This window comes from Echeneis naucrates, chromosome 4 (assembly GCF_900963305.1).
Source record: "Echeneis naucrates chromosome 4, fEcheNa1.1, whole genome shotgun sequence".
Taxonomy (NCBI): domain Eukaryota; kingdom Metazoa; phylum Chordata; class Actinopteri; order Carangiformes; family Echeneidae; genus Echeneis; species Echeneis naucrates.
Genome location: NC_042514.1, coordinates 2,586,616 through 2,874,973, shown reverse-complemented (window position 1 = coordinate 2,874,973; position 288,358 = coordinate 2,586,616). Strand labels below are relative to the sequence as shown.

General features: G+C 42.0%; 4 protein-coding genes and 6 non-coding genes across 12 annotated transcripts; all 10 read left to right on the top strand.

The window, feature by feature from the left end:
• Positions 1-20,719: 20,719 nt before the first annotated feature.
• On the top strand, positions 20,720-35,449 carry adgrl4 (adhesion G protein-coupled receptor L4). Its single transcript, XM_029500142.1, has 16 exons — positions 20,720-20,788; positions 21,219-21,368; positions 24,251-24,400; positions 25,005-25,154; positions 25,540-25,610; positions 27,390-27,569; positions 28,884-29,067; positions 29,236-29,349; positions 29,432-29,631; positions 31,277-31,456; positions 32,502-32,705; positions 33,207-33,427; positions 33,897-33,963; positions 34,083-34,174; positions 34,333-34,501; positions 34,997-35,449. Exons 1-16 carry the CDS (start codon positions 20,743-20,745, stop codon positions 35,057-35,059), a joined length of 2,241 nt encoding a protein of 746 aa, XP_029356002.1. The 5' UTR covers positions 20,720-20,742; the 3' UTR covers positions 35,060-35,449.
• A 1,615-nt stretch (positions 35,450-37,064) lies between these two features.
• vtg3 (vitellogenin 3, phosvitinless) lies at positions 37,065-55,162 on the top strand. The gene is made up of 27 exons (XM_029499395.1): positions 37,065-37,104; positions 37,632-37,652; positions 37,734-37,885; positions 45,342-45,593; positions 45,690-45,851; positions 45,960-46,108; positions 46,203-46,353; positions 46,561-46,718; positions 47,923-48,088; positions 48,197-48,322; positions 48,464-48,682; positions 48,928-49,145; positions 49,239-49,336; positions 49,426-49,550; positions 49,638-49,739; positions 49,825-49,944; positions 50,227-50,416; positions 50,500-50,587; positions 50,763-50,948; positions 51,433-51,571; positions 51,662-51,830; positions 53,062-53,171; positions 53,263-53,349; positions 53,662-53,868; positions 54,460-54,605; positions 54,807-54,945; positions 55,048-55,162. The coding sequence occupies exons 1-27, from the start codon at positions 37,065-37,067 to the stop codon at positions 55,153-55,155; spliced, it is 3,828 nt and encodes a 1,275-aa protein (XP_029355255.1). The 3' UTR covers positions 55,156-55,162.
• Positions 55,163-61,402: 6,240 nt separating this feature from the next.
• On the top strand, positions 61,403-61,475 carry trnav-cac (transfer RNA valine (anticodon CAC)). The gene has a single exon. It is a non-coding gene; the product is annotated as a tRNA-Val (tRNA).
• Positions 61,476-61,714: 239 nt separating this feature from the next.
• On the top strand, positions 61,715-61,786 carry trnad-guc (transfer RNA aspartic acid (anticodon GUC)). The gene has a single exon. It is a non-coding gene; the product is annotated as a tRNA-Asp (tRNA).
• Positions 61,787-61,877: 91 nt separating this feature from the next.
• trnav-cac (transfer RNA valine (anticodon CAC)) lies at positions 61,878-61,950 on the top strand. The gene has a single exon. It is a non-coding gene; the product is annotated as a tRNA-Val (tRNA).
• A 91-nt stretch (positions 61,951-62,041) lies between these two features.
• Positions 62,042-62,113, top strand: trnad-guc (transfer RNA aspartic acid (anticodon GUC)). The gene has a single exon. It is a non-coding gene; the product is annotated as a tRNA-Asp (tRNA).
• Positions 62,114-62,186: 73 nt separating this feature from the next.
• On the top strand, positions 62,187-62,259 carry trnav-aac (transfer RNA valine (anticodon AAC)). Its single transcript has one exon. It is a non-coding gene; the product is annotated as a tRNA-Val (tRNA).
• A 135-nt stretch (positions 62,260-62,394) lies between these two features.
• trnav-aac (transfer RNA valine (anticodon AAC)) lies at positions 62,395-62,467 on the top strand. The gene has a single exon. It is a non-coding gene; the product is annotated as a tRNA-Val (tRNA).
• Positions 62,468-95,084: 32,617 nt separating this feature from the next.
• Positions 95,085-219,191, top strand: negr1 (neuronal growth regulator 1). Of its 2 annotated transcripts, none has more exons than XM_029499551.1 (8): positions 95,085-95,294; positions 130,644-130,882; positions 154,817-154,942; positions 169,982-170,113; positions 180,132-180,252; positions 182,808-182,956; positions 191,479-191,520; positions 218,409-219,191. In XM_029499551.1, the coding sequence occupies exons 1-8, from the start codon at positions 95,125-95,127 to the stop codon at positions 218,507-218,509; spliced, it is 1,080 nt and encodes a 359-aa protein (XP_029355411.1). In that variant the 5' UTR covers positions 95,085-95,124; the 3' UTR covers positions 218,510-219,191. The 2 variants fall into 2 exon arrangements, with proteins under 2 accessions (XP_029355411.1, XP_029355412.1); XM_029499552.1 differs by lacking the exon at positions 218,409-219,191 and adding an exon at positions 193,678-193,800.
• A 63,825-nt stretch (positions 219,192-283,016) lies between these two features.
• On the top strand, positions 283,017-287,343 carry zranb2 (zinc finger, RAN-binding domain containing 2). Of its 2 annotated transcripts, XM_029499751.1 has the most exons (10): positions 283,017-283,121; positions 283,734-283,786; positions 283,890-283,998; positions 284,133-284,215; positions 284,299-284,375; positions 284,558-284,701; positions 284,801-284,961; positions 285,444-285,503; positions 285,994-286,143; positions 286,397-287,343. In XM_029499751.1, the coding sequence occupies exons 1-10, from the start codon at positions 283,066-283,068 to the stop codon at positions 286,452-286,454; spliced, it is 951 nt and encodes a 316-aa protein (XP_029355611.1). In that variant the 5' UTR covers positions 283,017-283,065; the 3' UTR covers positions 286,455-287,343. The 2 variants fall into 2 exon arrangements, with proteins under 2 accessions (XP_029355611.1, XP_029355610.1); XM_029499750.1 differs by having other exon boundaries at positions 285,994-287,343.
• Positions 287,344-288,358: the final 1,015 nt, after the last annotated feature.

Here is a 288,358-nt window from a genome sequence, read left to right as displayed (position 1 = left end):
ACCAAAAACTCCTCCCGCAGCCACAAATCCTAATCCCTCTCGGCCAAGGTGAAGCAAATCCACAAAATGAATTGATAAATGAAGTGAGAGAGTCTCAAAGTGTGGGGATTAAACTAACACATCAAATGTCACTGATTCCATTATCAGCAGTTTGGTCATGGCTACTTTTGTGGTTTGCTATCTCGCTGGAACACACAGCTGGGGTCCTATCTAGGTACGAACACGAATTCTGCCTTGGGCCCAGGTAGCACATAATGTGGCAGCGCTCTTGGAGATGAACGCTAAGCAGATAATATCATCCTTCCCAATGCTCGTCATTAACTCCTAACTGCCAGGCATATTGTTACAGCCCTTATTGAGGCAGGACCATATCATTGGTTGTATGACTCAGGTCCTGACCGCCTGTTCCACTCAGTTAAGAGTAATACGAATAGTTTTCCTTTAAACACTACTTAAACAGCCCTCAAAGTGCTCTTAAAATTGTAATGTAATGAAAATGCCATGCATGAAACTGGAATGCAAGCGCCTGAGCCGCTAGTATCACTTGAAAAGGGCAATTTAAAAAAAAAAAAAAAAGGCAAGCTGCTGGACTTGATGGACGGCTTCTTCTCTATGTTGCAACATGGAAAGGGGCTGACAACTTGAATTATATGCTTACTACACCTGTCCAGTCTGGCTCTATGGGCCTGCTGACACCTTCACAATGCACTTGACCCATCACACACTAAGCTATTTGCCAGTCACGAGCATGGGGTTTAGTGAAAAGCAACTCCTACTTTAATTCTGTCTACTGTAGGCAGGGCGAGCTTCCAGGCCTCTGCTCCACATCATCCAGCAGAGTTTCAACCAAGCAAAGAGCAGAAATATATAAATGCCTGAATCTATCAGAGCTGATGAGTCAGCCTCCATTTCCATTAATGAAATCAATACAGACAAATGGTCCATGTCAATGTGACTTATAACCATGTTTGCCACAAATACCTGGACAATTCAGAGGAAAAAAAAAAATATGGAAAAGTTTGTTTTTTTCACCCCTGATTTGTTTTACCTTTTTTAGCATTAATTTGACTAATCTTATAATCTCTTAGTTCCCTCATTTGCTGCAGTGCTCATGTACACCAAGTGCTTTCTTGACACTGTCACAGAGTGGACAATGTCCCTCTAATCCTACTCATGCCTACTAAATAATTCACAATCTGAGTGTAATTGCAGATTTTAAAATAATTAATTTATAATAATTGATCACCTGAAGGGCCATGTCTTGCACTATTAGCCAGGTGAATTAAAACACCTTCGCTGCCAAGCATCGTGCAGAGTTGAGGACCATGTTTATTTCTTCCTGCCAAATGATAATTTCGGCTTTTCACACAGTAGCCACAGGCAGGAACTGTGCTTGTACTGTGGATATATATGAGACTTTACATCCAAGTCAACTACACCAAAAAAGAAAAAATCTTGGTACATGACATTCACCTCTATAGCTAAAAATACAGGAAAATTATTCCTACATTAAATAAAACATAATGCAATACGATAAATCATTTTGTATAAACATGAGTGCCTCCTTAGGAATAACAGTGTTCTTTTTAAAGAGGAAAAAAAAACAAGAGTTTGCATGCGTTGACCTGGGGTAACAGTTTTTCTTTTTTGCCACAGCGGACACAGACGTTTTGGAACCAAACTATTCATGTCATTATTCAGATGTAGATCTAGATAAAGAGAAGGAACAGCTAATCAGATGCATACAGAAAAATAAAAGTATCCATGTGTCCAAATGTGCGCTGTTTAAAATGTGGAAAACCCCGAAAATTTCTGGAGGTAAGGGGATTTCCTTTGTTTTACTCAAGCTCTCCCCCTTCAGTAGGCTCTGCATGTCCCTGTTGCTGCTATCTACTGACCAAAGTATTAGTACTGCATTTTACTACGCACATTATTCATACTATAGACAATACAGACAATAAAGAGTGACTGTATCAGACTGAGAACTATCTGAATTTGCTAAAAGTGTGCTTATAAAGCTGTTCAAACTAGACCAAACGATTTGCTTAGAGACATCTAGAGGTATGTACCCAGAAAATAAGTGAAGCTCTACTGCGTAACTGCATTTTATATTTATCACTTCAAGTACGACTTTCCAGGCTTTTACCATCACTGCTGATATTCAGGAAGACTGATTTTCTTCCCCAAGATAATGCCTCAACTATGCCCCAACCCACCTTAATACATCACTGCAGATCTTTTCATGAGATACTGTAAAATATGCCTTTTGGCCTGAAGTGTTCACGTCTAACATGGTGGATGGAATCAGTGGCACTTTGAAGAATGATTTATACAGCACACAATGCCAGAACCAGGAGAAGGCCTGACAGTCCCAGATATAGGAATGTCAGATATCTGACTGAGGTTTTTACACCACTTTTCTGGCTGTGGAGTTCTGTGGTTTGGGGCAGGGAATACTCAGGCCTCAGAGAGATTCAATACAGACACTCCGTTTGACATTTTGACACCACCTCTATTAGTTTTGTCTCTTTCCACCACTGACTTGTCAGTCAAAATTAGGGTAATACTGGAATTTGACTATCTAATAACAGTTGATTCATTATGTGTGAAGGTCTGTTAATCACCACACTGTGAACCTTGACAAAATATCCAATTATAAAAAAGAGGGACCCAAAAGATGTGAGTCCTGATATTCATTAGAATTCGATATTGTGTTCAGGTAAAGACTCTTAGAAAAAGTAGCTTCTGTTTTCACACTTCTACAACAAGATGTCTTACAAAAGGTGACATTAAAGATGAGTTGCTAGACAGAAAATTGAGCTGTAGTGTGATAAGATAAAAAAAAAAAAAAAAAAAAAAAAAAAAAGGATCACAAAAAATATTCCTCTCACAACATCTAAAAAGACTGAAGTGTCAAAAATAGTCTCCTTGTATCAGATAGACTTGTGAATCTCCCAAGGTGTCTCAGAACTGCAAATTGTTCTTCACATTCCCACATGATTTTTGGTCTATTCCCACTCCTCATGATGCCACTACAGTACATGCCTCTGCAGACCAATCTCTAAAAGCCTGCGCATAAGATTGAGGAGAGGGGGTTTGGGGGCGAGACCGTAATCATGCACACTTGCTGAAATGACAGCGTTTAACAAAAGGGCCATCCAGCGGTGTAGCGTGGCATTGAAGCGACAGTCCTGCCCTTGCTTTGTTTTGACACGTCACAAGATGGCAAGGCTGTATCTCTTTAGCTCCTAGAGGTCACGGAGGATGGATGCACCACTAATCTCTGACACTCGCGCTGGGACGGCAAGGGAAATCAGTGCAAACTGGGGCTTTAGATAACTTTGCTATCCACCAGTGACCTCAAATGCGAAGACATCTCAAGGCCTGCTGTGCTCCGTCAACCAAATCCTTCTTACTGCTTGGTGACTTCGGACAAGGAGCAGTTGCCTGGCCCGCAAGGATAAATCCCAGCCAAGAACAGACAATATATTAATCTGATATTGTCGTTTTATTGTTTGGGGAATAGTGCAGTGGAAAGTGATGATTGATCGGAGGGCTTGAGAGAGTTTCATATTGTCAAATCTGTCCGTTTAGAGATTTGTGGATGTTTCTCCAGTGGGCATGATCTCACAAATCCAAAGAACTAAAGCTTCATGAGGCTCAAGTGTTTCAGAGTGTTTCCTCTTCCTGCTAAAGGATAAAAAACACTGAAACCTGCTAACTTACCATGAATGCATACCAGGTACATATTATTCTAAAAATTAGATATCAATTGCTAAACCGAGTTCTGCGTCCTCATGCATTTGTTCCAGCAGCATCTAACATCAGGAGCACTTTTGGTAAAAATGTAAATTTAGGCATCAAGTCACTGAAAACAGGTCACAAGATCAGACCACAAATGTCTTCAGTATACAGATAAATAGCGGCTGTATCTTTCACTGTACCCCAAGAGGGAATATTATCAGGAAGGTTTGTGGTTTCATTGATTTCAAGGCTGCAATCATCCCCATCTGATGTAGCAGGCTGAGGGAGGATAAGTGAGGCTCCACAGTCCATGGACCAGACAGTGGGACCAATCTGAGATAACTTCAGCAATAACAATCTCCTCTTCTCTACATGGGTTCAAAGGGTTATTTCCTGTAACAACTGGGTGCCACAGCAAATGTCTAAATACACCAAGTATACACTCCGTGAAATAGAAACCTCCAGATGACCCTATTTAGTCTATTGATTTGTCCTCCTTTGTAAAGCATATGCCGGATTCTAAAATATGTGGTTTTCGTAATTAGTACTCCGGTTTGAAATGGTTTGTATTTTCTTATCCACTTTTGTCCAACAGAGCACATTCATAGAATGACCCCATTTCAATGCTCTTCATTAAAAAAAAAAATGCATCAAGTACAAAACATGTCTAATGGCCCTCACTGGAAATTATGTCTGTAAAACTCTCTAATGGTGCTGTCAGGAGTGAGTTTCAAACCATTAAGCAATTTGCGGTGAATCAGGGCACACAGGAATAAATTGAATTCACACTTGCTGTGGTTGAAAGTTTTTAAGACAAATGGAGAAGAATATGCTCAAGCAGTTTTTCTGAAAGAATCAGCTCAGGGACAAACCAGTTTTGGCTTTATTGAAGCCTAATGACTGATGATGCTAACTTCAATGCCCTTTCCTCTTTTTAATCTGCCATGAGAAAACATTTCAATCGACCACACGAATATAAAAAAAGAGGAAGAAAAAGAAAAAATAGAGGAGAGGGAAAAATCCATTATCTCTCTTCATCCTTCAATCATCATGTGCGTATTTAACTTTCAGGTCAAATTTAATATGAAATATGCTGCAGAAGCCCTCAAAACTTTGGGTGTCTTGACATCTTTATGAGTACAGGCACTTTATTTTTAGGCTATATACCATCCAGCACGAAAAGAAACATGATGAATTAATCAGTTGTGCTTTAATCGGAATGCATTTAAGGAACTGGATTGTAAAGCTTACGATGCCTGTATGCTGTGTCGTGCCAAAACCTCAATCAGCAAGGACATTCCTTATTCGTGTCCTCTGCCTTTGTTCATCACCGTTCTTACTGTTTGTCAGTGACACAAAGAGAAGATGCTTTGGAGCCTTTTTCTGAATAGCAGCGTAATTTTTATCCAGGAAAATATTTATAAAAAAAAGGTATGAAGAAATTGCATTTGGTCGTGAAAAAAAGATGCATTTTCCCTCCAGCTGAGGCAATTCATTATTGTCATCATCATCATTATTATTGGCCACTAAAAAAATAATTTTTTTAGAGATAAAAAGTACTTAACTTAAGTTGCTAATTCTAATGTGTGTGTGTGTGTGTGTGTGTGTGTGTGTGTGTGTGTGTGTGTATATATATATATATATATATATATATATATATATATATATATATATATATATATATATATATATATATACTCCTCTAAAATATTACTCTAAAATATATATACTGTATAAAATGTATATACATTTATTGCAATTTATGCATTATTGTTTTTGGAGACGAATTCTAATTCTCCCACAATAATAATCACCCAGTAATGACAATATCTACAGAAGAAAATGGTTCAATGATCAAGCTCATGTTAATTACATCCAATTTTCCTGAGATTCTGAGAAATATCAGACCACACCACATGAAAAAAATAAAACAAAAACAAAAACAACCCAACTGCACTACAGAAGATACACAAAAAGAAGCACACATGCTTCTTCTCGGTGCAAGAAATATTCACAAGTCAAAGTGCCTAACCGTCTACCAACCCCACGTCTGCAGTGCTCCAACAGTCACATTTCATAACACAGTGCAGTGCAAGCAGCCAAAACGCCCCAGCCACATTTTATCTCCCTATTAAAAATACCGCGAGTCACTCTTCAGTAGTAATGAACTTCCTAAACGGACAGTCATCACACAGCTTGGTGACAACATCACAAACAACACAAACCATCAATCGCATCTGCTGCAATAACATTACAAGGAAGTGCCTCCAATTTATCTTTATTAAATCAATAGGGATTTGATAGCCTTACCTGCAGTGGAGTGCTTTGCCTGGTGTTGGAGCTGTAAGTGTCTAGTGCATTGGGACAGGGGGAGATCTCTGGTTCACTTGTTGTTTGTCGGGGATGGGGTAGTTTGCTGTGTGGCTGGAAGCGACACTCCTAAGGGCCCACTGTGAATAGAGGTCAGGATAATAGACACAGTCACACAACAAAGACTGATAATCCTGTCTCGCCCCACAGCTCCCATGTTGCAATCAGACATTTTAAGAGCAGTTAAGTTGCAGCGAGGGGCAGCTGAATGAACTGCGGTTAGGAAAGACTCCCAAGGTCCCATTATGGACAGTAACCGGTGTCAATTCGCAGCAATTAGACCACTCAGATGTGTCAGTAGACAGGCCTCAAATTAATAAATAAATAACGCCAACCACAAGTGCTCGCTGATATAGCCTTTTGAGTCATTTGAGTCTCCCAGTGGTCTATTTCTGAACAGAACACTTAGTCCTTCAAAAAGTGACGAGGTGTACCTCCTCTTCCGCGCTTATCCTGGGTGACCTTTAAGTGAAAGAAGTCTTCAGTGAGCAAGTTGCTTAAATCTGCTTCCATTGGCCACCGTTACCATTTGTTTAAAGCTGCACAGATCCTTTAATGCTGCTTTATTATTAGTTCAAACTGCTGAGATAAACAAAATAGGTAAGTTAGCAGAACTGGTGCTCCCTTAATTGCTGCGCAGCTTGAGTCAAGTCTGACATCAGCGTTGGCTTTAATTTAGAGAGCTTATTATATAAGAGTGAAGAGAATCAATAAGTGAAGGCAGAGGATACATAAATCTCTCAGCTGATGTTTCAGGCTGCTGTTGAAATGTACAAACCAAGATTGTTTCTGGAGACAAAGCAGCGGTAGCCTCAGGCTCACCACTGTGTTGCCTCCATAAAACAAGGATCCTTACAGTCTGGGGGACGTGACCCTAAAGTTAGGGTCTGTGTTTCTGTGCCAGTACTCATTTTATCTTTAGTGTAGAAAGTGTAGAAAGAAAACAAGCACAGGTAAATTTCTTTAGGGTCTGCACACTGTTCTAACGTGGGCTGCCAATATGGCTATATATATATATAAATATATATATTTATTACACTTTAATCCAAAAGGGGAGATTTCATTCAAATCCAAGAAGGGAATATCAAAGATAAATAAAAGCAAGCCTGTTTTGAATAATGTCTGTCATCTTTGTTTTTAAGGACGGAAAAAAAAAAAAAAATCAATTAAAATCATAAATTGAGTCAGATTTTACTTTTAAGCCATATTGGCAGCCCACGTTAGAACTGTTTGTAACTTCATGATGTATGCAGATGATAGCTAATAAAGCCTCTGTCTTTCTTTTTGTTGTTGTTATTATTGCCTGGAAATAAAGCTAGGCATTATATATGAGCCCTTCAGTTTGGATATGCCAACAGCATAAATAAAGTGGTGGAGATTACGCCAGCATATTAGCGGGGTTCTGGTAAAGAAGGCAAAACACTGACAACATTTTTCTCAGGATCTCAGGGTTTCAAATTGTGGCCTTTTACAGTGAACAATGAAAAAGGGGACAAAGTGGAGCCGGTGCATTTGACCGGGAGTGCTCAATCAAGAGGAAGTCATTAGCTCAGGATAAGGGATAGCTCTGCACCGCTGCCTGACTTCAACTGAATGCCTCACCTTTCAGCAATGCATAAATAATGTGCCAACAGTCTTTGATCTGTTGGAGGTGATAACTTCACAAGCATGCGGACACCTTCCACTGATGGAAGAGGCTCTGGCCTGTCCAAATAAGTGTCAACAAGCATCACTTTCAGGGAAATGTACCGAGGAGAAGTCAACATGGACACAGGCTTTGTATTGCATGAAAAACGTGTTTGTAATTTTATGAAAGGAATTTAGATGAGACCTCTACACTTCTATTTCGACAAACGCTGCAACCGGTGATTGTTTTTATTATTTATTGATGTCACAATTATTTTCTGGATTAATCGTTTATCGCTTTGAATATCAGGAAATGGCAAATAAAAAAAAAAAGAAAGAAAGAAAGAAGGAAATCAGTTTTACAAGTTGAAACATCCAAATGTTTTCTTTGGGTAGATCCAAAAAGTGAGTTTGCAGACAAAGTGACTTTAAGTTAACTTTTTGCCAGTTAAGTTTCTGTCACTCCACTAATCCATTGATCCACTACTTTTAATTCCAACTTTACATCTTAACGCATTACATTGATGCATTCTTCAGTCTTTTAACAAGGAGTTTAATCCTTGGACACTATCATTATTATCATAATATTAAATTCTCTCGGAGGCAAAGAAGTCCGTTAATGAAAACTGTGAGTGGCTTTTCAGTGGCCATAGTGGACAATCCCACCCCCCCGAAATCACAGAGGCCTGAGAAAGCGCTCTTCTATGTCAGCAGTGCAGATTGGATGACTGTTCCTGAACAGTCAGACACATTGACACTGCTGAAACAGGGTGGAAAAAAAACATAGCAAAACGACCATACAAAGCACTCCTCAGAGAGGTCAAAGCAAAGACAAGTCCCCCTTTCAGACACAAAGAAAAATAAAACCCTGTGTGTCTTTCAACACCTCTGGTTTAACCAAAGTGCCCAAACTGTGTGAAATGAAGGGTCACTGTGTAATAATGGTGATATTAAACACTGTTATAATTGCTTCTCATTTCCATTTCAGATTTGAGCTGTGAAAATACGGCCAGTAATGGCCAGGCCCTCACTGAAGCGATTTATTTAATCCTTATTCAGCGCTTTGAAACGCGGAGGACAGAGCAGGAGGCAGGACTGAAGTTTTGAAATTTCCACCTTGTACATTTCTTTTTCTTTGCGTGATACAAATACAAAATTTTTAAAATCCAGAACTATGCTGCTAAAAATTGGAGCTCTGGTAAAATGTCTACGATAGAATATGTAGCTTTAGTTCTTCCTGTATTACAGGGAATGAGGATGAAAACCGATTGGCTTTAGCCCAGGGAACTTATTAGCTGAACCAAGCTTCCCTGGTGAGTGAACTTCCAGGGAAAAGTGAAAAGAGGCTCTATTTATTTCTTCAGAGTTAGTTGTAATGCCATGAGCATCTTCTGCTGGTAAAGGCACACTTCAAACACAAAGTCCCAAATGAAACACACCAGTGAGGCCCTATACTAATTAATACACAACCTCCATGAATAACCCATACATGTACACTCAGTGTACAGTGTTCAGTCTCACACTATGATCACAGCTAACACTGCAGAACAGACAAACAAACTCATCCATAAGCATGAGGTTGGACCTGTATGTAACTTCACGTTGTATGCAGATGACAGCCTATAAAACTAGTCTTTATTATTATTATTCTCATTTATTTTATTTATTTTTGCCAAATGATGACAACATCTGCAGAAGGAATTGAAATAAAGGTGGGCATTATGTATGAGCCATTGCCAACAGCGTAAATAAAGAAAGTGGGTTGAGATTACGTCACCATACGACCAGGTCATGTTCAAATATTGTGACTCTTTTAGCACTGAAAGTCAGTTATTTTCTCTTTCTTATTGTCTGATGATTATTCTCTCTTATGTTAGAAAGTATGTCCTCTGTAATTACGATTATTTAACAATATCCCAAAAAACTAAAAAGATTATGTGAACACATTCAGGAAGCTGGTGCGAGCAATGAATACTAAAATACCAGTTCATTGCCTGTTGATTAATGGACTAAGTCCATTTCCCAAAATTGAAACATGCATTATTGTTTGCTGTGACTATAAAAAAGGTAATATGGACTATTGTCTAAATCAGCAGACATGTTTGTTTAAATAAAATGAGAGCAGGTTTGTTTCTTTTATTGCAAATGTCAATGGGATTAAAGTCTGTCTGATCATTTGACCAGGCCAGCACACGTCGTTATATCTTTAAGTAGTCCAGACGTTTTTGCAGCAGACAGCAATGACAGGTTTATTTTTTTACTCTAAAATGTCTCCGTACATGTGTATCAAGTTTAAGAGCTCCTTATTAAAATAATTCTTTATAAACTCTCGCTCATAAAACTTAAATATTGATATTATCATTGGCCATAACAATCCAGTATGTGTCAGCTTCCAGGTTGGAAATTTCACCCAACACTGGAAATATATGAGATAAAAAAAAATAAAAATGCAGCCAATGAGTGCTTTCCGTACAAAGCTAATGTTTTGGCCTAGGGTCCAAAACTGCTCTCTCCCTGTCGTCGACGTTTTCAAGTTCATAACTACAACAAAAGTCATGCTTCTTCCAGAGCAAACCGTCTTTATCAATAGTTGCAAAACTTTTTGTTTAAAAAAAAAAAAAAAAACTTTCAAATAAAATACTCCAAAGTCAAGGGTGGTGTTAGGTAACACTTAACTGTAAGTGTAAAACAGGAACACGAATTGCTTGGATGTTTTGCAGCAGCTGTAACATAGACTGTACTGTATCTCCCAGATCAATGACACAAAGGCTGCCTGGACCATAAAACAGATTGCTGGGCTGATGAAAAACCACCATGTGGGTACAATAATAACTCATTGTCCACAGATACATGGGATGTAGTAGTAATCTTCACATCTCCTCGGTGAAGAAATATAGATACTTGTAAAAGCACTGAAGGGATTAGGCAGGGTTTTCTACCTCCTGCGGTACATGGCCTGAGTCATGCTGAGAGGAGCTCTGTGGAAGTGTGTTAAGGACGAAGAGGATTTGACCTAGCTGCTGCATTATTCTGATATAACCCAAACAAAGCCACCAGCAGGAGACCGGTGTAGGGGGTTCAGTCTCTTTCTGTCCCGTATCCTCCTCCTTTTCAATGAAGACAAATATTAAGAAACAGAATTTACAATACAGTCCCACTTAAATTACAAAGCAACTGCTGCAGAATCAGAATGAATTGTTGATATGCAAGAAATTAATCCACCATAGATTAAGTGTTTTTACATGCTCTTAAGAATACAGTATCACTAATCATTAATACTGCATGTGGTGACATCAGCTTATTTAAAAATAGGCATTCAATGTGAAAGGATTAGTTACAAGAAATATACAGCAGTGCTTTGAACAGGTACGTCTCAGACCTATTAGTTCTCACTGCTGATGTACATATAAAGCCATTAACCCTCTCAGTGATTCTCTTGAGTTAATTCCTAATGAAAAATAAATTGAGTTGCTCCCTACACTTTCATAACATTTCCCCCTCAGAATAAATGGGCTCCTTTATGAGAAAAGACACACTGTTGTTAATGATTTTATAAGCAGGGAGCCCACCTGACATCCTGTTTTCTATTACTGTTCTTTATTCAATTTGCTGGGCGCGCTGCAGGTGACCTAACCTATAAAAGGGCACTCCAAATTAAATTATCAGAGCTCCTTGAAATTTTATAAATTCAGAATCGGCTTCACAGAGGGATCTCATACCAGAAACTAATGGCTTCACCTTTAGCTTTGCATAAATCAATCACACCAAAGGTTAGAACGCATCATGCCAGGCCATATCAATGCAGTTTTTAACATCATAACATGTAGTCATTTTGGAAGTGTGAATGGCAGGTGGATGAGGTCATGTGCGGGAGACTTTATTTGTGCTTGTATGTATACACACACACCAATGAGTAAACCTTCCCTAAATTGTAACAAGTACATAACAATAATATTAATGAAAAAATATAATATGACCATGTTGCTGTATTTACAGCTTGATAACTTATCTGGGCATAGAGGGTTGGTACCTGTGCACCACACATGAGAGGTAATTTAAATTCTATTTCTGCTCAACAGCAGCTGAAACTGTTAGTTAATGGAAAACTAATGGGTAACAACGTCAATAATTTATTCATCTTTTAAATTATTTATGCAGCGAAATGCAAATTATTATTTGGTTCCTGCATCTCAAATGTGAGCATTTGTTTTATGCAACTGTAAACTGAATACCTCTGGGTTTTGACTGTTGATGAAGCAAAACAAGTCGATTTTAACATCTTTTAAACCAATTGACTGATGACTTTATCGAGAAAACAAATAGATGAATCAACAATGAAAGTAATGGTTGATTGCCTGATATATATAAAAAAAAAAACTATTATTTTGGCCGATATTGAGTATGCAACATGAGTCATAATTTGAATGTGAAATAACTTCAAGGCATTTAATTTTCACTGAATAGATATATTAAATTATGATTATGTCTTGTACAAAACAAGTATTTCTGGAATGATTTCCAGAAGGTTTTATATTTTTCATGGCCATATTGCAATTACTATAATATCAATTGGTAGCCCAGACCTTGTTGCAGTCATGCTTACATATATAGATAAGATAGAAGAAAAGAAAATCTGAAATATTTTCCTTTTTTTTTTTTTTCATGAGCTCTACTGGGAGGAATTTCCCATCATATTAAAAGTGCTCTTCATGTTTTTGACATAATTTTTATTTATTTTTTTTTTATTTAGCTTTTGATTAGAGTTGAAAAAACATCATGCTAAACCAATACTGATCATTTTATTTTATGCATTTGTGAGAAGTGACAGTGGAAAGCTTTGTCACCTCAATAGGATCCCCTTTATCCTCGAAAGAGCACAGACTCTTTCCAGTGACATTTTGTTCCAGTCAGTAACCTAACAAGAGGTTAGTGGCACAAAAAAAGGGGCCCAATCAGTAATACTTGTTGCACCTCAGAACATGGAAATTTTAGACTTCTGTATGAGAGAAAATGGAAAACATTGTCCTGTAAAGACGTCAGGAATATGTATAGGATCATTCAACTGTGTTCAATCTGAGTCAGGACAAATGCTTTTATGAGGCAGTGGAGAATGAAGGAAATTCATTTGTAAATTGCAACCGATCTTTGGAGAAATTGCTTTTTTTTTTTCCAAATTCAAGTCCAAATGACGCATAACAAAGTCAATGTCATCTACGCACTACACAGAGGAAGTTATATAATATTTTACTGCCAATTGTGTAATGAGCAAAAATTAGAACTCTCCTTTTGTTGGAGAAGGTCATAACCCCATGAATAAAACAGTAGAAAATAAATGTGGACATATAAGCAATAAATTAAAAACCTATGATACCTGAATGAATTAATCATTATTGTTGAAAATCACAATCATTCATTCAGTCTCTAATACATGTGTATGCATTCTTCCAATTTAAATCAGCATGCAATTAATATTCCCATGACTTACAGGACAACTAGTTTTAGTATTAGCTTGTATATAGTCAGCAAAATGCTTAAAACCAGTTTTACGTGCCTTCAAGCTATAAAAACTAAATTAAAAATACCACACCTGATATAACATTATTAAAATGTACACACTGTCTACATAGAATCTGAGCCATAATAGAGTACAGCTACTGTTGGTAGAGACACTAAATAGTTAAAATAAAAAAAAGAAAAAGTCTGTTTCTGGCAGAGTGTTACGTGCCCTTGTCCAGTTTGGATAATTTAATGTGGAATGGCTTATGCTGATTAAGATTACAATCATCAGCTTTGGTCAATAACCTTATTACATTGTTAGACAGTCTCCTCCTCCCATAAAATCAGACTGTGCAGGAAAGCAGCTGTCTGACAGATGTGAATAGTTGGTTATTGAGCCTCCTGAATTCCCATTAAGATGTTGTCAATGTCAATATCAGCGTCCCATTGATGTGGAACCTCAAAGAGAAACTGCAGCGCATTGATTGTTTTTCCCGCTAATAATTAAGACTGCCATTTACATCATATCAGTGGGGATCCACCCACAACCCTGTGACAATTACACATCTGACTACAAGTTGACACATTGCCACTTGTAGCATTGAATTAAATTGCTCTCTGTTTTAGTCTGAAAACTCAGTACTGACTGTTTCTCCTTTATGCAACTTCTCATAAGTCAATGCTCATGTGATAGGCATTACTAGATGTGTTAATAGTGATGGAGATTATGTTGATATGAAAGTAAAACAGTTATTGGACGAATGACATGGTTTAATTTTAAAGAGTTTAACTCCTTCTTTGAGTGAGCTTTTCCTCTCTTTGCTTTCATAGTTGATGTAGTACTGCGTGTGTTGGCTCTCTGCGTGTTTAGAAACTCTCAGAACTGCCGACATGCAAGATGGCATAGTGCAATAAGCAGCATTTGGTAAAGACAACTCTACCGAATTTCCTCCCTGAAGAAACTTCATTTTCTCTTTAAAAAGGCCTAGGATAAAAAATGAAATGAGACCAGAACGGAGAGGAACAGGACACGAGGACCTGGGCAGGTTGAAGCCCATCAAAACAGTCAAAGTTTTCAAAATCTGTATATACCCTGTCATTTGTGAGACCAGTCCCAGTAGACGGGGGAACTAAATTTTGTTGAGTGGCCACTTTCACTGGGCTTTGTAACACCTTGCTGCAGGGACGGATGAGTGAACGAAGGCCAGAGTTATGCCTGCCAAAAAGTTTACTTTGGTCTTTGATGCTGGTGGTCTGGTGCTACATCTAGTGGCTGCGAAGATCAGGAGTGGAATTTTTTGAACATGGAGAATTAGTTGCTGGATGACTTTATTCTTGAAAACCACTGTAATTTACTGACCTGGGTTTGAATTCTTCAAACTAATGTTAGGCTGCAAAAATAACACCTAGACATTTTTGGCCCGTTTATTATAAATGAACAGCAGTTCTTCGTCCATGTAAGTGAAATTAAGTACCTTTTCATTATGGACTTGTGGTGGTTGGTTGTACAGAAAACCACTTGTCTAAACTTTAAAACCAAGACAGTTGAAACCATTTCACTCCCTCACAATCACATGCAGAAACTTTGATCTGGTCGTTCACCCTATTACTTTTCCATTCATGGCAAGTGGTTTCAAGTGTTATTAAAATCTGTCAGGTATTTCTAGGGACAATTTAGCAACTGGTAGTTTCATTGGCCTTGAGAGCTCCTTTTTTATTTAATGTAAATTTGTGACCCTGAAAACCTTGTATCTCTTAAGTCTAAATTAATTGAGGAATCACCCTTTCTATGCTGCATGTTTGGCCTTGTCTTACTAAATAGCATGTAGACTTTTATCCAATGTTGGTCAAAAGCTGTAAATTCAGCAGATAAAAGTTTTGCAAATCCAGATATTACTATTTTAAAAAAAAAGAAAATGTCAACTATTCATTATTTTACTCAATGAATAAATGGCAATGCATATGGGAAAAAAGGCAACACTCACAGACCTTTTACTTAATTTTAAGTCAAATGTCTTTCAAGTGTCTTGACAGTGACATTTAAATAAACAGTTGAACACTGTTTCAATTTAAACTTGCTGAGTTCCAAAAAGGCAAAAATGGTAAAACTTGAGAACGAATGAATCCATATTCAGACTAAGTTACATAATAATCAGGCCCTTCACATGACATATGAAATATGACAGCCGTGTGGCACACTCCCCAGCTGGGAGGGAAAAACTGTCTGCTTCTTTGTTCCTATTGTCTGGAAGTGAAAGGAAGCAGGCGCTAACCTGACTCCTGACCACCATGCAGCTGCCTGAACCTCGAGCCAAATGCCTGTTTTTCAACTGTATCTGCACATTTATGGCAAGAATAAATTGTGTGGGTTGTGAGGACACACTTATGGACTTGGTGTCTGCTTTCCCAGTTACAGTGGTGCAGATCAAGAACAATAACTAAACTTAAGTTCAAACTTTAAAAAGCTACTATGCCACACTAGAGAGAATGTTATAAATTTACTGAAGGAAGTGCCATTACACCCACAAGCTGTGATAATCCATGTCTGAAAACAGTGGATGTTTCATTTATAGAAATTCATTTACTGTGAAACAGAGCAGTGAAGGAACAAAATTTGATCTTTCTTTTCAAATATTTATGAAACACAAAAATGAACTTGTCTGAATTAACTCACTTGCTGAGCCATCCCCTATAGCCAATATGATTGACATCCAGTGATTTAAGCATGCAGTAAATTTTGATTTCAGACACTTATGATCAATTTGTGTAATCGCATACAGGTGTAATGTTGCACATTTGTAAATCGACCAAACATCTGTGCATCTTTAAGACATGATCGATTGCACTGGGGGAGTGTTACCAGAAAGTCAATGAAATAGATATTACTTTTTCACAGCAGGCTTTTAGGCCTGTTTCACATGAGGCATTTCAAATGTCCAAGTAATCCAGAGCAATAGTGAGCCATCGTTCACAATGCCAGGACTAATACATATAATTCAGCCATTAATAGCTTTATCATTTACCTAAGGAAATGGCCTACTGTGAGAATTTCACTGCACTATGCAGTTAAGAGGGAGTAATCTTTTTCACAACGATAGACTCTGAATATTTGATGCATTCACGCAACGTGAGAATGGCTAACTTTGTAGTCATGCCCAACAAGTAGCCCTGACAAGATACTCTAAACTGTGCTACCAATTTGCAGTTTGTTACTAGTGACACCAGATTAAAACAGTGTATATAAATCTTCTCAAATGAGCCAATTTGATAGCTCCAGTTTCATGCAAATAAGGAAAACAATTTAAAATAATTCAGCACAGCTCACCCAGAACAATTTTAATCTGGCTATTAAACGAGTTCAATCTGCACTGAACTTGGTGAAAGGGATTGTAGGAGATCCGCTTTTATTTATGAGGAAGATCCAGACCATTACTTTCAATTTAATTTCCCCCTTTAGTTTAACGGTTGTTGTTAAGACACTGGCTCTTGCAGAGATATGCTGATTGCATTGTCTAGTTTGTTTTGAAATAGTCACACACACCAATGTTAAAGTCTTCACGAAGTCTTTGTCGTTGCATGTTTTTAAAGAGTTTTATACTCACAATGTTTTAGCATGAAAACTGTTCCCGTCCATTTCTGTTTGTTGTTTCCTGGCAACAAAACATGAAACAGGCGGTTAGCAAAAAAACTTGCACCTGGCTAGCTTAGCAACATTTTAGATACAAAAAAATATTTACTTATATTTCGTCTGAGGGCAACAAATCCACTTTAAGGGGGTCCAGAAGCTAATGAGTCTGTTGCGTTTGGGTTCATCGCGTTATTTACTGCCCTCTTGTGGGAGCAAACGGGTATTGTCTTAACAAGCTAACTTAATTCCCAACAGTCGTTTACGACGTAAACAAATAACGTGCAAATAGGCTGTTGCCCGTCAGCTGGGAATGGGAAGCCCCCATTGAGAGGCGAAATTTTGAGATCTGTCACCGGTGGTAACACGCAACGGGCAAATAGGCCTCGACGCGACGTCTACATTCTGAGCTAAATCATGACCGGGAACGCATCGCACGCATGCGCACACGCGTCTGAAAACGATCTCCCCCCTGAAATGCAAAAGTTCCGCTAATTTGTCGCCTCTGGCCCAAAAATGCAGTAATAATGAAAAGTTTAATACGAAATGTTGTTGCGTTAGAAAATAATCTTCCTTCAGACATAGTTTGGGAACGTAAGTTGGAAAAGTAGCGGGCGACCGTAAGATTTGAGCAAGTTTGCGTTACCTAGCTAGTTAGCAAAGTAGCAAGGAAAAGCTAACACTGAGGCTGGAAAATATAGGAAGCTACATGTGTCAGTTAATGCTAAATATGGTGAAGAAGACCATAGAAGTGATTATTTTAGAAGGTTTTTCTTCCCTGTGTAGGCTACTACATGTGCGATAAGTTCGGTGTCAGGTCAGAAGAATAATCCTGACACCTTCTCAGACAGGAAGGCGATAGGTGAAGATGTCCAGATGGGGGACCTTCAGGAGATCTTCAGATAATACAGGCCTTCAATTCAAGACAGCTTCTATCACCAAAGCAAGGTATGTTTCAGTGTTGTACACAGTAGAGTTGGAGTTAAGCTTTGCTGTCAGTGACTGTCACAATATTTGCATTTTGGGTCAAACTTTTAATTTGCTTATATTCACCTTATCTAGTTGTGTTTTACTGAAGTTAACAAAAATGAATGTACCCATAATTAATAGTCCAAGTCTGCTTTGCTCATGTGGCTAATCATACATTTTACAATAAATTTAAAATAAGATTTATTTATTAGTTTCTCTACAGAAACAGCTGTCTGTTATTTACTATAACTGGAAATGCTGCAAGGATTTTCCCTCTGTGTAAGGTAGCTATATAGATCCAGCACTGCAATGCTTGTTGTACATAGCCTTATTGAACATATCTGGTCTCAGTTTGTGTTGGTCTGAGTTGTTTGCCATTTATTTGTTTTCTTCTGCAGTCGGCCTACATGTGATGTCCTGTTACTTAAGCAAGCTTGTAGGGACTTTTTGGTATTGGGAAGTGCAGTGTGAAACACCTAAACTGAGAAAAATTGGATTTAGAGGTTTCTTCTTTACTGGTTTGCCAACTAGTTTGTAAAATACTTTTTTTTGTGGTGATTTGTTGACTTTATAAGAGGATATTCTTGATCCTCTTATCTTCTCCTGAGCAAACGCTGACATACAAAAATGGCAAAACTCATTTTCAACTAAAATTGAAGTTACTGCCTTCTACCCCTTGCATTATGGGTAGGGTTAAGATGTCTAACAGGTGTGTTTTTTAGTTTTAAAGATGGTTATGCCTTCTGAATGAAGTGCAGGTTGTTTTGTTAAAGCAACAGCACTGATTTAAGTGTAATGTAAATGTTGCAGGCTCCTCCACACACACAGCAGCTGGCATCTCCGTACCGAAGCAGAAAGCTCACGTTTGCCTTGTTTACTGAAATATTCAAGAGCTCCAAGTTTATGCGATACTACTGCCTGTTATTGCCATCTGTGTCCCAGCATTCAGTCCTCCAATCATGGCTGAACATAAGGCCAACATCAGAACAGATACATGTGAGAACTGTCAAAATAAATTCTCCAGTGTACTCTGTATAGCAAATCTCAATATCGCCTGAATAGCACAAACAACACTCTTCGTTTGCTTACGCACGCACACATACACACGCGCAGAATACTAGTGCAGTCAAAATTTCCATATCCATGAGCGAGAAGGAAAAGATGAATCATTTACACACGACTGCCTCCACACAGTTGAAGAGATCCTTTAAGTGTCTTTTTTTTCCCTCTTTTTTTTAAAATAATGTCATTGTGGAGCAAGCAAGCTCCTGTGAGAGCTTTACGAATTTTTCCTTAAATGAGAGATTTCCTGGGACAAAAAAGCGGAGGAGGAAGGGTGCAATCAGTCCAGGTTTGTTCTAGACAACATCACTTCCTTCCTTACCGTTAGGCAAGTGTCAGAGCGAGACATTCAGATTTGCTTTTTCACCCAGCACTTTCCCAGGACAGTAAAGCAGAGCAGTTCAGTTCTAATGGTGTCATTCAAAGCAGCTGCCTTTCTCAGGAATAAACTGAACGCCTTGCCTAAGCAATTCACACTGCTTCCACACACTGCAATACAGTCAACAAAGAGCTTATCTGCGAAGTGAAACTATACATCAATGAATGTGTTTGTGTGCCAAAAAGTGGAAGGTAGTTTGAAAAGACCTCAGTTACACCTGAATGGACACTTTCTTTTCCTTTTTTTGACTGTTGTCAGTATTTCACATTTGAATTCACCTGTTTCCTAACTGCTGCTGCTTCTGCTACATTTTTACCATAAAACAACCAATCCATGTATTGATATTCATGGCTGTGGTAGAAAAAGCTGAGCCATAAACATTTGCTCTTGAAATGAGAAATGAGTGGCGATGATTTTTAGTAAAAATGAAAAACTTTAAACTGCAGCATTAGGTGCTGAGCTCTTTCTTGTGACTTTGGTTTGTTTAGCCCAGTAACAACATGAAAAAAAGAAAAGAAAGCATATAAAAACCCAGCCCTGCTCATTTCCTCCACAGAGAATGGGGTCATTAGTCCATGGCAGGTGCCAAAGTATCCAAAAATAAGAGGTGCTGTTTTATCGCTTACTATCAAAGGCACACATGACTGCAACACAAAGGGGAATATATTTCTGTTTAACTTGGGATTTTTTTACAACACAACTATTACTTAACTCATGTTGATAGATACATTATGTTATTGTAAAGCCTTAGAAATGTGAACAATAGAAAACTTCAGCATATTTCACCAACTATACAAGTCATTAGACGAAAATGACATTCTGTTTTTTTATAAGTCTATATTCAGCTATTAGACAAGACGTAGATATTCATTTCATTCATTTGAAGTGTAATTCATAAGATTATATCAGCGAGTTGTATTCCCGGTTAGCTTTGGCAGCACAAGCCTGTAAAAATCGCAGCTATTTACACCTTTTGTCCAAGGAACATTGGGATGGTCAATAGAAGACACAGACGTACACACAGCATTGGAATGTGTGTGTGAAATTGATTACAGTCCTTTGCGGAAGGGAGGGGGTTGTCCTTCAGTAAAGTTAGTTGGTGCTGTTTTGGCCTTTGTTTACGCAGCTCAGTGTTGGTGTTCAGGCGAGAACAATGGCAGTGAGCCTTCCAGTATGGTGACATGATTCACAACCATATCAACAATGCTACAGTAAAAACCTAATGCTGCTAAAACTCCTTTTGTATCAGGTGTAAAGTGGACTGAATGAAATAGAGAGCGTTGCGTTTTGGGTTGGAGCCATAAGCGGAGGAAGGGGGGGGTCAAGCTGCATGTTTGGGAAAGCAGATTAAAGACTAAGACAGGAAGGGCCAGGTTTAGGGAAACAGGAAAACTGATGCAAGGAAATGGCCTACGTCAGCAGCCAGCCCACCACAGTCTGCGCTAAAAGTAAAATCTGACCCAGTGCGAGTATGGAGTCTTTGCTCAAGTCACCGATGAAACTTGTACTTTTGACAGGTACGTGAGTTTATCGACACTTCATCATGGCAGGTGTCTTACATGGAAACATGGAAACAGTTGTAGATACGCATATATGGATGGGGACTCCATATTACCTACTATATGTTCAGGCTTTGAGACGTCACACTTGAGCTCGATGTATTTTTTTATGTTCAAAACCAATTTGATATCGTAACTGTTTTTTGTTTTTTGTTTTTTTTTTTTCCTCGTTGTTGTTGTTTCTTACGTTTATAAGACTTGTACTTGCTGTAGTCACCAGTACTCCTTCTAGTAGAAGCAGGTTAAGAGAGCCAGAAATAGAAGTTTTTACAGGAACTACATGTGGGGGAAAAAGCTGCTGTGGCATCACAGAATGGTCTGGAATATTATTGTCATGGTTTATGTTTAACTTACACACTATCTCTGCCTTGTGCTTGTGTCTACGCAGCATGGCTCTCCAGTCTGATGGACCCATGCAGCCTCTCTGACATTTGTGATTCTTGTCACAAACTTGCAACATGCAGGACACTAAATGGATCAAATGACGCCTGCTTCTGTAACCATGGATATACCGGTGATGGAACAACATTTTGCAATGGTGAATACAGATACTCAGATCCAGCAGTATTACAGAATATTTACTTCAATGAAAGAATGCAGACAGCCTGGTGTGTAGCTGCCATGGACGCCTTGAATGCTTCAGCAAGCCTCTTGTGTTTGTGAAAAAAGCAGTAGGATAACTTTTGTATGCATGTTGGTTCATTTAATATTTTTAAAGCATGGCAGGTGACAGTGCAAGCTTTTACAAACAGCTCACGTACCAGATGTGTTAGTGCTTTTTAAGAGGCCGGTTCATTACAACAACAGGGACAGTACACTAACTAACTAAAATGAAATGAAGGCACTATTCTTGGCTTTGTGAATATAACAGTTCGGCAGTTTCTCTCAGTTCTATCAAATATAGAACAATTGCTCACATGATGTTCCAATATTCACTGCAGCATAATGATTTCAGCATGTTACTTTTCTTAATCACCAAACATAGAGAGGAATTAACGACTACAATCGCTTTTATGTGCAGCTGAATTTTTCATCAAATGCTTGTGCTTGAGCTTAATATTAATAATTTATTTCTATTTTAACCCATGAAAACACTGTTTGCATGAATTAAAACCATGTATGTTGTTTGGAAAATCTATATCTCTAGGACACTCAAAGTCCACAACTCCATTAATCAAGGTATTTTTCAGACAAATTGAATCCATGTAGGGGAGTACTTTTTTGTTGACACATTGTTGAATTGTTCCACATGATATTTACTGAATGACAGATTTACTGTAAATCCTGGAGAGTAAAAAGCTTGTAGGATATACGACAAAGAAACACATTTGAATCACCAAAAAGACAGCCATCTTTCTTTAAGGCATTTTATTTAGCATGCCTCACCTTCCACAGAACTGTTTGGCAGGGATGAAGTTTGGTGGTGGTAAACAGAACAAACTTTCTTTATCTCTGAAACTTCAAACCTGGACTCAAGATAAGGCCTCTGGTGCCCTGGTGAAGAATATTCTGCCTCATCTTTATCTAACACAGCCATCGTTAGGCCACTGCCAAGTTCAAAATGAGCTGTTCAGAAATTCAGCCTGCATAACATCACTGACAGCGGAGGAGTTGACTGTGATCGCTTTTCCTCCTGTCATCAGCGCAGCATATGGTCGATATATAGACTTCATTTAGGGGCAATCACATCCTTGATGACAAAAGAAAATTCATTCCCATGACTAAAAGCTCAGCTTCAAAAGGACAATATTGGTTTTATATTGTGGAGTGGAAGAAAAGCTCAAAGTTTCCAAAAATAGAATACAAGAAAATACAGATAATGGAGGACATGATCCTTGTGTAACTCTGCTGTCCACCTCTGACCGCTGTATTGTCCACCACAGAGTTGGCAGCTCACCTCACTGAGATATAATTTTACAGAGAAAACAACTGCAAAAATCTGCATTTATTTGTTTCATTGGCCAGCGCTGCCATTGTTTATGGTTCTGGGCTGTTTAGAATTCCTGGAACCCTTTTTGTTTCCTGACCAAAGCCGATCACAATCATAGCACGGCTTACATATTTGAAGAGCCACGAGTAAATCAGAATGTGAGTAATCCAAACATTGTAGAGAATGATTTTAAAACAAAGGCAGACAATGAAGTTTGGGGATTAATGGAGTTTTTCTTTTTGTAGCAGCAGATTTGAAAATATGTTAGATTTTTGCATGATCACAGATTTTTCAAGTGCAAAGTTACACAAACCAGAAGCGCAGCACTTGAAGATAAAACCAAGGCATCAAAGTGAATCATAAAATATTTTGATGAAATGTTTGTGCAAGCATGAAGGTTTAAGGGTCCTGTGTGTGATGGAGGTATTTCCCCTCAGGGTAAAGTCACTTCCCTCATCAGAGCAGAGGATTTCCCGTCTGAGACAGCTTTTGTGCAAAAGGTGCAGAGGAAAGGAAGAGTACAGCGTCCATCATACCTAGACAAATGAAAACAACAGTGGAAAGTCTTAACAGGTCATTTCCAATAAACTGCAGAGACCTGAGGCAGAAGGTCTGTTTGAAAAACAAAACTGGAACAGCAGATTATAAAAAAGCAACATCTTCAGTAAACTGCTCTGTATCTGGTACTTTGTAAAAACTGGACCTCAAAATGATCAAAAATATTTGAGTTGAGTTGAAACCACATAGAGGGGAAATCAAAAATGTGAGTGTTAAAACTGGCACGTGAGGAGGAACAAGCCAAGGCTGTAATCAAGACAAGGCTAACTTCAAATCAACACCAGGACTTTGGATCAAGATCAACCTCTGGTTTTCTAAAACAGCAAATTAATTGTGGAAGAAAGTTGAAGTCTATATTTGTGCCGACTCCAGTCCACATTAATATATGGTGTCAACATCAGTAAATAACCCTGCCAAATCATTTCTGCTGAATTAGTGGTTAAGTGCTTCACAAGTCTGCAGACTACTCTAGGTTTCAGGCTTTAGAAAACAGATGTTAAGAAATATTTGATGCAAAGCATGTCATTGGTAAATCCTGTGTTTTTGCAACCGTGAGATTTTTACTGAGGCAGAAAAAAATGTAAAACATTTTTTGAGAGTCCAGCCATTTTGCACGATGCTCTGCAGCAAAATGGAAATAAATGGTCTGCTGAAGAGGCAGAGCAGAGATATAAACTCCTTCCACTGGAGTTTTTTTAGGGAGGAAAGATGCACTTTTGATAAATGGACACTCACAGATTGCTTTACTGCTATTCTAATAGAAATCTCCACTGAAATCAGACACTTCTGTGGCATATTTCTCACCACAGTTGGTCTCATCCACTGCCTGGGCGAATCACAGCAACATTTAAGCAGCTGGTTAAATCTTCCACTTTATTTCTTTTTTTTTTAAATAACCCACTTTACTTTCAATCCCCATCTTCTCACTGTAGATGACAACGAGTGCCAGAATGTGACCAACATCTGTGGCGACAAAGGGAACTGCACCAACACGCCAGGGAGCTACTACTGCGCTTGTGTCTCTGGATACACCTCGACAGGAAAGGCCAAGTTCCTGCCCAACGATGGCACCGAATGTCTCGGTAATGACTCACTTGGTACTCTTCATATTGGTGACGTATTAATGAAAAACTTGATACATAGTGCACCGACAGCCTATTTCACATGCAGCTGTGTGTGTGTGAAGGCAGTTGCCACACAGCTGTGAGGGTGTCAGGACTGAACTGAACTGTTTTCTCTTTAGCTTTGCTGAGGAGGATAAACATGCCGAAGGTGATTTTTCTCTCGGCCTTTTACTTCCTTCCTGTCTGCTATTCTGAGAAACTGTGAGATCTTTTGCACCGTAGGAACAACACCTTTATCTCAGCTTCATGTTCCTCCTACAGATTTCCTACATACCATTTCATGCGCTTGAGCAGTATGTGGCTTAGTTTAGTTGCTGATTTATGAATATTTAAATGTGTTAGAGTGTTAGTAGGGTTAGGGTTAGTTAGGGTTAGTATTATATAAGTAATTTTTACAGTAAATGTACTCAGCAGGGTTTCTTATGGCAGATTATATATTAGCATAAAAATAATTTGATTTGAGATGTATAAAAAATGTATGTTAACCTATATTGTTATAGTCATTTGTTTTAAAAAATTACATTTTAAAAGAATTTTAAAGCCATTCACTTGCATATTTCAGATGTTGACGAATGCACAACGCAAACAATCTGCGGACTGAACTCTAACTGCCATAATACCATTGGATCTTACTTCTGCACCTGCCAACGGGATTACTTCCCAAGTTCTGGTGCTAAGCACTTTCATCCAGAGGGAGGTGTGAGATGTAAAGGTCAGTATGAGGATGGAAGATTGTGCACACACTCCTTACAACCACACACACACACACACACACACACACACACTCACACACTCACACTCACTAGGACCTACATCCAAGGACATATACTTTTTTTTCTCTTCTCTCAAACATGCACATGTGATCCAGAATGAGCCATTATAAACAGAATTTATTATGCAACACATCAAGCAAATGGTGCAATCTTCAATTTTCTGATGTTTGGAGCAACACTGATGACAAAGAGGGCAAGGTAACGTTATGTCTGTGCTGGTTTTCTGAAAGTCAGACTTGCCTGTGACATTCTCTTCCTCGGTGAAATCATGGAAATAACCTCAGCAAGCAAAGGGCATAGATTTTGGTGATTGTTGTTTTTCAGAACATCCCCAAAAATACTGCCATGACAACATCGGGTGCATCACACAGACTGTCAACAAAACACTTGAATATGTAAGTACCCCTCCCCCAGGTAAGGTGACGATGGATGTGATGAGACTGCCCTCTGTTGGATAGAAAGAAAACAAAGACGTACTGAAAGTGTTATGCAGGAAACAGGACTCAGGGCCTTAATGACTCTCTCAACTGCTGCTCCTCCTGCTGTATAGTTCTGCCCCCTACAGGCAAGAAAAAACACTCACCAGCACAGACCTGTTGATTTGCACCATCTACAGACAAGGAAAGCAATACGCTTTATAAATTTAGGTGTCCTGGAAAACTTGGATATTCTGTCATTCTGTGTGTCTCAGTGAAGCAAAGAAACATGAAAAAAATAGAAAAGGAACGAAAAATCACAGACAACTACAGCAGAAGTGTTAGACTCAGTTCATTGATATTTAGATTAAAAAAAAAAACATTTGGTTTTTACAGCTTCAAATAGTAATTTAACACTTCAACAACAAAAAATAAGAACCAAAACACGGCCTCCAGGAGGTACACACACCCCGCTGCTCAAACATTTATTTCCTACACCTATTAATTTTGTGTTGAATTGCACTAATCTCCAAACAGGCTCCGTCTCAAAGGAAATCTCCAGCTTGCCAAATATAAATGTGTGCATGCCTAAGTTTGTAAATGACCTCCTTACAATTCACATGAAAAAGAATTAGTATTAGTCAGACGTGGACCAGTGAGTCACTGTGTCTCTCATTCTCCTGCACTAACATCCTCTCTGTCTTAAACTCTCTTTCTCATTTCTTTGTCTTCCTGGTTCGTTCTCAGAAACGTAAATTTTTTGTTTTGCAGTTTTGTTTTGTTTTTTTGTTTTTTCTGGGGGGGGGCCTTACCTCCATGAAATCACAGTTTCCCCTCTTGATTCAAGTATTTCTCTTTCTGATAAACTAAGGGAAACCTTCTGACTAATATTAACTGCCTGCTCACTTACATGTGCTGCTTTAACTTGTCCTTGCTCTTTGCTCGTCTACAGCAGTGAGTGGCACGGGAAGCCCCATGCCGTTACACACAAATGTTACTTTAGTCTCACTGTTTACTCTTCCCTGGTCTGGTGGCTGGATGGCTGACCAATTGATTTTCTGGTAAGCCTACAGCAGTGTTTTCAAAGTCTTTCAAACCAAGGCCAGTAAAATAAACGGACCACCTGACACCCAAACAGCCCTAAAACCAACTGGGCTGCTACTACAGTGGTTTCTTGGTGAGCCTGCAAGGAAAGATTTGACTGAACAATGTTAGGTTTGTTTGCTTTTTTTATTGAATAGATAAGTCATTAAATAGGAAATGCAAGGAAGTCCAGCAAACCAGAAATCAAACACACCTTTTCCTCTCAGCTGTGTGTCCACCAATTCAAATTATGATGTTTGAATTTACCAACACAATAACTGAGAAATACAACATTAAATGTGGTATTTTAACTAATTTACTCACCCCGAGTGGTCCACAAGCGATGCCAGATGGTCCGCAGACCCCAATTTGAGGCAGGCTGGTCTATAGGGAGCTCAGTTTAATTTCATTTCTACCTCAGCTCCGATAGATAGAAGAGATATTTTGCTATGACCTCAGTTAAAAGTGGAGGGGGTTTGAATCATGTTTCTGTGAAAGTGCCAGTGTCTCAACAGCTGTAACACCCATGGGTGTGACGTGCCTGGTATTGGTGCAGGTTTGCTAATTTCACAGTCAAGATCTAACAAAATTAAAGGATTATAAGAAGTACAAGAGCAAATCTGAGGTCACTCAATTCTCTCCCTCTTTGAAAAACCATTCCTTTCCTCGTCCTAGATGAGCAACCTCACGGAGCCCCAGAGTCTACTGAAGGAAATTGCTAAGCAGACGTCCGGTGAACTCACCTCAGTGGAAGTGATTGCATATGTGGAAGCCTTGTTTCACTCCACATCAACACTGGCTGCAGGAGAAAAGGATTACACTGTCAAACCATCCGTCATCAACTCAACTCTTTCAGTAATCTTTGTTTACCATTCTTGTTTCTCAGTCAGCATCTGGAGTTCTGCCTCAAATGCAGTTATGCTTTGAACTGGTTTAGGGAGAGAAAAAAACTATCACAAGTGGTCCAGTTTTTTCTTATCATGTGCTACACAGTTTAGAGACTTCACTGCTTTTTTCTCTTTACTGAAAAATGCAAGTGTTCTGTAGCCTCTTTTAAAGAAAGAACTGAGAAATCAATAGTATCTTTTATCCATTTCTACATTCCACTGATCAGTCTTAACATTATGACCACTGAGAGGTAAAGTGAATAACGTATATATTGTCCGGTTACCATAGCAGATGTCAGAGGGTGAGTTACTTGCTGAGGCAGCAAGTGAACATTTAATCCTGAAGTTGATTTCCTGAAGAAGGAATAATGGTCAAGTGTTAGCATGTGAACAACTTTGACGAGGAAGAAACTGTGATGTGTACACAACTCTGGCAGCTCTTTGTGATGTTCCCACTCTGCAGGAGTTAGGACTTACCAGAAGTGGCTTAAGAATGAAAAAAATGGGGCTGTTAAGCTGCCGACCAGTGAGGGTGTCCATGCTGACCCCTGTCCAACACCAAAAAAAACCTTAAACACAAGCCTCACAACAGGACCAGGGAGATATGGAAGGTCTGGTCTGATGGATCAGGTTTTCTTTTATCTTCATCAAGAGCTTGCCTTGGTGTGTGTGCATCAGACATGGCACCAGGATGCATTGTGGGAAGAAGATAAGCTGTTGGAGACAGTGCGACGCTTTGGACAGTGCTCTGCTGGGAAACCTGGATGATAGTTTGATATGTAGCTCTGATCTAAACCTGGTTCAGACCAAGTCCAGCCCTACATGGAACAATGGTTCGAGGAACAACAACCACTTTGAATTCCCCAGATCTTAATCAAATCCAGCATCTGTGGGATGAACTGGAAAAACAAGGCCGGATCCAAGGAAGCTCAATCTCACAACTTTCAGGATTTAAAGGATCTGCTGGTAACATCACTGCCCAGATTCCATTGCTCACCTTCAGAGTTCCAGAAGAGTCCAGACCTCCAGGGCCAGGACCTTTAAAATATATTAGACAGATGGTCATAATGTTAAGGCTGATCAATATATACAGGGAAAAAAAGAAACATTTCTGAAGCTTAAAAATGACTTGCCCATAAAGAAAACATGTGTTAGAGATGTTGGATCATAGCCAACAGAGTTTAATGTAAGGTAAGAGCCTGGCCTGTATAAACACGACCTAATTAAAAACATGCTGCGCTACAATCACATACTAATATTCACACGTCACCCTTTTCAACAGACTTTGGTAAAAGCAGTGAACAACCTGGTGGAGAAGGATGAGTTGGTGGCTTGGAGCAGAATCAAAGAAGAGCGTCGGGATCAAACCATCACCAAGCTGCTGCACACCGTTGAAGAAAGTGTTCTGACTTTAGCCAACAATTACAAAGCTCCAGCTGAGCTTGAAATCAGAGCTAGCGAAATGGGTGAGATAGTTATTAACACACACAGACCAAGACTAGCTGATACTCAAATAATATTCAATCGTTTATTCCCACCTATATTCAAGTGATGGTTAGGATAATTGTTGTTTTCATACTTTTGCTTTCCTCATATCCTCGTCTTTCTTTTTTTTTTTAAATCCTCAATCACAGAATTAAAACTCTACACCTTTGATTCCCATCACACCAAAGCAAAGCTGTCCACATCCATGGGAGGGGACCATATAAATCTGACTCCACGATCGAGACCTGAAGAGGACAGGAACAGTAGGATCAACCAGTTGTGTTTATGTGACCGAGATACGATAAGTTTGACTCTCTAAACTTTTTTTTTTTTTTTGCTCACCAGGAAGCGTGTCAGTGGTGTTCCTGCGATATGACAGCATTGCTGACATCCTGAAGCCAAGCAGCGACCCAGGTGTCACTGACTACTCGCGGTATGCAGAAACAGGGGAAATCACTGTCTACTCCCAAGTCATAGCAGCAGCCGTCAAACCTGCTGACGTTTACCAACTTGACCATGTCACTTTCACTCTGAGACACAATGAGGTAAAGACTACACAGAGTGCTGAGCGTGTTTTTTTTTTTTTTTTTTTTTTTTTTTTTTCCCCTCCTCTACATTTTTATTTTTTGGGAATTTCTTGGGAATCTTTTTTATTCTTTCTATCTCAGTGTTCTGCTAAAACAAGCCCAGTTTGAATGGCAGACTGACAGAGCTCATCTCAGAATTTCAGCAGTTCATATTTCGTAATTATTACCTCTTATGATCAAGTTTTAAATGTTTTCTGGTTGTTTGACAAATCCAAGACCAATCTAGTGGGCCATTTCTCTTCATTTCTCTGCTTCTTTTTCTCCCTTCCTGTGATTTATCTCACAACATTAGCTTCCACTATGATCTTTACACAGATGGTACATCTCAAGGGGTTATTCCTAATAAAGAAATTTAAACAAACATATATCCTCATCAGACTGAACACAGCAGCGTGGCTGCTCCTTTTTTGGGAGGAATAGCTTCCTTATTCCCAAACTGACTCAGGCAGTAACCTGATAACTGCAGCAATTTCCAATGAAGTCAAATTTAAGCAAAGTCACATGGGAGGAGTAGTTAGTGCTTTGTGTAACATTTTGTGAAATTTTAAGATTTCATTCGGTGAATTTCTGCAATGACCTCTCAGTCAAAGGGAAACAACAAAGGAAAGGTGAGGAATGTGGGTGATGAGGGAAATAACCCTGAAAGTTAATGTACTGGTATTTTCTTTTTAGATAATGAAAACCTATGAGAAAGGGAAATCATTATTTTTGTTGGACCCTTGAGGTTTAACATGAACAAAGGAGGTGTTGATTTATGTTAAAGCTATGAAAACTCCTTCTAAATTGCCTTGAAAGAGCAAAAATCGATAATTTGGGCACTATTTGGTGCAGACACTTCAGCTGGTGAGGTAGTATTTCCTGGTGACACTCCGCGCTTTCTTTCTTTTTTTCCGCCCCTTGTTCAGTATACTCTGCACACATCATTCAGTCAGTCAAGGGTATAAATTGCCAATTTGTACACACTAATTGTCAAAAATGTGACACTGACAGGGCCAATTACAAATCTAATTTAATGTAAACAGAATAAGGATTTTGTAAATAGATCTCAATGAAAATGGCTAAAAGAAAAATACCAGACCACATTTGAATTTTATTTGTTGGTGACAACATAAAGTGAGTAATTACCTGGATCATTGTGATTTTAATTAAAATTTCACATTATCATTTGACCTCCAGTTCAGTTTGTTAATATGAACTTTAATTTTCAGGTTAGTGAGCTGCCACTGTTCTGGTACTATCTTCACAGAGCACTATTGTTTTTGGCCCAAAGTCACACACAATTATTAGCCAACATTTTATTTTATGTAAAGTACCTGAGTCGTAAAATTGTGACACGTTTTCGATTGTATAGAAATGAGAAAAGCCAACGAAAAAACACAGCAATAATGTGAGAACCCGAGGACATGACAGCAATTAATTTATAAAACATAGACTCAAACTTTGGATGGACTCTAATTATCTTTCATTGTAACTTTGATGAGGCCTTTGAAATCTGTTTTTAGACCCCCGACAATGTTGTATCACAGCACGGCGCCCAAAAACTAATAAAAAACAGCAGCATTCGCAGCTAATGGTGCCTTTGCTCCTCTCTTTCCCCCCGAAGCCCATCGACACTAAAGCTGATGTGACGAAGTGCGCCTTCTGGGAGTACGAGCCAGGAAGCCTGCAGGGCCACTGGGCCACTCGCGGCTGCAAGACGGTCCACGTCACCAGCAACACGACCACCTGCTCCTGCAATCACCTCACACACTTCGCCGTCCTCATGTCCTCTGGGCGAGCCAATGTGAGTGGCCATACATTAAAAAATAACAACTGGAACAGCAGAGGTATTCCCCCCCCCCCCCACCCTTTGTCCACTGGGGCTTTAAATAATTTATTGATGTGATTTTAGGGGAAAAAGGTCATTCATGGTGAACAAATTTCTTTTCAGCCTAACATCTGGATTCTGCAAGTATTTTTAGTGAAGCTGTGACTTTTCTATCCTCTACATTTTTTATGTAAGACTAAATATCACTGTTTTTTAGTCTGTAACAGTGCTAACGTATCCGCAGATAAGTGAGTGGTTTTGAAGTAAGAAAAAACACAGATGTGTCATTACACATAATTATTTTAGCACATATTATAATACTTACTACTCACCAGTTTTTTAAATTTGTAATGTTATTTTGTGGTGAAGTCATGTAGTGTAAAATAACTGATTATAATGCTTACCATATACTGATATAAAGTCACTTATTTTTTTTTCTTTTATTTTTTATTTTCTGTTAAAGTCATTTATTATATACGGTCTCTGATTTGTTTGTCTGAAGGAACGGGATAATTTTCTCAATCCATAAAATAACATATCATTAATTCATTCATCTTCTACTGCTTATCCATTTCGAGGTTGCGGGGATTGCTGGAGCCAATCCCAGCTCACACTGGGTGAGGGCGGGGTCACCCTGGACAGGTCGTCAGTCTATCAGGGCCGGGATAACATCATGACCATGAAAACACATGGCTTTGTTTGTTATATAAGTAATACCTAAAATATAAAATGATCCTATCAACAATATATGGTTCTTATTTATTTAGATTGTAGCTACAGATGTACATCTCTGTGGACTTGGATATGTGAACCTCCATATTAAAAAGCAGAAATAACAGTGACAGATGCCCCCCTCCATGACTTTTTCAAATATACCCCCCACTGCTTCACAGCACTCAATACTGATTCCAAATCCCAGATGCTGGACGCTGGAGTAACCCCAGCGGAAAACACAACAAATTCCAACTTTAATGTTGCATGAACTGAGAATGAAACACCTCCCTTTCCATTTGCTTCTCAGGTGGTGGCCCACAATACCGTCCTGACCCGGATCACACAGCTGGGGATGATCATCTCCCTCATCTGTCTGTCCATGTGCATCTTCACCTTCTGGTTCTTCAGTGAGATCCAGAGCACCAGAACCACCATCCACAAGAATCTGTGCTGCAGCCTCTTCATGGCCGAGTTCATCTTCCTGGTGGGGATCAACATGAAAACACATAAGGTGAGAACACTTCCTGTGGTGATCTGACCCACTTTTGTCACATTTCCTCAATTAAAAATGCACCAATGACTCGTACAGGATTCAAAATAATATTTTACATAAATTAATTGGAAGTGAAATATCACATTTTCTCTGTTCACAACACAGAGTGAAATATTTCAAGCCTTTTTATTATTTTTGCAGCGTTCAGTTCATGAAAATTAGATTCATTTTGTTAAAATCACAAGTTATAAAATATAAAGAGTGGACAGACTGCTGGCTGGCTGCTGAATGTACAGAAAGGGCCCATCTGTCTGTCACTTCATATTATAACAAAAGCCAAAAAAAAAAAAAAAGGTAAAAAAGCTAAACATCTTGTGAATCTGGGCAAATACACAAACCTGTAGAGATCAATGACAGTTTTTACATATAGGCGAAAAATAACAGCAATTTTCAACATCATAAAACTATTAACTCCCCGTGTCTCACTCCCTCCTCCTTCTTTTGTCTGTTTCTTGGCAGGTCTTCTGCTCTGTTATTGCAGGGCTGCTGCACTATTTCTTCCTGGCGGCCTTTGCCTGGATGTGTATCGAGGGCATCCATCTGTACTTGATAGTGGTTGGCGTCATCTACAACAAAGGCTTCCTGCACCGCAACTTTTATATCTTCGGCTATGGAAGCCCGGCAGTGGTGGTGGCCATCTCAGCAACATTAGGCTCTCAGTATTACGGCACTGATAAAATGTAGGTACAAAGGAAATTAGCTTTTTCTTTTTTAATCCTACTGAAAGGTGGGAAGACAAAGGCATATACTGTGACCTTTTCTTTTATATAACTCATTCAGCATTTTTCAAAAGAGAAAGATAAACAAATTAAATTAATTATAAATACAAAGGGATAAAGATGAAATTTAACCTGCAGGGCATGGAGGAAGTTGGAGTTGCTTAGTTTGCTTTGTAGACATTATGTCATTACCCAAATTAAAGGAAAGGCTGAAAGGTTTTGTGCACCAGGAAGAGTTTGAATATAAAGTTAGCAGGTTGTTTATGAATACTGAATACTGTTAAAAGACCAAAATGGTCTGAATAAGTGTTTTGGCCCATGTGCTTTTGACATAAACAGCTTTTAAAGTAAAATAAAAGGAGTCCTACTCCTTCTACAGGGAGTTAAATGATGATTATATGAAATAAGGGTTTGTCTGTTTGTATTCCAGGTGTTGGCTGAGCACAGAAAACCACTTTGTATGGAGTTTCATCGGGCCTGCCTGTTTGATCATTCTGGTAGGATCATATTCACTTGTAACATACCAAAAAATGGCTCAATTAATCAAACAGGGAAATGTTTCAGAGATAAATATTCATTTGAGCGTGTTTGTTTTTGGTCGGCCTCTGCTAAAAAGGTTAATCTCTTGGCTTTTGGAGTAATCATCTACAAAGTGTACCGACATACTGCTGTGAAAAAGCCTGAAGTCAGCCACTATGAAAACATCAGGTAAGGATTATTGGTGCTGGTGTTGAATTTGTCCAAAGACTATCAGCAGTCAGGCCATAAATTCTTATGGCCTATTATGATTATTATTATTATTATTATTATTGTTGTTGTCGTTATTATTGGGACTCAACGCTGAAGTGGGGCTGATCCCCCTCCAGGTCCTGTGCTCGTGGTGCCATCGCCCTGCTGTTCGTGCTGGGGGCCACCTGGGCCTTTGGAGTGCTGCACATCCTACACGAGACCACGCTCACTGCCTACCTGTTCACCATCACCAACGCCTTCCAGGGCATGTTTATCTTCATCTTCCTCTGCGTGCTGTCCAGAAAGGTACAAGCAACGTTCGACTTTTCTTCATAATTTTTATAATTTCATAAGATTTTTATTTGATTTTTTTTTTTTTCCACATTCTGAAATATTTATTCAGCACATATACAGCTGTTGTATCAAAGGTATTTTGATAAAGCGTGATCCTCAGCTTTAACACTTTTATATAAATTTTTAAGGCTTGTAATGAAGCTAATATTGCAGCTTATGCAAAGGAAACCTTGACAGCATAATCAACAAAGATACTTCTTCCTCACAAAAGATTACATCAACATTTATCATTGAGTTACAGTAAATTATATTTTTAGTGCGGCATGTTAGCCATCTGATTTGGGCAAATTAAGTCAAAATTTGAATATTGCACTACATGTGAATGTATCTAACATTGTCTGATATTTACAAAAATTTTTATTTAGTCGTATTTAAATGGCATGCAAACTAGCCAAGCTGCTAATATATTTTACTATATGTTGTTTGTTTTGTTTTTGTTTTTTTCAGATTCAGGAGGAGTACTACAGGCTTTTTAAAAACGTGCCATGTTGTTTTGAATGCCTGAGATGAATAAATGCAGCCAAAGCCTGATCATCTGCACTCGTACACTTGTCCACTGCGGCTTTGTAATATTTTGTGACTCATGCTTTCATTTTTGGGAAATACTGTAGGAGGAGTGGTTGAGTACATATGTCTAATAAATAAGACCATGTAGCACTTGTAATTTCTAACTTCCCTTTTTGCTTTCTGTACAACAAAAACACACAACTGTATGTAACGTTTGACAAGGGAATTTCCTCAGAGTGTTACTGGAACCAAAATACTTTGTAGGTCTTTGGATTAATTTCATTCGTCTACAGCTAAACTAAAAAGAACTCACACCATCTGCTGTCTGTTTCCTTTCTTGTGTTTGAAATTGATTTGTAAATTATTAAAATGAATGTGGAAATCCAACGCGTATCTCTGATTCTCGGCTCTTTCATTTGAAGAACCAGTGGTCTAGTTTAATGCTTCATTTCGCCCTCTTTCTGTGCAGTGATCTAAACATGGACATAGTTGTGAGGCCGGTCAGTAGGAAGGTCAACAGCCCCATCTACTGGACTCTGGGATGAACTGACAAAGGACCCTCTGATTCCCATTAGGTCTGTGTGAACTGTGTCCCGGGTGTATTAAGCTTCTCTCTTCTATCAAACGTTTATGAATTTCTAAACTGAAATGTTTTTGAATCCACCTTCCCAAAAAAAGAAACATGGAAAAGCTATAGTATATTAGTCAATAATCAAAATATATATAATAACCAAAAAACCTTAAGTCTGGTTCACAAATATGGTCCAGAACCTTTAACTGGTCAATCAATCAAAATATCAAAGGTCATCACAACAGAAGTGACAGGATTACGTGTGGTAAATGATATTCTAATTAGTCATGTATAGATGTTCAAACATATTTTATCTCAGTCTTGTGTCATTTTAAACTGGCTAATATGTTATGCTATGTTTGTTGTTTGTCCTCCCATTACTGTTCATTTATTCCCTAAAATTGATATCTAACACCTTCTCCCTTCTATATTAGCGTGTTGTCATTTTATCACTATATTTCCTCAGTTTAGTGTATTTTTTGAAAATTGACACCTTACTTTCAACTTGTACTGTATTTGATACTAAAACTAGGACGATGAGGTGACTAAACGCTGCCAACCCTTTTCAATATTCGTATAATATAGTCAGACATATTCATATTGAGGACTGAGCCATGCCATTGGAGCCCTCTAATGGCTGACATGAAAAGTCAGAGCAGCAGACAGTCAGGTGTAAAGAAGAGAATAAATAGAGGAACCATAGCTGAGAGAATCCCAAAGTTCAATTCCACCAGAGACTCCGGTGTTGTTCAGTCTGAAATAACCCTAAAAGACGGCGAGCACGGACATTTGGGCTGATTGCTGCTTGGTGTCATCAGCCTCCCAACGGCACGTATAAGCTGAGCTGTTTGTGGAGGCACATTGTGAAAATTGGCATGAAGAGCAGGGATTCTTCACACTTTGTTTGTTGTTGTTGTTGTTGTTGTTTTTTCTTTTCCGGGAGGACAGCATCATGATGCCAGGAGACAGCATATAAAACTGAGATTTGCACAAATATTCCAGAAGTAATGCGTTCCTTTCTCTTGAGTTTACATGTCTGGGATTCACTGAGGAAACAGATGTAGATCCCAATGGGTTTATTCCTCCATTCAGCTGTGGAGAACCTGTTTACTCATTTTCTGAGTGATTAAAAATGCGATTTGACTTTAGATTTTTATTCAAACATGAAGCCAGAGTCCCAGGATGTGCCGATATCAAAACTCTTTTCAAGCTGAAGTAAAAGTTAAAGATTTTACAAAATCATCAATTTATTTGTCAAGAGGCAAGAGCAGAGGCAGTTATCTCGAGCACTTGTGTCACTCTGACAATGTCACAGGTCGACATGGCTCTAGTACCAAAAACTGCTGTTTACTTTAAATGAGGCAGTCCCCATTGGAAACCCACACAGGTATATAAAGGGACAAAGTTAAATGTTAACTTCCACTCCTCAGTTTCACCATGCAGGGGCTCCTCCTCTGCTGCTTTGTGGCCCTGTCAGGTAAGTTTTCATCGCTTCATTTCTATTATTTTACTTGCAGAAACCCCCTTAATATTATTTTACCTGCAGAAGCTTCATTCATATTCATGTATTTTAATTTGAAGCAGTCAGGACATAGCCTGAGCTGCAAAGTTTTTGAAAATCACTGATAATGCAGAGGTTTGCTTGGCTATTTCTAAATATAATTTTTCTGGTGGATACATGATAAATTCCACAATTGAACAAATGAGATGTGCTCAATGATAAATAGAAGAGAATGTCATTATAACGATGTTCTGCTGTTGATAGATACTCAATTAGCAGCATAAGTGATTCAGGAAAGAGGAATATAAATAGGGACTTTTAGAGGGGAGTTAGAAGACAAATGAAATTTAAATTGTACTTGTTTGTGTATGTGTAGTTATAGTTGCATTTTAATTTTTAAAACTTAACTGTTTTAATTTACCGTTAAATTTGTGAGAAATCACATGAAACATATGAAATGTATTGCTCAGACACTGACGCTTTGTTTGACCTCATTCTTTCAGCGTGTCAAACAGTCCGTTATGGTGAGTCTAAAAGTTTAAACTCTATTTTTATCACAAAAAGAAATGACTGTTGGCTGAATTAATTTTGGAAACATGTTCCAGAGCTCAGCCTGAACCCAAGGAAGACCTATGAGTACAAATATGAGGGAGCGGTGAATTTCGGGCTCGGTGTGCCAAACCTCGCAGAGTCTGGCATGAAGCTGACATGCAAGGTCAAGATCCTCGGCCTTTCCACGCAGACGTTCATCCTGCAGGTAAGAGGAAGATTTTAAAGCTACTTCAGCAGCGCAGCATAAACAACATGTTATTGATTCCTTTCGCATGTTTTGTTTTTTTGTTGTTTTTTTTTTTTACGTAGCATTTATTTTCATTTTGTATATTATTGTGTAATGCTATATGCAATAAGCACGTTAAACAGACTGTTATTACTTTATAAGTAAAATGTCTCACAAGCAAACAAAACCTTTTCTTTTAGTGGACACACAACAACATCATATTTGAATGATGTTTCCATATCTGGCCTTATTTTAAGAGAGACCAGGGTGATTAAAACATTTTTCTGTTAATGACAAGCTACTAAATACAGAAAATATGAAGATGATTTTATGTTTATTGAAATATTGTAAGAGAGAGTGAGAAAGAAATAAAAAAGGCAAGAGAAAGAGAGAGAGAGAGAACGAAAGAAAGAAAGAAAGTCAGTCTGACAGAGAGTGTAAAGTAGAGAAAGTCATTCAGAAGCCATCGGTGGATGTGGGCTCCTTGGGTGTTTTCCAGCTTTGTGGTTTCCTGAGCCCCAGAAAGTGGCGTATTCTTTTCCAGTTGGACTTTTTCTTTGTTCTGGTGGGCAGGATCTCCTCTGACACCTCAGCATCGATGGGCTCTGGTTTGGGATCAGAGGGAGCACTAGGGAGGGGCTCCTCCTGCTTGTCTAGTTCATTCTGGTTGTTGTTGGTCTCTGCAGGCTCATCCTCAGGCTGCTCTTGGTCCTCATCGCTCTGATGTGAGACAATGTTGTCTTGGGGAGCCTGCTTGTTGTCTCTTTCAGCCTCGAGCTCTGTGGAGAGCTGCAGGTTTAGAGAGAGCTGAGCGTTCAGCTGACGTTTTAGTTCCTCCACCTCTTTTTGCAGGAGCATCTTCTCTTCAGCAGTGTTTTGCTGCAAGAGGCTGATCTCTGCTATCTTCTGTTGGAGGGCGTCCTGCTCAGCCTTCATCTTTTGCTGAGCGTTCAGCTGAAGTTTTAGTTCCTCCACCTCTTTTTGCAGGAGCATCTCCTCCTCAGCAGTGTTTTGCTGCAAGAGGCTGATCTCTGCTATCTTCTGATGGAGGGCGTCCTGCTCAGCCTTCATCTTTTGCTGAGCGTTCAGCTGAAGTTTTAGTTCCTCCACCTCTTTTTGCAGGAGCATCTCCTCCTCAGCAGTGTTTTGCTGCAAGAGGCTGATCTCTGCTATCTTCTGATGGAGGGCGTCCTGCTCAGCCTTCATCTTTTGCTGAGCGTTCAGCTGAAGTTTTAGTTCCTCCACCTCTTTTTGCAGGAGCATCTTCTCTTCAGCAGTGTTTTGCTGCAAGAGGCTGATCTCTGCTATCTTCTGATGGAGGGCGTCCTGCTCAGCCTTCATCTTTTGCTCCAGGGCCAGGTTCTCCTTGACTTGGTCAGCATGAGCTTGTTTTTCCTCCTGGAGATCCCGCTGCAGTTTGTCAGCCTCCTGTCTGACAGTGAGGACATCAGCTTCGTATCTTTGGGTGGCCTCATGGTTCAAACCTCTCAGTCTGTCCAGCTCTTCTTGCAGAACTTTGTTCTTCTGTCTCTCTACCTGGAGCTCAGCCGTGAACTTTTCCTGGCTGACAAAATGTGCCACCTGCAGCTCCTCATAGTCTTTTTGGAGGAGTTTCTTCTTCTTTCTCTTGATGTTGTTGTGAACCTGGCTGGCGACCTTTGCGGTGCTCAGGGTTTCTGGATCATAGTATTTTTGGAGGCTCTCCAGCTCTCGCCGAGTCTCTTTTTCCTTGTTGATATACATTTCCTTGAGGGATTTCTGCTTGGCCAGCTGCTGTCTGGTCTGGTCCAGCTCTTGGGTTAGTTGGAGCCTCCAGTTTTGTTCGTTCATGTAGTTGGCTCTCTCCTTTTCCAGCAGGACGTTGAGGTTTAAAATTTCTTGTTGAAGCTCCCCGTACACCGTGTTTTGGCCGTGGATCTCGTCGGTGACCTGCATGGTGGTTGTCTGGTTTGGCTCCATTTCACTCTGACTTGTCGTTTGCTGAGCTTGTGGAAGTGGCTGTAGACTTGTTGTCCAAAGTTTACCTTGCTCTCTAAAGAGAATTCTGTGAGTGTGTGTGAATGTGCTGGGGTATTAACCTCCTACAGTGAGGTCACTGATGATGTCACAGATGAAAGGCACTGTGGTGGAATGTTCCATTTCTTCTTCTACTCCTTTTTTTCTGCGTCTTTAGAAAAGAATTTCCCCTCAAATTTCAAAGCCAGTTTTAAAGCCTATTATTATTAAATATCAGTTAAAAAACACAAATTGGTCTCAGTGAAATCATTCCTTGATTAAAATCCCCAGATTATTAGATCCATAGTTGAGCTGGAATCAGACCCGGTATTGTGACGTTCATCCTGCAGGTAAGAGGAAGATTTTAAAGCTAATCTACTTCAGCAGCGCAGCATAAACAACATGTTATTGATTCCTTTCACATGTTTTGTTTTGGTTTTTTTTTTTTTGTTTTTTTTTTTACGTAGCATTTATTTTAATTTTGTATATTATTGTGTAATGCTATATGCAATAAGCACGTTAAACAGACTGTTATTACTTTATAAGTAAAATGTCTCACAAGCAAACAAAACCTTTTCTTTTAGTGGACACACAACAACATCATATTTGAATGATGTTTCCATATCTGGCCTTATTTTAAGAGAGACCAGGGTGATTAAAACATTTTTCTGTAAATGACAAGCTACTAAATACAGAAAATATGAAGATGATTTTATGTTTATTGAAATATTGTAAGAGAGAGTGAGAAAGAAATAAAAAAGGCAAGAGAAAGAGAGAGAGAGAGAACGAAAGAAAGAAAGAAAGTCAGTCTGACAGAGAGTGTAAAGTAGAGAAAGTCATTCAGAAGCCATCGGTGGATGTGGGCTCCTTGGGTGTTTTCCAGCTTTGTGGTTTCCTGAGCCCCAGAAAGTGGCGTATTCTTTTCCAGTTGGACTTTTTCTTTGTTCTGGTGGGCAGGATCTCCTCTGACACCTCAGCATCGGTGGGCTCTGGTTTGGGATCAGAGGGAGCACTAGGGAGGGGCTCCTCCTGCTTGTCTAGTTCATTCTGGTTGTTGTTGGTCTCTGCAGGCTCATCCTCAGGCTGCTCTTGGTCCTCATCGCTCTGATGTGAGACAATGTTGTCTTGGGGAGCCTGCTTGTTGTCTCTTTCAGCCTCGAGCTCTGTGGAGAGCTGCAGGTTTAGAGAGAGCTGAGCGTTCAGCTGAAGTTTTAGTTCCTCCACCTCTTTTTGCAGGAGCATCTTCTCTTCAGCAGTGTTTTGCTGCAAGAGGCTGATCTCTGCTATCTTCTGATGGAGGGCGTCCTGCTCAGCCTTCATCTTTTGCTGAGCGTTCAGCTGAAGTTTTAGTTCCTCCACCTCTTTTTGCAGGAGCATCTCCTCCTCAGCAGTGTTTTGCTGCAAGAGGCTGATCTCTGCTATCTTCTGTTGGAGGGCGTCCTGCTCAGCCTTCATCTTTTGCTGAGCGTTCAGCTGAAGTTTTAGTTCCTCCACCTCTTTTTGCAGGAGCATCTTCTCTTCAGCAGTGTTTTGCTGCAAGAGGCTGATCTCTGCTATCTTCTGATGGAGGGCGTCCTGCTCAGCCTTCATCTTTTGCTCCAGGGCCAGGTTCTCCTTGACTTGGTCAGCATGAGCTTGTTTTTCCTCCTGGAGATCCCGCTGCAGTTTGTCAGCCTCCTGTCTGACAGTGAGGACATCAGCTTCGTATCTTTGGGTGGCCTCATGGTTCAAACCTCTCAGTCTGTCCAGCTCTTCTTGCAGAACTTTGTTCTTCTGTCTCTCTACCTGGAGCTCAGCCGTGAACTTTTCCTGGCTGACAAAATGTGCCACCTGCAGCTCCTCATAGTCTTTTTGGAGGAGTTTCTTCTTCTTTCTCTTGATGTTGTTGTGAACCTGGCTGGCCACCTTTGCGGTGCTCAGGGTTTCTGGATCATAGTATTTTTGGAGGCTCTCCAGCTCTCGCCGAGTCTCTTTTTCCTTGTTGATATACATTTCCTTGAGGGATTTCTGCTTGGCCAGCTGCTGTCTGGTCTGGTCCAGCTCTTGGGTTAGTTGGAGCCTCCAGTTTTGTTCGTTCATGTAGTTGGCTCTCTCCTTTTCCAGCAGGACGTTGAGGCTTAAAATTTCTTGTTGAAGCTCCCCGTACACCGTGTTTTGGCCGTGGATCTCGTCGGTGACCTGCATGGTGGTTGTCTGGTTTGGCTCCATTTCACTCTGACTTGTCGTTTGCTGAGCTTGTGGAAGTGGCTGTAGACTTGTTGTCCAAAGTTTACCTTGCTCTCTAAAGAGAATTCTGTGAGTGTGTGTGAATGTGCCGGGGTATTAACCTCCTACAGTGAGGTCACTGATGATGTCACAGATGAAAGGCACTGTGGTGGAATGTTCCATTTCTTCTTCTACTCCTTTTTTTCTGCGTCTTTAGAAAAGAATTTCCCCTCAAATTTCAAAGCCAGTTTTAAAGCCTATTATTATTAAATATAAGTTAAAAAACACAAATTGGTCTCAGTGAAATCATTCCTTGATTAAAATCCCCAGATTATTAGATCCATAGTTGAGCTGGAATCAGACCCGGTATTGTGACGTTCATCCTGCAGGTAAGAGGAAGATTTTAAAGCTAATCTACTTCAGCAGCGCAGCATAAACAACATGTTATTGATTCCTTTTGCATGTTTTGTTTTGTTTTTTTTTTTGTTTTTTTTTACGTAGCATTTATTTTAATTTTGTATATTATTGTGTAATGCTATATGCAATAAGCACGTTAAACAGACTGTTATTACTTTATAAGTAAAATGTCTCACAAGCAAACAAAACCTTTTCTTTTAGTGGACACACAACAACATCATATTTGAATGATGTTTCCATATCTGGCCTTATTTTAAGAGAGACCAGGGTGATTAAAACATTTTTCTGTAAATGACAAGCTACTAAATACAGAAAATATGAAGATGATTGTATGTTTATTGAAATATTGTAAGAGAGAGTGAGAAAGAAATAAAAAAGGCAAGAGAAAGAGAGAGAGAGAGAACGAAAGAAAGAAAGAAAGTCAGTCTGACAGAGAGTGTAAAGTAGAGAAAGTCATTCAGAAGCCATCGGTGGATGTGGGCTCCTTGGGTGTTTTCCAGCTTTGTGGTTTCCTGAGCCCCAGAAAGTGGCGTATTCTTTTCCAGTTGGACTTTTTCTTTGTTCTGGTGGGCAGGATCTCCTCTGACACCTCAGCATCGGTGGGCTCTGGTTTGGGATCAGAGGGAGCACTAGGGAGGGGCTCCTCCTGCTTGTCTAGTTCATTCTGGTTGTTGTTGGTCTCTGCAGGCTCATCCTCAGGCTGCTCTTGGTCCTCATCGCTCTGATGTGAGACAATGTTGTCTTGGGGAGCCTGCTTGTTGTCTCTTTCAGCCTCGAGCTCTGTGGAGAGCTGCAGGTTTAGAGAGAGCTGAGCGTTCAGCTGAAGTTTTAGTTCCTCCACCTCTTTTTGCAGGAGCATCTTCTCTTCAGCAGTGTTTTGCTGCAAGAGGCTGATCTCTGCTATCTTCTGTTGGAGGGCGTCCTGCTCAGCCTTCATCTTTTGCTGAGCGTTCAGCTGAAGTTTTAGTTCCTCCACCTCTTTTTGCAGGAGCATCTCCTCCTCAGCAGTGTTTTGCTGCAAGAGGCTGATCTCTGCTATCTTCTGATGGAGGGCGTCCTGCTCAGCCTTCATCTTTTGCTGAGCGTTCAGCTGAAGTTTTAGTTCCTCCACCTCTTTTTGCAGGAGCATCTCCTCCTCAGCAGTGTTTTGCTGCAAGAGGCTGATCTCTGCTATCTTCTGATGGAGGGCGTCCTGCTCAGCCTTCATCTTTTGCTGAGCGTTCAGCTGAAGTTTTAGTTCCTCCACCTCTTTTTGCAGGAGCATCTTCTCTTCAGCAGTGTTTTGCTGCAAGAGGCTGATCTCTGCTATCTTCTGATGGAGGGCGTCCTGCTCAGCCTTCATCTTTTGCTCCAGGGCCAGGTTCTCCTTGACTTGGTCAGCATGAGCTTGTTTTTCCTCCTGGAGATCCCGCTGCAGTTTGTCAGCCTCCTGTCTGACAGTGAGGACATCAGCTTCGTATCTTTGGGTGGCCTCATGGTTCAAACCTCTCAGTCTGTCCAGCTCTTCTTGCAGAACTTTGTTCTTCTGTCTCTCTACCTGGAGCTCAGCCGTGAACTTTTCCTGGCTGACAAAATGTGCCACCTGCAGCTCCTCATAGTCTTTTTGGAGGAGTTTCTTCTTCTTTCTCTTGATGTTGTTGTGAACCTGGCTGGCGACCTTTGCGGTGCTCAGGGTTTCTGGATCATAGTATTTTTGGAGGCTCTCCAGCTCTCGCCGAGTCTCTTTTTCCTTGTTGATATACATTTCCTTGAGGGATTTCTGCTTGGCCAGCTGCTGTCTGGTCTGGTCCAGCTCTTGGGTTAGTTGGAGCCTCCAGTTTTGTTCGTTCATGTAGTTGGCTCTCTCCTTTTCCAGCAGGACGTTGAGGTTTAAAATTTCTTGTTGTAGCTCCCCGTACACCGTGTTTTGGCCGTGGATCTCGTCGGTGACCTGCATGGTGGTTGTCTGGTTTGGCTCCATTTCACTCTGACTTGTCGTTTGCTGAGCTTGTGGAAGTGGCTGTAGACTTGTTGTCCAAAGTTTACCTTGCTCTCTAAAGAGAATTCTGTGAGTGTGTGTGAATGTGCTGGGGTATTAACCTCCTACAGTGAGGTCACTGATGATGTCACAGATGAAAGGCACTGTGGTGGAATGTTCCATTTCTTCTTCTACTCCTTTTTTTCTGCGTCTTTAGAAAAGAATTTCCCCTCAAATTTCAAAGCCAGTTTTAAAGCCTATTATTATTAAATATCAGTTAAAAAACACAAATTGGTCTCAGTGAAATCATTCCTTGATTAAAATCCCCAGATTATTAGATCCATAGTTGAGCTGGAATCAGACCCGGTATTGTGACCCAGAAATACAAACAAGTTTATTCGTTCTTAGCTCAGGTGTTAGCTTCCACGGTGCGCCAACTGGAAGTGTCGGAGGGGCTAAAGTTTTCTCATCAACCAAAGGGGGGCCCAGCAGAAAGAGTTTGTCATACTCAACTCAAAATGAATGCAGTTTATCATTTATTCATGTGTCATAAATAATTTGGAAGTCATATTAATGAGCAGCTGTTGAAGGGTGGAACAGGCTTTTGAAGCCAGAGTCATGCAGGTAATGTTATAAATGAGTTTTTTGAGAATGTAAAATTCTGTCAGCTATGTATCACTGTGTCTGTCTTCTGTGATGCCCATCTGTCAGTCATAAACACATCCCGCTATCGAGAAAAAGTCTATTAAAAGAGCCCAGATTCTCACCGTGTTGATGTTTTATCTGACATGAGCTGAGAAATGAGCAGCTTTTCACTGCATGTGTGAGACGAATCCACTGATTCCCATCTCTGGTTCACAGCTTTCAGATTTAGCCTTTGAGGAATTCAATGGCTTCCCGGGAAAAGGCGCCTTTAACGCCTCCCCAAAGCTCAGCCAGCGTATTGCTGCCCAGTTCATCAAACCCTTCATGTTTAACTTTGCCGGCGGACACATCGCTGATATCCGTTCCTCTGCTGAGATTTCTGACACTGTTATCAACATTGTGAGAGGGATACTGAGCTTTTTCCAAGTTACTGTCAAGACCACACAGAGGATCTACGAGCTGGAGGAGGTGAGTCACTGACAGACAAATAAATTTATCCCACACAGCATCGACAGACCTGCCATACAAAGAATATAACAAACTTTAGATATTCTCTTTTTGTAGGTTGGCATCTATGGCAAGTGTCAGAGTAACTACGCTACCGAGGAAAACGAGGAGACGAAGGACATGACCATAACTCAGGTGGTAGATGTCACTAATTGTCGTGAGAAAGTAGAGATCTACAGGGGAATGGCGACGGCTGTGGTCGACCAAGAGGCCAAACAGGTCTGTTTACCTACTGCAGATCGTCGGAGTCTTTAATTATAAATGAAACACACCCAAGTCAAACCTTCTTTTGTTTTTTTGGGCTTTGCTTTTTATTCTCCAATCTAGAGAGGGAAGTCTGTCATTTCCACAGTGAGGTATGTTTACACAGTCAAACCAACAGCAGAAGGAGGCCTCATTACGAGGGCTCAGGGCCTGGAGCGACAGCACTTCAGTCCCTTCAATGTGAAAGGTGGCAGTTTCAAGATGCAAGCAACGTAAGACAAAAAAAAAAAAAATAAACAAAAATACATGCACATTATGTCTGCTCATGATGTACAAATAACCCGCTTTACATGACTTTGCCTGTAGGAAGGAACTGGTGCTTCTCGGTGTGAGCGACACTGTGAGAGCGGTCACATTTGGGCCATTGGAAAGCAAAGGCAGCCTTACTTTTAAGCTTGTCAACGCAAAAGCTAATATCCCCCTTTTGATGCAGAACCTGGAGGACCCAGTACCAAAAGTAAAAATGATGCACCGGCACTTCACAGAGCGGGAATGTCTTTATGAAAATGATTATATTATGTAAAATATATTCTGGGAAATCAGATGAAATTAAAAGCATTTATCGTCCCTTAAAAGTGGCCTAAAACCAAAGAAATTTAATGTAATTGTGCATGCTGCTGGATTCTAGGAATGAAAATACAGTGTTCTCTCTGTTTCTTTCCAGGCTGTTGAACTGATCAAGCGTCTGGCTGAGAATAACCGCTATCAGATTGACAGCAAGACAACTGAGGATGTTATAAAGCTGTACCAACTCCTGCGAGTGATGCCTTATGAGGGATTAGACGATATGTGGAAGCAATTTTCAGGAAATGAAGAACACAGGTACAAAGCAGGTTTCACACTGTGATACAAAAGGGGGGGGGGGGGGGGGGGGGACAAGAAGAAGAAAGCACCTCTAGTCACGAAAACACAAACAAAAAATCCAGCCGCTCAACAACAAACATGCCTGTTGGAAAACATTTTGATTTGATGCGACAGCAGTGAAGGTCAACTTATTCTACATGTTGCATTCCAGACAGGAAATGAACTGACTGGCCGAATTTCTGACCAGATTGGATCATAGATTGTTTATAAACGTGGGAATTGAAAGTGAGGCCAAAACTGATCAATCTATCTATCATTATTGAAGTCTATGGGAAAATGCCCCTCCTCCATCTTGATTTATCAACGCAGTAAACATTTCCCTGATTAGTTTATGGCCTCAGGCTCTAGTTTCTAGGCTTCAATACAACATGATGTTCATTTTTTAAATAATGCTTTAGAGGAGAATAGACCAAAATGCAGCAGAAGAACAAGGTGGCGGGGCTACTGTGTGATTGACAGACTGTACCACCCGACAGGATCGAGCACACAGCAGGTCTGCTCCACCTTCTCCTCCAAATATAGCTTCTGGTGACGTGATGGTGGGTGTCTGACCGACAGTTACCCATAACACCATTCTCACTATACCTCATTACCATGGTAACATTTGCAGAGATGACGGTATGTGTGTGTGTGTGTGGGTGTAATAAATTATATATTTATTATTTAATTTATGAAGTTATAAATAGAATGTATTTTTTTCACTGTATTTGAAGCCAGTGAGAACATCGTGCTTAAAGCTCGGAGAGAAAATCCTTCTTTGATAACCTTTAACAGAGCTTTTCATTAGAGTATCATCAGACGACGAACAAAATGGTCCCAGGCCATCTCTAAAATCTGATACTGATCCACTTCAGCTGATTAGGTAATTGAAGAGTGTCCTCCCACTTAGTTCAGGAAGGATTTAGTCTGGTACATTACCACTGATGAATGATTTATTATCATGTGAGGCATGATGACAGAAAGGTGATGAGTGAAGGACTGCTTTTCCTGCTCATTAAGATTGGGACTGCTTGTATCACATATCTTACTAGCACAATGAAAAGAGGCATCTGAACTTGTCTTCCACAGCTTTCCTTTTTTTTCTCCTCTCTTACTTCATTTGAAGAATGATCCATATTTTAAGATTGACTGAGTCATTTTCCCCTCACTTTTTAAATATCAGACGTTGGTTTTTGGACACAATTGTTGAAGTCGGCGACGCAAGAATCCTAAAGTTTCTGGAAAGTAGGTTTGAGACTCAAGATGTTTCTACGACCGAAGCTCTGCAAACCCTTTTACTGTCAATCAATCATCTCCAACCTATTCCTGAGCTGGTTGAGATGGCTAAAGTAAGTCAACATAAAACTGGAGGAATCATTTGCATGAAGAATAACAACGTACATTCTCAACAAGAGAAGCCCTCCTCAAACTAAACTGTCTCTGTCTCTGTCTTGCAGATGTTCCTTCACATGCCCTTTAGTAAAACAAGTATCTTTCTGTGGCATACTGTGGTGCTTTCCTATGGTTCTCTGGTGTACAAGCACTGCGCATATTATACACCCTGCCCAGTCTCTGCAGTCCAGGTGATCAAAATAATACAAAAATAAATTCCTTTATATCGATACTGAGACTTCCCGACGAATTGATAAATTATGCAACTTGATTGCATGAATAGCATCAATCCAAATAAAAACTTTTGTGTGTTTATTTCATGTCTGCACCAGCCTCTGCTGGACATGGCCACAGAGGCTCTGAAGAATGGTAATGAGGTGGAGATGGTCATGGTTCTGAAAGCTCTGGGGAACGCAGGTCATCCAGGCAGCATTAAAACCATCATGCGCTTCCTCCCCGGTGTGGCGGCCAACCCCGTAGATCTGCCACCGCGTGTGCTGAGCGCAGCCGTGCAGTCTATGAGACTCATAGCTGCCAGAGATCCTCGCAGTGTAAGGAAGAGCGAATTATCAGACATGCACGGCATCCCACAAACGGCTTTTCCACTTTCTTCATTTATACTAATTTAAAAACAATTATATGATTTAGGTAATTTTTACATAGTCTCTACGTTGTGTTCGTAATGATATCCACATTTAAGGATATCTGACTTTCCTGGACTTCACTTCAGAAAATGAGACTGTGGCTGCCTATGAGCTTTAATGATCACCAATCATTGTAACACTTCTGTGGTCAGGTCCAAGACATCACCTTGACTCTGTTCCTGGAAAAGAATCTTCCTGTCGAGATCCGCATGCTGGCCTTCATGATCCTGTTTGACACGAAGCCATCGATGGCCCTGGTGTCCACAGTGACTGCACATGTGCAGGAGGAAAAAGACCTCCATATTGTTAGCTTTGCATATTCGTACTTGAGGAGCTTCTCCAGATCCCGTACTCCAGACAATCACTTCCTGTGAGTGTGGCTAAGAAAATTACTGTATTTCACTGTTTGTGTTATATGAAACCACATACCCATTTTTTGTTTTTTTATTTTTTTTCACAATAGCTCGACCGCCTGCAATGTTGCTGCAAAAATCCTGGCTCCTAAATTTGGTCGCCTCAGCTATCACTACAGCAGAGGAATGCGCATGGACTGGTTCAATGGTAGGTTCGGATAAAGATTCACGCATCCCGAGATTTCCCTGGAGTAAAAAAAAAAAGTTTTGTCACTACTGTCTATTCTTCCAATGCAGATGATTTCCTGATTGGCACAGCAGCAGAGGTCTTCATGCTGAGGAGCGCGACAAACATCTTTCCCACTGAAATTATGATGAAAGGAAAGTTTTATTTCATCGGCAGAATTCTGCAGCTGCTGGAGGTAAAGAAGCCTCACCACTGAAACTTAAACCTGCTGTTCCTTTCAAGTTATGAACATCGATTGCCTTCATTTCTTTGCATGCTGCAGCTGGGTATCCGTCCTGAAGGAATTAAGGATTTGTTTGGCGCCAGCATCCCTGGATTTAACGGGGATCTAGGTCTCAGTGACTTCCAGGCTATCTTCAAAGTGGTGCGTTTGACATGAATAAATCTTTTAAGGTGGAAAAAATGTTTTTGTTGCTCGACAATGATGCATCTGCTTGTGTCACTTTCAGCTTCAAAACTGGGACACTCTGCCCAGCGATAAGCCGATCCTCTCTGCCTATTCTCGAGCCTCCGGACAAGAGTGGTTCTTCGCTGATATCAACAAAGACTTCATCCAGAGTATTGTGAAGGTGACAGATAAAATGAACAGAGCCATCTACTTTGTCTAAAAAAAAAATCCACACTGTGAAATGGACTACAAGTTTGTCCAGCTTTATCTGATTTCCTGCACTTCCTCAAAAGACGTAACACTTAATACTCACACTCAGGCCTCCTACTGCACCGAAGTTTTACTCATGTGAATAATAAGTTGCTTTGGATAAATGCGTCTGACAGATGAGTAAATGTAAATGTCATTTACTGTGAACTGTGAAATCCACTTACACGCCGCTGTCCTGTGATCTCACCTGCAGGCGGTTAACCCATCTGCGGGGAAAGAAAGCCCTCTGTGGGCCGCCACTGAGAGTTTTCAGAGGGGGGTGTCATTGCATCGCACCAAGCCGTTCTTGATCTTTGAGGTTCGCTTCTTCCAGGCCACCATACTGGGCCTCCCGCTGGAGATCAGCAAATATTATGTAACAATCAATGGGATCACTGTTAATGGTGAGGAGAGAAGTCCTGCAGTACAAAAAGATCTAATTAGCATTTTTATTAATGACAATTATCAATACTCTGTCTTTGTGTAGCTAAGGCAGCAATAAATCCTCCACCGACTGAACATCTGGGACAACTCCTGACTTCTGACATTTTACTGGAGACTGATGGTTTTGTTGGGTAAAAATATACTTTAAATTTAAAGAAGAAAAGCATCTAGCATGTTTAGTCATAGAAGTAAGAAGGAAGTCGTGTTAATTGGTGGCATTTGTCGCATCATTGCCAAATAGCCTTTGTACCATTTCTGTTGAAACTGTTGAGTATCAACCACTGAATATCCCTCTTTCCTTTTTAGCTGCACAAAGGATTTCTGGGTTTTCTACGGGATCAACACAGAGCTGTTTCAGTGCGGCACTGAGTTGAAGGCTAAAAACCCCATCGCTTTTCCGTGGAAGTTTTCTGCCAAGATCAACATCAGAGAAAAGATGTTTGAACTTGACTTTCCCCCGTGCAAAAAAGAGATTGAAATCTTATCAGTCAGGTATGTTTGAAGAGAGTGGGAAGTGAAAACTTCTTGATGGAGTGACACACACAAAGGAGAGAGTCCGCCGATAAAAAGCTCTGTAGGTCGTCTGTGCAACCGTATATACAAATATGTAGTTACATCGTAGATGAGATATACAAATTTGAAGCTGTCATGTATATGTCTATAGGGAGAGAGAGCATGTATGCCTTTATTTTTGATAGGAACTGAACCAGGGGCGTCTGCAGCTGCACAACGTGGTTATCAGGTTGTTCCTCAAAAATGCTGTAAAGGGTAATATTTTAGGAATAGCACAGAGACTCCCACGAGCAAAGCACAAGGACGACTCCAGCAAAACATGACTGAGGTGTTTTTGACACGCTCCAAGTTTGTCTTTAGTTTTTTGCCTCTTTATTAAACTGTGACACAAAGCCTCATCCTCTGGATGTTCAGATCGCGATACACGTAATCCACAGCTCTTATTTTTCTCTCTTACCAACAGCTCCAATGTGTTTGCAGTCTCCAGGAACATTGAAGAACCAGAGATGGCTAAAATGACCCCGATAATGCCCACCGCTCGCAACGCCAATGATGAAGTGGTGCGTCAGGGCCCCGCAGTGGTGAGGCCTGAGACTGATCAGGTAAAACCTTTTTGAGAGTCCCGTTCAGCTGCACATGATGGAGGTTTATATCCAAGCAATAACGTCTTTGTGTTGTTTGTGATCTAACAGGTCATCACTCCAAACATCTGGCATCCAAGAGCCAAAACGTGCACTGAGAGTAACATTTATGGAGGCGGTCTCTGTGTGGAGTCGGAGCTAAGGAGAGAGTATTATCACGAGGAATACCCCCTCTACTATTTCTTGGGATACACCAATTTGGCATTGAAAGTAGTCCCAGGTACGCATCACACATCACACCGCAGTGTAAGTGTTGGTGTTGCCAGAGTCACAAGACTGAAATGTGTGAAAGTGAAATGCCACGTAATTTCCCTATTTGCAAACACTGCTGCTGCACAAATAAAGCAGTCACACCAGGATTATTATAGCTTTTTATTAGTGAGCCAACTCCTGCAGACGAGAACATTCATGCTATTTCAGGGAGCGTTTTACTGAAGAGATAACTGCCTTTTCTACACGGACACCGCAGCTCTGGTGCAACTTCATTTTTCCAATTTTGTCATGATGTGACAGCAGAGTGGGAAAGCATGAGGCTCATCAAAGTCAGGCTCGTGCTTTCAGTGAGAGTAACTACTCAGCTTTACTGCAGGCTGTGTGTTCATTCTGCTGCACCTTTAATGACACTTCAAACTGATGTCACTGCGCACCGACACCCCTTGGAGTTCACCGCCACACCACTGCCGAAACTTAGAAACCTATTTTGCAGTGTGAAAACAATTGAAATGACTACCAGACGGGCAGACTTTCTAAACCTCATGACCTGTTGAGGCTCACTGCATAGCGGGAGTCAGCACGCCCACGCCTGCCTCCCGGTTTACAATCCTCCTGACCCCAACAACCATCCCTGCCCACCGGTGGGGGTCCTACGTATCCCACCTGGCCTCGGAGCATGTTCAGATACGCCGGAGGGAGCTGCCATCCGTTGGATGGATGGAGTTCATGTTGTGCTAAAGCTGAAAACAGATGCAAATTTTTTTCCAGTAACTTTGGCACCAAATCAGAGAATTTAATTTAAGAATTCATAAGAAGATTTCAAGTAAAATATTAAAACCCAATTTAATTTAATTTAACTAAGTTCCGTTTCATATATTCATCAAGTTTGGACCACTTTGACAACTCAGCTCTTCATAATTAACTGAAGATATTATACTACTTCAAATATAAATGTAAATTAATTTATTCGTAAAGCTGTTCAGGCCTGGCTCAACCTCTCTGTACCGCTCTCAACTGTCTGATTGGATAAAAAGATTTTGTATTTGTGTGTTTGCAAATGAAGCTAAAAATAAGATCAGACCACACGTGGTGACTGGAGACACATTTTAAAACCAGACACACACAGGCCTTCATTTTTAAAAGGTACTCTACCTCAAAGCTCTTTTTCTTCTTCTTTTGAATATTATCACACATTTCTTCTTCTAGCACTGCTAATGCAGCCTGTTCACATTTATTAGTCCAGACAATCAAAGCTGTTGACAAAATCCACATAGAAGTTAACGCCGGGCCAAGCAGACATCCGATGAGCACACAGCAGTTGCTCGAGACTCTGAGGAGGCTGTCCAAGGTATTTGGCTACTCCAGCAATGTTATTATCTCTGCACCTGCTCTGCTGTTTAATCAATTTATATTCTCCTGTTCCTAAATTGCGTTTACAGGAGGCCGCTCAGCGACTACGTCTGTCCTCCGACTCGACCTCCAGCATCAGAGAATCTCATCACAGCCGTCACGTCAACATAATGGAAGTACGCTCGTAACCGAGTGAGAACACAGCAGTTTGTACTGAGCAATCTAGTCATGATCCCACATTACCATGACCGAGGGGAGCCATGTGCACGAAAATACAGAAATATGAATTCACTAATCCACACGTGACAGAAGATTATAATAATAAATAAGATTTTGTTGACATTCTGTTTATAGAGTGTCTTTAACAAGATTTCACTTTCAATAAAAACAGGAAAGAAGAAGAAGAAGAGAACAATATGAAGATGATAAATCACACAAGATGACAAGGTGATCCAGTGAAAGTCCAGCTGACTGTTTCCCCTCCTCAGGTCCAGGACTCGACACCTGAAGCTGTGTTCAGCATCAAAGCTTTGGCCATGAGTGGCAACCAGAAGCCCGTGGGCTACGACGCGTCTGTGTACTACACCCCCGAGGGCAACGTCCAGAACACCCAGCTGATCGTGTCCCAAGTCGGAGAGGACACCAACTGGAAGATGTGCATGGACACGGTCATGAGCGCCCACATCAACACAAAGGTAGATTATAAGCACAAAGGGAAGGAGGACGAGTGTTTGTCAGCTGATGTATCATACTGTCAACACTTTCGTACACTGAGGCAACGTGTCCAAAGGCCACGAAAAAGAGCTGCAGCGGACAAATTCCGCTGTTGTGTGTTTTTAATAAATTCTACACACGAGTAGAGTTCAGTGTATAGAAGTTAATGTAGACTTGGGATCTAGAAAAAAGTGAAGCCAATGCTGAAGCACTTTGTGCAGTGTGTTGAAGTCTATGGGAAAATGTCCCTCCTATAACTTCTTTGATGGTGACGTCACAGACACAGCCGATGTTAGTCCGTCCACACAAAGAACACGGATGAATTTACTGATGGTTTCGGTTCTCCCTGGGATTTGTTGCCGATAGCTCCTTTAAGGTTGTTTTAAAAATCATCACGTCTGTCTGTGTGCTGCTGACGGATACTCATGTGTTTCCTAATTTAGCGTTAGGAAGGAAATGTCACACCGGCCGCTGAGTTCCTGCATCGCCTGTCATTGTTGAGCTCGTACAGAATGTGTGATGGTTGTTTGTGGTGTTGCCCCATCACCGCTGATCTCCTGTTTTTGATCTAGGCACACATCAGATGGGGTGCTGAATGTCAGTCCTATGAAATGTCAGTGAGAGCCACAACGGCACATCTGCCTGGTTCCAAGCCAACACTCAAAGCCAAAGTACACTGGATCAGGATCCCAGACACCATGGCAGAGATGGGGCATAGGTGAGCTGTGAAAAATGGATTTGTTTGGGTTGAGAAAGTCAATAAATAAAATGTGAAGGAAGCAGAGAGGCCTGAGCTGAAGGAGGAGGCGAAGGATTACTTTTGTTCACGTTCTCTTGCAGCTTTCTTTGCTTTGCACAGAAACACGTCATTCAGTGTTTCTTATGATACATCTCGTCACATCTTTTCTGCCTTTTCTAGAATTAAAAGCTACATCCCGGGCATGGCGCTATTCCTCGGCTTCTACCAGAAACACGAGCAAAACGCCAGACAGGAGGTGTCTGTGTCGGTTGTTGCTGCCTCAGCAGACAGCATCGATGTGAAGATTAAATTCCCAGAGGTGTCGCAGGCAGCATTTACCTCCATTTTTATATGAAAACGTCACTGCTCTTGGCTGCAGTATTTACACAGATGTGTCCTTTTTTTGTTCTTTTGTCATTAGTACACAGTTTATCGCCAGGCTATTCCAGCCCTGCTGCCAGCTGCCAGTTTTCAGGAGCTTCAGCCCGACACCAGAAACGTGACAATAGCTGGCTTTGGACCTTCATAGAACCATGTGAGCAACATAAACCGGTTAAACTGGGCTGAAATGAATGTTCATACTAATTTCCCGTCTTTTAAAAACACTGTGTAATTTTCCGTGCAAAGCAGATGAGCAAAAAACAAGCAGAAGAGATTTTTGTCATTTTTTGCTCGCTTTATAAAATATGTTTTGCTTTGCAGGGAGACAACAAAGCCCAGATGGAAGCCAGGTGCCTCTTCAGGGTGATAACACCGTATTCACAATCTCACCGCCGTGATGAAAGTGAGGATCATAAATGATGTAACAGTAATCCTTCAGATGTCGCCAGTTTGGAAATAACCTGTAGAGGTTTTGATTTATTCATCTGGAAGCATGTTAATATTTGAGCATCCTCTTTTGAAGAAAAAAAAAAATCATGTTTATGTTCAAAAATGTGGAATTTACAGACAACTGTTCTTTGTGATGATTCTCTCACAATGGACCTGTTTAATATTGAGCTAAATCTGTGTGATTACAATACACAGTGTATGTGTATGTGTACACTGTGTATTTTTACAATGAGTAACAAATCAGCGCTGAGTTCTGCCTGTTAGTTTAATGAGATTAAAAAAGAAAGATTAAAGTATATTTGGCAAATTATTGATACAGAACATAAATAAAACATGAAACATAGCATCATATAGCATTTGACTAAAAAACATATTGACATATTGATCTATTGAGAAGGAGAGGAGAGTTGAGATAGAAGTGAAGGAGATTTTTTTTTTTTTTTTTTTTTTTAGAAATAAATGAGGTGATAGATATCAATTTTTAAGGTGGTATGAAGAATTAGTTCACAGTCCACTGGAGGAGAAAGTTGTTTGGTTTCTTCAGGTTGTGTGATATTTTGGGTGAGATGTGACATATTTGGTTTTTCTGACCACCAAGTGACAGAACCCTGTTTTCTGTATTTTTCTCCATCCCTTCCTTTGTTCGTTTCAGTTGTTTACACCCCATCAACAGTATGTTACGTCAACGAATACGTTCGTATGACTCACACGATGTGTTAAGGTCAGACAATGAGAAGCTGTACTGATGTAATCCTCAGAAATCCTGCAAAAGTTTGAAATTAAGATTGAAATGAAAAGCGACAGCCTTGTCTGCTGCAAACTTCCACGCTGTTGTTTAAAAAAAGAAACCAATTTACATGGAGCTACATTTGCCAAATTGAATTCTCCATGCAGCATGGAGCTGAGATATAAGAGCAGAACGTGAACAAAGCACGAGTCAAATGTCATGTCTGCCGGCCAGATTCGGCAGGTGAGCCGTGTTTGTCAGCAGGTCCGTTTATCGTCCTCATGACCTCTTCGTCTGTGGAAATACTGGCTGCTTTGGATCGGCTGAATTGGATCGTAGTAAACTGGAGGCTTTCTGCTGGAAGAGGTGGATGTTTACAGGGTCTGTGTGACCTGCTCTGTTTGTTTGGTCAACTGATGCAACAGGACTGTTTGCAGATATCAGCACACAATGTCACTGCAGATGCCCTTAAAGTTCAGTGGCTGCGCCACACAAAGAGCTCCGTTCCTTTTCTTGATTAGGAAAAAAAAAAAAAAACGCTGGATGGTTGGACCGTGATAAATCATGTCCAACTTTTTTTTGAGGGATCTTAAAAAAGGAGCTTTTACACTATGGGTGGATTCAAAGCATTTGATGAACATTAATTGGAGCCCCTCGACGGGACTCAGATCACAGCTTCGAGTCGAAACAAACAGGAAATGTCACCAGCCAAACATTCTAATCAAATACTGGTTGTCCTAACTACCCCTGCCTCCGCCCCTCCTGCCTACGCCGATTTTGGCCAGATGGTGTAGGATTGCAGAGTAAAGGCACTGCCATCAAAGGCTGAACAGAATGAGTACAATTATAATGGCTCCATTATGTTCCATTTACATCTCTAATGTCCTGCGGGCTTTCGCTGGCCGGTTGACAGCCCGATTGTGAAGCGGCAGCGGCCGAGCTGCACGCTGACCTTGTGGTGACATGACATCACCAGGTGAAACCAGCGTCGGTGAATGATTGATCAGGTAATGTGGAGGAGGAGGAGGGCGAGGCCGTCCCTTCCTCTTTGTTCTGTGATTGAGATGAGCCTCATTAGGCAGAAAATAGCAGCCTCGGCTGAAAGCCATCTGATAATAACAGCACAATTGCAGACATTGCTTTGCAATTGCAGCTATTGCTCCATGTTTCTGGGACATAGCGGAGACCATTAACACACAGATACTACAGCTCGTACCGGCTCCAAACATCAATAACATCATTTGTTCCACTGATGTTTCATTTTCAACAGCTACAGAGTTTTAAACCAGGAAGCAAAACGGATTTCTTTTAAATGTCACCATTATTAGCTCAATCTTGAGCTGTGCATCTATCTGTGTGTGTGTGTGTGTGTGTGTGTGTGTGTGTGTGTGTCAGGGTGTGAGCACTAGAGGACAGTATTTACCAGACATTAAAATATTTCTGGCTCAGTGCTAAAAGCCCCCCGCCCCATATTTGTTCAGTTCACAGGGGATGTTGACATTTTGAGGATAAATAAACGTGCTTTATCCCGGTCAAACTGCTCCTGCAACTCTGTGGCTGACAAAAAAAGGACATGTTTTATTTTAATGCAAATAAATAAATGAAACCCTCACTGGCTGCTAATGCCTTTTGCATGCTTGTTCAGGCAGCAACACACTGTACAAATCACAGGGTGCAATAAAATGGAGCAAAATTCTCCTTTTATGGCACACGGAAACTTACACTTAATCCCCGAAAGGTCTGTTTACACAAATATTAGGAATAAACTGAAACCACAAACTGGACGGTTCCCGCTCACTCTGCCTCCCCCTCCCCATCTGAGACAGACGAGGAGGGGGAGATGAGAGTGGGCGAGGTGGCCGATATCACTGGCACGATGGAGTGGACACTTCCCAACACCCCCGGAGGCCTCAGAAGCTGACATGGCACCTGCTGTGAGACCGCCGCCGAGCTCGTGTCGTCCTCATCCAATAGTTTCACCGTCACTCTCCCCAAAGCAGCCTGTTGCTCCATTTCCCGATCTTATTTAAAAAAACACAACAACAACAACAACAACTTATTGCTCTGAGCTCAAATAGTTCTTCAGGGAAACTTTCTTTTAAAAATGTTCATGTTGAATCATTCGTTGCTGTTAAGAATATGTTGATGCTTTTAAGATCCTCAGTTTTAATATTAAACCAGGTTTTTGCCGTAGATCGGAGGAGCAGCACACATTTGTCTACTTTGGCTTTTGTAGAAACAAAGCTGCCGACTGACGTCGTCTGGCTCAAGTGAGGTTTTCAGCCCACGAGCTGTAAGAGCTGCATCAGAATCTGATCAGAATCGGACCTGTAGGCCGATAAATGATGTTCACCTGCCGACTATTGGCAGGTTGTTTCATCGTAACACTCGTCCTCAGATAACATTAATCAGCTTTGCGTGGAGAAACGGCTACGCTGAACATGTTTTAGTCCTTTATGTGTATTACTAATTGGGTTATGTGCCGGATTGTTGATGAGGATGCAGCTCTTTCGTGTACCAGATGTTCAAACACAAAAATCGAAGAGTTTGTCTCCAGTGCTGCGGGCTCTGTGACCCTGAACAGGATGAGGATCCGTCATTATCACACTTTCTGTCCTGCCTGTGGGAGATGATTATGGGCATCTACTTCAATGCGAGGTGTGTTGTGTGGATTGTTTTCAGCAGCAGTTTGAACCGACTGGAGCAGAGGCAGTGATGGAGGAACGAGCTTGTCAAAGGCTGAAATACTGTTTTCATGATGAAAACATACGCGTCCCGAGGAGCTCAGCGGTTAATTGCAGTAACACCTTGTGGTTGGCGACACAGCTGGGGGTTTGCACTGAGAACAATGTCATGACTTTAAAACTGGGAACTCCTTTTTAAGGTTCAATAAAATGCAAAACAAGATTGACATCCTGCTCATATAAGCTCTGTTTCATATTTACTGCTGTTTAATTATTCAAAAAGTTTATTTTTTAATCAAGAGTTTGTGTTTTAGAGTTGTTAAATTGAGCTGCCTTTGTGTATCATTGCCTGTACGTCTCATCAGCCTTATCGAGAAGCACCAAACTGAAAAGCTTCTGCCTCAGTAATATTTCAGGATTAGTCTCAGTCATCCACCAAGTAGAGTCCAAATCCAGAAACCCGGCCGCTGACCGCTGTGGCAGCTGTGGCAGCTAAGGCTCCATGCAACGAACCAGAATAAGCCCACCGTAAGATCCGTAATAACCATCTATGAAGCGTGTCACACGTGGAGGTGGGCACCAAAACCACCGAGCAGCCGACACGTCTGGAGGAACGCATCCAAACAAAAGGAACACGAGCTTCAACTCACAGGAAACATCATTTAGAAAAGAGACATTCAGTACGTCTAGATGACCACAATAAAGCTGTGTGAGCTGAGAAAATCAGTCATATTATGTCCATGTAGCAGCGACACTGGTGAACAGCAGTTCTCACTTTACAGAACACAAGAAGAAAAGTCGTTCATAACTGACTTTCATAATTACGTCATGCTGTCTATACTTTGATTCTGACTTACACACCACCTTTAAATTATGAATCAGGATCCTGATCTGCTAATTCTCTCAGGAGGTTTATGGTGCTACAAGATGAAAACCAAAATATATGAAAAATTTGAAGTTAAGCGCACAGCTTTAAATTTGAATAGTTCACATACCATCTGGAGGCCAAAGCGATGAGAAACGTGGGCGTCTGAATCATCGACTGCATCCACATGAATCTTTCATGTTCCTTATTCTGGATGCTTATTTTGTTTGTGACTCGATTCCGCCTGCTTCATTAAAACGGGGAGAGTTAGGATCGACATTAACTTGGTCCATGATGTTAAATCTCACTCACAGCTGAGCTCAGATCAGATCAGGGGAGGGAACCAGGCAGCCAAAGCTCCAGGTGGGGGCGCTGTTGGTCTTGGCAGTGACGTAAGGGGCCTTTATTTGTGGCTCCTTCTCTTCTATTTTTACTTCTTGTGAAATTTTTATGCCTTCCTGTACAGATCAGTGCCGTTCTCCCGTTCCGCCCGTTTGACCCAGAAATTTAGAGAATACACAACAAAACCAGTTTCATGTCGCAGAGAGATGTCAAATTTAAATCATATTCTCAAATCTAGTGTCTGTTTTTTTTTTTTAATGACCAAACAGCCAGTGATGGAGGCTTCAGGAGCACTCAGGTTTTTATTTAGATGAACAATCATACATCTTCCTCGCAGGGCTGTCGACGCCCTCCTGACGACTTTTCCCAGGATGGACAGACTCACAACAGAGAGACACAACGCGACCAGTCAGGACGGAAACTTTCAGGTCCCACCAACAGTTATGACCTCATCTGAAGTGTGGAGAAACCTCACAAACAAACAAGATGCAACACCACACACCTCACTGACACATCTGAGGAAGGCAGAGAGATAAAACCAGAGAGGGAGAGAGACTCCTGGGACAGAAAGATCCTGATCTAAAAAAAATAAAATAAAAAAGAGGCCGGTCGCTGGTGTGCTTCAGGGAATAAACAAAGTGTGTAACTCAGTCGGTTCTTTCTATTCTGATCCTCGATAACTGAGCAGCTGAAATTGTGCTGTGAAAGAGCAGCGGTGCAGTCTTCGCCGTGAATTCGGCGATTCTTCGTGTGCCGTCTTCTGGGCTCTGTATGTGCAAGAAAAAAGAAGAAGAAGAGGCCCAATGAGGAGCCGTCGCCATGGAAACCCCTCAGTTTATCAAGGTTTAAGCTGCACACACACGATTTACAAGAAGAGCACAACACACACGTAGAAGCGCATTATGAGGCGTGACGAGTCGTGTTTTCGTCTATAAACAGAGTCAGATGTCAGGCGAGCGTGCGGCCATATGCTGCGGAGAAATAAATAACTCCAGCAGTCGTTAGTAAACATACATACGGAGGCGGGCAGGTGGCTCAGCGGCGCCGTGATTAGAGATTAGCTGCCTGACTGTCAGAGGTCAGAGGTCAGAGGGGGAACAGCTAGCATCCGATGTCATGTACTGCAGTACGCGCTGCTCGTTAGAACCGTTAGCATCAGCAAACCGAAGTTACGACAGCGGACGGTGTTTCTGCCTGTCAAAAAAACAGGCTGGGGTTCGATTCCCCGACGGGGAGAGCAGAACATTTCCTTTAGATCTGCTTCACCTAACTTCGTCTGTATGAAGCGGTCAGTTTGACCAGAAGGGGCGGAGCCTGTCCCTCACAGGTTTCCGTAGTGTAGTGGTTATCACGTTCGCCTCACACGCGAAAGGTCCCCGGTTCGAAACCGGGCGGAAACAAGCATTTTGACAAAAAGTGTCTTTATGAAAAGGAAACCTACCAAGTGGACTCGGTCTGTTAATTACTGTACTAAGGAAGAAGGTCGGACTGTATTGAAGTCTATGGGAAAATGTCCCTCCTTCCTGATTTATTATCTCAGTATATTTTTTCCTGATGAGTTTATGGTCTCAGTCTGGAGTTTAAAAATCGGATGTCAACAAAACAAACTCACACACCGGGTGTTGGTGGTCCTCCACCCTCCTCGTTAGTATAGTGGACAGTATCTCCGCCTGTCACGCGGAAGACCGGGGTTCGATTCCCCGACGGGGAGAGCAGAACTTTTCCTTTAGAACTGCTTCACTTGACTTTGTTTGTATGAAGTGGTCAGTTTGACCAGAAGGGGCGGAGCCTGTCCCTCACAGGTTTCCGTAGTGTAGTGGTTATCACGTTCGCCTCACACGCGAAAGGTCCCCGGTTCGAAACCGGGCGGAAACAAGTTTGCTTCTTTTGTTGTTTTTTTTTTTTTTTGTGTTTGTCTTGTGTGTGTCATTGTACTGCTGGGAATTGTGTGTTTGTCGCTTCACACTCCTCGTTAGTATAGTGGACAGTATCTCCGCCTGTCACGCGGAAGACCGGGGTTCGATTCCCCGACGGGGAGAAACACCTTTCCTCTTCACGCTGTCCACCGGTGCACTGCCCAGCTCAGAGCAGATACACACTGTCCCTCACAGGTTTCCGTAGTGTAGTGGTTATCACGTTCGCCTAACACGCGAAAGGTCCCCGGTTCGAAACCGGGCGGAAACAGTTTTCTTCACAAAAAGTGTTTTTATGGAAAACTCACTAAGTAAAGTGGACTCAGTCTGCAGATTATTTTTGTCATGTTAAACTTGTTTATAATTTAATGCATGTATCTCTCAGGGGGCGTGGCTTCGTCTGTCAGTTTCCGTAGTGTAGTGGTTATCACGTTCGCCTAACACGCGAAAGGTCCCCGGTTCGAAACCGGGCGGAAACAAGCGTTTTGACAGAAGTGTCTTTACTATACTAAGGAAGAAGGTCAGACTGTATTGAAGTCTATGGGAAAATGTCCCTCCTTCTACCTGATGTATTAGCTCAGTAAAGGCTTTCCTGATGAGTTTCAGTCTCAGTCTGTAGTTTAAAATCTGATATTAAGGTCAGGACGCCACGTTCAGCTTTTAAATAATGATTCATTCCACATAGATAATCAACATATACATAACCATGTAGTGGTCACACGCTATCACCGCTGCACACGTAGACCTGCCGTAGATCACCTGCTGGTTGTTGAGCCGTGAGACATATTTTCCTCTAAATGGGTCCATAATTTAAAAACTTGTATTGAGGACTTGAAACTAAAGACTGAGAGCGTGAACTCATCAGGAAAAAGGACCCTGAGCTGATAAATCAGGGAGAATGAAGGCTGAAATCACTTCCCTCGTGTGTCTGTGGTCGGCCCTGATGTGTTTCACCTGTGTCGCTCTGCGTTCTGCGGCAGTTTGTTCCTGTTTGGCTCCTCGTGTCAACAGTTTACAGCCGACTTGACTCAATTTTGAAAATCTGGGTCAGCTGGATTTGAAATTTCCATAATTTTCTCAAACCACACTCAAATTTCTTTCTGAAAACAGCGCAGCAGATGGTGCTTTGGCATCAGGAAGAAAAAGAGCCGTGGTACTTTCAGTCACTGATTTGATTCATCGGTGTGAACCAGCCTGGTCGTGCGGGCCTGAGGTGGCGGAGGAGGTCGTAGGGTCGCTCCACTTTTTCTGTCTGGACTAAAAAATATCTCAACAGCCTCTGAATAAATTTTCCATGAAATCCCCTGCAGACAGTTTGTGGCTCTGACTTTCTGTGAGAATTATCTGAACGGCTGCTAAGTATCACTCAGCGTTCACAAACCTCCCAGATGTGGCCTCACGAGCCGGGAGAGAAAATGAACAATGGACTTTAAGACTCGCTGTTATGAAACATTATTCGATACGGCACAATCCAAACGCACTCAGCTGATTTGTTTCCACTGCGGTCGGGAGGCAGGTGGACTGACATTCACTGAATTCAGAGGTAATTATTGCTGCCTATTTATAGATCTTTTAATACAGTTGATCACTCTCTGCTCTGACAGAGAAGACTTGGCACGGAGGCTGCGGTTTGTAGATGATGACAGGCTCGGTCTGATCTTTTTCCCTCACAGATTTCTATCAGTCATCAAATGAGCCCCAGGGCTTCGTGCTTTGTTCTTTTCTTTTTACCATTTATATTGTTAATTTATGTCCCAACGTGCCTGTGTTAATCTTCGACAACGAGCTGATGATGGAGTTATTTAGTGTAGCTAATGATGTTGCTGCTTTTTGAACTTTCTAAGGAGCTTTTCATGCTCGGTGAGATTTTTTTCTTTCAAGCCTGTTTGCATTTCTGAGGAAACTTAATCTTTTGATTTGCATTTGACCACAGGAGGTATTTAGGATTTTTAACAGGGGTTCATTTTCCCCCTCAAGTCACAGTTGCAGAAACTATTTTGAACTGCTGGACAATGTACACAGAGATTTGCAGCGACTGGAGCCAAACCCAGCTAAAATTGGATAATGGGAGCTGCATTTTTATATATAATTCCTCAGTCGCCCCTTCGGGGGGGGGGGGGGTATCTGAGCTGCTCCTGGCACTACAGTCTCCTGAAAGCAGATTTTCAGATGTTGTTCCTGAAATCTGCTGGAGTGGCTCTCTTAGGTTTTGGGGGTCACAACCAGGACCGTTGTGTTGCCTTCACTTTTGCAGCTCTTGTTTCAGCCCTTGGTATTCCTCCAGGTTCTTTGTTTTTTGTCGGTCAGGATTTCCACGTTTATCCTTCCTGCCTTCTTCGCTGTATAGATTTATTTTGGGATCCTTTATACAAATGCGGGCCAATTCTGTTTCTGTGATGTATTCACAAGTTTGTGATGAATAGAAGTAATGGATAACTGACACACAGAGACAGAGATCTTTGGTTTGACTGAAACAGTATTTCATAAAACAATCCTCACGTGTTGAAGATCCTTTTGTGTGAGATAGAAACTGATAATTGGCTCTTTTCAGTGTTTAGCTGAGGGGGTGTGGGGTGGGGCAGCATCCGTCCATCTTAGTAATGAACGAAGGAGGCGAAGAACAATGCAGTTGGTTGGACAAACGGCTGCATCAAACTCTGTACAGACCAGATTATTGACTTCTAGGTCAGAACTGAGAATTAAAGATAAAGGGGGATAAATACCAGATTGGATTTGGAGAGATGGACCTCGTGTTAAACAGAATCAAACAATGCTGAGCACAGAGAAGACTTTTGATGGCTAACACCTAATTCTTCCACAGAATTGAATTTTGCCAAGAGGACAATGTGAAACAGCATGCCATCAATTCAGGCGCCGCAGGGAAATTTAGAAACTTTAGAACTGTTGTTGATAAATCCTATTACGCTATTCCTAAAATCCACGATAAAAAAAAAAAACAAAACAAAACTGGGAAGGACAAAAAGATTAAATTAGGTGGGAAAAATCATGGAAACATGGAATTGTGGTGGAAATCGGTCAGTGATATATTTCCAACAATTCTTTCCATATCAAGGAACATAACAGTGCATTTAGGATGGATTGGACGGGATTAAAAATCACAGACATTTAGGGAGTGTTCATTATAAGAGAATTCGGCCATCAGGGAGGTGGACAAGTGGGTTGTTGTTAAAAAGGCGCTTGTGTTTTCTTCCTACTCCTCTTTAATTTTATGCAAAATTTGCTGACCCGTCACGCGTTCTTCTCTTTCTTCATCTTTCTTGTTTTGAAGCTTTCATTTTTGTTATCGCTTGAGAACTGACAGGGGAGAGTAAATCTAAAAAGGTTCAGAAGATGGAACTTAATGAGTTTTCTAGTAATTCACACTGTAATAATAAAGTACATCCGGCTCAAATAATAACCATCATTATTATAAATACTTTTCTGTATCAAGTCATTACTATTTTTTAAAAGATAATTTTCTAATATTCTGTTGTGTATATTTTTATCTTTCTGAAGGCACTTTAATAGAAACACCAACATAAAATAAGAGCAAAGCTCAGGAAGAGCACGATAAGGCGCAGCATTGATTAAAAGTTCATATTCAGGTCAATTTCTTCTAAAAAAAAAAACATAGAATAAGTCTAAAGAAAGTCTCCATCAAGTTGCTTGTCTGCTTAGCTGAATGTTTCAAGTGGAAGCCTTCAGCGTCTCTTGTTTATGGCGGCACCCTCTGCACTTTTGCTCTCGTAGACCAGAGGTCGCTTCCCTGCAAAGGAGGATAACGCTGATCCAGGCCAAGAACTGAATCCCATTTGAGTATTTTATAAATGCTGCTGCAACTTTTATTGTATAAATTCTCTGCGTGTCTGTCTGACTTTCTCTGCAGTGTACCTGGACCTCCTTCAGCTAAATTCTGTCTTGTACATTGTTCTGCAGCACATTGCCTTTGTTCTCCATGAATTAATACTTGCTGTTATATTGCTAATCTATAGAGACACGTATAAAGTGTTCCTTCCTTTGAGCTTAAGTTTTCACTCTGATGCAACATGGAAATTTCTGTGCAACCCCAAAGATCTGAGCAGATTTCAGAAGGGAAAGTGCCTGGAGGGGGAGAGAAATGTGATTATTTTGACCAATTTCTGGGGGTTTCTGTGTCGAACTTGCTTGTGCGTACAAAAAAATCTAACGATAATGTGTGCTAACTCTGGGCAGCAAACCTGATTTGCACATTTCGGCTGCAACACAATTAATCCAACAAACCGGTTGAAGCCAACAGTTGAGGGCTGATGCATCCAGGCGGACCATCCAATATTCAAACGCTTTGTCTAAGAAGATTATCCTTTCCAGTCTTCCACCATCTTTTATGCGTTGCAGTAAAACTTGATTGGTGCGTGAGGAATGTCTACATTAGGTTGAGCTGAATTTTTATCCGCCACACAATAATTACCATGACCTCCGTTTGACACGGCTCTACAGCTACAGTGCATTTGTTTCCAGCTCTTAGAAAATCCTGGCTTGCTCCTTCCTCCACAAAAGTTACGTGAGAACAAAAGAGACTGAATGTCCTTCAGTGAACACTCTTCCCAGGAGGCTCAATTTTTAGAGGATGAAAAAAAAAAAGTGGTGAAAATGGATTAATTACTGTGGTCACTTTCTACGCACAGCCCCTGCCCTATGGTGGGGGGGCTCGCCATAGGACAGGAGGATTCAGCCCATCTCCCACCGCTCCTTCCATCTGCCGTGTCGCACCAACGGTTCACAGCCAGAGCACGGCAACTCCTCTGGCCCTCAGGGACACGGGGGCAAATTGGAAAAACCTGCCCTGGCAAAGGATGCAAGGAGAGAAAAAAGTCTGGGAGCAAAACAAAGGTGAAAGCAAAGGGTCACATGCGGGTGGGGGGGGGGGGGGTTAAAATGGTTTGACGAGAGCTTTGAAGCCTTCCTGTGTGTGTGTTCGCTCTGAAAGCACCGCAGGCTTTGTTATATCTGCGGCAGTAAGCTCCCCACCACACGGTAAATGCCTGCGTGGCAATGCAGTGTCCTCCTGCCTTCCTGAGGTTTGTCACTCACCCCCCCCCCCCCCAATGACACACTTCAATCTTTTCTCTCTGCTCCTCTGGGGGGGTTTCAACATGTGTTTGATGTATTGACGGACATTCAAGTGTTTTCGCACCAGCGCCTCCGCAGCATCCCACATTGGCACTGGCCTGAATTCAGAGAGAAGCACCCGGCAATGTGACCAATGCTGTGTGAATTCAGCACATCATAGCTTTGTCATGCTCCACAGCCACATGAAATCCTCAAAGGAACCCAACCACTACTTTGTAAATGTACATTTTACAGCACAACACTTCAAGGGACATTACGTAACCTGGGACTTTGTTGAGCGCCTGCGGCTTCAGGTTTTCTTCTGCATGTTAAATTGATTGAACACAAATTATTGTAAAAGTATGCAACACGTAAGCAGAAATCCGACATAATCGCAGTGTTGAAATTATATTTTTGCACGCAACAAATTATTCAAAACAAGACCTGGAGCTCGGGTAATAAGGCAGAACCCCCTTTTAGCTTCTTCTCACTCAGTGAAATTGTGCCGTGGAGATAAATATTCATAAACGGGCACCGGTTGGTGCACAGGAAGCCACAGGTCCTCCAGAGTCAGCAGGGCCCTGAGGCCTGTTTGGGAAAAGCTAAAGATTTGGCTCAATTTTCAACAGATACGCACATCCTGTGTTGCATCACTATCAGCTTCTCCAATATTTATACTGTACCAGCAGAAGCGTCACATGTTGTCAGCATGCTTCATATTTGATCATTATATTCCCACATATTAGCTGAACTCTAACTCAATATGAATTATGTCATCATTTGTGTATGAGAAACTCTCCTTCCTGCATGAATTAAATGTCAACCTGACATCGACCGACTAACATCGTGATGTTTTCATAGAAGCCACTGCTGTGGTTTTTTCTGTCAAGGCGACCTGGTTTTATGACGAGCTCAGCGAAGTCGGTAGAATTAAGGGGAAACCTGAGATTGGTATTTTGAACTTGAGTTCATGATGCCAATAAACAAAGGGAATGGGGTGTGAAGTCAGTTATCAGTGTGTGGGGGGAGGTGTGGAAGTTCAGCTGAACAAGTCTGAGGAAGACTGACGTTCGTGCTCTTCCTCACCAGGAGGTGGGAGGAGTCATTCAGGAAGCAGGAAGCCAGGAGAGGTAAACAAAGGGGGGAAAGATAGATGCAGTAAAAACACCCAGAAGGCTGCTGTTGGTATTCTATGTAAAACGACATCCTGCATTAATCCCAACATCACCATCTGATGGTTTCATCTCTGCGGGGCAGTTTCAGATAAATATAGTTTCTGTTTAATGTGATGCAGTGCAGCACCATCGGAATCTGGAAAAGATAATATCGGATTGTAACTTACAATTAATAAGGTTCAGCCTTCTAGACAGAGATGAGGGAGCTAGAGAGTGAGGTGATTAATTAAAATACAAAAGCCTGAATAAATCACAGGTGAGAAGGTTTTGAATTATGCCGTCTGTTCCCTTGTAGCGCTGCATGCTTCCGTGGAAGAAAAAGAGCAAAAGGTCATGATGTCATTTTTGAGCCTGTCTGGTGAATCACAAAAGAAATGCTGCTTATTGTGGTCATTTTCTGTGGTGGGGTGATAAAAATGTCACTTAATGTGCCTTTGACAGCAACATATGCACAACAATACATATAAATCTGCGTGGGAGGGAAAATGGAGGATACAGACATTCCTGTTTCTTACTCGAGGGGCGAGAAAAGAATGACTTTTGCAGCAGATCGATATGAACTCTGGTGTGAATTTCATGGTGTTTTACCCACTGCAAAGGTAAAACTCTCCATCATGTCCTCGCCGGGAGAAAAGGGCCTCCCCTTTTGGGGGAGTCTCAAAATGGAGCCTCCAGGCAGACTTTGTCAATCGAACGGTTTGAGCGTTGGCCTCACTGCAGGCAGAAATCAACTCTGACACACTCAGGCTGCTTCCTGCTCCCCAACACTGTTTGTGGCAGACAGCAAGAGCTTTGGGATCACGGGGCATCATATTCAAGAAAAAGACGCAGCAGGTTGTTTGTCAAGCAGCAAGCCAACCGTTTTTCTGCCATACGTAGCGTCATAACTGCTGCTGAGCCGACTGTTGATTTATTGATACGTATTTGTCAACGCAACAATACAAATTCATTCAAACTTTTTTAGACGGTTTTATCCATGAATAAAACATTCTGCACGCTGACCTGGTAAATCAAAGGGAAGCTAATGTCAAATTTACTTATGATTAACAATATGGCATTAAGGTTCCCTTGAACTCAGCAACAGTGATGGTATATTTTGTTATTTTTCTTTGGTCTAAGGTGGCGGACATCCAACCTGCAAGACAGTTTGATCTGACCCAAAACGCCAATCATTAAAAAGATAAAAAAAAGGGGGAGCAACCCAGAAATAAAAAAAAAAAAAAACCCAACAAATCTCCAGATGACAAAGAAAACAACACAATAAACTAGCACGTCCTTCTAGCTGTAGCTGCATGAGCAGATATGTGTTTTCAGCGTTGAGGTGTTATTGCTGATATGCATCATGGTGACTGTCAAGAGAAGAAGATGCACAGTGTTGTGCAGTTTCCAACAGAAATGGGCAAAGATTGTGTTTTTGCGTCAAAGTAAAGGAAACCCAGTGTGTGTTTCCACACTCGAGCACCATCGGGGCTGAAAACTGGTTGCAAGGACACTTGGAGGTTGCAAATAGCAAGAAAGATAACAAGATAACTCTTCTCTGTAAGAGACGCCACCTAAACAGTTCTTATTAAGGTTTGGATTGTCATTAAATTTGATACAAAGCCTTGGTGGGCAAGTTCTTTCAGCTTTTTTCTGTTCAAAAAGTCAAGTGGCCTTAAATCAATCATCCTAATCAAGCTGCTGCTAATCAAAAGCAGAAGCTCAAGCAGCCGCCGGACCACGAGGGATTCAAACCTGCCATGGAAGAAAACCTTCCAGTGATTTGGCCTTAATGACGGACGTCACTGAATGACTCAGAGCCGAACACCAACCTGCTTCCCAAAACTGAAACTGCACAGGAGTGACTGAATGTTGTTCCCCTGCAGGAGCAGAAGCCCGCTGTGACATCTGAATACCAGCAGTGAGTGCAGAACTCCTTCAGCCGTTCTGCTGAAAAATAAACCAAAGGAAGCCGGACATATTTTCTACACAGTATAACCTGGAAGCAGCTGACAACAGGAAATCATCGAGACGTCCAGAGAAGACTCCCTTTCTGAGGAGTCGTGCCCTGAAGTTTGCACTTCAGACTGACTGACCCAGACCTGCAAAACCAGCTGGGGGGTTTTACTGTCTGACATCAGACACCTCGCCGAAGAGAAACAGTTACAGTCATCGTACTAAAGAGGTTAGTGTGATATATGTGTTCAATAATTCAATACGGACCTCTGAGGATGTTATAAAAACCAAAACGGCCCTTGATAGGAGAACGGGTCTCCTGCTCCCGCTGTAGCTAACAGGTGACATTCACTGCATGAAAACTGAGCTGTTAGACAAAACCCCCCGAATAAATCATCAGATAAACACAACGTTGTTTTCAATAGTTTGAGCTTATCGCTGTAAATCTGGGCCAGGCACACGGCTTCATCTCTGTCTTAAATATAACGAACGAGTGAGAGCTGACAGCTGTTAACGCCACCGTTCAGGCACTCGTTCAGAAGTTAGTTTTAAATGTCACTGGGGTTGAATTTAAGAGTATTTTTAAATGTTGAATACACCACTAATATACAATCAAGCTTCAGGAGGGTGAACATCAAAGTGATGCCCACAATAAGGAATGTTTCTGGAAGAAAATAATAAAGTTAATGTTTATTTATAAGTCTGAACCTGAAGGTAATTACAGTACTGACCAATCACGGGACAAGACAAGGATAATGAATCCATGCTTGTAAAAAGGAGTGAAAATGTATTGAATTCTATGGGAAAAGGGCTCATGAGATTCAAAGGTCTCTTGTGGTTTCTGCTGGTTTTAAAAAACAAGCAAATCTGGTGGATGACACCAGAACAAGATGATTCTGAACCAAAATGATTGAATTTCACAATATTGGTGTAGTAATAATAATGATAACCTCTGGAAATGGTTCCACTGAAATCCCTTTATCTTACATTTTGATAAGAAATGAATATTTATATCGCATCACATCTGAAGAACAATCTGAAATAAGGTCATTATTAATCACCTTTTATCAAAAGTAACCATCAAAATGAACTACTGGAAACTGAAAAATCTAACAGTTCTGCCGGTGATGTGTAATTGATTGTGTAGAGCAATGAGAGGATATTAACAATAACCCTGATAATATTGAAACTTCACTGAGATGAAATTATTTTGAGGTTGTTTTTTATTCTTCATGGTCATTGTGATAAAATCATCTTATTGTTGCATCCGTTCACAGGAAAAACTGAAGGAGTGGTCAACAGATGGAGTTGGGATTGAAGCCAATAAGCCAAACATCTAGCTGTCTTCACTTTCAGCTCCCTTCTTCTCCTCTACAAGCTAATGTCACGTACCAGAGTTTGTTTGTGGGTTGATGGATAAAGCTGCTCTTTTGAATTTATTTATTTATTTCTACCCTAAATTGAGCACAATGTCTTAAAATGCAAATACATGCTCCATGCATGAGAAGTGAGAGGAATAAATTTTCCCACCATGAAAGGATTATTTGAAGCGGACACGGTTTGAGCTGGGCCACAGTTTGTCATTTAAATACAGTACAGAGGGAGAGGGGGGCATTGGGATTCAGGTGGTGGACGTTCAGTCCATAAATAAAAGGCTCCGGCCGTTTAGGACGTGTTGTCTCACCTAACAAAACTGAAAGCATCACAAACGCACTCAGTTTTTTATTATTTTTGGAAGGTCATATGCTATATGGTTACTGAATTCAACTCCAATTGAGGTTTGAGAAGAGAAAAATCAATCAATCAATCAATCAGCTGTGTTTTAGGATTAAAAAAACCCCAAAATGTCAAATGTCATATAACTTTAATCTGTGACTGTTTTGTGTTTGCACTGCAGTGAAAACAGAATAAACTGTCTCATAACGTACTGAAACTTGTTTTTATGAGGAGGGATTTAAAAAAAATGCTCTTTGGGAATTGTAAATATAAAGACACCAAAAATGGATATTGATATGTTAATGTGGAGCTGTACCTTCGCAGCTCTGAAATGTTGTTGAAAATAAGCCTCTGGAGACCTGGAAGTAGTTTGAGTGATCATGGGGTGATACAGATAATGCCGTCTCAGCCATCATAAAAATGTGTTGGGCTTGTTGTCTGGGAAAAATAGGCCTGTTTGTGTGCACCACGGCGTTCATATCAGAGCTCAATAATCTAAAATATTATGCAGCCTGATGTAAGTGATAAGATTTCCCCACGTAGTGTACATTCTTCACAAGTCCACTGCACAGAGGAACACGGTATTAAATTACAGTTTACGCTTTCCATTTTAGTGCTTCTCTCCTCTAAGTGGTTCCACTATAGTGTGCTGGGCTGGAAAAACCTCCATACTGACAACGAAAGCAAACCCTTGAGCTAAAAATATCTCAAACGCTTCATGTGACATATGAAGAGACAAGAGAGAGATATGAAGAGGGGAGAGAAAGAGAAAAGGACACATCAACAGAGGCAGATAAAAACCTGCCTGAGGTATAATACACTGTTAACATCCCCATCATCCTTATGGTGAACCCCGAAGAGATAGGACGCCATTACAGTCAAAATCAGCCCTGCATAAATATGTGGATGTCAAAATGTGCTGCTCGGCAGAAAACGGCGGGCTGAGCTCTTCCGTTTTTGGTGCGTTTGTGTCGATTTCAGGGAGCAGCCGCCTCTTTATGCTGCAGCTGCATGAGGAAACCAAACCTGTATTTTCCCATCTCTGCACCCTGTGGCAGTGTTAAATTCAATGTTTACGCTCCCGCACCCCGTCTGGCAGTGAGCGGAGGGGGGGTTTGTTTTTGAAAAGCCTGGGTCAAGACTGGAGCAGCTGAAGCTCCCCTCTCTGCTTAAACATGGGGCCTGATCCAGATCCAAAACCGCGGGTAAAGCTGTACCAGCAGCACTGGTGCTTTCTGCATAAACACAGCCGCCCCCCCCCACCGTCAGACATTTTTACTCTTCCAATCTTGAGCTTGTCGGGGCAGACACAGTTTGATTAAACTTGTCAACGCTCCTCATTTCCTTCCCTTCTGCCGATCCCCGCCGCTCACCTTGGGTCACTCTCCCAGTGTCATGCTTTGTTCTCCCTCTGCCATACAGCTAACCTCAGCAGCACTGGAAACGCAGCATTATCATATTATTTATGAGGGCCGGCCTTCCGGGATGCAACTCGAGCAGGAATACCAATGGAGCCCTCCTGCTCTCTGAGCGTTGGTGCCCATCCTCCCCGGGTGCTGTTATCTTCAAGTTGAGGTTCAGCGGCTGCCATTTAAGCAGACGCTCTGCAGACACTATGTCGGAGCCTTATATTTGCAACTCAGAGGGGAACAATCCATAAAGCTGATTCCTGTGTTTCAGAACGCCTCTTCCCTGCTAGTTTACGTTAATATGAGGATTTGGTTAATATGCCTGCGCTCCACTGTCGCTCCCCCGGTGGCAACACAAGGATAGGAGCCACTGTCTGTCTTGACAACAGACAATCCGCCAATCTGTTCACTGGGATGTGAAACACGGGGCTTTTCTACAGTGTTTGGACTGACAGATTAGACTGTTAGCAGAAAGTCATTATTTCCAGAAAGCTGACTAATCTGCAGTAGCTGTCTGAAACACAGACTAACTTCGCCTTCAGCTACTCTAGATACTGTTTCAGAAATTCACATTTTGAATGTGACCTACATAATGTCAATGTCTGTATCCCATCATGCAGGAGGTAACTCTCTTACTGATTAATACCTCCTGGCTTCTTCTTAGTGTTGGTCAATGAGCATGGGCCGACATTAGTCCCCTTAAACAACACCAGACTCCACCTTCTCCAAAGCACTTGAGCTGAGTTTATAAGAATCTGGAACAGCTAATTAAAAACACAGACATTTCTTTATCTTGGACGTAAAAACATTACAAATGCATTTGCTTTGAAATTTCTTCTGTCTCAGCAAGATAAGCTGCTTGAGACTTAACAATTAACTACAGTGTTTTACAGAAAATCTCAGGGAAGAGGGAAATATCTCAAGTTTGAAAATATACGGCATTTCTTCAGTTTCTCTTTTGTGAAAAAGTCATTTTGGCTCAGTGTGATTTTCCTTAAATAACTCGGCTGAATTAAATTTCACTTAATACATCTGCCTGCCGTTCTTCTCCGGTATCTCTCAGAGTGATTGCACATACTCCTGGAGAAAAAAAAAGAAGAAGAGTGCTTTGAGTGTCTGACAAAGAACTGGCCAAATCTCAAACATTTACATGGCTGAATAGTCAAAGTGAAAGGGACTCTTTTGTTTCTTGGCATTATTCGCCAACAAAAAGAGGACGAATTCATTTTCTTCATTGTGTGAACTTGTGCTGTGTTAAGTCAGGTGAGCCCCACACACACACTTTTATTTTTTTCCTTGAATTGACGGTTCTTGCAGTGCTTCAGCCAAAGTGGCTTAGCCATCACAATGAGGGAAGTATTGGATTGTTGTAATGGTTTCGCAGCGATCCTCAGCCTTGTTCCACAGCTCAATCATAACAAACACATATCACATGAAGGCTGTTTGCATGCTATGATAAATGTGTTGCAGACACATTGCACCAATTGCCTCATCCTCCTGTGAGCTTTTCCTCCTATACTGTCCTCAACAGCAAAAATACAGGGGAGCAAAGGGTTGTGGGGCGGCGAGTGGCATCTTGGGAACACACTGGCCCCGGCAGCATGTCTCCTTTCATGCCTCATTCATTCACTTTATCACCTCATTAGATGAATGTGAAGGTGCGGAGGAGAAGCCTTGTCACCCTGAGACAGAAAGGGAGGAGCTGCACTCCATCTTCTCCTCCCCTGGCTTGGCTCGCTCCTCCACTTGCTAGCTGTATATGTGGCTAACATTGCTCCAGGAGATGGAGGTTTTTTTTGTTTTTTTTTTTTTGGGGGGGGGTGCTGTATGAACACACTTCATCAGGTGACACACACAGGACACATTGGGCTACTCAGCCATAAAGGAGGAAATGAGGAGGCAGTTTCTCTCGTTACTATACTGGTGTGGCTTTTTTATTACATATCTAATAGTTGCTAGCAAATGACCTGATATGATAACCTATAGAATGACATTGGAGGAATATGATGTTATAACATCACATGATGGACTCGGATGCAGGGTTGTTGCATGCAAAGCCATTTGAGGCAAATGTGTGATTTTGTGGGCATAAATAGAATTTAACGTGACTTCCTGCAGCATCAAAAGCCTGCAATTAGGCTCCAGTTGCTTTGTGTAGTTAAGTTATTCACTTCTTTAATAAATTTATATTTTACCTAAATTTATTTTCTCCACACAGCATAATTATGAATTTCGTCAAACCCAATTCAGTTGATTAAAAGAGTAGAATGTCGTAGAAAGTACAGTGAACATTGGAAGGAGTTTTTAGTACAACTCATATTTTGACAACTTTAAGAAATTTTGCTCCAAAAATTATGACATGTAAGCTACTGCCCTCAAAAACGAAACAAAACATGTTCAATTTACATGAATAGTGTAAGAGTAGATAACACACTCGTTGTGTGTGGAGGTTATCCTGTTTCACCACAAGTTCCCCCTGCTGCCAGGTGAAAAATAAAAAGCAATGGTCTGGATGATACAGAGGGGATAAATTACATCTAGCCATTGGTGTACAGGAGAACATCGGTCAGAGCTGGCCTGGATACATAACCCAGATGAAATCATGCATAAAGAAGCACGCACAAGCAGAAAAAGCAGCAATTTGTCATTATTTTGTGTGGGGGTGGGGTGGGGGACTGAAATAAGTATGTCCTGAGCATATATGACATTAATCAGAAGCATAATCCACACTGATCTGATAAAGGTGAGAGGACAAACCACTGTCTTCGCTGTGTCACACTATTGCTGTGCGGAATACAAATGGAGCTTTTTATTCCGTGTGTCAGCGTCGCACTTGGTCGGGGGAGACGGCGGTGTAATGTTAGAGTTTTTAGGGGCTCTATCGTTGCTACTCCATCTTTTCATTGATTTCTTCTGATCTTGAATCCTCCTGCTACAAATTGCCTTGATGTTGTTGGGATACAGCCCCAGCACAGGCCACTCCATTTATTAGATGCATACTTGGTTCAAATTGCTTTTTGCTGAGAATAAACAATAAGTAGCTCTGACGAGAAAAGACGCTCATTGATGCTTGAGCTGTAGCCTTTATGTATCTGGGGCTTTATGTTCAAATAAAAACATTGAAATCAGACACTCCAAGGTTTAGCTATCCTGGATGAATATATTATTTATACGCTTCACTGTCTCCTACTCAAAAAGCTGAAATTAGAACCTTTAACTCATAACTGCATCACGATTATGGTGCCCAGCATTTTACACTCTATCCCACACATCTTGAATTTTATTATGTTTACTATTGCTTTGAGCAAACTGCCATAACACAAGTCTCCCATCCAAGAACCTTAATGCAGACTTCATTAGAATCTAAGATCTTTGAAATTTCTTCTGTCACAGGAGTGAAAGCTGTCTGACTGTGTTTGCACCGCAGAGTTGTGTTTTAGTCAGCCAGTCAGCGTGAACTGAGTAAATTTTTAGGTCTTTACTGCCTCGACTCTCATTAAGAAACCAAACTTTAATAAACAACAATAGAGGTACAGAAAGTTTGATATCATTAATTGTCAAGGCCCAAACTGTGCCTCAGTGGACGCTTTTCTTCTGGAAACAATTACACTGAACCATAAATTGTCTCTGAAGACCAAATCTTTGAATAAATCATCATGGGCACTTGCATTTGAGTGCTATTTAGAGGAAAAATACGTTATCATTTTTACACAGTTTATTTTCAGTTTGAATCAATTCAATAGTTTAATCAGAAGGAGACACTGTCAGGTATAGAGTTTAAATTATTCATGCTGCCTCAGTGTTGTATGATCACTAGTCTGTTTTTTATTTACTGCTTTGTCTTTAACTCTTTAACTTTCTAATCTCTGTAATTTAATGTTGTTAGTTCATTGATTTTCACAAACAATCAAATTATGGCCCTTCTTCTGTTTAAAACACTGCCACTCCCTTTGTTTTGCTCTGATCATAAAAGTAAATTAACTAAACATTAATGAGAGTAACACCATCACTGTAACTAATGAGAATAAAATGATTTATTTGTGTGCTCACACATGACCAGCTCGATATTTGGAATCTTTGTTTTCACCGATTGTAACTCCATCCAGCTGAAGTTCACACCGACTTTGTTTTTATGTCATTTTAGGAGCAGGATGCAGCAGAAAAGAGGCAGATAAGAAGAGAGGAGATACATCTGAAAGGTCAAAGTGGGATTTAAACGTATGACTGCAGCAGTAAATGGCACTTAGCTCGGGGCAGCAGCAGGGTGATGTGGTGAATGAAGCAATGCTAACTCCAACTAAAAGACACGGAAACACCAGCAATTCCAGAGGCTGCTGCTCTGTAACCCCGCTGACCTCTGACCTCCCCATGAGGTGGAAATAATGGGAAATTTTAATTACATTGGCGGTCTCCGGAAATGTCCCTGTTTTTAACTGAATTTAAAACTGAGCAGAGAGAGAAAGATGAGCAGCAGGACAGACGTCTAATCGTGGCCAACAGAGGGAGCTAGCTGCTAGCTATCGCGTTGCTGTTTCCAAAATGAGGTTGAACCATCAAAAATCCAAAGCTATCCAGTCACATTATTTTGCTTCGAGGCAAGAAACTAATTTACCTCATTTTGAAAATGGAAAGCTACCAAAGAAAATGTACTACTAGCACACTAAACACAACTGAAAAGCATTGCACTAAAGGGACTTCCTGTAGTTTCAATATCAGTAAATAAAATAAAAAGACTTCTTGTAGCCAGAATGACACAGCAAAAGCAAAAAATCCCTGCAAACCCACTTGATGCAGTTACAGTATCACAACACAATATACCTGCTGCTGAAAATGTGTTTCACATACTGCAGTCGCTGTAACAGAAGTACTTCCTGTGGTTGCAGTACAGCAAGAAAATCAGTTTGTATCGATGAATTTTAAAATGTACAGCAGTTAAAATATATATACATATGCATAATGTTTAGGTTAATTGGTGACTGTATCTGTGTGTGTGTGTGTGTGTGAATTAATGTACGTGTATGTAATAAGATGTGCATATCTCTATCTACATCTATGAATACACACTCATACACAAATGATACAAATTGAAAATATCCAATTAAAAATAAAACAATAATCTGACTAATGACTTCTTCTTCTTCTTCTTTTTACATTGATAGAAAAAGAATTCGGCTAAAATAAATAAAAAAAAAATTAATTACTATGCGACTTCCTTATCGAATAAAAAGGTCTTCCGGTCTAACTTCCGGAAAAACTTCAGATTTCCTCTTCTTTCGTCGTGAGGCGTTTTCCCGCCAAATGTCGGCCGGAGCGTGTCGGTTCGTCGTGACGTAAATCCGCCATTTTGACCGTATCGATTTAACTACGGTCATCAGCTGTTTTTTCTTTTTTAGACTTTCCCGATCAGGTGTGTTGATCAATAATAGAAAAAAAAAGACGAATCTGCGGCCCGAGCACACCGGAAGTGGCACATGTATTAAACCGGAACTGAAAAAAAAAAAAAACGGCTTCTCGTAAATGAAGAAGTTCGACTGTCTGAAAAACTCTGAAGATGAAAACATTCCCAAACTGGAATACTTTTGTGGAAAAGCACTTGGATTATTTGGATTAAAGAAGCATCATTAAAGTAGACAGAAGGAAGTCAGAGCTCTTTAAGGTAACCGTTTTTATATCTGAAGTAAAAGTTCTTCATTTCTATTGTAAAAGCATTTAATATATATTTGTTTAAATGCTAAAAGCGCCTGAGAGAAAATATTGAAATATGTTTTGTCTTGTCCTTGGACATCATGTGAAGTCCTTTTCTGTCCTTGTTCCAAATGATTTGATTTGATTTTCTTCTGTCTGAAAGAAGACAGTGATGTGTCACTGTGGCTCAGATCTCTTACAAAAGCTCTTTTAATGATCAAACCTGTGGGATTTATCTGAAATACATTTACACTGATTTTAGGCTAAAATTACAGAACAGCCGACATCCTGGACTGTCTCTTTGTTTCTGTGTTTTAGTGTGCTATAGAAATCAAAATATGGTCAAAATACATGAAACTGGGACTCTCGTTGTTGTTGTTGTTTTACTTTTTATATAAAAATATGCTTTATTTGGATGATATATAATATACTTTGTCGTCACCTTCCCTTTTCCTGTTGTGTATTACCTGGTCCTGATTCACTCTGAAGGGAGCAGTCATTTGGTGTAAGTGGACTCTTCACTTATCAGCAACACTCGTCTTTACTTACATTTAAAATTTACAGTTAGTGCTTTTCCAGCTTTAAGTCCTTGTTCCAATTGATGGACAGAAAATGTCATAACCTCACAATTTGTCCTCATTACATCCAGCAACATAAAAAAAATATTTTTTATTATGTTTTTAAACCCATCAGAGCAGTTTGATTATGTGCCTGTCAAATATTCAGGCAGGTGGCCTGGTAATTTTGAGAGTGTCTTTATGTTTCTGAAAGAGTTCAAAAATATCTATTAAATGGCAAAAAATGTTATATGATGAGGAAAAGGTGTCCAGTTAAACACAGAACAGGTTCAATTAAAGAGATAATTGCCTTAGGCAACGCAAAAGGCTGACAATAAGGAGAGAAAGACTTGAAATAATGGTATCAAGAAGCAGCGTGCATTCAGATAAGGAGGCTCCTCATTTCAGCTGAAATTTGTGTGGTTAGACTGCAAAACTAACTTTCCAGTCATGGAAGAAAATTGCAGTTCTTAACGATTGCCAGTATAAAGAGTGGAACCTGTAATGCAAACATTAGTTAAAGGAGGATTATAAAATGTGATATCAGGGGACGTTTAAAAAAAAAAATAAAAAAGGGACACATAATTTTTTCTTAAAAATAAGCAGCTGACTTTAGGTTCACATGATGATGATACCAGTAATTGAAGTCAATAGGAAAGGTTAATCTTGGTGATTATTAAGAAAAATGCTCAGACACGACTTCGGAAGAGATTCGAGGGAAAAAGCAAACTTGTGCCTACATGTGATTGTCAGTTATTTCCTCTCTGCAGGGCGACATTATGCATTAACTACATCATATCCATTGGCACTTAGCTCCTTCTGCCATAACACACTTGAGATTGACTCATTTTGTAGATGTAGAACCCCCAAACCAAAAAAAAAAAAAATGTATGTTCAGTTTTATGGGAATGAATTCTTCAATAATCCAACCTTTCCTCAAAGAACAATAATCCAAGTGTGCTTTAACAATAGTAAAGAAGCAAAGCAGCCTCAGATTCTTAATTTAAGGAGTTTAGAGTTGAATGTCCCTAAACGATCTTGTCTTTATCTGCTCCGATAGAAGTGGATATCCTTATTATGTCCGGATAAACAGGTTACTACTTGGTCAGCCTGTCATTAACCAGCTAAGCTGATTTGTGAGGGTTGTTGGAGGGAAAAAAAATGATATAAGACACGAGCATCCCCTGTTTATTATATTCCCCCTCAGTGTGGGGAGCCACTCCTGAATGCTATTATGCTCTTTATTGGATTTGAACGGGAGAGCAGGATGTAAGCCAAACTAATGTAAAAACCAGCATCGAGATGAAATCATCTGTGGAGCTCTGTACTGCAGTGCATGGATTCTCGTTTCCCCTCCGAGGATCACAGACTGGTGCTGAAACTGCCCTGTTTCCCTGCAGCATGCAGCTTGAGGCTTAGTCTTTGGCTTTTTATCATGTTGCCCCTCAAGTAAACACTTTATGGCCACTTTTTGGTTTCTTGCGTTCAAAACAAGTCAGCTGGAAACATGAGAAAGTCAGAAGAAGACCCTAACCCTAACCCTAACCTAACATCAGCTAAACAAAATAAACTTGATAAAACCACAATAAAAAAAACCCAAAACATCAGCTGGCAGAAAGTGACAGTCATTGGTTTTGAAATGACAAGTTTTGTTTCGTCCTGCTTTTCTCATTGAGCGAAATTACGACTGTGATGTGTTTTCATCATGTGCAGATTTTGTAATTTGGGCCGATTAGCTGCGGTTGGGAGTCGACTTTGGTGGGAAAACAGCTGCTGTGAAATGTTTGCTGATATCTGAGTGCTGAGGAGGATATTTAGACAGAGACCTCGTCTTGGCTGGGCCATGTTGATCTGGACAGATTAAGTATGCAGGGGTTGTGTGACCAGCACTTCTTAGGAATGTGCTCTGTACAGACGGGTTTATATTGGGCCGTATCTGCTGTTTTGTTTTGTTCCTGGATCTCTGCCGAGACTCTTGATGCCGACTCTGTAAAGAGTGTGGAATGAGGCTGATGAATGTCGTGTGTTAGAGCAGCGTTTCACTTTGTGGGTTCAGAAGCATTTTCCGTTTTTTCCCTTTTTCATACGAGGACCCAGTGTTTTTGAGATGATTAGACATTTTCATTGAATTCACAACTGTTATACAAAGTTTGCATAAAGTTTCCGAGCATCTGTGACTCTGAGAAAAAATGTTTGAATCTGAGCTTGAATATTTCAAACCAAGGGGGGGAAAGCTTTGGTATATCTGACGGGGGGAAAAAAAGGCTTTAATATTGTACATTTATTTCACCAGGAACAATGATGTCAATCATTTAACAGCCTCATTAAATCTCAACGTCTCCCCTCATGGAGATTGATGCTATTTCAAGAAAATGCCAAATTCTGCATAATACTGTGCTGGTCCTGTCCCTGGAGGTCTGGAGTCTAGACCTTTGGAGGTGGTCTGTGGTATCTGGACTGAGAGTTAGCACCAGATCTCCAAGTCCTGGAAGTTTTGAGGTGAAGCCTCCATGGATCTGGACTTAGATGCTGGACTGGATTGAGTCAACACCCTGAAAACCCAATGCAGCAGACCAGAACACCTCCCTGGCCCAGCTGTGAAGCTCAGGTGCCCTTTGTTCAGTCTTTTGGTGGTGGACTGGTGTCAGCTTGGACTCCCTGACCAGTCGCAGATACGCTGATGCGCCGTGTGTTCTGGCAGCTTTCTGTCACAACCAGCATGAACTTCTTCAGCAGTTTGAGCTTTAGCAGCTCCTCTGTTGGATCACATGCAGCACATTGGTGACTCTTTGGTCCAGCAGTTTTTCTCTGACTCAGCCATCTACACATCACAGTGTGGCTCTTGTTAAAGTCGCTCACATCCTCATACTTCACCATGTTTCTGCTTTAACATCAGAATGATGTTAAAGTGGACCCCCCCCCCCCCAATGACGGATGCAATGGTGTGTGTGTGTGTGTGTGTGTGTTCACTGGATGTTTCACGGTTGCACTCTAGAGTCAAACCTCCATGTTTTTTCACAAGTTGCCCCACAAATCCGCAAACACCGCTATGCTGTTTCTCCTTTAGCAGGTGGGGGCCAAATAGAGGAGGGACCTCCCTCAGGAGATGGAGAGCATTTCATTTCACACTGACATGTTCACCTCTATCCTCACCATCCCGCTGAGGGTTGCAAGGGTTGTCAGCCGTGGGGAAATGAGGGAGGAACGCAAGCTTTTTTCCATTTTTTTTTGTTGTTGCCGGAGTCAAAACAACGTGGAAACTACATTTGAGACCGCAGAGCGAAGCTGGTAACGAAATCGCTTGGATTTCTCTGGTTGGGAAAGCTATTCATGTTGTTGTATTTCAATGCCCCTCTTCTGTCTCTCACTGAGTGTTGCTGAAAAATAGCCTGAAGAATTATATCAGCCTGAAGTAAAGGGTAAACACAAAGGGTGTAGAAAGACAAGTTTCGATCTATAGCAGAAATAGAACTGTAAGGACTTGTTTAACCCCCCTCCCCACCCACCCATATCCAGATGCAGCGGTAGAACAACATAATGTAGCCTTGTTTGTCTTTGGTCAAATCAGGGTCAGCCTCCCAATAAAGCACACGTGGGGGCTGGTGGCAGTCAAATAAATTGGATTTTATTTGCTCGCTGTGAATATGAGGCTCATCCAATCTGGAGACTGCTCTATACTTTTTAGCACATTCACGATCGCCTCAGGCTTTTCATCTCCGGCAAAGCTTTGGCATATCACTTCTCATTATTTCTTGCTGAATCTTCCAATCTAACCAATACAAGGTAAAATGTGACACATCCAGCGTTCTCCTGATTTTTATTTTGTATTTTTTTTTTGGGATGTGGGTTGTGAGGTAAAGTCATGGCATTAGGTGTTATTTTCTGAGCTGTTTATTCACACCACTTGTTCTTTCCTTATTCCCCATAATTTTTTTTTTTTAAAACATCGTTGTGTTAATGAGCAGGAGGCCAATTGCTGTTAGGCGATATCTTTTATTCAGTTAATCGCATTAGACAGCATATTTAGTTCTTCATCCACATCAGTTTGCAAGAGACTGTTATTCTTAATCCGCCAAAATATTATTTTCACCCTGTAATTGGTTATTTTAGTCGTCAGTGTCCACTGGATTTTTTTGGACATGTTGATGAGATGTGTGAAAAGGCAGGAGATGATCCCACACGGTAAACAACTCAGCCATAAACACCTTTTCAGATGAAGACAGAGAGGAGCTCATCTGCTTATTTTGACGTGATTAGCGATTGTTGAGATGCACACAGGCTCGTCCAATAATCAGGAGGACTTGTTTATGAAGAACACAGATAGACCTCATTGTTTCTCGTATTGATAAAATACAAAACACCTCTAATGATGTACATAAAGCTACTAATGAGCAGCCAGTCAGATCTCCTTTTTGGTATGCATAAGGCTGTGCAGGTAGTTAGAGTGGATGCTCTGGGGGTGTGGTAGGTAATCTATTTCTCTGTGCCAGAAGGTCAGACAGATTAAACCCCACTATGAAGATTCAGGTTTTCCATGACAGCTGTCTGCAGGGGAGCCGAACAGATCTTCAAACTGAAGTCTCAATGAGATGTAAAATTAACTTCCTGTCTTTTGGTGTGAAGGTCACAATTTCGCATCGAAAAAAGAGGTCAGCCACTCGACGTTCTCTCACTGTAGCCAATGCATTTTCCAAGGCCACGCATTCAAAAGGTTGTTAGACTGAAGCCAAAAGAGCCTGAGTGGATTGGGAAACCACTCAAGGGGCACGTCTTTTGATGAAACGTACATTAGCATGACACAGGCATCCAAGGAGTATATCTTATTCAAAACTTTAGAATTTTGATCATAATTTCATTCTAACAAGTAATGGACAAGACAAAACAAAAACAAACAACAAAAAATGCCTCTGAATTTCAGTGCCATGCATGCTACATCACCAGATTCACCCTGGGCTCTATTATGGAGGAGTTAGCATTCCCTGCCTGGTAATGAATGAGAAAAATAACCTCTTGGAGAGCAGATTTTCTGTCTTTCATTCCAGCCACCCCACATGTGCTATACTTGGACTAAACTCCTCTTATCATTTTCATTCTTCACTGAAATAATCACAGATCCATTGACATTATTACTATTGCTGTTATTTTTATTTTTTGTTCGGGCTCCCTTTTTTATTTATTATTATTATTATTATTAGGGGGAGTCTGAATAACATGTAGAAAAGTGACTGGGAATCGAACCAGGGCCTGTTAACCACTCAGCTGCCAGGTCACACTGTTTAAAAGGAACAGTGCTCTATAAATGGTTAATAAATGGGTTACTAATTAGGTTGTTAACACTTTATAAATCATAAATACATAAGTTGGAAATGCATTATTTGGCAGGATCAAGTTAATACTTAATACTCTTTAATCTTACAAACGCATAGTGCCAGTTGTAACAGGAAAAGATCAAACTGATGAATAAATCATCATAAACCCTAAAGTCACAGTGTTATTGTCTGATGTGGTTTGTAGGTTGGGTGGCTTCTGTAGCACCTCAGTGCTAATGTTGCTAACAATGTCGCATTTTACGTTCATCAAAAACGGAACAGTTCCTGCATTTTGTGACATTCAGCTTGGCCACGTAGTGGTGTTCGTTTATATTTGGATTAATTGTGTTGTGATTTTGAGTAGAATGGACTCACTGGACAACAATAGGTGATGTGTTGGCAGAGCAAAGGCAGGCAACAAATGTAGGCTCACTATTTGGCAAGCAAAAGGACACTGGTGCCCTTGCTATCTAATGTGAAAATGATTTTTAATGTGTTAACCAATAACCAATTTATAATCATAAATCATCCAGGCTTTTTAAAGTAGAATTGTTATTGTAATAGTCCGATTTCAATGACAGCTAGTCAGTGATTCCACCTTAAAAGAGATACACCCTTAAAAAAATGGCTCAACATTAAGTGATTATCTTTAATGTCCTAGTTGTTGTTTGGAATATCTTTAGAAGGTCACATCTATCGAGGTGCTAAGATTCATTTCCAACAAATTAAATTTGTTGGTGACATTTAAGCTCTTATTGCACAAGACGCCATTTTAGAGACATAAACCGACGGCTTGTTTTTATAATATTTGAATAAAACGAAGCAACAGGGCAGCATTGTGTTGAATTAATGGGCTCGTGTGGAAAGGCTTGTATCATATGAGCGTTCACTCACATTTACTTTGTAGAGAGATTGTGATTTTTAACAATAAAAGCTTAAAGGTTATTGGGGTTCTTTTTCTTTTTTTGTTTTACTTCCATCCTGAGTTTACTTTGAAGGACTTTGGTAAAAAAAAAAAAAAAAACAGCAACTTTTTTTTTTCCTACATTTGAACTCCTCAGCTTACCCGAGGCTCAAGTTCTTCACCGACTGCAATAAACATTTGGAGGTGGGTTAAAAAATTAAAGCAGAGCTATTTGCTTTGCAATGAATAGAGGAAAAGTGTTTTGATTCACACCTTTTTCCATTTAAGAATTAACTGCCGCCCGGGCTGCCACGGTGCAATATTAATACTGCCTGCAGGCTCGGCATGCTCTTGTCAAAGAAACCTTCTGCAGACAACAGCAGCAATGAAGATGATTGCGATGTTATGCTGCTGTTTTGGTCACAGACGAGGTCAGGAATGTGTTAGACATAGATGTGATGATGGAAAAAACCAAGATTAAAGCCAGCTGAGTGCCAATCAAAACAGATCAGTGATTATACATATGCTGCAGCTCTCTCAACCGCCACTTAAAGGAATAATGGATCACAATGTGAGGTTGCAGTTTGACATTAAACTGCGTATATGTTCGTGAGGATCCTTTAAATAGGTAATCTGACTCACTACTGTTCACTCCCAAAACCCAAAATCAGACCTCAGTGCCAGTTTTCCATCTTTTGTTTATTTCTCTGGCTGTGTCGGTTGAATTAATAACATCGAACCAGAAAAGCTGTTCTATTATCATGCAACCTGTCATTTTTTGGCTTATTTGTCTTTAATGTTCCATCAGCCCATAAAAGCAGTTGGGTGAAATTTCACTTGACTGCAATGGTTAATCCTTTATTGTGTCCATTGAGGTTCATTTGGATGCTGATGATAGTGAGAGACGGACAGGAGAGTCAGAAGGGAGGAAATGCACCAAAGGGGCCATAACACCTTAATGGCATGTGCTTCTCCCTGGTGAGTTGTTGATGCCTACTCTCGACTAAAATATTGTAAGCTCGTCAGGATCTCTTAGATTCTAACAAAATGAAAATGTTCAGGGTTTTAATAAATAAAAATAAACACAAAAAGATGATGCTGCCTGAATGTGACTTCACCCAATGGTGGACTTGTGGACAAGAAATAACACCATTCATTTTCAGGCGCTGCACCTCCAAATTAGATGCTTTACGCAGTGATAGTAGCTGAAAGGACTTTTGTTGTGATGAGGAGTGAAACAGTAACATAAAAGGCTCCATCCAGAGGAGGCCTGAGTACTCTGGCAGCATAATAACAGTAGATTATCCTCCAGGTTGTTATAGCTTTTGTACAACAGTCACCAACACATTTCTTGTGTGGAAAGTGGCCTCCACAGTTTGTCAGCATCCATTTGGTGATATGTGTGCGACATCAGCGAACTGAAGAGTATAGCGCAGCTGAAACTTCCCTTCTGGGTTGGTACCTTTCCCATCCAGCCCTTTTTGCTCCAAGCCGCGAGATGGATGATGAAAATATTTTTTTTTTTTTCACATGGAAATAAATCAATCCAGCAGACCAGATCCTCTACATTACACCCCTCTTGAGAGTTTCTTTAAGTAATTTATGATTTTGAATCGACCTTGCATCAGTGACAGAAGATTTGTGACAATGCATGCAGGTCTGTGGCAGAGCTGAGAAAGTGGAAGGCACCACAGCAGGTATCACATTTTCATGATAGAGGGAGGTAGAGAGCGGGCAGAAATCCAAGAGAAGGGGTCGATTACGAAGGGATATGCATCCTGACATAAACAATATCACTGTGTCATTTGTACTTCCCACTTGATAATGATAATGAAATGACCCGCGATGCCGCTACTGCTCTGCGAAAGCTTTAACCTCCGAAAGACGGCCTTAAAAAGGTATCTTCGAGGAAAGTGAGCTTCAAAGTGGTTAATCACAGGCGCTCTACATTTACCCAGCACAACAAAAAAGTTTTTGGTAGATGTAGGAGGGAGGGGGGCTTTGCCATGCTAGTTCACACAATCAAAGAAAACAAACTGGAGCTGCTGCTTTGCCTGTGGCTGGTGTTTGAGAGGAACATGAGAAAGGAAACCTTGGGAGTGGGAAGGCAGCGTTGCACTTTATTTCCCACACAGCGAGTGTCTTAGATGTTGCGCCTATGCTGCTATGCAAACAATAAATTCTTGTTCATTGCAATAAATAAAACTAGTTAGATGGAGAGGAAAACAAAATATGATAAAGATGTTCTGAAAAATAGCAAATAAATAAAAAAATCTTCCCCACCTGTAGGCCGGAGTGTCAGAGGCGTAAGCCCAGTTCCTCTAATCGATATCTGTCAACATGATGAGGATCACATGATGGCTCTTGGTGTGAAAAGGTTTGTTTGCAGTGACCGATCCTCACAGACCTCCAGCTCTCTGTTGTAGATCATCGTTTGGGTTTTTGTGAACCCAGAGTCCCCTCTCATCAGGCTTGCTGTTGCACCAGCTGTGGCAGACAGCTGTTTTCTGGAAAGGACCCACTGTGCACTCTGCTACGCCTGTCAGCTTCACACATGCACAGGCTTCTATAAAGTCATAGTATATTCAGAGACACAAATTTACAGATGTTACACTAGCTGTGTTTTTTTACAAACAACACATATATATCAGTACATTACCAGTTTTGCAATGAGAGGATTTTATGTGTGGCTGCATCCACCGAGTCTCATTATTACGTAGCCTGGAGCGCATTCGGTACACCATGGACCGCTCAGCATCCTGCCAACTGGGCACTCAACTGTTCCAGACAGCTGCTCCACATTTAAGTGATAAAAATTAACAAGAAACTACAGTATGTCCTATAAAGATGTCGGTTGCGTTTCGGTCTTCTTAACACATTCTGTGTCAAGATGAAGTTTTCACTTTTCACTGTATAAAATGTGGTAGGCGCTGTCTGAAAGTACAAATAAGTTATGACTCATGAGCGCTGTAGGTTTTGTCCCACACGAGTTGAAGAAAAAAGGCTCAAAATAAATCACAGCCTGAGGGCTACATATATCAAACTCCATAGTTCACTCAAAATGTCTTTTGTCCACTATATCCAAGTTATAAATGTGCATTTGGACTTTGACAGTAAGGTACAGACTGAGAAATGTAATGCATTACTCTCTTCGCAGACAAGTGGCAGCTGTTGAACTATGCCATAATGGAATTTCTTATTTGAAGCACTCGGGGCAAAAAGCAAGGATATTTAGGTTTCCTTGTTTTGTGTTTCCTGGAAAGTCTGGGCCGTCTGTTTTGAAAGGTGAGTGTTGTGGTTGAGATGGTGAAGTGTTCGACTCTGCAGGTGGACACATCCATTCGACGATTTACTGTAATTTTCTGCCGCGTTAACAACTGCAGGTTTGAGGAAGCTTCAAATCTGTCACAAAACCCGCTGTCAAACATTTATCAAACACTCTCGGCGTTTGCAGGTGAAGCTTTTGACTCCCCTGTATTGAAATGTCAGTGAAAAATAGTTCATTTCTGTTTCTGCATGACAACGTCCACAGATTACTTAATTTTTTTTCTCCAGTCAAAAAGACTGACTGCACTGCAGCTTCCTGTTAAGAAGCTGTGGAGGAGTTTCAGTGCCCTCTGTTTCACTTCTGCAAAGACACGTTGATATTAATAGCTTCATATGTTCGGTGTGAGTCCAGAAGTGGAGAAGTTCTGCGCCTAAAAATGCTGATTTTTTTTTTTTAACTGGAGGATGTCAAACAAAATGTGAGTAAATAATTCATATGGTTAGTGAATTTACAAGCCAGTGCTGCCAAATTACTATGTACGTTTAAAAAAAAAAAAAAAAAAAAAGAAAAAAGAGAGACAATTTAAAATTTTAAAACTGGAGATGAAGAGGCTGTCCTACATCAAGAAGTATTATTATTTAATTGATGAAAATAGAGTCTTTGTAGAGTAAATTACGAAGCCTTTGAATGTTAGATCAGTTATCCTTACATTTTCCTTTATGGATTGTTCTTATTTCCTCTTAACGGGAGCTGCAGGGATCCATTTCATAAAACTGCTCAGCATTTGTGTTTCGACGTTTGTTGTGATCGATTGACGCACTTCCCTGCTGGATGTCAACCATTAACATAATAGCCAACCAAATCACTATTAGAGAAAAATGACCATGCGCTACAACTACTCCAGGAAAACAAAAGCTTTCAATATGCTGCATTACTTGTGCTAAATTACACCCATAAACTGAGGTTCGTTTTTTTTTGTGTGTGTGTGTGTGTGTGTGTGAGGGCACATCTACCTACGCAAATGGTATGACAGCATGCAGTGAGATGACAAAAAAAAAAAAAAGACAACAACCCAATAATGGCTCTTCGCTGAGGCTTTTTGGTCCGAACTCATAATTTACTCAGAGCAGTGAAAAATAAGGCGGTGGTTAGTACAATTAACACGACAACCACAGTTTGATTGCTGCAGATTGTCTCCTCAAACACCAGTGCGTGCTTCTTGCTTTATTTGCGAAGATGCTAATATCTTCAAGAAGTGGCACATATTCAAAGTAGTCAGGGAGACGTGTCGCCGCGACACTTCCCCCTTTTAACACGTCACTTCGTTCGATTCCTGGTGATTTCGCTTCACTCCGGTTTACAGAGAGACAGCTGGTTATGATGTTTGAAGAAATGTCTCAGGCGTCCTTCACTTAAAGCAGCTCAGTCGTCGTGATAGTCCAAAAGCCTGATCTCTTTCATCTTGTTCGTAATTCCTGAGGTTATTATGAGTTGAATATAAGAGGCTGCCACTCACCCTGCTCCCCCACCCCCCTCTGCACTGTGCACTAACACTAAATGGACTCATTGTAATTATAGCTTTCATGCATGGGAAGGTACATTTTCTGAGGTAATTTGAAGGCCTCTTAGGGGGGCGAGGAAAAAAAAAATCTGTCATTGTGACTGACAAGGGAAGGATGGGAAATAGCTTACTGTTTCTGCCTGAAACACCTATGACACAAAACCACGGTAAAATTGTATTGATTGTATTATCAAAGCTATTAACGGTAGAGGGAGCTTCAGTTATGCAAATTTGAATTGTGTTTGTGACAAGATGAACTTTTCACCCCCCCCCCTCCCTTTTTAATGCTGCTTGTCATGGAACATTGGGTGTTGACTCTTTTCCAACGTAGTGAAATGTCCCCTGTAACCTCTGGAAACCAGCTTCCCCGGCTCTCCATCACAGCCCGGCCCCTGCAAATAGAAATCCGTCTCTCTCTCTCGCACCACTGTGATAAACAATTTATCTCCTCAGGTAGATAATAACCAAAGATGAAAAAGGGAAAAAAAGGGAAGTCTTGCAGAACGCAAAAAACATAACAACAACAACAACAACAACAACAAAAAAAAAAAACGACTTCACGGAAGATCGAGGCTCCCTTTCCTGGTTTTAAACAAAAGGGGCGAGGAGAAACGCCATGAAGCTTGTTTCAGAGTAAAAAACCGAAGCAAACCTTTTTCTGGAGTTCAGTCTCTCACCTCATTTCATTTCAAGCAGCAGCTGCAGACGATGCATCTTGATAACACCGCAGACTGCAATCTTGGCTCTGTGGTGTGTGGGATAAGATTTAAGATAAGATATCATGAGACTGTATTGATCCCTTTGGGGGGAAATTAATTAAAAAAAAAAAAAAAAAGGATAACATTCAGTAAGGGGAGATGTTATATAGGATTCATGAGGAAAGAAACGGATACTTTATGTACAGGATATAAACCCAACACTGGAAACAAATAAAACATACATTCTAGAGATCAAGACCTGTCGAATGCTTTTACAGCCACACTTAATATGTTGGAATAATTGTAGTTTTATTCTTAATTCTTTTTTTATTTCTAATGATTATTTTTATTATTTTTTTATGTTCATCACGTGCCATCTGCAGTAACACAGCGGTGCTGCCACATGTCACCTCAGACAAATGTGTGTCATTTCCATGACGACAGCCGTTGAGTCCATCAAGTCTTATGTAGGCTAAATCAAAGGGCTTAGGGTAGAATAATATGGAGGGGGGGGGCGACAGCTCTACAACAAACTTTGTAAGCCCCATGTGCTTATGTGTATCTATAAAAGCTCCCACATGCCTTCCTTTAATGAAATATATATTCCCAATACCTCCCCAAAGAGGCTTAATATTAATGTTCCCATATTTTTGTGCCATTTTCATTCCTAAAATTAGATATTTTACAGGCTTAGAGGAAATAAAATGCTGCTCCTTCACATGCTAGTTGGCTGCTTTACAGCATCTTTGCTACAGTCAATACTAGTGCTGTGATATGGACAAAAATAAATATCCTGATATAGTATTTTTTCTTAAAATGAAATGAATACCATTGTCCTTTTATTTATAAAACACATAATTGATATATAAAAGGAAAACACAAAACACAATTTAAAAACTAAATATCAAAAGGACAAATGCCATTCAAAATATCTGGAAGTGCAATCCGTTTTTAAGTACTGCGTATTTCAGTCAGTTTTCTTTTTTGAAGTCTAGTTTTTGTTGCATTTTAACGCGGTCTATGTGCTGTTCTTCATGCTGTGTTCAAGTCGCTAGTAACGACTTGTTGGCGGCATGTTTTGCAGATTATTGTCGTCTGGTCGGTGTCTGACCTCCCCAAAGAGGTCCAAAAAGAACACTCCCCCCCCCCATTTTAGTATCATCCTCTTTTACATAATTTTATGTTTAACATGTTTTAAATGACATTAAATTATGCATCAGTACATATTAGTTGTGTCCCATACCTTTACAGTGTCTTTTTAATAGTTTTGATGGAAATACCACAAAATATCCCACACGTAGGCTTAATATAGATATCAGTCTCATCTTCTTTTCTAAAATGAGACATTTTACGTGGTTAAATGATATGAAATAACGCTCCAGTACATATTACTTGTTTGGTATATCTTAACAGTATCTCTTCTACAGTTTTTGGCAAAGAGGCTTAATATTGATGTCTCTGTTGTATACTAGTGGCATTTCCTTTTCTAAATTGAGACATTTTAAGATATGAAATGATACCGCAGTACAACTCAGTTGTCTCTTACATCTTTACAGCAGCTTTTCTGTAGTTTTGATGGAAATACAGTCATGGAAAAAATTATTAGACCACCCTTGTTTTCTTCAATTTCTTGATTATTTTAATGCCTGGTCTCACTAAAGGTGAACAAGACTAAAATACAGCTTATTACAAAATACTTTATGTCCTATTTGAAATTCTTAAGGTGAATTGTATTCCCAGAGTATATAAGAGTATATATATAAGAGTGGCTTCCTGCTTACATTCAAGCTGTGGCACAACTCAGAAGTTGTCAGCTCTCACATAGTGCCTAAAACAAAAGAATTATGTGAAGCCACAAAGGCAGCCATCTTGGCACTGCTGGAAATTGGCATGAGTGAGAGACAGGTAGACAAAATACTGAACATCTTGAAGACTGCCGTTCATTACACCGAGAAAAAACAAGCCAAACATGGTCCTACCGAATTGCTAGCTGGTCAAAGCAGGAAACGTCTTTCTACCCCACGAGATGACCGTGCACTCATCTGTTCCTGTGTCAGGAATCGTCGTCGGACCTCCAGGGACCTTAAAAATGAGTCGGCACTGTCAAGGTCAGTTAAAGCCTGGATGGAGAACCAGAACATTCGAACCATGCCTTGGCCTGCTCAATCACCAGATCTGAATCCAATGGAAAACCTGTGGAAAATCATCAAACTCAAAATGGAGAACCACAAGCCCAAAAACAAAGCACACTTGTTTGAAATTGTGCAACAGGAATGGGCTGCTGTGACAGCAGAACAATGTCAGAAGCTGGTGGAGACAATGCCAAGCCGCATGGTTGCACCATTGCAAAACAATGGTTATGCAATCAAGTACTAACTCCTGTGTGTATCATGTGACTAAAAGAGGCAGAAAAGAAAACATAAAATGCCTAAAAGCACTGTTTTTGGCAGTACAACGCCATAGCTATTGATGCTAGAACTTATGTGATTTTGGTTATTCTCAAGAAAACATGTGACATGGCTAGATATCAGGTCTTAAATTATACTCTTATGAGCTATTTTTGTAGTTATCGTTATATTTGTCCAAAGAAATGTACTTTTAGTTGTACCCGGCATTAATGGTGGTCTCATAATTTTTTCCATGGCTGTAATTCAAAATATAACCAGTGCTTCCACACATAGGCTAAGTATTCTCTCTTCTGAGTTTTATTTTCTTAAATGAGAAAATGAAATGATGCTCCAGTGCATATTTGTTGTCTTTACAGTGTCTTTTCTACAGTTTTTTAATAGAAATTATCCCAAATATTAATATTGACGCCTCGGCTGTATTTCTGAATCTTTCCCTTTTCTGAAATCAGACATTTTGCACTTTTTTAAATGCTATAAAATGATGCTGCCGTATATTCATGTCACTTCTCCTATATCTTTACAGTATCTTTGGGGAAGAATATTAGAAGAAGGAAAGAAAAAACCCTGCGTCACCATCAGTGAGCTCCATTTTCACCACATGCTCGGGCTGCTCATTTCCTTGTGGGAAATAAATAGGGGGAGGTTCTTCGGTCGATACCTTTAATTGCTCCTGGGTTGTATCGATACCTCCCGGTTTTTTTTTTTTTTTTTTTACTGCTCCATCACGAGCCGCTGGGATACGGGGTTGCCGGGGAAACGGCCGCATGGCAACAGGATCAGAGCCTGGGGGTTGTCTGCTTCTAGGTCTGCTCCCATTTTACATCGCGTTTCCTCACTAGATGGTGTGCAAGCCACTGGAGAGTACACTTCCTCGCACAGTAGTGGGCTATACATCCAGCACACGCACACGCACACGCACACACACACACAAAGAGAGAGAGAGAGACTCACTCACTCACTCACTCCTCTCTCCTCTCTCCCCCTCTCTCCTCTCTCTCTCTCTCTCTCCCCCTCTCTCTCTCTCTCTCTCACACACACACACTCACACACAGCAGACACACAACAAACCTGGGAAAGTACAACGGAGGACCGACCATTTCTTCACGGAGCTCCGAGGAGGGAAAGTGTTGGAAATTAAGCATCGTTCGCGTTCAGGTTTTTTTTTTTTTTTAAATCCTCCCCCCCTCCCCTCCATCATCAACTCGGTTGTTTGTGTTTTGTTTTTCTTGTTTTGTTTTGTTGCCCCCCCCCCTCTTCTTCCTCTTCTTCTTCTTGTTGGTTGTTGTATTTTTTTTTTCTTGCGTGCATCAAGAAGATTTTTTTTTTTTTCGGGAAAGAGGGACAACAAACCCGTGCCCCCCCCTCCCTCCCCCTCCTCCCTCCCTCTCTCTCTCTCTCTCTCCTCCTCGCCCCCCCAGCTGTGATGGACACAATGATTGCGGTGCAGGATGCGTGTGTCTCCGGTCAGTGGCTTACTGCGATCATTCTCAGCCTGTGCTGCTTTCTGCCGTCCTGTCTGCCCGCCGGACAAACTGTGGACTATTCCTCGGTGGAAAGTGTGGTCAGCAGGCAAGGCGACACGGCTCTACTGAGGTAAAACATGCCGACACAACTTCACTTTACCGACCCCCCCCCCACCCCCAAACCCCCAGCCTGCCTCCTGAAACAGCCCCCCCCCCACCCCCCCACCTCCTCCAGCAGCTTCAGGAGTTCTCCTGGAGCTCCTACACACAAAAACACTCATTGTTGATTTTATAAAGACATGTCTAGTTGTATTGTCAGCCAACAAACACACAATGGGGTCGTTTTCCCTCCATCCTGTGCTGGGGAGAAAAGGGGGGGGGCAGCGAGTGGGGGTGTTGGGGGTGAGGGGAGTGGGGGGGGGGGGTGAGTGCAGCGGCTGCTTTGCAGGACTCAGCTTGGCTGTTGGAGGCAAAGTTTTCATACCCCCAACCCCCCCACACGCACACGCACGCGCACACGACCACCCCCACTCCCCCCACAAATGCATAAAGGAAGGGGCACAACGTGTTCTTCATGGGTGTGTTTGCTTTGGAAGTCTGAGATGATCCCAACCACAGTGTGTCGCCTCATTCATTATGTCCTCTGTCAGCTGCATCAGGAGTTTAATATCATGTTTGGATTTATTTGTTTTAATAATTGTGCTGCTCTCAGTGCTCATCAGCTTTGTTTTGTTTTTTTGTTTGTTTGTTTGTTTGTTTATTTATTTATTTATTTTTTGGCGGGGGGGGGCTGAATGCACAATGTGATGTCGCAGTTTCAAAACCAGGCTGAACAGAGTCTGTATGTGTGGTCGCTGTTGATCAGCAGTCAGTGATAGAAATCTCTCCTCCTCCTCCTCTTCATCCTCCCTCTGTCACATAGGCTACGGTGCCAGCTGCACAGGTACCCCCCCCCCCCTCCCCGGGCATGGGCGTAGTTTGGGTACACACACAGCAATGATTCATTTCTGCATTATAATTAAAAACATCACCTAACCCCCCCCCCCCCACACACACACACACACACTCCCCATCATTGAGTTGAAATCAGCTAAGAGGATCTGACAGTAAGTTTTCTCACCGGCTGAAATCTTCTGGACGATTTCAGTAGTTTGTAAAAAATCCAGAAACTGCTTGAAAATGAAAAGAGAGAAGCAATGAAAAAGAAAAAGATGTGTAGTCTTTGGAGGGCTCTGATATTATCTTGTCTTACTGATATCAAATATCCGCTCTGATGGCTCTGAGGAAAGGCTGAGGGAGGGAGGGAGCAGGAGGATTGGGGCTTGGTGGTGATGGGGGGGCCTTCCCCATTTCAATATGAAATCTGTGGATGTTGACGCTAAGAGCGGGTGGGTGGGTGTGGACCTGAATACAGAGCAGCCGGCTGTCTAAAGTTCCTCCCAGTTCGTGGTGTCTGATTCTTGATTGTGAAGGAGCTGAACTGTTTCTATGACATCAGGTCATCAGTGGGGGGGGGTTAAATTGAGATGGTGCGTGGATGCAGCGGGGCTCATTACCTTGGTAACAGCAGAGAAGGCGTGGGTGTGGGGGTACTTGATTTTGCCACCATCCCTTCCCACCCTGAGGGCTGTCCTGTAAGGGGGGGTCTTAATTCCTTGGTGTCAGTATCTGGGTTGGCTGTGACCGCTGTTAGAAGCCTTTCCTGTATCCTGACGGTTTATTGGCCCCCATCAGATTATCTCAGTGCTATCAATCAGCTCAATAAAAAAGTGGCCTCCCACCCCCCCACCATGATGTGGCTCCACTCGACAGAAGCAGGTCATAGATGCCATCTAGAAAATCCAGGCGATGGATAGAGGAAACATATTGAAGATGCTTTCATGGCTTGTCTCTTAGAGTTAATTAATGGCCTATTGGGCAGTCGTTTTAACGGTTTGCTGCCTTTTTTTTCCACCGCAGGTGTCAAGTCATCACTTTTGCACCTGTTGACCCAACAGGGATTGTAAACCTCTTCAACTGCTCTTCTTGCCTCCCTGTTTTGCATCTAATTGCAAAACGCTGTCATCACCAAAGCGATGACAAAGGCCCGCTCTGTCTGCTTCCCTCTTTTCTGTTTTTTCTTTCTGTTTTTTCTTTTTTTTTCATTCATCTTGAGAGCCAGGCATCAAAGCATGAACCATTTCTTTTAGGAACTCAGTGCAGAAAACAGGGCCTGTTTGTTGGGCCTCTCTGTTGTCAAGACCCCTGACTGTTAGAGGGCAATTTTGTCCGTGCCCCAAGGTTGATTGCTGGCTAAAGAATGTGAGCGTTCTTGAGTACTGACAAACCCAGAAGCATGCAATTAGTCACCGCATTTGGATTATGGAGTAGATCCCCGAGAGGTGCTCCTGTGTTCATATATTAATTTCCCCCAACTCTTCTGTTGTTGCATTACTGCTGCCCTGATTCATGTAGGACGGTGGGTCCACGTCAATTAAACCATTTGAGCTTCTTGATGATGAGGAATGGTGCACACGTGTATCATCAACCTTTTAATGTCAGATTGATTACAGAAAAGCTCAGCCCTCTTTTCTTTTTCTTTTTTGGCCTCGGACAAAACAGAGGGCCGTTGTTTTTTAAATCAGCCTCGCTGCTGAATGAAAGCATCATTTAGTTTTAGTTTTTTTTTTTTTTTTTTTACATATTTTGGAAATCTGTGAGATTCCACTGGCAGTGCAGTGTTCAGAGGAGTCTCTCCTTTTCCTTTTTGTCTGGCTACAGGTTTCCCGTCATTTGGATTCAGTCGAGTAAACTTTGACTCTTCCCATAAATAACTCCTGTGGTCTTAAATTTAAGGGGAACGACCAGATGAAAAGACAGTTTCCCTGTGCTGTCAGGGAACACCGTATCACTGGCAGCCTCTTCCACATGGATAAGCAGCTGTGATCAACAGGAAAGAGCAAGTGTCAGTTAAGCATTGGCTGCCACCAGCAGCAGCAGTACTATTTTTCAAGTGCTTTTTATATATTTTCACCTCTGTGCTTTGTCCATCAGTTGCAGTTTCTCTTTTCTAATTGAAATATACAGACTATAGAATAAAGGCATCCTGACATTTTACATTCTACTTAGGCAGAAAACAGGAGCAGGGCTGTACACAGTAGGAATAAGACAACAGTCCCTGCTTATTTTTTTTATCTTATTTTATTTTTTGTTATTCCATTTGACAGCTGGCCCTCAGCCACAAAATAAGGTCCTCACCACAGGCTTTAGTCTCTGTAATGGTGCAAAATTGACCTGTCACTAGTTTGAAAGTCTGGTATTCGTATAAATCTAAAATCATTGCCTCATGTCAACGGCCCAGTTGATGAAAATCTCTTCTGGCTGTACATGAATTTACTGGAGCACTGTTTTCTAGCCTTATTTGGGACAAAAATGGTGCCATGTATCATCTGCCTCAACTGTGTCATTATTGTGGCTCTGAAAGGTCTTGACATTTACTATAAACACTTGTACCAGAGACAACATTGAGTTTAAATGGCTCGCAGGCCCCACCCGGGCGCAGACACTGGTGAGACAGAAAGGAGGGACATTAAACTCAACGGGACGCAATTTAAAGGAGTTGTTGGCTGTCTCCTTAGCAGAGACAATAACCACAGCTGAGTAGCACCCCCTCTACTTTCTGCATTTCAGCACTTTTTTTAATTAGGCTGTTAAAAAAAAAGAAAGTGTATGCAAGGCTACTTCGTCTCCAGCAGCTTGAAGTGGATATTTTGGGCTTTGAATGCATCACCTATCTGTCATACCTGCAGTTTCATGCACTCATTTAGGAAAAACCCTGGTTTACTTGACACACGTGAGGACACACCTGAGTCTGTCACTGTTAATTAGACGGCAAAGTCATCTTGTCCGTTTGCTGTGTCGCATGTTTAATGCGATCAGTGTTGCCGTCAGCACAATTGTTGCCCTTTTTCCCTGTCCTTATGCTCATGCGAAGGTCTCCACACCTCAGGAGCAGCTGAGAGCTCGGCACATCATTTGACCTCAATCTTTAGTGCGCGGATAGCTAAAAACAAACCCAAACATGGACTTGGGCTTGCCGTCGGGGAGGGGCTTCCAGCTGGAGCTATCCATGCTCAGATATCACCAACAGTGAAAAACATATACTGTCAGACGAATCTGACCTTTCCTTTGGAACGGCAGAAAGAAGGGGTGTTGCTCTTCCTGGGCTCCATCTCTGGTCGCCCAAGGGAGGCTGGCTATACTAAAGTATTAATCAGATTCATTATTCTGATATCCGTTTGTAATAGATGTGCTTTAATACAGATGGAAATCAGCCGACAAGGTGACACGCTGGGGCGACAATGGCTAAGAAGACTTTTTCACAGTGTCTGCCCACAGTTAACCTTCTGCACTGCCTTCCAGTTCAAACTCTGTGTTTCATGAATTATTTGAAATTGTCATTCAGCTTTTTACTGAAAGCAGCGTAATCTGTTTTAGATGGAAAATTTACCAAGTTTTACAGCCATTCATGAAAATAGGTGTTACACAAAGCAAGCCCATAGTCAATTTTACCACCAAGGCTTGTTGTAATAAACACTCGGCTGAAAGTGGTACTTATTTACCAGCCAATGACGAGGCCTGATCTGAGGTATATGTGTCTTTTTTAATCTGGAGTGTTGAGCAAAGCACATCCAACATAGAAGGCCACTACTCCACTGATAAATAAAATAGTCTTTGCAAATTAATAGTTTATCCTTTGTTAGCCATTCAGACACATATGTTAAAGGGCACTCATCCGTTTTTATAGCACATATAGAAAATGCTACTGTATATTAGAGTTTTTCTTTCATGCTTCCCACTGTCCATAATGAAGCACGCAGGATGCAGCCAAAGCTTTTTTCTTATCTAGCATGATTTACAGCCTTGTGTTGTATAACTGTGTTTCAGCACGCAGAATACAAGCCGAATTTGCAAACTGGAAAGCATTTCAAAGTGGATTCCATTTATGGTCATCATTTGTCAGGCAAATCAATTCATTGTAATTTCTAAAAATGGAGCATTTCTATTTCTAATAAATTTCAATTAGTGCTAAAGTGATTTAGTGCCCTGGTAAATTAAAGCCTAAATGGAAATGCTTTTTCAAGGTAAATCCTTCAAGGGGAATAGACGCAATGCTAGGTTTTACAGCATCTTTCTAATATTCTTATAATCACTACAATTATAGAGGATAGGGAAAATGATTTGGGGGATGGGGACATGGAGCTTTTAGGCCTTTTTGGCTGTGAGCATCCACATAATTGCAATAATTCTACAGGAAAATCACAGAGGAGTGTTTTTGTGCTGTGAGAAAGCTTTGAGCTTCAAAATTAAACTTGACAGACAGTGACTGGAGAGGCAATAATAGGTTATCGTTTGGGCAATTTTAAAGTGAAGTTACTTGAAACTGAATGTTTCAGAGGAACATGTCCTCTCTGATGGGAGACTTCTCCTTTTTTGCCTCACTGACACTTTTCCCGGGAAGTAGTTTACAATTTAAATTGAGCATTATGCTGTGCCCACAAAATGTATTTATTATCAGAGTATGAATACTTTTGTCGGGAGTTTTCGCACAGTGTTTAAGCTGACAATCAACACGTGTTGATTGTCAATTGGTTGTATCAGAAATAACACTGTAATGTGCATCTTTTTTCTTTTTGTGTAGGAGATTATGTGACAATTGCTGACAGCTTTTCGAGAGTACATTTTTCCTTACCAGCTTGTTTGTTGAAGAATGTAGAGCATTTTTCTGCTCCAAATCATATGCCAGCACTTCCACTCTTTCATCACACAGAGCTGGAGCGTTTCTTCAGAGCTCCTTCAATTAAAATCCTCAATCAATCTGTCAGCATCCCCTTGTGTGTTTCTTGATAATTAATTGTGCTTCTTTGACAACATTTGCGGTGGTGAACGTTATCTGTGCCTCCTCGGCTGAGGAGTTATATACCAGCCGAGTTTTGGTATGCCTCTCATGTCAGCAGGTTATAGACAAAAGTTGCTGACATCAGAGTTTGAAGCCTGAGTGATGGTGAATCTCGGAAACATAGTGCAGGCAGAGGGCCGATTTAGGTTGCTTGGTATGCTGAGCATAGAAAACACCTGAAACCTTAGAAAGCGCCTGCCGTAGGTAAAACTGGACGTCCCTGAATTCAGCTTTTCATGGACAGGGACTATACAGATAATTATACAGATGATAACCAATGTTTGTAATTGATATGCATTTGTTGCAACTCAAGGTCTGAAAAAGGATTTCATGTTGAGTATAATACAAAACAGCTCTACAGAATCCATCCTTCAAATGACCATTTTAAAGTTATCTCCAAAAAACCAACCAGCTTTTGGTCTGAAACGATTTACTCATCTGTTTCTGGATATTATTCACAATGAGTTTTAGTGGCTTTAGTGAGACTGAATCATCATCTGGGGTGTGATATTCCCCCATGTGGCTGAAGCCATTATCTTCAATGCAACATCTTCCTGTGTCAGCTGGAGTTGGGGCTGGAGGGACTGCAGGTAAACACTAGTTCGATCCTATGGGAATAATAAATCAGGAGTGTTGGCACACAGTTATCTTAGCGATGCCCTTCAGTGAATAAAAACCATCTAGTGGGATTTCAGCTCTTGGAAAGGGTATTTTTCTTGTCCTGTAATGAAATTCAACATTAGTGTTATGTCTTGGGTTTACACAAGTAGATCTTTGTATGAGGTGAAGCATTAAATTCATTCAAGGAAACTATGATTCTGGATTGAAGAACACCAAAGCGGGCTTACACTGCTGCCTGTCTGCCGTGTATTGAATGTTACCTCACTTCCCTCTGGAAAAGGAAATGACATTTTCACTGTTTTCAATCATCAATCAAAGAAATTCTGCAAATTAAAGAAAAGCAGTTTTGACTGTAACCTTTATTTTATCTCACTCATATATTCACAGTGACTTTTCACTGAACTCCAGCAGCGAAAGGAGGCCCACGTTGTCAGAAGTCATTTGGTTCTTCGTTGGCATAGCTAAAGAATTTTAATTGCAGTCGCTCTAAGCAGGCTGGGGGTTTTGTGTTTCTTTTTTTTTTTCTGTATCCTTCTCCCTCTCTCTGTCATCTGCATCTGCATAATGAGTGTGTGGATTTCAGACTGCTGTAAATGTTTGTTGGAGCCAAGTAATTGGAGAGTCTGCATTGGTAATTATTAGTAAATGGAGAAAGAAGCAGTGGAGCAAATCAATATCACTGAGAGGAATGCCACGTTTTTGTTTCCAGGGGCGTCAGGAGTTAAGTAACAGATGTGACATCCAGCACAGTGATGGGTAAAAAGCCTTTTGTCAGAGCAGTTCATTAAAATTCTCCAAAGTAACACACTGTAAATGTATTTGTGACACTGGTTCATTAAAAGTTATGCACTGTAAACGCAGATCTAATATTGGCCAGGGCAGATGAAATAGTGAAGCATATTTTACTGACAATCTTTTCAATTAATTTTGTGGGCGATGAAAGGCAGCTGTGACAAATGCCCCTATTTGACACTTAATGTTTAATTGACATTCTATTAACTCTTTGCTATTTTTCACAGATGGCAAGAACGGGTTGTCGCTCTGGTGTAATTTAATTAAACAAGACTAAATCTGGTGTTGTTCAAATGGGATTTAAAACAGTAGCCTCAGCTCTTGACCTATTATGGGAAAGTTAGTGTCCCCACACGCCATCCTATAATGGCGTGTTTAGTAGTATTGGGCCTGATTTAACTAGTGAATATGAAAGGTCTCGTGAAAATAGAAAGATAATTTTAAATTTTGCTGACAAGACAGAACAAAAATGGCAAAAACCTCAAAAACAAACAAACCAAAAAAGGATATAATGGAACCTTAGAGGGAAAACTTTGACACTGACGGCGCCTCAATCTGTGCTAATGTGAAACTGTGAAATAATCAACTCATCTGTGAGACTGCCACTCATTAGGAATCTAATTTTAGACTTGCTCTTCATAATGGGACCTTCTTGGCTTTCTTCATACTCCTCCGCCTCCATCCGACTCTCGCTTTCTCTCTCTCTCTCTGTCTATTCGCCGTATCTCTGCAGCTATCTCTCTCTCTACATCTGTCTGCTCCTTAATTGCATCTAAAGGTAAGCAACCAAGACAAATGTAGTTGTGATCAGCTACTACCTTGTAATGGATGAGCTGTCTGGCATTCTGGGCAAACACTCCACGGTTCGGTCTGTCTGGAGTGTTCGTGGTGTTGATATGCTTCTATCCGTCTGATATTCAGCTGTCAATCAAATATATTAAAACAAATCATGGACTGTGTAATGAAAACAATAAACCACAACTGAGGGCTCATATCAGCTGTTGAATGATCAGTTATACCACTTTTTTTTTTCGGTGCCCTCCTCACACGACCACAATGGCACTCCAACGATCAGATTCGATGATTGACCAGGCCGATAATCTTGTCAGGCAGCTCCAAATATAATGATAACCCCATTAATGATGAGATTTTCCTTTTCCAATGAATATTCGGTCTCGCTGTCACCGCGCGTTTCCACAGAATCAGCCAGCCGAGAGGTAAATTTAACACTTTTTACTCCCATTTGAATTGAAATCGAGGTTTTCATTAAGTGTATTTTCTGCCTTGAGTGAGGTTTCGTCAAGCCATTCATGGCGCTCACGGTGAGGAGGCGTTGCGGCTTACATCATAAGTCACGGTCTGACTGATCAACATATAGTAAGACACATGGCTTTGTTTGCTCAAATCGCTGTGTGCACAAACTGTCATTCAAGGCTGAATAGGCTCTCAACTGCTGCTAACGAACATGCTGCTAATTTGGAAGATGTTGAAGCAGAGGACGGTTCGTATTTCTCCCAGGAAATATTTTTACTCTCTCTTTTCCAGCCATCAAAGTAAAATTGAAGCTATAAAGAGCGTCACGGAATTAACCCCTCAGCCTCTCTGCAGTCAGGTGTGGCTTTGCTTCTTCTTATTTAGAACCCGGTCCTGAGAGCTACAGAAGGAAACGTACATGCAGGTAATGCTGTGTATGTAGTTACCAAGCCTCTGTCATGTTTACAATGCCTGCTAATTGTTGGGTTTAATACTCAAGATACAGTTTGACACGCAGTCAGGTGCACTTCCCTGACACAGTCGGAGTTTCGCAGCACATTCTGCTGTCTCTAAAACAGTCTGCAGTGGAAGTGTTTGGGCCATGCCTTTCTGCCACAAAACTCAATCTAGGCGCCGTCTTTGATTCCAACACAATGCCCCCGCTGGCTTCCTCTCTGCGCCGCCTGAGTGCTTCTTTCATTTCAAAATATTCACTCTCGTTTTTTGCTACTGCAGTTGCTAATGGGTAATGTTCTCAGTGCCTGCAGAGGATAATCCCGTCATCTTTGTTTTCATGGCCACCTCAGAGCCTTTTAGCAAGTTCAAAAGAAAAGCTAAAATAAAAAATTGTGGCGCAGGCTGGTCCTCACTGTTGTGTTCGGTATTTGCCCATCACGGCCAGGCCTGCTGTGGGAGCGTGTGGTGTGTTGAATTTAGAGTAAACACAAACCCTACCCTGGTATGTATTGATCCCCTAAAGGGAATATCTGAGCCAGATGTTTTATTATGTTGTGTTAATGTTGATGCCGATGTTCCATAACTCTAAATGCAAGGCTGGGATGCAGTTCTAGAAACCAGAGTGTGCAGTTGCACTCCAGGAAATTACTGCTTTCGCACCGAATTTTGACATTTCTCTCATCAGATGTGCTGACATGTAAAACAGCCTGCTGAAAAATGGCCATCTTTTCCCGTGACAGGCCGCTGTGGCCATTTAGAGATGATTAAGTTTATGGTCTCCCTGGCAGCCTCTGATTTTACAGATTTCCTCTTTTACTCTTCTGTATTGGTTCTGGCTTTTCTCTCCTGGGAACAAACTGATTCATTTTCAGAGAGCTACGATGGTGGATCTGATTGTGAGATTGAGATTGATTGACTGCCAGAGAAAAGAAACTTGTGTGATGGTCTGCAGGTCAGCATAAGAATGAAACTCCACAATCAGAAGTGTTTACACTGAAGCAGGAAGTGCCCTCATTTTCTGCTCGAGAAAAAAGCAAAACCAAACAAAAACCTAACTTTATATTCTCCTGCATTGACTCAACCTGGACACAAGAAAAATTAACATGTAAACTATCAGGAAACATGAACAATGCAATGATGTCTAAAAATGGAAATTTATTTAAATACGGTTGGCTAATACAAGCTACAAAACACGAACATAATGAGTTTGTGTTGGGGATGCACATTATGTATTAATAAGTCCCATAAATAAAGAATATATGAGAAGAAGCCTTATTAATTTCTACTAAAAATAACCCCACTTAACCATCACACTAATCAACTTCATCAAATAAATGATATATTGCCCCACTTCCACCTATATGTGACCTATGGTGACTGGAGTAGGAACCATTTTACAGTTTAAAGGACGTTTTAGCCAGAAAGCGATAATTAAAGCTGTAATTCTACAGCAAACTGATGTAAGCTGTTCACTCCTTTATATTTTTTGTTTATTATAATAGGTAATTATCCAGACCTCATTAGCCAGAGCTCCGGTGAAAATTAATAACTGTACAGGATGTGGGAGTTGTGAATTTGTACGATAAGAGAAGGACCGACTTTATTATATTCACTGACCCCAGAATGAGGGAGCTCCTCTTTCTGACAGGTGACTTCAAATTCGCCTGAGGGGAATTGTTTTAGTACAGAAACAGCTTTAGTTGGGACATATCTTTAAAAAAAAAAAAAAAGCTGTGTTTTATAGTCCAAAATATGAATGGACAGTGTGTTGAGAGTCGGACAGCAGAAAGATAACAAGTCAGTTCATTTAGTTTGAAGAAATCTCTCCTTTTACAATACGTGGAGATTCGTCCCAATTCAAAGATACGTCACAGTCAGTGCAACCGCTCTGTCCCATTTCCCTTTTCTAACCCTTCGTGTGCAGCCGACAAATGTGTCCTCCTTTTCCTGGGAAACAAATGGTGGATCCGTGGCAGTTGAATACATCCCAAGATATGAAATACAGCAGCAATAAAACACAGACAGAGAGGCTAAATGTTCAACTTTTAAATCTAAGGAATAAATGCTCAAACTGACTGAAGCGAAGATCCTCCATAGACCAGACTGTCTCATTTGAATTTGGCCTTTGTGGCGAATGAAGAGCCATGACTTCTTAGACGTTTTTCCTCCATTGAATCAGTCTGGGCAGCAACAAAGGAAAACCTTGTGTAGTTCAATATGCATTGATTTAAAAGCAAAGGAGAGCTGCTTATGGAAATGGTCATTTGTGGCAGACATTTTAAAAAATGTACATCAATACAGCGCTACTACTTATACAAGGAGCCAGCATGCAGCCCTGGAATGGAAACAAGGTTTAATTTCGCCCTGAGCTCCTGAAACTTGACACAAGCTTCAAGTAGACAGAATGTGTTTGTTCGCTGCAGGAACTATTTATTTACATGCTGCGTCACATTCTGTTTTCCAGCTGCCCCAACAATTGACAAATAGAGTGAAGGCTTTGACAGAAATATCACATTTATTGGGCTGCAGTGTTAAAACACCTCCAGCTCACTGACACAGCTTCCTGCTGGTCTGTCGCGTTGCACGTGAGCATCGATTCAATCTGGAAAACACTCATTTACATCCAAAAATCAGTTCTGGATGCTTCTTCCCAGAGTACTGATTTCACCGTTCTACCTGACAGCATGGAAACCTTTCCAGTGACTAAATGTTCAGAGGACTTCATATGAACATGTACCAGTTCCTCCAAGTTGATTTTTAATTTCTACAATCAGCATGAACATGCACTTCTTGTGTATCAACTCAGCTGCCTCTTTGCCTGCTGAATTATTCCACAAATAGATAGATGTATTCATTTTTTTTATCTCACAGTTAATAATGGGGGGAACACAGTATACAGCAGCATGAATAATTCATGCTGCCATTTCTTTGTAGAGATTAAAAAACGGAATAAGAATAATTTACACTGTAAGCCTACATAAATGGTTTTAGAATCAACTAGCAAACCAGTCTGAGGAAAGGCAGCTACCTAAAGTTCTGGGTTCGTCCTCACAAGTGGCTGCTTAAGCTCAGATGAGAGCCAGCCGGAGAATAAATTCAAAGGCTTCTGTATGTATCATCTCCACCTCCTCTTCATTCTAAAGTCTTATGATTTTCTCCTCTATGTGACACGCCAAAGCCTCTCCTGGTACACTCTGCCGCTGAGGAAGTGACAGGTCCTAATTATACCATTTGGGAGCCCAGAGACACTAAAACATTAACAATTGTGCAGGGATAAAAGAAGGAGATAAAAGCATGAGAATAACGAGAAGAGGCGAAAAAAGGAGCAACAGAGAAAATGAAACAGAGACGGGATTTTAATTTCCAAAAAAACAACACAAAAAATGAGGGGGGGGAGGGGGGAGACATGTTCAAGGGTTTGCTGATAAAGCAAGCAAGAGATTGAATTTGTGGCGAGCAAAACGACAGTAATGCTTCTTTCGACTTGTTTCAGTGTCGTAATCAGATTTAGAGGCACATCATGTATATTTATTCAGGAAGGTTTTTACATAATACTCTTTGTGCCCACCAATTGCACAGATCAGTCATGCCTCGGTGCGCAGCTACAATTCCTCAACCCATCAGCTGAACCTTTGTCCTTCATTGAAAACCAGGGAACATACAGCAGACTGTTATTAGTTGTCTTCCTAACCATATGGTTTGCGAGCTTAGTAATTGCCCGAACATCGTGGATGAATGTGGATGATCTGAACAAGCCGTGCTGTTTAGCAAACAGCTCCAAAGGACGCTGGCCTTCTGTTTACTCCGCTGTAACCCATCTCACCCTAAATGGATTAACGATCCTGAGGTTGTCAGTTAAAACACCGGCGCAGAGGAAACTGCTGATGTGTCCTTGAACGGGGCTTTTAGTCTAAATTGTGACAGTTAATATCCATCTTCATAACAGCATTACACACATATCATAGGTTATGTAAGTCACCCTCAATGAAGCCAGGAGAAATAAACAAAGTGCGCCACAGATAGCAGTGTGGCCCCTCAACACGGTCCCGGGGAATATCAAGTAGCTGTCAGCTGATTGCGTTGCTTTGTCATTGTTTAGAGTCTCTATTGTAACATAGAGTACATGCGCAGAGGCCATTTTTCCCCCCGCATTCTTCCGTTCTCATCTTATGTCAATATTATGGCTCATGATATCCACCTCAGTGTCTTGCAAATACGGCTGGCACAGTAAACAGTACGGCGGCGTGCGGCCGACATGCTGGGTGGAGCTTGTGGGCAGCTCTTAATCAGAACAGTGTAGCTTGTGCGCTCCTCTGAGTGGGTGGTTTTTTCGCTCAGACCCTGGACCCCCACGTTACACAGCGAGGGGAGTTTTGCAGGGTTGCCCAATTAATGCTGAAAAGTGTAGCAGTGTGAGAGTGTGTCAGCAGGGAAGTGTGCACCAGAGGAGGCGTGTCATCAATCATCAGTCCGGCTCCGGGCTCGTTCCAACCCTTTTCCTTATCTGGCAGTCAGGAGGAGGAAGGAGAGGAGAGGATGACAGTGTCCAGCCAATTCCAGGAATGACAACAGACTGGAACCAACTGCATTAAAACGATGCTCAGGGCAACAGCAAAGTGCAATTTCTTTTTTCTTTTTTTTTCCCTTCTCATCTGTCATTTTTTTATTTTTATTTCCTCAGGTAGAGGAGATGAAATCCACAAAAATTTACATTAACTAATGAGATTCTGTCTTTTATTTATTGGAAACTAATCTCATAAACAGACCGAAACAAGTAACCACTAAGTACAGCCTTTGTTACCCACGACTGATGTAGTCATTATTGGCAAAAATGATTAAAATTAAAATTATTTGGCGAAAAAGAAAAACATCGTTGAACTATAATTATTTCCGTCTTTACCAAGAACACGCCTACACAGAGCTGCTGTTTATGAGCTCTAACTCACAAAGGCTGTGCTGGAAATAGTCTCCAGCAATTGCACCTTTTAGTATTTACTAAAAAACTATATTAGCCTGCTGTTTTGAAGTTTAGCTGCTCCATTTACATTCACATCTACTCATTTGACAGATGCTTTTATCAAAGCAACTTAGTGTGGGACTTCACTGAAGCTTCAGTGCAGTTGTACTGAGTGCCTGTGTTGAGCGAGTGCCAGAGATCATATTAAAAAAAGCGTAACAAAATGAAAAGCTTAGAAAAGAAAAGAAAAATCTTCTTATAGTTGAGGAAATGAAGTCCACTTGCACTACAAATCATGTTGGTTTTTGTTTCTAATCATGATTTATCAACAGTAATGAAGTTAAAGGACATCTCCAGCTGCAACGTTACAGTCCTACATAATAATTCATTAAGAATGAAAAGCTAAATGAATAATTCAACATATCAGCTATCTGTATTTTTATCAACCATTCTAACGTAGTTTTCATTTGGAGACAGTCGCTCCAACACCGTCCTGCTGCTTCAAATTCGCTCTAAGTCACCAAATCTGTGATAAAATTGTCTCCAGCAACTGAAATTACAATTGTTTAGAAGTTTTACTGCTGCACTTATATTTACAGTTTACATAATCAAATCCTTGTTTTAAACTGTAATGAAATTATAGAATATCTCCAGCTGTATGCTTGGCTTTCTGCATAAGAACACATAAAAAATGAGTAAGAAATAATGCAGCATATCTTCAATGTGTATTTTTCCCAAAGCTGTTTAGCTGCGATGTGAAAAAGACCTTTAGGAGACGGACAGTGAATTGTGGTCACCGACATCATCATCATGCAACATCATGTGCCGCCAAGCTCGACAAATATTTCACGTTCCACCTGTCAAATGTTTATTCTGCCTCCCTTCCCTCCTTGTGTCCGTCCGCCATGCCCAAACTCGACGTCTCCTCTTCGCCTTTAACGCCGACAAACCGCTCAGAGATTTGTAACGTTTCCAAAAATGGGAACTTGGCTCTGTGTGCAGGGTGTGATGATGAATGATGAATGATGAATTGTATGATGAATGACAGTTCATCATTATATAAAAAGCCTCTCATTTAGGGAGTCTTCTCTCTGCTTTGTCACAGTCTTGACAGTGTGAGCAGCAGCTGATGGAAGTTTTAAAAATATTTTCCGAATAACATCCTTGAGGTGTTTTGTCATACATAAAACATCTAAAGGGCCCCATCCTTTAAAAATTTAAATTATGCTTATGGTCCTGGCATGAATCCCTTTCTTCATTTTATTCCCTTCACTCTATAGCAGAAAATGTCCATGTGGAAAATGTTTTAAGATAATCTCTCCTTGGAGAGCTGTGCTGTAATATAATACAGGATATAACAGAAGCCGCCCTGACATGGTGCAATGAGTCACAGGGGCCATAGTGAGTGTTTAGCTAATGCATTTGCAGCAATGGCTTAATTCAACCTTTCAAAATATCAAAACTGGCTCAGACTGGTCATTTTAGAGTGCGATATCAAGTCTAAGTCTGCAGATGCGATCTGGGCCATGGCTTGCTGTCTGATGGTCCGACGTCCAGCTTTCATAAAACACTCATCATCATGAGGTCAGTTGTGTAATTACGTTTTCGTCCCTCCATTAGAGCAATATTTCATCACTTACAAATGATCCTCAACTGCATTATCTTGATGGTAATGTTCATATGCCATTTGACGTGGACATGACTTCAGCACTCTTACTGGGGGGTTAACATGTTACTGCACTAATGGAGATTCCCCTTGATTAAGAAAAAGCAGATGATGCCATAATGTCACTGAGGATTATTCATGTTTTCTTTTTTCATTGTCATGATTTTATAGCAGGATTCTCTATTCATACACAACTACTGTGTGTGGTTTTAGACAGAAAGCATCAGCGTGAGCAGAGAGCTGGAATCTACTGGTAATAACCTCTTCTTTTAACCGGCAGTCATGAAAGGCAGGGCTGACCTACATGCTGTATGGAGGATTCTCGCTCTCTTGTTAGTGTGTGCTGGTGGGGAATTGAGGTCTTTTCTGTCAGGAGGTAATACGTCGAAGCTGTGGACTCTCTCAGCAGAGCCCAAGGAGGGGGGAAAAAAAGTGGAGTGGGATAGAGAGAGCAATCGCTGTGAGCAGGGGCCAAACAGTATTCAACTCCTCTGTGCACATGTATGATGTTGGTGGGGGCATTGATTTGTGTTTGCCTGTTTGTATGCTGGAGAGCGAGATGGGGAGGGTTTGACTGACAGTCCTATAACCCTCAACACTGTGGGTGCTCCATACATCATTGATCGCTGACAAAAATGAACATTCGGCTGTATCCTTTAAGGGCTAAAAGACCATACTGCCAGGCTTTTCCCCATTTTATGCCTGTGTGTGTTCGCGTTGCACACGGCATGCAGGTGAGGATTCACTGCCAACTTGAGGTTTCTGACCTGTGTGTTTGGTTCACTGCCACTATGATGGATGACATGGTTATCAGAATCTCGCCTTCAGGATGGGGGCCGTCCTATCTCGCCGTCAAGGTCAGCGGTTTCTAGGCCTATAATGGAGCGGCAACCTAGTGAGCTCACTGAAACACTATATTTAATAGAATATCCATCATTTCAAATGTCAGCGTCAGACTGACCACAGTCTTGGAGCAGACACACGAGGCGGGCAGCGTGAGCCGAGCTGGGGCTGAATTATTGTCAAATTAAAACTGGATAGAATCACAAGAACGGGATTATTTGTGGCATTAGTTGAATTTATTAATAAGAAATTCAGCCCCGTGTGCACAGGGGCATTTGGAAACAAGATGAGACGTGTGTGCCAGTCAAATGGCAGCTCGGTTTCAGCCTGATTGAGACTAATGTTGAGCCTGGGAGTTAGTCTGTCCCATTAGTCCGTGGGGAGTTGACAACAGATTGCAGGCTTTAATACTAAAATAGCCTCACCAGAAATGAGAATGCAACACAGCTCGGAGTGCAAAATCCACTTATCCTGTTGCCACATTTTGAACAGCATAGTGAGGCAATTGTGAGATCAAAAGCAGCGTCAAGATGTCAGCCTACGTAAACGCACACAAACGCACACAAACGCACACCTGCATTAACAGGTACCTGCTGTCTGGGTTGGAAAATATTTAGAATCAACGGGCAAAGTTATTGTTGCCTCTGATTCCGAATTTCATGAAAGTTGCGGAGGCGCAGACAAATGCTGTGGTTCAGTTATCCTCCTGCACATGAAAACACAGAGCTCCACCAATTATATATATAGATGTATAATAACTGTAGAAAACTATGCTGATTTCTGTGTTTAAACACGTTACGTACCGCCAACTGTGGAGAATCTGTCAGTCAACTGATATCAAAACGTTTATCAGTGTTAGTACTTGTCAAAAGTAGGTTATGAGAAAATATTTGTGATTCCATAGTTAGTCCTTTAAATCAGGAATTTAAAAACATATATATGTTGTTTCAATATCATAACTGTCATCATGACGTAATTATCAAATAAATCCAGAAAGAAATAACGAAAAACTGAAAAGCCTCCAGTGCTGAAAAAGATCTCAGAGGAAACCCCGGAAGAGTACATCAAGTATTTTCTGCCTTACTTAGCTTTTTTTTTTTTTAAAACCTCCATTGCCGTCAAGTTTTTTTTTTTTTTTAAACACGTTTCTGCAAAGTTTGAATTTTCTCTGCTGATCAAAATTTTGGTTGAAGCTACAGCTCCTCTGGGTCTCGTGGGTCAAGAAGATTCGGATCCACAATCCAGCAGTATCAGAGCAGGTGTGTCTGTGGCAATCCTAATGAGCTGCATTGTTTTATATTACTTTACATTTTCAGGAAATGAAAGGTCTATTTAAAATACACATCTTTAGGTCAACTGTACTCTCCATCTCTACTGCTCAAGGGGCAAATTTTTATTTCTCATCTTAGAGATCACACAATGCATGTTTGGATGCTCAGTATTATAGGAAGTGGATGCCAGCCCTATTTATTTGAATAAAAATCTGAAAAACTAAATCCAAACACGATATTTTTATATTAAATAAACTGACACTGCTTATGAAATTTAGCCCATTTAAATGTTTGTTATAGCATATAAGTGGCATCCTATATATATGTTGATACAAATTCTACGAAGCGTGGATGTGAATTAAATCATAAATCCAGAGGTTGTGTGTTTGTGATAATAATGTACATTTATGGCAACACAACTCTTATGGAGACATTTATGATGTATAACCTTGGCTGCTCAGACTTAAAATGGGACTGGGTCTGTAGAAGCTGCTGAAAAACTTAAACCACACAGAGTGAACACTAACTTTGGCTGCAGTTTAAGGTGTTGACAGACTGTCTTTATAATATCCTGCTCTTTAAATGCCTTCGTTTTAACACTTGGAAGGCTCGACTCATGGCAGTAAGTGTTATGTTTGCAACAATTTAAAGCGGCTGAAGCTCCAGTTGACGGATAAAAAACTGTTTCATTAATGTCGCCTGATTGGACCTGACAATTTGTGGGCTTTAAATTAGAAGGAAAAAGCGTTAATGAGCTAAATCCCCCAGTAGGTGTGTATTATGTGCTGCAGTAATGTGTTGAGCTGTGTCAGAAACGTGGGTTTTTTTTTTTTTTGTTTGTTTTTTCAGAGCTATAATAAAATTAATATCTTCCATGATGAGCTGACTATTTTTAGAAGACATGCATGAGCTGCTGTCTGAAAATGGGGCGTGGAGGAGTAAAACCCTCCGTGTCGGACTAAATTGGTATCTTATACGTTGTGCACCACGCCAAAAGTGCCGACGGTCAGCGCTCCTCCACAAACAGTCACCGAAAAGTCATCTGTGCTGCTGGAGGACTCTGCTCGTTCACAGCGTAACCAAACCTGTGCACGGAAAACGGCAACCAGAGCTCTGTTCAGCCATGCTGTACTAAGCTGTGTTTAAAAATAGAGTCCATTAAACTCTGATTTTCACAGTCTTGATATGATTTGCCTCCAAATGTACAGGGTGAGTGCCTGCAGTAACTCCTGCTACCCAAAGAAGCCATTAAAAAAACAAAAAACAAAAAAACAAACAACCCTGACACCGTGGAACCTGCAATAACAAAATTTATTTGTGATCTTCAGAGAGGACAGACAATGGCTGAGGTGTGTCTGAGGCCTCAGCCAAGATCGCACAATAAATGTGCATTCCAAGTCAGACTGTGTGGGATTTTGTAATTGCTACCACAGATTCACTCAGGCTGCTCCTACACACCTGCCTCACTGAATAAATGTGCAAAGTTTTGAAGGTCTCCTCTGTTTCCAGGGACTTCACAGCCTAAAACAAAGCTTGTTAGCCATCACCTTCTTAAAATGCCTTCTGCCAGATGTTTGTAGTCAAATGAGTAATGCTCGCTGGTTGGATTTGAGTCCAGGCATTTCTGTTATGAGTGCTATATTCATTGATTCATAAATGCATCCCATCCATCTCAAGGTGTCCAGGGCCTGGATTACGAACAAGTAAAGAATCAAATGGAAAGCATGTCAACGGAAAAACCCATTACGTTCACCCTTAGGCACTTTCCTATTTAACACCGTCCTCTTTAATGGGGTTATTCCGTTAACCTCGCGGCCATCTTCAACTAATTGCATGTTTCTGAAACTGATAAGGAAAAATCACAGAGATTACAGGCTGCAGCCCATATGTCTTATTTCGACTGCAGCACATCTGTAACCATCCAATTTAGAGGCTTTGCTGACTTCACTCCTTATCAGCCATTTTTCCCCTCAGCTGAAATTACACACTGTGTAAACTGGGTCTAAGGAGGGTTTGGGTTTGATTTGAAACACACTCCACTGTTGTCATCCCACGCATGATTAAAAGAAATGACTCTGAATCGCAGAATCAGTTTAGTGTTGTTTCTCGTCGGGGCTCGATGAGGTGAGTTTGTTGTGCCTTATGTAGAATCATCAGTCCGTCCACTCAGAGCCTGCACAGTACAGCACGGGTTTGTGTTTGTGTGCGCTCTCATTTGACATTGACTCATTTGAATGTGTGGAATGTCAGTAATGAGCAGGCAGAGCTGGTGAGGCATAATAATAATAATAACACCCGAGCAAGAGATGAGCTGGGTCCTCTGCTGGGTGTTTCTCTTCCACCATTAGAATCCTTGTTGCCAAGATGCCCAAGTCCCGAATGCTGCAGCAATTTACATGAATTTAATGAACCTGTTAGCTTAGACGTACATGCTGCTGCTTTTCCCCTGGACGGAGAAGAATCGGGCCCAAATCCATCTCTTAATAAGCTTTAGATAACAACATCGTGATGGTTCATATTTTTTTGTGCCAACCCGGTGCTTTTTTTATTATGATGCGTGTTGTTGCCCTCATCAGGTTTTACGTGCAGTTGATGAACTACGGGAGTAATCTTCTGTTGGGTTTTTGATTGGTTTTTGCCATTAAGGAGAAGAATAATAACTCGTCAGGACTCTTGGTACGTTATTGAATTAAACCAAATTTTTAATTCAACTTTTTTTCTTTTTTTTTTTTTGGTGATTGTGTGTTTTAAGGAGTTGGAAGATTATTGTCAACAATGCAGAACTCATCTGTAATTTGGTTCCTCACTCACTGCCAATGCATTTTCTTCTCCTCCATCTAAATGCTGCCGCTTGTCTCCGGAACATTTCGAACAAAAAGACCAATTTCTTGTTAGACGCAACAATGCCTTCATTTAGCTCCAACTAATTATGCTTAACAAGGTCATTTCATAACAGGCCACTGTTACCAGCACTACAATGGGGGTTTTTGGTTAAAGCCGATGCCCTCATGCAAAATGCAATTATTCCTTTTAGACTGAAATTGTATAACTTTCTCTAAGTCAATTTAGCGACATTACTGACATGCTTTAAGTGCTCACTTTGTCAAGGCACAATACAGCAGACTCTTGACGGTGGATTGAGACAAACAGCGAAACCAGAGTGGAAAGCTCTTCATATCAACAAACCAACACACCAAAGTCTAAACACTCAGCAAGTCTGTGTCGCAAGTTTGAGGCACAAGCAGGATACTGAGTCAGACGTGATTATTTGGAACATACTTTATGGGGCTTGTTCGTGGAAAGGATGTTGCAAGAGTGGTTCAAGAAATTACTTTGGGCTTTTTTTTTCAAAGAACAGAGCAAACCTCTGCAACCCCACCTTTTTCCTCCAGACATATAAAATAAGTATAACTAAGTGATGGATGACATCATGGTGGGATCACAGTTGGACTTTATCCCTTGAAATAATATTTTTGATGCAGGTCAATGGCAAAATAAGTAATTTCCATCACAAATTGAGATTATGTAATGCTTATTCTGAAACTGAAATTATTTCTTGCAGTGCACTATGTCATTGAGTTCCTTATCTCGCATTACACATTTATTTGTCAATGATCAAATGCAAACACATGTATAAGGTATAAAGTATAGTGTGGGGGATCAAATGAAAACGTTTATTCGATTATGACCACAACAGCCAAAGTTAAGCTCGGCGAGCTTCGTTGTCAGGCTGCGGTGACATCACTGAACAAGACGAGGACCTAAACAGAGAGATTACCAGGTTCTCACAGAAGTTTCCAGTTTCCCGCTCCTTCACCCGCCGCTGCTTCTTCAAGCTAATTTGGTGGAGAAGTAAAGAAGAGGAAAAACTCAATGAGGAAGTGCGGACCTTAAAAACTCTCTCCTGCCCGTCGTTCAGCTCAAATTGTTTGGTCCAGCTCTCCTCGCACGTACCAGGCAGAGCTGCGGATTGTTTGACTGCCCCTTTAAAACTGTATGCCACTGCTGACGCTCCTGCAGGAATTGGATTGGTTTTCACCCCGCTGACCAGCACTTGAGCAAGTTAAGTGCAACAGGCTCTGCGCTCAGGTGGAGTGAGGTAAATAAGTGCCTCTCCAGCCCGTGTTGTGCCCCCTGTTGGCTGTCATCAGGAAGTAATGCCTCGACTCTCGGTGTGCCGACTCTTCTCAGACATACTCCTTTCACCGTGTCCCCAAATCAACCCAGTCGGAGCCCACACACACTCTCTCGAGGCACATTGATATCTTTAATTGCTGTGGTGGCTTTTTCCTCTCACTGATCTCTTCCTATGGAAATCTTGCCGGGATTAAAACGATCTTGGAGTGGAGTGTTTGCTCTATCAATGAAATTACTCACTCAAATCACTGTTACCAATCAGGGACCCTGTTTTGTGGGACGAACCTGAAGCTGAGCCTAATCCTTGCCAAATGGACTGGCGATTAGCTTAACTAAGGACTTTTTGGTTGCTGCCAACACAGGCTCTGCATTTTAAGCAGAGCAGCATTCATTGAATTTTTGTATTCATCCAGCCTCCTCCCATACAAAGAGGCCGCATGCATATACATAGACAAAGAGAAAAATTTTGTTGACACCTTTCAGTATTCACAACACCACTTCTGAATAATATATGGGGAGAATTTGACAGAACGCAGGCAGGTCTCTGCTCTGCATTAGGAAATCTGCTGAATTATGTCACGATAATTAACAGACTACAGGCTTCACACCTCTCGTCTATACTCAGTTGTTCTGATATTAGCATCAGGCTGTGGATGGAGTGTTTCCTAATGTTTCGTGGTGAAAGCAGGATGTTGAAACTGTTGATGTTATACAGACCAGTTCTTTCACCCACGCTCCAAAGTAAGGGGCGGGGCGGGGGGGGGGGGGGGTTGGACTCCACATATACTCATAACGCTCTGTGCAAGCAAGTAAGCACAAATAGGCCATGTAAGATATAAGTATGCCCAGAGGGGCCTCGTCTCTGCTCGATGCATTTATTCCAATATTTGCAGATGACTGAAACCAGTTGAGTGCTGTGGCAATTGCTTATTTCCCTTTGTCAGAGTGATGAATGTGGTCGCACCTATCGGACTGTGCAGGGGTTCCAGTGTCCTTTGACAATGAAGGATTGTCCATTTGTGGCACGGACAGAGCACATCAGAAAGGCTGGATAAAGCCCTGCAGGAAGGCAATAACAAACACTCCCCTGTTACTGTCTTTGTTCATGACATCAGGGCTTTAAAGCACGCCATCTTCCTTTAGTCACGAGCATACATTGACGTATCTTTTATCACCAACATTATGTTAGTATGTTTGTGGTTGTATGTACATCGAAAACAGACTATGGTACATATATACCTTACAGAACAATCAGCTGAAGTGAACAGCTTTGATCATGCCGTCACGTGAAGTGCTACTTTGACATGCAGTACTGAGTTAAGCATTGTTCAAGTCCAGGTCTTCATGGAAACCGTGTTATCTAATGGCAGGGGCCTCTTTCAGCAGGATTACGAGTCCTCAGACCTCTCTCCAGTCCAACTTCTCTGAGACCCGTCCATCCCTTCCTCACTAATTCAGGATCTGGTCCAGATAGAGCAGCTCACCTTCAGCGGTCTGATTAAAAGGGGAACCCACACAATATTAGGCAGGCGGTCATAATGTTGTGGTTGATTTGTGCGTATCAGTATTTTACTTCCATCATCATAACCTCACAAAATCTGTTATTTTCTTAACAATATATTATCAGTACTTTGGCCCCAAGATGGCCATTATTTCAACAAAGATATTATCTCTAAAAGATATTCCTTCCTTTTCTGTTGTTTTCAACAATTGAACTTTGAAATGTTGCACAATATCAATTAAGCCCCGGGCCAGTGTTGTGCTGTTTGTCATTCAAATTATGGCAAACGCTGATGTTTGCCTGCGACTCAAGAAGGATTAGACGCTGCCTCACCTCAGCTTTCACTCCCTGTAAAGATGCCAGATTTAGACTTCATGTTTCTCAGCGTTGGTTAAATAGATTGAAGTGAATTTGCTTTGGGAGGAAGGAGGCGAGGCTGCACCAAATGCAGATCAACCTTATTGCCCTCACTTCAGTAGATATAATGATCTTTTTACATTTTGTTTTCACTATCAAACTCACCAGGAAGAAAACTTTTAGTCTTTTCTCTTTCTTAACTTTTTCCCACACGTTTGGAGAACATGAACTGTATTGTCAGCCAGCGCGTCTCTGGAACATCACAACATGTATGGTGCTAACGATGCACAGAAATGTTGGGATGTCCGACAGCAGCCCACACTCAGTCGTGTTGCCATTTCCATTATATTTCAGATAAACTGCGTTGAATAGAAGGCTGTAGCTGTCGGCACAAAGGGGTCAATAAACATGCTGCTGATAATACACCTAACCATCGCGCTGTTCAGGATGAAGTAAGAGTTAAACTCTAAAACACAGAGTGAAGGTGTGTTATTTGTATTGACATTTAAAAGTATAGCAAGCGTCGCCCTCCCTCCCATCGCAAGGCTCCTCACACAGTCTAGACGTTGCACAAACAAGCTCACTTTGGGGTTTTTTGATTTAACTTGGGGTTAAAGCGGCGTAATTGAGCACCGTAAACTCATCTCTAAACCTCAGCGGTCCGAGGAGAGCAGGCGGTGAGTGGCTCTGCCCCACATCCAGTCTTGACCTATTCCCCTGACTCCACTTCCCTCGCTCTCGCTGTGGCACTCCGCCAAGCCTGACCTGTCACACGGGGTGGCTGACTGGTGCGAGTAAACTGCTCGGCAGCGGGAAACGCAACAAGGCAGAAAGTGATGAAAGGAGTCGCCGCTTGCACACTTAAAAAGCTCAAACAAATGTGCCGGAGGAGACGTGACATTCAACACAGCGCACCCTCAGAGTTCTGCTTTTATATGTTTCATTATTCTACACTTAAACTTTATACACGTGCCTTAGAGAGATTCTTCTTTTGTACAGTATCTATTTTAGAACTATTCTGCCCACGTTCTTGGCTACCTTAAGATAGTATTTCCCAGCTTGAGATCAATAAAGTCAATCAATCAATCGGAATGGATGAGAAACTTTTGAGGAAAAAAAGAAAAACTTAAAGTTTTAAACTCACGATTCCCCCTAAAACTTGTGACTCACATCTCAACCTCGACAGCTCTCATTTATTCGTGTCGTGAGCGTCTTTAGCTGTCATCAAGGATTAAAGGCTGTAATGAGTCTTTGCGCTGCAGCATGAAGGCCCGTGTTCAGGCGGGAGAGCGACGCCGGAGGAGGAAGCAGAGCGATGGGGAAAGGTTGACAGAGAGAGGGGGGATTAGGGGGACCTGGGCACAGATGGCCGGGGGAGGCAGATGTCTACGCTGAGCTGCTCGCCGTCCTCCCTGGCAACTCAGAAGCGGTTACAGAAGAGCGCCGAGCAAATCGGCTACCTCAGAGCTGGTGGTGAGATTTGGGAAAGCAGATGCTTAAAAAAAAAACAAAACTCGGAAATGTCACCAGAAACTGGCACGTCACAGGAAAACAAAACAAAAAACTACAGAGAGAGGAACATTTTGGATGCAAGCAGCTGAGCACCGTGAACATTTAGTTACCAATGCAAAGAAAAGTTTTCCCAGAGGTCTGTGATTCTTATCGTGGCGACGATAATGATGATAAACATTTAATCAGACGTGCACTTGGCCAGCTGGTCTATATCAGTTTACAGCAGCCTTTATCATCTGACAAGCTTTCAGTCCGACCTCTGATTGTAACGCTGCTGTCAGAGGTTGTGATTGATTTTTTCCTCCCTCACTTCCTCAGTTTTCCAGCATACACGATGCCGGGCTTGTTGATAAGGCCAAAGAAACGTAACTTTATTCATCTTGTTATGGTTATTATTAAAATTTTAAATATAATAAATCAAATTTCCTTTTTCCTTTTGACTCTTTATTCATCTGAGGGAGAATAAGGAAGCACTGTTGTGCAGCCTTCCAGAATAAAAGACAGGTCATAGAGCGCTGCACTCCACTCTGATAGTTTCAGCACAGATTTGTCTCTTTCTGCTGTTTGTGTTTCCAAACATCAGTCTAACATCTCCACGCCACCGCTAATCTATCATCTGTATCATTGAAAAGTAGCCCACGTTACCTCGACTGGAGGACCTTTACAAGTGGTGCAAATTCAATTTCTGGCCTTCCAAAATAAAAGTCTCTGAATAATAAAAAATAAATTTTTTATCAGCCTGCTCAGTGTTCAGCTCAGGCTCTCCACACTTTACTGTATTTTAAGGTCGGGTTCATAGACGTGAGATTTAAATGGAAAAACAAAAATTTAAATTAGAATCCCCCCAGGAGGGAAGCAGGCGTGTGGTTTCTCTGCCACAGTGCTGTTTGCTGTATTGTGCACTGATGAACGCAGAACTCCAACAACAGGTTGATTATTTATTGATGATTTGATGAGTTGTTAAGATTAATTACCAGTTGTGCTAATTATTTGTTTTTGTCTCGATCCAGCTTCCCAGTGTTGACAGTTTCTGGCTTTACTTTTTTCTGTATGTGTAACTGAATAATGTCAGGTGGGGCCCGTGCTCCTGACATCTCTTTTGTTGTGATTGTTTTTTCCGTTCTCAGCCAAACGGTTTCGTGAAAAACTGTCTGAACAATCAGCTGATTGAATCGTGGGAAGCCGTTTTGCAGCCCTGGATAAAATGGATCCAGTCACGGATGTGAGGGAATCCTTAATATGATTTCTGGTGTACTGTTTTCTATCCACACACAATATCACATTTGAAAACGAAGCGAGGCGTAATTGAAAGGCTCCCAGGGCCCGGGCGATATCACGCCCTGCACTCCAGTGCGCCTGTCTGGGGTTTGTCGACCGCCCGCTGCTCCCATCAGTTTTATCTGTGGCTCTTTAATATGCTGCAGAAATGCAGTTATATGCCATTCTCCTTCCTGGCTGCTGCATAAAGCTCCCCCTCCTTCTTTCAGGAAGCACACAGACACGTATTCATGGTGAATGTCAAATGCCAGTCAGTCATTACTAACTCACAATTGGTTCATTAATAAGAAATTGAAGAAACATACAGCTGTGAATGCCTCTCAGTGTTTTTCGGCGGACAGCGGCAAAGGATGGACCCAAATGCGCCTCTTTGTCAAGCCCTTCTTTTTTAACTTCTTTGGAAACTATTTGCAAAATTGTCTGTCCCTGGTTGGGCCCAGTGCCTCGGGGAGATGACAGCATGCAGTTATTGGTTTTGAAGGACGGAGTAATTCGATATGGGAGAGGGGCTGGTTGTTGGTGATTCCTGCATTGAATTACAGTCATCTGGGAAGAACCTGACGAAGCAGCGTTTTAGTAAACTTTTTCTACGCCGCCTTGCTCTTCAGTGACACATGAAGGAAGAGTCTTGTTAATCACAGTGATAATGGCCTGTTTACTTTAATAATGCGTTTTAGTGTTTAACGTTAATGTAGTGCGAACCTCTAATGGAAGATGGAAGTCTTAAATCATTATTGAATGGAGGATGACCAATTCTCCCTTGACCCATCTGCTTGAATATTGAGTAAAATGGATCACCTGTCTGACGCCTCACCTCCATCCTGAACCTGAAATATAAAACACAGCTGTGTAAAAGAGTGTTTGCGCTGCTGAAGATGCTTCAGCTGCGCCTGTTTTTGCACTGCAGGGCGCCTGCAGGAAAGTGAACTGACTGACATGATACGAAATATGTCGTTGATTCATGCATCTCCCCTCCGCGGTGTCACCCTGAGGTTTGGTGGGCTGAGGTGGAGAGGATTGGGTGCTGGTTGGCCGTCTGTCCATCTTTGAAAAGCTTTTATTGCACTTAATATGTCAACTTGTCTCTTTCCTCTGCTCTGCCGCTCCACGTGTACGGTGGATCAGAGGGGGCTATGACACAAGACAGGCGTGCTCAGGTAAATAGAAATGCAGCCGTAACTAACTGCAAAATCGCAGCCGAAGACTCTGAAGTGAGCGTTCATAAATTAGTGGAATGACCAACCCCCACAAAATAAAACGCAGCGTTAGTGGAAACACGGTGAGTCACTGCGGCTCAGAGTGTTTACCCGTAAATCTGTCGCTCCTGTCTTTTGTTTGGATCGTCTTTTAAAAGCTGAATGTGAGAAATGCAAATGTCTTGGAGTCCACGCTGCCGTGTGTCGTATTCCCACACAACCATTCGACATTCTGAAAGAGAGATTGTGACTCAATGGTACTGATTTTCTGGTCCAGTGCTGCGTGCTATCAGACAGTGATATTGAATAACTAGAGTTTGCCTGAGGAAGTAGATTGTTGTCAACATTTGTTGTACAGATAATGACAGGAGTTTGCATAAATGTTTGATCATCCTCCATCTTTTCTCTTGCTCAGAAATTCTCAGCTGATGTGCCAACTGTGGCCACTCTTCTTTCAACTTTTATTAACCCCTTTGCTTTTACTCAGTTGCTTGGTGTTAGTCGATGCTTGTAAAAAAAAAAAAAAAAAAAGGATTAATATTGTGAATAAATCCAGAGATTACTCGTGTAGGGTTTGTGTAGAATGACCTCCTGTACGTGAATGACTTCCCGTGGAAAGACCGTTGACTTATATTCAAATTGAAATCGGCAGCTTGGGAAGTTTCTTCTGTTCGAGGGCTGGAAACAGGAGAAAAGAGAAGCTACAGTAGGAACATGGCCTCTCGCTGTAGCTCACGCTCACGGGAATCGCTTTCTCCGGTTTCCACATCGTGGAGCGCTTTGACTCGGCTGCTTCCGTGCATGTAAAGCAACATGAAGTCGTTCATCCGTGGCCGTTCGAGCTTGAGTTGCTTCATTCAGTGTGCTGGCAGGAAGGACACCTGGAACTGGAGGGGACTAGGAAAGCTGCACAGGTTTTGTTTAATAAGAAACAAACTGGGGGAGGGGCAATCTTTTTTTTCTTTCTTTCTTTCTTGAAACATTGCCACTCACTACCTTCCATCTGTGTGTCCCCTCAGCCAAAACTATATATATTAATGAGATATGAAATAAAATAAGACAAACAAACAACAACAAAAAATCCAGAGTAGATAAACCTCTGTGTTTGGTTTTAAAGTGAGGACTTCAGACTTTCCAGTGGCTATGAGACAATGTTCATACCTTTCTCTGTGCTCGGTGCTCGGTGTTGCTTTCATCGTTGGGTGTGTGGATTATGATGTAGAAGGCTTCAGATGTGTCCCACCGGCCACAGTCGACAGGATTATTTTAGGGATTAAGAGCCTGGTGCACTGTACCTTGGTTGCACAGCATTTCAGTATGTCCTCATTCTCCCTTGTTCAGTGCAAAAAAAAAAAAAAAAAACACAAAACAAAGCAAAACAAAAAGCACCCTCTCTGAAATATTAAATTCAAACAGCAAACCCACACCGATCCACAAGAGAAAAGGGCAAACAATGCAATAGGTGTAGTTATTCTTTATACAAAAATTACACAACGTGACAACGTAAACATCTGTGATGTCATTAGACGAGATCCAAATAAGCAGCTCTTGCTTCGTCAGTCAGCTCATCATTCCAGACCAAAGAGCTACGCGTAGATATTTTATTAATTGACTGAGAATATCATCAGAAACACAAAGGACTTTGTGAGGAAGGGAGTTTTACAACTTTTATTCTACAGGAAATAATTTATGTATCTCAATTTAGAAAGTTTTAAGGTGCTGAGATGTATTCCTGTATTGAATTTGTCAGAGAGGCAGATAATAATCAAATGGAGGATTACTTGGTGTACAAATAATAAAAAATACAAAAACATGAATTCTTCAACTTGCCAACAGTCAAGCTCCTTGATTTCCACACACAGGTTCCTTTCACCGGTGCTTTAACATCCAGTCAGTCGGCGTGAAATGCGGTTTCTCATTTGAGGATTCATTGGACAGTTGAGCTCCGTTGAGGGCAGCGAGTTGTGGTAAAGGTTGTCGAGTGCAGAGTGCAGGTACAGCCATCACAGCATCTCTCTCCATGTGTGAAAGGTCTGAAATCTGTGCCTGACTCTAATTAAAGGCTTTTTTTTCTCACATTTTCATAGCAGGCTCACACTCACTCATTGTGCTCTTCAAAACACTTATTTTATTCAAGCGGGTTAAGTGGGAGTCGCTATTAGCAGAAACACAAAAGCATTGTCTTTAAGCAGATGTTCCACTACAATGATTCAGTGCACTGCTGATATTCTGGATAACCTCTTTTTAAACAATCCAGGTGATTTCCGCAGTATTTGAAGTTTAATTTGCACTTCAGTGATTAAGTGTCATAGTTGTGATTGAAAGCGGAGCAACCTCACGGATTTTTCTCGTCATTCCGGAGTTTCCACCTGCAGAGAAAGCGGGCTGCACTCAAATGTCAGCCCTCCACGACGCCGCCTCTTGCTTTGTCAGCTGCAGTTTTGAAGCTACTGGTTTCTAATCCGCATGTCGCCATCTTAATCACTGACACCAGGAGAAACCAGACTTGGAGGATGATCTTTGGCTCCGACCTCGCCTGCATCATCTTCCAGTGTCTCTCAGTGAGAACAGGACTCCTGCCAAGCCTGGACTCTGCCTTTCTAACCAGCTTGTCAATTGTTCCCTTGTGTTCATGACTGACATGTTGCTGCCCCAACAAGCCACAGCAGGAAAAACAAAACAAAAACAAAAACAACTTTTGTCTGCAGAGGACCGGAGCTTCACAGCAGGAATATATATCTGTAAGTGTGCACTATACCTCGGTGTCCTACAAAGATGAAGTGAAAACAAAAATAACTGGTTGTTGCATCTCCAGTGATTATCAGGACAACTTATATAAAGTAATATGTCTCTGTTGGCTGGTGCATTTAAATCCCTGCCATTTGGATTCAAATGAATGAAAACTGACCTTATTCATTTATTCAGAGACAAAAATAGAGTAAAATCCTAAGCCCATATTAAATGAGAGTTGGGGGGAAACCCTCCAAAGTGAGCCACCATGAGGCCTGCATTTCTTTTTCATTACATAACTGTTACGTAAGACTCCAGACTACAGAGGGAGCGATCCAGAAGTGCATTCATTTCCTCTGCCAAGTGCAGAGAAGGAACTGCCGAATGTGAACTGTTGGACTTTGAAATGATAAGATATTTTTGCGAGACAAGATTTGGAGAGGTGGTGCCAGGAAGAATGTTCACTGCTGAAAAAGCTGGAAAACAGTTAGCAAAGAGGAAGAAGACGAAGAAGATGAGGAAGAATCTGGGTCAGCCTCACGCCCCAGTGTTAATTATGGCGTCCGATCAAAGAGTTTGGCTAAAGAGATTCCAATCTGCTCCTTTTACCAGCTGCCATTCCGTAATTAACGGTTTGTCATCATCATCCATTCATGTGAGGTGCCGAAACAGCAGCTTATCACTTTTCCTCTCTCACACATTGTGCATAATCACAGGGTTTTGAATGGGACTCTGTTATTTGTCAGCCAAAATCAAAGAAAGGAAAGAAAACAAAAACAAGACAAAAAATGAAGCTTGTATGGGCCTGATTCCTCCACAATCATTCATCAGAAGCGGGGATAGATAAAAGTGTGAGACGCACCGGGGCCTCTGGAGACATTACCTGAGCTTTGTGTGTACAATGGGAAGTCTGCGTCCTGGTGAGCTCCTGGAGAAAGAGACCTGATGAGAGCAAAGCCCACCGTAGGTCCGATCTGTTCTGTGCCACCACACGAAATAAACCAAGGAGAGACCAGCATGACGGAGCATGCCGGCTTTAACTGAGATTCAAGTGTACGATAAATCATCAGACAAAGCTAAACTGGATGACAAGCAGGTGAAAGGTTAAAGCTGAAAATTTGGGCTGAACAGTTTATTGTCTAGTTCAGTCTAGTTCAAACTCCAAATCTCAGGAATGACTAGTGTCAGCACGTTCATCGTTAGCAACTTAAGCTTTGTGATGTTACAGATAAACACTCCCAATAGGATTCTCCAGGTCTAAATGTGTTTGTTTGGTGTCAGACCAAACAAATAACACACCATCATCATACTTTTGTTTTTTTTTCTGATAGTAAAATCCCAAATCAATGATTATGGCTGAAATTTCTATTAAAAAATCGATTGCTGGAAACAAACAGATTTGGAGGAGATGGGGAGCTGGATCTGACCTGTGATTGGGTGGCACAGTCTGTCAATCACACAGAAGCCACGCCCCATCCCCTGCTTTTACATAAACTGATCAGGAAAAACACATCAAGGGGGAAGATTTCAAAATGTATATTTTATACACCATTTATTTAACTGTTGCCAGAGTTAAATTCCCATTTATTTTTCCTGTAGTTGGAGCACCTGGATCAGTGCGACCCCTCTCCTGGTTTAATTTTCAAACCACAACAAAACAACAAAATACCTCAAAATATCAGATTTGAGCTTGTGTGCCTAAAGTAACCGCAACTCCCAAGGTGCATTTTGGCAAGAAACAGCCGATCGGATCAAAACATCGCCACGTTTTTGTCATCGCACTGTGTTGTTGTATGTCATCTGTGTGAGGCGGGCTGACATCATGGCTAAATGCACCACACAGGGATGGCAGACAAATACTGCTTCCCCGGCAGTACAGTAGTTGTTATTTGACAGCAGTGGCAGAGGAAGCAGTCACAGTTAACAACCTGAGACGGAGTGCAAATGTAAAAATGGGCAGTTTTTAGCACCCCTTTCCCGAGGAGGTGTATAAATACAGGCATCTGTATGGCTCCTCGGTGTAATATTACAAAGACGGCGAGATAACAATAATCATTTCTGTAGGGAGACTGCAAAGATGCTTGGCGGCGATAAGTGAAGTGCGAAAACAGCGAAAGAGCATCAAGCACCGGTTCATCAAGATGAAGGAAAATGTCAAGCTTCTGAGTAGAGATCCTGGCTGGGTGAAGTGTCCTCCAGCCATACTTCAGGCCTCTCGGCTTTGTTTAAGTGATACTTCATTCCAAATTTATGCTTAAAAAGTGGTTGTTAAAGTTTTTAGTTTCCTTCTCCACGAGGAACAGCAGCTGGACGAGTGTTTTGAATGAGCGGATCATCAGACGAGCTGGTTTATGTTGCAGTTGGAAACCCAGCCTGTGTGTCTGGTAATGCTCGGTGTGGATTTATATAATCATTTTAAGACACAAACTAAAGCTACCATTCTGCAAAGGCCAATATTGAAATCCCAGGTGCTGCTGTTCTGTTGTTAAGCTGGAAAATCCTGTTCTTTGTTTCGTACAAGCAGCAAAACTCACATCATCACCATTTAATGTTTTTTTTTTTTTTCTTTAAAAACCGATAAACGATCGTTATAAATGAAATTGAAATCTCAATATCTGGCAAAATAATCACAATTGTTTTCAAACAAACAGAATGCTTTTAAGCTAAATAGTTGGTTAATAAAAGTCCGGTTTCCCCGCTGATGTAGTCGCAGTCGCAGTAGTCTGGATCGCAGTAAAACTTTCTTCTGGCTGAAAATATGTGATTCTTTTGATTACATACAAGCTTACATTACGAGGTGACATTTGTCACATCATTGTGTGTTTCTGGTCAGAGATGCCCTTGTCCACAGATCATCACTCTCCAGTCATACAGGAACACATTTGTTTGGCACAAGACCAACAAGAAATCACATCATGTTTATATTTTTTCAGTGACAATGAAAAGCGAAAACATCCATCACATATCAGCCAAAATAATCAAAGTGTGATTGTGTGATTGTGTGGGGTAATGGTGTGTGTGTGTGTGTGTGTGTGTGTGTGTGTGTGTGTGTGAGGGGGGGGGCAGACATGGAGAGACCACTGTACATTGGTTACCGCCTATTTGGAAATATTTCAGGAAACCTGATAACATTAATGAGGCAAACTTTGTCTGCTGCAGGCAGCAACATCTGGAGATAAACTTCTAATCCACAGATTTATTTTCACCGGCTTATTACTTGGTGGGGTTAATTTCCTCCCTACACACCAGGGGAGTCCACTGCAGGTGGAACGTATGCAAGCCGACCACAGCCTCTGCTCTTTTTAAAGGGCCAAAGTGTATATCAGCCTGTTCTGAGCCTACGTGGAGCAAATGTTTGACTCCGAAAGGACGACTTTTTTACGGGAAAACAGAGAAATCAATAGCGACTACTGTGGAAAACATGTTTTTGTGCTCGCCTCGTTTTACAAGGGGTATAATGGTAAAAGCCCGGCGAGTTGTTGACGAGTTCTTCACATCAGCGTCTGTGGGCTGCCCACAGGTGGATTGTGCAATAATGTTCAGGCTAAGCTGAAACTCTCTGCATCCCCTCAGAAGTGTTTTAAATTATTCTGTGAGCAGAGAGGCTGACAGGTCTAACACTTCAAAATTAGCTTCATTGGTGCATTCTATGTTTGGAAATATTCACATTCAGATGTTGTAAACAAAACTTTCTTGAGGCTTCTTCAGTAAATCTTGCCTCAGGGCCAGAAACACCAGGGTGAGGTGGTCAATGGGCTAAATAACTGATAGATCTGTGTGCACTTCCCAAAGTGCTGACCTCTCTTTTGTGCCAGTTTTTTTTTTTTACCATTCATTCTCCATTGTTTGCCACCTTATTTGTCACAATACCTCCAAGGCAGCACCTTCGCCAGGGGAGGACAGCCTGGACTAAACCATTGTCCTCTCCCTGCTTCCCTGACAGACACTTTCTTGGCGTGGAGGGTAAAGAGCTTTGTGGTTAGTGCCAAACTGATTTCCTCGGTGGCTTTAGTACTGGTGTTGGCTGTCTCAGTGGCGTGTCGACAACAGCTAAAGAGCCAAACTTGATTGCCTCTTTTCCTGCTCATTATTACAGTGTTTGTCACACAGGATGATGTGATTCCTTTAGTCCAAACTTGTAAAAACAACTCTGCTCTGACAGCAGCGACCCTGGGACTCATCGCATCGTACGATTTACTGATCCTTTTCTGTTTGCACAATCAGCTTTATACTGTAAAAGTGAATTGTGTTGGCCTCAGCAATGGCAATACATGAGTAAGTCCAAGAGTGCAGTGTCCTTGGAGTCAGGGGTGTTTTGATTATTTGTGGCTGGACTAAACCTTGAGACCAGATATTTAATTTTGCATTGATGGCCTTTTTTTCTTTTCATTTTACCAAAGTGTCGAATAGCTGCTGTCCTTAGTCGGCCTCCTAAAACCTTTTAATAAAACCGGACACGCACATGCCTGATTTCCACTTGACTGGCCAAACTGCAGGTACACTTCTGCTTAATTACCCACTGGAATATAAATTTCCATGTCTGCTACATTAGACCTTGACAGAAAAATGCGCTTTCACCAGAAGTGAAAGTGTGTTTAGATGGCCAAGCGATAATCCTGCAATCATCCTCAGACCCTGTGATTACTTAGACTACTCAGGCTTTTACAGGTTTCAAACATTCTCTTCAGGTGCTGGAATTTCCGTCTTTTATGCTTCACATTCTGGCACATAACCCGTTCATGTCTATATAAAGTTTATACCTCCTTTGATCCATATTGCTCCCCTGTATTGCATAAAAAAATGCTTATTTATACCATAAATCCCAGAACTGGTAAACACACACACACACAGTCTAGCTTGGAGATGTTTCTAATGGATAAAAAAATGTTGATCCATTTAATGTTTCGGTATTTCCAGCAGGACAACGCGTGTTCGTCCAGATCTAACTGAGGTGTGTACTGTCGCTGCAGGTGCTACCTGTTGGATGGGATCTCTAAAGGAGCCTGGCTGAACCGTTCCAGCATCATATTTGCGGGGGAAGACCGGTGGTCCGTGGACCCGCGCGTGTCCATCGTGTCCAGTGTCGGCGACAAACACGAGTACAGCCTTCAGATACAGAAAGTGGATGTAAGTGACGACGGCCAGTACACGTGCTCCATTCAGAGCAAGCGCAACCCGCGACCAAAGCTTTTCAACCTCATCGTCAAAGGTGCGTATAGTTAATCTTTGTTGCATGTGTGGGTCATTCTCTTTGGATGTGTGTACATGCAATCAGCGTCCCTTCATGCTTTTTGTTGCTGTTGTTAAAAATGTCAAATGCTCCACATGTTCACGATAAGCACAACGTCAGGTAATTATATTTGAGAGATAGAGACTTTGAATATAAAAGATGCTGACAGCTTTGATTGGCTGCGACATCACCCACCGGACCAATAGGAGCTACAACATCTAGCCTGCGTCCGCCTTAACAAACAGTCGACGCTCTGGATGTCATTAGCACAGATGCCGGATGAGAATGGACAGATAAACACACAGACACGAATCTGAAAGGTGCCAGTCAAAGCTAAAACATGGAAAAATGTGGTCTAGTTAGAAAGTGTTGACTTCAGTTTAAGGAGAAAAAAAACTGCATGTCTTGAGATGAGCAACAAGGCTTTAAAGACAGGGTTAGTACGTGTGACGTCCTCTTTGAATAATTTATCTTAAACTTTATAAGGTTAGTCCTCCTCTACCTTAATTTTTCTAACATCTCGTTTGTTCCTGATTATACGGATCATTTAGCCGACACAATGTTCCAAATCCGACAATTTTCTTGTGTGGCCCGTCCACCTTAATGGCCACAGGAGTATCCAGCGCCATCTGTGCAGCAGGAATGTCTGTCATCATCTCCGACGCCGAGTTAGAACAACGACTGGAGCTGGTGTAAAACAATCAAATCTCCTTCAGCGGAGGAATGTCTCCTTTGGAGGCAAACCAACATCGTAGGGTGCACTTTGTGCCTGTAGGCGATACAAAACAATATAGAAGCCTGTTGGTGTAAATGACTGCAGGCCAACCACACAGCTTTAATCAGGCCTCCTCGGGTTTGATCACTGCAGGTGAGAAAATAAGACGTGATTTTCAGAACTCCTGGCTGAATCCCGTCTTGGTATTGACATGCTGTACATGCCGCTTCGCTGGTTAACAGGTGTTGAGGCTTTGAAATAACATGAAAGCCAAACTACCATTGAGCTTCTTGAGAAAGCTGTTCACATCACGGCTCATTTTGGGCTTCTAACAAGGTCGATGGGTGTATTTGCATTCCTGCAGCATTGGCTTTGTGGGCGTGAAGAACTTATTGACAACAGTATCACTTGTAGGAGTAAAAAGGGTGATGGATAAAACACCCCCCCCAGACACAGTTAAAATCCATCTGCTGTATTCCCTCAATAGGCCGCTGCAAAGATTTACAGCATGTTACGATCCACCCTGAATATGTTCAGGCAGGAATATTAAAGAGAATCCAAGCAAACAAGTTGTCAAGGGGCCGTTCTCTCTTTTAAATCCAGTATTTATTTCACAACATTGCTGTTCATTGTCCACCGTTCTCACCCTTGTTGTAGCCATAAGCAGGAAACAGATGTATTACAAGTGCATACCAAATATATATATATATATTTTAATACTGTTATCAAGCCAAGCCAAGCCAAGGTTGGGATTAATTTCAATAGAACATGATGTCGGAATATGCATATTTCCACACAATCAGCTTGGTATAAATAGAAGAGGGAAGACATGCGATTGTAGAAGTGTGAGCTGGGATATGCGAAACGCGCAAAGGAGGAAGCAGCGCTCCAGCTGGCGTCGCTTTCCTGACATATGGAGCGAGCTTAGAGAAGTTGCTTTAAAGGGTGTGATTATACCTGCGGTTTGTTTTGTTTGTTCTAAACTATAATAAGCATTTGTATTGAGTTTATCCAGACTGTAGTAGGACAAAAACAGTACAGCTTGTAAAAGAAAAAAAGGAAAAGGGTAAATATATCGTGGCGGCTCGATCGTCGTCCTTTGACGTGGCAGATTTCAGTCAGGATGAAAACGGCAGCCAAAATAAATTCGCTCTCTCTCTCTCTCATTATAACATGTTAAGAAAACATGAATGCAGAAAGCAAATGTGCTCCCAGCTCATTTTCTTATTTGAACTTTTCCAAGCTGTTGGCTATCAGACGTCAACATCCATCTTCCTGTGCAGAAATTGTAAAGCTGCGTGGTTGCAGGGTGCTGTCTCGCCGGTTCGAACTTCCCCCTTAATGCCTTTTGAATTATTGCGTCTTGTTTATGTGGTTGTTACACCGGCGGGCACGTGGCTGTCGATAAGAGTTTAGCTCACCTCGTTCCCCTTGAAAATGGCCTGCTGGTTAACAAGCCCTGTCCCCTTATCAGAGGGTCGCAGAGCCAAAAAAAAGGTTGGAAGCGACCCAGATTGTGACAATGAGCATCAACCGGCTCACTAAATGTTTGTTTGCTGATGTCGCCACACTCTAAGCTCGGTGTGTAAAATGGAGTTGCGGAGCTGTTTCAGCCCTGTCAGCTTTGCAGTCACAGTGGTCGTCCCCCAGCCGAGGGGTCACGGGGGCAGATCTGCTTCTGCGAATGTGTCCATCAACAGCCCCGCGTCTTTTTATGGAGCCTTCATTCAAGCAACCTTTCCTTCTGCGCTGCACTTTTTATTCCCTTCTTTCTTTCCTGTTTCCCCTCCAATGAGCGATGAGGTCACCGTTGCAAAAGCCGCCATCTTATCACTATTTACGTCAACGCTAACTGCATCAAACGTTCGGCTGTGACTGTGGTGAGTTCATTTCAGTCGGTTAATTCACTGCTACAGTAAGTTCATTTTGGCGTAAAGACAGCAGAGGCTTTTACTGTGAAATATGACGTCAGCTGTCATTACTAAAACTTCATAAGTTTCTTCTTTAAGTACATTATGTGCACTTCTTGTGGATAAGCTGATTTGAAACACAATGTGGGCAAAGATATTACCACCTTTATCAGAGATCAATAGATTTCACTCAGTTCTTTGCTGAGAGGAAGTGTAATACAACACCGCTTCCAGGCTGATAATATGATATTGGCAGCTGCCATCAGGTTTGTTGCTAGGATAGAAAAAAGTCCGATTGGTTCATCTCACCAAGAGGAAGCGCCTTAAACCTTCAACTTCCGCCGGATGTAAAAAGAAGTCAAATTGTATTGAAGTCGAGGGAAAAATGTTCTGGCTCAGTTAGCATTTTGCTGATGAGTGTATGGTCTCAGTTTGTAGTTTGAAGTTTTCTTTAATACGACATGATGCTTATTTCTTTGATGGTCCCATTTAGAGGAAACTGGACATGGCTGTCGTGTGATTGACAGACTGTACCACCCAATCAGGAGAGACCACAGAGCAGGTTAGACACCCTCCCCACTCCTCCTCAGCTTCACCTTCTTCGTCAAACCTCTGGTTTCAAAATTTCAAGGTGGCAACGGCCTTTTTGCAAAGTGGACTGCCGGTCAAAATGTTTTCACTAAAAGGTCGAAAGTCACTCAGGTGTGACTTCCTTGTGAGCCCGCGGGTCATGACAAGAAATAAAGAGTCCTGTCCTTGTCTACTATGCTCCATTGTCCTCCCCATTTCCTGTCCTTACAGTGCTTTAAGTCAGCCAACTGTGGAGTTTCACATGACATTCACACTGACTGAGCCGCTCGGGCTCACACACTCACTTATTCTCTGCTTCAGCGACGTTTAACAGGAGCACCTCGCCTATAAATGTACCTGCAATGAACCACAATCAGCTGCTTGGCAGGCAGTTATAGTCACCGCAGGACCATTGTGTTTTCCTAGATGTTGGCTTTCTGAAGAACATTCTGTAACGGGAATCTTACCCGGGATGTTCTGGGTCATGGCAGCTCCTCACCACTGGCCATATGGCCGTAATCAAACCATAGCTAATGTGCCAGCTGTCAGCCGTATAATGCGTCTCACTTTGCCCAGAATTCCTGATGGATGTGACCTAGTGGCCAAGGACTGGCAACAGTTTGACCTGCAAATACCAATTGTTGTTCTCCAGCTCACAAATGCAACATGTTGGTGATTTTAGTCAGTGATGGCTCAGATATACTCTGGAAAGTTCACCGTTTTAGTTTATTAAAGCTCACCAGAATAGTAAATTGATGTAATAGCAGCTTCACAGCTAATGGTAAAGCCGGTGAAATGGTGAAATGGTGGTGGTGGTAGACTTTTTAAAAAATGTAATTCATGTATAGCTTGTCTAGTTTAAAAGGCTTTCATTTCAGATATAAATCTTATTTTAGTTTTATTGCTCAGAAAAACTTGGAACAACTTCCTGCTTGTGATTGATTATGGGAATTTATTGCAGCCTGCTGCTTGATTCAGTGCATCATGCATCGATACATTTTACCGCTAATGCAATATCTCTTACTCACCATTGCACTCCTTATGAATAGGCGGGCCGGACATCATTGACTGCTCGCAGGCAGCAGCACTGGTGTACTTTAAAGTCTATAAAGCAATACAAGCTAAACTTCCAGCTGACCTGTGCCCTCTTCTGCCTCGGCCGTGGAACTTTTCAGCTTTGCTCTTCCTGGGCAGTAAAGTCCAAGGACTCCGGGGGCTCTCAGTAAATTTGCTAAAATCGAAAGTTCATTTCTCAAACGGCCTGAGAGCGCTTACAGAGCTAGTGGGAAGTTTAGGACTCCATGTAGTTCTCAGTGTAAATAGTGTTTTGTTTGTTTGTGATTTGGAATCTACATCTGAAATGATTAGCTGACATTAGAAAGGGAATGTGGGTTTAGCTAACCTAGCCTGGATTCAGAGACAAGAGGCTGCGGGTGAAACAGGAAATGGTATGTTTTACTGTTTTTATGGTCACCATGACTAAGACTTGTTGTGTGTTATATAACCACGAATAGAGAGCTGACTGGTGAAGGTGCACTCATTATTTTGAGAGCTGGGTTTTATCCACAGCTGTCTGGACTCTTTGCCTCTCTAATCTTTTGTCCTGTTTTGTCACGATAGTTTTCCATGAACACCCTCCGCAGTAGGGGGTTCAGGAGTTGGGTGGTCTCAGAGGCTTATTTTAGTCAGGACCTAAGTCTGGAAAACTGAGAATCACTGGTCAAGATGGTTGATATTTTAGAAAGTAATTCAGGCTTTTTTTTCCTAACAGATCAGGGGAAAATTGCACGCAGCGTTTCTTTTTTATTATTCACCTCGGACATAATAATCTGCAGAAAGAAAAGTGTTTATGGGCGTCATAAACGTAGTGGTAAACAAGACATGAACTCGTTTCTTTGAGAGGACATTGAGATGGAATTGCTCAGATTGCAACCGCACCACATTTCTGCATGCTCATATGGTTGTGTATGCAGTCCAACTTATAAAAGAGATATTTAACTCGGGGGGACTTCCTGGTCAAGCAAAGGATAGGAAGTTATAAAGAACAAAGCAAAAACACGGTTGCTATCTCTTTGGCTCTATATAACAGAAAGATGCTTTGTTTGAAAGATGCTTTATTTTATTTTTTTTTACTGATATCAACAGTAGAAATGGTAAATCTACATCTGCTATTGAGTCATCAGGCAAATGCAACTCCAGCCGTTGAGAGAGAAGTGTGTGTGTGAGCGTGAGGCAGAAAGTGTGTGGAGATGAGTCACCCCAGCTGATGAGTGCCTGCGGTCATGCTTCTGTTACGGCGCTCAAGGTAGTTAAAAATTTATCTCATTATATTTCCAGACACACCGCCACTTACCTCTTTTCTTATGTGGAGCTGTAACATATGTGTGCCATTACGGCGCATCCATAACTTCACAGCATATTGTACTTTTGTTTATTTATTTTGTCGAGCGCCGTGTGTTGTGACTCATTACCTGTCACTTTGCTCTACTTGTGTACACATGCTTAAGCCCACTCATGGAGCACAGAGGGATTTCTTTACAGATGAAATGTAGCAGGGGAGCAGCTCTGTCATGTTGCAGAGGCTTCAGCGAGCATGCTGTTTCTTCATCTGCTGAGAGGAATCGCTAAGGAAAAATAAAATAAAATAAAAACGACACTTTAATCTGAGCTTTTCAGTCCAAGCGTACCACATTTATTAATGCTGCGACATGAACGTCACAGTTGAAGTGAAAGGATTTCATGGCATCTGATTTTTTTTATTTTTTTTGGTGGTGGTGGTGGGGGGCAGTTTGCTTTGCTCGGCACAAGTGATCAGGGCAAAGAGGCATTTCTGCATATGTAAGAAAATATGCAGTTGTGCAATCGTTTCAACTAATTAAACTGCATGATACGGCCCCTCATGGGCTGATCCTCCAAGCAGTTATGCTTCCCCCTGTCAGCAGCACTGGGTTGCTTTCCTGTGTTTGATCATGTTATTATACATTTATCAACATTATTTATTACTTTTTCTTTTTTATCCATGTTTGGGATGTTGGCGGTTTAAGAGAGAGCTGGAAATGCCGGACATCCACTGGACACACAAACATCCAGCTTGATGTGTTAACCTTGAGACATCTTTAATATGTCAAATTAACTCATAAAGCGATCCACGCTCAGTCCATTTTCATCTTAGAACTGAAACATAAAGAAATCAAAGATGATAATTACTTAGCAACTGTCTGTCTCAGCAGACTAATCTTCCTACGTGATACCTTTCCTTCAGTGCAGAGCGCCACCAACACGGTGTCAGCCACTCCCAGTCACATCACCAGCACTACATTTAGCTCCATTTAACTGCTCTGGTTAATTGGTCTAGGCGGTTTAGTGTAAGTGGTGATCGGGGCCAGAGGAGGGAGGAGACGATATGCTTTTAGCCCCAGGTTTTTACTTTTTATGTAAAAAAAAAAAAAAAGCAAAAACAAAAACGTGTGGAACTAAATATTTATCATAGGAGACTATTTTTAAATAATTTAAAACATCCCTGGAGAGGGACTTTGTCTGGCGGTCGGGATGGAAACTTCATAAATCCCTAAAATTAATTCACAGCATTAATTCAATTAATTCAGAACAGTGACTCTTTTTTTCGTAATTACTCAAAGTCCCTCCATGTGCTGGCTCCTCTACTTCGTCCACTGCCTCTGTATCAGCAAAAAAACGGCGATGAGAAACAGTCAGCGTTTTAAATAAAACAACTCGGCTCAAACAACAACCAAGAGATTTACAGCAACAGGAGTCTCTACTTATTGTCATACTTCTTAACACATGAATCACATGCTGCAGCATTAAAGGCGGGGGGGTTATATATGGCTGTGACTGCACCCTCATCTCTCAGAATCATTTAATCTCTCCATGACATTTATCCCCCCAGAGACCTTGCGTCACCTCAGAAAATTAGGCTTTTTGCATCTGAGCCTCAGTTCCCGCTTCTTCGTCGCCGTGAAAAAGAGCCCTCGAGAAAAGAGAAAATTGTGGAATTTAAAACCGCTGCACTATTGCAGCAGCATTTCAGCTCGGAATCACACAATTTAAAGGGCACAGCCTCCGTGTGATATTCGTTCTCTTCGTTTGTGTTTAAAGTGGGAGGAAAAAGATGGAGCTTCATGTGCTGATAGTGGAGAAAAAGGAAAAAAAAAAAAAAACAGAACAAAAACGCCCAAAACTCCAGAAGCTGAAAGCGCCGCTGGTGAGACGCACAGGCAGATGCAGAGGAAACCTATGAGAATATTAATGTTCTGTACAGTGATGAAAATGTGATGCAATTTGAAGACTGCCAAAGTGTTGAGGCGGCGCCACACTGGGAACAAACATTGATCACAACGCTCAGTGTCAACTCTACCTGCACCCAAGTGGATCTCAAACATAAGCGAGAATCATCAGGGCCATCGGGGGCTGCTGAATCCCTAAAAGGGTCCGTGTTTTCCTTCGGGTACGTTTGGCACAACTACCTGCTGAGCAGTTAATACTTAAGAATTAACAAGATTGAAGTGAACGGGTTCTGGCCCGTAGCTGTGCTCGGATCGTGGAGCGTTCAGGACGTCCCTGACAGCCTGAACCGGGGTCCGCAGCTTCCCAGCTCTCTTACGTTTTTGTGCTGCTTTGCCCGTCCTCATCTGCATATCCTCGTTTCCAGCGCGCACACGACGGCCTATTTACAGTCTACGCCGGCCGTTATCTGATGGAGCTTACAGAGGAACGAGAGATCGGTATCAGAACCAACCTGCCCTTCTACACATCACATGATTACCATCCTCCTCAGCCGCCATTCTTTTCCGCCTTCCCTGTTAATTAAGATTGCAGATGCGATAATGCATTAAATATGCACAGCACCTCTCATCTAAGAATATCCTGTCACGGCGAGAACAGGGTTGGAGTGGTGGTGGTGGTGTTGGGGGGGGCGACTAGTTGCTTCCCCTCACCAGCAACTAGTCACATGTCACATTGTAGATGTGTTTCAAGCGTTTGTCAGTAAAAACTGAAAATTGTGGGCTGAAGGTGTTGGAGCTCAGGAATTTGTTCAGAGGAACCTTGCTGACATGCTGTAGTCTGAATCTGCACCTCACTGAGTGACGTGGCGCTGCACGGGGTTAATGCTTTATGGAAATGTGCAGCGTAATCCTGCGTGCCATGAAAATGCTTTGGACATTAATATGGATCAGAGCGGATCCACGGTGAAAACTCATCACCCCCCCATCCTGCCCCATCAAGTGAGTCAGTCTGGGAAAGAGTGCTTCTCAGCAGCTAGTGAGATGGAGGGTTAAACCTCCAGGTTGTCGCGACTCTTTGATCTGAGGACAGAGATTGAGCATAATTACAGAGCAGGGCTCAGCAAAACACAGTTTATTCTTAATTATGTTATGATTCTGTCGCTCTCATTTATTGTTAAGTGTATTTAAAATGGATTTCCTTGCTTCACGACACGAGTCTGCATATACAGTCCTATCCAATCCCCTTTCAAGAATGAATAAAAACAGACTGAATTTACTGGTGTGTATCCCTCTGGAGGATTAAGTGTGCTGATACTAGAAAGTTTAAGTATAATTGCAACCTGACTCTACCTTGCTCTTTATTCACTGAAAAATAGATTTCACTGTGTGGACGTATTGATTAAACAATTCCCTATTTAAACTCGGTGTCAAGTAACAGTTTAATGTTAAGTTTCTTCGAGATTTCATTGATAAATCTCGGACTATTATTGTCAATAATTTCCGGGACTCACCCAAACAGGAAAGAGAATGTTGCCATTAGAGCGTCAATTTTCTATAATAACGTATAAATCTTTTTAAAAAATGAAAAGTTGAAGAAGTCATTCTCCTGATTGGGTGAATTAAGTCTGCACACCTGAAGCTTTTATTTCTGAATGCGAACTCTAAAGTGGTTGTGGTTGATTGTAGCTCTTTCAGTGAGTTTGATTTGATGAACTGGAAATCGGCCGTTAGCGAGCACATCTGCGTTTATGATGACTTCCTCTTTAAAACGGCCCGTCAGTGCTTTGGGTCATTATGTCCTGAAGGTGATGGGATGAAGCTGGAAAAATGGTCACGTTGGACGGATACAAGCTTGATGGAGCGTGCCAGGACCTGGTCCAAGGAGGGAAAACTTGACTACTCCATATTAAACTAGCTGCATCTGCTCGGACTAAATCATATCCTCCGTATATTGGTAGAAAATATAATCTGTTCACAGTAAGCTTCATGTTTCAGTTGTACATCTTTTCATCATATCTGAAGCAACGTGGACAGGATGACACAGACTTTATTGTCCCTCTGCTTCATCATTAACACTGTATGTGATGTATAAAAAAAAAAAAAAAAAGACCCAAATCCCTTGAACCCATTAAAACCAAGGATGTACTTTTAATGAAAAAATAAAAGCTTTAGTGGACGGTGAAATATCACACTGCTGTCCAGGAGCAAGTAATTGATATTCAATAAATAAATAATTACTGTTATTAACCAATCCTTAAGTAAATAAGTGATTTAATAGATTAGTAGATGACTGGAAAACCAAAAAGTTATCCTCCAACAGGATCCTGACGTGGATTCAATAATTTATATACTTCAGGGCCAAATAATAAAGAGATATTTTTTCCGTGTCCACAAACAGAGCAGCTGAGGAGCAAACTGAGACTTTATCTCAATAAATAAATAAAACATTAGTATTTTCACATTCTTTGTGTCCCGGCAGCCTCGATGCTCTCACTCTTTTCTTTTAACACTGTTGTCTTTTAGGAGAAAAATTCACTCCGTTAAATCTTTTCAAACAATTATTACATTTCTTCCTTTCCACCCATGACACATATATAATTGTTTGTTCACCATGAAGACAAAAATAACAATCGTTTCTGTTTTTATTTTTTATATGCAGCCTGACTTTGATGATAGGAAAAAACTTCTGATCTTTCTTTTCCATTCTGCTTTGTTCTGATCATTGTGTAGTTTGTATTTCAGTTTTGGATGCTGCTATAAACACTTTTTATGAGCTGTGATAATGTTGGGTATAATTCGCAGCTATAACTTGGTTAGCTGAGCTGTGATGTGGGTTAATCAGTAAAGTTGGCGTTAGTGTTAAAGCCAGATTTTGAAAAGATATTGAACTTGCTGAACTTGTTTAATAGTCTGAAAGACAAGTATGCACACACACACAAAAAAAACCTAATACAGGCAGCATGAGTCGAGGCATGAAGTCACTCAGAGATGCAGATCGTGGCAAACAACTAAAGGGATTTTTGCTTATCTTATTAAAATCTTGTTCAATGTGTTGGTTTGTCATATAAATATTAGTGAGTGGAGATAATGATGTTGAGGTTATGCACTCTAATTGTTGTTTGATGTAACTTAAAATGGTATCAAAGTACGAAGCTAAAAAAAAAACAAAACACCAAAACAGCAGTGTGATCATGTCACTGCAGTAGTTCCTCATTACTGTGTGTGTTCCAGTGTCTGAGGAGACAACAGTGGATCAGCGTTACTGCTGGAATAACTGCGTACCGAGTCCCAGGAGAATAATAATGCATTAAAATATTAAAACAGCTCGTCCTGCCACTGATGTTGCAGCCAAAGTGCAGAGAGAGTGTGAGTGTGTCCAAAGAAACAGGTTTGCCATCATGGCCCCTGACATTTAGTTAGCCACTAATCATGGTTGTGTGTGTGTGTGTGTGTGTGTGTGTGTGTGTGTGTGAATCCCTATCCTAGCCCAAACTAAATTTTTGTCCTCTATTATGAGCCTGGGTGTGTGTGTGTGTGTGTGTGTGTGCAGTAATGTGACTTCTCCTCACAGAAATGGCTGATATTAGCTATGGTTAATTAAAACGAGCAGGGACAAAGGTCGGCCACTCAGCGCTCACGTCTGAATAGATACGACATGAGCGGACGGTAACTGTTTTTTTTTTTAGTATTCTCTGTCTCCGTCTCTGGAGGTAAAACAGCCCAAAAATGAATTTGTTATTCCACATTTGTTACCCTCCAAGCTGAGTGTGTCAGAGATGACACATCATCTCATGGACAGTTTGATTGTTGTGTGTATAACAACGCTGGACCTACTTGACTCAGTCAAAGTGGTGTTTTTGTGCTCTTTGTACTTTCAAATGCGTATTTCCAATTCTATTTCAACATTATCTTGTTTCCAAATCAGAAAATGAAGCTTTAGTCCCTGAAAAATGTTTTTGCTCTGATATTATTTGATAATATCAGACCAAATTCATCCACGACGCTGACTGGTGTTCCTGACAGTGACGACGACTGACTGCGAGTTTGAGCATGAGACGTTCCAACAATGACAGCCATGATGAATAATAATGATAATGATAGTAATAATAGGCTTTTCCCTTCAATGTTAACTTCAATGAGGTTAATCTAATGATTGCAGTTTGGTATAAATGTGCTGAATGCCGCACTACAGGTGTCAGCATGAACAGCTGGCTGTAACACAAAAACAACTAAATTAAACTTCCTGCTGGAAAATATCCACAGTGAGATAAAAAAAAAAAAAAAAAAAACACCCTCAAGGAAAAACTTGAATATTTATCAGTTCATCTTTTGCTTTTAACGCAACGTCAACCTTTCAGCTATTTAATGATGAAGGTTAATTCAACAAAATGTACAGTAACACAGTTATTTGTATCAACGCCACCAAGAACAAACCTGATGATCAGACTGTATTGTTGTTGTGTTCTCTCTTGTTCGTGTGAACTGGGAGTATGTGGCAGTATTTTGGTTTTATCTGCAAAAACAAAAAAAAAACACTCCTTCTTGTCTCCCCTTACGAAGCTTCAGACATCACGCTTCGATGACACTTATGTGACACTTACGTTGCATCGAAGCGTGGCAGATCCAGCCAAAAGATAATCTGACGTCTGAATCGAACTTCACCTCAGATTTGTGATTTGTGTTTTTCTGGCTCTTGATATGCTCGCTGCTCTTCTTTCCCAAGATTCTGTCTTCTGTTTACAAATCTCATCACATCCAGTCAAACTCTCTGCTTAGTTCCTACGGAGTGTTTGTTTGGACAGCGCTGTTGCTTATCTGTGAGGTGCTGTATGGAAGAGCTTTAATCAGACAGCTCGTCCTCTCTCCTCCCACGGATGGACTGTGACTCCACCATCTTGGATTACAGCTGATGATGGTGGTTTTTGGTCTGCTCGGGTTCAAATCTGGGACACGAGTCTCTGCACCAAGCTCACTGTGGCTGCACAGCAGACCAAGGATGTGATTTAATCATTTCCAATCGACTGGCATCATCGCCGTTCTAAGATTGACAGGTTGTCAAATCATCCACTCTGAGTTGCAACCTACGATCAATAGCTTTCTTTTTGTCTTTCCCCGCTTTAATTTAACTCTGCAATCCCTGAAAGTGTTTATAGCAAACCACAAATAACCAAAATAAGGCCAAAGCAGTGACATTACCAAGCTTCTTTTTTTCCAACATTATTGGCATCTTGAGTTGAATCCATATTTATTTGATCCTGTTGCGCCACCATCTCTAATTAGTCATCAGGTGGCTTTCTCTCCGCATTCTTCTGCTTTCTTCTGCTTTATAGTCAGTTTGAGCATTTTGGCCATCATTATTTTGTTAAGCTCTTAATTATTTAAATTTTCAAATTCCACATTTGCTGGTTTCCTTCGCCAAATGCTATAAACTTAAACTCTAGGGAACTTGTGGAAATTTACAATATTCTCTGACTTTTTTGTCCAAAACATAAATTGATTGATTGATAAAATAATAGATTTTATAATATATTTATAATATATTATATATATAAAATATAATATATTTATAATGTTTGTAAGCAAAGTAATAGTCTGTGATTACCTCATTTGAAGTGGATGCCACTTTAAAAACAACCTGTATCCTTAATTTACTTCATCTGTAAGTATTAATCACCCACACTAACATCCGGATCTGTTTTTTAAGTACATAAATAAGGCAGCCCGTCCACTGAACAAGCCCACCGTTCTTCTTTTTGCTGAGAAAACATAATATAACGTAACTGTTGATTTTCTAAGACGTGTTTTTGCTGAATTGTGAAAACACAGTCGACTCGGAGGAAAGCTCAGGAAAGATGAGACGAGTGCGAGAACACCAAACTCAGAATTTTCATCAGGTGGCGGTGCTACCCTTGGCTTCTGGTGCTGCTTAACAGTTGGTTGTCAGAGGTGTAAATCACAACAGAGACATGGCTTCTCTCACTTCTGCGTGGATCCAAGCAGGCCCGGTCCTCAAGGCAATATTTATCATACAAACAACCTTCATCGACAGCAGGATGGCTGTGAAACGGATTCGGGGAGGGGGGTGAAGCATTGGCCGACGTCTCAGAGATGCACTAGGCTTAATTGGGCAGATGAATATCGCAGGCTGCGCTCACCGGCCCTATAGCTCCGACGCATACATCAACCTGAATGCAGCGCGGCCACCAGCAGCGAGGGCTGCCCGCCGGCCTCATGCCTAAAATTCGTCTAGTTCCCAAAGAGCCGTTAAAGAGTCCACTTCTATGACTTATGGCTGTATTAGAGAATCCGGCGGTCATCATTATTTATAGACTTAAAACGGCGTCCAGAGGATGTGCTATCAAAGACTCCGGCAAAATCAGAAGGAGCGCCGTCTTATTTAATAAGATCAGAGTGGCTGATGTGGCTGAACATCATTATTTAAACAATCGGCACTCCAGAGGAATGCCATAAACAAACCGCAGGAACTGACATCTGTATTCTGCAAAGTACAAGCTCAGGGTTTTTTAATAATGAGCAATTTATTGAATATTCATGACTTTGGCCTTTCCAGAGTCCTTAGTGGGCACAAACTGCCCCAAATCTTCTCCTTCCAGCCCGCAGGCCGGATCGGCAGGAAAAGCAGTCGATAACGGGGAATCATCACAGAACGACGTGACACAGATGAACGGCAACACACACTCCGTCTGTGTTTGTCACACGCACACTCTGAGAATAATCACTAATCCTCTTCAGCACTTGAACCTTGAATTGTTTGGCAGCCGGCGCTATTCATCATGGACTTATATGACTCACCAATGAGAGAAATAAATCAGGACGGCGGGAGACGGAGAAAGGCAGGAAGAGTTCGACAAACATTACACGAATGTGTTTCCACCCCTTTTCTGTGAAACTTCCTTTTGTGCACGGATCCTGCTGAAAAATCCGTGCTTCCTCAGCACCAGATGACCCAATCAGAGATACATATGAATATTTCAAGGTAATGGCTTAAAGTCATTACAAATGGATGAACAAAGGCAGTCCATTGCACGTTGCCTTGATGGTGATGGCTTCCCGAAGCCCAAACTAAGATATTTAATAAGAAACTCATCATAACCATCAAGGGCACTTTGAGAAGAAGGACAGTCGGCGGGATCTGAGCCCAGAAAGGCTTTTCGTGTTTCTGAGATTGAACATCTCTGACGGCAGCCCGGTGATTGGAAGTATTCATGGGAAATAAAGTCATACCAAAACGTAAATAAAACCTCGGCCCAAAAGCTATCTTCATCAGAAGATATCGGTTCATATTTGTTGTCTTCTACTGAAGCTTGTGTCACGAGGAACGTTAATTAGAACAAAGGTTGTCATTTTGGTCTGTTGATTGATTTACAAACTGCTGCTCCACTTCATGAAGATGGGTTTGGATTATCAGTTGTGTGTTTTGACTCTTGAGTTTGACTCAATTTTGACAGCTAGACGGAGATAACACAAACCTCGCTGGAGTACGAGTGGCACCGAAAGCCTTTTATCTTTCTTGACTGACTGTGTTTTCAGAGTATTGAATACCAAAGACTGGAGATCCAATAAAGAGCAGATCAGAGTTCCCGCTGAGCCCAGCTCCTTTTCTCCGAGTGTCTGCACGCTGCCGAACACTCTCTCCCTATTAATCATGACCCGGGTTCTAAAGTTTGACCTGTGACCTTTAGTGCTGCATGAAGGCCCGGTGACAGATGGAGACGGAGCTTTTATCCTCTCGTCAGATCATCCATTTTACACACACTGGTTCCTCTCCCTGGCTGAGAGCTGAGCTGCACGGAGGATCGCCCGTAGCAACGGTCGTCCGGTCACCGGCTGATATTTCATTGTTGGAAGCCAGTGTGGCCTCTGACGGCCTCAGTGTTTTTCTGACAATAAACCGTTTGAAATAAGCTTTGTGCAAGGCCGCGCCTATCAAAGAGACTCTGCGGCCACCCTGCTAATTGAAAAACGCAGCGATCATCTCAGAGACTGAAAGCGGCGCGGTCCCACGCGAGGGAGTCTTGTTGTATCGTAAGCAAGATGCTAAAGCTGAAAGACACTGATTACCATGAATGAATTAAAAACTGTTTCAATGAGTGTGAGATAGCTTATCTTTGAATTACATGCCCATTTCAGCTCTCCCATTGAAGATTAATTGCCTCTCACAAGGTATTCTGAAAAGTTCATTTTCATCAATTGATTTCCCTTAATTCACAAATTCCCCAGAAGTGCATGAAATTGGTAACAAGCTCTCCATAATCACGCTTTCTGCATCGTTAACCTCATTGGCGGTTACTCATCATATATATTGGTTGTGACATTTTCGGAAGCATGTTATTTTTGCCCCATTAGGTCATGACAGGGATATTATCATAAATTAATGGTTAATGACAAGTAGAACCCAAAATTTTTGCACTTGTGTTTTTCTTTAGAAGCTTTGCAGCATCTTCTGCTTCTCAGTGTGAACCGGTCTGATACGATACAGCAGGACAGTGTAGTACGCCTTCATTTCGATGCAATATCCAGAAAACGCAAGATGTTTTATCCAGTACTTGGCCAAAATGGCAACTTTAGCAACGTTGTGGAGGCTCAGGGTGAAATAGTTCAACGTTTTCCCCAGAGTCCAAGACCATCATCACCTATCCAGCACATTATCCACTACATTATTGTTCTCACTGTATTGGGGTTGTTTTTGTTTCATTCACAGACAGGAGTATTGCCTTGAAGCAAAAAAAAAAAAAAAACTGGGCCACTGAAATGAATGGCGAGACGAATAGTACTTCAGGGTTACAGCTGAAGTAATAGCCGTAGATTGTACTGCAGGAATTTATACCAGGTACATTCGCAGTGATGAAGTGAGATGTAGGTGCTCATTGAGACACAGCAGCAAAAATAACAACTAGGTCACACCTACACAGAAAAGGCACTGGAGGGGAATCCCATTTTAAAGGCAACAATTTACGCTTCTATCACAGTATACGAGGCAGATTTTATCTGAGAAGGACTCTGATCAGCAGCAGATGATTCACAGTTGTCTATCATCATACTGTACTGATCCCTCACTATCACACACAGCCGTCGGACCCCGAGGCGAATCCCTGCAGTACATTAATAGGGTAAATCACTATATTCATCATACATAATGATACCATTATGGAATAATGTTCATCACCTAATGTGCGCTTGCTGGAAATCTATTTGTGTCTTTAGCCGCTTGGTGCCAGCTCCAAGCCTTCACATCTCAATTCTTTATTAACCTTCCTGACGTCGTAGCCACGAGGAGATCTCCAAATATGAAGAGATGCCAAAAAAAAAGACAAGCAATAAGAGCTGATGAGGTTTTATGTCTCAGCCCCGCCATTCCACCACTTAGTCCACCTCCTCTGTTGCTGCTGGGCTCAAATAAATGGAAAGAAAAAGAAAACAACCCGTTTTTATTTTATTTTTTTCCTCCCCCTTAACTTTTTTATTGCTTTTTATTATTGGTGTATAGTTGTGTGTGTTCTTCTGCTGGAAATGATTGAGATTGATATGTTTAATAATGCCGTGAGAGAGCAGCAGGTGATATTGAAGTTAAAGTTAAAGTGAAAGTTTATGGGCTGGGATGCCATTAGTGTGGAAGCACGCAACTGCAAAGCACATGAACGCTAACCCTAACCGGAAAAAGCCCCCAGAAAAGTCTTCCCGGAAACACAGAACGCTAACGCTTTTCCCTTCTGTTATTACAGGAGTGCATTAAAGTGAACTCATCGAGCCTCAGGGCCATGAATTTCTCTGTGACAGACATTTCTACTAAAGATATACATCGTACATAGAACAGATCTCTCTTTTTACTTGCATGAACTTTTTTTTCCGGAGTTTAACACTACAAATTATCTGTGTCTGCTTTATGAATACTTTGAGCGATGAAATCTGTCACTGTTTATGTTTAGTTTCTTTGTCTGACACCTAATTAACGGACTGGAAGTCTGTTCTTTTTTTTTTGCTGCCTCTGGTGAGGAGAGGGAATTGAAAACCTTTTAGGAATAGCTGTGTGGGAACGATCTCATTACTGAGGTTTATATTAGGCCTTTTCAAACACAGTTATATTTTACAGGTGTATCATAATCCATCTGTATCAGCATCACTACTAACAACCCCCGGTTTGGTGCAGGTAATTTCAGAATTAGCAAGCAGCTCTTTAAATACCTCCTCAGGTGCTTTTTTCACTGTTTTCTGCAAAGCTGAAAAGTAAAAACTCAAATCTGCCCTTAATCCAATTTCCAAGTGCTGAACATCATTGATTAAAGACAATCTATCCTCAGATCAGTAAGCAGCTGCGATTTAATAAGATCATTACAATGTATTGTGCTTGGACAGGAAATCCGCTCCGGGCTGTTACAGCATCTTCATCCTTTGATGACGAAAAGCAAATGATTTAAAATTCGAAAAAACAGAGACGGAATGATTCCTCCCCCGTCGTATCCTCAACCTCCCCCTGAACCAATTACACCAAGTGGCCAAGCTTCCCCTCTGTGCTCTAATTGGAAACCTGAATGGCGGTGGGTTTAGCCCATTACAGGGTCCTGCAATTTGCTGGTGGAAGTCATCCTGGAGAGGCCTGTTAAGATTCATACAAAAGCACAGCCCGGAAAAAACAACGTACATTTTAATAGTGCAGCTGTAAGCATTTCATAATTCAAGGCGGCGCGTTAGAGGCTTATTTATACACCCGAGGTGTCTGCCAGGAGGGAGGTGACAACGCCCAGATCAGCTGTGGCAGCTCGCTCTCAGCGCCTCCCGCAGGGCTGGAGGAGGGGGAATTAGAGAGGAATGGGCAAACATGACAATCATGGCGTCGTTAATGAATTAGCACATAAGGAAAACATCAAGCGGGGCACGTAGGTGCCGAGGGAAGGGGTGACGGCGTTCCCGTCCTGAAGTGGCAGAACAGCCTCGGCTGTGCTTGATGTTCCAGGAGGAGATAATGTGGAGCACTCAGAGAGAAGCACCACAGAAAAACATAATACTAATGGACTTTGCTTTCAAGGTAACACTGCAGCTGTGAACATCTGAAAGGTTTTTCTCAGCATGGACAAACATCCATAAGAATGTCTTGCAGTTTCTGTCTCTGATCTGCTCTAACAACCATGACGTCAGTCAGCGGCTGCTGAACTGCCGTTTGAAGCCTCCAGTTTGTAGTTTAGCTGTCGCTGTGTGTTTGTTTTCGCTTTTAAACCGGCAGAAACCATATTTAGAGGAGAAGATGCTGCTGCTCTGTACTCTGTCCTAATTGGGTGGTGCAGTCTGTCAGTCACACAGTAGCCACGCCCCATTTTATGGTCTATTTCCCTTTCAATGAAGTCATCATGTAAAAAAATGTTGTACTGGAGGAGATCAGGAAAACAAATCAAATCATTTACTGAGCTGCGAAATCAATCGACCATGAAAGAAGTTAATATAAATCATAATCTATTAATACAGAAAAATACATGAGTCTGTATTATGTCTGACAAAAACTCTTTGGTACCAGAAACGCAGAGTGAATCTTTAGCACTGATCCAGCATTTATTGTTTCATACGACAAATCAGGTGGGAAAAATGAGATGAAAATGTGGCGGAGGCTTGCTGCCAAACTTTGTTCAGGGTTGGTTAAAGCTGGATACTTGCTGCGTTAGCGTCTGAGGTGTGGGACTAACGTGTCCTCAGCAGCCTTAAAGTGCCACTGACGTCCCAGATATACTTCCCACCACGGCTGTAGCATCATGTCATCGCCGGCATGAGTCACAGGCTCAGTCCTTTCATCAAATCCAGGAGCATTTTTCTATTTCAGTGTGAAATTCATGACATTTTTCTTTTGCCTTTTGCAGCTTTTCTGCAGGCCTGTAGGTTCAGACAGCATCTTTTCTGTGGTGTTACATTAACATTACAACACAGTATTTAACCACCAAGATCAGAAATAACTCACCCAACAGTTTCACCGTCAAGAAAGGCAAACTGAACACTTTTGCTGCCACTCGGTAACCAGATTTTCTCATTAAAGCTGGAATAGAATTTCAAATAGGTTTGAGACTCCGTTCGCTGAATGGAAATCCCCTCAGCTCTCGATAGCTGGTGTTCATCCTGTGGCCCCTCAGCCACAAGGCCTGCAAAGTCTCTGCTCCGTCACAGGACAGGAACTTTCTGTGTTCTGTGTTTGAGCGCTTCTGTCAGAACCCAAAGCGGGAAAAAGGACTCGAATGCACGACACCAGATGGGGAGAATCAAAGTTCAATACCGTTTAATCAAACAAGGTCGGTACACAGAAGGAGCAGTCAGATCATACAGAAGGTGCAAAACATGAGGCAAAAGGCAAACTACGAGACAACTGCTGGGATTCGACAACAAAGGTACGGCGACCGGGCACAGGATGCCGGGTGGACACGAGGGAAAGAGGATGGGAGGAACTTTTCAAAATAAAACAGGAAGGACAGGATGAGTGAATGTAACAACTAACTAACTAACTAGGACATGACAGCTTGTAATTAAAGCTTTGTTTTCTATTATTTATCTGTTTTATGTATATATATAATCATATTTCTGAATTCAGTGTTTAACAGCAGTGATTCGCTCTTTTAGAGCCACATTAAGGCTTCTCTGTTTATTCAAGCTTTTCTGTTTTTCTTTATTATATTGTCATTTTATAAAATGTCACTAGTTGCTCCATAAATTCAGAATCAGCACAAGCTCAGATAATTGTATATGTCACTCAATACTCTGCTGACTGTAATCGAGGATAATAGTTTTTGCTTGTTTTCTAGATAAAAACTCTATAAAGCGGAACAACCAGCGAGAAGTTGAACACAGAAAGTTCCTGTCATGTGTTTGAGTTGTTTCTATCTTTATCTGATCAGGAGTTCTGCTCATTCTTTAGAGCAGTAATGATGAACAATCAGCTCCAAATATCTCACTGTCTTTATTCTGTCAACACAATAAATTCACAAACATACAGGACTGATCCAGAGACTCTGATTGGTTGTGACATCACCCGCCGGAGCCAATAGGAGCGTCCGATGTAGAGATGTGACTGTAGATGTCCCTGTCAAAGATGTTTACAATCCAGTCAAAGAGAAAAACCAGTTCAACTCTCAGCTAAACACATTCACGACTCGACTTTAAATTGTCGCACAAAAGGAAATCTGGGCTTGTTAGACAGAGCTGATTCTTTAGTTTGAGGATCAAATAAAATATTACAGAGAAATAACACGCAGGATTTGTGATTTGTTTATGGAAAGTAAATATCCAGATGAAACAGTTTGGAGAAGTTCAGAATTGTTTGAGTTGAGTTAAACTTTCTAAGTGAAATAATTTCAAAAGAAAAACAATAAGCGAAAAACAAAGCACGGTAAAGTGGCAAAGGTTTGCCCTGCTCAGGAGGAACAGCCTCGGGTACTTCGACGGCGTCTAACTACAATCATTTTTTAAGTCGTGGAACAAAAACCTGGGTCACTGCTGAATAAATTGCTTTTCAATTCTTCACAGACATCCCAGATGCATTGATGATAAAAGTTTAGATTTTATTGTCTAAAGTTTGACTGTTACGTATTGATCTTTTATTCTGTTTCCCGGACTCAGTTGTTATTCTCAACTGGGGCAAACAGCGTTATACAGTAACCCGAGCCGGAGTAGCTCTGAGCTGAAAAACTGAAGCCTCTTCATGTGAACCTTTGAAAACCTCTCAGTCCCTGCCTAGGAGAGATAGGATCAGTAGACAACCCCAACATTTTCAATTTTGTGCTATCAGACACCGAGGAGATGTGTCAACAGTGGGGTCCTACAGCGAGTAAACACGGGAGTCTGACAAGCAATAACCTCGTTTCAACATCGCCTCCGGTCTCCCACTGAAGGTCCACCACTTTCGTCTCATTCAGATCCAGATCTGTTGATCAGAAACAATGCATACCCTCCATCCCAAAGAAAACACAAAGCTGCAGCGCTGAGTGTTTTTGTGGGAACTCTACACTTCACAGAATCACCGAGGTTCCGGTTATACGACTATGGATCTTTTTAATGTTGCATTATCTTTCATTTGATTGCTGGATATTTCCCCTTTTTATACAGTTAGTGCAGCTCTGTGGCCATAATGTTCATGACAGATGATCAATTACAGTTTTTAATATGATCCAGACTCCAGACCACAGATGTGCATTTCCTGTACAATAAAAATCATTTCTTCTTTATTTGATTGTGTAAACATGTTATTGGAGACAACACGGAACTCTACAAAATGTGTTTTTCTTTTTTTTTTGCGACGTGGTTGGTCAAAGCGAGCTCAGATGGACAGGACTGGCTGACAAAAGAAAGCACCTGACTCTAAGAAGCGTTGGGGTGGGCCTGAAGAGGAACTCGGAAAGAGTTGAATCAACTCGTCTTTTGTTCGTTCTTCAGCAGACATCAGGAGGGATCAGAGAGGAGAATATTTGGAAGCCCCAGACGGCTGAGAAGCCATTACTGTACAGCACAGTCCACTGCCGAAAAGCTCCCTCAGAGATTCAAATCTCGCAGATTAAAAAAGTGCCTCCGTGTGTGTGTGGACGTGTGAGAGTGTGTGTCTGTGCACATTTGGATGTGTGAAGATGCCTTTGTGGGTGGCTGCATGTGTGTTTTTCAGCAGCCTAAATACCGAAGCTTTTAACATCAAAGCACCAAGAGGATTTAAGTGCCCAGAAACTTGCCAATTATGATTGTAAGTGATGTCCAGCAGGGACAGCTGATGAGTTGCCCTCACAGAGAAATAACTTCACCACTCTATTTAAATTTTTTTTTCTAAAAAGTCATCTTTTTTTCTGGGACTTACTTGGAGTTGTGCTGCACAGCCAACCGACACACACAGATCTTAACCTGCCTCCAGAGCTCAGGCCTGATTAAAAAAGGTGTGAGTGGACAGCTTGGTCGGTCTGATCTAATGGATCTGTTTGTTTTTGGGGTTTTTTTGATAGATGGTTAGGTGTGTGCAAATGTCTCTTATCTGGGGAAGACATGGCATCCAGTCCTTCATGGAAACGGAACAGTGATGCATTTGTATAAATATATTTAACTGTCTGCGTCTCTATATGAGTTTACCACGATTAGACACATCATTTAGGTTTTACTGTGAGCAGATCTCGTTTCATATTATGGTTCAGACATTTGTGGGATTTCATGAAGAGGTTCATTACAGATCGTTTTTGGAAGTTCATAAGCCAGTTTTGGCCATTAGCTGTGAAATGAGATGGGAACCTCCAAACGTCAGAAATAAATGTGAAGTGATTGGACACGTGAATGTGTCCCAGCAGCAGCTGACTGGAAAGGTTGTAATGAGGCGTTTCAGTGAGAGCAAATCGTCATTTACTTTTCACATTTATATACAAGGATTAGGTTTGTGTTTATGCACTGCAAATCTAAATTACATGTATATTTTTTATGAAAAAAAAAAAAGGTTTATGTCAAAGATTTCTGTGTCCAAGAACATCAAGACTTTGTTTGCAATGTCATTTGTGTGAAATTGAAAGTGAAGACGTTCATTTCAGCTTTTATTGGTAATTTAACTGCAATTTTAACTGCGACTCCATTTTAGTAAAACGTCCTTCATTTCTAATGACTCTTTCTGGTTGAACGATTACAAATATCTGTATTTCTGGAAGGGAAGTTTTTATCTTGTGGCTGATTTTGTTTGTGGAGCTCAGGACAGGGTGAAGCTATCAGGTTGGAATATTTTGTAGGAAGCTGTGTTGAAGTTTGACGAATGTTCCTCCTGTACGTGCAGAAATGATCACGTTATCGTGACTTGGGACAAAATTTTGACATGGTGATAAGTTAGCCTGCTGGTTAATTTAAAATGATTTGTTTTTTGTTAATTAAAAAAAATGTCCTGTTATGTATGATTGCCTTTTAACCTGCCAATCAGGCTGACTGTGTAACAAATACTGCGTGACTTAGTGATGAAGTGCAGACATTTCCTGTTTGGCCATAGCTCTTCTATCACATTAACAATGCAAAGTTAGCACTTCTGTTGCTACATTTACTGACTTTTACTTATTTATTTATGTATTTAATAAAAAAAAAAAACATCTTGCGACCTTTAGTAGACATCCCTATGGCTCTCATTAATTAGCATATTATGTCATCTTAGACATTTAATGGCTTTTCCAGCAGGCTTCAGTGGTTGTCAGCAGTTCCACATTCGCCCCAGACTAGCTCTACTCCCACGCCGTCTTTTGAACCTGCTTTACTTAATCTTACTCGAGACCAGCTGATGCAGAATGATTTTTACCTAAACTAAAGGCCTGGTAATAATATGTAACTCGAAAGAGGAAAAGAGGCCACATCTCACTGTAAAGATATCCATCTTACCTTCCTTTTCTCTCTAGCAATATTACAACCGGAGGTTACGGATGTGAAATGCTAATCTTGTTTCTTGTTTCTTCCGTTTTTTGTTTTTTTTTTTCTTTTTCATTTCTAGTTCCTCCCAAGATATATGACATTTCCTACGACATCACGGTAAACGAGGGCAGCAACGTGTCGCTCATCTGTACAGCCAGCGGGAAACCTGAGCCGACCATTTACTGGAGACACATAACCCCATTAGGTGAGTCCACTTCACCTCTCACACGCTTATGCTAATGAATGGGTGGACGGGTAAATAGATGAAGGGACAAATGGATGGATGAACAGAGGGAGGAAATGGGGAGGCATTGGAGGGATCAATAGGTGAGGGACTGCTGGTAGTTATGTTGCACAGAGGAGAAAGGATGGACGTCGGGGAGGGTGCAGCGAGAGGTGGATTTGATTGGAGAGATCCATGCTGGAGAGAGGGGCGGGCCGTGTGGATGTAATAATAAATTCAAAAGAACACAGAGTATTGTAGAGAGAGTAAGACCTGAGTGAGCGAGACCCTGCAGTCACATCGAGCTGCATTTAAGGGCGGCAGCAGCAGCAGCAGCTAATTCATTGTTCCTCTGTGGCCATAAAATAGGGTCAGCCTCCGCCCACTGACCTCAAGACTGTCCTCAGCTGTAAATAGCTGGGTAGATTAAACGGGTGGCTACTTGTTTACGTACCTAAAATTGCAGTTAATGCATCACAGTCATCACAACTAAATCAGACATTTTTAAGAGTCTTGAGGATTTGCAGCGTAAACATCATCGCTGTCGGGGAAATCTCTAATTCACTCTGGCTGCTTGCAAACTATCATTTTAGTTGCATTATCAAAGAATACCCTTATTGTTGTCATTATGAATTATTTAAGTGGCCGTTAGTCTGGGACACACATGCATCATTAGGCGCTTTGAAACCTGAATCCTTCCTTTGAAAACTCATTCTAAAGCGTTTAACTGTTGCTGCAGAGCCCCCACCCAGCCACTTCTGGTCCTCCCTCATTTTCATATTAATGGATTAGAGCATGCTGTTCTTATCTGATAGCTGTGAGGAGGACTGCATTTATCTTATGGCTGTCAAATCTTCCTTCTCTCTGCCGTACTTTCCCTGATTGCGTTTGGGGAGTTGCAGCACATGATCAAAAGAGCGATCCGAACGGCAGTCACTCACTCTACTTTGAAGTGTCCACACTTTGAAGTGTGCCACAGAAGAAATGGTATGCTGGTCAAATGAAAGGGCCCGCTACTAAATGTAATCACAGACTGTCTCCCAGCACATCAGGGAAAGGAAAAAAAAAAAAAAAGAGGATCTTTGAGTCGGTTATTGTAGTGAGGGTGATTTATCCAGAGGACGTTGCACCGCTGAAAGGTTGTAATAGGCTAATTACGTATCGATGGAAATCCATTAAAGGTGTTGGATATGCAGAGGAGTCTGCCGCAACCAAGCATCCTGAACCTCTTATCACAGCTTATGTAAATATTTACCTCAGCCATAAATGACTCATCCTTTAGAGCCTTATCTTCAATGTACTGTCATGATCTGTAGTATGTGCACTACCATCGACACCAAATATAGAGCGTTACTGTCGTGTTGATTGCAGGAATAAAAAAAAAAAGTCAGAACTGTCATCTCATTCAGTTGTTTTTAGGATTTAATTATTGGTGCTGGGACAGATTTGGGGAAAATAAATTCTTTCTGTTGCGATAAAAAAGTCACATTGAAACTGGATTTGGTCGCCAACTGAAGTCCTCGGAGAATGATGGCCCAGCCAGCATTGGTCAGCAAATGGTTCCTCAACACATGTGCCTAAAAGAAATGCAAATACAAAAAGTTCAACATGATGGAAATTCCTCAGGGAAGCAACAAACTGATGAAAAAACTGGCCGCGTGTTGTCAAAAAGGCAAATGTGTTGCTTTATTTGGTTGTGCTTGATACGCCTGCAGCATTTTTATTCTAGATGCTGAGTATGTGCTGTCACAGTGGTGAAGATGTTTTTGTCCCTTTGTTTGGTTTATTAGCAGTTTTATTTTTTTCTTTACTTGCGTGGTTGCTCTCAATGAGGATGTGATTGTTGTCTGTAATGTAATGTGTTTTTATTTTAACAGTTGGATTCACAGCAGTCTGGGAGAAAAAAACTTAAAAAAAAAAAGAAGTTTATGATTTATTTACAGCTAAATTAGTTTGGAACCGGGAACCAAACTGTATCTGCTCATTTTGATTGACATGACACCAAACTACGGGCAGGTCTGAACAAACATTCAGCGGCAGTCTGGACCTCACGGGGCCGTGTTTTTTATTTTAGCAACCTGAATGCAAATTTCATCCACTTGGATTAGATAAAACATTATTTCACTGTTTTCCACTGAACTCGAAACTTGCTAACATCTGGCTTTTTATGGCTACAATTAGCATTCAGTTCCGGACCAAATGTCGGGTTCTTTCTCCAGAAACGACCGGAGCTCAAAGGTGACGGGGTGAAACCAAACTCCAGCAGATTTAGATTTAAAAGCACATAATTACCAACCAAGTGTTTCACACAGCGGTCTGACTCTAGCAGCACTGAGCTTTATCAGTCTGTGTGGCGGCGCTCAATCAAAAGAGAAAGACAAAGACCAAGAGTGGAAAAGCCATCGATCAGCTTTTATTAAGAGTTTATTCATGTTTAATAAAAGAAACAAGTGTATAAATTTGAACTTGGTGTGTCTCTCTCTCTCTCTCTCTCTCGTAAACACATTTATCCAACGTCGAGCAGGCGACGAACGACAACAACTCATTAATGTTTATTTGCAGAAGTGAAATCCAATCTCAAGTGGTCATTTCAGACACATGTAAAGACGCATTTTAATGGCAGGTGTAAACTCACGTGCTCAGAGCAGTCCGCTTGAGATTGGCTCACCTGAGCTGCATGTTAATGCCAAGTCTGACCGAGGCCCAGGTAGTTATGCTGCAGCACTCAGTGAGCTTTGACAGAATGATAAATTGCCCTGACTGACTGTCAAGTTCCTATTCCCACAATGAATGTTGTGTGTTTGCGTTTTTTCGGTTCTCCCTCCCTCCTGCCAGCTTATTATAAATGCTGTGCGTCCAGCGAAGTGTGGCCATAAACTGTTAACGGGGACGATAACTCCGCTCAATATGTGTGCATATAAAGTCGATGCATGTTCCTCGATTAGAAAGATGCAAAGTACTTGTTACACCCAAATCATCTTTGTTGACATGCAAAGAGGAGAGGGAATGGTGCCAGCGCAGGTCTGCGGCTTAATGCGCTTAATTAGCCGTATAAAAACGGTGCTTGACAGCGAAGTCCTCAGGAGTTTGGGATGATTGCAGCATGATAGCGGCGCTTATAACTGGAAAATCATAAGAAACCAGATGTGCAAAGCGAATACACCGTGCTTTCCCCACACCGCTGATGTGCCCTTGAGCAAGGACTCCCCCTCCTCACCCCTGCCTGACTGTTGCAGCGCTGCTCACTTGCTACTTTGGGTCATCTGGGACGTGCATCTTCTCCCCCCGGATCTCAGATGTCGCTCGTTCGTGTTCTGAACCGACTCGTGTCTTTAACAAAAAGCTGAACTTGAATGACGAAGCAGGCTGCTAACACTCCCAGAAGCCACTCTGTCATTATTAATTTAGCTCTTGACATGCCTACTTACTTTCCTCCCAAAGCTTACAGCAGCTCTGGTGACATGTCAGCCTTTCAGGTTATTGCCTACACATGCAGTCCTGTGCTGTGGTTCCTCACCGCTCTCATAGGTCATGGGGGGGGCGGAGGGTGAAATAGCCTTTAACACAGTCTGTTTCAGTCTGGTTTGGTTGGGTGGATGGCGCTGCAAAATTGCCTTGATAAGCTTTTTCCATTGAGGTTTGAATCCATGGGATAGAAGTGTGACCTTTGAAAAGGCTGACGAGAATACCAGAGTAGTTGTTTGATTGTTTCCTGTGATGGGACTCAGCTGGGGCCCATTTTCTCTCTCTTCCCAAAGCAGCTAATGTACATCTATCAACTATGTCCTGTGTGTTTTCGGTTCCTTTTTTGTATAAGTGCAAAAAGAAAAAATGTATCCCAAAAAGCAAACTGCGTGGAAACAGGCGGCAGCTTGGTTTGCACTGACGACGCACAGTCGCTTATTTAAAGCAAAAGCAAACACACACTGCTTGGTCTTCAGCTAAGTGGATATAGCAAAAGCATAAGTACGAGAGCTCAGTGAGATTCTGGGTGAACAGTGCCATGAATTATTCAAACTTGACTTTATGTCACCGCCACATACCTTGAGTTGTGCCTGCCACGTCGCACTGGAATTTGGCAGCTCTTTAAGAGATGCAAAGGAGGTTTTTGGCAGCCTCTTCACCGGGGATCTCTCATTCAGTGCCGGATTCCTTCTCACATAGTTTGCAATGAGCTGATGTGCAGTTCAAGGCCCGACACTTGAGCGTACTTTAACCAGGATGGGAGGTGAAAGATGGAGGGTATGGCATTGCATTTCAAATTCCTGATAGCAGCAGTGTGTTGCTAACTAAAGAGGTGCTCGATGGGCTTGTGCTTCATTGGAGGGTCTGCCCAGCGGTGTAATGAACAGTGGACCCTTTTTTAACTCCAGTTACTGCCACACCACACCTATTAAATTATTTCTTTTCAGGCTGTGACTTGAACGCCCACCGACCCCTTTTAGAGAAAGTTCTTCAAAATTGAAATGATTAATTTTACATAAACTTCTCAAGGATATCACTGCTTGCAGCTACTCTTTTTTTTTTGTTGTTTTTCCCGAATATACTATTTCCATTAAAAATGAATCAATTGATTATTTATTCATCATTTAGTCCTTTATAACTGAAATAACTCAGAAAATGTTGGTCATAACTAATCCAGCAACCGCCTGCCTCCTTTGTATTCATCGTCTCGGCGTGCCTGTCATTCAGGGTGTGCACTGATCAGAAATCAGACTTCATCACACACGATTCTGATTCACAGCTGACTGTGAGCTCTTAATTTGCTCTGCAGCATCACTGAAGTTAAACCACTCAAACAACTTGTTTCTAATAATGTACTTTGGTAGATGAGATCGCCTCATTACTGAAAATCTGCAGCCGTCTATTTCAGCTTCTGTGATAAACAAACCTATGAGGCGTTTAGGGGGCATCGGTAAATTGGTGCCACGGCCAACAAACAGAGCTACACTTGGCTCACCTAAACTGTCGCTGCATTTGTTACGCATATTGTGCTGAGTTCAGTAGACTCTGAATGTTTTCATGATGATATTAAATCATAATTCCTCTATAAACACAAATATGTTACTAGATACCAAAATCACTGTAATCAATGAATCATTGAATGATCTTTTGACCTCATGAAATGAAAAGATGATAGTCAAGCATCTATTGCATGTTTTTTTCTTTGCGTGGAACTATTTTGCTTATTATAATATAACTACAAGTGTTTTTGTTTTCTCCTTTGTTAAAAATCCAATCAATCCGACTACGCGCGGAAATTGAAATATGGTTAAATACTTTTAAATCGCAGTGTGTTTTCTCATGTTGGCTGAGCTCGACAGATTGATTCAGTTCCACAGTGAGTTGACTAAGACAGTTAATTAAACACCAGGCACAATCAGGCTGTTTGGAAGGAATCAACCTGTTTTTTCTGTTTTACGTACGACAACATGTTCCAATTTAATGCCAAAGTAAAACATGTTTCCTGTTTTTAACTTAAATCCTGCAAAATGGATGTTTTCCCGCTCAGCTAGGCATTTTATGTCATTCTTACTGACCACATCACCTCATTGTGAAATATGTCTCATGGTTTTTATGTAAACGAATCTCTCCTAAAGCACAGCACGAAGAAAAGGTGCTGATCAAATATTTTCCTCGGCAATTCTTAATTACTTTCTTTGTCGTGGGAGCTCGTTACTCGGGCTCCCTATTTGCCGTGTGAGGTGTCCCTCTCTCGGCCTTGTTCAAGCCGCTTTTCTAATCGCGCAGTCACATAAATCTCTCAACCGTGCCGGGTCCTCGCGCTCGAAATTGTTTCCCTGCCTCTACTGCATGTGGCTAAATATGTCAGTACAGGAAGTAACTGTGAGGTAATTGTACGGGTCGCAGAGGTGGCAGCACATGCAATCAGACATGACTTAAGGCTCCTTTGGCCCAGTTCCGCTCTTTGGATTTTAGCGGGCTCAGATTGACAGCCAGGGAGCACGGTAGGTGTTATATATCAAGGCACACTAACAGCCTTTTTTTTCCCAGTCGGGCTCTGTGCACAGTGTGATTTTTACCCCGAGTTCTGGCCCACACCTTGAGTTTGGGCCAGAAGGCAGCAGCGCACAATGTAGCAGCGTGGGTTGTTCTCCATTTTCAGGAGTTAAAAGGATAAATTGATGTAGAAAATGCTGCTCTATGCTATAATGGATTCTTCAGCGATGTCTTCCCTATCTGTGTGTTGCAGCCCTGAAGGAAGCGTACTCACAGCTCCCCTACACAATGTGGGAAATTGCTTACTGCAACGGCACTTAGCCAGCATTGGCACCGAATGCGAAATTAACCTTGCTATGATTTCTTTAATTTGCTAGGAGTGACAGCTCCCTCAGGTGAGAGGAGCCGCCGTCAATTTCACAAATATTTTCAGCACACACTCACGCAACACTCATGTTAGATCCCCTGGCAGTTTTACATTACTTACACCAACAGTGGAGGTTATTTTCTTCCCTGAGACGTTCATCTTCTATTATTATTATTAAGTGTATATAAACATGAAGCACAGTGCAAAAGTGTGAGAGCACTTTCTCTCAGGAAGGAGCTTGTCTTTGACTCTTGGACTCCTGTATTTAAACATAAGTATATATCAAGGATGCAATTCTTGTTAAATGGTTTCCATGACCTTTGCAGCTCCTCCCATCCTGCAGTAATCGATAAGAATGCAATTTGCAGCCTGGACAGGATCCTGCAACAAAATCCTGCATGAAAAAATAAAAATGAAAGACTTTTGCTTTCATTTATTGTGGAAGACTGCAGCCCAATTAGATTTTTCAAACCAGAAAGAGGCCCCTTTGTAACATGTGGGTTCAAACGCAAGATCACATCCGCCCAGGAAAAAAACAACTCAATTATAAAGTGCAAAAGTAACCACATGATGCAAATTTCAAATGAAGTCATATCTGAGATTGTGTTTCGCTGAAGATGGATAATATTATTCGATTGTGTCGCACCTTGAGAGCGTTCCAACTATCTTAGTTAAGTTGTTAATAAATAAAAACTGTGCATCAGAATTTAAATGGCATCTTTTTATATCATTAATTCTGCGGGTTTTTTAGGCCTTTATGTTGATAAGAGAAAGCTGAATGACCTGCAGCATAGTTCCAGGACGCAGTGTAACCTAAACTGGATCCTTGACCTGTTAACCTGTTACGTTCTCTCTCCTAAACCTGAGCCAATCATCCGTTTTTTACGTTGGAACCATCTTTTGGATGTCAGTACAGCTGATCAGGATTGACTTCTGGTGCAAAAATGTATTTGGCAGCAAAGACACAAAAAAAACCACGATGGCGTTGGGTGTCTGCAGCGTTGTCTCCACTTGTAATCAAAGCTGTTTAGTTGGAAAGACAAGTCCCCACTGAACCCCCCCGATTGACTAAAGCGCCACAGCGATGCCAAACAAAGACGCTCGGTGCAGCTTCTCCTTCTGGTTCGTTTACCGCGTGTATACTTATCCACAGACAAATTGTCATGGCTCATCATTTCTCACCATAACTCGACAACTGCATAGGTTTTATCGTTAGTGAAGAAATTTACAGTGTGATTTCACCCCTGTCGTTATCACCTGCGTCGCTGAACGACTTCTTTCAGATTCAGGCATTTTACACGGACTGATTTAGCTGTTATGAGCAAAGTTGGATTGGATTTTTTTTTTTTTTTTTGTTCTTTGTTGAGCAGCTCCAAACAATCAGGGGGAGGAAGATGCTTCTGTGCGGCTCAAAAAAGCAGAGTGCAGTGTTAGGTGAATGGCAAGAACAAGGATGTGGGATGTAAGAGCAGAATAAAAGCCTGATAATGCCTGCTATCGCTGTGTGAGCTTGGCAAAATTGATATGATCATGGCGATGATGTTTTATTTCCCATCCTACTTCATTTAGTCTGACTAATCTTGGAAGGCTGATTAATGTTTGACCCTCTCAGAGATGCCTTGAGAAGGTATTTTCACTCTGAATCATCAACACTTGCAAACTGGGATATTTAGCTCGACTGTTTTAATTGGGAGCCTACATGCCACCTGTGGATATCGCCAAAGGCTGCTGCCGAATGTGGGAGTCGTTATTATTCACAATTGTATCAGTTAAACTGAGCTTCAACTTGACAGTGGAGGGATTGTTAGGGAAAAAAAAGCTTTTCTACCATCAGAGATTTTGAAATATAACAAACAGCTGTGATCGGTTAAGGCGCGACCTCAGGTTTATCACTCAGTAAAGACTCCAATGGGGGGAGGTAGCTCATGAAATACAAACACTTTTTTTTTTTTTTTTGTAGGTAAAAACAAAGTAAACCTGAATAACCAAAGAAAAACTTGGGTATGTTTTTTTCTGGAGCTCTGTGGCCTTAATGTGGTTAAATTATGGTGTTTAAAGTGGAGTTACACTTAAAACTGCATCAATGCGATGCATCTTCATTGCATCTGTTATCTGTTCTTTAGTGTTCATTTTTCGCTTTTATATCGAGTCAGCGGTGAATTAAATGCAGGCTTCTCATTTTCAAACTACTTAGCTGCAGGCACCAAACAGTCAGTCCGCTGCTTTTTGTATCACATGAACTGAGCGCAGCTGACCCATTTTGCACCCACTCGCCCATCATGAAAGCCGCAGAGAGGAACTTTAATGTTTGCTCACTTTGCTGCATCAGTAGTGTACTTATTTTATGTCTAAGCTGAAGTGTGTTTAAAAAGAAATTACGCTAATAGTTTCCGAACAGCACTACACAACCGACCAAAAACATGCGTAAGTCACTTAGTGACTTGGAAAATACAAAATAAAGAGGAAACACTGAATTTGACATGAAACAAAACATTCAGCTTCATGCAGCTTCAGTTTATCATTATTAGAAACTTTACTTCTCACAGCAAAAGCCGTTACTAAACGCTGACACGCTGTTTGTGTCCTTCAGTTGTGTTTATTATGGCATTTATAGTGAGTCAGTCTGTAAACTGTTTAGATGCTGTTTTAATCAGACGCACCGACAGAGTGTGTCTGATTGCTCCTGGTTTTGTGCGCACACATAGCTTTAGTCATCAGTCTACACACAGTTTTATGCATCTGGCATCAGACTGGGGGGCTCCGGAGCTGCAGCCTCCAGGGGAAGGAGTTACTGTATGTCCAGGACAGTGGAATTATATTCTGCAGCCGATAATATTTTTAAGACGTGCGTGACTGAATGGATTCTGGTGCTTTGTGTGAAATAAACTAACTTATACAGGAAATGTTGTTTCATCTCTTAAACAGTTAAATCCACGTTATAGATCCAACCAGCAGACGACAGTATTGATAAGAATGACACGGTGTAATAAAGCCTTAAAATATGTGAACTACATGAAAAAGTGGCATGAATGTGAAATTCAAAACGTAAACACGAGAAGAGTCTGTGGTTCTGCAGACTGAAGTTCTCTGAGCTAAAGGAAAAATGATCCGCCGCACATGGATTTAACATTCGGGGTCATCTGAGCAGCTGGAGAATCCGCCACGACGTCGGGTCGAGCCGAGAGCACTGAACTCTGATCTACTTATTTCCTCCTTCGTTCTTAAAATAATCTTCAAAACACAAAAATGCACCGTCAAGACCGAGACTACGCCAAAAGGAGGTGTTTTTGGACGTATGTGACTGGTGATCCTTTATCCTGGTGGCGTTCCAGCTCACATTGTGTCGCGTTGGAAAAGTGGTTTGAGGTTCGTCACTGCAGCCTCTTTGTGGGAATCTGTGCTCTGTCTGTGCATTTTAAGTGTGAAACAGGGAGGCTGTTTTTTTATTCATATATAAAGGGAACTGTCAGGAGTGAAACTCGTGCATGTATGACAGATGAAGATGGATGATAAAAGATATTTCTGGTAAGAAGTCCAGGAGAATCGTGTGAGCTGAGAGTTGTGGTTATTCTTCATTTTTAAACTGTATGTCAGTCCAGGCAGCACAGTTTGGGCTAAAAGTGTATTTTGAAGCTTCCAGTTGTTGTTTTTGTTTGTTTGTTTGTTTGTTTGTTCTTTTAAACCAGATCCAGTTAAGTCCAGACCTGATCTGGACTCTATCCTGAACATCATGTTGTACTGAAGAGACTGAGACCAGAAAACATCAGAAATATTTATACTGATCTAATAAATCAAGGGAGAAGTAGAGCCGTTTTCCCATAGACTCCAATCCAATCAGACGCCCCCTGATGATCATCAGAGGGATTACAGGCTTAAGGATCTGCAGCGCTGGCTTCACACCAGCAGTCTTTTCCTTTTTTACAGGCGAAGACGTCGCAGGAGTTCTGCACAGAGTCAGTTTTTCTGAGAATTATAAATAGAAGTTTGTGAGAGAATAAAAGGTCAAAATTTATAGAAAGCGCTTCATTTGAAAAATGGCGTGTACATGTGGGCTCGGCCTTTGAAATCATTTTGGCACCTTGTAAAATAAAAGCTCCCATCGCCGGTGAAAGCCTGTGGAAGAAAAGAAAGCGTCTCTCCGCTCTCATCCGACGGCCTTTAAATTGTCATGTTCACAGAAGAGGACACGATATTATTTCCTTCTGTGTGCGTTTCCTTTTCTTTTCTATATTCAGCATTTATTTTTTCATGAACAGCGATCGATGCCACTCCACCAACCCCCCCACAGTGGCACATAAGTCATCAGTTGTTCTTCTCAGAAAGTGACAAACGCGTTCTTGTGCTTTTCTGTGGATCTCGTCAAGCTCTTTGGTAAATGCTGTTGGAAGCATCAAGCATACTTGGCCTCCTGGGTCAGTGTTTTTGAATTCATTGCCTTGGTAAAAGGCAAAAGTGCACACAGCGGATTTCCACATACTGAGTGCATAATTCCCCATTACCGTGAAATACAATGGAGCTGTGCATTTGGGGCGGCGTGCAGGTCAACCGTGTCAACGCGGGCCGCCTATGTCCCACCGCGCATGAAGGAAGGAAGCAGGCCAGATGAGCAACCGCTAGAAATCCATGACAACGTGTGCATTCGTTACCATGATCATACATCCAGCTCCAACAATGATCCTGCTGACACACAGACACACAACCTGCTGTCTCAATGAAGTTGACGTCGAAGCAGGATCGCTACGTGCCACTTTGCCACTTTGGTCCAGAACAGGTTATCCTGCAGCAACACACATTCAGATTGTGTCGTCTTCTTCCTTTTTATTTTTCTCCAGATTTCAAGCAGCCTTGTTGGTGTTGTTGCACAAACGGCAGCAGGCTGGTGAGATTAACGCACTCCTCTGCCTTCTCTTGGCTGCACAGCTTGGAGGGAGATTTCTAAAAAAGGTAGAGGTGATGGTTTGGGTAGCCGAGCTGAGCTGGAGACCTACTTATTCAGCGGATCAGATAATGTATGATCCCGCTACATCTGCGAGAACTCTAATTCTGGTGTATCGCCGAGGTTTAGGTTACTGCACAGATACTGCACAGGCAGACACTTGGACTGAAGCCACGGCAGGAAAAATTTCCCACAAACTGTTCAAGTTAAGTCTCAATACTTTGAAAAGCTAAGTGAATACATTTACATCATATTTATCTGACTGTTGAGCGCCCTGTAGAGATTCATCGTGGCAGATTTCCCAGCATATTATTCATAAAAATCATGAGTGTGTCATCATCTACGCATCATTAACGTCGCAGATCCCCGTCGGGGATGTAAATACTGTCTGCCCAAAGCCTTGTTATTTTTGACTTCAAACTTTCTCTGCAAAATGTGATCAATACACCGACATACACTGAATACGGCGCATCCCCCCTCACGCATCAGTTGGATTAAGTGTGAAAAACTGGAGCAATAAAAACAGCTTCGGCACCAGTGCGCAGAAAATAGAGCCCTTTTTGTTGTGTCTCCATCCCTGTGCACTCTTGGCATATTAACGGGTCTGTTTTGGAGACACAACTGGGGCTTGTTTGTGAATCGGCGTTTCAAACATTTTCAGTCATTCCTTTGCTGTTGTCTGTGTAGCGACCGCTATTTTCTGCCAAGACCTTTGGACTCCATTGTTGCCACCACAACAGTGTGAGGAGAGACAGCAAAGCTCGTTATCGACAGCGCCTTCAATTTCGAGTTTCCTGCTCTGACTTCGTTCTAAGCAGACAAAGCGCCGCCAGAGTTCAGCTTAAGGAAGTGACATTTTATAAGAATTCATTTCACTTACGGACGAGATTGGAGGCATTTCTGCTCCTGAAGTGTGGATTGTTTTGACTCTGGCTGTTCTCCTGTGAACTGTTGTTGAGTCAGTGTTAGGTCTTTGTGGCTCTCTGAGCAGTGTGTTGAGTTTGGTTTTGCTTGATTGTCCTCTCCATTTCATCCCCTGTGCCTTGCAAATCCACCCACACAGCTTCTATCCCAGCAGCTCCGGAGCTTTTCCAACTTCTCCCCGACTCCAAAATTGAAAAAATATTGGCTGCATCAACACAGAGGCCGAATGATGCTTTCTCTGAGCCCCTTCTCACTTTAATAACAATTTAACAATCAGGAATAAACTGAAAGCAATGGAAACCGAATTTTTCTTTCTTTTACAAGGAGAGATGTCTCTTGAGTCGCTTTTCTTTTCATGCTTCTTTTTGTGAAGTATAATCCATTTTGTAATGCCAGTTTTATATTTGTATATTTTTCCATTTATTTATTTATGTTTATATTTATATTTGTAATTTATTGTCTTTTCCTTTCAGTCCGAAAACTTGGCTAAGCTGGCTGAGTCCAATAATCAAATCACAGGACCGGTTATTTTTGATAAAGACATTAATGTGCATTGTTAGCAGCCTAAGTGTTGTGGTACTCCAGAGATGTCCCGGTCTATAGATCAGATTCTCCAGATGTACAAAATATTTGTTTGGTACAATACCAACAAAGATCACTTTAATATCTGTTTTTATTCAGTGAAAAGCAAATGCAAAGGCGACGTTTTCAACTAAGGTTTTATTTGCAGATAATGCGGCCCTTGTTGCAGTCCTTGATATAAATCAGCCTTTATACAAGAAAAAAACAATGGCAGGAGTTTAATGTTGAAAGATCTTTGTATCAGATAATTTTATGATAAAACATTTAAGAACATGACTTTTTATTTTTCTGTGATAGCTTTGATTTGGGATCCCCTCTTCTATCTCCAACCACAATCATCAGCCTAAAAAGTTTCATATTATAGATTTCACAAGAAAGTTACAAACCAGCAACAAACATCAAAACATCAGCAACGGATTAAACTCCTCCAACAGGACTAAGACTGAGACGCTGGTTGTTTTGATATGATAATGAAATGAGACTGGATTAAAAAAAAAAGACATCCACAATTTAACCTTATTGTCCAGCATAACTTTAAATACTGTATTAAATTCACATTCTGCTCCAAAACATACAACTTTAAAAACACATTCATGTTCTGTACTGCACCCTTTTTATTTTCTTACTCTTCTGCTGAATGGGAAGGAAAATATGGAGAACAAAATGTCGTTCACTGAGGTGAGCCAGCTTCTGTACAGTAAATATGATTTATGTAAAAACTCCCATATGGTACATGCTCTGCTTTCCTTCTGTGCTACACAACACTTTACTCCAGCTAATATAGCACCGCTTTAAAAGAAAGTGTTTCACCAGCACATTATTTACTCTCATCAGCCCATTACTGCACTGCACCGTCACTTTACAGTGTTATTTATATCAGCCAAATAAACAAGCTTTTGAATTAGAACTGTTTTTGCATGTCGTATTAAAAAATGTAAATGTCCGAAGGTGTGAGACTGACTAATGTGAGAAATACATCAAGGCGGATCAGGAGAAATTGTAAAACTGTGAAAAACGGCCTCCAATTATTTTCAATATTGGTTTAACATATTTCATGGACGACGTCATTAAAATCCCACAGACTGAGATGATGGATCTTAATCGCATGTTTTTAACATCAGTGGTATAATAAGCATACATATTGAATTTACCATAGAGACGCCGGCCCAGGGACAGCTTCATGAGTGACTGGAATCAGGTATTGATCATGAACATAGTTACTGATTGATTTTGTCATCATCAGCTAATAGACCGCTCTAATGTTAAATCACTCCTGATGGACGGCGACTTGATTGGTTACTTCAATCTAGATAACTCCAGATATGAAATAATCACTTATACTTTAAATTCAATTTATTATTCTGGACGCCATGTTTTTTTTTGTTTTTTTTTTTAGGGGGCGATCTGACCAGTACAGTCTGTCAATCATACAGTAGCTCCGCCCTCTAATCCTCTGAACCAGACCATCATTCAAAAAATTATCATGTTGTGCTGAAGACTTTTAAACTTAAGGGGGAAACTTTTACTGAGCTGATAAATCAGGGATAAATGCGGGCCATTTTCCCATAGAGTTCAGTACAATCCCAAATTTTTTTTTGGATAAGAAGTCACCCCCTGATAGTCATCTGATGGAATGAAGGTTTCAGCTTTAGCTTCACTTTTTTAACCTCAACAACAACACGCACGTTTATATAAAGTCATTTAAGTTTTTAGTTTTTGTGCGTCCGATTTGTTTGGATTTGAGCTCTCTCCAACTTTTTTAGGTGAAACGATCCTCAGCCAATCTGCCGTTCACGGTGCAACGCCGCTCCTGCCTTTGGCACCATTAGTTAACTGTAAAGCACTGACATGTGCATTGAGCCATCAAATTTGTCTTCCCTTCCAGGAAGTAGCTCTGACCGCACTGAGCGCTGAGCAAACGATGAGCAGATGACAGGAAACACACTATTATTTTATTTCCTGCCACCGTGTCGGTCTGAGTGCATCGATGCGCTGCTCATCCACTGCTGAATTAGGAAGCAAGGGGAAGTAATCAAGGGTTCAGGACCAAAGCTAACGTATCCTCTGCTCCTCTCCTCAGCGCCAAACCTGAAAGCCATTTACGGCAAATGACGGCTGTCCGCTCACTAACTACGGGCCGCAGAAAGCCAAGTGCTCCATCCTTGAGTATTTTTGTGTTTGTGTGTGTGCTGTTTTTGTATTCTTTGTGGACACGGTGTAACTGCTTTGCTTTCCATTTTTCTATTTCCAGCCAGGAAGTATGACAGCGGCGAATATCTTAACATCACGGGCATCACAAGGGACCAGGCTGGAGACTACGAATGCAGCGCTTTAAATGACATCGCCTCTCCTGACACTAAAACAGTGAAAGTCACAGTCAACTGTAAGTACATCTCTTTCTCCGTTCCCCTTCGCTTCCTTTTCTAAAAATATATCTTGACACTTGAAAGTCACCGGGTCAGTCTTCGGCGGTACCCGTGTCGTGTCCCTGACTGCGATGCTTCTGGAAGTTTTCTTAAAAAAAAAAAAAAAAAAAAAAAGAAAGCCAGAGTTTGAAGTTTTTGAATATTTAATGTGAGAATTCCCTTTTTGTCTGTGCATGTAGGTGATTAATTCACACTGAGGAAAGGTCTGACTGTTCTAAGCACTATTCCATTATGCAGGTAATGAGTCTTTCAAAAGTGTGAGGAGACAGTAATGAGGAGCCGGGGCATTAATGAATGATACCCGGCCCGAGCCGTCGTGGCCACATGGAAATCACCGCTCGTGAGTCTGAGTGGGAATGGGCACCGGACAATTATTACCATTTCCTCTCCTTTTTAAAAAGCCACATTTACTTCTCTGCCCTGTGCTAAATCTCACTTTTGGCCAAGCCTACCAGGCAATCAGCTCCAGGAGGGGGAGATGGGGAGATTTGGGGGTGGGGGTGGGGGGTTTATCTCGTCCTGGCTCGATTACTGAATCAAATCCGGAAAGTTAGTTTTCTAAATTAGGTTTGGAATAAATTGAATATTTCCTAATATATAATTTTGAATGAAGATGTGTTGTATCTGAACCGCTCGGCCTTAAAGCGAGCCGAGCCTCGTGGCCGTTATTTCCGTGTGCTGCCCGGCTGTACCGAGCTGGGCCTGAGGTTATTTATAGCGCGGCTGAAACACGGGATCAAGGATGAAAGGTGCTGTGACAACTGGCAGTGTCTTCATGTTACAGAACAAAGGAGATATTCACAATGATTGATAAGGCATGTCATTGTCAGACGGCAAATTTTGAAGCCAAGCAGCAGGGGCGTGTGGTTTATTATCCACTCTGAGCGAAGTGACTTTCCTTTGCTGTCAGACAAAGTCACCGCAGCTCGAGCACCGGACCGACGCTTTGGGTGGGAGGGAGCCGGAGCTGGTCAGGTGTTCAGGCAGTGTTTGGCTTATCTGAAGCTCCCAGAGCCGCAGAGCTGTTCCTGTCATCGACTAGTGGCTCATTCTCTCTCACGGTTCAGCATCGCAGAGGAGAATCATCCGCGGATCTGTGGTAGACTCCTTTGACGGCTTTTAACGGTCTGTAAATTGGTTTCTGAACGTGGTTTTTATTTTATATTAATCCTTTAGATATGTGGACTCCTTTTTTCTTTGCTGCAGAAATAGAACTTGTCACACAATACATCGGACTCTCACACACGACTACACATCTACTGTAACACAACACTGGCCTGTTTTTGAAATGCTTCGGATCATAGTTAGCGCAACATAGACGACTTGTGCGTTGTTTCGTGTCTGCTGTTATCAAAAGCAGCAGCTGGATCCCGAGTGATTGCTTTTCAAATTCAGGTTCAATGAAGACCATTATCTCAAAACAGCCTGTTGCTAAACGGCTGATTACACAACTGTACACAACAGTTTCACATGTATATGTACAAATTTAATAACAAAAAACACAGTTAGAAATGGGTCTGAGTGCTGCAGGAGGAAAAGGCAGGAAAAGAAAACCAGAATGTATTACAGGTAGCATGAAACATCAGCAGCATCAGAAAATAAATGTTGTGATTAAAGCATGGTCACAAGTAGAAGAACATGCACATGTAGAGTCAAAATACACAAATAAATACAGACATTAATGAGTGTGCGTGTTTTAATCACAGCGTTGGCAGGTCGATCCGCTGAACATAAAACCTCTTGCAGCAGCTCTGTCACACGTATGCCACATCTTTGTGGCAAGCCTTAATTCACATGACGTCTGCAGTAATTAGTTCAGCCGGTGACGGGGCAGCCTACATCTGCACAAAGCGCTAGTCTGTGAGACCCCCCCTTCTTTTTGGTTATAAATATTTCATAACTCTTGACATCCCATTTGAACTACGGCCAACGTAGTTCTGTCGACTCTGAATTTTCCGGCCTCCTACATCACAGGTCCTATGTTTTATTGCGGCCATTTAACATTCAAAGTGCTGCGTAACCTGCGAGACTTCAATAAACAAGAAAACACAGAAACAGGCAACTTTGGATGGTCAGCAACTTCAGATGGCAGTTTGTTCAAGACCTCGTGTGGCGTCCGTTTAATGTCACAGCATCGGCTCTCTATTATGCTTCTTTGTGAAAGTTTCCTGGCCACTCTTCCAACATGGCGACTGCTGAGATGTGCTCATTTACAAAAATAAGGGGGGTGAATAAATGAATTCAAGGCATCCATTGGAGCGGGAGATATGGCCACAGCGGGCGGAGGCCGAGACAGCTGGTGGCCACCCTTCACTGCCTCCTCTCCACCCTGGTGGACGGAGAAAAGGGAGGCATTTGTACCATGTCCCAATCTACTGTATCATTCATGCTCTACTGTCACACATCAGACTTTATTCACCAGGTGCCCCCGAGCGTGCTTTGATGAGGGGCCCGGCGTGCCAAACTCTGAATTAAGATAAAGACGTTAGCTGACATTGAAACTCAAGCAAGATAGGATAATTACAGAGAAGCAGGAGACAAGAGAAATATCAAACAGAGCGGCCGGCCATCCGTCGAGCTGTTTAACTGTTAAACAAAATCACCCTCTCAGCTTTTAAAGGCTTTCCTGGCAGATTTTACATTCAAAAGCAATTCACTTTCATTTGTATTGCCACAAACTGCATATATGCATATATTTTATACAACACGCCCCCTAATCCATCCCCTTCTATCTGGCTTATTTTCCTCTAAATGGGTCCATCACTGTTGTATTAAAGAAGACTTGACACCATAAACTCATTAAGAAAAACCTTTATTGAGTTAAAAAATCATGAAAGAAGTAGGGACATTTTCCAATAGATTCCAATACGATCTGACATCTTCTTCCAACCTCATCAGATTGAATGGACACAAGCAATCCTCCATATAGATTATCAACCAGAAAGAGAGAGACCAGGAACAGCTGTTAATAATATTCTTATCTTCATTAGATATAATATTAGTAGTATGAACAGTTCTTGTAACAATTTGAACAAAATGATTACAACTCAAGAAGAATCATGGAATCAAAGATGAGGTCGTTATAAATCCTAAAGTTTTTGTTCACCTTCTTACGCACCGTTCATTTCAGCAGTGAAATTAATCAGTTAATGGTGCTCTCAGTGATATTGATGATATCGATAACAATAAGAGTGAGTGTTGTCGTGGCAGAGAAGCACTCAATCATCCACAAGAAACCTTCCGTTTGTATTTCAAAGCAAACAAACTTTGAAACAGAAAACAAACTTTTCTTTTCTTATCTTTTTTTTTGTCTCCTTCAGGTTTCGCTGTAATTCTGCTGTATAATTATTTAGGAGGTCATCGTCTTCTCTTCTCATCTTCCTCTCTGAGTATCTTTCTTGTTAATGGCAGTAAAATTAAATTAAGCCGAAGACATCAATCAATCATGTCTGCACTATTTCTCCGTTATGGTCGCAATAAGTGTGACTGACACTGACATTTCGTGGGTTAACAGTCTAATTAAATACATGTCCAAACAATTTCTCTCTCTCTCCCTTTCAAAACAACCCCCCCCTTTTTTTTTAACTAAGAGTATAGCTGACCTCTGGGCTAATTGCAGATTAAGGCCACTAATTAAAATAAGCAAGCCAAAGTAATGAAAACAAAATTAAGCAGGACCATGTTTTGAGTTTTAATACCACGAGGACTTCCGTAACAGTAAGCCTGCCATTTGTCTTTCCATTATATGATGGTCATTGTCATCGTGCAGCTATTTCCAGGTGTTAAGTCCGAGACGTTTAACCTCTGCTTGAATTCCAAAGCGCCAAAGACTGCCTTAATCAAAGTGCATTAATTAAATTACCGACTCACACCTCTTGTCTTTATACGTCTGGTGATGAATGCACGGCGGCCGGGTATGTTTATCAGCGGCGGTCGTGAAGAATCAGATGGGCTGAAAAGCTTTGCTGGAGCGAGAGCATATTCCAGGACTGATTTTACCTGATGAAATTTGATCTCTGACCTACTTTTCAAATGTACATATTCATCTTCACCACAGGTGGTTGAAGCCATTGGCTGAAGTCTTCCCAGCACGGTGCGGCTCAAAGGCGTGAATATCACATCTCCGTGGCTGAGTCGGAGGGATGAATTGGAAGGAAACCACTGTGGGAAAAAAACCTCCCTGAGATAAAAAGCCAGTGTTTGATTAATTAATGATGCCACCTCGTTGTAGAATGAAAGCATTCAATCCCAACAGCACACACATAAAACAATGACAGAAACCTGAAAAATCAAAGGTGTCTGACCTTCTTTTGTGTTTTTGAAAGCTCCCCCCCTCCGTCGAGAGCCGCTCGCTCCTCGCCGGATGACTGACACTACACAGTTTGAACGCTGTTGCCTTCCAAGATGGGATCTGGCAGTTTGCACAAACTTAAGTCACACGTGGAAAGAACACAGACAACCAACTGCCTTGTTGTGCTACATTTCATTTGCTCGTCACTGTTTCATTCAGCGCTAAAGCTGCCTGAAACCACGCCAGATGTTCAGATCATCTCTCTCCGTCCGTGTGATAATCACAAAGCTGCCACGAGTCAATTTCCAGGAAATGAATGTGTAAAGAAGACAAAGCAGTCGATACTGTCTCAGCGGCGCGGATTCTTGAATTATTGATGTGGAGTTGGAAGACAAATGCTACATTTCTGGATCAGGATATTCAGATTCTCCCCCAAAACGCTCCAGTATCTGTCTTTGACTCAGACTTGGAGCTTTAAGTGACACGGTGGATGTAGCTTTGTTTTTGTGTCGTTCCATCTTTCTTTATCTTCTCGCCCCTTCACTTCCCTTCGATGTGGAGTTCAGGTTTGGCCCCACATCTCGTGACCCCGCCCCCTCGCGCCTCCTTCCTCCTCCAGCAGGGAATTCTGCTCACACGCTCGCTGTGGCCATGTTTACAAAAAAAGGAGCATCTCATTTACTTCCCTGATTACAATAATTGGCCAACAAAAAAAATCTGTGATAATTTTTAATGAACTATGTGCATGAGTAACGGAGCTGCTGTGAGCAAAAACGCAGCCGTGGCGTCGATAGATTCCCGAACGCCATTGAAATGCAGCTAAATGCTCAGAATACTTCAAATTCTTTACATCACCTCGTCTTTTGTTTGCACTGACCCCGTGCTTTCCCTTAAAGCCTCAGCCGTCCCGGCTTGTTTGGAATTCAGGCCCTTCTCCGGCAGAACACCCACAACATGCTCCTCTGACTCCCCTGACAGAGTCATGGCCATCTCAGATAAATAAGAGGCCAAACCTGTTTACTTGTTGCCAGGAGGCACATTTCTGTGACCGCCCAATATTACAATGTCAACTAGAGACAAGAAAATAAACAACATTTGGAGGAGTGGGAGTTTGTTTCTACCAAATTAGCTATTTTTTATCTTTCTGTTAAGAATGATCAAGTTTTGAGTTTTTTAACAGAAGCTTCTCCTCCACACGGCGTCTGTGTGTGTCCAGACCTGCCTCGGTGCAGCGTCTGATCAGAGGTGAATGGATGTTCACTCCACAGCTGAGTGAAATCTGTTGTGCAGGGGGTGTTTCAACATCAGGCACAAAGTCTCCGCTGAGCGTTTTTCGACAGTTTTCAGTATCCATTGAAATACTGTGGCTTTCAATTCAAAAGAGAAGGCTTCCTAGAATTGGATTCTGAGCCAGTCCTAAGTAGAGTTAAAGCCAGTACCCTCAAGCTGTTTGGGTGGAAATCCATCTCTCTACATCTCTCCAAAGCCCTCGTCTTGATTGCTATTTGGATTCCTTGCTGCATGTGGGGCATGAATAAATGAGCAAAATCTTGATCTTCTTTAAAATAAATGTTCTTGCTAGCACCACTTCGAAATAGACAGACACACAGTCACTATGTCTCTTAGCTCGGTCTGCAAATTCTATCGACTGATCCGAATGACTCGGAAACCGGGAAAGCATGCGTGCCTCGGTTTTCCATCCTCGTCGGAACACGCTGCCGTCTTTAGGCACGGATTTGTGTACCTTGAACCGTTTAGTGTAGAACGCAGACAAAAGAATCCCTGCAAGTCGACCCGCGCGGTGCTGCACGCTGACTGGTTATTTATGTGCTTTGCATTGTACAGAAAGAAGGAACACAATGTTCCCTAGCTGTTATGAATAGAAATCTTAATGAATTAATAAATCTTGGCAGCAGAACCATTCCTGACTGACAAAAAAACAGGACAATGAAGCCCACAGATGGCAGCGGGGAACAGTGTCTCTGTGTGTAAGCTGATAAGTCATGCACTGATGAGTCCATTTCTTAATTGCAATGAAAACCCATTTTCAAATCTGGCTGAAGAGGTAGGGTTATTAATTGATCTTTTAATTAAAAACCCTGTGTTCTGTGGGTTCTCCTGGCAAACAATAGTTTGTAGCTAAATAAATCATATTCAATCTTGATGCACCTCAATTAATCATTAATAGTCCCACTTTGTGGGACTGTTAATGATTAGTGAAGCCCTTAATGTTCAGTGAAACCCTGAACATTAAGGTACGATGCTTTCTGTCCATTAATATCACAGAGAAGGTCGGATGTTTTATTTATTATTAGCCTGCTTGCATATGTTCTCATTGTGGAGATGTCCGATTGGAGACATCATTTTTGTGTTGATGGCAACCTCTATAGAAGGAAGGCGTGATGGAAGTCGGTGTGGGATCAACCCACAACCGGCCATTTGTCACCCAGTCGGTTCTTACAGCACCCATTTTTCTGCCTGTGCTATTCCTGGAGCCGACACCTCACCCCCATCTGGTGGAGTCACCGGGACTCCAGGCATGATTAACAGCACCACAGCTTTCTCCAGACACTAAATTACCTGGATTATTGGGCCCGCGTGATTTTTAGTGCACTGCTTTGCATTACTCCCCCGATTCTGATGGTGTATTACACCACATATGATGATATAGGACATGCCAGCAAGTCGAAATTGAAATTATTGGATTGGGCCAGATTTTATGGCTGTGATTTGTCTTAACGGATCCCAGTGCCAGGATCCAAATTGATATTATTGATATGCATATGAAATTTGGACCACCCGCAAAGCTACAGAGAGGGGGGATATTTTTCTTTTTTCCAAAATGTTCCTGCTGTTGTGTATGACTTCAGCGATAAGGACTATTACTTGGGCCACCACTGCCTTTGGATTTTTCTCTTCAGCAGAAAAGAAACGTCAGCGGTGGTGAAGTTTTATGAGAGGTGCCCTTGGTAAGATGGATGATAATAGATGGCATGTGTGGCCGCTCTGACAATGGATCATTTAAGGAGAAACCTGGGTTTGTATTCATGTTTACCTCCAGAGGGGATAGCAGTTTAGTTTAGTGCCTGTCGGACTTTTTCGATTACTTCAAATATTCTTGGTTTTTTGTTGTTGTTGTTGTTGTTGTTTTAATCTAATTTTGCTTGCCAGAATTTTAACTGAGGTCTAATAGCAGACAGTGATCCAAGTCCAAATTTGAATTTTGATAAACAAAGCACAGTGTTCTTCTTGGCTGATTTAGTTGGTAATAAATGAAAGGAAACGCATCAAAAGGCGTATCTCTTCCAAGAAAATCTGTAACTTGCCACCGGCGTGTCTTCCATGTTGGCGCCGAAGACAGCAGCGGCTGCATGTGTGAGCTTTCAAGTATTGACATACCTGCCTGGGCCACCATGTGCATCGTCCCAGTAACTGTACAGCACGACAGCCAGGTCACCCTGCTGCTTTCAGAGGCTTCAGATAATCAATGACCCCGCACAATGACACCAATGGAGGATTACGAGGATCCAGTAAGCCTCTGTCGGTCGGCACACCACATTGATTCTGTCATACTTGTTATTGCTTATTTTTAGTTCTGTGCTCTCGAGAACATGCTGTTTTCTTCTTCTTTTTTTTTTTTTTTTTTGTAAGTATTTCTAGTTCACGTTGTCAAATGTCAACAGTTTGATTCGACTTCATCAGCAGCCGTTGCTGCAGGTTGTTTGCAGTTCTTTATGGTGTTGTGGCCACTTCAGCTGGCTGAGATTAAAATAGACACAGATCTGAAGTTTGGAGAGTGTTGATGGTTTGGATCTTTCTGAGGCACACACAAACACACACACAGACGCACAACAAGCACAGACATGCACTCAAGGTCTACTAATACCCCCCAGCATGGCATCCAACTTTTCACACAGTGATAAATGAGCAGGAAAAAAATCTGGCATAGCCCATCGCTTAATTCACTGTCTCAAGTCCTTCATATTATTCGGCTCAGCCGCAGAAGACGGAAAATAGCTGAATAACTTGCAAGGACAGAAAATCAACATACACTAGTCATATGAATGTGCTCATTAGGATGCAGGGGGAGGTTGGCGAGAGGGCATCCATCATCACAGAGCACGCTGTCACCTCGCTCTGCCTCGCCTACACCATCATACACCACATGCACTGAGTCTGGCATGTATCCTTTGCACCTCACATAGATCTGCTTCGTGCCACCTCATCCATCTATGTGGACTCTCACAGGATGTCTGAGAGACTCTCCACACACGCCGGCTGCCCTTCATTAAAACGAGACTCAGTTATTGGCACTACAGCTGAAAGGAATACGTACATTTGCCATAATGAAGCACGCTGTCACTTTTCACATAGCTGGAATAAATGTCAGAGCGACAAACAGCGCTCAGATATCTTCACTGTATTCATTTATCAACCTGTGCAGCTGCAGGAGCTGGAATGCCGGTCAGTGACTCAGGATTACGCTCTGCAGGGGGAAAAGCTGCAGCAGAGTCCGTACTGAGGTCATCGTTTAGGAACATCTCCAAATGCAATTGGAAGTAAAGGTTTGCAGGCGCCCGGCCAAGCCATTTCACTGGATACCAGCCGGAGCTGTGACTGGCAGGTCGTTCCTAAGGGCTCGTTGTCAGGAGTATAAATAGATTTCACTTTCAGACACGTAAGGGCAAGTTTACCGCCCGCTCTCAGGACTGACCCTGAGACTGCGGGCTCTTCCTATGTATGATTAAGTTTCAGTCAGAATCTGCATGAGTAGCTTTAAGTGATTTGGAGGCCTACATCAGACGGAGATGTGATTTGGTGTTTATTAATTGGCAGGCTGTAGGGAGTCAAGCCAAGTTTGCATAATTCGTACTGTCGGTTGGAGTCCTGGGCCTTATTATGATTGGTTCTCCCATTTCCTAGCTTCTGCTGATTAATTGAGAACAGTCATAATAATACCGGTGGGTATGATCCAGTGTACACATTGAGATCCACGAGGAGCCGCTTCAGCAAACAGCCCTTGCCCTCAACTACTTACCCCCCCCCCCCCGAGAGTTTAGGAATTCAGCATTACTCTGCTAACAGCCAAAACTTACAAACATAACAAGTGAAGCGTCTTTCCTTTTTTTTCTTTTTCCAATTTTGTGACTAAAGGAAAGGTACATTTCAATGGTTTGACTTTTTTTCTCTATTGTCATAAGTCCATATGAGTGAATATTAAATTCATTCATTTCGTTTATTTCAAGTACAAAAAAGGACTCGGCTGCTTTAGAATCAGTCCATATGTAAAGCTGCCTTCATGACACTGGCAAAGAGATTTACGCCACATTTCAGCACATGAAAGGAACCTCATTCTGTATTCACAGAACCCGCCTCTGCCGTTGAGTCTTTGAACTTCCATTAAGCCATTTATCACTTTGCACTGCAATTCATTTCATTTTCCTACCAATGGGGATGCATGCCCTCTCCCCTCGCCAGCTTCACCTCGGTGGGCTCTGAGTGGGGAGTTTACAATAATGTGTGCACGGACCAGGAAGTTGTAGGTTGTCAGATTCAAGGTCAACCAGCCTCATGCACCATGTCTGAATTTTTCAAATTTTCCTCTTTAAACCGGCCCGGCGAGGATAATAGATTTTTTTTTTTATCCTCCAGTTAATATGTTTCGTCTCTTTTGTTTTCTCCAGTTGCTCCATCTATCCATGAGATGAAAAGCCATGGAGTTGGTCTGGGCCGCACAGCCCTTCTAAGGTGCGAGGCGGCCGCTGTGCCTCCTCCGACATTCGAGTGGTACAAGGGCGAGAAGAGGTGAGTCCGCTTTTACTGTATGAGCTTCTCTTCGGCCAAATTGCCCCAAATATCCGCCGGATGCAGCTCATTTCTTTTTAGCTCATCTATGGAACCACTAACAGGTGCTTTATGGTTTCTACTTTATGACTTTAATACTTCAAATAGGCAGACAGGCTGTCTACTTTTCTACATGAAAACCTTTTCACATTATTGTATTTCCTGAGCAGCAGGTATATAGATATATATATATATATCTATATACCTGCTATATATATAGATATATATCTATATATATATCTATATATATATATATATCAAACCAGAAATCCACATCAGTATCCTTCAAATGTGTATTTTACATTTCTGACATGCAAGCTGGTCTAAGAAGGTCTTGTTAGGCATGTAAAGATTCAGGACCAGAAACCAGATCTGCTGAAATGAGGCCGAACATTGGCTTTGATCTGCCAGGTAAATAAAGATGGATTCAGTTGGCACACGTGTTTTACAGTACTGAACAAACCTAACAGGTTCCATGATATTTGAACCAAGCATTGAACATTAAACCAATTTATCAATAAAGCCGTTGAACGTGATGAGTTTCCATCATCGGGATAATCAGTAATGACTTAAAAAACACCGTCTGTCTGCATGTTTGGCCAAACGAGGATCCTCACTTTCTCTGCTACAAGGCTGCAGGAGTTTAATGTGGTTCAGCTGCAAGTTAGACTTTATTTTTATTAAAAGATAATTCCAGTGAGCGGAAAACAACCTGAATGAAGAAATAAAAAACAGAACAGACTCAAAGTGTTATTTTCACTCAGACAGGAAAACCTTATTAAGATTGTTTTATTGTTTTTGACAAAGAAGGATATTCACCAAAAACAAAGATAAGCCCTCTATGTGATGCTGTGAGTGAGTGAGTTTGGTGTTTGAAAGCCATTTAATTTTTATTTGATTGTCACAGTTATTTTGGCTGAGGAGAATCATGACATGAACCCAAACTCGGAGACGGTTGTGTGCTTTGTTTGAGGCTGTCGACACCGATTGAGGCAGAGATGTGGATTTGGTTTGTTCTCGGGTCCACGACATCCAGAGTCCTCGTTCACTGCAGATATTTTGGCTTTTAGCAGGAAATGTGCAGGTGTGATTGAGTGAACGTTAAAAATCCAGACTTTCCAGTTAGGTGAGCTATTTCCAGGGTTATATTATTGTGTGCTGTTGAAAAACAAAACATGCACAATAAAGAATAAATCTCTCCGCGGGGAAATCTACATGCTCAACGAATTCAATGTGCTTTTATGAACCGTGATTTTGCAGACATTTGGTGTTAATAAATACCTTTCCTCTATTGTGCAAAAGTGCCTTTTGGTTTTCTTTGATGGATTTGAATAGAGGCTCAGTCCGTCCTCTTGTTTGTCCAAGGCCCAAAGGGAGGGGGCGGAGTGGGGAGGGTTCGGGGGGGGGACTAACACAAATGTTCCAGCAAGAGTCATTTGTGCTTCGTCCTCACCTTGTATCTTAATAAAAACGTTTGCTGGCAACTGGCTTAAATCATTCACGGCACACACATCAATCAGTCTAGATTCAAGTCTCAGTTCTTGAATTTAAAAACCAAATTACCCCCATTACCCATCATTTACCCACTCCTAGTGAGCACAATTTCAATCATCAGCTCACACTGTGCTAATTGTAATTATGGGGTGGCTTCAATTTATTCAAATTGCTAAGGAGGCAAGTTGGCATGATTCTAGTCTTTACTTAATTCAAGGACTTGTTCTTTCTGTGACTTCTTATGTGGTTTAATGGCGATTTCTCCATTTATTCACCATCACACAAAGGACACGATCACAGAACACGTGTAACTTCTAGTGCAACAGCAACGCCGGCTGCAACTAATTCACTGCCTGTTGACGTGAACTGAGCACCACCTGTTGAAGCCGCCGTCACATCAGAAGTGGTGTGACAGATTCAACACGCCACTGCTTTCATTCTTAAGTGGGAACGGGTGATGTGTGTGCATGACAAGGAGGAGGGGCACTGATGAGTATGAGGTTGGAGTGGAGAGGCGAGACGCCCGATGCGATTATCTGTAACGTTGTTTTAGGAGGTCGTTGTGGGAGCGAGAGCAACGGATTTGTAGATATTTGCTGAACATAAGGTCAAACATAATGTTTAAATCCAAAACTTCTTAAGACAGGCTTGAGACCATGGGGCAACACGGGAGGGGGGGAGGCTGAAAGCTGTCTCCTCCTTTTTATGGTTTTTAATGTAAAACTGCAGAAGTGACAAGACCCAGGCTGATAAAAGCAAACACAGCTTTAATATCCATAGTAATCCCAGAGCCAGGATGTACAGCATATGTCTTCACAGAGCAAGTTTTAATCTCTACAGGCTGTTCAAGATTATTACGGCCCCCCCAAAGTAAATAACTAAATCTTCACCGATGTCAGGCGCAACTGGAATAGGATTTTTGCACCTGTAACAAAATGACGAACATGTGAAATGGTTCATATCTGAACCATCTCAGAGAAAAGAAAGCTTTGTTTGTGGTGACCGTGCGACTCTGTTTTCAGGATTATCAAGGGCCAAGACATCGACATCAAGAGCCTCAGCTCCAGATCGGTCCTCACAGTGACCAACATGACGGAGGATCGTTACGGCAACTACACGTGCGTCGCCTTCAACAATCTTGGGACAGCCAACGCCAGCGTGCCTCTCATTCGTAAGTTGTCATTCTTCTTGCTTGTGGCTAGCCGGAGTGGTGAAAGAGCGTTGTGGAAAACCTCCGCCCTTTTTCAGCTTTTTTTTGATGTACGATAAAAAACAAACAAACAAAAACGTTTCACCCTGAGCTGCAACTGGTTGATCGTCATCAGAAGGGATTCCTTGTTCCCCTTCCATCAGTTTTATGAGTGTCAGCTGTCTGTAAATATTCTAAATACGACTGAGAGTGTGTGAGTGGATGCTTCTGTAAAGTCTAATCGTACCTAATGCATGTTTACTAGAAAACAAAAAACGACACTTCCTGCTTTAAGGTAAGAGAGTGCGTTTACAAAGGCAGCTTCACGGGTCAGTCATGCAAAGTTGAGCACCAAGCAACAGTACGGCTCAGATTTTAAAGGGGTCTGATAGTCAGCCCTTATAGTTCTCAAAGCTCCATTCGGCATCTATCAGACTTTCTGCGTAGGCAAAATAATCAGAGGCCAAGCTGCTGGAGCCTCTGTGATAGACCAGCAGAATGATTTAATATGGCTCCGGGGAGTGAAAACAAACCCGCACAAACACACACACACACATCATAAGATTTCCTAAACAGAAAGTAAGACAGAGCCAAATTCAAGAACCAAATCAACCAGAAACCGGGTACGACCCCTGAGGGAGCCTGGTGGTATAAGTGGTAACCTTCACAGTTGGGAAGCCAGAGAGGGATCGTGTTCGTGTCACTGAGCTAACAATTACTTGTGAACCTGCAGCCGTGTCAGTGAATGTTGTGACTGAAAACCGGCTGCTCTGTTCGGGTCCAGGACTGTGAATGATTTTTCAGGTCGTTTTGTGTTGCTTCCTGGAAATAAAATAAATACGGCGTTCAACGTTACAAAGTCAGACAGCACAACATGCCCGGAGATGTCAGGTTGATCCAGGTTGAGCAGTTTTGGCTGATAACCCTCTGGTTTATTTTGGCCTCAGACCTGCTGTAGCTGCCAACCCCCCCAGTAAGACAACAGTGGAGGAGCAGCAATGACAACTGAAGTAGTCTAAAAAAAACCGGATCAAAGCCTCAGACAAAATCCACATAATAAGCTGTATAAAGTGAGTAATTACGAGGCCTATCATTCAGGAAAAGCTTTATAATACAGCCATCAGACGAACGCCAAAGCCCAATAAGACGGAACTTGAGAAATTGCAAACACCGTGTGGGGCAAAAATGAATCATTCCAGATCAATCACCCTTTTAGACGGGTTTGATTTTAAAGCACCACCAGCAGTTACAGTAAAAACCTCCGACTATTGGTGGCATTTCTTTCCCAGGTTTGAGAAAAGTTCACGCTGTTCAGTCAGTCATTAGCAGTTATCCCTCCAGCAAGCACCGCCACCGGGCTGCATGAAACCACAAGATGGCCGACAATTAAACTGGTTCTCTCTATTTAGGGGTTAAAGTTGTTCATTTCGTTTTGTCCCTCAACTTCTTCTACGCTGCTTTTGAGAAATGAGTTCTTGAGAGAAATAGACTGAAGAAAAATTCCTCTTATCATCAGTTTTTAATCTCTCTCACTCGCTCTAAGAGTGATGGGCTCTTTTTCCAGGCTGATGGTCAAAATACCTTTTTATTTTGCCTTTTTTATTACCTTTCATGGACTTCCTCATTGATGGCTCCATAAAGATGATCTCATTATTCAGGAGAAATTTTTATTTATTTATTTATTTGCTTTTTATTATTATTATTATTATTTTTTTGGTCTTGTCTCTGGATGTCTTGCAGCGGCTCTAAAGAAATTAGCAAAGTTTTCATCATCACAGGGATTTTAAATGTCAGTGAACAACAGGCAGAAGGCCAGTGACCATTAAAGTCAGATAGGTCCTTTATAGCAGGGCAACTCTGAACCAAATAAAACTCTAAACACCTTAGAAATCCTCAGAGGGTTCTGCGTTTAGGTCTGTAAACGGATCGATTAGCAGACAGTGAGTTTCACATCCCAATTTTCTTTCTCAGTTTTAGAAAAAATAAAAAATCCCCCTCTCTCAGGGAAGCATACACACTGTTCTGCGTTATTGCTCTACAAACATGAAACACGCCCAGTCTTGCTCTCTTCGCTCTCTCCGAGCCTCGCGCCTCTGCTCTGCTCCGAGATTTGATATTCCACTTCAGTCCACCTGCTGTAGCTGCCCAACACCAACTCAAGCAATGACACCGAGGGGCAGGGGAACATATTTCCCTCCACATTTTACAGCCAGTGCGGCTGGAAAAAAAAAAAAAAAAACATTTAATGTATTCGGAGATGAAATATGAACAGGTGAATTAAATTATTCACCTCTTTGCACTGCACTCTCTGATGATAACATAGTCCCTTGCAGGCCAGAGACACCGAATACAAAAAAGATATTTCTGTAGCGCTGGCAATTGTCAAAGGAGCACTCCACTCTCCTGTTTGTGTATGCACGAGAACATCAAAGGCTCATCTCAGATCCTCAAATGGATGATCTTAATGTGACACTTGCGAGGCCTCAAAGGCAGAAACCCTCCGAACAGATGCAGGAGCCGGCTTCCTGTGCCCCCTCCCCAGCTTCCCCTCTCTTTATCTCTTGGTCTGTCTTGCTATCAGGGCTTTGTCTCTCTGATTCTTCTATCTCACTCCCTTATTCGCTCACTCTGTCATCGCCTCAGTCCCTCCCTCCCGTTCCCTCGCTCATGATCTCCACTAATAGAAGGGAGGCCAATTCCGCTGTTACTCTTAATGAGAAATGGCAAGCAATCGCCGCACTGCACTCTGGCCAATACGTTGATGCAAATAGCAAAAACGCAGAGGTTAGATCTGGCCACGGGTGACTCTGGATGGCTATTTCAGGAGCAGTCGATCGCTGCTGATGAGCCGGAGTGGGGGAGGAGCATGGCTATCTGACAGAGTGTCACACATTGTGGTGAATTTTAAGCGTCAACACAACGGCGTGGTTAGCGGCAGCAGAAGTTGTGCATATGTGTGTAACTACAGGTCATTTCTTTCACACTGGGAGGTTTCGTTGATGCACGTGAGTTGACAAAGTCAAGTTGTCGTCATTGAAAAAGCCTTGAAACGCAGCCAAAGAATATATACGGCTCAATTTCATTAGTCCACCGCCATGAAGCCGAAGCCTGAAGGTCCAGATCCTTTAGATCAGTCCACGAGGTGACTACGTCCACCTTCCTCTGAGGTGGTTTGGATCCAGACCTGGGCCTTTCTGTCTGTAACGTGATCCCACTGCTGAAAGAATAAAGACACACCACCTCTCTGCCTGTGTTGGAGTTGTCACTCCGTCTGTCTGCAGTTTCATACCTGTGTTATTCCCCATCTCTTGTTATGCAGTCAAGTTAATGATTTCTTACGTTTCTAAATGTGTTTACAGATGGAATATTTATATTTAGTTGATTAGAAGTGAATTGGCTGCTGCACAGGTGTCGCCGGCGCTGTGATTCATTTTCACTCAGTTAAATTTAATCACCAGACACAGGCTTCCTCTCAGTAACTTCATTGTCTTTTCCTCATCGTTCTTTTGATCAAACTGAACCACAAAATGCAAACAATAGAACAGCAGCCTCAATTAACGATGTATCAGCTTTCTAAGAAAATTATGGCCTCTTTTTTTTTTTCGACTGTCCAAAAAATGAAAATGATCAGACTGAAAAAAAAAACCAAACAAACAAACTGATCGATCAGTTTCTCCGCTGACTGAGAAAGAAGGAGTCATCATCCTCGTGCTGTTTGTTGATTTACCGGATGAGCTTATTTGACAGCGATAGTGAATATTAGTACCATGTTTTTCTTTGTTCCGAACAGTTCTCCCCCTTTTTTTCAGCCAAATTCTCCCAAATCACAGCTTGAAGCTTTTTAGGATAATGAAATTGAAAAAATATTTTATTGAAATATTAGTGGAATAATTTTTTAAGGGATTTTTACATGGATGCTTTTTTCTTCTTTCTTTTTTTTGGGGGGGGGTAAATAAAAATCTCTTGAACCCCCTGGAGCGCCTTCACGCACCCCCAGGGGCAGTCGTACCCCCTCCTTGAGAACCATTGGTGTGGATTATAGCCCCGTTGTGATACCATCAGCGGTGCCTCTGTAAATGTTTGTGTGGTGTGACAATTTCAGGGTGAAGGAAGCGAGCACCGTTGTTGGATCTGCTCGTGAATACAGATGAGTCATCCCCGAGAAGATGAGGAGGAAGAAATTAAAATAAAAGCAAACAACAGAATAAAACTTCCACTAAACAGTTGTGGAAGAAAACATTTGGATTCAGCATATCGTGATAACTTTTAATAATCTAGTTGTTAATGAATATAGTTGTACAGACACAAACGCACACAAATGTGTGTGGTTTGTCAGCATAATGTGTTAATGAATGTAAAAAATATCCAGTTTTATTTATTTCACCCATACAAAGTGTTACTGCTGAGCTCAGCCCAGTTTGTACCCTCCTGTCCCACCTAATGAGAAGATTCAAGGTCGTTTGACAACAGCGTTGTTGAATCATCAAATATGACTCTTCAGACCGTCCACATTAAAATTGTGACTCTTGTTCTGCTGCACAATAAAAAAGATGTATTTTTTTTTTTGGCACATATTTCTCCTCATCCAAAGAAAAATGAAAAACTCTTCGTCTAATTTGTACATTTTCTCACTGATAACAAAAAGGGCACTTTAATTGATTCATTTACTTTTCAAACTAAAATATTTTATAATTATCAGTGCAGAGCAAAGCTGTTTCCTTTTGGCTGTCTTAAAAACCTTTTGAGCTTTCCAACAATTGACTGGATCTTTATTTTTAGCTCTGTGACCTGAATGTGATAAAACTGGGGTCATCTATAGACTCCACTCAGGAGGAACAGGACGAGGTTTATGGACTCCAGAGTACAAAAATAACAAAGAATTGTAATTATGAATGATTTATAATGCACCAAAGCAGTGCGGGCCGCGTTTCTCTTTGCACACACACACACACACACACACACACACACACACACACACACACACACACACACACTTTATGATTTTAGCCGAGGTATAACAATCAACAAACTGACAATCCCTATTTCAACTTCCAATTTCATGAGCTAGATGGAAGTGTATTGCGATGAAAAGACTGAGGCTGTTCGCTCCAATTTTCTGAGGATTCCTCCAGCTTAATTGGTCAAGCCCTTATCCCCCAGCTCACCTCAGCTTAGCCCTGGAGGAGATTTTCTCTACCTATACCTCTTCCTTCATTTGCTGCTTTCTCTTCTCCCCTCCTCCCCTCTCTGAGCTGTAATCGGAAAAGACTGATGGAGGCGGGGTGGGGGGCGAGAAAGAGAAAAGAGTTACAGCCTCCCTCGGGCAGGAGAGACACTGCTGGCTACTCAGTTAATGAACGTCGTGTTCGTTTGTCACGCTTATCAATCACCGCACGTGTAGGTGTCATTTCAACGCGTCTCCTCATCTGCTATCGTTGTTGATGATGTTGTTTGTTCCTGCACCGGGTGATTGTACCGGAGTCGCGGAGCACAAATGCAGGGAAATTGGAGCTAAAGTTGCAACCTGAAATGCAGGCGTGTGACAACAACAGCTCAAAAAAGCGCTTGAAGCCACATGAGGACGGCGTTGCATCACCTTTTATAGTAAATTCTTCTTTCTTTGTTTCTACCTTCGATCTTCAGATATTTATTTGTTTTCCAGCTTTTGAAATTTTTAAGATGAACAAAACAAAGTATTTTGTTTGACATAGTTTTCAGGTGCTTTGATCTTCAAACGCTCACATATCAAAACCTGATGAATAAATGAAAGCGCCGTGAGGTTGCGGAGGCCTTTATTATTATTTTTTTCCTGAAAGCATCATCACAGTTTTCGCCACTTTACCGTCTGAATGCCTGCATTTCCATATTCAAGCAATCAGAAAAGCCATTAACATTTTCCAGTTTGCACTGTGATGAGGAAGTGTTTGGCACCGTCATCCTGCAGCCCAGCGGGCAATGGACTTGAACCCGCCCCCCACCACTGCACAATCCTGTAGGAGACCAGATGAACGTTCATCCCTGCATCCCAGCGGAGGTCTGCAAGATGAAACTCGCTCTGAGCTACGTTAAAAATGACATTAGCTAAATAACTAATTAGCTCACTCACAGTTTAACACCAACTATTCCATCATCGTGGGAGGGGAGGTGATAGAAATGTGTGAGAATCGCCACACAATTCACCCGAGGAGCTCGTCCCTGCAGGACGGTAACTTGATAATGCCCTCAAATGGAACTAGTGAAGATGAATTGGATGTCTGAGCTGTGAAGTTCCTTACTTCGTCTTTCGACCTCCTCCTTTTAGAAGCGGAGGAACTCTGTTCCTGCACTGTCACACAATTTTGCCGTATTTTATCTGGTTGATGTGATTGTTGTAAGGAAGTAAGAGGAAGTCGCTCTCGCACTTTTCAAATTTGGCTGTTGTGAAAACACACAAGCACGAGCAGCGGTTGATCATGGTGTGTGTGTGTGTGTGTAACTCGGGTATTAACCTTGGATTAAGCTCGTGATGAGCTAAACTCGGAGAAGGGCTCAACACCAGCATCGATTTCTCCAAATCATGTCACATAAAACTCAAACGATGTCTCGTCCACGGGAAGAGCAAAGAGAATAGCAGTCCATGAAATGAAATGGCTGTGAAAACGAATGTGTTTTACCCCAGCAAGTTGAGCGAGCTGCGCACGGGGTTGGCTGCCATTTACAGCGCGAGGAATGATGCGCTGCTCTCCTGAATGAGAGAAAAGGTCCAAGTCAGTCTGGAGCTGTGAGGGAGAGATTGCATGTCAAAAGATATGTTCCACAGTAATGGAGGAGTGTCTGAGAGCTCATGAAATGATTCACTGGTGAATTCATGCTCAAGTATTAATCAGATAGCACCCGCCTGCCTGTTTGAAGAAAGAACTAAAAAGAAACTGCCTTCACATATCAGCTCCCCCAGGAGCACTCGAAGTGGAAACATTTGTGGAAGAAAAGATTAATTCGACCATTTCTCCACCGATATACCGACGAAAAGGCGTATCACTCCACGTGTGAATACTGATTCCTACACAATTTCCCCTTCAAATGGAGTGAAATCAAAAGATAGCAAATGATTTATTGTTGTTGGGATAAGAGCGGCCACGCAGCCATTAAGCAGATCACAGATTGACCAGCGCGGCGCAGACTACGTGCGCCCGCATTTCGCCCTGCAGCTGAAACGGCCGTATTGAGTCCACATGTAAATGGATTAAAATGGAGAGTCTAAGTAGGCTTCTGCACTGTTGCGTGGCCTAGATACAGCAGCTGACTGTGACTACCCAAAGTGGAAAGTCTTTCTGTGTGTGCTGAAAGTGAGGCGTGATCACGGCTGCCGTGGTTTCCCCTGTGACAGATAAGCCTCGTGGACGAAGAGTCAAAAACGTTACCCTGAAAAGAAACGCTTTGACTCCAGTTCAGATCGGTGCTGTGCCACCAGCCTGGCCACATTTTGTGTAACATTAAGTTCTAAGAAGTGTTTTTTTATTTATTTGTCTCAAACTTAAGATGAAATGAACAGCAGTGTTTACATCGCAGTGATATCTTAATGCCAAAAGACGTTAAATAATTCATGCTGCACAGCAGAGTTTGGCTCTCTGGAGCCAGAAATGAGAAATGTACAAAAAAAAAAAAAAAAAGGCTGGACTGTGAGGTCGGAGGTATCTATAACACCCCGACTATGTGTCTGTTTCATTACTTCACATCGGTCTATCTGCAGGAACATCTTCTCCACATATGTGACTAAGCTGAAAATCTACTGGCTGTGACATTTTACAAATGTGCTTGGCGCTGCTGCGCTTTTGGCCGACACACACCAGACTGAACGTTTGTGGACGTCACGATATTCCGTCTCCCAAATGCCACGACCGGCTCAGCCTGAAATGAGTTTGTAAGGTAATCAGATTTGGGACTCTTGAGATGGCTCTTTAAAGGGATCAAAGGCAGACGGAACGTTTCCCTTTTTTATGCTAAACCTAAAAGAAGGACGGAACGGCGCTCTGGCCTACGGAGACGGAAAACAAAGTTAAGCTGATGTGATTTGAGGACTGCCCGGCAGGCGCAGATGAAATTATGGGTGCTAACTGAACCTGGTGTGATCTCGCTCCGTCAAAAGGAGACACGACCAGCTGTTTCATGTTCCAGAGTTCTGATGGAAGTTCTTTCACAAAAAAAGCTCCTCGTTTTTACAGTCTTAGCAGTAACCCAAACGAATCTGAGGTGACTATGGGGGGGAGCTGCATGTGGAGGTTGCATCTTGCCACAGAGACACCAGTCCTGAATGCATGGAGAGGATTTGTCTCCATTCCCTGTCCTTTTGTCTTAGCATGCACTTTTATTTGATTTATTTCGTTTTTTTTTTTTTTTCGTTCCTTTATTTTTTTATTTATTATTTTTTACGTCTCCATTCTGTTAATAATACATGAATGTCCTCTTTCCCTCCCCCTCCCCCTCCTCCCCCCTCCCCCCCCCTTCCTTCCTCTCCCTCCCTGTAGCAATTATTGAACCCACCACCACTAGTGCTGTCTCAAGCCCAGGTCAGTATGTCACCATGCTGTACACCAAATCAGCCTCGTACTAACCTGAGCCGAAATCTTCTCCTCCATCTTGATTTGTTTCAATTGGCTGGTACAGCTTCATCGTCTGTCCTTTATCTCTTCCTTTGTTTTGCATTTTATTTTTCTTTTATTTATCAATATTATTATTATTATTATGTTGTTAATTTTTTGGGATGGCTTCTGGTAGCCTGGCTACATATACTTCCTGCAGCCTGTGTCATCACAACCCCTCCTCCTCCTTTCATTAAACCCCACCACCACCCCCACGTGGAGCAAAACAGTAGTAGTCATCAAAGTGGCTGTTCCATATGCCTCCTCTTTGCCTCTGGGTCTGATGCTTCTCATAATGCTGATGGCTTCTTCGTCGTCTCTTTCTGGCTTCCTCCCCACCGACTCCACCGCTCCGCCGCTCCTCAGCGCCGGCTAAATGCAGTATACATCAAAGGCAGGACGCTGCTGGTGTCAAAGGCCCTTAGTTTGTTGTTTGTAAGCTGGAATCTCTGCTGCCTTTGTACTTTCATTACTCCCTTTCTGCCCCCCCACTCTCTCTTTCTGTCTTAATCTTCCTCCATCCCACTCTCTCTCTTTTCTCTTTCTCAGTTTTTTCGCCTTTCTAGAACAATCAGCTGGCACTCTGCCACCCTCTTTAACCTGATCTCCCAGTGTTGTTGTGTCGGTGCGACACTGTCACTGTCGCCCTCGCCACACACACACACACACACACACGCACACACCTTTCCCTCCCTTTCTCACTGTATTCCGCCACTTCCACATTCCAGCCCGGAGTAATCCCTTCTGCCTGGCCGTCTTTTCTTCCCTCTCTAATGGTTTTAAGCAAGTCCCAGAATGTAATCTCTCATGCTGGTAACATTTTTTTTTCTTAATACGTTTCAAACACGTGCCAACACGCAGATGCACGGACATCGAAATGAAAGCATGTTAAAATATTCAAACATGCTCAACAAGCTGTACCTGCACTTGTGCAAACACAATCACATACAATGATTAATTTTGCATGAGGGGATCAGAAGATCTCTTTTATTTTTTACATATAGCTCCTGATTTTTTATTCATTCATTTTTTTTTTTTTTTTTGCTCCTTTTTGGTGTTGCAGCTCCATATTTGCTCACCTGCGTGCGTTCCCTACTTGTCTGTCGAAGCCAAACATAATTATCTGTGAAGATTCTGTGAGATTACAGGTTAAAATAAGATCAGCGGTGACAAACAGTCCTGGCATGGCCTTGAACTCTCATTTGATGTAACACTTGCAGAACAAATGACAATTTCATGGTCCAAAGGAACACCAGTGATTTCAATCGTGGAGATAAACCCACTCACCGACCCGCTGTTCTTGTTGTGTTCCAAGTTGTATTTGAAGTAATTTTTTTCAGATCCCTGCAAATAGTTCAGTGTCCCAAACTTCTTTAATCATGTTTAATAATTAATTTTAACGGGTTTTTATCTGCTCTTATTTCCCCTGTGAGCCAGTTTTGGGAAAATGTGCTCCCAAAATAAGGAATGAAATCTTAAAATGAGTCTTGTAAGGTAAGTCAAATCAGGCAGATCTGAAGTAGAAACATCACTCACTCACAGCGGTGGATTTCTTAGTCCATTGATTCAGGGCAAAAAAAAAAAAAACCCAAAAAAAATCAAATTACAAAGCGAAAACAATGTTAATAGGCAACATCAGTCATTGTGCCTTTATTCCTAATCTTGCTATGCCAGCACCACTTTAATAAAATCAGTTCAGATGTTAATGTGCAGGTTAATTGGATCCTGTTTGGTGTGAGATATTAGATTGTTGTGCTTGTATGCCCTGATCTTTCAAAGACGAAAAGGTGGCTGTTGCCTGCGCCGCAAAGACAGTTTCAGCTGTAACACTTAAACAAGAGCCTTACAGGTGCTGTGTTTAAGAGCAGGAGTAGTTTACGGAAATAAATGTTCCAGCAGGCTGCTTGAAAGGAAGGAAATTAGTCCACACAAAGCTAAATGAGTTTAAAAAAAAAAAAAAGAACTACACAATGGAGCGTTTGTAATAGAAAATACAGAAAGTAGACCATATCAAACTTTATTGACGAATACGGTGCAGAGTTTTTGGATAACAAAAGCACAAATTCTGTTTTTGAATTATAATAGTGATGCTCTTCAGCTCCTGAGAAAAGATTTGTCCCTGAAGACGCTGCAAAACTGACAACACAGCGCCAAGTCATTAATCTGAAGTGGTCAACAACAGCCACTTGAAGCTCTTATCAATGAAACAAAAGAAAATGTGAAGCCCCCCCCCGGCTGCCGCCTTCCCCTTTCTCCTGCACAGAGTCCAGGCCGCCATTCGCCGGCGTGTGTTGGTGAGGCGGCATCAACGCTGGCAGTGCCAGCTCTGCGTCGAAGGCAGAAACTGCTCAGTCTGTAGGCCGAGAGCAGGATGATGGACGTGACGAACGCCGTCCCAGATGACACCTCCCACTCACGCCACAATGAACTGCGGCAGATGGAGCGCAGATTCAGCGCCCGGATCAATCCACCACAGAGCGAACCAGAGCATTTCACCGACAAACCCCCCAAAGTGGTCCAAGATCCGGACTCAGTGGTGACGACTGAAAATGGACTTTACTGGTTGAGCAATAACATGAAACTTGGTTGATCCACAAACTACAGCCGGCCAGTCAAACTACATATTTTAAAAATGTTACAGCGTTGTTTGGGGAGACTCCCATGATGCTTCTTTCCATCAACAGCTCAGAGTTTAAGGCGCCTTCACACGTAATCTTTGAACCTGTGGGGCCACCGGATTCCCTCGTGTCTCAGCCACAACCTGAAAGATCTGGTGTCCTTCAAACTGTGCAGTCTATAAAAATAAATGAAGACAGCACAAGCGGTAAACAGGAAGTGAGGTCACGTCTCGGTGGCAGCTTATATATGTCCAGTCCAAACTGTACGTGGTCGGACGCCTGAGATCATCAGCATCACTTGGCCTTTAAACGACCTTTGACATCGTCCAGGTCAAACGTCTCACTTCTGCTGCTCTTTGGACAAACTTCGTCCGATCTTTACCAAAGTTGTCACGGATCATCAGAAAGTTATCTCGTGGATTAATGGTCTTTGATTTGTGGAAGCCTTTGACCGTAACAGCCAATCAAAACTGTCAGCAAAGGTGCCAAACAAGCAGTCAAGTGATGTTCCTGCCTGCCCTCAATCAGCTGATTTTGACATGACATCATTTTGTGGCGACTCTAAAATATGAGAATTTTGGAGTTTGCTGTTGACCTTTTGAGTTTGAGATGGATTTCAATGTCTTATTACACTTTACACGCGACTGTCGCGGTCAATAATTTGTCCTCTGTGTGGTGTCTGTATCTTTGACTGCTAACGCATTTATTCACACCGTCTCCTATATAAGTTTCTTTTCAAAACAAAAACATTGTGTTTGCACCTGTCGGGAAACTGCAGACATGTAGAAACCATCTGTCGCTTATGTTTATGCAACGTTTATGTTGCTTGTGTAGAAGATGAAAATAATTCCACCATCTTTGACAATAACGGTCTTAAACTTGTTTCTTCTTTAACATATGGATTTGTATGTATTTACCTAAACAAAACGTGCTGCTCCAGCTGCCATGATGCCTCTCCGTAATCCCAAAGAAAGGCAGATCTGATCATAACATATGCTGCAACAGGCCCTGACTTCCGTTTATTTCTGCAAACCTCTCGACGGTAGAAAAACTTTGTTCGTGACGCTGTGCTGAGCTGGATTTCTCGTCTTTTTGAGGCGAAGTGTACCGCGTTGCTGCTGGTTCGAGGAATATTACATGCATCATACATAATGTGTGGCTCCATCTGATCCTCATGTGTCGCTCCTCAATAAACAAACTTCAGGCAGGCTGAAGATGATCCACATCTTTTATCTCTTTGCACTCATTTTTCAAACAGAATGACTATTTTTCTCCGCCAACATCTAGTTTAGTCAGCCCTAATTACAGAGATGGTAACTCTAATGTTGTCACGTATCTTATAAGTCTGGTGTGCTAAGTGTTTTATTTGACCCTCCGCCTGACCCAGCAGGAAGCAGCATTCAGACAGGAAACGGAGTAATGAAGCTTCATGTGAGTCGGCGAGATCGCGGAGCGGGCGATTAAACACCAGCACGCCGTGTAACGAGACATCCTTCATGGAGAAATCTTTAAAATTCGTCCGTTTTTAATCCACAACAATCTGCATCAGTTTTCTTTATTTGAAGCCCATTTTCTTTCTCTGTTGGAGGTGCAGAGTGAAACATTTATTCGTTCATTCTACCTCTTATCTGTTTCTGGGTCCCAGCTCAGCTGGGCGGGGGCGGGGTCACCTGGACAGGTCTCCTGTCCATTACAGAGACACGCAGAGACCAACAACCACTCAGTCACCACCTAACCCAAGAGAGAGATGGTCTACCTCATAAGTATTCCTCATAAATCCCTCAAAACTGAAAAGCCCCTCGCCGAACTCCCCAGGGAACAGTGTTCATCAAATGACTTTCGTAAGTGTATAAAAGCTTCTTTAATAAAAGGATAGCTGGATAATTTCCATCTGAATTTGGGGTAATATCTTCTTTAAACGTGCTTTGGTTGTGCTTTTCCTCTTTCAGTTTTTTATTTCGTTGGTACAAGCTGGACCCTACGGCACATTTTGCTGACATTACACTGCGCAAGGTCCTTTCAATAAATAAACAAGTTGGCATTTTCTTAACTTCTAAATGAATGTTCTCTTTTGGCCATCACTTTGTAAATATTAGACTAACTATTACTGGAAAAGGCTCATAAGCACACTTAGCCCGTCTTTGATACCGTGTAATGTTTAGCTGGCTGATTAAATCTGCAGCTGACTGTTTTTCAGAATACTGTTACAACATTTTCTAACTTTAGCCCTAATACATAATGCATCTTTAGCTGTGTTCACTTAAGTTTGAAAACTTTCTGACTTTTTATCATGTTTTTTTTATTTCATGTTGGCCTCAGTGGGAATTAATAGGGATAAAAGAACATCAGTCTGAAGTAAAATCTTAAAAGGCTTTTTCTTTTTTCTTCTTTAACCTGTTCGGCTGAGGACGTTGGTTGTATGTTGTTCTCCAGATCCTGAATATCGGTTGCTGTCAGTTACTGACTGGTAACGAAGGCAGCGTGACCGTGAGATTCACTGCATTTCTTTTTTCTTTTTTTTTTTGTTTGTTTGAAAAGGCGTCTTTTAATTTGTCTCCACGGCTGATGTCAATATCGTGTCACATCAAACACAACCTCTATTTGTAGTCGTATTTCAACATGAAAGCTCCAACATCAGATTTGGTGAAACAGAGAAACTGCATCTCATATCCACTAATTCACTGCAAATTATTTTACATGTTGAACTGGGAGCTCATTGCTCTAAATGCAGCCAAGGATGTGAATATTACATTCCCTACTAAAGCTGAGTGGCTGGAGCGTTCTGCAGTGCATACTAATTCCTCGTGATATATTCTGAAACATATGCCAGATGTCCACATGGATGAGTGGAATACTGATTATTATTGATAACCTTCGTACTGAAGCTAAAGGAACGACCAAGGTATCTTTGGCTGTAAGTCGCAGTCATCAGTTTTGTGGCAGCAGTATGTCCTTAATTTCCATTAGGATTATTCCTGACATTGTAAAAGAGATCACTGGTACTTAGATTTTGATATTGGATCCCTTGGAAGTCACCGAAGGAGTCGGCACGATCTGCCTGTCCTTTGTTTAACCTCAGACATGATCAATCGCACGAATCGCTGTCAATCCATCCGCATCGCTAATTATGTAACAACATCTCCATCTGCTCTGCAGCTCCTTTCAAACTAAACTTGGTTTACATCCCATATGTTATCTGTTTGGACATTTTCATCTCTGCCGATAAGAAAAATTGACACTCGGAGTGAGTCAAACAGGAGCAGGTTCCAGATTTCAAAAGGAGCTCTTTCTTTTTTTTCTTTTCATCACTTGACTTTAACTTCACACAGAGTGCAGACTCTGTCATCTCTGTCTTCCTGCAAATCTCAAAACTCCTATAAATCAACAAGTTCCAGTCAAAGCTAAAAACAAACTCAGATGCTGCTTCGTTTTATTTCTTCCTGTGTCTCTGACGCGCACATTGTAGCTGTTACAGATAAAGACTGTTAAATACGGCCCCCCCCACTGAATATCCATATATATACATATACACCATATATATGTGGACTGTACCCAGCAGCCTTAGCAACAAGCACTGACGTTAAAATGCATCCAGTGGCAATTACAATCAAGTCCCCAACACCGAGTCCTGGGGGTTGGGAGCCACCCTGAGGTAATGACAGTATAAATTCACCGCACTTATGAAATATTCAGCAGGCTGGAAATCCCGCTGATAAGCCCCGCATTCAAGTCTTGTCTGCGTCAACTGGAACTGTAAATCCTGGCGGACCGGACTTGTTGAAACTACAGTGTTAAACTGCTCGAGGAAAAGTAAACAGCCCTGCCTCTCTTTGCCCAGCATGCCCGGTGTCAGACACAGTGAGCTGCTCACAGATAATCCTTTTGGGCTGTGCGATTTTTTTTTTTTTTTTTTACCAGCCTTATCAGTTATACAGTTGCAAGATCAAGAGCCATGCAATCCTCCTTTCCCCTCCACACCTTCCTGTCAGCGCCGCGCTACACCGCCACCCGGCCTCCCATCCCCCCCATCCGGTTTGTTTTCAGGTGATGCACTGACCTTGACCTTCATTTCTACCCAACGCTAACCGGCGCAATCATCCCCGAAAGGTCCTGATAAGCAGATGGCACGCCATCTATCATACATGACCCCTCGGTCGCTGGGCAACATGAAAAACACACCAAACTGTTCCAAAGGCTCAGGATATCAAACACGCACCCCCACCCGCTCCACTGAACATTATACATCTAATGAAAAGTAAATGGGAATGCAAAAGCCTCCAGTGACTGTGTTTACGAAACTCCTAATTATACAATGCACATTATCCAGAGTACATCCAGCATTTAGTAAGGCCACTGATTATCTCATTTAATGGTGCTCCTGAGCTTTACGCCGTGATCCGCTGAAATATCAAAGTGTTTCCGCAGTTCATTTAATTGATCAACAGTTCCTGTGCCTTCTGAAAAACAAAAAAACAAAAAACACAACCCTGCTTGCATTACCGTACAGCGTGCAGCATATGTTTCCGGGAAATGAAAGCCATTACTTTGATATCATAATGGCACACAATATGACTGTTGCATGAGTCTCTGTTACCTCTCTGTAATTCCTTTTAATGAGTATTAATCAAGGGAAGTGTTCTTTTGGTTATTTGGCTGATTAGTACTCACTTGTTTGTGCAGTATTAGTCGCGTGTGTTAGTTGTGTTGTCTTCTGCTGCAGATGCCTGTGCTTTTTTTATTGCGGCGCCTGAAACCACACTCTGAGTTCTATAACTGATTAGTTAAATGTGGGCGATGCCGTCAATGAAATTGATTGTGTGAGTTACTGTGCTGGGAAGGATGCTCTGAAGCAAAGTTGTGTCTCTTTCCCCTCATTTGTTTTGGTTAATTAAAAATCAAACATTTACAGTATGCTTCCAGAAGAGGAAGTATTTTTTATATTGATCGTACAGATGATGCTACATGTGAGTCATGAGGTGACGGAAGGACGAAGCAGCATGTTCGTCCTCATTCACAGCTAATTGCGACGTTAAGTGCCGGTGCAGCAGGAAGTGCGGCCTGTATGAGGAGCAGCATGTTGTGAAGGTGTGAAGGTCACGGCAGTAGATGGATGTAGCAGCTCAGAGGTCACATTCTGCTACAGAACAGCTTCTGCTGTCAGACTTTTTATTACAGCTAACCAGAATCTTTACCAAACCAGTAATTTGGAATTTGTCTGTCAGCCATCTTGGTTTTTCTGAGATCAGTTGAAATCCATATTTGGAGGAGAAGGTGGAGCTGACCTGCCCTGGGCTCCATCCTGATTGGATGGTCAGCCTGTCAGTCACATTGTAGCCCCACCCCCAATAAATCCCCTGCTTTACTGACTATTTTCCTCCTGGTCATTGAAAAAATAAACATCATGTTGCACTGAAGACTTGAAACTAAAGACCATGAACTCGTTCACTGAGCTGATAAATCAGGGAGCAGGAGGAACAGTTTCCCATAGACTTCAGTCTCCCTGCTGGTCATTAGATATAATGACATCCATGTTTACAGACTTACAGAACCAAACCAAACGTGCTATAATCGTGACCTTGGTGCTCTGCTCTCATTCTGCATTTAGATTCTAATTAAATTCTAAAACATGCACTTCAACAAGAAGCAGCAAAGTCTGGTAGCTCTCAATTTTAACTAAATTTCACTTTATTTTTGTTGTATTTTTACTATACATTACACAGTATTTCGTCAATTGCTGATGGATATTTCTGTGGGGAGAAGAGTTTATTCAAGAGAAAAGCTTCTCTCATTGAAACTGGGCAAATCTGGAGGATACCACCTGATTCCAGCTGAGACAAAGAGGTGTTTTCGTGGTTGCCGTGGATGCCAAAGGTGAAGGCCAGGAAATGGAGATATAAGCCCTTTCTGCTATCATTCGTCATGGGAAATGTCAACTCTCAGCCCAACTAACATGATGAGATGGAAATATTGGTGAAGAGTATACAGTGAGTGCAGCCTGGTGTGTTTTTCTGAAACCTGGTTGAATTAAAACATCTCTGATTCCTGTGTGGAGCTACCCGCCCCCCCCACGGATGGACCGAGACACTAACGCTGGTGGAAAGAAGAAAGGAGGAGGATGGCTTTGTTACTGTCAAGGAGAAGATGTGCTGTCCAGATATTGAATTATTGGCAGTTGGTACGAGACCACACTATGTACCAAGAGAATTCAGTCATATCATAACAATACTCTTGTGTACATTCCACCCAAGACAGCTGCTGAAGTTCCATGTGAAGTTCTGCAGGAGACAGACTAAACATTCTGAGGTACCTGTATTAATATCTGGAGATTTCAACCCCTGCTGACTGGATAATGTTTTGTTTTTGTTTTTTATATTTTGATGAGCTCCTGACTGGGTGAATTTCTCCTTGGGGATCAATAAAGTTATATCTATCTATCTACATTCGCTCTCACTTCATCTACAAAACCTCCAGCTGACAAATATCATCTCCATTATTATTGTTATTATTGTAAGAATGAGCTGACGGGCCAACAGGCGTCATTGCCCTTAACCATCTTCCTTCCTGTGGTGTTCTATGAGCTGAAGGGGGAACGAGCAGACTTTGTCCCTTTATGTATTGTTGACGTTAACAAACTGTGTGTGGCTGCCGTTGGTAAATGTTGGGACAGTTGGTTGAGTCTCTCACGGAGCATTCACAGCAAAATTTGAATTCCCACAAAGGACCACTTACCTCCCGTCCCTCCAATGTTAATTAGAGATTATTGTCCATATTTCATGGGCCATAGCCTCCGCTGCTCCTCTCTGCTCCTCTCAGAGACCTTTCTTTTTTCCAGGAGCAGCTTTTCACCTGTTTGTCAGTCTCTATATCGATGTCCCCCTCTCTCCCTTATCGGCACATTATTCACCATCAGCCCACATCTCTCTTGCCGAATATCTCAGTCTCTGCCTTACTCATTCATGTGGGAACATGGGCCGTTCTCTTCTCCGCCTCTGATGATCTCTCCAACTTCCCATCTCCTCAGGAGTGCCGGCCATTAAATGCAAACCCGGCTGCGCTGTCAGTCCCACGCACACTCAGAAGAAGAAACCCGTAATAACTGCCTTTAGAAGAACAAGAAAACCATCTTTGAGACTTCACTTTTGCCTCTGTTCATCTTTCATGGATATTTCTCAGTATTTTGGAGAATATTGGTGCCTGGGTATTAAAGTTGAGATCTGTCAGAGTCTTTCTGTTCACTTTTTTAAATTGTGGCCCCCTTAAAAAAAAAAAAAAAGCCTTTCTTTCATGTGATCATTCCCACCTCTTATTTGAGATCTTGTTGCAGGCGGTGCTTTTTATCCCTGATGCTGTCACTTCCATTTTTTTTTTTCATCAAGCCTAACTTTTCAGAATTTGCAGATCACCAAATCTCAGACATCTACCGCTGTCGCCAGGAGATCAAAGCACATTATATGTTGTAGCACTTCGAGGCCTACGACATCCTTCCCCGTTTCCCGTTGTCGTATTTACGTTTCTCTCGCTCTCCAATTGGAAGTTCTGCAAACAATTGGGAAAGACCATGAAAGCGGAGGCGCCATTAAAAAAGGGGTGAAGAAAATGTTTCTGTTTTATTCTTTTTTCTTTTTTTTTTTTTGTCAATTCAAATCTTTTTCCAACTTTAATTGGCACTTTGGCCTCAGCAGTCGGGTTGATTAATAAGACAATTCAGTTGGAAAGATGAGTTTTTGCTGGTCCCAACAGCAGGCAGGACTTCGTCGTTCGGTGTGAGAGCTGGAGCAGAAAATGGATAGTCATTTCCTTTTATGGCCACGAAAGGCTGCTGTAGAGATTCAGTCTTGGTCTATAATTGAGACACCAGGGTATATTCTCTTTCAGGACAGACTCTAATGGTTAGTGCATTAAGGAGGATGATTGAAGTTAGCCACACACTTACAGTAGAGGCTGCAGTAAATCAGAAAAGATGGCTTTTTGGCCAATTTGTAGATTGCAGTGAGTTCACACGGTGCAGTGCTTTAGGCCTTCCCTCTCTCTCATCTCTGTTGAGAGCACTCTTCAGCAGAGTTAAATGGGTGTAATTTTGAGGTAAAAGAGAGAACACTTTTAGTCGTAATGGAAAGAGAGCTTTGGATGTGATGTCATTGCCCTTGGAAGTACAGTAAATGCATTCTTCCGTCCCGGCTCATTTGTTTGGAGGCTCTACTTTGCATCACTTTAAGGTTTTGTATTCAGCTCATGGGGGCTCAGCAGCTCAGACGCCGTCTCCAATTAGGACTCCATTTGGACTCTGCGTATCCACACACCTGCAGATGCTGCGGCACATCCAGAGAAGACACAAAATGAAAAATCTGTGAATTTTTTGGACTTCGATGTGATCAAATCCTCCCCCTTCAATCTGCATATCGGTCATCTCGCTGGTCAGCTGGTGCAGAAACAACAACCTGCTGCTGAAGGAGATGATCATCGACTTCAGGAGAACGCCACATCACTGGCAGGAAAGGCACAACAGAGACTCCCCCCCCCCCATCATGACCACCTCCTACTGGGGCAGCACAGAAGGCATCCTGACGAGCTGCAGCAGATAGTGAATGCAGCCGGCAGGACCATCAGTGTCCCACTGCGCTGTCCGGCACCCGGCTCACCATTCCCACGGACCTGCCACCGAAGGAACCACGCTCACTTTGCCTACCAGCCATTTTTAAAAGAACTTGCAGCTGTTGCAGTGGACACAGCTGATTTGTTGAATTCTCTAATTTTGCCGCAGGTCATCTGACCTCAGTGAGGTCTTCATGTACAAATAATATTATGAGTACGATATTCCATTTTCACTCTGCATGGTTTTGTTTCTGTCTCCTTTCTGGCTGCTTAAATGTTACTGTACAGTCTAGACTTTGAATTTTTAACTTTCTATATTTCATTCACTTTAAAAATGTTGTAGAAGTTGTTATTTTTTGGGCAAAAAAGGAAAAACTGAATTTGGATTGCTCTGTGTATCTTGTATGTGCAGAAGAATTGACATTGAAGTTGATTTTTATTCACTTTTTTTGACATGGCTACACGGATTGTGCTGCAGAGAGGTTAAGAGAAAAGGTGCCAACTTTGATATTGAGCACACGCGCTGTCTTTTACTCTCCAACAAAGAGTGACTCTGTTTGAACACGGATTTTTTTTTCCTGGAGTTGATCCTCCATCGCAAAGGCCACTAATCGCAGGCCTGACCCCCCCCCCCACCACCCGCCCCGGACCCCTCTGGGTCCTAACTGGACTAAACCTGTAACCTTTAAGTTATTGAGGGCTACTAAATTTTGACGAAGCATTTTTATTTTAACCAGCTCAGCTTTTCTGGTCTTTATGAAGCCGGGGACACGAGTCAGTGAGTGAGGCGAGGCCACTCACCCATGAGAGAGACGAGCTGATACACAACGTGGGCGGAAGACGGAAGAAAGTGGAATATATGAGTGAAAGAAAGAGGTTCTAAGAGGTCTTAAAGCTGCTCAGTTGTAAAGAGGTGTTTGGATCATCTGCTACAGGAACGGTTCAGACTGAAGAGGTAAAATTGACTTCTTAAACGCCTTTTATTGCTTTTAAGGGCTCTCTTTTAGAGTAACAATAATAAAACAAACGATACTAATTATGAGTATTTTAATGCTGCATTTTTCTTCAGATAATCAAAGTGCCTCAGAAAAAAAATTCAAAGAAAAGTGTTCAAGTTAGCGGAATATAATAAAAGAGCAGAGCACCAAAAAGCCATTCGGTAGAAAGAACTGGTGATAAAACAATATACGAAAACATGCATCAGACGGCTGAGGTGTGGAAATTCCAGGTTGTTTGTCGGATGCCCCGACCTTGGTGGGGATGAAGAGCTTTTTTCCTTCCTGCCCTTTAATACATTTTTATTTTACCGAAAGTGAGAAAAGAACATTTCGTTACTGCTTCAGTCGTACTCCTTCGTTTGGTCTCGAATCTCTCTGCTCTCACTGTTTCCTGCTTCTTCACCTCCAAAATCAGATCCGCACTCCCAAATCACGCCGTCTCCGTGGTGACGCCTCCCAGGACGATGTCTTTGGGCCAGCGTGCCGTTAATGCTGAGCCATTACATGAGCCTGCTTGTTTTTGTGGCTTTGCTCGTATGTTGTGTGTTTAAAAAGGTTTGGTTCTGCCTCAGCCAACAAGACTTTGCATAAGAGCAGCAAACATTTCGTGGCAGTTTCCGTTTTTCGCCGGTTCATTTAGAAGCAGTTTGGATGCGTGAAAAACTCGATCGTTGAATATTTCGGGGAATGAACGCTGCATTAGGTGGTGCTATGAATATTAATTTCTCTGCCTCCCTGAGGGGAACGCAGCATCTTCAGCAGTTCCCCTCGCTCTTTGCTGGAGACTGTGAGTGTCGGGGCCGGGCCGGCTTGTTGTGGGGTTTCATATATATTCATATATTACAGCTGGCTGCCAGCAGATTACTGGTCTTTCACGAGATTGTGCCAGGGTCGAGTCTTTGTTGCCAACCGGCCTGATAATACTTAAACCTCAGGAATTCTGCCCACCCAAAGCATGTCTTCTCTCCATGTATTTGAATCTTGGAGGGACAGGGTGCCTATATGTCACTCCACGATAAGTGTTGGGAATTACACAGTAATTAGTTTGCCCATTCTAAACAAACCCTGACTGACACTGACAGCGGAAGGAGCCTGAGGAGTAAAGATACTGTTCCCACTGCCTCGAAAAAGAAACCTCTTCTCAAAGCCCTTGCCTCCCAAATTTGCATAACATTTTCTCAGATCCAGTCGGGGATTTCATTTTTGTTTTTTGTTTTTTTTTTTTGTTTAGTTGTTTTTTTTTTCCTGGCATGAATCAAACACAGACTAAATAACATGGAGTTGGATTTTAGCTGCTGCCACTTGATACTATTTGAGTCTGTTTTTCAGTCATTGTCTTCACATTTTAATTCTGCCGCCCGTGAGAGGTTGAATATATTTGTGGCGTCTCTAAGTGAAAACCATGACGATGTTATTATTTTGATGCAGGCTAAAAGCAGGAGCAGCAGTAATTGAATATTGGCTGTATGTATTGGTTTTGAAGGGGGGAGGGGGCAAAGTGATTCTTCTCAGGATGCTCCTTGACAACAAAGGCTGAACCGAAACGAGGCGATCCTGACCCGAATCCAAACCTGAGACCTGAACCCCAACAATAGGTCACACCACTTCAGAGCCTTTGAAAGTCGCTCCGACTGTGACGCCATCGGCCTTGAAGTTCCGGCCGCCGCTCCTCTCACCTGAGCTCAGTCGCTTTGTTCCCGACTCACTCTGTCAAACGGACCTGACGTCCTACTTACAGCTCTCGTGTGAAGATGACTGCCGGCCGCCGGGGAAGTGACTGTTGTCTGCACCTCATCCGGCTTTGGCTATGAAAAAGGAAAAAGAAAGAGAGCCCAAGCTGCACAGCCGCTTTGTGTACCAGTTCACACTGGGGGACGTGATACGGATGGCTCACTACTGCTTTTCTTAAGTAGGCTTTTTTACACTTTCCTATCTCCGTCTGAAAAGAGACATTTCTAAACAAACCCAGTTTACTTCCTGCAGTTTTTTCCCCTTCAAAGATGTCGTATTATCGATTACGTGGATTCATGCGTTCTCTCCTCGCGGCACGGCAAATACTTTTTCTTCCATCGTCTTCTCAAATCACAGCCAAGAGTTATTACTCATCTTTTTTTCTTTTTTTTTTTTCTTAATTCCCTCTTCACTTCTTTTGTCAAGTTTGACGTCTTCACTGTCGCCCCTTCAGCGTCTCAGGGTGAACTCTGCTGCTGCACACTGTTGTTTTACTCTGGCAGACAATTATCTCCAAGGAGCCTGGACAGAGCAAACCGCCCTTCACAACAATCCCTCTGCTTTTAGCCTGCGCTGCCCATCTCCCATTAAACGGCACGCGCTCTTCACAAACACACACACATGCAGAAACCATGAGAGCGTTTCCTGCATTTTCATTCCTCTTGTATTTATCTTATTAAAACTCTGTAGAGTTGCATTTAAATTCATCATACACACACTAACACACCCCGTTTCAATCACTGTCACAAGCTTTGGGTAAAAGCTCTCAATCAGCCTAACAACAGATGACAGTGCCGACAATAAACCACAAACAGCAGCCGAGCATATTCCGCTCGCTCCCTCTCTGTTTCTCACAGGTCTTCAAAATCTTTTTATTGACAAACCACACCTTGAAGACCTTGGAGGTTTTTAAATGTGGTTAGAAAAGGTCATGACATTCAGAAATGGCATTCTCTATGGGGGAAATGGCCCGGATGTCTGGCCATTAAATAAGGTTAGTTCTGTCGGCTGGATTTGCGAGCTGTTCGCCGTCTCCAGCTAAACAGCGGCCTGCTCTCTGCTAACACTGAAGGCGGCGTCGCTTCGGGTGTGATACGCTCCTCTGGAGACTCATAAAGACACACACATATGCAAAAAAAATAAAAACAACAACACACACACTGGGTTTGTACTTGAAATGCAGTGTGTGTGTGTGTGTGTGTGTGTGTGTGTGTGTGTGTGTGTGTGTGAAGGGATGGTGCATTAGCAGTGAATGTCTCAGGGCGTTCTTCCTGACAGTTAATGACACACTTCTTCATGTACATGTTTATTCACACACACACACACACACACAGTTAAAAACCTGCACGCACAAAAAATGCTTTTATGCTTCCACCTCGCTCCCCACTGATCTGTTTCCTGGTCACGGGGGGTACTGGAGCCAATCCCAGCTCACTCTGGGCGAGGGGCGGGGTCACCTGCGCAGGTGTCCGGTCCAGTCAACCCCAACATGGCGTCTTCGGTCGGTGGGAGAACGTGAGAACGCCACGCTGAACCCCCCACCTTCTTATTGTGGGGAAACCACTGTGCTGCCAGGCTGCCCTCTCCTGTAGCAGAAGAATTAAAATGCAAGTGCTTAAGGGCAAAGCCTGGAAGGCCCCGAACCGTTCCCCGGTCGCTGGCCTTGGAGCTGATGAGTTATTCAAAGCTTTTGACAGGAATCCACCCTCTTTACATCCACTAATGACGAAGAAAGGTCAATGAACGCGCCGAGAGACGCCTTTGGCAAAATAATCTCGGGACTCAATATACCAAGACTGCTCGGCCTCTGAAGTGATAAACTGCCACTTTTTTTTTTTTATCAAAGCCCCCCTCACCCACAAGGCCTGAATTAATCCAGCGTTTTTCAAACAATTGGCTGAGCTGCTCACGAGTGCTGGCTGCACTGACGTTGGTAACTAGCACAGACGGTAGGTGGTGTAGTGGTTAGCTCTGTTGCTCCACAACAAAATGGTCGCAGGTTCAGTTCCTGGTGTGGAGTCTCCATGTTTCCTCTGTCCAAAGACGACATGTTTGGGTTCCCTGGTGACTGTAACGTGTCTGTGATGGACTGATGACCTGTCCAGGGGGAGCTGGGATTGGCTCCCACACCCCCTGTGACCTGGAAACGTATAGGAGGTAGAAGATGAACGAATTCATTCCAGATTCTTTGTTTTCTTTTTCGTCTGAGCACCTTTGAAAGGAGGAGATCAGATCAGACCTCTTCGCTCTACGTTTTTTATTTCCAGTGTCATCAAGTGTTAGGGTGGGGGCTTGGGGGCTCCCGGTGGGTCCCCAGCCACAGATCTGCGTGCCAGCATGGAAGAGTGGAATATCACTGGCACGATGCCCACGTGCTTTTCACCAGAACAGTAAGCAGCCGGAGTGTGGATCAGAATCGGGGGGGGAGGGATTCCCCTCCACGGATGTTCATTTGCTTTACTTTTACACGTCTGCCACCAGCGTGTCTTTTGCTTTGTTTGTTGACATTTGGCTGATTGATGTAGAGTTTGAGATTCCTGGCAACCCTCCTCTCTGCTTGAAATCAAACTCAAAATTTATGTAGTCCCACTCAGAGCGGACATAACGAGCCTCCGAAATATTCTTTTGGTACTTCATCAACCATCCGAGTATTTCCTTCTCATCAGCTGGAATAAAGCTGATTAAGATGCGATCTTTTCTTTACACCTCTCCCTGCGGAGGTGCTGCAGCAGTCCAGCCGTGAGTGAACAGGACTTTTATCAATTTACAGTTGTGTGACTCTCACAGCTGTACACTGAACAGCCAGTTAGCTGCCTTTAATTCGTTATTAATTGTCGCTAAATAACATTAATTCTGTGGCTAACCTGAGAAAGCGACTGCTCTAAATGTGGCTCTCTGCATGTGTTGGTGTTTTTGTGCTGCAAGTTTGAATCACATTATTTTTACATTTGTCCAAATAACCTTCCATCGGTATGATATCATTATTTTAAGCCCGTCAGACGTAAAGATGTGAATTTTAATCCGTGGATTGAAATGCGCGTACCAGCTCATATGCGGTTATTAATTCTCTTATGCAGCTTGGAGCTCAGGCTTTAAATTAATAAGGTTGTTGAGCAACAACCCCAAAATGTCCTGCTGGCTGGTTCATCAGTGTACGAGAAAACATATGTGGATTCATGTAGCTGTCCTTTAAAGTGTTCAGAGAGCGGACATTAAAACCAGAGAGAAGCCGAGCTGCTCTGTTCTAAGTCAGCTGGAGTCGGAGAAGTGACCTTCGGTTTCTGTTTGTCCAGTTTGAAGAGAATGAATAAATAATGGCCGAATGTTCCCAGATCAGGTTGATTTTGGTTGGAGGATACAAAAAGTAATCAGTAGTCCAACAAAGGCGCATTAATTTTCTGCCAAAACACAGTTAAGTCATTTTTGGTATCATCCGGTAAAACCCACTAATGAGGGGAAATATTTCACTGAAGGATAAAAGGATATAATTGTGCATCTCGGTGGGAAAACCTGGAGTCTTTTTGTGGTGTTTTATCAACTCTAATACTCTAATAACAACACGGGAAAATCAGCAGCCTCGTCCTCGATGTTTGGATATTTCATCCTCAGGAGAATTCAGATCCAAATTCTCCTGGACTCTGTGCGAGCTCCAAATAGACTAATTCTGTTTTTCAGGTGAAAAATTACTCAATTACTGTCTACATGTAGCTGAGCGCTGCAGGACTGAGACCAGACAGTCGTCGTGAATCATGCGAGGAGGCCACCGAGGAACTTATGGTGATTTGATACATGACGCTAACTGAAACGCTCTCTGTGATTTTCAGCAGGTCTGGAAAACGTGTTTTCAGAGTTGAGGATGATTGTGTCTTTGTTTCTGCACGTGTTTGCGTGTGTTTCTCAGATGGGATAATATGTTTGAACAATACAAGTAGTCTGAATGAAAAAGTGCGATTCGATTAATCTTGGTTCTTTTCATTGCACAGTAAAGAGCGTTGATATTGACAGATAAGCTCAGGATTTGGACTCTGGGTCTTATTCATCAGCATTTTTGAAATCACTGTTCATTATTTTCCTTTCAGTTGGCTTTACCCCCTCTAATATGGCTCCCCTTTACATTCTGCCATAATTGCCTTTAATGGCAGCAACGGAATGGAGTTGAAATGACATTTGCCATCCTCACATTTACCGTCAGCAGCTGTGAGTCAACTCCACGAAAATCTGCATGTAAATGTGACTCCATTTGTCTCAGCCACAAATGGGAGGTGTGTTTTACCCCACGTATGGATGCGTGCTGCTCCCGCTAACCGGCCGAGTTGAACCGGGGGTCAGTGTGGCGGTGTAATTTGTTGGTAAACGCAGACTCGTTGCCCTCAGTGTTTCTAGTCAATAATGTTGACCTCGTGTGAGAAGTGGGAAGGCAGAGGTGGAGAGTCGGCAGCGCTCGCAGTCTTGGGAGGTTTGGTCGCCGAACGCGGTCCCACATCAGAGAAGAAGGAGCGTTTGTTTCCATCATCTGAGCCGGTATTTCTGCACATTGATAGTGTCAGTGTGGCAGAAAGGATAAGCCTGCAGAGGAAAGGCTAAAGTGATTTAGATTTGGAGAAAGACGGGGGGAGCGTTAAGGCCAGTTTGAGGTGATGCTGTCAACCTAAACATCCGCAGTAATTATCAGAGCACATCGGCACAAAGCTGGGAATGCACACACAGCAGATCTGGATGTGCATCACAATACATTCTGATTTCCACTCATTATTTTTATTTGGCAGCTTCAAAAAAAGAAAAAGAAAAAGAACAAAAAACTTAAACGCCATCGACACATCTCCTCTCAAACTGCTGCCATTTTCTTTACTCTACCTTTCACCAGTCACCAAAGTGAGCAGCATCTCTAACAATCCAAAGAATACACAAAGCTGTGAAGGATGTTAGTTCAATTCAGCTCTATTTTGAGGCACTTCTCAAGTTGTATTATTTCAACTGGATGCTCCTGAATGAGTCTTCTACGTTTATCCGACGACTACAGATACACAAGTCGCTTTACAGGTTTTACACAACAACGTGGTGATGAAATGGTGAGCGCTGTCACCTCACAGCAGCAAACCAAAAGTCAGCCTGCTGTGACATCATTTTTAACCATGTGTGGCGCCTGAGACCATAAACACAACAGGAAAACATTTCTGAGGGAGGTCGGGCCATTTTCACATACACTTCAATACAGTTTGACTTTTACGGTTTATTTTTACACGATAAGATTGTTGTGAATTTAACAAACTGTTAAATAAAACTCAGATCCACCTCAACTGTTACACTAAAACAACATACACGTGTTAACACATCAGTGATTGATGATAATGCAACATATGAACACAATGAATGAGCCGTCTGATAATTTTGGAATGGTCGGTTATTATTATGCACACAGCAATGATTCATGCAGGATTGCTCCATCTAATAGTAATTTAAATGGTAAGAGTGGTGCTTTTACATAAGTGAGGAATATTCTTAAACACTGATAATCATAATAATCATGACACTGTAGAACTATTTAGATCTTCTGTATCTAAATAGTTCTACAATGTCATGATTACTCCTCCCTCTGCCGGAGTATACACTCATTTTAATGACCTGGATCCTTTTTGCTTCATTCGAGGAGTGAAAATATGTCACACGTTGAATTCACTCCTAAATTCTGCCTTAAATTCGCTCTTCTGATTAACTGCAAACATTAGTGACACGAGTGGCTTCGTTTTTAGCCTTTCCAATGAGGCCCATCTCCGGGACAACAGACGGAGCCTATTAAGAATTAATTAACAGCTCCACAATCCGTTTTCTAGTTTCAGTATGAAAAGCATTCATTTTAATTCCACAGCACATTCTCCTGAAGCTACATGTGACAAGAAGGTCGCACCGGTGCTCTGTTTCGGTTTGTTTTGTCTCGTCGTCTGTGACGCTGCCGCAAACATGGAGGCTGGAGATGGTTGGAGTTGGTGCGCACGTGCATCCTGTTCGGAGACCTTGAACTGTTCGAGCAATTTCACAAATATCTCAGTGTTTGAGTTGGAAAGAATTGGAAAGTATTCACAGAAACACAAACACAGACAGGCCAGACTGGATTTGGCATTGTGCACCTGCGTGGTCTCACACTGCTGTATAAAATACTGCTCTGAATCAATGGTGCTCACTTCAGGACGCCAGCTTTTATCTGAACCTCCTGCAGGCAGTCGGCATCAAGGTGGGGAGCAGAGACTGGAGAGCCTCACAGCCTCAGGTTCTGTCTTGGCATAATAAAGGATTATTTCATGTGTGACATTCACAGTCTATGGGCGTGCACGGTACAAAGCAGACATTGAGCTAGCGATAATTAACGTAAACATATGGCGTGTGCCGCCATCGAATCGTGCCTCTCCTCCATGTGTCCTCGAGTCTGTGCAGCTCCTCAGCTAGAAATAATCCACTGCACATGCTAATCACTTGGCAATTGATTTGGCTCCTTTTCGGTCAAACAATTTCTGTAAACCACCGAATTGATCTGAGAGAAATCAATTAACAGCTCAGGGAAGGTAAATATGAACAAAAAATATGGATCGGCCCGTATACAATACGACCGTCTGAGCAAATTCTGGCTGCAGCCCGCGTGCTTGTGCGCCCATGCTCAGTGTGAGCAAATTCCAGTCAGGTTCAACTAGCCCCAGGTGATCAGTGATAACCAGGCAGTCTGCAGTGATAAAGTTATCTTATATCCATCAGGAAGAAAACGCACTTTACCCTCCACATTCAGCCCCGCTGTGTTATCGGCACCATAATGGAAATTGATAATAGAGAGCTGCCTTATCATAATCCCACATACATAACAGCAGGGAATTGCTATTTTAAGAGGCTACAGGCAAAGGAGAAGGGTGGAACAGGGAGGGCAGGAAGGCAGGGCTGCCTCCCAGCTGGAGATCAGATGCTATCGGTGGCATATTGATGGAGAAACTCAAGGAGACGAGAGTAGCCTCGCTCAGTCCTGAGTACATTCCTCATGACTGGCCAAATTGTCGCCGTCGTCAGGTTGGGACGAGGTGGTGGTTGTGGGGGGGGGGGGGGGGGGGCATGGAGTTAAGCGACAGCTGACTCAGCAAAATCCCCGGGCCTGCAGCGGGGACTCGCAAAGAAATAAAACCCAGATAAGCATTAAAAAGTGAGGGGAGAGAGGAGAGGGGGGATTATTTGAGAGAGTGGGAGTGAGAGACCCAAATAAAAGAAGGGGATTATTATTGTGACAGTGAGAGGACGAGGGACGGAGAGAAAGGGAAAGTGGGGCTGCGGGAACTTGCTATATGCTGACGCCATTTGTTTTTGTCCCAGTGCGTTTGATTAAGCCTCTCACATTAAACAGACTTTGCAGAAACAGCCAAAGTCATGGAGTAATTATGCTTTTGGAAACATCGTGATTAAAAACGCTTGGTTATTTTATCAATCCACTTTTTTTCTTTCTTTTTGTTTGTTTATTTGTTTGTTTGTTTATTCCCAGAAAGTGCTGATGTGGATTTACCCTCGACATAAAAAAAAAAAAAAAAAAAAAAAAAAAAAAAAACACTACAAGGGAAAATTCATAAAACATTTTAAAAAATGGAGATTTATCCATCAGGCTTGCATATAAAGTACATCATTTGCAAGCTCATTGATTCCCTGCATAAAGCACGACCTTGAACTGATGGCTGCAATAAATATATGTGTAGGTCAATCTGAGTTTAGGATTCTCCCGAATGCCTGACTCATAACTTCACTATTTAGATCAAATAGAAGGCACTTTCTGTTTCAAGGGGAGACTGTAAGAGAGAGACAGAGGTCGATCAATAATGAAAAGCAACTGAATCAGTGCGGAGAATGCTGGAAATGTCTCCTCTGTCGGGATTTCTCCGGCTCACGCTGTGCTGAGGGCTCTTTTATGTGTCCAGATACCCCACGGAGGTGTTGATTAAGTCAACCTGAGGGCCAAAGCCCGCCTGCAGTCAGGAGCCCCCAGCCCGCTCAGTCAGCTATCAGGTGACCCATCTCTCCTGCTCATTCACTCTGCAGTCAGATAGGGACGCCGAGAGGAGCCATTAAAGCCAGCCAACCCCCCCAACACACAAAAATTTATTAAAAAACGCCTTCTGTCGGGTGTTGATAGGAGACAAAGAGGGGGGAGGGTGCAGCAGCACTGGGGGGGGGGCGGAGGAAGGTAAATGATCTCTGAAGGCCATCTTATTAATGGAGGCTTTTCATTACGAGCACTAATGCCAATGATTGGTGGGGCTAATGAGCGCGAAGGCCCGACGTGGACGGGGGCTCTGTGCAGCAGCAGGAGACCAAGACGATGAGCTCACCGTGGAGAACAGGGAATGGGTGGAGGGAGAAACAGATGAATGAACTGATGCCCCAACTCAATATGGCGGGCCGCTACAGGCAAGAGGGGGGCGAGATGAATGGCAGAGCGGACTGGAGTATTTCACTGTCAGTGGATTGAAGTGAGGTGAAGCATGGAAAACGTCTTGATTGCCCCCTAGAAGGCTCCTCGCACGCTCCCAGTGTGTAAGCACTTAGAAGACGACGAAGGTGCGGCCTCCACCCATCAGGTGTCATGAGCGTTGCATGATATTCCATTAATTCTCCTCAGAGAACACCTGCAAAAAAAAAAGTGTTTCCTGTGGCGTGTTAAAGGCACCCTCGGTGGCGACGGTGAGCCGGGCGTGTAGGGGATTTAGTCTGATTTGCAGCGCGGTCTGTGCAGGATCAGTTCTGGCTCTGGAGTGTCTCATGTGGACTCTCCCGGGGGAGCCGCAGGGGGGGAGGACCAGAGGCCACTGATTGATGGTCAAGGACGCTAAAGCCCTCCCCTGCCCCCTCCCGCTCTGGAGGAGCACATCTCGGAAGCCGTGTCCTCGGGGGGATTGAGACGCTGCCGGGCCGGCTGCAGTCTGCATGTGACAGCCCACTCAAAGGATACAGCAAGACCAGAATCCTCCACCGAAGGACGAATGAATGAATGAAAAAAAAAAAAAAAAAAAGAGGGAACATGCATGAACCTAAAGGGGGGGGGGGGGCTACTCAATGCAGCACATGTTAGAAACACAGCGTGCACAATAATGAAAACAGTGAAAAGAAGACAAGGAAGGATGGGCCGTGGGGGGGGCTCACACTATTTACTCCATGAATGATGATGTTTCAGTGAATCACCGTGCAGCCCATAATATCCGAGATGGTGCTCAACACAAACTCTGCGCCGACTGTCACTGTTGCATATTTCAGTATGATTCATTATCTGTGTCAACAGTGACTGAGGTTCACGGCCTTAGCATTTGTTGTGCATATGATATGTGGGTGACAAAACTGCTGTTGATGGAGATTTGGGAGGGATAAGGGGGAGGGAAGAAGGACGAGGGAGAGATTGGCTCATACTCCCAGCACACTATTTAAAGCTGATGGCGCCGGTCCAGGATCACAGGAGAGAAGCAGGGATTGTTATTTTCACATGACTCTTGCTGGGGAGGCTTCAGTTTTTTCCATTTCTGTTCTGCTGCAAAACACTAATTGAAGTGTATCGCTTTCATCTCCACTTATCTCCCGTGCTCCTCCCCCTTCGGAGCGCCGCTTGTCTTCCCGGCGTTTGCACATCTTGACACTGTTGGTTTCTCTGTGATATATTGTCTGGGATTTTGTCACTTCATTGTAGCTTGCTGCTGATGTACATGGCAATTAAATTCAAACCCCAAAGAGGTAGTGCTCAGTCAGAACAACCCCCCCCCCCCCACACACACACACACACCTCCCCTCTATCCAGTCTGCTGCCGCTGCAGCCTCACACTCACACCTTTTTCAATCACTGTCTTTTGTCCCCGCTCTCTCTTCCTTTGATTCTCCCGTCTCCTCTCTCGTATGAGTCTTTCTTTTTTGCTTTTGTCTCTTTTTCCCTTCTATCCAAGTTCATGTTAATAAGCAGCGTAATGTTGTTGCAGGCAGTTTCTGTTTTGGGAGTTAATTAAAATGGCAAGTTACAACCCACACAGGCTAAACAATGGAGGGGCCCCTGTTTTTTTTGCAGGGACAGAGGGAGATATTAAGCTCAGAATCAAACAGCAGCGATCGGTGTCAACGCTTCCTGTCCTGAAGCAGCGAGGTGTTTATTGTTACACTCTGCAGCCCGGTCATCATTAGTCATAGCAGAGATCCGTAATTACCCCTCGAGCTCCCTCAACTGCAGCACACCAACAAAAAAAGAAAAAAAAAATAAAGAGAGAAAGATATTAACGTGATTACTGCAGCGTTTAAACGGAGCCGGAGAGTCCGACGACGACGACCGGATGAGAAAACTGAAGATGGGAAACAGTGACATCTGCCTATTCCCCATCCACCGCACACACAAACCCCCCCAAATGATCCAGCACAATGCAGCTCACTCAGGCTTTCAGCAGCAGCGGGGCCGGCTGAGCAGGACAGGAGCTGTTGCCATGGTAACACTTCTCAGCTCGCTCTCGCAGCCTGGGAAAACTGTGTCATTATCCTGTACTTTGGATCGGAGAAGAGAGGGAGAGGGCGAGAGAGCAGGGGGATACAAAGAGAAAGAGAGAACGAGGCAGGCTGTGGGGGGGGCAGTTCATATAGGCCAACCATCCATCCAACAAACTCATCATCAAAATTTTCACCTATTCGTCCTCCTCTGGTCGCCATTTCTTTTTTTTTTTTCTACCTGCTTCATTCTGTCAGCCGTAGTTTTCTCTCTAATAGGTAAACTACTTCAATCCTGACACATAATGCCGGGAAACATCAGGTAAAAGCAGTGCACTGGTGGGAGATAATGGGATGGATGAGTCCCAACCCCCCCAACAACACACACACACCTCACTCTGTCAGTGACATCTCCTGCGAAAATTGGCACCAACAAGCTATTATGTCGGTGAAAACAAAAGAAGATCAGTCTCTGCATCGTTGTATTTATTTTAACACAGCGGCCGCCACGTGCTGCTCTAATGACAACCAGCTCGGGTTGTTATTGAATAACGGCGATGTCCGCTGTGCCAACAGCAGGGCCGGACCAGCTTCCTTACGAAATGTACAGTACATGTGTATGTGTGGGTGTTGTCGCTTTGCTCGGTGTGTTTGTGCGACGTGAGGTCCACATCAGAGGAGCTACATTGTGAACTAATTACATGGTCGTGTAAATAGAGGCACCCTGCTGATGTGGGCTGTGCACCACATGATTTCCCCAGGTAGAGTCTGTTTGTGCTGCCTTGATGTGTGTGTGTGTGTGTGTGTGTGTGTGTGTTGATGGAGAGCATTTTGTAACCTGTGAGTTGTGCTTTATTGAGCCAAAAGCTAAAAGAGAGTGGCTGTTTGGAGGGAGGCAGAGTAGCCCCTCCATAAGAAAGGCGGTCCCCCCCAGAGAGCTCTGTTCGTATTACTGTGGCTGTCTGCTGGTCAGAGAAGCACAAACGAACAAAACGAAGCTCCCCCGTCTGCACTGACGGCTTTTTTTCTACAGCTGAAAAAGCGTTTTGACTCCAAACATGAATGAGAATCAGCTGAATTAATAACCGCATCTTCATTTCTCATTTCGTTCGCAGCTTCGAGCTTCTCCTGCAGCTCAGGCCAGTTCTGCACTTTTCCTTTGACACTTCCTGTTACTCACTCTTCTGGCTCTTTCACATTAAAAGCCCCACAGATGTTTAAAATCACTCAGGCTGATTAAACCTGCGTCACATGTGACATCACTCACCCCCGCTCAACTAGTCAATGATTCATTTTTCTCGGCACTGTCTGTCGTTCCCCATGAGCACAATGCATGATGGGTATGTTGCTCCCTTAGTTGCACCCAGTGTACAAAAGGCACAGTGGCGGAGTGGTTACCGCATACTGGAAGGTCTTGGGTTCGGATCCCGGCCTGGGGCCTTCCTGTGTGGAGTCGCCATGTTTCCTCCCACCGTCCATCATGTTTGGTCTTCTACATGGAAGCCCCGCCCCCTAATCCATCCCATCTAAATGGGAGTCATGCTGTATTGACTGACTTCCTTACTGCCCCCTGATGGTCTTCAGGTAGAAGGAAGCTTTAACCATTTGCTCCACCTTTCAGTGACCTCCTTTATAAACAGTTTGGGGTTGTGCCCTCCTTTTCATGATGTATTATGGGATACTGTGACTTGCTCTGCGGGGAGGCGAGTGAGTGAGTCAGGAGGCGTGGTCACATGACACAGTGTCCCAATAAGAGTAATAAGTGGGTTAATTGACGAAGCCGTCAGTCAAAGACTGACAATCAGGCTGAAGCGCTCACTCGTCTGGATGAACCTGCAGTGAAAAGTGAATCCGGTTTGATCTGCAGATGAAAATAAAATCAGCACTTTAACATCTCACAAAATAAACACATTATATCTCCGTTGTGTAATCTCCAAATCTTAATCTGAGTGTAAAGACAGCTATTTTCTGCTTAAGGCTCGCACACCGCCGTGATATCAAACCTCTCATCTGGTTCTCGGCAAGAGAGCACGTAAGCACATTTTCCAAAATGTTTCCTTTAATCATCTCAGGACTCATCAGATTTATCTTTGACCCGTCGGATCGACGTCCCTCATAAACGTACAAGTAGGCACTGATGTCCTGAGTTATTCTACTCCGACTTTTAAGGGTTAGGGTTTTAAAATGTGGTATTTTGTTTTTTAGTTTTTCTTCCAGCGGTTTTCAGAATATACAGTAAAAGAAAAAAAAAAAAAAAGAAAAGTGTCAAATCCGGAACAGTTTCACAGTAATTGCAGCTTTTTCCAGCCTCCTCGGAAAGCAGGACGCCGAGGCCGACTGGCGGCCGGCGAGCGGTGGGTGTGTCGTACAATCACAACTAATCAGAGCTTCTCTTGTTTCCTGCCCACAGCACCCAACACTGCACCCTATGGGAGCACGGGAGGCGCACACGTCCCGCTGGCCTGCCGATACCTGATCCTGGCGCTCTCCTCCTTCATCAGCGTGTACTAGCGGAGGCCCAGCCCAGACACAATGACTGTGGAGAGCATTTATGAATCCCTTTTGACATTGCTGATGGCTGGAATCCAATCTGGTACAGTTTGAAAAGCCGTGTGGGGAAAATAATCAGCGTTACTGTGTGGGGAAATGTTCCTTTTTCTTTACTTTATGGTGTCATGTAAATACTATAATGTTTTTTTTTATTATTATTATCGTTTCCTCTTGCTTTGTTTTTGTTTTCTTTTCTTTAGTTTGATTGTGCTCACCTCCCCACCACAAACAACACCACCAACCCCCCAACTCCACCTCCAAACACATCGAAAGGCCCCACCCCGAAAAAAAACCAGACAAAAACAAACACAAAAAAAAACAAAAAACTCCCAAACGAGAAACTTTCACGCTCTCTCTGAGGCGACGGCACAAAAATTGACATTTCCATTTGTTTGGTTTATTTTTTGTACACGGCTAAAAAGAGGCAACTGTGCCAAGTTTCTCACTTCGCAGAATTATCATACCAATGTTGTATTGAATGTATTATGGGTTGTTCAACAGGAAGGAAAGACATTTAGATTCCTAACAATACAAAATTCTGATTATGGAGTGTGCTTGAAAAAAATTACAGAATATATAAAAAAAAACAAAAAAAAAAACACAAAATAAATAAAAAAAGGCAGGGCTCTTTCAGGACCTGTATTGTCATGATTACTCAATAGATGGACGAACAGTGTTGAAGGTGTGTGCTTTGTTGTATTCTGAAATGGGTCCTTCAGTTATTATGCCTGCCGAACAGCTTTGATCAGGCGGCCGTCAAAGTAGCAAAGTATCCTGTATCGTATCTTTATATTTTAATATAGTGTAGGCTTTTGTTTCCAAGTGGGACCAGCTTTTTCTCATCCGACCGATGACATTAACACATTTCACACATTTCACTTTGTACAGTACGAGGGGAGGAGCGTCGCTGCCCCGTGTTTACATTTTTCTCCAAAATATAAATATGGCAGTATATTCTCCATACTTTGTTTTTCTGTGAGTCCACAAACGTGAATGTCAGAACAAGCTGAGACGAAACAAGCGGAGCCCAAAATCGACCGTTTCGAGCTTTTCCCTCAAAGATGCAGTTCTTTGGAAGGCGCCGCCTTCAGCGGGCGTCAGGGTGGAACGTTTTGTGTCTGCTGTGTACCTACTGATCAAAAAAAAAGAAACCCCACCGCTGTTCTCTCTGGGTGGCTTGAAGTTTTTTGGCTTCGATTTCTGGCACGATACTTCGTTAATGGATTCTGGGAAAGAAGCACTTTGCAGCACTGTATTTTATTCCTCTCTCTTTACAGATAATTCATTACTTCAGTATATTACAGTCTGGTTTACAGTGAATATATCTACTCTATTATACCAATTAACAAATGATTAAAATCCGGAGAGCCGGAGCCCTGTAACCTAAAATACATGTGGTTAAAAGAGTCATGGACTTTAATCCGAGCCTAGCCACTTCGTGTTAATTCTGAGAAACAGCACGCAAACTGAAAAGAACGAACGCACTTATCACCACAAACATGGCCTGAGGTGCGAACCCGAAGAGCTGATCTGTGTCTGCGGGAGGAGAGAATAAATTCAGCCAACAGGCGGTTTAATTAGAGAAACTGCGGCTGCGAATCCCAAAACGGTGTGGCTGTCGGAGTTGAAGTTTTGGACAGGACTGTATTCATCCTCAACTCTCTTTGATCCACGGTGTAAAACAGACGCACTGTACTGCAATGCCTTAATAGTACCATAGACATGAAATTATCCAGATTATCCAGACCCAAACAAATTAGGAATCGCATCCAGTGTCAACCTTTGGCTCTCGCAGGTATTTTCAAATAAGCCAGTTGCATCTGATAAAAAAAAAAAAAAAAATGCAGTATTTGTTGTACAGGTTCACATGTTTGCAGGTCTTGTTTGGATTTGGATTATGTTCCATTTGGCCCCCCCCCCCCAACCTGTCAAAGGGACTGACAGTACCCGAGTTCACACAGTATTTTCACATGAACTTGTAACTGCAAACCTATAGAGAAATAGCCATCGCAGTTAAAAGACTTAAAGCACAAACATCTGTTATTACTTTTACGTTTTGTGGTGATTTGTTTTAAGGTCTGGTAAACTTTTCTTTCTCCTTTTATTGTTGGTACTGAAATTGTTATTAGCTTGTTTTACAAATTATGGAAATACTGCACCATATGATCTTGTTTAAATGTTAAAGTATAATGAAAATTGGTCAGAAATATATTTATTCTCTTCCTTTATGAAAACAATGTATAAAAGATAAATTTGAAACATGTAAAACTGAATATGTGACATTTATTTGAATGAGGCTCAGTATGGCATAGTTTATAATGTTGTCGGGTTCATTTAGATGCCATGACTGTTTTTTTTTTTTTGGTTTGTTTTTTTTTTTTGGTCAGTACATTAAAAGAACAATGTTTGCAATCAAATTACCTACTTTTTGAAACAGAGAGGGTGTGAACCAATATAACAGTATTATAGAGCAGAATCAATGTGTGTATATTTGGAGAAAATAGGATACTTTTTGATCTTTAGAGCCAGTGTGTAGTCATAGTTTTCACACACTTGCGTGTTTGACGATGTGCAGAGAGTATGGTTGTGCTGCATGTCAAAGTTAACCTGTGTTTTTGAGGTGGCCATTTTACAGATGTTCATACTCTTTATTAAAGGAACCAGATCTCTCCCAAAAAAGAAAGAACAAATTTCTCCTTCTTTTTTTTTTTTTGTTCTTTCTTTTTGGAGGGGGGGTTCTTAAACGTGGTCTGAAAATACATACCTCCTACAGATCACCAGGCCATGTTTGTTTGTGATTTCTTTGAATCAACTAAATCTGCTATTCAAAGTCATGATTCTTGTGGCACATTGGTGACAGTCTGGAGTTATGTTGGTTGCTTATCTGAGCAGTTGAGAAACATGCTAGTATTCCATATGAAATGTACTGGATGTTGATTATTTTCAATAATGGTATTAACAAGTCCCTTTTATCCAATCACTATTATTTGCAATAAAAGTCTTCATGTTACAATATAAACCCACATCTGAGTTAATGAGCACTCAAAGGGGTTTGACACTGTTGCCGAAATAATAGTCCGAATCCTCCAGATACATTTTCAAAGACGTTGCACATCAATATTTATAAATCAGGACTGTCTGACTGTACAAAAATAGCAAATGTTATAATGGAATCAATATAAGTACAACTTTCAGATGTCCTCTAAAATTCCTTTTCGCCTCTGTCCCAGATTTAATACAGAGTTAGTCCCAGTATACAGAATGAGAGAATAGCTCGCGTTTTACGTTTTCGTGGCTTTAATCAGGATCTTTGAAAATTCGGAAATGAACTGCAACTTCAGTTTGTGAAAAATGTCAACATTAGTAAATTAATCCGTTTAGACAATTTATATTTGTCACTGACATCCCATTCAGGCCGGAGCAGCAGCCTCTCGTCAATAAAAGCTAACATTAGTTAGCAATAAAGCTGTTTACTGAGAGCTAAACGAACATATAGATTCTAAGTTTATGAAAAAATAGGATTTATTTGGTCGCATTAGCTAATACTGCATCAGGTATAAGAGCTAACGCTGCAGTAGCTCTGGTAGTTGACAACTACTTTATATTTTCTATTAAAGGTCTGGTGACTAAACAGAAAGAAGATTTGAATCACATTAATCAGGATCTTTAAAGCCGCCCGTTCAGTAACTTTGCAAAAGAAAATGTTTGCACGAATTACACAACCTAACTTAAGTTAGATAAAGCATTTGGATGTGAAAATGTTAAATGAATGAATAAATAAGAAGTCATTGAAAATGACATCAGGAGGTTAAACTTGTTGTGTATCATGTTTGAGAACTCAATAATTGAACAACGTCTGAAAGAAGCTGCTCCACAGGTTGATGAACACAAAGTTTCTGACTCATAACTGCCCCGTATCATGAAAATCTGCCCTCAAACTGCAGAAAGCCTCCGGAGCTCAGACAGTGCGTAAGCTTCATTGCTGCATCGTCACAGCGGACTGAAATGTGTTGGTCATTTCACAATCTGTGGATTTCCACCACGGCTCCTGCATTTCTTAATGCACCTGGTTGATTAGTCTCTCTTTTTTCTTTTTTCTTTTTTGCCCAGCAGCTTTCTAGGGCTTTTGAGGATCCTTTGACCTGAATACACTCTTGACTAAAACATCCATGGCTGTGTGCGACCCACCTCTTATAAGTTCGGCTGAAATTAAGTCTCGTTGATGCGGGAGCTGAAAAAAGAGGCCAGGCCACCCACCTGCAGAGATCACCGCCTCACCTCACGCTCCTGGCCGCCAGTGGAGGGAAAAAGAAATCTCTCCGCTTTTAAATTTAAGATAAGAGGATTTTAAATATTCATGCTTGTGCGTTTTATTGCGGCCTCACAATCCCGACCCTGAATTTTTAAATTGCCCATTTCAAAGCATCCTCCTACTCTCACCCCGACCTGTCAGAATCACACTGTTCTGTTCCAATACATTTATTACAAATTTGGATTTGCTGCATTATAGCTCTCAGCTGTGAGTCTCTGGGGAGGTTGTGTACTGTACTGAATGTGCCTTTTAAAGTGTTCCATCAGTCCTAACCCACTGTTGTTTAGAATATTATTACCTTGCATGCAGTATTTTGCTTGCTTAATAGTTTTCATTACTTTGCCAGGTTATGAGAAGAAAACATTCACTATCTCAGCACAGAAGTAGATTATAGAACTCCACATGACAACGTGTGTCTGTACTCGTATGAAGTGCTTTCATAAGAAATAATTTAATTCTACAGTAATTGTGAGACTCATAACCTCCTAAATAGATATAGAATTGAATTAAATGTAGCTACAAGTCAGCATTATTAAATAATTCCACTTAATGAACGGTTAGGTTTGACCTCAGTTATGTGGGGGTATCGTCCCTGTTGTCACTTCTTCAGGACGGATCTGAACGGCACATTTATTCCTATTTTCATGTGACTGACACACTGTAAGTGACACTCAGGCAGTTCTTCCTGCTGGAGACCAGAATTTGAACGAACAGGAGGAATAATTTTGCTGCTGATGTCTGATTGTGGGTGTCAGTGCGGGAAACAACATCACAAATTCAAGAGACTGTTGAGACGGCGTGTTACTGCAGTGCACATACTGGGCCGTCAGCAAGAGCCGACGTGGGGAGCTGAGGGCAGATATTGCGAGTGACATTGATGCTCTTCAAAGACAAACACTGGAATGAGTCAGTTTTTATTGCGACTGGGTGAAATAATCAACCTTCTGGGCTACATTTCAGCACAGCGTGATGTCCCTTCGCCGCTAAAATATTGAAGTGTGTAGTTTTTATTCAGCAGGATAAGAGCAGAGTTACCAAACAGCCAAATTCAGAGCGTTGGGCACTGCATTAAGGAAATGACTAGCACGGCATCAAAGTTTGCTTTTTGGCTCTTTACCAAGACGTCTGTGGTCAGTGTGAACAGAGAGGAAGGCCGCGAGCGAAGGGATCAGTAAATGAAACCCTTCCTGCGCCTTTATCGTGTTAACTGGGAGGTTTTCGTCACGCTACACGCTGCTGCCCAACTGCTGCAGTCGCCATCACACTCCCCTGAGCAGCATACTGAAAAAAAATAAATAAATAAAAAACTGTTTCTTGAGTGCTAGCATTCAGTTTGGTCGATGTTTGTTGCAAAGCCGGCAAAGCCTATCTCTCCTCTCAAAGAAAAATGAAAAAGTTTAATTTATCTCCCTGTAAGGAGTCTATTGGCAAGTTTTATTCAGTTCTAAATCGAAAAAAAGTTGAGTTACTTCTTTATTTTTATTTTTTTCCCCAAATGGGCTCCATTCTTTTCTCTCAAACATTTCAATTGGTTCAAAAACTGAGTAATTTCTGACTGGTGTGGCTCTCCATTTTCTTTGAGATGTGATAGTGCGGCAGCTGCCAATGTTGGGAGGTTGCATCAAGTATTTGTCAACCGGTCCCTCATTATTTCCACTGAACTGGAAAATAAGTTGCCAGCCAATGATGCAGAGCCTGAGATAATGCCTGGATTTTAAAGCAAGCTATCTGAGCCAGGTCTCTCCAAGAATCACACACCGCGAAGGGTTCATCACGTGACGCTCGCAGGGCCAGCGTCAGCTTTCAGGAAGAACTCAGAAATGTCGTCCTGTTTCCTTCGGTTCTCTCTCTAAACACTGAGTGACGCAGTAAATCAGTTCATCATAAACAACGTCGTTGAAACTGAGCGCAGAGTTCAGCGTGTGAGGTTCGCTTCAGTTCTGTAAACTGAATGAATTTAGTTTCACATTTTCTTTCCTTTTTCAAAAAACAACAGGAGTGGCCATAAAAAGGTTGATAGGAACATGTGAAAATTTTATTTCGGGGGTTTGTTTGGGTTTTTTTTTTTTTCTGTTTGAAGTTGATTTGATTTGATTTGAGTTTGATTTTATCATAATGCTGAAAAATGATGCAAAGTTACGTGAATGTGTATGAGGGTCCTTTAGCCACCAGGGATGTAGTTGTACATTTATAGGCTCTAGATCACTGGAATGATGTATACGGCTTTAAGTGGCATTGATATATCTATATATAATACATATAAATATATATTGATATTTGTCCAGAACCAAGAAAATTCATGTACTTTAATTACTTTAAAGCTGACACTGTGTATAGCACGTATGCAAGTCCATTTTCATCATGTTTGATGTAATTTTGTAGCAGTGGTTTGATACTAATAAATGGCAACTGATGATGGAATTACCGGTTGTGTTTGTGTTGAGCTGATGCAACCTTTACAGAAGTGACACAACACCGTCACAGTCTTATGAGCTCCGGAGGGAAAGGTTTGACTGAACACATTCACTCTGCAGCCACGATGGGGCAGAATAATTTATTCATTGTGTTGCAGTCTAAAAATGTCCCAGTCATCCATTAAATGAGCAGATACATTGTGAACGGCTCATAACTGGAAGCAAAAAAAAAAACACATTTCATTAACAGCTTTTTTTTTTTTTTTTTTTTTCATTTTGTATTTTTGATGTCAGCAGGAGGGAAATTTTAATCAGTTCTTCAAACATATCTTTGAAAGTAAACATGAAAGAGCTGAGATAAATGAACACAAAGATTAGTCTGTTACTCTCGGAGGCCGTCACCTCCGCTCGCTCTCCGGGAACGGGAGCTGTTAGCATGATAACTCCACTGTATCTGCACCGTAACCCTCAAAACACTGGTCATCAAAACTGATGCTGATGTTTTACACCAAAATGCCAAAATAAAGCACCTTTAAACAATTATGTTTAAGCCAAAAAAGGCTTTTAACTCTCCAGTTTTACCAAAAGCATCAGCCAATGTCACCGTTATGTGTCTTCTGGGCGTCCTGTACTTCCTGCTCAGGACGGGAGAGGGAGAGACGGCGCGCCGGTTAGCATGCCAACTCATCCATTCATCTGAAAGAAAACAGGAAGACACAATTAGAGAAGTTTTGGTCAAAAGTTTTTACCGCTCTTTCTTCTTCCAGAATGGGAAGTAAACATTTGTCAGTGCCAACATTACAAAGAGCTCCTTCAACTCCCACCGCACACTTTTCTGACTGTAGAGCAATGCTCTTCGCTTTTCAGAATCTTCTTTGAAAATCCACTGGTTTCTCAGTCACCCTGACATAAACCTAGTTAAACATATATATCTTGGTTCGCAGAAAAATGACTTTAAAAGATGCTTAGCATTTTCTAAAATCAGGCTCGTCAGCTGGGTGTTATCAGATTCAACCAGTTTCTAATGATGTCTGGAAAGCTTGAAAAAATTTCTGCTGACAGCATTCATTTTTGGGTTCCTTAAGTTATTTTATTATTTTCTAATAAAATATTCCCCCCAAATAATGTTAGAACAAACTTTAATGAGCATAGTTGGTACATCGATCTTCTAGATTGGATCTAAATTAAGAAAATTAAAGAGGAAGTTTAAACAAACTTGTTGTTTATCGCGAGGTGGTTCTTCGTAGACCAAATCATTCAACGGAGACACAGCTGATGTCATTACGTCTGTAGCTGCTACCAAACTCTACCAGTAGGGGTCGCTATAGCGACCTGAAGTTCAGATGAAACCGCGGCAACCGCATCTGTTACCGCAGCAACCAGAGACACTTTCAGGGACCACGTGGGATTAAAGGATAAACATCAAAGTTGGCTATGAACTGAATAAATCAGGACAGTTTCATCCTCTTCACATTTCAGCTGTTGATCCAATTATGAAAATGACTTTGGGTGTGACAGCTGGTGCCGAGAGATAAAAATCACGAGCTCGTGTTTGAGGAGATTTTTATCTTGACTCTTCAGACCCGATCGCTTCAAGCTGTTCTCATCCAGATTTTACTAACCCTCCTATTATCCTCAAATTTAACAACACATTTGATCTCTGGGGTCAATCTGACCCCGCGGATATCCACCTCCATAAAATTATTTAAATTTAATTATTGACCAAGTTTTTTTCATTACGCACTTTATTCATTAAATACAAAATAATCCCTTCATAATGGAACTTATTTCCTGTAGCGTCACCATCAAGCCAAACTTTTAAAGTAGAAAGAAAGTATCTTGAAAACTTTTCATCCAAATCTTTTCCAGTTTACGGAGACGGAGGGGTTCCTCGGACACATCAAGCACAACCCGTGTGCCCTGATTTTTCCAGAAGCCTCCTCGGGGATCTTCCTGTGTAAACCTGGACTGTGCATCACATGCTGCCTGAACTTTGATGCTGTATTTGGCAGGTTCGCTCAGTATATTTAGCGAGAATGGGCACGGCCCACGAAAGGCGACCAAGAGTTCATCAAAAGTCAGCGCGACAATTATCAGATGTCTTGTGGGAATCATGCGTTCCCCGCCCACTTATGATGTATCAGCGCCCGCAGGTGTAGATGTGAGGCCCCACACAAACACACAGAAATGTTTTACACAAAATGTGTACAGCATCATGGAAAAGTATGCTCAATCAGTTGTTACAAATTAGGAAAAACGAAACGAAAATACGAAGCCACAAAAAAAATAAAAATAAAAATTCAACTACAATTTTTTGAATGATAAACACTGAATGGAGTCAGATTGACCCCAAGGTTGACAGACTCTTGTGTGTCACATCTTTATCTGAAGCAAAATTTGCTTCATTTTAAGAAAGTCACTCGCCACCAAAGCTCCGGAGGCTCTGAGGCGTCTTCATCCCCCATCTGAAAAGACTGCCGTACGTTTGAACAGGGCAACCTTGCTATTTGAAATCGGCGTTTTGATGAGAACATGCTACAGCTGGTGTCCTCTCCCGGAGTTACTGAGCAATAGGAAAAGGCTTACTCGCCTTCCTGTGCACCAAAGACTGACTGAACATCTTTGTTTTCATTTCTTTAATCAAACAGTCTTAATGTTCAAACCTAACTGACCTTTATCAAACATTCCCGGCTCAATAAGAAGGGCTGTTTTCGTAGCGCTGATGTGGAGGCGTTCTTCGCTTCAGATCAGAAAACCTTCATATTCCTCTTTCTGAAAGGAGGTTTTATTGGAGAAGCTCGACTTTAACAAGCTGATCAATTGCTCAACAAAATTCTTGCGATGAAATTCCATTATTTCCTCAGTTGTGTGTTGACCTGGGTGCACTCATCCACCCTCGCAGACTTTTTATCCCCCTCCACTGCTGCTCTAAAAGCCAGTCACATCGGCAACGGGGAGTTTGATATGATGACAAATGGTTAAATCCAGTGGCTGAATTATTGACTGGAACCAAAATGTGAGGACAGAATTCCTGTGGGACAATAGTTGAGTGGAAATTGCTCTACACTCTAATTGCCCCCCGCCCACCACCTCGTCCTCCTTCTTGGCAGCCCTGTGCTGAGTGTTACAGAGCACTGATGAACTCCGCAACACAGTTTAAGTGTTCCAATAATCAAAGCCCACAGAGATTGTCAAGATAATACACCGCACGATGATAAGCCGCATAAATTCGAGAGATTTAAAAAAACAAGTCTGGTCACATTGCCTAATTGCAGTGTCCTTGCAACTGACACCGCCTGAAACGTTTTAAATTATCATGGTATACTTACTCACCTGGTGAGACAGCCGAGGCAGAATATGAGAAAATGCAAATGTGAGGAGATGGAGTTTATGATCCAGAACTACTCTGCTCAGAGACAGTACAATAACTGACAGCACTAGAAGTCGGGACGAAAGCATTTGCGAAATGAAAGTAAGAATAATGAGACCTGTGTCTGAGCCAGATCCCTGCTCTAACGCGCCAATTAGGACGGCTGTGACAAGCTGGATGGCCATTTGGCTGACGGCGTGCCCCTACATTTTGTCACTTGGAAGAAAAGCTTGTGAGGACAAATCCGTGTTGTTTGCTTTTCTTTTTAACATCTTTGCCGACAACTTTGACAACGCCGTCTCCCAGAGATTACACTAATATACGAGTAATTTGCAGTAGAAAATATGTTTTTATGGAAACATAATGCTGCCCTGATTAGGTGTTTTTTAGGCAAATGCCAAAGAACGAATTGCCATATTGCAAATTATTGATGCCAAATAAGCAAAGAGAAGAGTTTGTAGCAGGAGATGAATCAGCTGATGCTCCTGGTTAGGAAGCCGAGCAGCCAATCAGGCAATGGAGGGAATATTCTGTACACAATGGAGGCTGTGACAGGAAGCTGAAACAGGTGGAATCTTAACCAGAGGAAACACTGACTCTTTCTGGTTACTTCTGTCTGATTTTGCATTGAATTCCCAAGTAGCTGTGAAGTTTTCCAGCTCAGAGGAGCAGCTGGGAGCAACTCTGAGCTGCAAAGAAAAAAAAAAACCTTCAGAAAATGTACCGAAGAAAGTTTATGATTCACTTTGAATATCTTCAAACAGAAACAATAAACAGTGACGTTTGTGAAACTTCAGGCTTCAACTTTGTACTTCAGCTGTCACCATCTTGGTTTCATTTTGAAAATGAATGTCATGTTGCATTGAGAAAGACTTGAAACTAAAGAAACTATACACTCATTTGGAACGCAAGGGAGAAGTAGGGACATTTTCCCATAGACTGCAATACAACCTGACTTCTTTACACGACCAGCGGCGTCGCCCCCTGATGCGTGACCATTTAAGGCTCTTCAGCTTTGTCTTGACAGTCTTAACTGTATGAAGGCGCGCTCATGAAAACGCTGTAAAAAAGACAAGGTTGTTAAAATAAAATAAAATAAATAAAAGTTTTTGGAAATATTCAAAATAAAACGCACACTTTTGCCCCGTCAACAGCGGCTCATCGCTGGGCTCCTGTTCCGTCCATCCCATCCATCCTGTCCCGTCCATCCCGTCCATCCAAACCTACAGCAGGGAAGTTCCTCAAACCAACATCAAATAAGCCGCTCCAGAGCTTTTAGCAACCTAAACAACAACAGTTGGGACTCCAAACTCCATTGATCCTGATGCTTTGTGTGCAGCACATTAATGTGGTGAGCTTAATCCAGACAGTAATTATGTTTCCCATCAAAACATAATTAGTAAAACAAATTAGAAAAAAAGGATAATTTCTAGGAGACGTGTGTCTGAAACAGTTAGATCCTCGCCGGCTCTGCTTCTTCTAGACTGCCATTTTTAGGCTTTTTACAAGAGTATATTTTGCCGGCTTGTACAATTCAATTCATCTTGATAAAATGACACAAGAACATTATTTTTATGTTCATTATGTGGCTGCCACAGCTATTCTTTCACTGTGACCAAGCAAAGTAAAGCACAGACATACTGCGCTTGTTCTAACCCACCGAGAAACACGTAATCATACCACACATTTGCAGTTTCATCAAGATGTAGTAAATTTCACACACGGGCCTTACATAACCATAAAGTAGGGCTGGCGGGTGCTGTCATCAAAACTGTGCCTGCAGCTACCTTCCCGAGATGAAAAACAAATGAAGCACTTTGAGGCTGAGCTGATTCCCCTCCCGTTCCGCAGCTCCATCTGTCACTCCCAGAGACTTATTCTGAGCAAGAGTGCTTTTTCCTGCATGACCTCCATCAAAGCGCGAGATGAAGGAGGTGGGTCTGGTCTCTGTCCTCTGTCTTCTCCATGCCAAGGCAGCAGGGGCGCCGAAGCATCGAGAACACCTGCGAACTGGGAGTAATGAGGCCGCCCACCCTCCCGCGCTATAATCAATCCAGCTTGCCATTAAAGAAACCGAGGAGACTGCAGCTGCTGGGCGCGAACTGGAGCTCCACACCTCCATGAACGACCGTCTTCCCCCAGTTTCTCTGAGCTTCCCATCGCCTTTGCTTCCTTCCCTTCATCTGTTTTTTCTACTCAAATAGAAAACATAAAATAAACGGGAAACCCGAGCGCCCCCTGACCAGAGGACTTCACCTTAGCTAACGACAACTGCGCAGATATCGCAAAGACACACAAGCAGGTTTGGGCTAAAAATAAAATGAAATCAAACTGTGCTAAATCTTCTACAGAATTTACATGAAAGTATTGTGGATTATAAATTTGAGCAAAACAGAGCTAATTTAAAAGTTCATCTTTCAGCGCAAACGGAGAGTTAAGTGTTAATTCTCGCACACTTTATGAAAGACTCCCCTTCGAGCAGCGTTCCTCATCTTATTACATGAAACATGCTTTTCCAGAAAAGCCCTGCTAAAGGACGAGCTGTCACACTGTCTGTCCCCAAAGAGACTAAATAAATAAAAATAAACATATATAAATAAATAAAATTATCATGCCACTGTGTCATTACCCATCCTTGACTCTCTCGGAGCAATCACATTCAAAGAGCATTTTTCAGGAGCGCCCTCCCCAGCACGACTAGTAAGCATGGCTAATGGAAATTTAATCAGCAACGAGAGAGGGCAGCAGGCATAATGCAACACATGATAAATAGAAGAAAGATGCAAATGGTATTTATTTTAGACAGGCCGTGCTGACAAGCCCGATAATGCCTCCTCATGCGATTTCTCCCTGAAGCTTCCTTTTGATGGCTCTGAAGTCGTAGCTCCGTATTTCACAGCCCCTCATTTCAGGAATAAATTGTTTTATCCGTTGAAATGCTCTTATTTTTTTTCCTGAACGTCCCCTGTCATTGGTGCCTCGGCAACGTGGCAGTCGTCCCAAATTAATAAAGAGGAATGTAAATTGGTGCAGTACTTTGCAAACATGTGAGACTTCAGCCTACATGTTCTAGGCTGAAGAGATTTTTGTTTTTTTTTTTTCCTTCCTGTTAACAAAGTCAAAGCTTCAGCCGAAACTGGAGCTTCCTGCGGTGAAACGGATTTATGCTACTTTATTCTCTGACATTTCTTTAATGCACATGTTGCAATGACACATTCAACCATATGAATCATGCATGTGCTGCCTGCATGTGATTGTGTATATCATCCCACAATGATCTGGATTTAAGCCACAGTACAACAGCGTGCCGTGAATCCATCCGGAGGCCTCAAAAATCTATTCAGCGTTGGCTTTCGACCGCTTCCTCGCAGCTGACATTTAGAGTTTAATCAACCACATTTACAGGTGATATCTAGATGCCAAAGGTATTAATGTCATATTTTATTTTAGTATCAAATGTGCGTAACAACTGCTGCACCCAGAAAGGGGATTGGAAAAGAGAAGAGTTGAGATGAAAAATAAATTTCAAAATGATCACGCAACATTTGATTTTCATCACCAATTGTACATATTCAAATCAGCATTTTAAAATGAGCCCTTTAAAGTTCTAATCCTTAAGGTTTCAGTCCTGGTTGCTTTGACAACGCGGTGGTGGATGCTGGTTGTTTGGAGCGCAGCAAGCACAGAGCAGCTACACAGACAGACCAAATAAATTCATGTTGTTTGCATCACCAGTTGCATGAAGGATACATCCACACTACTACACTCTCCAACCCTCTCCAGAGGAGGCTTTTTATGAGCAGACCCTGCTTCACTTTGAAAATACCTTTGGAAATGCAGATTTAGTCTGGTTTACTTTGATCGCAGTCACAGGAGTGCTGTCACTGACCTTGCTGTCTTGGCTAGCAGCTCATTTGTGATATTTTCTCCATTTTAAATTGGCCACCAGCATGAGGAGGAGTGAAGGCTGGATCTGACCATCATTTCAAAATTTTGAATCTACAGACTCATTAGGAAAACATTTATTGGGCTAATACACAATACACAATACAAGGGAGCAGTCGTGATATTTTCCCATAGACTTCAATAAAACGTTGACGTTTAACAACCAGTAACATTGCCTCCTGATGGTCACCAGGAAAACTACAATCTACTACACAACCAACAGCTGAACACAATGAACACCACAGCAAATAAAGACCAGATGCTTCCCTCTGGAGGCGGTGGAGACCAAAAACAGAGCTAAGAGACAGTGAACTTGAACGGTATGAGAAATATCGATTTGTCAAAGCCACGTCCTCAGCTAGTTTCCACTGAATGAACAGATTTAACAATTGTTTTTGTTGGGTACCTTTAAAGAGCGCTTTGACAGTGTGAAAGCAAACTTAATTATTCTGTTCAGCCAAATTGGCCTATAATTTACCCGGCAGTGGCTTCATCGGACACCCTGACTGCACGCGCTCTCACACTGTTGCAGCAGTTATTCTGTCCTGTGGCCCAGGTGCAGCTGAGCCTGTCATTAGCACTAATACAGCTGTCAAAGGGGCTGCAGGACTGTTGCTTGCGCTGGAGCGCTTGCTAAAGCTGTTTCTCTCTTTGAGTTTCTTTTGTTTTCCTCGGCCGCTGATACCTTCGCTGCCAGTACAACTGCGAAGAGCGGCATCCCCACAGAGGTGTCGCTAATCAAGCCTTGTTTTGGTCCTCAGCAGCGGCTGGACTTCGCCAAATGGATTCAGATTTTGTCAACGCTGTCGCATATCTCCATGAACCGGCGGCCCACGGGAGGGAGTCATTAGATAAATCCTGCCACTGCTTGGACACAACTCCTGTGGTTTGTGCCATATATTAGTAAATTATAAAAGCACTGCAAGAGCCTCAGATGTGTTGAATATATAATGTTTCCTCTATTCCCCCATTCCCTTCCTTTATTCCAATAGAGCGTGCTGAGAAATGGAAACAGTTGTTTAGCAACAGCTTCCAGCTACATAAGCTGCAGCAGATTTCTGGTTCAACACTGATGTGTACTCTCTCATCAACACCTAAGAATTAAAAGTAATGAAGTGCCACGCCCACGCTGGCTCAGCGATATGATGTCTTCAGCAAGCATTCAAATTTCTAGATGATGATGAACTAAGTGGAATCTACCGAGCGTGTCAGTCTGAGAACAAACAGAACACAACAGAGACGGAGCTCGCTGCGCGATGTCCTGCTGAGACCACACAAGTTTCCCTGTCATTATTTCTCCTTTTTTTTTCTTTCATAAAGGCAAAATGGCAAAAAAACAACCCGAAGACTATTTCAGACCAACAAATGCAAGTAAACACACGAGTCAATCCCGGCACATCCTGAAAGTGCTTTGTTTTTGTTGTTGTTATTTTCATTCCCCCTTCCTTGGATGAATTCACGATATCTGGCAAAATGTGACTCCTGATATCTAACGATGTGGACTGAGCTCACGGGAAAACAATGGTATAATTGTGTTTGTTGGATGATTAAGAGGTTCAGAGAACAACTTGTGCCTTTGTGGCTTGGTAGCTTCCTGTTGATGAGAAAGCCAGCCGCTTTAATGGCTTTTTTCTCCCTCCTTTGTTAACTAGGCACCACTTTATACAGGAAAATGGCACCCAAATGAATGGCATGCATTAAAAGGGGAAATTATAGCTCGAAGTATCAAAACAAAGGAGGAAAAGGGAAAACATGGCTTTGAGATATGACGACTTTCAGTTCAGTCAGTATGTTTTTCAAATTAGCGTCATATCAGTGAGAAATTGGTTAGTTGTTAATCAGCCATCAGTCTGCACCAGCTCATCAGGCTGTACGCGAAGAAGAAGAAAATTGATATTTGATTCTGTGGCTTTTTCTTATCTAACTTGAACACTGGCAGTGTCACGCAGCATCGCCTTTGGCCCACGTTCATTGATAACAATCAACAGACAGACAGGCCCGAGTGGTGGAGCTGCGGCGGCCGGGATGTAATGATCCTGGAGGTGATTGCAGGAAAATTGCTGCTCTTCTGAAGAGCTGCATCGAGACAAGCTGCGATGATGCACATTGAGACGCCGGTGAAATAAATGGCACCTGGACGAGCATTTAAGAAGGATCTCAAACGGTTTTTTGTTGTTTTGCATTAAAGCAGACAGAAAATATGTACCGAGATGAGCCTTCACAAACTTTGTGTTCAGCTCATTTTGCTAAAACCTGGAAGGACTTGGATTTCTGCACTAATCCATTATGTGCTTTCATCAGATAAAGAGCACAAATGGCTCTCTCAGTACAAGAGCTGTCCTTATGACATCCCAAACATTCAACAAAAACCATTTGCCAAAAGATACAAGAGGATTTATGAAGCGTCCAACTGCAGTGTTTGATCTGGCTGATCCAAAATTAGGAAATGTTTTTATAAAAATAAAACCCAACTCAGATATAAATTGGGCATTTTGGCAGGCAGAGTGGGGGCTGTTTTTTTTTTTGTTTTTTTTAAAGGAGGAAGGCTGGGTATTAATCCGAGCGTTTTGATTTCAATGGTCATCGACCGACCGACCGACCGAGTGAGTGAGTGAGTCAGTGCTCTGTAAATAAATTCACCATTTATCAGTGAATGAAAAGGGACTGCTGGGGAATTTCTCTGTTGGTTGTTGCGCTTTTTTTTTTTTTTTTTAATCTCAATTAAAGTGACCTTAATGAAAATGTAAGAAAAAAAGTCTAACACTGATTAGTTTTTTTGTTTTTTTGTTTTTTTTTTTTTTGCACAGAGGCACAATCATACAAGACCAAAACATAAAATTTAGTTGTGGCTGGACAGTTCGGCCCACATTTAGCTTAGCTTCAAGTCTTACTGCTAAGCTACGCTGACTGGCTGCTGGATTTAGCATTATATTTAGCAGAAGTGGACTCTCATTTACCTCATGAAGAGCTAAGAAATTGGCTAACTGTTATTTTATACCATTTTTCTTTTGGTTTGAAGTCTTTGTGCTACGCTGAGCTAACTGGCTGTGGACAGAGGTGACGTGTCGACTGATTCATTTCACTTTCTTGTACAACTCATTTAGGCACAGCCATAACAGAAAAATTAGAAGACGCTCATTATATCCTTAGAAGTTGTTGTGCAATGTAAAAAAGATTTACAGTGGTTTTCTTAATGTTTCGCTGTCTCAAAAATCTCCTTTTCACTGATGAGCCCTGTTTTTCTATCTGCCTTCCTCTGTTGTGTGCCTTTGTTAGAGCTGAATGTCCGCCTCTGAAAGCCGAATGATATTTGGTGGGCAGCATTTGATGCTGCGGAAACGTGTGGAGCTGGTGGGCTGAAAGGTTCCCTGCTGCCGATACGGGGACAGAACAGTCCCATGTGGGAATAATGTGTCCACCCCCACCCTCGTTTCCATCTCAGAACTCGGCCAGCTCTCCCTCAGGAGAAACTTCAACAGAAAAACAAGGCGATTAGAGAAGCCGTCCGTAATACAAAATGACTCACCATGCAGTTTACCTCCAGACATCAGCTTTCATACCAGCAGATATCTCTCCGTCGTCTCCTACACACATGCTCGCCCGCTTTGTCACAGAACTTGACATTTCCAAGTAATTACAGGTGTTTCTCATTATTGGATGTCTGACTTGAGGCTATTTTCTCTTGACACTGGCATATGTTTAAAGGTAAAGATTCATTTAATTACTTTGACTGGGGACTTTTAAGTGACACCTGCATGGATATGTTTGTGTTTTCACTCTCCACCAGGACATATGGCCAGCCGACCAAGTTTTACTGTCTCACATGAACACCGGAAACAAACATCAACAAGCATCTCGCCTGGTGCGGATTAGACACGGTGAATTAAGGATGAACCTATCCCAACTTTGATCTACGTTCAGGCAACAAACTGCCACTGTTTTCGAGTTTTGATCTATCCTCTTAAGATAGACAGATAACAGCGCCTGAAATATGAGACGCTAGCGCGGGATCAATGCGTGCACGACACCCCTCCCCCCTCCCCGCTGCAGCTCCTCCCTAAAAGTTCATATCTCTGCAACACCACATCAAGTGACTATGCTTAAATGTCACAGATATGACAGGTGATAATTTGCAACGCCAGCTGCAGGGCAGAGGACAGAGCGCCGGCACAATTTCCATCCATTACAGCTGCGTGTTTTTACAGCACAGATAAGCGTGAGGGTGTTGGTTTTAACACCAACTTGGTACACGGCGTGCATCTCATCTCATCTCATCTCTGCTTGACAGGTTGTTATGAGCTCTCCCCCAACACGTCATTGACAAGTGTCTTAAGCTGCCTGCGTCTCCTTGAACCGAGGATAAACGACTGCGTCCGCTCGAAAGCTTTAACAATATAAATGATTCATTCTGGCCAAAAGTCCTCTCTGTGATTCATGGCCTGCTGCATGCACTGCTCTAGCTGGCATTAAATTCACAAACAGCTGAGTTAATGCGCTTAGACCGGGGGGGTTCGGCCCCGTGTTGAGGCACCTGCTCGCCTCTGATGAAGAGCTCCCTCTGGCATTCAAGGTGTGACACTCCTGCAGCCATTGCTGGCAAAATGCTTCAGAGAGCCTGCTGTCGACTTTTATGATACCCACACCACCTGAAATCTGTGTTGCACGCACGTGCATTTGCATAGAGAAATTGCTCAGGTTGATATTTCCCAGTCATTAGGGCATCACTGTAAGACACAAACAAAAGCTGACAGAGGAACAAATATTATGTCAGTTTTAGTCTACTCATGTGGTTTATTTGCCATGAAATGAAAAAAAAAAAAAAAAAAAAAGCAAGCAACTAGATCACCGGAGTTCGAGCTGCGTGGAAAGTACGACCGTATATTTAACAAATGTAACTCTTCACAATAACATCCACTGCCTCAATTTCTGGTGTTAATTTTAAAATAAAAGACCATTTTAAGGTCAACTCAATTAGCCTGCATCCCTTTTTCCAAATTGAAAAGCTATTTGCATTTGCTTTTCAATACTCCAAAAATCAGCCAGCTGTGGAGAATATGTAAAATGGTCGTAGGTGCCAAAGTTTAGATATTTCTTAATTACAACAAAATTGATTGCTGATGTTTCGGAGCAGGCAGGAGAGTTATTGTCGGTGGTGCACAAGAATGAGAAGGAGAAGTAAATCCCAACTCTACTCGAGCAGCAGAAGTTATAATTTCATTAGCCCTTGGGATACGCGTTGGCCCTCTGATTTGGGCACGCAGCTATCAGCCTGGAAAATCATGCAGGAATTGTGTTTACATGATGATCAGCATTGAAAGTGCACAGGTTATGATCAGGAGAATTAATCTAATTACCATTATCATTATTTTATTATCTGATAAATTGGCTGTCGTGACAGATGCTCCCTGAGGAGTCGCACGTGGAAAATGACAAAGTGGAAAATGCCAAAGTCTGCAGAAGTGAAGAGCGGTTCCGCTGCGGTGATCAAATTAAAACTAGTTTGTCAGTCATATCTGGATGTTTGCGTTCCAAGGACGGAGTGAAATTAAGAGCACCGCAGATCTGGAATTTTTCTATGCAAGAGGCCAAGCATTTGTCCAACATGCATGCACAGTCACATTTATGATAAAGCTTCACCAGTCACACCTTTTTGATTAAAAAAGTCTTGACAGTAAAAGTCATTTTAAGCGTACTTTCCTGAATAAACACAACGTGCAAGCAGTCTAATCTTCAGTGAGACACAGATCCAGAACAATGCCTACATTCATCCAGTGGTCAAGTGAGGTGGATCCACGCTGCTCCTTTAATTCAGCGTACATTCACTCACTGTTTTCACTTCTCTCCATTCAAAAGGTCACAAACAAGCAGCTCAAATAGAGAGCAGCCATTAACCAAAAGTTACCAGATAAAAGCTGAAGTTACTCCTCAAGCAGATGATCTACAGAGATTTAGTGCCAATGTCAGCTAAGATACTTAATACTTCTTCACCAGACAGCTGTTAATGAGTCTAAATGGTGTCTGACCTGAAGGTGCTGAGACCGACCCTTTTCTTTTCATACTCTGAATTCTTAACAAACATTACGTTAACTCACGTTAACACAAAAACGGCACATTAGTTAGCATTAGCTTAGCGGAAGCTAATGCTAACTTCTTAATGTTTGTCAGCCCTTAAATGAAAAGTTAAGAAAAATACTTTGGAGTGGAGGTTTGTGATTTACCAACCATTTCCTCCAAACGTCATCTGCAGCCCACCTGCGGTATCTAAGTCTTCTTCTGTAGTTTTGCTGATGGTGGCCCTTCCTGTTCTCACTGCTGCCCCCAAACAGCCGGGCGTGGAAATGCACTCACCTATAATCTGTCACGTGGGCTTCTGGAGCCAATCCCAGCTCATCGTGGGGGGGTGAGGGGCGGAGTCAACCTGGACCGGTCTGCAGACAGAGGCCAGGACAGTTTAGAGACACCAGTGAACCCAAACAGGATGTCTTTGGAGGCCCCAGGCCGGGAACCCAACCCACAACCTTCTTATTGTGGGACAACAGGGTTAACCACTACACCAACGAAACGACAGATGAGTGGCAGGACAGGGGCACTTCAGGGGGGCAGTTAGATTTCAGATGGGGTCAATGTGGCCTCATCCCTAGAACCGCCACTCAGGAACCGAAGATCCTCGTTAACAACACAACAATACATCATAGACTGTGTATATAAGTGGAAGTAGACTTTACTGGATCTTGTCCAATTGAAGTCTATGGGAAAATGTCCCTCTTCCTCCCTGATTCATCAGCTCAGTAAACGTTCTGCTGATGAGTTTATAGTCTCAGTCTCTAGTTTTCAGTCTTCAACAAAACGTGATGTTAATTTTTTAAATGATGCTCTCATTAAAGGGAAATAGACCAGGAAGGAGGGGAGGGGAAGATTTAGGGGGCGTGGCTACAGTGTGACTCACCAACTGCACCACCCAATCAGGGTAGTGCAGACAGGTGTGCTCCCCTTTATCTTCCAAATATTCTCAGTTCAGAAAAAAACTAATAAAATGGGAGCAGTCAAATTGCAATAGAACTCAAAGAGTTCCTTCCTATCATCACATTTGACATCTTAATGTAGCCCTGACCGATAATCTCCTCAAGGACGGCGGCACGGGAAATGACAGCAGTTTGTAAAGGAAACGGAATTAAGCAACTTGATGATGATGAAAGGACCTTTGGATTGACATTAAGTGTTTGCTGATTGTGACCATTTTGTTGAAAGTGTGTTGCTAGGAAACAACTCGGATCTCGACTTGTTTCCTCTCAACTAATATTAAGAAACACTGCAAATAGAAAAAAATGACGATTACCTTGTTCACTAGCTGCAAATGGATGTTCTGTGTGTGTTTGTGTGTGTGGGTGTGTGCGTGACTTCAAATACCTCTATAATGTTAGCAGATGAATAACCACGCCATACCTGCCTCAGACAAAAGGAAATAAGAGCGCATTCAACCCATGATCACAGCTCCCTCTTCAAACAGCAGAGATCTGATTTTTACTCCTGGTTATATTAACATCAGCTCATCATTACTGCTGCACAACGTCTGAATGTTTAATTAAAGAAACCATCTTTTGTCAGTGCTCCAAAACATTATGAGGTCCGTTCATATCAACAAGAATAGCCCATTTAATCACATTTCCAGATTTTGCTGTTCATGGATTGTTTGTGATCATTAACAAGATATCAAAGATATTTTTTCTTCCACTAATTAATGCTGAATTTATTGCTATTTACAATGTGTTAATGTATTCACCAGAAAGAAATGGATTTCTTATTATTTGTAAATACTTTTAAAACAATAACCAGACAAACAACCAAGAGACGAGATAAGCAATTAGATAGATTACAATAGATAAAGAAATAATGGCAATAATGGCTGTTGTTATATATATTATATTCTGTCAGTATGGAGCATTCAGATGAAAAAAGAGGAACAAACAGTGAGCGACTGAGTTGAAGCAGCTGTCAAACTGTCAAAGTGAGAAGAACAGCACTTATCCAAACCTGCACTGTCATCGCTGTCGTGCCCTTTAGCAAGGCCTTATAACCCCCGCCTGCCCCAGCGCAGCTGGGCAGCTTCCAGGGGCGAATGTGTGACGGAAAACAAAGCATGAAATCACCCTAAAAACGGATTTAAGATCCGTGTGTGTGTGTGTGTCTGTAAACAGCATGTGAGTGGCAACGGCTCCTTTAAAGCGCTTCATTAATCCGTCCTCTGGGACGTCTGTAGGCGCCTCCTGTTGTAATTCAGAAGGACATCGTAATGCACAGATCATCTTCCTGACCCACAAGGCTTGTTCCTTATTTGCACCTACACACAATCAAAGCAGTGAAAGTTACAGATAATTCAAAGGGTGTTACAGTGAAATTCATTTTTTTATGAGAAAAATATTCTTTTTCTCTTTGCACCATCTTGAAATTCAAACTCAGCATGAAGTCGACGTAGACACATAAAAGACTAGAAGAGAAAATAAGTCATTATTTTTCCAACCTTTCACCAACTACAGAGTAAATACCTAAATTCTTCTGTCCATCTTCAAAGATGCAGACAAAGTTTGGATTAGCCTGCATGTCAACAGCCAGTCGAAGCAGTTCACTGACAGCATCCCGAGGGAATTAGCATTTTCCTGCTTTTACTCTGGTGAAGGATAGCACATCAACCAGGTTCCACTCTTTATGGCAGGATCATCTACTTTCCCTCCACAACAAAATAATCAACAAAAGGGTTTTGGCAGATCATTTCTGACACCACAGAGCCGTCGTCGAAACCTCCACCTGTCCTGTGAATCATTTTTACAATCACAAAATGCATTCTTGTAAAGTGAAGCTTCTTTTTACGATTTAATTGTGACTTTTTATAGTCCTGCCGACTTTTGCCTTATTTCTTTCTATAAAAGCCTTACTTAATTCATCATGTCTCCAGGGAGGGCTGAAAGTGGTTTAACAGTCCCTTTCCTCACTGGAGCATGAGGCTCTATCACCTTTGTTAAGAGGTGAGTAAACCATTCAGACGCACGATCAAAATTACCTTCGAGGAACCGCAGCTAAATCCCTCAGAAACTCACATCGGTTGAACACTTTTAAAACATCTGTAAAACAACAACGCACAGCGCTTTCCTTGAACGTCTGGTGAATGCAAGTTACCGTCACCACACTGTGACCCGACCAGCCCATACAAACAGAAACTGCATTATCAAATAGCTAAAAATCTGATCAACACGTCTCAGTTTTCTCAAATTGTTTCATTCATAGGCTTTCATTTTCCAGGCCTCAGCAAAGCCTGACAGTTTTATTCCATTTCAATTGTCAGGATGTTGATTAACACTGAAGTCATCTTTTGGTTTGTTTGTGCAGAATTTTCGATCTGTGCGGTCAATAAACACAACAGTCATCTCTGCTTTAAAGGCAAGAATGATTTTGGATACATAAGTCCGACCTCATCATCATATTGAATCTAATTACCAAAATCATTACTTGTGTTATCTAAATGTGTTTCAGCTACGGCTAAAATATAATTAAAACAGAAACCTCATGAATCTCATTATCAGCTGAAATCAAACATGGACCAGTAACTCCCACACATCCCCCAAAACCAACAGGGCGACTGCTTCAGTTCTCATGGACGCCTGCGTTCTTTTTGATTGTGATGTCTTCATTGGTTTGTTCTGTGACAAAAAAAAAATGGATTAAATAAGCCAAAGAGCAAAGAGTCCAGTCAACCAGGAAAAACACCAGGGCCACTAAAATAATGAGGCGTGCACTTGGTTATGTTTTTGTCAATATGAGATGCAGCGCTGTAAATTGAAACCGATCACTTCCTGTGGCACCCGACGGGTCAGAGGTTTCAGTGGTTTCTCTTTAACTGACCTCGATCTTCAGCCTCCAGTCAATGGTTGTGTCTGTTGTCAGTGTTTGATAGTTAACAGGCTGATAACTGGAGACATTTCGCTCAATCCCAGCTCAGCTAACTGTTTCCTTTCTAATGGAATGGAAGTCTATGGGAAAATGTCCCTCCTTCTCCCTGATTTATCGGCTCAGCCTGACGAGTTTATGGTCTCAGTCTCTAGTTTCAAGTCTTTAATACAACATGATGTTTAGAAGAAATCAGGAGATGCATTAGGGGGTGTGGTGTACTCTGATTGGCAGACTGTAGCACCCAATCAGGAGAGAGGACAGAGACAGTCACCTCCACCTTCACTCTTCCTCAGCTTCACCGTCTCCTCCGAATTTTACGCTTCAAAACGGACAAATTACAACATTGAGGCTTCCAACTGCAGCTCTGATATTATTTTAATGAAACTATTCTCAGACCACCTGGGGTGACCTGAGGACTCCTGGAGCTCCACACTTTGAGGAAGGCTACTCTACAGACAGCGAAGTACAAAGCCTACTTTTTTATTTCATTTGCCCAACAGCTTGTTATTCATTAGACCCAAACATTTGATGAGCTTATAGAAAAAAATGCTTTCATAAGGATTTTACTGGCCAGATGGTGTTGAAGAGGCCGCTGTGTGAAACTAAAAAAATTAAAGGAACAGGTTGGACCCATTTTGTGTCAGGACTGCAACTCATTGTAGAAATTTAGCGGTCATTCCACTCTGACAGGAGACTAGCTGGAGACCGAGAAGAAAGTGGGTTAAAGTTTCACTGAGCCATGATGAATCATCTGAAGCTGCACAATGAAACAAACCGCTCAGCTCAAAGTTTCTCCCACCCTGCCGGATTTGTGCCTCGCGTTAGTGTGTCTTTGTTATTTCTCGGCATGTGGGCTCGTAATGATTCCAGGGCAGACGTGTAAAATAAATGATGACCTCCTGGCCTCACCTCGAATCCCTTCTCTGCACTTTAACATAATAAGCAGTTAATCGCAGCTCCACGTTCCCTTTCATTTGCTCTCTTCTACTCATTTTTAACCCCAGGATGAGCTGACCTGCAGCGCCTGGCAGACAGCCTCTGACTGGCAGCATAATTCATAGTTGGGCCATAATAATTGGTTTACCTATGGCCAATGTAAAACACAGAGGCCAAAGAGTAATGTTTGTAGGTGTGATTGAAAACAACACGTGGGTCTTTGTATATTTTTATTTTATGCTTATATACCCGATCACCCCTGAACGAGAACCAGCGCCACAGCAGAGCGAATGCCATGCTCGCTCTTAATTTAGCTTGATGATCGCGGCAACGTCCCCCTCTATTCACTTACAGAATGCAAACTATGCTTAAACTTGTTAATATGAAATGCAGCAAAGCGAGCTGCTTATTCCAGGAGGTGCCCGGCTGTCCTGGGTGGACATTATTCATGCTACTCATTGCTTTTCAATTAGAGGAGAAGGACCAGCTACAAATGGTCCGCCGGCCTGTGGTGCTTCTTAAACCTTCTGTTATTTTGTGCAGTGTGGGGCTGCAGACAGTAAATAATCAGAATGAGTTATACATAATGGCTTGCTCAGTGGAAACTGATACAAGTAGAAGAAGCCAAAACAGTTCAGCCTAATGAATGAGGTGTACGCTACAATAGACGTTTGACAGAAATGGAAATATGATGCTGGCCGTCTTTCCACTTCACACATGAATATTTTATTTTATATATTTTTTTTGTGTATGTGTCAGATATTAAAATAACTGAAGTTCTAAATAGTGCATACAGCATATTTAAATGCTTTTTCCCTAAGTAGGCGTCTGGCGCCACAGGTGTCATGGTCTCCCCGGGGAGTTACAGCGACACCGGACAAAGACTGCAAAGGGTGAAATGTGCCTGTCTGCCTGGAGAGCCAAAGAGGGAACAGGAAACATAATGAACTATGCTAAAGCGTTTGCAGCACCCAAATTCTTCCATTACAGGGTCTGAGCTTCTCCCCCGATTGTCAGTCCGCTGTGACGGCGCCGGGTGAATGAGCACAGGCTGCAGTCGTCCAGGAATTATCCAGAGCCACAGCAGTTTGCTTGCAGCCTGAATGGATTGACCGCCAGGACCACAGAGAGCCTTGAAAACAGAGCGAGTCTCAGCTGAATAATAAGCACAGACAGCTGAAAGTAATGGGAGTCAGAAAGCTTAAACTTGACGGCTGGCTCTGGATTCGTCTTGTAAGCCAAAGTCTTTTACATCCATAATTACTCGCCGAAACTTACTGTGCTCATCACAGAGAAGTGCAGAGTTGACTTTGGAGACGACATTGTTCCACTTTAATTATTTTCAAGATAAAGGACAAAATTACATCATCAGCATTTGTTTTCTTTTCCCAGGAGTAGCTGGTGTCTACCATGAAGTCTGAACCTGTGGCTCTTCAGCATCTGCTGCTTTTATCAGGCCTGTGTAGGAAGTGACACACACAATCAAGTCAATCCTCCATTCACTCTCCTACTCAGCTGCCAATCTCACTCCTGCATCCCAGAATGCACAGCACACCAGGAACCATGGGAACTGTTTGGCTCCAACTTGACGTTCAGCAGCAGACCATGACCATGAAGGAAGGTTTTATTCAAACCAACTAAAAGGTGCACGTCTGAAACCATTCGAAAGGTTTTGAAAGTTAACAAAAAAATAATCATTTGTAACAGGATGTATGCTGTGTGTCCCGTAATGCTTAACCTTGCTGCATGGACGACCCCTCATTGGCCCTGACCACAGCTCCAACAGACCCCTCATTCATAAAGTTACGGCTCTGTGCTACGAGGGTAGACTTATTATTTTGTCGAGATTAAAAACATTGTTCCTCCTTAAATGATCCAGATTGTTGAGATAATTATACGCCGCCTTGCACAGGATGATGTCGCTTCCATTCTCCTTTAACCGTCCCCATTGTGCGATTTAAAGAGTTAGAAGAAGAAAGACACAATGAGCTTAAGGTGCCGTGGCACTGTAATAAAAGTTCCATATGGATAGGCACAGGGCAGATACCTCTGCTGCCAGGAACGCCGTAATCAAGATATTCAGAAAATCACAATAGAGTACCAATAGAAGCAGGCACGTGTAGCGAGAGATGCAAGAAAAGTTCTGCTCTTCAATTTTCCAGGACAGATCATCCATTTAGGCCTCGCTCTGCAGACAGAGGAGCTCACTAAGGCAACGAGACGTTGCCTGAGGAGAATTTTGGGTATTGTAAGTTAAAAGATATTTTTTAATGGTTATTATTTTAAAGCAGAGGCATGTAGGAGGGAGAGAGTGGAGGGCTTCTTGCCTTTTTTCAAACAGCGCTTTGAGAGGAGACAACAGAAATGAGAATGTCAGGATATGATGACAGCTTGTGCTTCTGATCAGTGCTTCTCAGTCTGGCATGTTGTGGCCAGCGGATGACGAGAGACTGGAGTGACAGAAGGAGATCGGTGCACACGGAGCAGCGAGGAAAGGCTTTGTCACATGTGTTACCCACAGACCTTCTGTCAGGATGTACGCTGGCTGCACAGCGGCGCATGAATACATTGATAGCGTCACATCATGCACAGGTTTTTATTTATATATTTAAATGTTTTCCTGGTGGAGATAATAAATACACCCACACGGTGTTAATACGATGGTGTTTGTGATAATAAATGAGGCCAGTGTTACAGCAATGCTGCCGAATTCAAGCATGAGAGACATGATGTAACTTTGTTCACGTGTTTTTCTTGTATTCCTGCTGTCAAGCTGTAAAAGAGTCTTTCCCAACTTTGCCTTCTGTCTCCCATCTGGCCGAGCTGCTGGTCCCGCTGCACCATCGAAAACAGCCACGCAAACAAAACTTCTCTGAGCCCAAGGGGACGAAGATATTCACGAGGCGAACACACGGAAAGACTGAACGCGCTGTCACTCCCTGTGAGTGACAAAACGACTCCCGCTAACCTGACAGAGGAGTAATCAAGGTGACGGCCGATAACAAAGACGCCACGCTGAGACACAAGCTTTACTTATCGCTTTAGGAAAATTCAGTGATCTATAGTTCGTCATAAATGCACCCAAATAAAGAACGATGTGTGTTCCCTACAAGGTGATTTATCATTCTGACATATACACATCCTCTGTGTCTCTAAAGACAGCGTTCATATGAACTAATGCGACGCTATCTGCAAAATAATCCTAATTATCATGTTGCGATGATTTTCAATTTCAGTTTTAATGTGCATGTGTAAATTGCTCTTGCTTTTTTTCGAACCAAAAAACAGGATGTGATTTCTCTTTGGATTTTTGTCGAGTTGGTTGCCAAACACACATCTTTCTTCATGTTTGTAAAATATGATTGATGTGCATCTCTGTAGCGTCACCTCACTTATGGTGCTCACAGTGTCGTGACACATCAACTTTATCAAGAAAAATTTGTGTGATTTGCGTCCTGCCCTTGGCCATACAGACATTTTGATTATATGCTGATTGTGCGTTGTGTGTTGAATTGCACAGGTCGAATATGAAATACTCATATTAGCATTTATACACATAGAATCAGTCTTTTCTTCACGACTTGTTGCCCTTCTATGATCTTCTGGTGAGTATATCTACACAAACGAGACTCCTGAGACTAAGACATTTATACTTGATTCTACAATATCAACATACATGGAGAATTATCTGTTTATGTATAGAATCTCTAATGGAGTTGATAAATAATTTTATCATGTGCCTCGTGGAAGTTCATAGTATGTCTTTGCATATGAGACAAACGTCTTTTGACTCATGGATCCCAATTAAAGGTCTCATAATTAGCAGGCTGAGTGTGCTGTTTGGCTCGTGCACTGACCGCAGAAGCTGCACATTCCTGTCAGTGGTTTTCTTATACTCTACTTGTCAAGTGTTGGCTTCGGGTTTGTTTGTTGTTGTTTTTTTTTTTTTTCATTGTGTTTATTTGAAAAGCTCCAGGTTCAGTCTTTCACCTGCAGCGTGGCGGTATTTTTCTTAAGTGGGTCATTTTAGCAACGTGTCCTATTTCAACAGTTGGAGATTTTCTGCACGAAAGCAAGAAGTATAGTCACAGCAGGTGAATGTGGACGTGAACAATTCTGGATGGAGACAACGCTAATGAGTTCATGCTATTTACAAAACAAACCTGCATTTAATCTCTGAATTCAGAACCACTTTTTTTTTCTCATGCACACGTGAGCGGTAGCTCTATAGCCAAGGTTTGTTTCTTCTTTCTATAACACGGCAGCAGTGCAGATGGATAATACCAGTAAATGACATGTCTGTGCTTACAGTACTGTTATTCCTCACACCACATGATGTACCAAATCATACAAAATAGCTTACAGCCTGACACAGATTGCACCCAGGACTTTTTTTTCCCTTTGCACAGCATGTGACATAGACAGAACCTACAACGTTGTTGTTACTGCGCTGTCTATAGACGCCTTAAGAAACACAGCACTGCCACCACAAAAGACGGGGAGGAAACAGAGCAGTGCTGCCAAGCAAACATGGAGACATCCCAGTCAAAAAAATGCTTTGTCCTGCTTTGTTGTGGGGAAGGAAATTCATTCAGCATTTGTCAGGCCTCAAGAAAACACACAATGTGTTCTGGTTAATGGAAAAATCTAACACCCAGTTAAAAGACATATGAGCATTTTATTCAAAGTGTCGACTGATCTTATTTCATATGCTGCAATATAGCACGGTGGATGCAAACTCAATAATATCATGTATCACATCTGCAAAGTACTTCAAAAAACTAATCAGACTGTTAAATATTTCATTCACTCTGGCAGCCACAGGTGTTTAATTGTTGTAAATGTCAAAAGTATTGTAATTGTTTTCCTCTCCTATAAGAAATATGATGTCTTTGGTAATAGAAGGGCGAACAAAGGCGGCGCACTGACTACACCGGCTGCCGCAGGGTGGCCACGTGTGGCCTCCCACTTTAAATTAGTAGTTGGTCAAAAAGCAGAGTGGAGAGAAGAGAAACGGACCCGACTGTGTAGCGGTGCTTTGTCAGATTCAGGCACTCTTTGGGCTTTTTCCTGACTGTGGCGTAAATCACTCCAATGAATAATTAATAAGTCCCGAGAGGACAGAAAGTAGGCATGTAAACTATAAGACGGATCCGATCTGCTGTTTGTTTCTGTGTGAGCAAGCAGCACATCAGACCGTGTCACATCTGCAAATATTTTGTCACTCAACGCATTCCCTTTCCTTTGTGCCTTCCTGTGCATTGAAGAACTCAGAGGCACCGAAACAAGACAAAAAAAAAAAACAATCCAAAAACAGCTGCTGCACATTCAGCATGTGAGCAAAGCATTAAAAGCTAATATGGCTTCATGGCATTTTCTTTTTCCAATGAGGGAGCAATTGTTGACAGTGCAAAAGACAAATACAATATAATGGTCTGGTTTATTTTGTCTGATCTCGTTTCACTTGGGTGACTGTTTGGGAGGACAATTGACAATAAAGGCAAGAAAACGATGCTGAGGAAGCTCAAAAGTTTAGCTGAATACTCCTGCCCACGTCAACGCAGCAACATACTGACTGGCTTTAGAATTCCAACAAATCTTTTTAGGGTAAAAGCCTTCGTGCATTTAGCTTTTCTTACATTGAACGTGATGCAGAGGATCAGAGCGTAACCTCAACATGCTGCCAGGTGAAACAGTCGGGAGGATGCAATGGAGAGTACGGATCCCAAATGAAAGAAACGTGGTAAAAACAGCATTGTTTGGTGTGACAACATAAAAAATCATCCTCTCCCACCGGCCTGGTAATCCTCAGGCGGATAATTAAAAAGTGTGTGCCACAGACAAAAAGAAAAAAAAAAAAAAAACAGGAGAGAAGAAGATAGAAATAAATAAATAATGGAGGAGAAGGGAAGATACTCTGTGCAGATCCCAGGGGGATCCATTAAAGAATGTTTTCTTGAATTGAGGTTAGGTGCATTGATCTCAGCCGAAGCTGTTAACACTCTCTGCCTGCGACTCTGACTCATTTCATACATTATTCCAATTAAATCACTGTGGCCTGCCTTCCTCCCTGTTTTCTAGGAAAGCAGGGGAATTGGCACCTGCCACACAAACTCCACCACCGGCGTCAAATGTGATAAAGGAAAACCGAGCTGAGACGTGAGAAGACGAGAGGAAAAAAAAAAAAAAAAACTAACTACAGCGGCACAGGAAACGATTGAACGTCCAAGATGATTGATTAGATACATTAGGTGGACGCTAATAGGTGCACTGTCCTGTACAGTAGGCCTGTGTGTCATTGTGTATGATATATTGACCGGTGGAGGTGTGAGCGCGGCCATTGTTTTTGTTGACTGCCGGAGGAAAGCCCATTACTTTAAGTCAGTTTGGGGACATTTACCAACGCTTGATAGGGACGCTCTCTTACAAACAAGTCGCACACCGAAGAATGCAAACTTTGTGAACCTGTATGTTTTTTTAAAAAACGCGTCCGGTAAATTCACCGTGGAAAGCAAAACACGGCGTAGCTGAGCAGAGATTGTTTTGTCCGTTGCAGTTTCTGGGGTGAAGAATCATCCGTTTTTAAATCGCCACAGACACAATCTCAGTGTGTTTGTTCGTGTTGCTCTGTACATTTCTCAACAGTTTGAAAGCTGGAGGGAAGCACGGCGGTGTAGCGTTTAACCCTGTTGTCCTGCAATAAGAAGGCTGTGGGTTCGATTCCCGGCCTGGAGCCTTCCTGTGTGGAGTCACCATGTTTTTTTTTTTTTGTTAAAATACAAACTGAGTGAAACAATAACATCCAAATATAAGTTTAAATGTGCTTTTTTGAGGTTGGAATGATCACAGCAGGACACCACCACACCATGACACCTGGACAATTGACCTAATTCGATTTTGGCCTTTGGAGACAATGACATATTTACAGAACGTCGCTCCATGCTGTGTCTTAGCAGCCTCAACTATCAGGAGTGAAAACAATTTGAATAACTACAACTACAAAACACTGACCTTGTTGTCTCTGCTAGCGGCTGTTGTGGAATTAAAATATGAAAAGAATCTACCTTTTAACACGCCTACTCTGTCGGTCTTGCTGGTATTTTTTCCAACTATTCACCTGCAAACACAACCAAAAGTAAACCATCTGCCTGATGTGTCTGAATGGTCATGTTTGTGTGTCTTTTTATTTGTGTCGCACAAACATAGATTTCAGCTCTGTCTCAGTTTCTGATACGGAGCTGAAATTATTATCTGGGTTTAAACCATTTTTTATTTTCAGCTTAAAAGGCGCTTTTCTTGAATTAATTTGTATGTTTGATCACTCAAATTAACATAATTAAAATTGCTGGGTCGGCATCTTGTAACCAAAGTGACCTGGATTTGGTTTCTGGATCTGGCTCTCTGCTGTGACACTAACTGGAGTGTTCCAAAACTGCACGATTTGTAGAAAAAAAAAAAAATATTATTTCAACCCACCGCTTTTAAAATGTGGTTCTTTTCTTCATAATTTGCCATCTAAGGCCTTCAGAGAAGCCTTCAGAGAAGCCGCAGTTTTCTCCGCCGCACCCACAACAGGAGTTTACTGTTGAGCTGGTGACATTAGCTAACGTTAGCTGGATCAAGGTGAGGGGTCTGGACTTCAGCAGCGTTATCGAGGACTTTGCTGAGCACGAGGCTGAGCAGGTTAACGTTGGTTCACTTTTTTATGAATTTTTATCCATCGCTGTGTAAATGTTACAGGATGGAAACAGCGCAGCGACATGATAAGAAAACTTTTTGTTATGAGGACAATAAATGATGCTGCGACATTAGGATTCATCCTCTGGAGACCGGGAACCTGCATTTTGTCTAAATGACCATCAGGGGGCAATTCTAAAGGTTGTAAAAAAGGAGCTAGATTGTATTGAAGTCTATTGGAAAATGTCCTGACAATGATTTTATAGCCTCAGTCTTTTGTTTCAAGTCTTCAATACAGTTCAGTATTTTTTTTAAGTACTTTTTAAGTATTTAAGTTTTTTTAACTGCTGTCCCCTCTTTCCTCTTCAGCTCTTTATTTTATGGTTCCTTCACGTTTTGAAATAAAAACCAAGATGACCAACAAACAAAGCTGAAGGCTTCAAAACACAAAACAAGGCAACAGCTGACGTAATGGTAGGTTACAAACATCCCCATGGCTACAGCTGCATATGAAATGACCTCTCGTGGGGTTGTGATCCCGAGGCTGAAAAACTTTGAGGTCAACACAGGTACCAAACAGTGCTGATTATGAAACCTTCATGGACAAAAACAACTTGCATCAGCAATGCGCTGTGGCGCTGCCACATACACATCTCAATGTCAAACCGGCAGAGAAATGGAGGCATTTCAGCTGCCGCTCGATAACACAAAAACAAACAGTTTCAGCTGTTTCCCACAGGAGCAATATGCATGAAGCTAACCGACAGTGAGACCAAATTGCTTTTTTTTTTTTTTTTCAGTGTGTCCCTTTCACCTTACTACACCCATCCACCGTGCACGAAGACAAAAAGACACCATAGCACAACAGTGCAACAGAACTGAGCTGCGTGATTACAGGCAGAAAATGCATTTTCATGATTCCAGTTCGATTGTGGGACGATACGCCGAGCGGTGAGTGCCGGGCTCTCCAAAAAGGGCTGTTGTAACTCTTGCAGACTTTGCATGGACATTATTCTTTAGGCGGTTTTCACAGATATGACTTCAGCAGCCCGGTGAGGATTGGCCAGATTAAGGAAAATGCTTTCATTCAAAGGGCGACCTGTCAAAGAGAACGGTCATTTGCTCTGAATGAACTCTGACCTCTCTTGTCAAACAGGGCAGTCACGAGGAGGTCAGATCTGTCCTTCATTCCTCCAATCATGGTTTGGAAAAGCAAAGATGACCGAGAGACATATTACAGTAAGAAGGCTTCAAATTGGCAGCTTACAAACTGATGGGTGTCTCTTTCCAGAACCTCGAACCTGGTGTGTGAACACATGTGGCCATTAAGTCTGATTCTCAAATGAATAAAAAGGCGGCGAGGGAGCGACAAAACCAAAATGTCTGTATCAGCCGGAGAAGACAGCAGCGTGGAACATTTGACTCACAAGCAGTTTTTGAACTGAAAAATCAATTCAGAAAAAATAAAAAAAAATTGTGCCTTCTGGTCCCGCACATCTCTGGATCCTGCGCGGAGGTGTGGAGAAAAGCTGGGACAGACCTGGAGGACAAGTCAAAGAGATGGCTGTCGTCAGGATGAGGGGAAGGCGGGAGATGGATGGATAGTGAAGGTTATGAGACGTGGAGACATTCCTGTGTACAGTAAAGTACAGCACAGGCTGAGGCCACATGCTAAAAAGCCTGTTAGTAATGAACGCACACGAGAGACACAGCGAACCGCAGCATTCACTGGAGGAGAACATGGCTCAGCACATCATTGTCTCCTAATGGGAGCAGGCTGCTTTGCCTGCCCAGCGCTGTGCCACAATTTAATGTAACTGCGTGTGCATGAGAGAGAGAAGGCAAATAAATAAATAATGCACTCAGCGGCAGGAGGGAAGCAAACATTCATATTGTAAGGATGGAACATGTTCAGTTGCTGCATGTAATTTGCGTGTTTCTATTTATAGCCAACAAAGCTCAGCCTTTAATTACTGTGAGAAACAATATTCTTGGCTTCTTTGTGTCCTGAGTATGCAAATAGGGTTGCTGCTCGTTTTATCCTAAATTGGCCTTCGAAGCACACGTAGAAAAACAACAACTCGTGGTGTGTGAGATATGCATTTGATAATATAATTTTTCTTTTATGGACGCTTATCCTCCACTGACTCAACTGTAATCACATAACAGGCGACATAGTGAGTCATTTGACCTTCTCTCTATTCATAATAGTAATGCAACGTTCGATATAGAAACATCTGTTGCTTGTGTGAGACAACACACATCCTAAATGGATCGCATCTTTTAGTAGGAGCTGGAATGTAATGATAAATAATCATGCAGCACTTTTGACATCCATTTTTGGATGCTACAGTGGAAACTGTGCGTGGTAAACAGCTTATAGGCGCAGGTGCTCCCTACTGCCTGACAAGTATTTTGAATATTCATAAAGATGAAAAAGAGGAAGAACTAATCCAAGATTTTCCTTGCGTCCCTACTTTCATTCTGCATCTGCAAAACTTCCTGCTTCCTGCTAATGGAAAATGCATGCAGGATTTCAGTAGAGGCTCCAATCCATTTTAATCCTGAAGGCAATTACGGCGTGGGGTTTTAGGGTCAGTAGTGCTGTTGATTGATGGGGAGAAAAAGTCATTTTAACAAAGTGCTGTGAACTTCAACCACCTGGCTGCAGCACAAAAGGTGTTGCTTGATGCACCGAGACAAAGCTTTAATGCTTTTTTAATGCATTCGGTGAAAGAATACAAAATGGAGAATTAATGATCGGGGCTCTGATAGCCCTTATATGTCAATATCACTGAGACAATTTGAATTAAAAATGAATAACTGAATTTCTATGGATCATTTGCTCCTCGTGCCTAAGGTGAGCCAGGTCACTGCCATCAGCGGCGGTGATGACGTGTGGTGTCATTGATCAGTGACATATTTGCAGAGCCTGAAAAGGCCGGTCTGTTTGTGGTGAGAATCGCTCCGTGTCACCCTTCGCTTCTTCTCTCTCCCCCTTAAGAGCCGTATCTTAGCAACAGGACTCACCCCCCCTCCCGTCCGTAGAGTCGGTGGCAGGAGCGAGGGCGAGAGCACAGGACCCCCCACTGTCTGCTGCCACCGTCGCCACATACATCAGACTCAGCTCACGGGCTCAGTCCGAGCTCCGAGCTTTACATCCTAATTCAGAAACTCCTGAGCAGCATGCTTTATAAATCAACTTTCTGTTTTGCATTAGAATGTGACAAATGCAGCCCCACTAAGCAGAAAACAACAATAACAGCAGAAGCCCAAACGTTTTTTTGATGTTAGGCTACAGCTGGATTAACTGTCTCGCTCACACAGGCACCGGTCACACGGAGCTGACGCAGTACCCGGGTAGCCTCCAGGGTCAGGGATGAGATAGAGAGCACCCTGTGAGCCGGTGGACATCTGCACAGCTTCTTTTTGTTTGGGTGTCCTTCCCAACTCAACTGAGGAGCCAAGACGGCTCCAAGACTCTCTCCTGGTTTCTGTTAGGCTAATGCTTGTGGTCAGATTTATTTCCGTTGGCTCTCATGTTCAGAGGTGAACTTTATTCATTTGCTGCATTTAGTGCCGATTTAACTCAGCTCCTCTGACCCTCCTCTCTCACAACTTCCAGACCAGTCCAGACAAGATTTGGAAGTAAATACAAATGTTTGCAAAAAAATAAAAAAATTAAATAAATAAATAAAACTGCACAATTTGTTATCTGGAAGTCAAAACTTCTCATGACTGAAAATGGGGCTGCAGGAAGCTTCCAAACTGTTACACTTATAAAAACTGAAGTAATTGCTCCTTGTGAAATCTAAAAATGATAACTTTTCGTAGCCACAGGGGACACTTTGATTCACACCGTGTCAGTGTTTGTGCTTCGCTCCAGTCGTTGAAGCCTACAGGAAATACAAGCATGGCCTGCAGTTGGAAACAAAACTGGGAAGATTTGCAGGGCTGATGAGAGGCAGCGGAACATCACGGCTCACTGTTTGAGCCCAACCATCACGCTGTTCCTAATGACCTCCGTGCATAAGTAAGACCATTCTCCTGCTCCACCTCGAGCCTCGGTACCCATGCATTTTATCAGACAAAAAAGATCAATGGGACGCCAATCTGCCAGGCTCCAGCACAAAGCCGGTTTGATTTCCTAGGATGAATCACAACACACTACATCCTCACTCTGCATTCAACATCCTTGTGGACTCAAACATCGGTCCCTTCTTTTCAAGTCTGCCAGCTACAAGCCATCGAATTTGAGCAGGAAAAGAGTGAGGAGGGGAGATAAAAGAGAATCTGAATGGGTTCCTGCCAGTATGGGATAATGTCGGTGACGTATTGGAGGTCTTGGTAATGAAAGTTTCCTCCTGCGACTGGGTCTCATCAGGCCATGATGTCCCCTCCCGTCGAGAGTCATCAGCCAAAGGGGCTGATTTGCCCTTGTTTCCTTCGCTCCCTCTGGCAGGGCATGAACTGACCAGACTCTAACAAACAGTGAGAGAGCGAGCAACTATGGTGCTCCCCAGGAAGTGGGATGCAAGACGGAAAAAACTGATAGTAATTGGGGTTGTTGCCAAGACAATCAAACAGTGCCGTATCAAGAAGCATATTGATTTCTGTTTATTTCTTGGAGTCGGATGATTACTGGAGGCCTGTAGCGCTTGAATCTTGTCTCTGCCTCGCCACAGTTTCAATACTGGTTTTCTATCGCCTCTGCCCTTTTTTTTTTTAGGTGTGTTCATATGGATTTGACTCTGTCTTGACCGTTCGCCCTTCCCTTTATGCAGGAACGTCGAAATCAATAATACAGTGCTTGATATTTCAGCACTCAAAGACCTCTCAGTTGGTGTCACGAAGTCTCAAAATGTGTGAGAGAGTAAATTCATGTCTGGAGGAGCAGGCCGACCTTTGTGATAAAAAGCCTTTATTGGTTTCATGGTTTGTACATAACAAAAAGAAAAATGAAAAGCAGTTCCTTCCTTGACGGATCTTGATCAGGGCTTCAAGTGGCCAGTTTATTTCGGGCTGTTAAGTATTGATTTGAAGGGATTCTGTATTGAAGACATGCTCCAGTGGATCTCTGCTGTCCATGAAGTTAAAAAACAACTTCCCTGGCGCAAGGACCTCAGATAGTTTGTATTTTCAACTGAATCTGTTTATTTTCTTGTGTGAAAGGTGTGAATTGTTAGGACCTTATTATTTTTTTTTTTTATATATATTATGGGCCCGTGTTGAAGTCTATTTGTCAACGAGAGTGAAATCAGAGGCAGAAGGCAAGTACTCAGTACTCCAAAGATTTCATGGGCATAACTTTAAGTACGTCAGTTTGTAACCACATATCAAAGATAGACTTTCTCTCCCTTTATGGAAAACGCCACGCCAAAGAAGGCCGTGTTTACATTAATGCTGTAATCTTCATGTGATGTTATATAAAGCTTTTAAGTATGACAGGGTACAATTTTAAACGCCTTTAAGTGTAAACATAAGCTATTAGCCTGTTGTGTTCGCTCTGTGCACCTGTCTGAGACATTTAATACGCCATTTTCATATTGCTGTCCAAGCGTGACATAAGCTGCCGATAAACTTTTCCAAGACTTATATCTGCGTTGTTGTGCGTGGCTTCGCATTCGCAAAGACAGTTGGCATTCTCTATTTTTTATTTCCCAGGCTCTACAACACACACACATGCAACCCTTATTATTTCTCCAATAGAAGATTGTGGTTATCAGTTCAGTGAGAGAGGACACAATCAACATAAACAGAGTTAGCAATTAGCAATAAGACTTCATTTGCATGCAGTCGTATATTGTGCTGCAAAACTGGATGAGCTGTGGACACACAATCAGCACACAGCTGAATAAGGAGATGCTTTACAATTACTTAATGACGTAATGTTAAATAGTGCACAAATTATACAATATTAATTCATATTACTCTGACCCATTATCTCCTGCTTTTGACTATTTACTGTGTAGTGCAATAAAGTAATTAAATCTTTAATAATAATATTTTTTTCTCTATTCTTTATTTTTTGAGCACTTTCCTAAACCCATGTTAAGAAGTGTTTTAAAAAAAAAATGAGAAAAACAAAATAAAATGCAAACAACCAGTAAAATTACAAAGGTACCTACAAAGGTATTAAGGAGGGACACATTTTCCTTGGGAAGTGGAAAATGAAGCAAAATTTCAATGATAAAAACACATTTTAAGAAGGCAGCTCTTTCCCGAGGTCATACATTCTGCTGCAAAGATGCTAAAACCTGCATAATGTGGTCACTTCCAGAGTTGTTCTTGGTGGATTTTTGGTTCATGCAAGTGAAGAGGAGGTTGCATGAGTTGAAGGCTGAGAAAATAAAAGCATGGAGCATTGTCATGTAGCTGAAACCAGTGTAAATCTTCCAAGATTGGCCGTAAATGTAAAAGTATTTATTTTGTTGAAAGAAAAAGAAAAACTTTGAACAGGTTGTAGTTAACAGAACAGCTGTCCACCAACTATAAAAGTATATGTTCCCCCCCAAACCTCCCAAGATTTGTTGTTGGCTCACAATTTGGGCAGATATTGATTCTCACTAGTTGAATTAACATTTAAAAGTATCTACTTTTTGAGCTTGAAACCTTTTGATCCAGTAACATGTAGAGGGAGCAATCCAACCACACCACCACAGAAATATCCACATGCTCCTGGCCGATTGCTAATCAATATTTTAATTACAAGCCTGAGTGCCAATTTCAACTGTGAGCATATGTATGTGTAGCAGCGCTTGTTTTATAATGGGATGTGGCCAGAAATGTTGCTGTAAAGTTTCTGCAGTGTGACACAACGTCATTGACAGTTCCATCCACACGTACGACTCAAACGCAGCGTGCGGTTATTTTATTTCTGTTGGGTGTCGGCCCAGAGGAATCGCCCCACATGGTGTTTTTCAGATCTGGGTCTGCTGTTTGGAGACCTGAAATCAAACCAATTAATTGCCCCATATTTATGACAGTAACCCAGATTTTATGTTAATAATATCATGTAAGAAAACCAGGCTCAGACAGCAGCCTTCACAATGTTCTGAAGATACTGTTGACTGAGTCAGTACAATACAGTTTTTGTTACATGTGCTGAAATTTGGTGTGTGTGTGTGTGTTGGGGTGAGCAGGTGGACTTCCCTTTGGAGTGCCTGTTTAATACAAACATCTCCTAATCACATACATGGGACACTTGGGCCCATGCTTCCTTTTTGCCCTCGAACAGTTCAAATGTCTCTTTGCACTGTTTAATTGCGTCCTAAGTGACCCTCTCGTCTCTGCTGCCATGAGCCTTAACCTTCAACCGAGCGCAGAGCTGCTGGTCCCCTTCAGGTCGCACCAACTCCACTCAATTATATATTTGGGCTTCCAAAAAAATCTTCTGCGTCTGATTAGTACTGAAACGTAAACACAACAAAAACTGTCTAGAGCTTTAGAGTCTCACACGACAAAGTGCAATGGCAAGGAAATGACAGCCAGTGCAGAAAAATAAACATAAAATGAGTTACCGATTAGATCGTAACTACAGATTTGTTTTAGTAAGAGAAGCTGCAGTAATAGAATTATATGTTGAAAAAAGAGTCCAATTTTAAAGGGCAGCCTGAATTGAACCAAATCTATCTGGCAACTCTGAGGGAGCTGCCAAATTTTCAAAAAACTATTTTTCTTTTATTTTTCACCACAGAACCTTTTTGTAGTGACTGAAAGGCTGTTTGTTCAATTTACAATCGACTGACCAGATTTCTGTCATTTCCAGTTCAGCAGTCATCCATTTAAATATTCAAATATTCAAATTTTTTATTCATGAAATAAAAAATATGGGTCAGTGCAGGTTTCATGTATGTCGACTGTGTTTTGTACCTGTGGACAGGTTTTGTCTCAATTCAGTGCAGCTCTGTTAGAACCAATATCACAGTTCAGACCACGGGTGTCAAACTCAGGCCCGCGGGCCAAATCTGGCCCTCTGTGTTATTATATTTGGCCTGTGAGATCATACCAAATATGGCGCATACACCGCAAATGCTACAAATCCCAGAATGCTTTGCGTTGGCGCCTCAGCCGAGACCACTATGCGCCCGCTTCTTTTCTGTTGGCACTTGACATCCATTCCACCAGACACCTCGGACAAACTAATCTCACCCGCCGTGTTGCCTAGTGCAGTTTGCTGAAAAACTCAGCCTACTCAGCGCCGAGGTTACCCGGCGATTTGCCGACTTTGAAGCCCAGAAACGCAGATTTGGATTGCTCAGTAATCCGTTTGCAGTTGACGTGGAAAGTGCACCAGCCAACCTCCAAATGGATCTGACTGAACTCCAGTGTAGTGACACGCTCAAGTCAAAGAAAGAGTCTGTGGGTGCTGCACAGTTTCCATCTTTCCTCCGACACACTGCCCAACTCTGCCCAAGCTGCTCGAAGGCTCTCCATGTTCGGCAGCACATGTCTGTATGAGCAGCTGTTCTCTTTGATGAAGATGAAGGAGTCGTCTCACTGATGAACCGGAGGATTTCCTCAGCTCAGAGCCTGACGCAGTCACTGATGCACTTCTAAGAAGAGATGTCAGGTATCGGGTTCAAAACAATGTGCTTCAGAGTAAATCAGGGCAAACTGAGCTTGAATGAATGTTGTCTTCATGCACTTTTTCTACTCCATGCATGGACTGTTAGTAGTTGAATTTTCATTGAGGTAAATTATTATTATTTTAGTTAAGAATTATAAAAATGACGTTGGTACCTCCAGCTGCAGGTATGCCGCTAAGAACAGACACGTCTTGTTTCCTCATAAATTAGTGCACTAATCAAATCTGCATGGTTGACCAATCAGTTCAATATATTCAGGAATTTCTCAGTTTCTCTGTTTATGCATTTGATAAACAGACTGTGCACAAAAAGAGATTCAGGAGTGTCATGAAGTCCACAGAAGTGCAGTCTGCACAGTCGCCAAAGCAAAAGCTCGGGTGTGGGAGGACGCCAAAGACAGAACCTTTTGGTCGCCCTCAAAACTGTTTTGGCAAACAATAAGACATCTCGGGGGGAGGCAATGCTTCACCCAGGCTGTGTTCAGCAGGGAAGGGGAACTGCTGACCTGGACTGAAAATACTGTGTAAAACCCAATTTTCCTGGCCAGACTCTCTCCTGCAAAATATAAGGCTCCATGAAGAAGCAGGGGTTACAGCACTGGTGCACTCCGCTTCACTTTTTCTCTGCCAGTGTCTTTTTTCTACACGTCTGGCAGAAAACTGTACAGGTGGAGGTAAAGCACTGAAGCTTTAAAAATGCACACACACACAAAGATGCCATGAAGGTTGTTTTTAAAGCTGTTTAGTTACTGTTATCCAGCTGATCAACCCAATCAGCAGCTACAGCAGTGGCAGTGAGCCACATCTGATTGAAGGCAGAATACTTTCAAACACTTGACATCTGATTGCTGCAATTTGTGTCAACTATGGGAGCCATAACTCTGCCAAACGTAAACACACAGATACGAGAAACACATTTCGAGATTCAGTCTGACTGATGCTGAAATAAATATCCATAAACCCTCTCAGAAAACATGGGGGAGATGAATAAAGACCTGTGTGTGTGTGTGTGTGTGTGTAGAACTTGCCTTTAAACCATCACACCTTTAAGTGTCCTTCTGTACAGGACATTTAGCTGTTTTCAGCGGTACACGGTAAGCAGGAAATGCTAAAAGCAAATGTTCCAAAATGTAAACAAATGGCCCACTGAGCCTCACCAATGCAATATTATACTGCCTGTTTCATGTAAGTGCAGAGCTTTAACATTTAATGTAACGTTTACAGAGAGGCCTTCCAGAAAATAATGCCTTACATTTACACCGTCGCCTTCTGAAATCAGTTTTTTGCATTTCAAGTTTCATCCCGCATGTGCAGGTAAACTTCTTTCAGTGGGAAAGCTTATAAGACAGGGCTCAAAAGCTCCCACACAACAAAGAAAGTGCAATTGTATACATTTCCTTTCTAAAACCCACACGTACGACCAAACAGGACCGTACAGGCCCGTTCCTCCTGCAGTTTCAAGTAATCAAAGCTCTAAATATGCTTTTTGCTTTTGTGGCAGTATATTATTCCTTCAAAGATCTTGTTAACACTTCGTCAGAGTTTGTTTCACTAACATAAAAAGCATCAGCGTAAAATTTGCAAGACAAGCATATTGAACAAAGTGCTCTGCTGTAACACTGTAAATTAATTTCACTTGCAGGTGTTGGGTGTTTGAATAACGAAGGTATAAATAATGGAAGGAAACATTTTCAGTTGTTGAAATCTTAAGTTTTCAGCCTTAAGGAAGCTTCTCGCAAAAACAGCGGAGAGGATGTGATGATCCTCTAAGGATGCTCAGTCCGCTGACTGCCTTCAGCAGAAGGCTGCCGGGGCGTGCAGTTAGCAATTGTCCTGTTACATTGCTTTCTGAATTATTTTTGACTGTTAGGTAAGTGAATCAAAGGACCAGCTCGACTCCAAAGGGACCGAGGGACGCAGATTACTGTTTTATGGGATGTTTTTCCCAACATTCATCATTACACAAGACAATTCAACACGTTTTTGTGGCTTCATTGGGCTTTGATGCTCGAAAGGCTCTCTAGGTCTATTCATAACCTGAACCGTGTGAAGAAGGCAGAGATGAGGAACGCTTCATGAAAGCATCTTTGCGCCCCTGTCAGACCAAGGCAGTGATGTGAGTTAGGCCTTCTTTAATGGGCCTACTCTTGTTGAAGCGGTGGTACACTCCAGCTTAACTGCTCAGGTGGTCAAACCTCAACACCTCTCCGACATCAGAAAGCCAAGCGGTGGCTGCATTTCAATTTTATCTGAAAACCAACAATCTGACAATCTGCCCCAAGGCTGAAAGAGCCATTAGGGCAATTGGACAGCGACCCAGGGGCAGAAGACACACACAGGGCCCAGGGCAGTGATGTATGCTACAAGCAGCATACAGCATCTGGATAAGAGCTGGCTTTACGCAAACCTTTTCTGTCTCAAATTGTGAAAGTGACAGGCTGTTTGCTGTTTTAAAAAATGGCCGCTGATCAAAATGTCCCTTTTGTTGTTTTGCCCTTCTTCTCCTCAGTTGTGGATCTATAAAAAAATGCAGTTCTCTCTTAAGAAAATGTGTTTTCACTTTGTAATAACATTGCTGTTTCTGTCTTGTCTTTGAATGTCCTGTCGTGGCTCCAAAGAAAATTCGTTGTCAGTCGTTGTCATGGGGCCTTTGGATTTGCAGCCCAATGAGTACAGAAATGTGGTACTGATCTGCCCAGGTGATGGGGCAGATCTTTGGAGGTTGGACTTCTAACACTCCTTTTTTATTCTTTACACAATGACTTCTGTTCCATAGATGAAAATGTGCACTGCCCCTCGTCTGGTGTGGACATTATTCCCATCTCATCCGGTTCTTTCCTCTCTTGCTTTTCACTCTGCCATTAATGGCAGCAATTTTAAAGTAAAAAAAAATAATAATAATTTGCTTTTAGATGTGATCAATGCAGCATCACACAAACTACTCTTCTTGAGTACAGTGCTCCTCCCCTGAACCAGAACTTCTACATATAGTAACTCTGGAATTGGTGTTTACTATAAAAATTTCAAAGGTTACGATAAAATCACAACACAATTATAATCATGGAGGAACTGTTGCTGGCGTTATCAATCAGTGATACTGATTGTGATTATGCAGTGTGTGTTGCTCCATTCTTTTTCATAATGTGAGTAAATAAAACCAACTGATGAAATTAAGCCACTTCTTTTGCACCGTGTGTTTTGTCCTGATCAAATGAAGCGTGCTTACAGTTCCAGTGCACATGAAACAGATGTTATTTTCTTGCTGTCTTAGTGTGGTCAGTGTTGTGGTGGTAAAAAATGTTTCTTTAACCTTAGGACAGGTGCAACAGGAAGAGTATTTAGCCAGCGACTAAAGAGATTTGTAAGGAAATCTCGCTGCTGTTGCTGGGAGGAACCTGTTTGGAGCACAATGCTCTCAGAGAACATGCTCAGAGCTGTCAGCGGTGCATCCCGTTCCTCTCCTTAGCAAACACTGAGAAAAAGAATCCAGCCCTGTAACAAGAGGTCCCAACAGGCATTCAGCCTCACAGCTCAGAGTTAGCCAGTAGCTGAGCTGACTCAATCTGTTTGACTTTCTCTGTGGGGCATGCAGAGCCCTGGGCAGGCAACAAGGTCTTTGTGCTCGGCCCACATTGATCTGAAAATTCAGCGTTGGACTGACGGCCAACTCTTAAATATTTGGTTTTAATTACTGCCACAACCTTTACTCTGGCAGGTTACTGTTGAAACATAATCCCCAAGGGGCTGGCCACCAAGGGCATCGCACCATTATTCAACCATAGAAAGGATGGCAGCCGTTTCCTTAGCCAGGCATTTTTTATCTGGGAAATGGGACACAGCCACAGCTGACTATATCGGCTGCCTTTGACAAAGAGCAACAGAAAATAGTGAGATGAGAGCCACTTCATAACCCTTAATTATACAGCAGCTTCTCTCTCAGGCGGGGTTGCAGGATTTTTGAACTTCTCATTTGATTACTTGCCCTGTTCACCTGCCTGCCTCAACCACCCACAGCTGCACTAATGAATGGGCACACCGTTCCTCTTGCAGATCTGGAGATGATCTAAAAAACGTTCCTCCTATTGTCCGTGATGAGACGGGGGGAGGAGAGAGATATCCTTTTGTAGATCACTTGCCTGAGGGTAACATCTGCCCGTGTGTGAGTCTTCTCCTCAGCAGGGTCCTGACAGGGACATAGGACATTTCTCCTGTTCGCTCTTGCATTAATTATCTATCAGGATCGCTGAGGTAAAAAGAACAACAACATTTGGGATTTATTTAGAACACCCTGCTCAAGAGATTCTTTGTTATTTTTCCCGAGGCTGCAGCATCCCATGATGCAAAAGACTTGCTCTATAGTGTGGGCCAAAGAAACTCGCCTTCAGCACACACATTTTTAAAAACTGCCAATGGGACAAAACAAACTTTTTACCAGAGGTAGAAACAGTGTGTTCGTCATCAGCCTTCCCGATCCGGTCTGTGTTACCTGCATGAACAAAATGCATGAGCCTGCATGAGCCTGATTAAGCAGGAAATCTACTACATAAAAATGACTAATTTTTTTTTTTTTTGCTTTATTTTTTGTATTTTCATAACACTCCCCATTAGAAGCCTTTCTTTCCGTCTTTTTTTTTTCTTTTTTGCTGTGGGGAAATCATTATACCCCTTGGTGTGAGACCAAGAAAGCATGAAAGGGTGGGAAAGTGCAAAGTGTGTTTTACATATTGGCCTGTAATCCCAACACTCCAATAATTGGACTCCATCACATGTTCCCTTTGATGTATTTCTGTCTTGCTCACCACAGAGCTGCGTCTGTTGCTCGAATCGTGCTGAGACAAAAAGCTTTTAGATGGAGAGACGGCTCCGGTTGTGTGTTGCCTCTCTCCAACAACGGTGTGTACCACTCCCACAACAATGACTCCCAGGTAAGCCTAGAGTATGAGCAGTATGTTCGCTAAAGCGGTAAATATCGCCCATACCTGTGATCCTATCACTTTCTGATTAAAAACGTCGGAGAAGGGCTGGAGGTGACAGACTGCCGAGTTGCTGGCATCCCTGGTAATTTTTGGTGCAGGGACAGGTGCAGCATGCCTGGGAGACTTAGAGGGAGGAGTGTGGAGGAGAGAGGGAGGGAGAGAAAAATGGAAAGAATCGAGGGGGGGGGGGGACTGAGAGCAAGGACTGCTAATCAATGGCCTCTAGCTCACCTACATCATCCACAACCTGGGCCGGGCTGCAGAGCTCATCTGTGTCAGACAGAGAGGCCTGATACTTTCAGTGTGATTGTTAAGGGCTTGTCGCAACCGGGTTTGTGACAGGCAGCAGACAATACCAATCACTCTGACAGAGCCAGCGCAGGTCGGCCATTTAGTGTCGAAGGGAATCAATTGGCACCGTCCAACTGGACTCGATGACGCACAGTGATGAGACGCCGCGGGACTGCCGGAACAATGTAGCACCGTGAGGGACGGAGACGCCGTGAGAGTTCATCAGGGCCCCCTCTAAACTAGATCCATCTGTTCCCACTGGTCACTTGATTCTTACTTGTGTCCTAACAGTCAGCCCTTCTGTTTGTTCCTACCATGCTAAGATATTTAAGGGAGGGAGGTGGAGCGGATGGAAGGATCTATTTCTCTGTAATTCTGTGTGCGACTGGCTAACAGCCCTTTTATCCCCCAGTTTTTACCTTTACATTTCAGGGTGCGTTCAAACGCCTTGTGTGTCTGTGGAGCTGAAGCAGAATACATTGGATGTGATTTTCATACAGCTCAGAGTTAAAGCATCTTTTCTTCTTGTACATCACAGAATATGAGGTACAGGAATCCCTCAAGCAGCTTCACACTTAACACCCCAACACATGGAGCTTGATCAAACTTGCATTACTTTCTATGTCTTCATCACAAACTACTCAACTCTAATTCCCTTATATTGCTTCTCTGTTACTGTTACTACTGTGATGCACATAAACATGTACTGAGACATGCTTAACGTTGCTGTTATGCACTTCTTTTTAACACCATTATTAGATAGTAGTGGAGGCAGACAGGAAATGTTCGGGGAGGAGAGGGCATGTGAGATTCGAGCCGGGTACGCTTGCTCAGCACGCACTGAAAGTTCATCCGGTTTAGTTTATCTCTTTATTTGTGGTTAGTTTTTTTTTTTTTCTGTTACATGTGTTTGATTGACGTGTGGATGTGATGTTTGCAAAAAGGTGTGCGCCAAGACGAGCTGCTGATGGATGTGCCACACTGATTGGCTCCCATGTGAGGTCAGATAGTTCTTAACCACCAAGACGGTGCAGCTGTGCAGTCCATCTGCCACATTACTGAAGTGGCCTCACTTTTTGTTCATGTTCAAAAGTAAAAACCAAAGTTTAAGTAAGAGCCAGTTGACCCCATTTTCTCCTGTTTTTTGTTGATTGGGAAGTTATTATACTTTGGTTTGGTCATATTTGAATATTGGATGAGCGCCAATCTTGTTTTGGCCTTCATCCGCCCTGAAGTGGAAACTCACACCTGTTTCAAATAATGAAATGCAAATATTAATATTCTAATGAGTCTTTATTTTTAAGGGTTTCCACTTCAATGCCTTTAAAAATATTTGTGTTTCAATAAGACTAGATGAAACTAATATTTGACAGAAATAATTATAAGACGTATAAAGACCAGCAGGGTCTGTGGCGCTCCAGACAATGAAGAAGTAAAGTCACTGCCAATGAAACACAAGGGTGCTGCACACCCCTCTGCACTCTGCCTAGAGACAGAGGAAGTCACTGGCAAGGTCTGGCACGGTCCGGTGTCTGAGGCTGGCAGAGGTTGAATTTGTGTTTAGGCTTTGTGATTAAGATACCCACTACCCACAGTGTGTGCCCTTTGGCAGACAACCCTGTGAGGGCTCACACATGGACATAATGATATGCGATGGCGACTGGCGCAGCGCCACTGCCCATCGCCTCTGGTCACGAAAGACAGGAAAAATCATCAGGGGCCTCACTGGCATAAACTAACCAGCCAAGATCTCACTATCAAATATGGACAAAAATGGCTTCACAGATGAGAGACACTGCAGTGTGTGCTGTCAGTGGCCAGTGTGTTGATGTCTTGGGGAAATCCATTTCAAAGATGTGGGGGATAAGCAGGGACACAGGATAATCCTAGATTATTTCCATGGGGATTGCTTGGTATACTGTAATCAAGTGCCCCAGATTGAAATGTGCCAAAGTAAACAGCTCTCTGGACTTAAATCGAACTCCCTGTCAAAAAAAATGACATCTTTAACAATGAAGTCAGAACCTTTTCAAGTTGATAGAGGATGTTGTCAGGTGTTGTACGGTGGCCGTGAGCGTTTGAGTCAGTGCAACTCTGGAAAACACAAACAAACTCAAAAAAGATCTGCATTCATACTCATTTAGTACAACGGAGGGGTTCTAATAGTGATGATCCTGGCCTGGACACAGATGTCGTTCAATGACTTGAACACTCAACTCTTGGATGTTTTATGATACGTGTACTATAACGCCTGGCACCATTTTCTGCTGCATTGTTCATCTCACACAACATTTCCTGTATAGTCACTAACCAATCCAATAAATACACGACTGCTGTATCATCACGAGAAACGTTTTAAAACACTGTGATAGCAACATGAAAGTCAGAAATACAGAAGATGACCTGCAGCAGCCACAAGAGCAGAGTGTGTCCTCTGGAAACACTTCGGTCGTGTTGTGAGTATTCGCACAGCATGTGTTGTGAAACTGATCGCCATGTTTCCTGAATTACATTGTTCTTTGTCCATTTGTGAGTGCTTGCTTCAGCTGCGGTGCATTTGCGCTCTAAGGGGCCATCTTGTAATTGACCAAATAGTAAATTTGATGCTCATATTTGATAGCTGCAAAAAAAAAATGAATATGAAAGAAATTACTGCTAACAATCCCTAACAATCACTAAAACAACAGGAGGCAAACACAGGTATCACAAAGAGTGACACTGAAGAAGAGCCAATTAGATATATTCATGTTGCATCCCAAAACACACACACAACAAACGAGAAGATACCCAGCAGACCAACTGAGATAAGTGAAGTTAAGTTATTGATCGGTTTGATTAGCTCATAACAAAGAGTGCATTTTCTGTCATGCAGAGCTGCCAGCCCCTGACAAGGACACTCCACCTCCAAAGCAGCACTGCAGAATGCTTTCATTGCTGTCAGCAGGCCCTGAGCAAAGCAGACACTCGCCTTTCAAACTCATTAGCCAACCCTGACGTGATGAACTCATCAAAGGCATCGTAATCAAGCGGAGATGTGGGGAGCCAGCGCTCGAACATTTCAGGCTCTTCCCTCAAATAACCAACATGATATGGAGTTAGCCCATAATGGCATCACAATTACTTGTGAGTGGATATTTCACAGGGAAAGTGTGTCAAGCTTGTCACAGAGGACGATCGTAACAGCTGTGAATGTTTGGATGTAGCTTCCTGGGCTCATGCCAGGATGACAACCATGTCAGCTGCTGTGCACTGTCACTCACACACACACACACACACACAGAGATGCACATTCATTCAGTTCTCAAGTACTCAAAATGATCAGCCAGGGAAAACACACACGCTGTAGAAACACTCAGATGTCTCATCCTTATCACATGCGCGCACACAAACAAGACTGGTTCAACAACTCGCCTGTAGTTGAAGGGAAAAATGTGTTGGCCTGCAGTGAGATCAGACAACAACTAATGTTTCCTGCTGTTGATGTGCAGCAAACATTATTTTCTATGTAAGGATATGTTGGAGAAACGCTGACAGAAATACAAAAGTTACGTCCCCCCAGCTGTGTGTGTCTGACTGTGTTGTAATGGGTTTTTTGTTCTCTGTTTTGGTAACCATTTTCAAAATGTGCGATGCTCATGTGATTTAGTTCTTCTTGTTAAACGGTTGGCCCATTTCAAACACTCTGTCCACATCCAAGCTGACACAGTGTTCAGTGTTCAGGAGCTGGAACGTTCAGGGCCCAGTGGGCCCATTTAAACTTCTAGAAAGCTTTTGGCGATTCACAGATTCATTTTTCTAACGGTGGCACCAGCAGATAAAGTCAGATAAAGGCTGGATGAAGTCCAGACATGGTGCCAAAACTGGTCCGATTTACCACAATGGAGCCCCCTTTGAACAGCTAATCTGCTCCAGCACGATTGGCTTTTCTCCTCCTGCCTGTGTAACGTAATGAAACAAAGTTCCCCCTCAGAGTCGAACTCGGGAGTCGTCTGCTTTGAGTGAATGCATCTTTGTGGTATCGGCCCCATGAATTTGTTTTGGTGTGAGAATTTGGCAGTTGAGTTAGACATTATTTTGCTGAATACGTTACAATTTAAGAGATAAAAATAGCTGAAGATCAGAAAATTAAAACACTGTTATTTTTTTAAATGAGAGATCGAACACTCAGCAGATCTGCTTCACAGATTTCTGTGGGAGACTCTTGTCTAGCATTTCAGTCAGTTCACAACCAAGTCAAATGACACTGTGCTCTTTTTCCAAATAAGATAATAAAGGAAAATAAACACTGAAATGTCAAATTTAGACGTGTATAACAGCAATGCAAATATGAGCCATCAGAAACTTCATTTTAAAAAATACCACAGTAATGAATCATCCTTCAGAAGATTTAACAAACAACACCAACATGTTTGGTGTTTTACCGCCCACGTTGCCGACTCTCTCACACACACACACACATTTATAGACACTTAGTCACACGCAGACATCCACCGCATACTGAGGAGGCACTATGGGTCGCCGTGTATTCCTGGGAAACTGCTTTGTGATGAAGAGAGAAGGAGCTGGGAGCCCTGACGTAAAGTGGATTGGAGGCATTATGCAGAGGTTAGAGATCAGCAGTGTAACACATTCCACTATTTCACCGCAGAGGATACGACGATGGATATCTGTTCAGTTCTGACATTTAATTTCAGGATCCACATTCATGTTTGTGGGAGCTGATGGACATTCAGGGAGAAAGCCCGGCATCTTGATTGGGTTTGTTGGGAACCATCATGGTGGCTGTGAAATAACTGTCCACTGTGTTCAGATGAGGGGATATTTCAAATGGAACTTAATGGGAATGTAAATTGGTTCTCATTTGGATGTTCTTCAGTAATTCATAGGCTCCACCACAAATGAGAGCCATCTGTTTCCATACAGGGTTTAGATATGATCACAGTGGGAAAGTTGAATAATTGCTCAACAAAACATTTGCAAGTAAGTGTGGTGTGTTGGAGCCGTTTCGTGGGTTTGAGTTTTACTCCTCTGAGCACAAGGGGGAGCTATGTAAATTAAGGGGGAATAGTTTTTGACTATTTGAGTAAAATTTTGGTAATTTGATTTTTTAGAAATTTAAGTTTGACTAAGACGATCAAACAAAAATATTTAGTATTGACAGTCTTCCATTCAACAACTGGTAGTTGCTGTGAAAAGGACAGTCACAATACAAAAACTGAATTAGGGAAATGATTAAAGATAATATGGCCTGACTGCTCAAAGAGAGACAAAGAATATTCCTCCATAGAAGTTCAAAGTGCGTTTATTTTGGCTCTCTAACATTGCTATATAGATCAATTACTTTCCTTCACTTTCTTGCTTTGAGACGATACCTTTTTAGATATGAGGCTATAGCTCAGTTTAGTTGAGTTTAGCAGAAAACTGGAAACAAACTTGCTCGTTTTATTTTGGTTGCGTGCTTGTTCAGGTACTGTGAAAGGTTGCTGTCGTTGCTGTGCGATCAGCAGAGACCAGCCTGTAAAACAGCACCAGTTCTCGTGAAGCACAACATTTTTTGGTCGGTTCGAGCGTCTTGGAAACTAAACTATGGTTTACAGTGGATTCTCAGTGTCAGTTCCCAGAATGACTCCATGATGCTGAGATCAGGACTCAGTGGGGACCAGACCATCTGTTGCAGGACTCTGCTCGGTCTTCTGATCTCTGAAGACTCTATAAGACCCTGGCTGTGTGTTTGAATGATGCAGAATGAATTTGGGACCAAACACACAAGTCCCCCGAGGATTTGCACAAGAAACTAACTTTCTTAATGGCTGAAAATGTTTGCACAGTTCTGCATGAAGTAAGTATGTTGATTGACAGCTGTTTTGTCATTTGTAGTGTCTATCATTTCTTTTTATATCGAAATATTTGGTCCATTTTGGGGGAATTCATCTCCCCATCTCAGAAGGTCATCACTGAATTTATTGAACTTTAAATATGTTGGATCTGCCACTTGACTGACAGCAAATACAATATGTGATGCTAATTCTTTGCTATAATTTATTTGCTATTGTAACATGAACACTGAGGAAAATAATCACCTGAGGTTTATTGTGAAGGTGGCTGGCATCCCACCGACACCACCTGATGCCTAAAGGACCAGCCAATCCTTTACAGACTAGTTCTGTACTTGACTGCACAATACACCCCCTGTGGAGGCTGCAGTGCCGGAGTACCTTAGTTAAAGTGCAATGAAAGGCAGTCCTGTTTCCTTCCTATTGTAATAATCATTCTAAGTATTCTCATTTCATTTTAGCACTCAAATGTCTTTGAGAGTGTTTTTGCTGTGCTGGCTTTTAGCACATGTAGTTTTTGTATTTTCTCTTTTTTCCAAGATAAGAGAACTTCACGAATGCCAAAGGGAATTCTTGTGTTCAAGTCGCTACAAATTGCAGTAACACAAGATAAGTGACAAAACGAGAATGACAAATATATATATGAGCTAAAATGGGTGAAATATAAAGATACAAAAATATCAAGTGTGTTATTTTGTGACTGCTGAGTCCCGATGAATTAGTTCAACATAAATGTGTCGAAGTATCCACACTGATAGCTCGCCACATTTTAAAAGATATTTATGTAAACACAGGAAATGAAGAGCTGCGGCTCATTATTTTCATGAAGTACACTAAACTGACAGCCTGACAGTTTGTGACATGGTGAAAGAAACATCTGCAGATATACATTAATAAAAACTGGCTCCACGTCTTCTCACAGTCACATTGGCAATTACAGACCCTCATGGACGTTCATGCAGCATGATGATGAGTGTGCATGTGGATGTTTATGGGAATGAGCGAATGACGTGCTGCAGGCTAATTCTATTTGCTGAGTGATCAGGTATACATATTTATAAGTCACCACACCCATGGACTTCAGCTAGACCTGTATCTGCAGCAACATGACAGGAAGTCGTTTAGGAATCAGCAGAGGATATCTATTGTGTCGGGCTGTTACATCCTGAAAAGAATAGAGCTTGACTCAATGAATGGGTTTTCATATTCATAATTGGCCATGCCCCGTGTAGTTTTCTTTGCATGCTTATCACAATAACACAGAGTGATAATCGGCTGTTATCTCAATCCCCAAAACTCTCATTTCAACAGAGGTTATTAGAGAGTGAAATAGCTAGCCATGTAGCCCCTCACTGTATTCTACGCACACACCCGCTCTCAGATAGAGTATGAAATAAGAGGCCTCTCAACTATTAAATAACCCAATTTACCAAAGATGATGAAACATATTCCCACTTACCTTTTCATCTAAAACGTGTTATGCTAAACTCAAGTAGTTTGAAATTATCTTTAAAAAAGGGAAGACAGGGACATCAATATCAATAAATAAGCGGCTCCTCGCGCCGGTATACATCAACAGTGTCCTCTTGTGGTGGCGTGGCTTTAGGAGATGTCCCGTTTGTGTGTTGCCTGAGTCCAACTGTCCCAGATTTGTGTTGCTTTGCCAGGATGCCTTGACATCTGCCAGACACAATTGTGCCCAGCTGTCTCAAAAGGTGGCAGCAATGTGGCATGATTTGAAAAGGAATTTGGGGGGTTTAGAGATATTCTAGAAGAAAATTCAGTTACCAACAATTGCGCGCTGCACCATTACGCCATATTTATTCTCATGTCCATCAAAACCACCTTTATTTTCCACATCCTCGACCAGTTGGATTGGATTTCTTTTCTGTTTTATATCATTGAAACGGTGACCCAATAATGCACAGAGAGTCAACCTTTCCTCTCAGAGTCCGTCCTCAGCAGTTGTTAGCTGAGTTTTAATGCTTCTCCAGTAACTGGCCTCCGAGTGTGACTTTGTCAAACAGCAGTCATGTCCCTTCAACTTCTCTCTCTAAATCATATCTAACTTTCTTTCTTTCTGAGTTCCTCAAGTATTTCCCCTCAATCTTCTGTGGTAAACTCAGAGGTGTGTGTGTGTGTAGTTGTTTGTGTGTATGTGTGTGTGGGCTGGTACCCAAGTAAACCCTAATAACCATGCATCCTCATTATTCTTTGCAGTCAGGCACTTCAAAGCAAGCTGCGTGATGGCAGAGTGGAAGTGATGAAGTGGTGTCTGATCTCACACTGATTCCTGCTCTGTCTGATGCACACTTGCATGCGGCTTGCTTACACTAATATAGTCAACATTATTACGAGGGTAGGAAGAGGAGAGCCTTTAAAGTCCTTCTCATGAAAGAACGCTGTGTTTCCAGCATTGTAAATAATTCATAACATCTTGCAACACATTTGCTAATATCACTCAGCCGTAATTCTCTGGGCTTTCCTGCGGTTTTCCCACTACGATTCTGGCACGCTGTGGGTCTCCTGAAGTCAAACCTTAAAAGTATGATTCTGCTTTAAATTCTCGTGGCCTGGCAGAAATCACTGACTCATAAATGTTGAATGGGGCTGGGGGCTGAGTTTTGTAAAAGGGTTAATGGCTCACAGGGTGGTTTTGTCCTGATCAGTATAAACGATGTGGGAACAATTCCCATTTAGCAAATAGTCATCTGTGGCTCTTAATATTACCTCTGTGACATTTCCTCTGGCACAGCAGAGATGATTTTAGAAGCTGGAGGTTTTTATTCAACAGCTGCACCAGAGATAAACCCCCCGCTCCCCGACCGCCTCTCCTCCTCTTTCTCTTTCACAGATATCGCCCTTGCTCACTCTATCTGACTCCCTGTTACCCCCTCTCTCATTCTGACAGGCATGACATGGAAGTGGTAAGCCCCACTTCTGTGCAGTGGCTGGTTGTGGGCTGTGCTGCCGAGTGGCTGGCACATCACAGCACCTCTGCCTGGGGAGATAGAGCCATTTAAATTGTATTCCTCAGCCCACCGAGTGCTACACTGGATATTATCATCAAATGGGCAGCAGCACCAAGGCTCTGACACACCGGTTAAATTTGACGCCTAATGTGAAATGAAGAGTCAACATTTTTGCTGTGCATGCAGCTGATGACTGTGTCTCCTCTGTGTGTCGAGTGAGGAGGACGAGGATGTGGACGAGGCATGGGCAGAGGCAGGGTAGCTGTGAGCGGTGTGTGGAGGGGCACGGCTGTAGCAGTTAGTTTGTCCGTGTTTCAGTGTGTTGGAGTGTGCTGCTTTCAAAGAGATGTAAATATGAGCCAATCCGCTTTCCCACTTTTCAGCAGTTACTTAGCAGGTAATTACCGGCTCACCCATGAAATACCTACATGGTACTGGGACACTGGTCGCGGTGGAAAGTCAACATAGGTCATCTTGTAATTATGACTCCTTCCTCCTGCCTTTATTGTCTGTGCATAATCAGCTCCATCAGGCCTGAAATAATTGATTCTCCATTTATGCTAATGGTATGGATCCAGAGCGCAGAGGAGCAAATACTCGACCATGTTGTCTTTCGGCTCTGACATTTAAAATGGAATGAAGGAAGTATTAGATTCCAGTCAGATAGCGAGATTTTTTCTTTCCCCCCCTGTTCTGGGCTCAGTGACAGCCTTGAGTTGAGGCGCCAGGTTACTCTTGCACTAACCAGAGCAGACAGTGAACGGGAATGAGACCTTCAGGTGTATTTCATCGCTGCCTGTTTCGGGACCTTTACCATTGTGCATCAACTGATGGAGGTAAATTAGATTGCGCTCTTGCATGTGGAGCCTTACCAATTAATCCCCCTACCAACCATGCTGTTTGAGCCCCTGAACACAGACTCGTGTAGACAGGACAGATCCAAACAAGCTTGCTTGCTCACTGACATGTGCACATGGGCAGTTTTAAAGACACACACACACCTTCAGTCACGGGGTGCTGTATGTCACTGCCAAGAACTAAAATTCTGACCCAATGCCAAGAGCAAAAACATGCACATGTACGGTCCTACTAATCCTTATTATCTGTGGACATGACTGTTTTATGACAAAAGACTCAAAGAGAAGGTGTTGACATGAACCACTTTTTCTCTGCCAGATAATTTGAATGAATTTTTTGTACGAATACAATCAAGCAAATATGTAACACCTTCCTCACTGACTGCACTCTAAAATACCCCTTGTTTTTTCATTTTGCCCTTTCAATCATTTTGTGTCAATCAAAGGTTGGCATAACTATTTGCAGAAATTCAATATTTCACTTAGGAGAGCAATTTATTTGTAAATATTTTTAATTAACCTGCCTTCGGTTGGGTTCCTTTGAGAATATAAACCTCCTCATCAAACTGCCAAATTACTCTCCACAGAGCCCTTTCATCCAATCGCAGTGTCACAAGAATATCTGACAAAAGCCTCATAAAAACGTCTCAGGCCATTGCCTCTCAACTACCTTAGAATCCTTCAGTTCTTTAATGTCAATCTACTGTCAGGACACCGCTGATAGGCTGCCAGCAGCCCAGCAGGTTGCCTGTGGCAGGAAAAGGCAACCTCTCATAGGAATTAAAATTTCTCAGCTATTATTCATAACATGAGCAAATAGCTGATATGACCAGTTCTCTCAGAGTGGAGTTTGGTTGCATTACCATTTTAGCATTTGTTAAAAATCAAAACAGTGTAAAAAACAATAAATAAATTGGAAATTAGTTAAAGGCTGAGCCAACCTCCACGGCGGCATAGTTACCCCATAATAAGGAGGTCGCGGGTTCGGTTCCTGGCTTGGGGCCTTTCTGTGCAGTTTGCCTATTCTCCCCGTGTCTGCGTGGGTTTCCTCCCACCACCCAAAGACATTCATGTTTAGAACCATCACCCAAGGGTCTGAGTGTGAGTGGTTGTTGGTCTCTGTCTGTCTCTGTGTGTTGGCCCTGTGTTGGACTGGCGACCCGTCCAGGGTGACGCAGCCCTCGCCCAATGTGAGCTGGGATTGGCTCCAGCAACCTCCGCGACCCAAAAAGGAATAAGCGGTTGAAGAAGAATGAATGAATGAACCAACATCTGAGTCCATCTTAGTGGTGCACTCAGTTTCATTCTCAATTTGCTTCAGCTGCCAGCCGCTATGATCCCTCCATGCCAAATGGGCACTTACAAATTGCCAGTGAACAAAATGAGCACACCAAGGAGCTTCTGCCATATTGTTCTCTGGACAGCAGCCTCCCCAGAGACAAACATTCAAACAAAGGCAACATGGTGGAGGCCACAATGGCTCAGTCTCATTTCTCCTGCCATTCAAACGGTGCACATATCAATCACAGTGAGCCCATCTCAGATCCGAACAGCCCCTTGGAGCAATTTGTCACAGGTCCTTAGGCACTGGCAGGCTTCTGAAAAACTCAGCTAATTTGCTTAAGATGGTGGTCTTACATTTTCTTGACGGGTGTTAATCAAAAATGATCTGATGTGTGTTGAAGAATTGGCCACTGGTCAGTGCTAGGGTGGACGTTCCAATTGACCACATCATTAATCTAATGAAAATGAATGAGGACGGATTATGATTTCCTTTTTTTCAAAACAGAGCAAGCAAGTTAGTAGTTTAAGTATTTTTGATTTCTTTTTCAGGGTAAAGTATAAATTGAAAATCTCGGTTTGAGCATTAATTCTGTTACCACTTTAACGCTTGACCAGGGTCTTCCTTTAGCATGAATTTCTTCATCCAGCACCAGATTACTCATGAATAGGAGTCTGCATTATTCAGTGAGTGGCGCTATATCAGCCAGCCAAATGCTTTAGCCTGCATGGTGAACGGATTCTCCAGCAAGGAGGCTACATGTCACTCCTTCAAGACCAATTGCCATTCTCAGTGAGCCCTCCATGGGAGCAAGCTACTTAGGTCGGTTTGACGGGGGCCAATTTAATGCTCCATTATGCAAATTGATCATCTCAATTGACCATCACTCCCGTAATAGGGCGGGCTGAGTGGGTGCAGGAGGTGTGTGGTGTGTCTTCTTAAAAAAAAAACATTGGACCAAAGTCCCAGCTGCTAAAAATAAGCAGCGAGTTAAAAACATGAAGAAATGCATGGCAACTCTCACCAATGAGGCATGACGGAGGAGAGTGACAGGAAGTTAATGGCTACCTTGGTGACCTCCCTAACAACCAGCCACATTTAAAAGTCACCTGTCTTGTCTGTCCTCTGAGAGAAGGCAGGATATTGGAGTGAAACACAGCATTTGCATGATGAGTTTTAGCTTGATGACATTTTCACACTTACATTCATGTGGGGTTATGCTTTTCTCCTTCAATTGCTCCCTTCCAAGCTGACTCCCTTGTTGATAATTCTGCGATTTCAAATGGATTAGAGGAGCAAAGCCAAGCTATTTGTTTTCATTTCAATCTAACTTGGAGTTGATATTCCGCAAATTATGCATTGTAGTGAACACAAATTGAGTGAGATATTCTTTATTTAATGAGGAGATTTTCGGCGCACTTATCCCCCAACGACCCCAAGAGGAATCTCATGGCACACACGAATTTCGCTCAAAATGGACAGGACGCAGGAAAGCCAGAGTATGGACGAATTAATTTTGTCAGTGCCTAATTGCATTTATTGGCCATGCCTGGCACCTCCTAATCCTGGATTATGATGATGCATTAACAGCTGTGACTGGCTGTTTACAAGGCATTTATTAGCCGGTGTCAACATAACGAGACAAATTCCACCTATCACATTAATCAGCCCAGTGCCAGGACTATGTCACTGCCAAGAGCAGAGCCAGATGATGCATAGGCCAGAGCTGCACTGAAGCTGCTTGCTATTTTCCTGCTTTCGCCATTGTTATATGGCAATGAGATTACCTCCTTAGTAACTGTCAGCTCTGCACTGAGTTGGTGACGTGAAACTTGAAGTGAATAAAGAAGAGGAGACTGGAATGAGGGGGGGGGGGGGGGGGGTCATGGAAGACGAACTGTTGGATCAAATTCACGGTTGAATGCGTCAAATCACAAAAACAAATTTTCCCACATAATGTTTCTGACTGAAGTCAGGTCAGTTAATTACACCGTGAATATTGTTTACTCTGAACCTCAATCTTCTTCCCTTTCCTCCGTCCATCTGTCAGTTTATCATTCTCACAGTTGGTCTCTTCTACCACAATAGTATACAACATCGGAAAATATAGATAAAAAAATTACAGAGCGCCATGTGGTGTGTGAAATGTTATCAAATATATCAGGCTGTATAAAATTGTAAAGACACTTTCATGATGTTTGATAAAATTATAAAAGGGTTATTCAAATTCTTTGACCTATTGTTATCAAATGAAAATAAACAGCCTTGGCTGGAGAGCATTTAATTCTTTCTTTTTTTGTTGTTGTTTTTTGTATTGTTTTACAGTTTTTTATTGCCGTTAATGTTTAAGACACCCAGAGATAGCCCGTGATACTCACTTTACTCTGCCTGGGGTGGGAGAGCACAGATGACATTGCTTTCTTTCCCTTTCGATTGGTCCCCAAAAGTGAGGTACAGCAATTAAAGAAGAGTCTGCACGACAGACCTGACAAAGCCATTTGAAAAATGACACTAGAGAACATCCCACTGGCCTTGTCTTAATAGAAGCAGGGGTTTAGATATTGCATTTTGTACTGACACATTGGGGCATCATTAAGTGAGCTCACCTCTTGCCCCGTAAACACTTTATCTGTGAAATTCTCTGATTCCATTTCAGGAGCGATGTCTGGTCACAGAGTTGGTGCTAACATCACTCCTCCAATTCTCTAGCCTGTCAAGATCTGCTGGACTCGACACATTGATATTGTCAGGATGGACTACTCAAGATCACCACGGAGCTCAAGGTATTAGGATTGTTTCGGCTCGAAAAACACGTCTGTGTAAAAAAAGACATGATTTTGGAATAGCACTTTTTCATCATAGGGGATCCTAAGAATGACTTCTGTGATGATGGTGAAATGAATGAAAATGGAATTGGAAAGAGTTCAGCGGAGTAAATCAGTGTGAGTAAGGACCAAAAGATAAATACTTGGCATACAAATTGTATAAGGCCTCACACAATCAAAACTGATGATCCAGAGGAAATTGCTTTTTTTTATTGCTAAATAAGTAGATTCATTAATTTCATATTTTTCCTGTCACATCAGGCTTTGTCGTTTACTTTTACAGGAAGTAGCGAGACTGGCCTACACAGTGCATGCTCTCTGGTTCCCCAAATGAATGTGCTTCAGTGATAAAGGCCGGCTGAGAGAACAGGAGATAGGGCACAATGTAGCGGCACATCTCAGCTCGAGCTGCTTCACTGTGCAGTCGGCTGCGTTATATAATTGTGATGGGGCTCGCTGACACCTCACGGTTCACCTATCACCTCCAGTGTGTGAATGTACAACCACCTCTCTAAACATACAGACATGCTCTCTTGGGGGTAGAATCATATCCAGCTCACAAGCAGCCCTGTACTTGACATTTGTTTGGTGCATTGGGGGAAAAAAATGTTACTCCCAAATTATCAATGCTGAATCATGGCATAAGAGAAGAGCAGTAGGTGGGGTGCACCGACATTCACCAGTCTCAGCTCTTCACCCTCGCCCTACCCCCCTTTTTCACGGGAACAGCTCCCTGCCATCTGTCAGTATTGGAAAGCCCTGGCAGCTTGCAGCAGGTTTTTCTAAACCTCCATACATGGCTGCCTTTCCCTGTCAGAGACTCTGCTGTGCATGAACCTTCAACCGTATCCAGCCACTGGGCTAGAAAACTGTGCCAGGCTGGCCAAAGTCATTGACACCCATGAAAAATCTTTCTTAGTAATGTTATTGACCCAGCACATAATCAGATAATGGGTTGTACATTGGCCAAAAAGGGGCAGAGTAAAGTTAAAAAAGCAATACATCCAGTGAAACCCCCTTTTATGCAATTGGATGTTGTTTACCTAAGTGCTCTTTAATTGCCTGACTCCTCTCTGAATCTTTCGTGCAACTCTGTGCTGCAAACAAACATGCCAGAGCTTTGGCAGTGTCTCCTTATTAGTTATTCATGGCTTCATTTACTTCATATCGCTTCTCCTCCTCCTCCAAAAGTAAGCTGAAAAGTACATCCTGAGGTGGAACCTGCAAGTAGAAATGGTCTTCTGAGGTTTCCTTCAAGAAAAGTGATTTCAGTGAAGCCAGAAGAACTAAAATTGAGCAGAAAGAGGGTCTCATCACGAAGACATATCAAACTGTGTGGGTAGAGACAGCTGTTTTTATGTAATATCAGACTTCTGGCCTCTGTCTATAATATTCTAATTTATTGGCCACTAATGAAGGTCCAGTAGTCATTTCCTTTAACAGCTAGAAGCTGAACCATAAAACATGTCTCTCCTGCCTCTGATACCCTCTCTTTGAAGGCCCCTAGTCTTAATAAACCTTGTGTGGGGCTCATAAATCAACTACATGTCTCCCTAACAGATACATGATGATTAAAACAATGTATGATTAAAAAATCTTGTTCAGTGCATCTCCATTATACTCTATTAAATAAGCCCACTGTGTCAAAGACACAAGGAACAAGCTTCAGCGGTGTCATTTCACTAGTGCCAAAAAGAGAACAGAGAACTTAAACTAAATGACTGCAGTTGAGACGACAAAATGGCTGCTGGCGTGGTCTCGGGATCATGGACCAGCTGTGACAGAGACCTCCAAGGGTCTTTGACTTTGACCAAGAGCAGATTGGGTGTACAAGGGCAATCTTAGAGCAGCCCAAGCTCTACTTCAATTGGAGCAGTTGTTAAGTATGATCACGAGAAGTAGATGCAATGTGCAACTTAAAGCTCTTGCCTCCTCTTCATTAGTTAATGGCATTTATGTTTCAGCAACATATGGTGTGCTACTTTCTGCAGGTTAGATACCCTTGTATTTAAAGCTGTAACGTAATTTCTTCGGGAATTATTAAATGCTGCCTGATAATATCTTTGTACGGGCTCTGTTCTTGCAAGGTTGAATTTGATTGATATCGCATTGGGATATTTATCTATTTATCTCTTGCAATATTATACTCTGACTGTATCCTGTTGAAATGTCAAGCTTACTAAAGAGCTGGACTTGAACTTCAGAATATTAAAGCTTTTTTTCCCCTGTAATGGATAAATAGCGGTTTGTGAATTGCATCTTCAAATTTTTCACCAGAGATCACTGATATTATTACATGAGATCGCAGCTATTTACTTTCTTTCCTGTTTCTTTTGCTTATTGAAGTGATATTACTAAGGCTTGTCCTTTACGTCATGGACAAGCCTATTTAATTTTACAGAATAATGGAAAGGAACTGAAAAGAACTTTTTAAACAAACATTGATTTAATATTTTCGATAACATGCACATGATTTATGAAAGCAAGAAGAGGATTTTCTCACTGTTTACTGTTCTGAGATATTGGTGCCTGTCTAGACTTCCCCTGATGTTCTCCAGTGCTACCGACAGACAATTCCAACTAGTGGATAATTTACCACTTCATTCTTCTGTCGGGTACTATCCAAGATCTGATTTTAAGGGCCCCTAAGAATCAACATTTTTATTTTGAAACTGTGTTGGTGTGCAGCTTTGGCATCATGCAACACCCAGAACAATAAAGCTACATCATAACTCACATACACTCAGAGAAGCATCCTGTAAATTTGCTTAATCTATAAATATTACCACATATTTCGGATATAATAATCATGTAAATTGTGTTTATTGGCAGTCAAGGAAGAGCAGAGTCTGCAAACTCACATATCTTAATCTAAATGTACTTACATACTTAGTCCTACTTCTTCATGTATTACATCAGGCACATTGTACCGTCAGATTCAGAGAAGCAGATGTGAACATGCCCACTCTCAGAACCATTCAAGAGACTCTTTTTTCTCATAACCCAACAGCCCTGATTTGGATGAAAAAGCAGAATCATTAGGAACGTGTACGCAGATGATAAAAGCAAAAATAGCCCAGTAGGGTGTGTGAATATCTGCAGTGTTAAATGTTAACATTAACTGCCATCTAGTGGCAGCAGCCTATTGACACTGAAATACGACAACCAGTAGGATCAGTTTAGAATTTAGACATGCTAATTTTGGATACTGAATTCCTGAGGGAAGCGATCTTGTGGGTAGAATCAGCAATATTCTTTCAAAATGGATCTATAATCACACAATTCAACATAATTCACATTCACACTATCTCAACATCTCCCTTCTCTTAGTGGACCAATTTCAAAGTACAGGTTGTATGGAGTAAATAAATTAAGTAAAGGCTACATTTAACTTAACTATTTTATCCGCTCTATCTATTAAATCATCCTCTTTTTGCATGATAAAGGTAGACTTCATTGCCATTTTCTCAACATACAACGTTCAGTATATAGTGGAGCAAAACTGCGTCACACAGAAAGCAAAGTCGAAGTAAAATGAAGGCATTTTTTAGACATAACACATTAGGCAGGCTATGGAGTTAGGGGTGTTAAATCGAACAGGGTTATAGACATACTGGCTGTGGTCAAAATGACCTTGGATGTTTCCAGTGATAATTGTCGTATTTTTATTCTAATTATCTATTTTCTATATATGTTTGGTATTCACTGGGAAACGTGTTTCTTTACTGCACATATGACAATAAACTCTTTGAATCTTTGAATAATGGCATCACTTGTATGCAGCCTATCTATGTAGCCGTTAAATGTTAGTGGCAAGTACAGAAATTGTTTAAACCCTGAAGATTTATTACAAAAAAAATTGTAATAAATAAAGCACAGCAGTGTATATCCACTGTTTGATCCCCTTTGCACCTTTGTAGATAACCATTAACTTCCTTTTACATTTTGTTTAGGTTGTTCAACGTTTCACAGAAAAACAGACCTGTTTCCTTTGTCAGTGTCGCATTCGTGTGTTTTTACAAATATCGTATGTTACATAGCTAACCCCATTTCTTGACGTTACCTGGAGAACAATAAACGGGATCTAACGCTGTTGATAAGAAGGCTACGTGGCAGAACAGCGGAACCTTTTCACCTTTAATATTTATAAGGTGTCAGAAAATGTGTTTCCGCGCTAGGAGCGGAGAAGCGCGAATCGTTGCCAGGTTTCCCAGGCGGCCGTGAAGGCAGCAGCGGAGGGAGGCGGTGTTGGGGAGCACGCCCTGCCAGCGAGCCGCTCACCGTGCACAGCACCGACATGTCCGGGAAGAGTTTCCGAGTCAGCGACGGGGACTGGATCTGTCCCGATAAGAAGTAAGAGTCCTGTTTTACCAAAGAGAAAGGACCCGTTTAACCCCCCGGCGTGGTTACATTTGGCGGCAGGTGTCTGTTTAATCAGCCGGCCGCCCCAACAGGCAGACTGGAGTTAGCTTCGGCCTCCTAGCATCCGGCTAATGCTAATGCTAACTAGCCAAGCAAACTAGATCTCGTTTACCTAATTTAATACCCCTTTAAGATGCAGCGTCAGCTGTGTGATTATTTTTATGGCCTGCATGCATTTGAAACATCTAACCGGTCTCTGGCTTTTAGGGCCAAGGGGGCTCAGGGTGAGTTGTTGATAACAAGCTAGCCGTCGGTCGTCACTTGTGTGGGCTGAGCCGAGTCCCCGCTCACTGTTGTGGGTGGTGATTACAATGTGGTACAAGCCAAGATGTCTGGGGTGTAGCTTTCACTTGGAGTCAGCGCTATCATGTTGCAAATGAGCTGAATTTAAACCACACAGAAAGACAAGCCAGCTGCAAAGCGCAGGCCTTTTGACTTAGCACGTCCGCTGAAAGACCAAGAGCTCATGGTGGAGCACATGAGAGATGAATAAAAGAGCTGACTGAAGTCAAACCTCAAGGCTTACATTATTTGCTTTTGCAGGTGTGGGAATGTGAACTTTGCTAGAAGAACCAGTTGTAACAGATGTGGCGGAGGTGAGTAATTTTTGTGCAAGTTAATGTACTTTACAGAAATCCCTATTTCATAAATATATATATGTATGTATGTATGCATATATATTTCTCTCACTTTGCACAGAGAAAACCACAGAAGCAAAGATGATGAAAGCGGGAGGAACGGAGATCGGGAAAACACTGGCTGAGAAGAGCAGAGGCCTTTTCAGTGCAAACGACTGGCAGTGCAAAACGTATGTAGCTCTTATAAAGACCTGCACAGGTTTTGTTGCGTTTCATCAGCAAAAATAATACTTGTTGCATTTGGCATGAATACATTTGAAGTTCCACCAGTATTGACAAAGCCTCCCTTCTTGTTTTCACAAAGATGTGGTAATGTGAACTGGGCCAGAAGGTCGGAGTGCAACATGTGTAATACACCGAAATATGCAAAGCTTGAAGAGAGAACAGGTAAAAAATACACAATTTGTTGGTTCTATGTGTGCATTTTTACTTTACTATTTACCTAGTGGTTCCTTCTTATCTGGTCACAGGTTATGGTGGAGGTTTCAATGAGAGGGAAAATGTAGAATACATTGAACGAGAGGAATCTGATGGGGAGTATGATGAGGTAGGTGCAAACGGAAACATCAGTCAAGTGTTTTTGGACATTTTAGCCCCTGTAATCTATTTCTATTGAGGGAGCATCCTTAAGTCACATGCTATCCCATGAGTGAGGGTGCAACTTAAGTGTTGTTAAATTAAGTAGTAAGTTCTGAGGATATGAAGGATGTTCTCTTTCTAAAACTGCAGTTTGGGAGAAAAAAGAAAAAGTATCGTGGAAAGAACAGCACATCTTCCTCCAAAGAAAGTGAAAAGAAAGAGGTAACAAAAGAAGACGACGAAGAAGAAGATGAGGAGGATGAAGATGGTGACCTCTCCAAGTACAAACTCGATGTACGAATGATAGCTGGAACTGGAAATTCTTAAGATGAAATGTTAATCATCCAACGCTAACAAATAGGAGTGTAACATTGAAAAATGTTTTCCCTCCAGGATGATGAAGACGACGATGAGGACGGAGACCTCTCAAAGTATGATCTGAACGCCAGTGATGAAGACGACAAGCCAGCCAAGAAAAAGGGCAGCCGCTCAGGATCGTCCCGTTCCCGCTCATCCTCGCGCTCATCCAGCTCCAGTTCACGGTCGAGGTCCAGGTAAAAGGGTACAGGTCAAGGGTAACTCCGGGCAAAATGTCAGTATCAGCTCAATCTTCCTTGTGGTTTACTGATCAACATCCATTAAATGTCCTGTTCTGCTGATTTATTGTTTTTCCTCTTCTCAACCCCCTGCCCTCCTGTGCTGCAAGTCAGTGATGTGCAGATTGAATGGCATCCCTTGATAATATCTTTTGTGTTTGGTTATGAAATGTCCATGACATCGGGAATGGAAGGAATGCATTGTTTAGCTTGTAGTCATGCCCGTAGAGAGCAAAGATTTCCTTCTCCAGCTGTTATCTAATGAGTCACGTGCTTCAGTCTGACTGACACTGCTGATTGCAAGTTTTAGTCATTTATTTCCCAATGCAGTAAAGCAAGGCCGTGTATTACAGCTACATGTTTTGCCTGTGCATAGGCACATATGTAGCAACGTTTTTGTATGGAAAATATTGGAAAGGTTCTGTTTTTTTGTCTTTCAGGTCCCGCTCTAGAAGTTCATCCAGTTCCAGATCTGGATCTCGCTCGAGGTCTCACTCCAGGTGAATGAGGTGACATGCGCTCTCTCCCTGTAGAGAGTGTATGTATGGGGCTCCAGAACAGTCCTATTCACTAGTTACTGCTTATGCCGGCATTTTCTTAAAGTTGGTGATAGAGTAAAACTCGCAAACTGCTATGACAGTTTTACACATTTACATACATGGTTTAGTTGTTCCAATTAGGCCAAAGTGAAAATATGACACAGTCTTGTATTGATTTTAAATGTTACCAAGGCTGAGTAGAAGTCTGGGGTCTTCATCAAGCATCTCTTAGCAGTGAAGTTAGCTGTGCCAACTCAGTTAATGTCAGTATATTATTAAAAAGGGAAATATTCCCTCCGTTCAGTGAGTCCTACAACATCTTGGATAAATATTCTGTCAATATCTTTTTAAATCAGTGTTCTTATTTCAGAGAAGCTTGATAAATACCCATCCTGGTGAAGCTCTTGCCTGAGCCTTACTGACCTTGGTGCTTGGTTTATTCCTCCAAAAGATCCAGCTCCAGGTCTGCAAAGGGCTCTTCTTCCCGGAAGAGGTCCCGCTCACCCTCCTCCTCACCTGAGAGGAGACAGAAGCGCAGTCGCTCCAGGTCCTCATCTGGAGGGAGAAAACGGAGGCGCTCTAGATCACATTCGTCCGAAAGGTTTGGGTTTCTGTGGAATACCACAATGGAACTGATTATTATTATTATTATTATTATTATTATTATTAGCTTACTGTTGCCTCGCTTGTGGGATTTCAGATTTACAGAAATAAGTTCACATTTTGCCTTATTCTCGTTTCCTTTTTAAAAAATTGATATGCTATGATCTTCTAATTAGTATTTGTATAAATGATTGTCAGTAGCTTACCCAGCTGACCTTGATCATCTTCCCATGGTGTTTGTGTGATTTCAGGCGCCGTGACCAGTCCTCTGGATCCTCCCATTCTGGCTCCAGTTCAAAAAAGAAATAACTTTATTACAGCCTTTCAAACTTAACAAGAAACCTTAGAACAATTGCATGTTGTGTTGCAAGGAAAACAACCACATCCATTGAATATGCTGTTCATTTTCACAGAAACCTAAAGTCTTATTTCCCTGAAAAGAAAAGAGCAACAGAGTGACTCCTCTCTGGCGTTACTGCAGCTGTTATCTTTACATGTTCTCCAAAACCACATACACACCCCAAACTGTGACAAGTGTCTGTAACTTTAGGTGTCCAATAAACTTATGTTTGGTCCTCATAAAAAATCCAGTCTACTATGAAGAGGCTGTTTCCCATCTTAAAACCATTCTGCTTAAAAGCTTCACGACAGTACGATTTATTCTCTTCAGCTGTGGAGGAAGCATAAGTAAAACATTTGATTACTTCTTTGGCCCTAGGTAACATCTGAGATTGTTTTAAAATGTTTTTTTTTGTCCCATAAATAAATAGTCTTTGTTTTTGTTTTTTTTTTTTATAAAAGGTGGAGTACTTGCACACCAATGTAGACTACCAATGATGTAGCAATGAATTTTGGCCTTTTTTTAGTAGATATGTTTTGTGTTTTCAAGGTAAGTATTTTATTTTTTGATATTGCCTGTTTTAATTAAATGGAAGTAGCTTGAACATTCAATGGTTAACATAAGTGAATTTTTTTTTTTGTTTTATTCTACACAACTGTGGCCTAATCTCACCACTCAAAAGTTATTCCTTTTTCAGTTGGGGAAACGTTAATACTTAAATAAATGGTCAGATTATCGTGTTCCCGATCCGTGTAACAATAATAATTGTTAAGGATTTATAGTGGAATGTGGCAATGCAGTCTTTTAATGGTGAAACAGCTAAAATGTACACGTGTAAATAAAATCCTGTCGACATTGCTTGCCAAGCATTTGTGTTTGATTTGCACACAGAATTGTAGATCTGGTGAATTCAAAGTTCTTAATGTTTATACTTAATATCGGTCATTTTCATGACTTAGCTATAACATGAAATAAAACAGTAAGCTCGATAGTCTTCATGCTAATATGTGAAAATTTGAAAACAAACTTTTTTTTTTTTTTTTTTTACCGTACATAAACATTAACAGTTAATTCCTTGTCAACTACTAACATAATATAAAGTATAAACTAAAGTAAATTACATGGAATAAATAATTTTAAAAAACCTGGTTGGTTCCGCCAAAAACGAGCCGAGTACCGTTACCAGGCGACGACGTCTCCATGGTTTTGGAGCCGTTTTGGCGCCGTTTCCATGGTGACGGCAGCAGTTAACCCGTCTTTGGCTAGTTTTTCAATAAAATTTCAGAAAGAAGGCGTCACTTTGGATTTAACTAATTTTGTCGAAATGGTTTTACGGTTACAACCAAAACTGTGTTTTAACACATTCTAGGATTAGTTTATCTCCTTTTTTTCTCTGCTTGTGAGAGAAGAATAAGTCCAGATAACATTTTGTCATGATTTATAAACAGATCTCTACCTTGGATTGGATTTATAAGAATTAAGGCAAAGTCTATTCAAAGCACAACATTCTTGTAAGATGTACAAGTGTTGTTTTTTTATATCCAACACAATAACAAGCCTTTTCATCAATCTAATTCAGGAGGATGTACTATTTGACTGAACCCGACCTCACACTCATTATCACAGGTAATTTTAATAAAACAAAGAACAGCTCCAGGTGATCAGGCTGCTGTTGTCATTCAATTTCCGAACAACAGGTGGCACTTGTTGCTGCTCCGGGAAGCCTGAACACGTTATTTAACAATGGTAAATTAATTTATTTGGCAAACAAATTTACAGTATACCACGTGGACTCGGTGAAAATATCACTGGCTGCATTTAAATTGCGCAAAATGAATAGTTTCAACTTCGTTATTTTCCAAATTAAATACCC

Excerpts from the sequence above, each read along its gene's own strand:
- adgrl4 (XM_029500142.1), top strand. The coding sequence starts at position 20,743 with ATGGAGTCTTTGCTCAAGTCACCGATGAAACTTGTACTTTTGACAG. Across the intron at positions 27,570-28,883 it reads TCATCAACTCAACTCTTTCA|ACTTTGGTAAAAGCAGTGAA; the intron begins GTAATCTTTGTT and ends CCTTTTCAACAG. Across the intron at positions 29,350-29,431 it reads ACCTGAAGAGGACAGGAACA|GAAGCGTGTCAGTGGTGTTC; the intron begins GTAGGATCAACC and ends TTTGCTCACCAG.
- negr1 (XM_029499551.1), top strand. The coding sequence starts at position 95,125 with ATGGACACAATGATTGCGGTGCAGGATGCGTGTGTCTCCGGTCAGTGG. Across the intron at positions 182,957-191,478 it reads CGCCAGCGTGCCTCTCATTC|CAATTATTGAACCCACCACC; the intron begins GTAAGTTGTCAT and ends CCCTCCCTGTAG. Across the intron at positions 191,521-218,408 it reads TAGTGCTGTCTCAAGCCCAG|CACCCAACACTGCACCCTAT; the intron begins GTCAGTATGTCA and ends TCCTGCCCACAG.
- zranb2 (XM_029499750.1), top strand. The coding sequence starts at position 283,066 with ATGTCCGGGAAGAGTTTCCGAGTCAGCGACGGGGACTGGATCTGTCCC. Across the intron at positions 284,962-285,443 it reads AGTTCACGGTCGAGGTCCAG|GTCCCGCTCTAGAAGTTCAT; the intron begins GTAAAAGGGTAC and ends TTTGTCTTTCAG. Across the intron at positions 285,504-285,993 it reads CGCTCGAGGTCTCACTCCAG|ATCCAGCTCCAGGTCTGCAA; the intron begins GTGAATGAGGTG and ends TTCCTCCAAAAG.
- vtg3 (XM_029499395.1), top strand. The coding sequence starts at position 37,065 with ATGCAGGGGCTCCTCCTCTGCTGCTTTGTGGCCCTGTCAG. Across the intron at positions 37,653-37,733 it reads GTGTCAAACAGTCCGTTATG|AGCTCAGCCTGAACCCAAGG; the intron begins GTGAGTCTAAAA and ends AACATGTTCCAG. Across the intron at positions 37,886-45,341 it reads CGCAGACGTTCATCCTGCAG|CTTTCAGATTTAGCCTTTGA; the intron begins GTAAGAGGAAGA and ends TCTGGTTCACAG.